General features: G+C 52.1%; 10 protein-coding genes, 1 long non-coding RNA gene, 1 other non-coding gene and 1 pseudogene across 21 annotated transcripts in view; 6 read left to right on the forward strand and 7 right to left on the reverse strand.

Moving 5' to 3' along the window:
• Window positions 1-6,529: 6,529 nt before the first annotated feature.
• Window positions 6,530-11,799, forward strand: DLX4 (distal-less homeobox 4). 2 transcript variants are annotated; one of them, XM_061175558.1, is made up of 3 exons: window positions 6,530-7,142; window positions 10,577-10,773; window positions 11,180-11,799. In XM_061175558.1, the coding sequence occupies exons 1-3, from the start codon at window positions 6,878-6,880 to the stop codon at window positions 11,420-11,422; spliced, it is 705 nt and encodes a 234-aa protein (XP_061031541.1). In that variant the 5' UTR covers window positions 6,530-6,877; the 3' UTR covers window positions 11,423-11,799. The 2 variants fall into 2 exon arrangements, with proteins under 2 accessions (XP_061031541.1, XP_061031542.1); XM_061175559.1 differs by lacking the exons at window positions 10,577-10,773; window positions 11,180-11,799 and adding an exon at window positions 9,587-10,539.
• Window positions 11,800-27,820: 16,021 nt separating this feature from the next.
• DLX3 (distal-less homeobox 3) lies at window positions 27,821-31,317 on the reverse strand. The gene is made up of 3 exons (XM_061176412.1): window positions 30,993-31,317; window positions 29,761-29,951; window positions 27,821-28,168 (listed from the first exon to the last, which is right to left on the reverse strand). The coding sequence occupies exons 1-3, from the start codon at window positions 31,315-31,317 to the stop codon at window positions 27,821-27,823; spliced, it is 864 nt and encodes a 287-aa protein (XP_061032395.1).
• A 35,350-nt stretch (window positions 31,318-66,667) lies between these two features.
• Window positions 66,668-66,740, reverse strand: TRNAG-CCC (transfer RNA glycine (anticodon CCC)). Its single transcript has one exon. It is a non-coding gene; the product is annotated as a tRNA-Gly (tRNA).
• A 2,630-nt stretch (window positions 66,741-69,370) lies between these two features.
• On the forward strand, window positions 69,371-81,439 carry LOC133080436 (uncharacterized). The gene is made up of 3 exons (XR_009698494.1): window positions 69,371-69,395; window positions 80,960-81,115; window positions 81,378-81,439. It is a non-coding gene; the product is annotated as an uncharacterized LOC133080436 (long non-coding RNA).
• A 3,166-nt stretch (window positions 81,440-84,605) lies between these two features.
• Window positions 84,606-112,413, forward strand: ITGA3 (integrin subunit alpha 3). Of its 2 annotated transcripts, XM_061176338.1 has the most exons (27): window positions 84,606-84,659; window positions 85,094-85,301; window positions 92,627-92,754; window positions 93,080-93,159; window positions 94,953-95,202; window positions 96,728-96,814; window positions 97,176-97,383; window positions 97,839-98,035; window positions 99,699-99,787; window positions 99,914-100,050; window positions 100,218-100,304; window positions 101,249-101,316; window positions 101,392-101,528; window positions 102,126-102,275; window positions 102,367-102,464; window positions 102,761-102,908; window positions 103,180-103,248; window positions 103,859-103,938; window positions 104,048-104,125; window positions 105,204-105,306; window positions 105,413-105,595; window positions 105,777-105,899; window positions 106,640-106,753; window positions 107,710-107,808; window positions 110,923-111,048; window positions 111,426-111,568; window positions 112,324-112,413. In XM_061176338.1, the coding sequence occupies exons 2-26, from the start codon at window positions 85,096-85,098 to the stop codon at window positions 111,534-111,536; spliced, it is 3,156 nt and encodes a 1,051-aa protein (XP_061032321.1). In that variant the 5' UTR covers window positions 84,606-84,659; window positions 85,094-85,095; the 3' UTR covers window positions 111,537-111,568; window positions 112,324-112,413. The 2 variants fall into 2 exon arrangements, with proteins under 2 accessions (XP_061032321.1, XP_061032320.1); XM_061176337.1 differs by lacking the exon at window positions 84,606-84,659 and having other exon boundaries at window positions 84,699-85,301.
• A 4,375-nt stretch (window positions 112,414-116,788) lies between these two features.
• On the forward strand, window positions 116,789-133,722 carry PDK2 (pyruvate dehydrogenase kinase 2). 5 transcript variants are annotated; one of them, XM_061177068.1, is made up of 11 exons: window positions 116,789-116,889; window positions 119,654-119,795; window positions 126,899-126,970; window positions 127,318-127,502; window positions 127,979-128,068; window positions 128,273-128,350; window positions 130,736-130,812; window positions 130,903-131,001; window positions 131,174-131,281; window positions 131,951-132,064; window positions 132,637-133,722. In XM_061177068.1, exons 2-11 carry the CDS (start codon window positions 119,728-119,730, stop codon window positions 132,775-132,777), a joined length of 1,032 nt encoding a protein of 343 aa, XP_061033051.1. In that variant the 5' UTR covers window positions 116,789-116,889; window positions 119,654-119,727; the 3' UTR covers window positions 132,778-133,722. The 5 variants fall into 5 exon arrangements, with proteins under 5 accessions (XP_061033051.1, XP_061033049.1, XP_061033050.1 ...); XM_061177067.1 differs by lacking the exon at window positions 116,789-116,889 and adding an exon at window positions 117,548-117,805; XM_061177064.1 differs by lacking the exon at window positions 116,789-116,889 and adding an exon at window positions 119,151-119,263.
• Window positions 133,723-133,986: 264 nt separating this feature from the next.
• SAMD14 (sterile alpha motif domain containing 14) lies at window positions 133,987-149,183 on the reverse strand. Of its 3 annotated transcripts, XM_061177062.1 has the most exons (11): window positions 148,584-148,604; window positions 145,857-146,032; window positions 145,067-145,121; window positions 140,053-140,219; window positions 139,332-139,620; window positions 138,533-138,620; window positions 138,369-138,443; window positions 138,104-138,263; window positions 136,779-136,898; window positions 136,536-136,691; window positions 133,987-135,670 (listed from the first exon to the last, which is right to left on the reverse strand). In XM_061177062.1, exons 3-11 carry the CDS (start codon window positions 145,107-145,109, stop codon window positions 135,515-135,517), a joined length of 1,254 nt encoding a protein of 417 aa, XP_061033045.1. In that variant the 5' UTR covers window positions 145,110-145,121; window positions 145,857-146,032; window positions 148,584-148,604; the 3' UTR covers window positions 133,987-135,514. The 3 variants fall into 3 exon arrangements, with proteins under 3 accessions (XP_061033045.1, XP_061033044.1, XP_061033046.1); XM_061177061.1 differs by lacking the exon at window positions 145,857-146,032 and having other exon boundaries at window positions 148,584-149,183; XM_061177063.1 differs by lacking the exons at window positions 145,067-145,121; window positions 145,857-146,032 and having other exon boundaries at window positions 148,584-149,183.
• A 4,013-nt stretch (window positions 149,184-153,196) lies between these two features.
• On the reverse strand, window positions 153,197-169,049 carry PPP1R9B (protein phosphatase 1 regulatory subunit 9B). Its single transcript, XM_061177060.1, has 10 exons — window positions 167,176-169,049; window positions 163,174-163,306; window positions 161,826-161,946; window positions 159,805-159,909; window positions 158,637-158,772; window positions 157,897-158,049; window positions 157,733-157,786; window positions 154,954-155,183; window positions 154,524-154,620; window positions 153,197-154,323 (listed from the first exon to the last, which is right to left on the reverse strand). The coding sequence occupies exons 1-10, from the start codon at window positions 168,550-168,552 to the stop codon at window positions 154,270-154,272; spliced, it is 2,460 nt and encodes an 819-aa protein (XP_061033043.1). The 5' UTR covers window positions 168,553-169,049; the 3' UTR covers window positions 153,197-154,269.
• Window positions 169,050-171,120: 2,071 nt separating this feature from the next.
• Window positions 171,121-178,198, reverse strand: LOC133080810 (small ribosomal subunit protein eS17-like; annotated as a pseudogene).
• A 4,385-nt stretch (window positions 178,199-182,583) lies between these two features.
• SGCA (sarcoglycan alpha) lies at window positions 182,584-191,274 on the forward strand. Its single transcript, XM_061176023.1, has 9 exons — window positions 182,584-182,629; window positions 183,486-183,608; window positions 183,712-183,866; window positions 184,044-184,116; window positions 184,460-184,658; window positions 185,085-185,247; window positions 186,148-186,356; window positions 186,560-186,586; window positions 191,094-191,274. Exons 1-9 carry the CDS (start codon window positions 182,593-182,595, stop codon window positions 191,272-191,274), a joined length of 1,167 nt encoding a protein of 388 aa, XP_061032006.1. The 5' UTR covers window positions 182,584-182,592.
• On the reverse strand, window positions 187,329-187,859 carry LOC133080702 (spermatid-specific linker histone H1-like protein). The gene has a single exon (XM_061176787.1). The coding sequence runs from the start codon at window positions 187,857-187,859 to the stop codon at window positions 187,329-187,331; it is 531 nt and encodes a 176-aa protein (XP_061032770.1).
• A 9,109-nt stretch (window positions 191,275-200,383) lies between the features above and the next one.
• Window positions 200,384-216,696, reverse strand: COL1A1 (collagen type I alpha 1 chain). The gene is made up of 51 exons (XM_061174819.1): window positions 216,451-216,696; window positions 214,735-214,929; window positions 214,574-214,608; window positions 214,438-214,473; window positions 214,248-214,349; window positions 213,314-213,382; window positions 213,035-213,079; window positions 212,822-212,875; window positions 212,587-212,640; window positions 212,014-212,067; window positions 211,843-211,896; window positions 211,461-211,514; window positions 211,329-211,373; window positions 211,159-211,212; window positions 210,999-211,043; window positions 210,778-210,831; window positions 210,430-210,528; window positions 210,299-210,343; window positions 210,103-210,201; window positions 209,919-209,972; window positions 209,667-209,774; window positions 209,535-209,588; window positions 209,169-209,267; window positions 208,936-208,989; window positions 208,751-208,849; window positions 208,091-208,144; window positions 207,836-207,889; window positions 207,665-207,718; window positions 207,512-207,565; window positions 207,026-207,070; window positions 206,836-206,934; window positions 206,455-206,562; window positions 205,915-206,022; window positions 205,653-205,706; window positions 205,385-205,438; window positions 205,055-205,162; window positions 204,914-204,967; window positions 204,741-204,794; window positions 204,440-204,601; window positions 204,244-204,351; window positions 203,983-204,090; window positions 203,823-203,876; window positions 203,610-203,717; window positions 203,133-203,186; window positions 202,911-203,018; window positions 202,515-202,568; window positions 202,115-202,222; window positions 201,741-202,023; window positions 201,441-201,631; window positions 200,912-201,154; window positions 200,384-200,796 (listed from the first exon to the last, which is right to left on the reverse strand). Exons 1-51 carry the CDS (start codon window positions 216,551-216,553, stop codon window positions 200,650-200,652), a joined length of 4,392 nt encoding a protein of 1,463 aa, XP_061030802.1. The 5' UTR covers window positions 216,554-216,696; the 3' UTR covers window positions 200,384-200,649.
• A 59,367-nt stretch (window positions 216,697-276,063) lies between these two features.
• TMEM92 (transmembrane protein 92) overlaps window positions 276,064-278,922 on the forward strand; it is a 4,694-nt gene continuing 1,835 nt past the window's right edge. For both annotated transcript variants that reach the window (XM_061176106.1, XM_061176107.1), the window contains exons 1-2: window positions 276,064-276,150; window positions 278,686-278,711. In XM_061176106.1, coding sequence (XP_061032089.1) covers window positions 276,082-276,150; window positions 278,686-278,711 — 95 coding nt within the window. In that variant the 5' untranslated portion in view covers window positions 276,064-276,081. The remainder of the gene's footprint in view (window positions 276,151-278,685; window positions 278,712-278,922) is intronic.

A 278,922-nucleotide genomic window follows, 5' to 3' on the forward strand; every position in this document is an offset into this window, starting at 1 on the left:
TGGCGTTGGAGGCTCTCCACAGTGTGGAATCTCTTCCTTGCCTTCCAACCAAGTGGTGTAGACCCTACACATATCTTTTCTGTGCCTCAGTCTCCTCTTCTGTAAAATGAGGGATAGTAATAGGACTCCCTTGCAGGGTTGTTTGAAGATTTCAATGAGGAAAGGCATGTTAAAGCATAGTGTACAAGCCCACAATAACTCTCAGCCATTATTGACATTATTACTTCTCCTACCACCATTCCACAGAGGGCATTCATCTCCTGGGTTCCCCTCTCTCTCCTCGGCCCTTCTTCTTGCCCTTGCTGAATGGTGCTTCTTCAGGTAAGACAACTCCATGGTAGTTAAGAGAACAAGCTGACCTGGGTACAATTCTAGCTTGGACAAGTTACTCAACCATTTTGTGCCTCAATTTCCTCCTCTGTAAAGTGGGGATAATATGGATACTTACCTCACAGAATCTGTGTGATAAATAAAATGATGCATGTAAGGGCTTAGCATAGTGCCTGGAATAAGAAAACACTTAAGTGTTCACTGTTATTATCATCATTATTGTGTTACCGAAGATAAAGGGCCTCAGATAACCCAAGCTCGCCTTATCCCCCAAAGGCTCCGGAAGGTTCCTTAGATGCATTTTCAGGAACAGTGCCTCCATCTGGATCCCCCTGTGTCTCCCACAGCCAGAAAACCACTACTTGGCCCTCCCCCACCCCTTTCCAGTGGAAAGCAACTAAGGTAGTGGTGCCCTATTGGGTTGGCGGGTAGTTGGGGAGTGGGGCTGAGCTTCCTCCTCCCCACTAGTTCTGGGGCACTTTCCAACCAGAACTTGGGCCGGGGAGGGCTTGTCTCCCACAGAGTTTCAGAGCCACCCTTCAGCCAAGGTGGGGCCAGGACAGGTGCTGGTCAGATCACAAGCTGAGAGGAGTCTTCAGGGGAGGGGAGGGGAGAGGAGGGGCAAACTGGTCCCAGAAGATGGAAAGGATAACTCAGCTCAGTTCAGCTCCCCTTGGAGGCCACGACCAGCGCAGCCCCCACCCCATCCCGCAAGAACAAACCCTTCCCCCTCTCTGCCCACTTCTGTGTCCTCCAGCCTTTTCCAGGCAGCAGTTGATGAGCCTCTAGTGTGTGATCCTTTTCCAACGGGAATTAATGAGGGTGATTGACGACGAGGGTAGATGTGGGCGGAAGTAGCTGCGCGAGCCCCCTCCCCGTCCTTGAACAGATGGGAGTGGGCCGGGCTCCTCCTCTCGGCGTCGCGCCCCTGCTCCCCTTAGCTGTGGCGGGTGGGGCAGGGTTTGGAAGAGCCGGGAAGAGTGGGGGAGGGACTGAGCTGCTTCTCACCCTCCCACCTCGTCCACCCTCCCCCCACACCAGGCCTGACACCCGGAGCCTAGTGCGGTGGTACCCAGGCTTCGGAGTTTGGTTTGGGGGTGGTATTTTTGGTACTTGTGATTATTTCTCTCACTTTGGGGGTGCAGGTGCGACTGCGGCGACCGCGTGGCAGTCCCGCTCCACCCCCCAAGGCAATATCCCCCTCATTCTCCCAGGCCGGGCCCAGCAGAGGTAAGGCTGTCCCCCTTCTCCCTGACTCGGCAGCCCAGATGAGACGCGGGGACAGGACCTAACCTTTTCTTATGAAAGAAAAACACTCCAGACCTGAAAAGGATCTAGTCCCGGAGTCAGAAAGTGAAACCAATAACCCCACCGCTTAGACCTTCCGCCAGATCCAGGGGGTCCAGAGGGATGGAACTGAGTAATATGCGTGTGCCTGTGTGGTGGGCGTGATGTGGTGTGTGTTGCTGGTGTGGCGTGGTGGCCCGCGGGGTGAGCGCTGCGGCTGTTGGGTTATGGGAGTGTGTGTCCGTATGAGCCCCTGCACGCACCCTCTTCGTCGGTGCTCTCTAGAGGCTCGTTCCCCCTCCAGCCACGTCCTACCAGCGGCTTCCCTCCGGGGCCGGGTGACGGAGACTGGCGGAACGCCCTAGTTTCTGTACAGGGGTCTGGAAAGGTCTGGAGAAACCGGCCGAGCTGCCTTCTTTCCAGGCGCGCGAATTCGTTGCAGCCGGGTTGGCCTTGGGGCCTCCCGCCAGCTCTCCGCGCTCCCCGCGGGCATCCGGCGCGCCGTCCCGCCGTCTGTCCGCCCGACGAGCCCGGGGCTGGGACATCCGCCCAGAACTCCCGCTCTCCCCAGCCAGCCGCTTCCCGCTCCCGCGCGGGGCCGGGGCCAAAGCCAGGAGCGTGGCTCCTTCATCGCTGAGGGCAGCGCCTCTAACGCATCTTCAAAACCTCCCCATTTTTTTTTTTTTTTTTTTTTTTTTGTTAACCGTTTTCTTTTTTTCGGGCGGGGGAGGGAGTTATTTGGTCCAAGGGTGGTTCATGGTTTTGTTTTGTTTTGTTTTTTATGAGTTTGGTGACTTCATATATGTGTGTACTTTAAACGTCTCAGTCAAACCCCAGTTGAAGACGTTTCCCGGAGCGGGTGTGAAATTTGGAAATAAAGCAAAGACGTGGGGAGAGTGGCTGAAGACCGAGCCAGCGGAGACCCTCGTGCGGAGCCCGCCTGCCCAGCGATGCCCGGATCTCGAGGTGGCGCTGACCCCAAGGCCTCCCCCTCCCCCTTCCCGGGAGCTTCTCCCAGGTGATCTGGAAAATGAGGCGGGGACGACAATCACAGAGACAGCTCTCGGGAGCGTGGAGGTGAGCGCACCCGGAGCGCGGCGGGGCGGGCAGTGACCTTAGGAGCCAGCATGCCGCCCCGCCCGCGCCAGCGCTCATTCACTGCTCCATCACGAAGAAGAAAAGAGACAATAATTCATCCATATTTCAGGAAGAGTCAAATCCGAGTGTGTGTGTGGCGGGACTCGCGAGCCTCACAGAGGGTGGGTCTTTAACCACCTCGCTCCCCGCCCAGCGGAGGGAGGATTCCTCATCCCCCCATCCCCGCCAAACCGAATTATTCGCAAAGTTTCCCCAAACCGAGTTACTACGAAAGCCCCGACAAATCGTACTTAAATTCCACGGAGAACAGACGAAACTAAACTAAAATTTCCTTTGGGGGTCAGTGGGTGGGATGAAGGAGAAAGGGAGCTGATAATCCCGCAATGGCCGCCAAGGGCCTTGGACCGGGGTCGCGATGGAAACTACTCCCCAGGGCAGATCCACACAGGTGCTGTGTTGCACAGGTGCAACCACCAGGTTGCAGACCCGACGCCCGGCTCCCGTCGCAAACGCCCCCCACTTTGCTCAGAAGCGTGCGGTCCGTCCGGTACCGAGTCCAGGGACTGTGCTGTGAGCCCTGCACCCACCAGGTGTTTGGGGTGTCGGGAAGGGGCACTCGTTCGGATGGAGTTCCCGTCTTCAGGGCAGAGTCCGAATTCGGGGGGACTGCAAGTGAGGCATATGTCCCACCGCCTTGGGCGCTTATTCTGAGCCAAGAATCAATACCGGATCGGGTGGGATTGCGTTTGCCGGGCGGCTGCGAAGAGCCTGCAAACCACCGTGCACCGCATGGATCTTTCACGTCAACTCACGAGCCTCAGCTGACTCCCCAGACCTCGGCGGCGCCGTGTCCCCCACTCGTGACCCCGCTGTCGGCTCCCAGTCCCTCACTTCGGTGCTGGGGTTCTCCAAGCTGGCCCCTTTCGCTAAGGGAGAAGACCCGCGTGAGAAAGAGCTGGGAGAGCCACCTCTGGCTTTTGTGACAAGCAGTGGGCTGAGGTATTGGTAGTTACAGGAGAGAGTTAGTTCCTATGTTTTGCCTGCCTTCCTTCCTCCCCTCCTCCAACTCCTTCATCTTGGTTTTATTACGTTTTGGGATTTTGGTTTTTGCAATTCATTCTAAAGCAAATGACAATGGCTTGGAGGTCTTAAGTGCAGCTCCCTCATTTTATTGGATAAAATAAGTCTGAGAGACTGTAAATGGCTGACTCAGGCTATCACAGCCAGCCAGCTCGCGGCTGAGCTGGGATGGGAACCCAGGCCTCAGGCCTCTCAGTCTAGCCCTCCCTTCTTGCTGATCAAACGCAGATTTACAGCCCTTCCTAGCCCCCGTGCCTATCCCTTCCACCTTTCCCCACTGTCCCTCCAGGCTCCAAAGTTGGTGAGATGTGGCACCTGTTGGAGGGGACCCCTCCCTGGGGATTCTGCATCTGAGGAGACCACGAAGTTTCCCAAAGAGGTGTCGCAGCCCCACACCCTCCAACATGTGGGAAGAGGGAGCCCTGAAGAGGGAGGTGGTGATAGAAGCAGAGATTTCCTCATCTGTAAACTGGGGATAATAACAGTACTCCACAGGTTTTTGGTGAAGATACACAAGGCTTGTATGTTGTGAGTGCTTCATAAATTCTAGAGGGCTGCAGGACGTTTCCTACTGGTGCATGGAGGTGAAGATCCTGCATGAGTTCAGCAAAGCCCCCTGAGCTTAGGAGATGCTCTCACTATGGGTTGCCTGGCTTTGGAGGATGCCCAAAGTCACTGCTTTAGGGGCCTCTGGAAAAGCCGACCCTGCCCTTTCTCGCTAGGTCTAGCATGGAAAGGACTCTGTGTACATGGCCCTGGGAGGAAGAGTCCTGCAACCCAAACTTTAAGGTCCACCTCAAAAGCACCTCTGTTGTGAAAGCTTCCCTGACAGCCCACCCCACCTCAAAGAGCATTCTCTTTCTCTGGTGCATGCTGAAATGCAGTCCTTGAAACCCATCACGGTACTGTTGTGTGGCTGCCTCTCTCCAGAGGAAAATGGTGGTGGCAGGAAGGAAGATTTGGAAGGTGATATCCCTGTAAGTTCTTAGCCCCAGCTCTAAGGAGGTGGTGGTGGCACGGCTAGAGTTGCGTAACAAAGGGGGAAAGGTGACCCCACGTGGAATTAGCATTTCTCAACCATGCAAACCCTGCACACCCTGTTGGATGAGAGGGAAGTGGGTTCCAGCTATCCAGGGAGGGGGCTCCCTCACAGAGTTCCTTCTCCTGAAGCTCCAAGACTTCAGGCGAGAGAACTCAGAGCCAGGTGCCAGAGGAGTGTTTTCTTGGAAAAATTCATCTCTATACATTCCAGCAGGGCTCTTCCTTCCCTCAGGACACTTGACTGCACACCCCTTCAAATCTTTCTGTCTCTCCTGGCTACCCCCACCCCCCAGTGCCTTCTCTTACTCTTCTAAGCTTCCCTCTTTCTCTGATTGTTGTCCTCTCCTACTCCCCAATTCTAAGACTGCTGCCTTCACTCTGCACCCTGATAACGAGAGCACATGTGTGTACAAACATAAATTGTCTGCACATTCAAGTGACAGAGGGTTTGTATATGAGTATGCTGGGGAATCTGTGAGGACTGACAGGTTTCTGGGCGTGGTAACTGTCTCTCCGCTAACATGGAGCAGCTTAAATGTGTGTGGACTGGTGTCTCATAAGATGCATACAAGTACATAAATGTTTATATGGTTGGGTTTTCTGTATTTTAGAGTGTGCACCGACAGTTTGGGTCTGTTGTGGGTCTGTGTAAGACAACCATAGTGCTTTTATTCAGGGGTGTTGCTATTCATCTTTGGGTGTGTAGGTGTGTACACATCACAGTCTATGCTCTGCATTTGCAGATCCATAAATGAACCACTGTTCATGGAGGGATGCTAATGTGAACATCGTTGTAGACACCTGTGTGCTGGTAAACGCTAGTGTATCTGTTGCATTTGAATGGAGTCTCCGTGTAGTTGTGTATCTGTGGCCACAGAGACACCCACCCACCAAGATCTTAGAGGAAAGCCCTGCACACAGACTGGAAGATTCGGCCACGGAGCCCGGCTTGCCGTATTTCCTACGCCCTCCGAGGAGCCATCAAACTGGACTTGCCTCCCACTTTCGGATTTTGTCCGGCTTCGTGCGAGGCTTCAGCCTCGCGCGGCGCCAGGAAAGGCGGGGCGCCGCACTGGCAGAAGCCCAGACGGCGGACCCCTCCTTCGGCCTCGGGGGCCTGTGGAGCTGCGGTGTCGCAACCAAACCCTGGCCCCTGCCGGAAGCGGAAGCGAGGACGGGGGCGGTGAGGCGCAGTCGCGGCGGTCGCGGCGTGCCAGGCCAAGGGCGCCCCGCGGGGGTGTGCGCGCCGCGCGCGTGCAGCCCGGCTGGGCGCCGGGCGGTACCGCCTCCGACCCGGCGTCTGTTTACCAACAAACTGCCAGCGCTCGGCAGCGACGCATTCCGACGCGCTGAATAAGCTGCGGGGCTGGCTGGCTGGTCTCGACTCCTCTGCAGGTCCGTGGCGGCGGGATCACAACCGCCGCGCAGATCCCCCAGAGTCGGAGAGCGCGACCGTAGGTTACTTGCGCCCCCGCAGCCGCAGCGCCTCCGCCAAGGCATCGCGGCCCTGTCAACTTCCTTGCGTTTCTGCGGTTATGATCGGACTGCCCCAAACGCCCTGCAACCCCGGCATCCCTCTCGGAGCGGATCCCGAGATGGCTGGGCCTGGGCCGTGCGCACTGCTCTCCTCCCATCTCCCGGTTCTGAATTTCCCTACCCAGGGCTGCCCTGGAGGGGCGGGCCCCGGCTGCAGTCCTCCATGAGGTCACCGCTTGTGGTAGCCAATCCGCGGCGTTTAAGTGGGCGGGGACCCCATCGGGTCCCGGGAACCGAAGCCAAGAGCGAGCCGGGGCGGGGGGGGGCCCATGGATTTGGAGGGGGAAAAGCCATGGGGGGCACCCCCCGGAACCCCTTTCCCAGGCGCGCGCTCTCCGCTGGATGAGGCGCAGAGAGACACTTTCCTCGGGATAAGTGTGGGGGAGGCTGATTGGGGGGCTCATCCGGCTCCAACGCCCGAGGCTCCGAAAAGAGAGAGTTGGCGGAGGGAGCGGACTCCGTGCGGGGCCATGGCCTAGGCCCTTCGGCCCCGGCCCCGGCCGCAATGACCTCTTTGCCCTGCCCCCTCCCTGGCCCGGATGCCTCCAAAGCCGTCTTCCCGGACGTCGCCCCCGTCCCATCGGTAGTGGCTGCCTACCAGCTTGGCCTGTCCCCTGCAACCGCAGCCGCCTCCGATTTGCCCTATTCTGGGCCGTATGGCCACGTCCTGCCCTATCCCTACACTGGGCCTGCGACCCCCGGAGACTCCTACCTGCCCTGCCAGCTACCCACGGCGCCGTCTCAGCAGTCTCATCAAGAGCGGGAGCCAGGTAAGTCCGGCCGCAGCGGCTCTTCCCACCTCCGGGGTCCTGCTCCAGTGAGCCCCTGAACTTCGCCCTCGCCTGGTTGGGAGCAGCTGGCAGGATTCAGACCTTACTCAGATTCCACGGGATCTGGGGTTGGGGGGAGGGCGAAGGGATGGGGCGGGAGACAGGGGGGAGGGGCGGGGGCGAGTTGATCTAGGTCTCCTTTCAAGACCGACCTGGTTTCGATTTGCAGTTGTGTGAAGGCGGGTGGCAGGGCTCCCTACCCCACCCCCTTGGAGCAGCGGGCTTGTGTACCTACTTATAACGGAAAACTGAAACAATCCAGATGTGGGTGTAGGTGCCTAGCCCCTTCCCTAGGATTCTCTCCATCATGCACTCCTTCTCTCCTTCATGTCGCCCCTCTCCACGTTCTTGTCTCAGAAATCAGTGCTCAAGCCACAGCCTGATAAGTAGAAATCAGGTCCCAGCTGGAGGGCAGTAGAAGTGGGGGTTTATTCGGGGCCCCTCCCCCTCTCCCCAGTTGGCGCCCGAATGTGCCAGACCGAGACCAAAAGCTGACCTAGTAGAATCTGGGGCTAAATCCTACTACCCATCATTCTAAGAATGTAGCCACAGGTGGGTCAGGCAGTCTCTCGTAGTAGATCTCAGCCTTCCAGCCAAAGGAACTGGCCATTCCTGTTATCTCCACCCCTTGCCTTTGGGGTAGCTCAGGCCCCAGTTACATTGCCTGGAGCAACTTTGAGCGCCTAAGAAAGTGCTCACTGGAAGGCCTCAAAGAAGCCAGGGAGCTGGCCTGTCTTCCTGTTCCTGGGCCTTGCACAGGCTGTACCCATGCAACACAGTACATACATCCATCTGTAGTGGCTTGGGTTTAGAGCTCAGTTCCCCTGCACTCCCTGTCCCCACCTAATTACCCCCACAATTGTCCTTGGCACAGTTTTCTCTAAGGATGCACAACCACTGGGTGACTTAGCTGGAGTCAGCCAGGACCAAGATGTCTCCCTCCCTTCCCTTGTTGCTCTGCTGAGACACATGAGCTCATAAACATCAGAGCCAGAAGTGACCCTAGAGATTTAGGAGCTTCTTAATGTACAGATGGGCAAACTGAGGTCCAAAGAAAGGCTTGGCCCTTGCGAATTGGCTTTCACTGCCTGAAGCCAGAAAAGAGGATTTTAGGGAACTTCCTCAAAGCCCCCAAAAGTTAACTGCCTTCTGTGCTAGAACTGGGGCTGCCTCTTTCCCGCTTCTGGGTCTGTGGTTGGAAGAGGAGCAGTTGCGGGGGGGGGGTGTTTCTACAAATGATCTAGTTTCTAAAAAACGAATCCCTTGGCCTCTTCTCTTCAGTATATGCTAATGTGGTACATTTGTGTGTGCGTGTGTGTCTGTTTAGTGGGGTGGGAATGTGGGAATAAGATAACTTTGTCCTTAAGAGAATTCTTGGAATTGGGGTTGATATTTTCAATCCTGTCTTCTACACTCTTGCCTTCCCTTTTCTTGGTTTAAGGACAAGAGAGTGAAGGGTTCCTTTTCTTTACAAAGTTTCCCCGGATCCAACGAAAACCACACATGTCCTTAGATTAGATTATAGCATTTACCTACTGAAACTGGGGGATTGGGCTCACCCTAGATTAAATGATTGGGACGTGAGAGAGGGCTTGGGGGTCTTCCTTTTGCCGCCACTCTTGTCCACCCCAGCCTCAGGGAGAGGTTTGGCTCCAAGTGAGCTGCGTGCCACCACCCTGATGAGCAGGCAGGTGCCGCTATGGTTCAAGGGAGGCCCTTGGGCTCCTGAATCAAGACCTGGGCAGATCCAGTCGTGACTTCTGCAACTGGTGTGGAGAAAGCAGCTGTTGGGAAAGGAACTGGGAAGGGGGGGTGGGGGGTGGGGGGTGGGTGGGTGGTCTGCTGGCAGAGTTAGGGCACGGAGGGCTTTGAGAGTTTAGCAGCTGGGGCAGGCTCCCCGCTAGCTCTGCCTCACGGTCCGAATTGTTTCACGGAGCCAGAGAGGCGCGAGTGGTCGCCGGGGCGGCGAGCAGCCGGGTCTAAGCAGGGGAGGCCCGACAGGCGCGGGCGGGAGCGGAAACCCAACGGTTTTTCTGGGAATTGGCTGAGGCGGGGGTCGAGGGGGGTGGATCTGAGAAGCCCGCAGCGCCTGAGGCCACGGGTGAGGGATGCGGGGGAGGTGAAGGCACAGGGTCACCGCGGCCGGTCGAGGGCGTGGAACCTGAAGTGTGGGGTGAGCCCGACCGGAGGAAGGGGACGGGGGCGGGGGTGGGGGACGCGGTCGGACCCCCGCTGCGTCTGGGCACCCGGGCGCAGCGCTCTGTCGGCTGAGGTCGGCCGGCAGCCCCGCGAGGAATGCAACGAACCCTAAGCCCGCGGGCATTTCGGCCGCTCCGTCCTCCCCAACACTGCTCTCTACACGAATGGTCCCGATGTCCCCGTAGAGTGGCGTAGTCGGGGCCGCCCGGATCGGAAGAGGGGAACCCCTCGCCCACCCCCATCCCGGGGCCGAGCTGTTCCCGGACCGAGATTCCTCGAGAGGCTGGGCCGGGAGGCAGGAGGTGGCCAGATCTCCCGCGGCGGCACCGCAAGCGCGATCCAGCAGCGACCCAGAGGGCCTGAGCTGCCGGCGCTGCGCGCTCTCCGAACCCCGGTCACCTTCCGTGCTAGCCGGGAACCCCTCCGTGGGTGCGGCCGGGCGGAGGAGGGGGCTGCCTTGCACCACCGGGCTTCTAGGGCCCCTGAAAGCCGACTACTCTAGCCAGCCAGCCCTGGGGGAGGGAAGAGATGGTCACTTTTCTGGAGGATGTGCCTCAGGAGAGGGAGGCCCTTACAATAGGGGAGGTGATGACAAACCCTGGGGCACTTTCCATACTCTGAAGCTGGGAGGGGTGCTCATCCTGGCGTCCAAGGCCCACTCTGCCGGGCCCCTCTGACCACCCCTCTTCCGGCAGCGGGGAGGCTGCCACGCAGACACTGTCTCGGGTCTCCGAACAATGCTTTTGAGTCCCCCCCCCCCCCCCGCGCCGGAACGCCCTTCCCCCGTGCTCTCCTGGCCTCAGCCCAGCCCTCGACCCAGCCCTTCTTCCCCGCCCCGCCCCAAGCTGGCGCCACCGCACGCGGCTGAACTCTGTCATCCCGCCGCTGGGCGCCGCCCCGACCCTCGCTCCGGCCAGTGGCTCTGTCCCCCTTAGGGTCACAGGACCGTTAAGAGTGGGAGCTCCCTGAGGGCAAGAACTGCGGCTAGTCCCACGTGGCACACAGTGGACGTGTGGGGTTTGAAAGGAGGGTGGAGCGGAAGGTAGAGAAGGGCCGAACCCCAAGCCCGAGTTTTTGCTAATCCGTGGCCGGAATGCAAACGACATGCAGATGAGCCGTGAGACGGCGCGTCAGCCCCTCTATGCGTGCACACACCGTCTCGGGCCGCCCCCCAGACTCGGAGAAGCCGCCGCTGTCCCCGGAGCCCTCAGAGCGGCGCCCGCAGGCCTCGACCAAGAAGCTCCGGAAGCCGAGGACCATCTATTCGAGTCTGCAGCTGCAGCACCTGAACCAGCGTTTCCAGCACACGCAGTACCTGGCTCTGCCCGAGAGGGCCCAGCTGGCCGCGCAGCTTGGCCTCACCCAGACACAGGTGGGGCCAGTCCCATCCTTCCTGCATGCTAACCCTCCCCAAGTGTGTTCTCTGGGAACTCACCCTCAGGTGTGAATGACTGATGAGTCCCCAAGCCCTGTTTTCACAGTTCTAGCTGGCCCCCAGTAAATTGGGGGAATGTGTTAAAAGGTGTGTGGGGGGTGCAGGGGAGGTAGGGGGGTGATTCAGGGGGTAGAGGAGGGTACCCAGACTGGGAGAACTGGATTCTAACTCAGATGCAGGAACTCAGGGCCTTCAGGGGCTTATGGAGGCCTGGAGCAAATGTTCCCAACTTCTGCTCTTCTCCCAGGACGGCTTCTTCCCGCTGGGTCCCTTTCCCTTGGTCACTCCCTTCCACAGGCACACTCCTCCTGACCTTCCATTCTTTCCCCTTTTCTCCCCATAGGTAAAGATCTGGTTTCAGAACAAACGTTCCAAGTACAAGAAGCTCCTGAAGCAGAACTCTGGGGGACAGGAAGGGGACTTCCCTGGGAGGTCCCCCTCCCTGTCTCCCTGTTCCCCACCCCTTCCATCCCTCTGGGATCTACCCAAGGCAGGGGCCCTGCCCACCAGTGGCCATGGCAACAACTTCGGAGCCTGGTATCAGCATCACTCCCCTGATGTCCTGGCTCCACCTCAGATGATGTGAATCTGGGGAAGAGCAGGTCAGGCTCCCAGCCCTCCTATAGTGCCCAGGCAGGACCCAGCCCACCTGCACCCCTTCTGGACCAGGAGGAAGCCAGATCCAGATGGGTTTTCTCAGGAGGATGAGGAGCTAGAGGAGAAAAAGGATGGGGTGGAGTCTTTTCCTCCTTGCCTCATAACCCAAACAGCCTTGGCCATTGCCCCCCACCACCACCAAGGACTGGACACCTTCCCTCCAGCTGGTCAGAGGCTCTGGAGAGAGACTCACTGGCTGGAGTTCAGACTTCCCAGGACCCCTAGTCTTGCCACTCCTTGAAAGGACTGCAGTCCCACCACAGCCTGGGGTTCAACCAGCAACAAACACTGAGTGTTTTTTCTCTTTGTGTGCCTTGGGTCCTGCCCAACCCACTGGTGAGTAAAAGCAGAAGTGAAGTGGACATCCAGAGTCTTCAAGTTGACCACCATTGAGACCCACCCACTGATTTTTCCTGATTTTTACCCCCATAACTGATACACCTACTCACCATCCTATGAGGTAGATGGGATGGAGTAGTTTTGTGCACCTATGGGTAATTTTTACTCTCTTCCTAAAAAAGCCCCTCTTTTCCCCATGTCTACCCACTATGAGTAGATAATGGATCCAATTACCCATCTAGTTCAATGAGTATTTATTAAGAGTCTGATTCCTATCCCTAATACCTAAACAAATCCACATGCACACACTCTCTGGAACCCAGCAGGGTAACACTTTGGGGAGAACGAGGACAAGTGTAGGTAGAGATGCCCCCAAATAGGTGGGGTGAGCCCAGCAATTTAGCTCCTCACAGCTGTCTCTGTCGAATAGAACTGCTCATATTTATAACCAATCTGACTAGCAGCTCCCCAAGCTCTTCCCATCCCCCATATCATGAGCATCCAGAGATTAAAGTTGGTACAGAAACCTGGGCCTTGGCTGTGAGGTATGTTCATGTCATGACTTCTGGAGCCAAGGGGTGATTGCTCAGCTTTCTCTTCTCTCCCATCTGACTCTTCCAGCACTGAACTAGAGGCACTGGATCCTCCTCTACCACTAACTGGCTATCGGGTTCTAGCTCTGGAATGTTCTAGTAATATCCATATTTTCAGACACTCCAGTGTGAAACCAGAAGATGCTAATACAGGGAATGATCAAAGTCTGAGTGATCCTCACAGCAAATTCTCTCCTGGCCCAGTTCTGGAGGGAGCCAGGCACTTCACAGCCCCCTGTGCCCACCTTCAGCCCAGGGAGAGCCCCTGCTCACCTTGGGAGAGGCCACACCTACTGACCCAGTCCAGTCCTCCCCTGGGAGAAGTGAGCTCCTTGGGGTGGAAAGGCCCCAACTCACCTAGTGGAAGGGGGAGCAGGAGGGAGAGGAGAAGGAAAACCCCAGAAGGAACTGGACTTCTCCATCCAACGAACATTTGTAGAGCCCCTGCTCTGTGTTAGATCCTGGGGATATCAAGGTGACCTAGGCAGACCCTGTGGGCTAACAGAGGCCAGACAATGACCAGCCACTTGTGTGGTAAGTGCCAGGCTAAGGGAAGTACAGAGGGCAGTGAGGGCATAGTCAACACACACACACACACACACACACACACACACACACACACCCATGCACGCATGCGCGCACCTGGCACTCAGCAGCAGGGGGATTGAGGACAGGGGCTGCAAATAATTCAGGGAATCCAGCCCAGCCTGGCCCAAGGCCTTGGGGGAGGGGCCTCCAGTTCCAGACTAGAAGCTCCCAAGTCAAGCTTCCCTTTTACTACCTAAACCTGTTCCCAAGCAAACTGGAAAGCCCATCCAGGCACTTCGCGCCAACCCAGGCTGGCCACAGAGAAGCCCAAATTGAAGTCTTATGTAGGGGAGAGGGGTTATGAGAGGCAGTGGGAGCCCCCCACCTCAAAAGGCCTGCAATCAGCCCCTCCTAGGCCCTGTTATGTGTCAGTGGCCACCCCCATTCCCCAAAATATACATGGAGGGGTCTCCTGGGGGTGGCAAATGGCACAGGGTGGGTCAAAGCCAAGCTCTAGGAGCAGTGAAGAATGAGGATGCCAGGAAGAGAAACGCCTTCCTCTTCCTCCCCACCGATGCCTTCTCCTGCCCCTCGCCACCCACCCCATCTCCACCGGCTCTCTCGGTAGCCCCAGCCCCAGATTCCTCCTCTGGGTCTTCTCTGAGGCCACAGGTCCTCAAGGTGGCTGTTCCCTCCCACGGCAGGTTGCACACTCTTCTTTCCACAGACCTGAGATAAGATCTACCGCTCCATCTCGGAAAGCCTCCAAAGGCGAGATTAATTGGACAGCCCAACAAGAGTCACATCGTTAAAACAACAGCCCAGATTGTAAACTTAAGTAGCAGAAGGAGTATAATTATTCTTCCAGCCAGCGGCCAGCTGAGCTGACAGTGCCCCCTCTTCCCTACACCCATCCATCCTCCCTTTTCAGTGGAATCAGGAATCCTTGTCCACTTGGGAGCTGGTCCAGTTTCCCTGGGCTCCTGACTGCTGATGGGAATGAACCCCAGTGGAAGAGGTACCCCATTCCCTTCCCACAAACCGCTGGAGCTGCAGAAAGGGAGGCTGTGGTTTCTTCCTGTGCGGACACCTCTCTGGGAAAATTGGGTCAATAAGGCAGGGGGGACACTACTGAATGGTTTAGAACTGGGGTTTTGGCCTGCTCTGCTGTGTGACTTTTGGAAAGTTGCTTAACCTCTCTCTCAGCCTCCTTTTTCTCCCCCCTACGATGGGAACACTAATAGGACCTGCTTCCCAGTGCGGTTGTGATGATGAAATGAGATGGTGCTTGTAACATGCTTGACATGGTACCTGGAACATAGTAAGCACTTAATAAATGGCGTTTATAGCTGCTGTATGATTATCGAAGAGGAGAGGTCACAGCGATGCTGAATTCATACTGCCACGGCCATCCATTCACCTCCTGCCTCCAGCCCACCTGCCTCCTCAGGGCAAGGAGGAGAAAAGGGGCTGGAGACTAGAGAACTCCACACATCCCGGGTCATCACCTTTGAGAGCAGGACACAGGCAAGGTCCTAAATGCAAAAGCGCCGGGATCTAGAAGCAGCTGAGCCTGGAGCCCACTCTCTCGCCTGCACGGGTCTTAGCCACAGGAAAGCTGACTTGGAGCTGTCCTTCCCTCTCCCCACGTGCTATTTTAAGACATGTCCCCCATCTCTCCCCCAACAAAATGAGATTCAATTAATTCAATTAAAGCAATTTTGGGAGCAGCTCCTGAAGGCTTTCAATGCAAGATAATTACAAGTAATTTGCCGCTGTGAAGAGGAAAAGGGCGCACTGGGTCTGGGGGGAAGGAGTTAGCCCCCTCCCCACCAAGCACACACAGATCTAGAGGGATTCCACACTGCCATCTGAACTGCCCTCCCATTGGCCAAATTACTTGCAGGTGGGAAGAGGGAGCTTGCGGTGGTGGGAGGGGGCTGGGAAGACCGAGTGACAGACCGCCCCTCCCCCACCCCACATCTGCCCTGCAAGGTGGGGTGCGGAGCTGGCTGTTCCCCCGACAAAATGTCTGCATAGCCCTAGCAGCTGATTACTCAGCTCCAAACCTCACTTGAGTTTGGATGCCTGAACTTGCCTCTGGGACTGTATCCAGAGTCAATGGAATGTTATCCGGGTAGCTGAGGCCTGTGTAGATGAGGCCTTAGAGATCAAGGACTTCCCCAGAACTTATAAAGGATGTGGGCAGAGCAGGGAAGGGCCAGAGAAGACATACACTGACTTCTTGCTTCCAAGGAGGTGATGATACACCCACTCTCTCTCCTCCCCTGATCTGATAATCAGCTTTCTAGTTCTGCCTGGCATCTAACCTCAACTCTTGCATTGTAGTGGTGGCAAATCTTCTCCCAGCTTTCTGTCCTTGGGACCACTGAAGCCTCTTCCTTCAGAGAAGCATCTTGCAGGTGTTTCCCACCCCTGATTCACCTGGGATAACTCTTTCCTTGCCAGGGCTCATTTGGCCTGGGAGGAGGCAGAGGTGGGTGTGGTGCCTAGAGGGGACTGGGGTGGAAGGTAGGAGGCTGGGACCAGTGTGTGGGGATGGGCTTCAGGCCTCTGCAAAAACTCCTCTGAACCCTGTTCCCAAAGTACCTGGTTTTCAAGGGTCGATTGTCCCCCTTCACCTGGGAGCCCCTGTTCCAAGAGATGAGTAATGTTTTAACAATAAGGGTGGAAAAGAAAAATTCACTGACCCTAAAGTATTTCTCTTTCATATCTTCCCTTCTCTCCCATCTGTCTCCTGGCTTCTCCCATCTGTCTCCTGGCTTCTCCCATGCCAAGGAGTAGTGAAGAGGAGGGGCCCTTCATCTCTAGTCTCCCCTCTCCAGCCCTTTCTCCCACCCCTTCTCTGAGTAGCATTGCTGTTGGACCTGGGACAGCCAGGGAGAAATCCTATCAGCGAGTCCCTGGGCGACTACTGTCTCTCCCCTTCCAAGATGAAAAAAGTTAGAGAGGAAAGTGGCTGCCTCCTCATGCCTCCCCTTCCCCCTTTCCTGGCCAGCCCCGATTGGTTAAAAGGGGGGAATTAAAGTTTCTTCTACCCCAAACCTCAAAGTACAAAGGCCCCAGACAAATGCACAGAGACAGGCAGATGCAAGGACCCAGGCCCAGGGACATCATAAGGGCACACACATTGCCATAGAACAAAGTGCATACACACACACAACAGCACACATGGAGTGGGCAGAGCTGCATGTGAGACACACGTGAGCATGTGTACAGGAAGCCCTCCATGGTTGTACATGGACATATACAGAGAAGTACACTCCCAGGTTATGTATTCACAGAGTGAAGCACAACACAGAGGGATGAACCAAGAAGGAAATGCCCAGGGACTTAAACACATGCGAAAATAGACTGAAACATCCCCAGAAATGCACAAACTAGCTTCCCTATGTGTGAGCTTCTCCCGCTCCCTTCTCATTCCCACCCCCTTTTCCTGGCTGTCCATCTCCTATTTTCTGAGAATATTTCCCTGGTAAGCAGTTGGGGAGAGAGACTGAATGGCCAAGAACCTGATAATTTGATTATAACTTTATTTTCTTTGTTCCCTGAAGCCTTGCCTGCTTCCTTTCCTGAGCTCCAGCAAGAGCTCCTGTCCCAGCCCTTCCTGGCACATCCTGTGGCTCCCAGATGTAGCCATAGATTCCAGCCCTGGCACAGAAACCCAAAGGCTGTCCTCTCGGAGGGCTCCACTGAACCCTCTGCGCCCCTGCCCTGACAGCAACTCAAGGAGGAGGGATCTCAGGGGTCACAGGGTGGTGAGGAAAGCACTGCTTTGGTTACTACTTACTGTGTAACCTTGGGCAAGTTACACACCCCCTCTGAAGCTTAGATAATTTCTCTTCCTAAATCCTGTGTGTGTGTGTGTGTGTGTGTGTGTGTGTATAAGGGGTTGATGTGTATCCACCACCACTTTCCACTCCAGTCTGGGGCATTGTAAAGCACAGCCTGTCTCTCCCATCAGACTGGAGGCTCCCGGAGTACAGGGCTTTGCTTCTCCCACCAGAATGGATGCCTTCTGCAGCTCTTTTCAGTCCCCATAGTTTGACGTCTCTAAGGTACTCAGCCCCAGTGGCATCCTGGGGGATGTGTCTGCCAGCCCAGGAAGGGAAAGGAGTTGGCTTCAAGCTTCCTCCAAACACCAAGGTTTCTGATTCAACTCTGCGCAGTGCCAGGCCTTCAGTCTCTCTGGCCCCAAAATGGAGAGATTACTTCATTTGCAGGGGAGGGTTCTACTGTCTGTGGAATATATGTGGAATATATTCCTCTGAGCTTCATCTGAACCATGCTCTTTCAGAGTTCAGTTGAATTTTGGGTCAGATCCTTTGGCCAGCCTGAGGACTTCCACTCTGGCTTGTAGCCCCCATTCTCTCCCCCTCCCCACTTCAAGCTGATGAATAATATACAGGCCAAATCATGAGGCCAGGAGCATGGCATCTAGATTATCCTACTCCAGTCATGAGGCTCCCTGGAGGGCATCATTCCTTCCCCTCTCTGCTCAGGAATCCCCTTGGCCTAGAAGCCTATCCCCACGATCATCTTTTCTGTCCTGTTTTGCCTGACCCATCAGGACTTGTGCTTCTTCCTCAGACTGGAGGTTGCCAGAGAGCAGGGCATTGGCCTCCCCTCTCCGACTGGGGGGCTCTCCCCTCAGTGGTTCCTTTCTCTGCCTGACCACCCCTTCCCCAAGCCTGGTGCTCCCACTCTCTTTGGGGTGGAGGGCCTCAGTGCGTGGGGCTGGGCAGAGGACTAAGTGTGAATGGGGGCATGGGATCCTTGCCCAGGTCCCACCCCTCCCACTTCCCACCATGCCTGCCACAGAACCACCAGACCACTCCTCTCAGGCTGGCCCCAGGAGCTGCTTTTTCTGCCCTTGCAAGCTGGGGCCTGCTGCAAACTCCTCCTCCCAGCCCTGGAGCCACCGGGAATTCTTTGCTCCAACAGATCCTGGGGGAAGCCAGACTGTGGGAGGCTGCTGACATGCCTCTGCTGGGCTCCTGTCACATTCCCCAAGCCCAGGGGGATCAGCTGGACCCACCAATGCAGGCTTCTTCCACCCCTGGTGACGTCCTCAGGTCCTCCTACCTCCTTCTCCAAAGCCTGAATCTGCCCTGGGACCATCCCTGGCTTCAACTCCCTCCCACTCCCAGCCCCTTGGCAGCCCCATCCAAACAATAAGAATTATTCCCCCAGCCCCTTGGAAAGTAAAATGTGTCTCCTCGTCCAGAGAAACTTCATGGAGTCTCTGGAATGCAGACACACAGCTGAGAGGCCTTGGGCAAGTCACTTTACCTTTCCGGATCTTTATTTCCTCACTGTGCAGTGGGGATAATGATCAGAATGATATCTCAGAAGGTCATGGAGGGGCTTCCCTGGTGGCGCAGTGGTTAAGAATCCACCTGCCAATGCAAGGGACACAGGTTCGAGCCCTGGTCCGGGAAGATCCCACATGCCGCAGAGCAACTAAGCCTGTGCGCCACTACTACTGAAGCCCACGCGCCTAGAGCCCGTGCTCTGCAACACAGACAAGACACCGCAATGAGAAGCCCGCACACTGCAATGAAGATAGCCCCCACTCACGGCAACTAGCGAAAGCCCGCGTGCAGTGACGAAGACCCAACGCAGACAAAAATAAATAAATTTATTAAAAAAAAAAAAAAAAAGGAAGAAGGTCAGGGAGACAGGGAGAGTGCACTCTTGGTGCATTGTGAAATACATCAGGTATGCCAGGGGATTCACCTGTTATGCCAGGAGATACACCAGGTATGCCAGGGGATATGGTGACCTATTCCTTTGCCCCAGTTCCCCCATCCGCCTAAATCCTCCTCTGTCCCACCAACTTACCACATAAGGCTGAAGAGTATAGTCATCCCCAGGAACACGCACACAAGAAAAAAATGAAAGCCAGAGGCCTTAGTTCAAGTCCAACTCTATGACCATGGGCAAGTTCCTTTTTCCCCCCTTTTTCTTTGTTTTAATTGAGGTAACATTGGTTTATAACATTATATAAGTTGGGGACGTTTCCTAACCTCTCTGTACCTCACCTTCCTCATGTGGGAAATGAAGATAATAATTAATAGCATGTGCTTCTTAGGGTGGTGAGAACTAAATGAGTTAAAACAACAAAAGGCACTATAACACAGTCAGGATTCAGCAAGGATTAGTTGTTAGTATTATCTCTGACTGCCAAGCTAGAAAAACCTTCTCTGTCCCTGAGATGTCTTGTCCAGATATCCCTGTTCCTCTGTTGGTCTCCACCTGTGAGCAGAACCCTAGTCTGACGGTCTTCCCCAAACACCCCACAGCGAGAGGGGTGGGCTGGACAGAAGCTGCTTTGTGAAGAGGGGAGGAAGTTGTGCAGGACACTGGCTAAAGGGTGAGGACTTCTGACTGTGCTTCCAGGACAGCCCTCTGAGCAGCCCAGGTGAGAAGGTGCCTGAAGAGGTGAGATCATCCCGTACCTGCCTGGATCAGAGTTAATGCAGAGGCAAATGAAGTTCCTGACTTCTTCATTCATGAAAGATTACCGCTGCTATAACCCCAGAATCCCTCCTGCTAGACAAAAAAAAAAAAATCAGAGAAAAAACAAAGGATTTCTTTTTACTGATATTTGATTGTATACCTAGAAAACTCAAGACATCTTAGGGGGGAAAAATCTTCCAGAAGTAAGAAAATTTTGGTACAAAATTGGTAAGAAAATTTTGGCTGGATACAAGATAGATATAGGATGCTGTTCACTAGTCTTACGATAAATGAGGGAAAATATTCCTGTTACAATGGAAACACAAATGAACGAACCACTGCAAGTATATAGATGTGGAGAAGCAGCTCTTTAGCTGATTAGTAACTGAAAGATACAGGCGTACCTCGGAGATATTGTGGGTTCAGCTCTAGTCCGCCACAATAAAAATGAATATGGCAATAAAGCGAGTCACACAAATTTTTTGGTTTCCTTGTGCATAGAAAAGTTAGGTTTACACTGCACTATAGTTGTTCACACTATACTGTAGTCTATTAAGTGTGCAATAGCATTATGTCTACAAAAAAAGTACCTTCATTTAAAAATAATGCTTTTGGAACAATGGTGCTGATAAACTTGCTCAACTCGGGGTTGCCACAACCTTCAATTTGTTAAAAAAAAAAATTGCAATATCTGTGAAGTGCAATAAAACGAAGCACAACAAAACAAGGTGTGCCTGTATTAAACCCTGCCCTCTTCCCTTCTGCTGGTGCTAAGGCCCAGCACATGGGTCTGTCCTGGGTGGCTGTCCTTCCATTACATCTGAAGCATGTGGCAGACTTAGGTTGGAATCAAGAAAGGACTTTCCCAGTAGAGGGAGGAATTCTATATGAGACTTCCCCTCATTAGGAGGAAGGGTCAACTTTGGGCCCATTGAGGGCACCTAGAACTCCCAAGGTCAACTGAGGAGTGTCCTAACTGCATACAAGCTGGTTTCATCTAGAACTGACAGCATAGTTTATTGAGCTCCATCACTGGGCCAAGCTTTGTGTTAAGCCCTTTATATGTGTTATTTAATTTCCTCAGAAATCCTGAAAGATACATATGATTAGCTCCATTTTATAGATGAGGAAAGTGAGCCTCAGAGAGGGCAAATGACTTACCTGAGGATACACAGTGAATAAGCGTCAAAGTCAGGGTTAGAGCTCAGAAGTATCCATACGTGTGCCTGGGTGTTTGCACATGTGTGTCCTACTTTACGACACCCTGGTGTCTCTAAGGGCACAGGGCAGATCTGGGAACAGGAGGGAAAGCTGAGCTTGGCCCCCTCTCTGCTTTCTCTCCATTTCAGTCTTAGAGGCCATGGGGTGGTGAGAGGCCCACAGGCCAGGGATTCAGAAGGCTAGACTGGAGGACTTTAGGGGAAACTATTGAACCTCTTGAACCGCAGTTATCTCACCTGGGAAGTGGGATAATAATGGCACTGCCCTTGCCAGGCAGTTGAGACGGTGCCTGTGAAAACACCTGGCACAGGGCTTGGTGCACAGTAGGTGCTCCATTAGCATCTTCACTGCTCAGATCTTGGGAGGATCTGAGTCTGCACTTGGGAGACTTCCCTTCCTTACCAGCCAGCCTCCTGCTTCCTCTGGCCTCCTGCTTTCCTCAGCTTTCCCCCTTACCCTCCCTTAGCTGAGGGCATGTCACCCCCCCTCCCCCACTGGTGATTCCTGAGCTCAGGGCAGGCCTGACTGGCCCCAGGGGTGGGCATGGGACAATGCCACACGCGTTGCATGATGTGGCCAGACGCCCTCAGTGCGCAGGGAAGGGCACGCTGCTGCTGCTGCTTCTGCCACTGCCAATTGCCAGGTGCGAGATGAACGGCCCAGAGTGGGGGGATACCCCCTCCCCCGCCCCACCTAATCCTCCAAGGTGTGGAGTCTCTGGTCCCTGCCTACTCAGCAGACATTGCCAGTCCTGCTCCCATTTGCGCCAGGAGACAACCCAGGAATTTGGGCCTTGAGGCCCCGCCCCCTCTCAGTCCCCTCCCCAGCTTTGCCTCCTACCAGGGTGTCTATCCCAGCTGCCCTGGGTCCCTAAGTCGCTCATTCTCTCAGACAGCCCACCTCGGGGCTCAACAGGCCAATTCCACACTCTCTCCTCTGCCAGGAGGTCTCCTAAATTCACTGCCCCTCCTTTGCTGTGTGACCTTGGGCAAGTAACACAGTCGCTCTGGGGCCACTTCCCGAAGAGATGATGCCTAGTGAGGGTGCAGTCACTGTTAGTTCCTGCAGGTGCTCAGAAGCAGCGATTGGTGATTGGGTGCTGGGTGCTCCTCTCATTGTCTTGGTTAACCCCCAACAGCCGAGAGAGGGGGGCAGTTATCACTCCCCCCTCAGCCCTACACTCCCTCATCTGATGGGAGTGGGAGGGATTGTGTGAGGGGTCCCAAGAGCTCTTTTCACTGACTCATCTGGGCAGTTGATGTCCACTGAGCATCCTGCTCTGCAGTCAGCGCTACGCGCATGGGGTGGACACACCAAAGCCCCTGCCCTCATGCTTGATGTCCCAGTTCAAACCCTGCCCAGCTCTGCCCCCAGGGACCTTGGTATAAAAGACTTCCCCAGGCCCCTTGCTTTGCAGCCCAGCAACCCTCCCCAGGGTGAACAAAAATACTCCACGTGGTCCATGCCCAGTGCTATAAGCAGGAGGCGAGACAGTAAAGGTGAGGCACAGGCTCTGCCTCCACAGAGCTAGGACTGGGGGCCTGGAAAGAATCACTCAGCTAGCAGTGACCAGCATGGCTGAGTGACAAAGGAGAAAGACAGGGGCTGGAGGTCCAAGAAGGTCACCCTGAGGAACTGACTTCTGGGGGAGGGGGACTGGGCCCCTGAAAAGAGCTGGAGGCTGGCCTTCCTGACTCCCTGGCTCCAGCCTTCTCTGCCATCCCCCCAACCTGCTCCCTCTGGCCCAAGCCCCACCAGGGCCCCCATAAACACTGTTCTCCCGCCCCCCCTTCCCTGGGGCCAAGGAAACTCATCTCCAAGCACTTTTTGGCTTCTAAGCCTCCCAGCCTCAGGCTGCTGGGTGGCTGGTAAACAGCTTGTTAAGGTGATTAACGCTGCAATTAAAGCTGGAAAAACCGAGGCCAGGGTGCTGGCTGAAGGCTCTCCCTTCTCCTCCCCCTCTCTGTTCTCCCCCTGCCCTCCTCTTCCATCCCCTCCGGGCTTGGTTGATGCAACTCAGCCTGACTTGGCGAACCAGAGCCCTCCCCTAGGCTGGGAGGCTGCACATCGAGTGTCCAGTTGGTCTCAGCTGCCCAGAATCCCTTCCCTGTGGAGGTTGGGGGCCCTGCTGGCCTGGGGAGTAAGTGGTAGTGATGGTGTGCTGCTGAGGCGGGTGGTGTGCAGAGGCTGATTTGGGGTGAGGTCTCTAAGATCCACTAGTGCCTGGGACCCCTTAAAGGGAGGGGCCTCAAGGACAGGGGTAGAGACCATCCTTCTCGTCCACTTCCGCAAGTGAGAAGGGCAGGGGCCGTCTCCTTCCAGTCGAGGGGCAGGAGTTTCCTTTCTCCAGGCTCTCAGAGTCAGGGTGGCTCCCAGCACATCTGAGGGGCTGGGAAGTGCCAGACCCTGAGCCTTGCATCCGGGGAAGATTTTAAGGACCCGCTGGGTCCGTGCCTCCCCTCCCTTCAGCATCAGCTCTAGCCAACCTGCGAGGGTCCTCGAGGCTCCTGCTCTCAGGCTCCCCCACAAGCCTCCTTCCTCTGCACCCCATGAGTCCTAGGAGAGGAGTTATTCTGCAGGTGGGGTCTCCAGGGAGTATGTTCCCAGACCCCCATCTCTGCCTGTCATGCTGCCATCCTTCTTTCAAGGCATAATTCAAATCCCACCTCCCCCATAAAGCCTTTCTACGTTTCCTTCCCACCCACCACCAACTGGCCCTGCCCTTTCCTCTGACAACCCATCCAGTCTCTCTGACTGCATCAGGTTTGTCCAGCTGGGGGCCTGTCCGGGGTGGGCCCTGCTTCTGGCCATGGAGCTCGTAGCCCAGGTCTGTGCCTCCCTTCCCCAGGCTTCAGTCATCTGTGGTACCAGCTCCTAGAACAGTGCGTGGACTAGAGCAGGTGCTCAGTAAATATTGGTTGAATCCTTTTTGGAGTGCACCTAGAGATCGGTGGATCGACCAGTGTGGTAAGTGCAGCCAGGGGCCTGGGTCTGAATCAGGCACATTGAGGGTGGGATGGGGCAGGAGGCTAGGTGGGCAGTAAGCCCCATCTCCCCTGTCACCATCGTCAACAGCAACTTTGATACACCGAGCAGTACGCACCATGTGCTGGATGCCTTGTGAAGCGTTTTACACATATTATCCATTTAGTCCTTGCAACAACTACCTGCCAGGCAGGTAGCATTATTCCTATGTTACAGATGAGAAAACTGAGGCTTAGAAAGGTTAAGTGACTTGCCCAAGATCACACAGTCAGTAAAGTAGTGGAGGCAGGATTCACTCCAGGTCAGCTGACTCCAGCGTGCACATTCCTGACTACAGCATTAAGCTTTTCCAAGGATCAGCCCTGGGGAAGAAGCCCAGCCCCTCCCGCCTCCACTTCTCCCAGGGAAGAACTCAGGGAGGAGGGCTGGAGGGTTGGGGTGGGCACAGCTGCCCAGCTCTCTGACACTCTGCCCTGGCGTCTTAGTAACCTGAGCTGCAGAAAAGCCCATGAAGAGCACCCATTCTCCAGACAGACCAGGGTTCAAATCCCAGCATTGCCATGTATTAGTTATGTGAACTTGACAGAGATTGGACCTCTCTGAGCCTCAGCTTCCCCATCTGAAAATTGAGTACTATACCACCCCCCTCCCTGGCTGTTGCGAGGATAACATGCAAAGTGCCTGGCACAGAGTAGGAGTTTAGCAAATCCAGCCCTTATTAAGGTTTGGAGAACAGTGATCCTCAGGGCAGACTGGGGTTCCCTCGCCCCCCTCTTCTTCCCTGAAGGTTGTCACGAGGCAACGAGTGTAGTCAAGAAGCACCTGGCAGAAGATGGGCTCAGCTGCCCCACCTAGGCACTCTGCCAGGTCCCCCACCCAAGTCCCTGTCCTCGTGGCTCTCCTACCCACCAGGGCTGGTGAAGAGGGCCACCTGCCTGGCCTGGAGGTGAGGAGAGGAGGAAGGGGAGGTGAGGGGCGGGGCTGACCCTGAGGGAGGTCACCCGGGCAGTTAATCCAGCCTGACAGAGCAGGGATGAGCAGGGAGGAATTAGGGAGCTTACAACATCCTTTCATCCCGAAGCAGCCCGCCCGCCAGCCTGCCCGCCCAGCCTCCCTCCTTCCTTCCTCTCTCTTTCTGCCCTTTTTTTCCCTCTCCCTCCCTTTGCTGGCAGCCCAGTCCTAATAAAATGCAGTGTCTCCAGCAAGTCTGCCCGGCTGCCGCCTCGCTGCTCCTGCCTGCACGCAGCCCTCAACCCAAACTGCTCAGCTCAGCCCCGCCTGGCAGCTGCCACTTAACCCTTGCCAGCCTGGCTGGCGTCCGTGGGCTGGAGGCCCTCCTCCCTTCCACCACCCTCGGGCGTGGTGGGAGGGGAGGCCTATTTTCTGAGAGGCAGAAGGGTGAGGTGAGGGTTGGAGGGCCCCCACGTTCTGGAGCCCTGCTGTTCCACAAGGCCCTTCTGTCTTCTGCCTTCTCATCCTTATTCTGCTTTGTGCCTCACCGTAGCCACAGAGGCCAAAAGGGTGGGGATTGTTGTTCCCATTTGACAGATGAGGAAACTGAGATTCTGACAGAGAGGTTCCAGGCTAAGCTGGGTCACCTTGGCTGCTGGGTGGTGTTGCTGACTCTCCATCCTAGACTTTTTCCAGTACAGGGAGCTGCCTATACCTGTGTGTGTTTGTGTGTGTGTGTGTGTGTGTGTGTGTGTGTGATGCTCGGGTGACTTGAGCGATGTGTGTGTGCACCTGTGTACCCCTCGGAATGTACGATTTGTATATTTGTGTGATGCTACCATGTCTCAGGTGTGCGTTTGGATCTGTGTACTGGCCTCAGAGGGCAACACGTTTGCCTGAGGTGGGAGTCCATGTATGTGTGATGGTAGAGAGATGCGTTTCTTGGTACGTGTGTGTGTATAAGCGAGAGAGGTGGCTTCACAAGCGTGTGCGTGCATTCACGCTGTCTCCCATCTGTGCCAAGATGTTTGTTCACACACACCCCACTCCGTTCCTACTGCCACCTCCAGCTCTCTGTCCCCAGAGTCTCGGAGTCTGGCAGCTGGAAGAGGAGGGTGGCGGCACTGCTGGCCCAGGCCGGCAGCCGCGGCAGCAAAAGGGCTCTGAGTCAGGCCCCGAGCACTCCCAGGAAAGGTCAACATGGAAACCCCTTGTCTGTTTCCATGGTCCAGCCTGGATCCCAGTGGCCTGGGGTCCCTGCCAGCTGTGGGAGCAGTGGTGTTCCCCCTGCCTGAGGCCTCACCCTCACCCCCAGCTGAAAGGGATAGACAGGAGGGTGAGGGGCCAGGGTGTGGAGGCAGGGGGTTTACACGCGTGTGCAAGCGTGTCTGCATGTGAGCCCAAGATCAAAGAGCAGCCCTGAGGTGACCCGGCGGCAGTGGCGGATGGCTGCTGGCTGGCAGGGGATGCCAAGCCACCAAGCAGAGTGGAGTCAGGGGGGCCAAGGGCTGGGAGCCTCCACTCCCCAGACCGTGGGGGCAGCCATGGGGTCAGGAGCACCTACTACCCAGGGCCAGGCTCAGCCCAGTCCTTGAGCCCAGAGCCCCAGCAGTAGGTCCCCAGGGCTCTGACTCCCCCAGGAGACCCTGGAGGCTCAGAGGGCCTTCCCCACCAAACACATTCCCCAACTCCCGGCCCTCCGCCGAGAGCTGCCTGCCTCTAGCCTCCAGTTCAAAGAGCTCAGTGGTTATTTTCTTCTTTTTTATTAATGTTATATATAAAATGGGTCCAATAAGAAAGCAGAAATGAGAAGGCTGGGAGGGGGTGGGACTTGGCTTCGTTCCTCTACCCCTGGGGTGGGACTCTTCGAGATCCACCACGTCTCTCCTCTCGCCTGTGCCTCCCACAAACCCAAATCCAGCCGGAGCCCACATCTGTTTCTCTCAGTTCACGACGCACAGGCAGGTACATCCAGGAGGAAAGGGCCACATAAATAGGAAACCACAGTAGGGAGGAGGCTGCTTCTCTCTGTTGCTTTAAAAAAAATACATACTATATATATAGCTACAGTCTTCTACCTCTCCTTTTCTTCCATGTTCGACCACATCAGGGGTGGAGGACAGTTAGCTCTGGGGGGCATCTGGGCCAGGAAGGGGCAGTGCCACTGACCCTTCAGACAGCCACCCCCTCACCCCTAAAGGCACCGAGTTATAACCCTTCCCTTGTGCCCCATGCACGTCACCCGACATTCTCCGCCGTCTTGGCGGGAATTATCTGTTTCCAAGGCCACCGGAAAGGGGGTGTTTTGGGGTTTGTCTTGCCTTGGAGATTTGGGGTTTGGCGCCAAAACTGCCAACTCACTGGAGGAGAGGAATAGGTGGGGTGAGGGCCAGCAGAGGCACCCACGCAGGGGAGATTGGTCCTATCTGTTAACAATGCCCTTTGTCTTCCTATGTTTCAACAGCTTTTGAAACCAAAGTCCTGTACATGGAAGAAGAAATGGGTCCTCGGGAAGGATGCCTGGGATCCACCCCTCCTCTCCGACCAAAGTGGGGGAGGGGAGGTGCTCCTTGAGTTCTCTCTAAAGCCACAAATATTAAAAGCTTCTCTTACTTGGGGGCTTTTCTGTGGTTTAACCCTCAAACCCTAAATGAGGGCTAAAAGTTCAGGGCAGGGCTCGTTGAGGTCCCCACCCTGAGTCCCAGTCTCAAGGTTCAATGTCTTTTTGGCAGAGGGAATGCTCAGTTAAGGGGCAGCCCAGGTCCCCGTGGCAGGAGCTTAGGCCTGGCAGGTCCCAGAATCCACGGTGCCTGGTGCCCCAGCCCAGGCCTGACCTGAAGACGCTCCACGGTGTCCCCAGTGCCCAAGGAATCCAGTCTAGGGACTCAGTACTAAGTTTTAGAATCTGGAAGGTGATGAGCCATTTAAAGCCAATCCAGGCTCTTGGAGCAGAAGGGAAACAGCTGTCCCAGCTGGAGTGAAGTTCCCAAACATCTGGAGGGGCACCCCAGTGTCTAGGCAGGGGAAGAGAAATTCAGGGGGCATCCTTGGTCCATGCAAATTTCATCTGGAAGCTCTTGGGTCCCTGGAGGAAGGGGCAAGGGAAGGGGGACAAGGGGTGTCCTTTCCCCTGTGCTCCTCGATGATTCCTGAGTGTCGGCTAGGACGGAAGCGCCTTCTGCTTGGTCCTGGGGTTCCTTCGTGAGAGGTTCAGGCCAGGTGGGTGCTCAGTACACAGCCCCAGGGTTGGGCGGGGGCCCGGGGGAGGCATGGTGCAGGGTGGCTGGTTGAGGCGGCTGCTGCTGTAAGTGGGGTCCACTCAGGTTCTGTGCATGGTACCAGGAGTTGGTGGGGTCGTCCAGGTAGCTGGGGGAAGCACTGTACGGGAGCGGCGGAGGCAGCTGGCTGCGGGCAGGGGCTGCAGTAGAGTGGGAAGAGGTGTCCCAGAGGGCGGGTGACGGTGGTGAGTTGCAGGCCATGGAATCACTGTTATTGGGGCTGTGCTCCAGGGGCGCCTCCCCGTTCTTGTACAGCTTCTTGAATTTGGAGCGGCGGTTCTGGAACCAGATTTTCACCTGCCCCAGAGAAGAAAGGGGGAGCTAGTTAGCCTCACAGAACGCTGAGTGAAAACCCATCAGGGAACCCAGCCTAGAGAGGGCAAGGCCAGCACCCACCGTCACACAAGACCCAGGCAAAACCCAGGCACCCGAACCCCCAGGCCAGCATCTTTATTCTGTCGGGGACAGAACTTCGGCCAGGAACTTCTGACTGCCTAGGCCCAAATTTTGCTCTGCCACTTACTAAGCGTGTGACCTTGGGCAAGTTACTTAACCTCTCTGGTTCTTGCTTTCCTCATCTACAAAATGGGGATGATGGCAGCACTATTACCTACCTCATAGGGTTATTATGATGCTCAAATAAGTTAAGACAAGTAAAGAACTCAGAACAGCCAGCCATACTACTGACATAGTAAGCACTGAATAAAAGGCAGCCCAGGCGGGAGATGGGCGGTTTGTGGTATTTTGTTCACATTGGAAACCCATAAGCAGAGGTGCACAGATACACAGAGACAAATGCACACCCACATAAGCATCTCCATGCGCGGCAATGTACGCACTCACAGCTTCACACACGAGACACCAGGCTATAAAGATACACACATGCACAGATACAGCCAGATAAACACCCTGCAAACATGAGCACCCACGTTCACACACTCAGGAGCCCTCCAGGGCTGGCTAATGGGGGTGACCTGGGGACTCAGGAGCAGGTGAGCCATGATTCCCCAAATTTCCCTTGGGGTTTCTCCCCCTCCCCCTGCTGCTCTCCACCCCATGACTGGTACAAACAATGAATCAGCTCCTCACCGGGTGACCCAGATTCCCGGCGGACCAGGCCCCACGCAGCCGCAACCCAGGCCCGCCTGTCAACACCTGTAGGGAGCCAGGCGTCCGCCACTCCTCCCCTGAGCAGTGACAGGCTGCTGGGGGCTTTAGGGACAGGCTGGGGGTGGGGGGAGTCCCACCTCTGAGTTCCTGTCCCCCTTTGTGGGGAATCTCTGTTCTTGGCTCCCGGCACACACAAAGGGGTGGAGCATTTGGGTGCTGAGCAGGAATGCAGTCTTTTGATACAAGCACACATTTTTGTACATGCATTCACCCCTGTGCCCAGTCAAGTACATCTGCCTTGCCATCTATAAGCACAGTGACCCTTGAAAGGTCTCACTCCTTAAGTGTGCTTTCCCACATGTACACAGATCCATTAGCCTGTGTGCAAATATACATGAATACACGTATATGTACGCCTCTTACACACACATGCCTGGCCTGGGGGGAGACACGGTGTAGACTCCTATCAGTGACCAACCCTGTGAGTGACCCACACTGTTGGGGGCCTGTGGGAGCTGGCGATTCTGGGGTACAGGGAGGACACCTCTCCTTGTGAGAGACTCAGTCGCACAGGTTCACAAATATGCACGCCTGTACACGTGCTAATGCACAAACTTCCAACAGAGGTTGAGATCTGGGGGCCCCTCCACCCACAGGCAAGGGTTTCAAGGCCCTGCGGGGAACTTAAGAGGCCATCTAGGCTCAGCAGCGCCTGGGGAGTCCCAGGGTCCCGCGGAGCCCCACCGAGTCCTCGCGGCTCTCGACCGCCCACCACTGACCTGCGTCTGCGTGAGGCCCAGCTGCGCGGCCAGCTCGGCGCGCTCGGGCAGCGCCAGGTACTGGGCCTTCTGGAAGCGGCGCTGCAGGGCGGCCAGCTGGTAGCTGGAGTAAATCGTGCGCGGCTTTCGGACCTTCTTGGGCTTCCCGTTCACCATGCGCACCTCGGCTTCCGGTTCCTCCTTCACGGACACTGCAGGCAACGCACGGGGCAGTGGGCGGCTCAGCCTCGGCCTGCGACCCCGGGGCCCTCATGGGCCCCGCGGGACACGCCACCCTCCGGCCCACCTACTCACCCCGGGACTTCCCGGTTGCTCGCTCCGCCGACGGCGCCCCGGGTGGGAGCTGCGGCCACAGTGCCGGGCCGGCGGCCGCCCGCGACGCGGCGCTCCCCCGCTCCCAGCTCCGCGCCCCCAGAGCGCGGTCCCGGCGCCAAGCTACCACCGGACGCGCACGGCCGCCGCCTCTCTCTCCGCAGCTCCCGCCACCGTCTGCCCGCCGCCCTGTCACCCGCACCACGCCGTCGGTCGCTTCTCTCCCTCTTTCCCTTCCGTCCTCCCTTCCTTTATTGTTCTTTAAACTTTTTATTTTAGAATAGTTTTAGATTTTCAGAAAAGTTGCAGACACATCAGACTCCCTTCTTCCTTCCTTCCTTCACCCTTTCCTCTGTTCCTTTCTTGTGTCCTTTCTCTCACTTTGTCTCTCCACTTTTACGCTGACTCCACTTTTCTCTTTTTCAGTTTCTCCACTCTCCGCTGCTGCTTCCTTCCCTGTTCCGGTAATTCTGAGGGGTCTCTCTCCGTGTCCTCCTCACTTTTCTCCCTCCCCCCCCCCAGGCCAGATCCAAAGAGGGGTCGCAGAGCTTCCAGCGCCCGCTGCCTACCCGCCAGCCCTCTACAGCCCGATGGAGGACCGCCTGCTGAAGTGCCCGGAAAGCACCTGGAGCAGGAGGTTCTCTGACATCCACAGCCCCTGCGTCCTCGCCTCGCTCACCCGGATCCTCACCCAGGACCACGGCGCCCCGCACGCACCACGCCCCGAAGGCGCGCAGTCTCGGGACTGGAAGGTCGTCTGTCCCCTCTGGGGGTCATCTAGCCCACCTTCTCTAACTTCGGACAGTACATTTCTTACCCGGGGCGCGTCCCTAGATTTCGGCTCCAATTCCTCGCCTTTCTCTCGCTCGCTCGGGAACCTCCGCGTGTCTCCCACTCTCCCGCGACCCCGTGGTCCTCACCTGGGTCCTGCGCGGGCAGTGGTTGTTCCCGGTAGGCTCCGTATTGCCGGTAGGAGGTTCCGTAGGTATACTCGGACTTGGGCGAATACGCGCCCGTGCCTGCAAGCCCGTTGAGGTTGAACTGGTGGTGGTAGGTGTAGGGGTTCACGGTCTGGCCATAGGGCTGGCCCGAGTAGTAGTCGTGCTGGGGAGCGCTGTAGTAGCCCAGGTCAGTGACGGAAGACTCCGGCAGGGTGGGCGAGTCCTTGGAACCCGCATGGCAGCTGAGCGAGCTGGAGATATCGGTGAGGATGCTGCTGAGCTTGCGATCGAAGGAGCCACTCATCCTGGCGGGCGCCGCGCCACCCCCCGGGCTGGCCTCGGCCGGAGCGCCGGAACGGGCAGGAGCGCGGGGGAGGCGGAGTAGACGAGGCGGGGGTGCGTGTCCGGAGGGCGAGGGGAGGGCCCGGCAGCGTCTCTGGGGAGGGTCGGCCGAGGGGCGCTTAGACCATCGCCGGTCTTCCGGCGGTCGCGGCGCGCCTCTCGTCGCGTCCCAAGCCACAGTCAAATGCTGCCAGCTCCGCCCGGCCAGTGGGTTATAGACTCAATAGTGGAGTCGCAGAGGGAGGCCCCAGCGCTCTGATTGGCTGCAAGTCTTGCCTTCCAGGCAAAACATGCTCTTGAGCTCTTTCGTTCCTCTCTCTCCCTCTCTCTCTCTCTCTCATTCTTTGTTGTTACCCAACACATACACACACACACATTCACACAGACCCCTCTGTTCCTCCTCCTGTGGATCCCTCCCTCAGCCCAGATAAACCCCCAGTGTCTCTGAAGGAAAGAGTGGGAGGAGGGTGTCTATCTGTAGAGTCCCCAGGATCCTTCAGTCTGTCTGTCTTTCTGGCTGTGGGTGGAAGGTGGGCTCAGGTGCGACAGAGAAGGAGGGGAATTTGCCTATTGGGTGTTTGTGGAGGGAGGTGGTCCAAGGGGTGTGTGTGTGTGGAAATGACAGGCAGACAAACATGCCCAAAGTAGAAGGACCCAGGGCTCATGCTAATGTTCTAATTTCTTTTAAAATCAGAAGAAAGGAGAACATTTTAGGTTGAAGAAAATGGTTGAATGTATATTAATATATTTATTGTCTTTACAGCAATGCAGTCATAAAGTGTAATTTAAAAAAAAAATTCTTAATGGAGGAAGGGGCCCATCAGGCAAAAGTGCCTTGGGCCTATGAAAGTCATCACTGGGTCCAGGGAGGGTCCTATTGGAGAGGGCCTGGTAAGCAGGTGTGTGGATGAGGGGCTTATGGAGAGGGTGGAGGTGCACAGCCTGTGTGTGGCGATGTTAAAGTTATCTCCAAAACGTTCAGAGATGGCCTAGGCTTGCTGGAGGGATCAGGGAACCTGGGGTCCCCATGAGGATGGGTGGGACACAGCCTGGATATCTGTGTGCTTCGGTAAGTTTGGGGGCAGATTCTGTGTATTTGGGACAGCACTGGGGGAGTGTGGGCATTTTTAGAGATCAGGTGTAGGGGACGGGTGTACTTGAGGTGTGTGACGTGAGGATTTCAAGTGTTCCGCAGTAGATACAGAGTTCATTTACATGCAGAGAATGTATGTGAGTGCAGGAGTGTGAGTGTGAGAAAGTGTACCAGTGTATATGGGGGGGCTGTAAGCAGTGTGAGTGGAGGACCATGGGATGGGGTGTCTCTGTGTGAATGTGTAGTTGTGAACCTATGTACATAAAACTCTCAGCACCTTCCCGATCTCCGGTAGTTGGGAACCATGATGCTCCACTGAACCCCCTCCCCCCAAGAAAGCTCTGAAGAAGAGGCTCTGCTCCCTGGGGACCCCCACCTCCTAGTTCTGTCTGGCCCACAAGGCCAGGCCTCTAGGGCATCCAAATTGTTCCCAACGCTTTAGCCCATTTATCCATTCCATTCTCAATTCTGTTCTCCGCCTTTCTTGGTGGGAGGAGGGGGAGCTCCTCCAAATATCATTTCCTAGCCGCATAGAACGTTCACGCAGGGCTCCCTGTCAATTCTTCTCCTGTCCCCTTTCCCTGCCTGGCCGGCTAACGCGTCCCAGGGACACGCAGTGCCAGCGCGCCACCTTCTGGTCAGTCCTGGCCTCTGCGGCCTCCCCACGTCTCGCCCAGCCCCGAGGAAGGGTCTCCTTCATAGACTGTGTCCGGTAGAGAAGCGTGCAGGGTGCTCTGTGCCCCTTGCCAAAGTCAGACCGCCAGGGCGGGCTGCCAGGGTTCTAAGGGCTTTGAGAGCTGCCGTTGGCTGAGACAGAGGGCCACAGTCCGCGGGCCGAGGGGCAGGAGTGCCCGCCAGGTCCAGGTGGTTCCGGGGAGGCCGAGGCGTGGGAAAGGTGGGGGCGGGGGCGGGGCGGGCTAGGGGAGCGCTATCTGTCTATCTCCGCGTCCCCCCAGCGCCTATCGCCCGCCGCTCCGAGCCCGTGGCGGGGCGAGTTACCACCCGCTCTGGATGCCCTCTGTTCTGTTGCCAAGAGGGCGCCTAGAGAGCCCGCGGCGCTGGGGGCAGGAAGGGCACTGGGCAGGCCGGCTCCCCCTCCCAGGATGAGAGCGGGGGGAGGTGGGCAGGGCCTGCTTTGGAGCCCCCAGCTCTCCAAAGCGTCGGATAAGCCCCTTCTCGGGGGCTCATTCATTCATCCATCCATCAACTGAGACAGAGAAGGGCCAGATAATTCAGAGAAAGCAGAGAGTCGATATTCCTCACTCGGTTCTCACAAAGGCCTCACTCCCTTCCCTCCTCACTGCCGCTCCCGAGTAAAGTGAAGGAGCACTGGGCTGGGAGTCCGGAATCCTGGAATCATGAAAGGGTGGTGGTGATGGTGGGTTATGTTAGGATAATTTCTATGCTGCATTCTGCTCTGAAAGTCCAAGAGTTCTAGAAATGGATTAAAACTGCAGCATTAGGGACTTAAGAGAGCAATTAAACAATTGTTTGGTAATGTGAGGTTAGTATCTGGTGCCCCATTGCCTTCTGTGCTCCAGGACACCAGGGACTGCATCTGTCCAGTTCACTACTACCTTCCAGTTACCTAGGGCAGGTCCTGGCACACACAACCTCAGTGCTCAGTAGATGTTTGTTGAATGAATAACTGAGACTCCCTAATACTGGAGAGGGGCTGAATCATCTTGGCTGGGTATGCTTGCGGGGTTAGGAGAAGGGGCGGCATGGAGCAGGCACCGGCGTCAAGCTGTCCCACTCTAGGGTAGGAGCAGGAGCAGCTTCCCAGATGGGGCCATATGGCCCCAAAGGGGCCTGTCAGGCCAGCAGGACTGGAGCCACCAGCCACTGGGCTGGCACCTGCCAGCTCAGGGTGGCGAGGTAGCCAGAGGATACAGTGGGACCAGTGCCACCCACTGCACCTCGCCTGAGCCAACAAGATGAGCAGGTGTCAGTCTGGCCGGAGTCCCGCCCCTGGTGGAGGGGTGATGGAGGGCAGTCAGTCAGGTGCCTCTGGGAGGCTGGTGGGAGGGAGAAGGGGCAGTGCTGGCCAATGCCCAGGTCAGAGTCCATTGCCCACCCTCTCTCTGGCATGAGAACAGGTACCTTGTTGAAGCAAGCTGTTCCCTGAAGCCTAAGTATTATGCCACCTGGGCACGGCCACAGCAACTGGGCTCACAGAGTGCCAGGTCTGAGGGGAGGAACTTAGGAAGGAGGACAGAAGCAGAGGGTGAGCCGGCCAGCCCTTGCTCTCTTCATTGCCTGGTGAGTTGGCGCCATCTAGTGGTCACTGTGAGGAGGCGAGTCCAGCTCTACTGGGGAGACCTGGGAAGCGGGCCACCTGTGGGACCCCACCGTCATACCCAGAAGGAATGTTATCTTTACTTATTGTAGGAGCCCTATCAACACTAAATATTCACTTTCATCATCACCTTGCCTTACTCTGCAGCTGCCGCCTCTCCCTCCTCCCACCCATCCTTGTCCAGCCAGTGGCTCCTTCCTTTAGGTTTCTCATTAATAAATCAAAAAGTGGATTATTAGATGGCTTCTGAGGTCCCTTCAAGCTCTGATGTTCTAAGATTTTTAATTCTAGAACTCTTGTCTCTTAAGGGGGGAATTCCCCCTACCTTTTCACCAACTCCCTTGGAGATCCACCCCAGGCCTTCAGCACTTTGCAGCCTGGATGTTTTTCTTCTTTCTGGGGTCCTTCATCCATCCAACAAATCCTTCCTGAGCTTCTACCATACTAGGTTCTGGGGATGGAGTAGTGAACAAGGCACACACAATGGCCTCCTCCACGGAGCCCAAGGTTTAGTGGGGGAAGTGGATACACATGCAGCCAGTTTCACTACAGTGAGTGTGGTATGTGCTGGGATGGAGGTAGCACACGCTGCTGTGACAGCCCAAGGGGGTCCAAACACTTTGTGGAGGTGGGAGGATATCTGAGCTGAGGCTTGAAGGATGTGTGGGCCTTGGCCAGGAAAAGCAGGGATGAGGGGATGGAGAGGGTTCCCGGCCAAGGAAAAAGCCTGTGCAAAGGCTAGTGAGACTTCCTGGGGCATAGCTCTGGGGCTGGAGTGGAGTCAGAGCCCCAGAACACAGAGCCCCTGGGACTCCAGAGCAGGAGGGTGGGCTTTATCTGGAGGCTTTAGGAAATCACTGAAATTTTTTAACCAGGGGAGATTGGATTTTCATTCCAGAAGGGTCCCTCTGGCAGCTGTGTGGGGTTGACTCAGAAGGACAAGACTGGAGGCTGGGAGGCTGCTGCAGAAGCACGGGAGAGGGGGGAGCTGGGTCTGGGTTAAGGAAGAGGCAGTGGAGGTGAAGAGAAGTGGGTGAATTTGAGACATGGTTAGAAGGTAGAGTGATAGTACTTGGCTGCAAATGACAACGAGCGGGGAACAGCAGGGAATAACATTCAACTTCTGACTTGGGCAACTGCGTGGAAAGTTGGGACCATTCTCTGAGAGAAAGAACACCAGGGAGAGGGGGTGCTTGATGGGGAAGAGGATGTGTCCTGTTTTTTTCAACTTCTCATTGGCGTATAAAATTTATGCAGAAAAGTGCACAAACCACAATCAGTCATTTGCACAAACCAAACATGGCTATGTAACTAGCGCCCAGGGTGAGTACCAGGTTGAGAAACATCACTGGCGCTCAGATGCCCCCTCCTGTTCCCTTCAGCTACTGCTCCCCAAGGTTTTAACTCCTAGCACCACAGGTCAGTTTTGCATATAATTGGAAGTGTACAGTGTGTACTCCTTCATGTCTGGCTTCTTTTGCTCAACATAATGTTTGTGAGATTTATTCATATTGTTGGATAAATCATTCATTTTCAGTACTGCAGGCGGGTATTCTAGCATATGAATGTGCCAACATTTATTTATCTGTTCTACTGTTGATGGGCATTTGGGTAGTTTCCAGTTTGGAGTCCTCATGAACAGTGCTCCTGTGAGCGTTCTTGTACATGTGCTTTGGTGCACATATGTATACACTGTTGTTGGACACGAGGAGTGGGATTGTGAGCCATGGCGTGGGTGTGCATTCTCCTTTAGCAGATTCTGCCAAGTAGTTCTCCAAAGTGATTGTGCCATCAGCTCCATTTTGATCATGCTGAGTCTGAGTGTTTCTGAGACATCTAGGAGGAGCTGTCCAGCAGGCTGTTGGCTACATGGATCTGAACAATCAGTAAGGAAGCTGGGATTGAAGATGTAAATTGGGGGCTTGGGACAACTTGTGGTAAGTGAAGTTCGATGGCATGGGTGTGATGGTCCAGGACAGGGGGGTGGGGAGAGAACAGAGGGTCGAGGGTCTCAGGGCAGCACCTGTGAGAGAGTGACCAGAGAGTGTGAGGCAATGCAGAGGGAGGTGGCCCTGAGTTTGTGGGGGGCTGGGAGAGTGTTTCAAGGAGGACGGAGTGGTCAGCAAAGTCAAATCCTGCTGTGAACGGCCAGATGGGGACTGAGATGTGCCCACGGGATGACATTTGGAGGCATTTGGTGATATCAAGGAAGAGTGGGTTCAGGGGAAGGGAAGTTTATGGCTGGCTGAAGGGTAAGTGGGAGGGAGGGTGTGCAGAGAACAAGTGAAGTTTGACTCTGAAAGGGAGAGGAGTGGAGAGGGTGGTTGCTGGAGGGCATTTGGCACATGGGGAGGGGTGTCTGTGTGCTTTAAATGGGAGGAAGTCTGTTTAGAAGTCAATTACAGCAGCCAGCAGAGAGGACTTGGGAAAGGATCTGGAAGCCCACCCAAGGGGTTAGCCTTACAGCAAGTTCTCTCTTCAGTTGAGTCAAGAGGAAAGATGACCGGATAAGAGCTAGCTTTCACTGAACATTCTACGCATATGAGTTTGTTCACTCCGCCCACCACCCTATGAGGTGGACACTCTCATTTCTACCTTTTGACAGAGGGGAAAACTGAGGCACAGAGAAGCTAAGTAAATGCTGGATTCACAATTTGAGCCCAGGCAGTCTGGCTTTTAACCTCTGTGGGTCATGCAGGCACACTGGCAGGTTTGGAGTCAGAAGGTAATTTAATAGAGTTGGGTACTGCACACATGGGTGTTAGCTACTCCGTTCTCTTGTACTTTTCTGGATGCTTGAAACATTTCAGAGGAAACAGAGTTGTTCAAGACATTTGGGGGTTCCTGTATAGGTGTGTATGCAAAGTAGGTGTGAAGTTAGTAGCTAAGGAGAGGGGAGATGGTGGATGGTCCCAGAGGTTTAAGGACAGTGGAGAAAGGTAAGTAAGTCCCAAGTGAAGATGCTGCCATGGGGACCGGGAAGAGGACTGACCAGGGGAAATGGAAGACTATCCAGGGGCCCCAGAGCCCTCTTGCTTGTGAGAGGTCATGGGGTTGCAGTGACCCCAGGAGGCATGGTGGGGGTCCCAGGTGGTGGGCTGCTCTCCAGCTGGGCTCAGCACCAGCTGTGGGCAGATTGTTGAGTTGACCAGGTAGAGGTTGCTTAGCAGGCAAGGGAGGAGCGGACATTAGCGAGGGTTGCTCAAGTGGTTTCCAGGGGACTCTTAAGTTGGGCAAGGAAAGAAGTGGAGGGTAGAGTGATTGGCGGAAAGTGGAGGAGAGTCCAGCCTGGGGTCCCCACGAGGTCAGAGGGAGGCAGCAAGGAGATCACAGAGGGGACGCTCTTGTGGTCAGAGAGCCAGAGATTGGAGTCTATTCAAACTGCGGGGGAGGGGACAGTGGGGAGAAAATCTTGAATGAAGCTGGGGAGGGAGGGTACAAATATAAGAGTTACACCACACTTCTCAGAAACCGTGCGAGCAAAATCAGAGTGGGGTGAAATCTTTTTTCAAGTGTGGAAAGAAAAAACAATAACAACATAGAATTTTTTTCTTTAAGTAAGTAGCATTGATTTAAAATATCATGTTAGTTTCAGGTGTAGAGCAAAGTGATTCAGATATATATATATTTCCAGATTATTTTCCACTATAGGTTATTACAAGATATCGAATATAGTTCCCTGTGCTATACAGTAAATCCTTGTTGCTTACCTATTTTATGTATAGCAGTTTGTATCTGCTAATTCCATACTCCTAATTTATCCCTTCCCCCTCCCTTTCCCCTTTGGTAACCATAAGTTTGTTTTCTATGTCTGTGAGTCTGTTTCTGTTTTGTAAATAGATTCATTCGCACTATTTTTTAGATTCCACATATAAGTGATATCATATAATATTTGTCTTTCTCTGTCTGACTTACTTCACTTAGTATGATATTCTCTAGGTGCATAACAATATAGAATTTTGTATCTAGTGAAATTATCCTTCAAAATTGAACATACATAAAGACTTTTTCAGACAAACAAAAATTAAGGGAATTTGCTGCCAGTAGACCCGTCTTGGGAAAAAACGTTAAAAGAAGTTCTTCAGAGAGAAGGAAAATGATAGATATCAAAAACTTAGTTCTATAAATAGAAAGGAAGACCATTAGAGGAAGAATAAGTGAAGGCAAAATAAATATTTTATTTTTATTATTCTTAATTGATCTAATAGAAAATGGTTTACATAATAATAGCAACAATACTGGGTGATTATGGATAAATGAAATGAATTACAGCAGTTATAAGAGACAGGAGGGAGGAATAGGGAATACTCTGTGATGACGTACCTGTACTAGCTATGAAGAAGGATAGTGTTATTTGAAAATGGACTTAGATCACTTAAAATATATATCACAAGCTCTAGGGCAACCACTAAAAACATTTTTAAAAGAAGTATAATTGGTATGCTAAGAGAGAAGAGAAAATGGAACCATATAAAATGTTCCATTAAAGCCAGAGAAGGTAGAAAAATAGGGGACAGATTAAAAAAAAAAACCAAAAAACAAAAAACAGAGAACAAGTACAATAAATAGAAAAGAGCTACAAATATGGTAGATATTAATCCAACTATATCAATAACCATTTAAATATGAATGGAATAAATACACCAATGAAAAGATAGTAACTGACAGAGTGGATAAAAAACACCACCAAACTCTATGTTGTTTACAAGAAACTTACTTTAAACATAAAGATACAGTAGATTAAAAATAAAGGAATGGAGAAAGGTAACCATGCCAACACTAATCAAAAGAAAGCTGGAGTAGCTATATTAATTTCAAACAAAGCAGAACAAGGAAAATTATCAGGCATAAAGAGGAGCATTATATAATGATAAAGGGGTTAATTTTCCAAGAAGACATAACAATCCTTGAAGTACATACATCTAACAAGAGTGTCAAAATATGTGAGACAAAAAACAATTGAACTGCAAGGAGAAATAGACAAACTCACTTTTATAGTTGGAGACTTCAACACAACTTCATTAGTAATTGAGATTGAATTACTAATGGCTTTGAAGAACAGCAAGGGGGCCAGTGTGGCTGGAGAGAGAGTGAGAGAGAGTGCTAGAAGATGGAGTCAAGAGAGGTGATGTGGTAGGGGTGGTGGGATTATGAAGGACCTCACAGGATATTGTAAGGACTTTGAATTTTGCTCTGAGATGAGGGGCCACTGCAGAATTTTGAGCAGACCAGTGACACAGTCTGACTTGTTTTTTGTTAGAATGTGTCTCAGTTTGGACCTTTTCAAGTTTATCTTACTTGGAATTCTTTGAGCTTCTTGGATGTGTAGATTCATGTCTTTCACCAAATTTGGGACATTTTTGGATGTTGTTTCTTCAAACATGCTTTCTGTCCCCCTTCTCCTCCTGGGACTTCCATAATGCATATGTTTGTATACTTGATGTGCCCCACACGTCTCAGGCTCTGTTCATTTTTCTTCATTTTTTTCTTCCTTCCTGTCCTTCATCCTGGATCATTTCAATTGACTTTCATTCACTGACTCTTCTGCTTGCTCAGAGATACTGTTGAACCTCTCTAGTCAGTTTTTCATTTCAGGTATTGTATTTTTCAGCTCCAGATTTTCTATTTGGTTCCATTTTATAATTTCTATCTCTTTACTGATATTCTCTATTTGTTTGTACACCATTCTCTTGGTTTTCTTTAGTTCTTTATCCATGCTTTTCTTTAGCTCTTTGGGTGTATTTTTAAAACAGTTGATTTAAAGTCTTTGTCTAGTAAATCCAATGTCTGCTTCCTTAGGGATGGTTTCTGTCAACTTCTTTTCCTGTGAACGGGCCATATTTTCTGTTTCTTCGTATGCTGTGTAATTTTTTTGTAGTTGTTGAACAGTAGACATTTTGAATTTTATAATGTGGTAACTCTGAAAATCAGATTCTTTTCTCCTCCCCAGAGTTTGCTGTTGTTGCTTGTTGAGGGATATAGTCATCCATTTGTTTAGTGACTTTTCCAAACTATTTTTGCAAAGACTATGTTCTTTATGATGTGTGGTCACTGAAGTTTCTGTTCTAATATCTCAGTGATCAGTCAGTGACTTGATCGTTTTTTTTAAAACTATGTTTTTAATACTAACTTTATTTATTTATTTATTTATTTATTTATTGGCCACATGGTGTGGCATTTGGGATGTTAGTTCCCCGACCACGGGTCAAACCTGTGCCCCCTGCATCGTGAACATGGAGTCTTAACCACTGGACCTTCAGGGAAGTCCCAGTGACTTGATCTTAAATGTCAACATTTAGCATCTCCTTTCTTTTTTACGCACTCCTCTGAGAGCTGTAAGTTTTTTGCTAGATTTCAGAGTTCCAAAAAAGTTGATTCTGTCAATTGTCACTGGTTGCTTCAGTGGAAGGGCTGATTTTTGGAGCATCCAACTGTACCATTTGCCTTGATGTCATCCCTGATTTGTTTTTGAAGCTTACTCTCTCCAAGATATATTGTTAAGTAAAAAAATAAAGATGGAGAGAAATGTGTATAGTATGTTACCAGTTACCTAAAAAAGGGGGGAGTATATTTGCTTATAAACAGTGAAAGGATAAACCGTAAGATTAAAAAAGAATAGTTTTTAAAAATAGAACTACCATATGACCCAGCAATCCCACTACTGGGCATATACCCTGAGAAAACCATAATTCAAAAAGAGTCATGTGCCACAATGTTCACTGCAGCACTATTTACAATAGCCAGGACATGGAAGCAACCTAAGTGTCCATCAACAGATGAACGGATAAAGAAGATGTGGCACATATATAAAATGGAATATTACTCAGCCATAAAAAGAAATGAAATTGAGTTGTTTGTAGTGAGGTGGAGGGAACTAGAGTCTGTCATACAGAGTGAAGTAAGTCAGGAAGAGAAAAACAAATACCGTATGCTAACACATATATATGGAATCTAAAAAAAAAAATGGTTCTGATAAACCTAGGGACAGGACAGGAATAAAGACACAGACGTGGAGAATGGACTTGAGGACATGGGGAAGGGGAAGGGTAAGAAAGGACGAAGTGAGAGAGTAACATTGATATATATACACTACCAAATGTAAAATGGAAGGCTAGTGGGAAGCAGCTGCATGGCACAGGGAGATCAGCTTGGTGCTTTGTGACCACCTGGAGGGGTGGGATAGGTAAGGTAGGAGGGAGACCCAAGAGGGAAGGGATATGGGGATATACATATGCCTATAGCTGATTCACTTTGTTATACAGCAGAAACTAACACAACATTGTAAAGCAATCATACTCCAATAAAGATGTTAAAAAAAAGGATAGTTTTTAAATGAATCTTTAATGAATATAGATACAAAAATCTTTATCAAAATATTAGCAAATAGAATTCAGCATTACATAAAAGAATTATACACCATGTCCAGGTGGGACTTATTCCAGGGATGTAAAGATAATTCAATATTTAAAAATCAATCAATGTAATCTACCATATTTACAGGTTAAAGAAGAAAAATCACATGATCATATCAATTAAAGCAGAAAAAAGCATTTGACAAAATTCAACACCCATTCATGATGAAAATTCTAAGCAAACTAGGAGTAAAGGAATTTCCTAAACTTGCTAAAGAACATCTACAAAAAAAAATCTGTAGCTAACATCATATTTAATGATGAAAGACTGAATGCCTTATCCCTAAGATAAGGAACAAAGTAAGGATGTGCACTCTGTCACTGCTACTCAACATAACGCTGGAAGTTTTAGCCACCTCAGTAAGGCAAGAAAAGAAATTAAAAATAAATACAGATCAGAATCCAAAAATATGTTAAAAGGATCATACACCATGATCAAGTTGGATTCATTCTGTGGTCACAAAGATGGTTCAACATATGCAAATCAATCAATGTGATATACCACAATAACAAAAGAAAAGACAAAAACCACAAGATCATCTCAATAGATGCAGAGAAAGCATTTGATAACATTCAACATCCATTCATGATAAAAAAAACTCTCACCAAAGTGTATATGGAGGGATTATATCTCAACATAATAAAAGCCATTTATGAAAAACCCACAGTCAACATAATACTCAATGGTGAAAAGTTGAAAGACTTCCCACTAAACTCTAGAACAAGACAAGGATGCTCACTCTCACCACTTCTATTCAACATGGTATTGGAAGTCCTGGCAACAACAATCAGACAAGAAAAAGAAATAAAGGTATCCAAATTGGAAGGGAAGAGGTAAAATTGTCATTATATGCAGTTGACATGATACACTCTATAGAAAACCCTAAACACTCCACACAAAAACTTGTAGAACTAGTAAATGAATTCAGCAAGGTTGCAGGATACAATATTAGTATACAGAAATCGGTTGCATTTCCTTACACAAACAATGAAATATCAGAATGAGAAAGTAAAAAAAAAAAATTCATTTAAAATTGTGTCAAAGGAAATTCCCTGGTGGTTAGGACTCCACGCTTGTCAGGGAACTAAGATCCCAAAAGCCACATGGTGCAGCCAAAAGAAAAAGTGTCAAAAAAAAAAAAAAAAGAAACTAAGAATAAACCTAATCAAGGAGGTGAAAGACCTATATGCTGAGAATTATAAAACATTGATAAAAGAAACTGAAAATGATTCAAAGAAATGGAAAGATATCCCATGCTCTTGGATTGGAAGAATTAATATTGTCAAAATCACCATACTACCCAAAGCAAGCTACAGATTTAATGCAGTCCCTATCAAATTACCCATGACATTTTTCACAGATCTAGAACAACAATCCTAAAAATTTATATGGAACTAAAAAAGACCCAGAACTGCCAAAGCAATTTTGAGGAAAAAGAAAAAAGCTTGAGGCATAACCCTCCCAGACTTCAGATAGTACTACAAGGCTACAGTAATCAAAACAGCATGGTACTGGCACAAAAACAGACATATAAATCAATGGAACAGAATAAAGAACCCAGAAATAAATGCGTACACCTACGGTCAATTATTCTTCAACAAAGGAGGCAAGAATATACAAAGGAGAAAAGACAGTCTCTTCAGCAAGTGGTGTTGGGAAAGCTGGACAGCCTCATGTAAACCAATGAAATTAGAACACTCCCTCACACCATATACAAAAATAAACTCAAAATGGTTTAAAGACCTAAATATAAGACATGACGCCATCAAACTTTTAGAAGAGAACATAGGCAAAATATTCTCTGGCATAAATCATAGCAGTATTTCTTAGATCAGTCTCTGCTCCCTAAGGTAAAAGAAATAAAGGCAAAGATCAACAAATAGGACCTAATCAAACTTAAAACCTTTTGCACAACAAAGGAAACCATAAACAAAATGAAAAGACAACCTACGGAATGGGAGAAAATATTTGCAAACAATGCAACAGACAAGGGGTTAATTTCCAAACTATGCAAACAGCTCATAGAGCTCAATATCAAAAAAAAAAAAAAAACCCACTAAAAAAATGGGCACAATACCTAAGTAGACATTTCTCCAAAGAAAACACACAAATGGCCAACAGGTACATGAAAAGATGCTCAACATCAGTTGATTTGGTTTGATGCAAATCAAAACCAAAATGAGGTATCACCTCACACTGGTCAGAGTGGCTATCATCAAAAAGTCTACAAATTATAAATGCTGGAGAGGGTGTGGAGAAAAGGGAACTCTCCTACATTGTTGGTGGGAATGTACCTTGCTGCAACCACTATGGAAAACAGTATGGAGGTTCCTTAAAAAACGAAAAATAGAGCTACCATATGGTCCAGCAACCCCATCCCTGGGCATATATCCAGAAAAGACAAAAACTCTAATTCTAAAAGATACATGCTCTCCAATGCTCATAGCAGCACTATTTACAATAGCCAAGACATGGAAGCAATCTAAGAGTCCATCAACAGACGAATGGATAAAGAAGACGAATGGATAAAGAAAGTAAATATAATGGAATATTACTCAGCCATAAAAAGAATGAAATATTGCCATTTGCAGTAACATGGATGGGCCTAGAGATTATCATACTAAGTGAAGTAAATCAGACAGAGGAAGACAAATATTATATGATATCATTTATATGTGGAATCTAAAAAATAGTGCAAATGAATCTATTTACAAAACAGAAAGAGACTCACAGACATAGAAAATAAACTTATGGTTACCAAAGGGGAAAGGGAGGGGTGGGAGGGATAAATTAGGAGTATGGGATTAACAGATACACACTACTATATAAAAAATAGATAAGCAACAAAGATTTACTGTATAATACAGGGAACTATACTCAATATCTTGTAATAATCTATAATGGAAAGTAATACGAGGGACTTCCCAGGTGGTCCAGTGGTTAAGAATCTGCCTGCCAATGCAGGGTATGCAGGTTCGATCCCTGGTCCAGGAAGATCCCAGATGCTGCAGGGCAACTAAGCCCGTGCACCACAATTACCAAGCCTGCGCTCTAGAGCCCACGAGCCGCAACTACTGAGCCTGCACGCCACAACTACTGAAGCCCATGTGCTCTAGGGCCCACATGCCACAACTACTGAGCCCCCGCTGCAACTACTGAAGCCCACGTGCCTAGAGCCTGTGCTCCACAACAAGAGAAGCCACCGCAATGAGAAGCCCGCGCACCACAATGAAGAGAGTAGCCCCCACTCACCACAACTAGAGAAAGCCTGCACACAGCAACAAACACCCAGAGCAGCCAAAAAAATAAAAATAATTTTTAAAAAAATTTTTTTAAAAAGAAAAGAATTTGAAATATATATGTGTATATATACACACACACACACACACACACACATATATATATATATATATGTATCTGAATCACTTTGCTGTGCACCTGAAACTCACTATTATAAATCAACTATACTTCAATTAAATAAATACATACATACATACAGATCAGAAAGGAAGAAATAAAGCTGTTCCTATTTGCAGGTGACATGATGTATTACAAAGAAAAGCCAAGGAATATATTTTAAAAAACCCTCCTAGAACTAGTGAGTGAGTTCAGCAAGGTCACAGGATATAAGATGAACATATAAAAATCAATCGTACTTCTATATAATAGGAATGAAAACTGAAAGTAAAAATACAATACCATTTACAATTGCTAAAAAAAGAAATACATAGGGCTTCCCTGGTGGCTCAGTGGTTGAGAATCTGCCTGCCAATGCAGGGGACATGGGTTCGAGCCCTGGTCTGGGAAGATCCCACATGCCGCGGAGCAACTGGGCCCGTGAGCCACAACTACTGAGCCTGCGCGTCTGGAGCCTGTGCTCCGCAACAAGAGAGGCCACGATAGTGAGAGGCCCGCGCACCGCGATGAAGAGTGGCCCCCGCTTGCCACAACTAGAGAAAGCCCTCGCACAGAAACGAAGACCCAACACAGCTAAACATAAATAAATAAATTTAAAAAAAAAAAAAAAGAAATACATAGGTGTAAATCTAACCAAAAAAAGTAGATGTAAATTTAGCTAACGTTGTGTTGTCAACTGTGATTTGTGCTTCACACTAATGGATCGTCATCATTGCATCACTCTGAGTGACGGCACTGAAGTGAGTAACTTAAGAGACTTTAGCAGTCTGCCTTTGACTTGGCCTGTGGATTGAGATGGTGATAGTCTAATTTTTAACAATGTGAATATTGTGACCATGTATTTTAAGAGTTCAGATAATGAAGATGAGAATAATTACAGTACAATACGAATGACACCACCAGGTGAAAAAGGCTAAAGGACTGTGTTTTTTTTTTAATTATTTATTTTGAAGTCTACTTAATTTACAATATTGTATTAGTTTCAGGTGTACAACAAAGTGATTCGGTTATACATATATATGTGTATATATCTATATTCTTTTTTTAAAAATTCTTTTTCATTATAGGTTATCACAAGATATTGAATATAGTTCCCTGTGCTATTCAGTAGGACCTTGTTATTTATCCCTTCTATATATACCAGTTTGCATCTGCTAATCCCAAACTACCAATCCAACCCTCTCCTACCCCCTCCCCCTTGGCAACCACCTGTCTGCTCTCTGTCCCTGATTCTGTTTCTGTTTCACAGATAGGTTCATTTGTGTCATATTTTAGATTCCACATAGAAGTGATATCATAAAGTATTTGTCTTTTCTCTTTCTGACTTACTTCACTTAGTATGATAATCTCTAGCTGCATCCATGTTGCTGCAAATGGCATTATTTCATTCTTTTTTATGGCTGAATAGTATTCCATTGTATATATGTACCACATCTTCTTTAACCATTCATCTGTCGAACATTTAGGCTGTTTCCATGTCTTGGCTATTGTGAATAGTGCTGCTATGAACATAGGGGTGCATGTGTCTTTTTGAATTATAGTTTTGTCTGGATATATGCCCAGGAATGGGATTGCTGGATCATACGGTAATCCTATTTTTAGTTTTCTGAGGAACCTCCATACTGTTTTCCACAGTGGCTTCACCAACTTACATTCCCACCAACAGTGTAGGAGGGTTCCCATTTCTCCACACCCTCTCTAGCATTTATTTGTAGACTTTTTAATGATGGCCATTCTGACCGGCATGAGGTGGTACCTCATTGTAGTTTTTTTTTTTTTTAATATTTGTTTATTTATTTATTTATGGCTGTGTTGGGTCTTCGTTTCTGTGCGAGGGCCCCCTCCAGTCGCGGCAAGCGGGGACCACTCTTCATCGCGGTGCACGGGCCCCTCACTATCGCGGCCTCTCCTGTTGCGGAGCACAGGCTCCAGACGCGCAGGCTCAGTAGTTGTGGCTCACGGGCCCAGCCGCTCCGCTGCACGTGGGATCCTCCCAGACCAGGGCTCGAACCCGTGTCCCCTGCACCAGCAGGCAGACTCTCAACCACCGCGCCACCAGGGAAGCCCCTCATTGTAGTTTTGATTTGCATTTCTCTAATAATTAGTGATGTTGAGCAGCTTTTCGTGTGCCTATTGGCCACCTGTATTTCTTCTTTGGAGAAATGTCTCTTTAGGTCTTCTGCCCATTTTTTGATTGGGTTGTTTGTTTTTTTTGTTGTCGAGTTGTATGAGCTGTTTGTATATTTTGGAAATTAACCCCTTGTCAGTCGCATGGTTTGCAAACATTTTCTCCCATTCTGTAGGTTGTCTTTTCATTTGGTTTATGGTTTCCTTTGCTGTGCAAAAGCTTGTAAGTTTGATTAGGCCCCATTTGTTTATTTTCATTTTATTTCTATTGCCTTGGGATACTGACCTAAGAAAACATTGGTACAATTTGTCAGAGAATGTTTTGCTTATGCTCTCTTTTATTTATTTATTTATTTATTTGTTTGTTTGTTTATTTATTTATTTATTTTATGGCTGTGTTGGGTCTTCGTTTCTGTGCGAGGGCTTTCTCCAGTTGTGACAAGTGGGGGCCACTCTTTTTTTTTTTTTTTTTTTTAAAGCTTTCCCTTTTTTTTTTTTTTAATATTCCATTGACTGGATAGACCACACGTTTCTTTTTCTTTTTTAATTTTATTTATTTATTTATTTATTTATTTATGGCTGTGTTGGATCTTCGTTTCTGTGCGAGAGCTTTCTCTAGTTGTGGCAAGCGGGGGCCACTCTTCATCGCGGTGCACGGGCCTCTCACTATCGTGGCCTCTCTTGTTGCGGAGCACAGGCTCCAGATGCGCAGGCTCAGTAATTGTGGCTCACGGGCCCAGTTGCTCCGCGGCATGTGGGATCTTCCCAGACCAGGGCTCGAACCCATGTCCCCTGCATTGGCAGGCAGATTCTCAACCACTGCGCCACCAGGGAAGCCCGGGGCCACTCTTCATCGTGGTGCGCGGGCCTCTCATTATCGCGGCCTCTCTTGTTGCAGAGCACAGGCTCCAGACGTGCAGGCTCAGTAACTGTGGCTCACGGGCCCAGTTGCTCCGCGGCATGTGGGATCTTCTCAGACCAGGGATCGAACCCGTGTCCCCTGCACTGGCAGGCAGACTCTCAACCACTGCGCCACCAGGGACGCCCTGCTTATGCTCTCTTTTAAGACTTTTATGGTGTCATGTCTTACGTCTAAGTCTTTAAGCAATTTTGAGTTTATTTTTGTGTATGGCGAGAGGGTGTGTTCTAACTTCATTGATATACATGCAGCTGTCCAACTTTCTCAGTGCCACTTGCTGAAGTGACTGTCTTTTTCCCATTGTATATTCTTGCTTCATTTGTTGAAGATTAATTAAGCATAGGCATGTGGGTTTATTTCTGGGTTCTCTATTCTGCTCCATTGATCCATATGTCTGTTTTTGTGCCAACACCATGCTGTTTTGATTACTGTAGCTTTGTAGTATTGTCTAAAGTCTGGGATGGTTATGCCTCTTGCTTTGTTCTTTTTTTTTTCAGGGTTGCTCTGGCAATTCTGGGTCTTTTATGGTTCCATATGACTTTTAGGATTATTTGTTCTAGTTCTGTGAAAAAGGCCATAGGTAATTTGATAGGGATCGCATTAAATCTCTAGGTTGCTTTGGGTACTATGGCCATTTTAACAATATTAATTCCATAAGTTTGTTTTCTATGTCTGTGAGCCTGTTTCTGTTTTATTCATTTGTACTATTTTTTAGATTCCACATATAAGTGATATCATATAATATTTGTCTTTCTCTGAATGACTGTGTTGTTTTAATGACAGATAGAAAGACACATACAACTGGAATGGGGAGGTAAATAATCAAAACAGAGAACTGCACAATACGCAGAAAAGAATTTGGGCTTGAAGAAGCGGTCGTGAAGCAAACACAGAGACTCATATATATGGAATCTCAACAAATTTGGGATGAGTCAGGCAAGTAATTATAAATCAATCAAAAGTTTTTCATCTCCCAAAAGACACAATCCTCAGTCACAAATAGTGGCTCAGGCATCCTACACGAATGAACAGGTATCATCATATAGTTTTCTTGACGGCTCTGTGAAACTGAGTGAAGTTACATTACCTGATTCAGAGAGTGCAACTAAAATGTCCCCTGGGAGAACAAAAGGGGATGTTTCGATAACCTATGTCATGACCTCCAACAGTAGAGAGCTGATTTTGTCAGATCTCACCAACAGTCATGCCATGTATATCAAGTTTGAATCATGGCAACAAAAAGATGTTCCACCCCAGCTCTTAGGTACCTTGATTTGAAAAGCAGAGTTTCAAATGGTCATCTTGATTTCTATGAAGGTTTTTAAAAATCCACAGAAAACACAAAACTAAAGGTTGTTGATATCTTATCCATATACAAACTAATCTTGCTCAACTATCTTGGGTATTCAGCAGACAGGGCAAATGTAAACTCTGGCAAATTCCATTCAGTCTGGAAACTTCTTACCCAAAAATAGAAAAGATCTTACCTGCTAAATGGACCACACCTCCTGTGCACAGTGCTGTTGAAAGGAGTGTGATTTACTTTTCTGTGATATTGAGGTTTTCATAATGAATTTTTTCAGTCACTTTTCAGTTTTCTCAAAATGTGCAGAAGCAGTTAATGAGATCACTTCCTCAGACATATGCCTACAAAACAGCTCAATTGCTGTCCATGGCAGAGATATTAGAATGTTGACCTGCTGTAAAATCATATTTTTAAAGAGTGAGATAAAAAGAATGTCTCTAATTTGGAAATACACTAAAGATGAGCATGGAGAAAGGGATTACAGTAAAACAGATGTTTATGCTGTTTCTCCAGAACTGCTTGATGATCTTTGGGGAGGCCATGAGGAGCCTAGAAAAGGATGCGCCAACTGCATCTGAGTTGTTCAATGTCATGCGTAGGTTGTGACAAAAACTCATATACAGAAAAAAACCCCTCATACTTTGGAAATAAGACTGCTTCAAGATTTTCTTAATTTCTCTACTAAAACTTTAACTTATTTGAAAACTGTATTAGTCTGGGTTCTCCAGAGAAACAGAACCAATAGAACATTAGATAGATATATAGACAGATTAGATAGATAGATAGATAGATAGATAGATAGATAGATAGATAGATAGATAGATAGATGATAGGTAGATAGATAGATATGGGCATCCATATCTATCTATATCTATCTATCTATATATAGATATATACTTATTCATTGTAAGGAATTGGCTCACCTGGTTATGGTAGTTGAGAAGACTTCTGTATCTGTAGTCAGCAAGCTGAAGACCCAAGGGAGATGAGGTATGGTTCCAGTCTGCATCCCAAGACCTGAGACCCAGGAGAACCGAGGGTGTAAGTTCCAGTCTCAGTCTGATACTCAGGCTTTCAAAGGACTGGATGAGGCCCCCCCACGTTGGAGAGAGCAATCTATAGAGTTAGTGTACTCAGTCTACTAATTCAAAGGCTAATCTCATTCGGAAACACCCTGACAGACACATCCAGAATAATGTTTAACCAAATATCTGGGCACCCCAAGGACACAATCCAGCTGACACATAAAATTAACCATCGCATAATTTCAACTTTGATTTCACAACTTCAAATTACCTCTGTGCTTTATTTTCCCTGAGAAAGAAGCTAAACTTCTGGTGACATCTGAGTATTTAAAAATGATGGACATTTTGGATACGGATAGTCTATATGATGAATTCATAGATGCAAAAGACTGGATTGATAAACAGCTGGTCGACCAAAAGTCTATAGATAAAAGTAGGACATTTCTCAAGAGCTATAAACTGATTTCCACAAGTCTAAAAACCTGCTGTTGTCAGTAAGTAAAATCCTAAGTATTCCACTCTCAAATGTTTATGTTGAGAGGATTTTTAGTTTCACGTCATCGTACTGGACTGACACAAGGAATCAGTATAATGTGGGATTGATAAGAGCAGAGCTGTAGGTCCAAGTGAATTTTACATTTGCCTGTCTGGAGTTTCACTATTACATAAAAGAAGAGAAGGCCATCCTAAATAAAGACCTCAGGCAGTTCAGTTACTGGAAGAGAAAACAGAAAGAGTCAAATTACCTTACCATGTCATGGGACAGGAAGAAACATGTCATTGCTCTTTTTTAAATTAAATATGGGTAATATCTGTTTAATTTGTCCTATTATATTTCTGTTCTCCTTTTTAAAAGCCTCACATTTATGTATCTTAAGAATACACAGTAATAAGGACTTCCCTGGTGGTGCAGTGGTTAAGAATCCACCTGCCAACGCAGGGGCACAGGTTCGACCCCTGGTCCAGGAAGATCCCACATGTGGTGGAGCAACTAAGCCTGCATGCCACAACGACTGAAGCCCACGCGCCTAGAGCCCTTGCTCCACAACAAGAGAAGCCACCCAGTGAGAAGAGCACTGCAATGAAGAGCAGCCCCCACTTGCCGCAACTAGAGAAAGCCTGTGCACAGCAACAAAAACCCAACGCAGACTTGTACAAGCCTCTTAGACAGCCTAATCCACCAGAGGGCAGACAGCAGAAGCAAGAAGACTACAATCCTGCAGGCTGTGGAACAAAAACCACATTCACAGAAAGATAGAAGAGATGAAAAGGCAGAGGGCTATGTACCAGATGAAGGAACAAGATAAAACCCCAGAAAAACAACTAAATGAAGTGGAGATAGGCAACTTTCCAGAAAAATAATTCAGAATAATGATAGTGAAGATGATCCAGGACCTTGGGAAAAGAATGGAGGCAAAGATCGAGAAGATGCAAGAAATGTTTAACAAAGATTTAGAAGAATTAAAGAACAAACAAACAGAGATGAACAACACAATAACTGAAACGAAAAATACACTAGAAGGAATCAATAGCAGAATAACTGAGGCAGAAGGACGGATGAGTGATGTGGAAGACAGAATGGTGGAATTCACTGCTGCAGAAGAGAATAAAGAAAAAAGAATAAAAAGAAATGAAGACAGCATAAGAGACCTCTGGGACAACATTAAACACAACAACATTCGCATTACAGGGGTCCAAGAAGGAGAAAGAGAGAAAGGACCCGAGAAAATATTTGAAGAGATTATAGTCGAAAACTTCCCTAACATGGGAAAGGAAATAGCCACCCAAGTCCAGGAAGCGTAGAGAGTCCCATAAAGGATAAACCCAAGGAGAAACATGCCAAGACACATAGTAATCAAATTGGTAAAAATTAAAGACAAAGAAAAATTATTGAAAGCAGCAAGGGAAAAACAACAAATAACATGCAAGGGAACTCCCATAAGGTTAACAGCTGACTTCTCAGCAGAAACTCTACAAGCCAGAAGGGAGTGGCATGACATATTTAAAGTGATAAAAGGGAAGAACCTACAACTAAGAGTACTCTACCCAGCAAGGATCTCATTCAGATTCGATGGAGAAATCAAAAGCTCTACAGACAAGCAAAAGCTAAGAGAATTCAGCACCACCAAACCAGCTCTACAATAAATGCTAAAGGAACTTCTCTAAGTGGGAAACACAAGAGAAGAAAAGGACCTATAAAAACAAACCCAAAACAATTAAGAAAATGGTAATAGGAACATACATATCAATAATTACCTTAAATGTGAATGGATTAAATGCTCCAACCAAAAGACACAGGCTCACTGAATGGATACAAAAACAAGACCCATATATATGCTGTCTACAAGAGACGCACTTCAGACCTAGGGACACATACAGACTGAAAGTGAGGGGATGGAAAAAGATATTCCATGTAAATGGAAATCAAAAGAAAGCTGGAGCAGCAATACTCATATCAGATTAAATAGACTTTAAAATAAAGAATGTTACAAGAGACAAGGAAGGACACTACATAATGATCAAGGGATCAATCCAAGAAGAAGATATAACAATTATAAATATATATGCACCCAACATAGGAGCACCTCAATACATAAGGCAACTGCCAACAGCTATAAAAGAGGAAATTGACAGTAACACAATAATAGAGGGGGACTTTAACACCTCACTTACACCAATGGACAGACCATACAGACAGAAAATTAATAAGGAAACACAAGCTTTAAATGACACAATAGAACAGATAGATTTAATTGATATTTATAGGACATTCCATCCAAAAACAGCAGATTACACTTTCTTCTCAAGTGCGCACGGAACATTCTGCAGGAATGATCCCATCTTGGGTCACAAATCAAGCCTCAGTAAATTTAAGAAAATTTAAATCATATCAAGCATCTTTTCTGACCACAACGCTATGAGATTAGAAATGAATTACAGAGAAAAAAACGTAAAAAACACAAACACATGGAGGCTAAACTATATGTTACTAAATAACCAAGAGATCACTGAAGAAATCAAAGAGGAAATCAAAAATACCTAGAAACAAATGACAGTGAAAACACGACAATCCAAAACCTATGGGATGCAGCAAAAGCAGTTTTAAGAGAGAAGTTTATAGCAATACAATCCTACCTCAAGAAACAACAAACATCTCAAATAAACAATCTAACCTTACACGTAAAAGAACTAGAGAAAGAAGAACAAACAAAACCCAAAGTTAGCAGAAGGAAAGAAATCATAAAGATCAGAGCAGAAATAAATGAAATAGAAACAAAGAAAACAATAGCAAAGATCAATAAAACTAAAAGCTGGTTCTTTGAGAAGATAAACAAAATTGATAAACCATTAGCCAGACTCAAGAAAAAGAGGGAGAGGACTCAAATCATTAAAATTAGAAATGAAAAAGAAGAAGTTACAACAGACACCTCAGAAATACAAAGCATCCTAAGAGACTACTACAAGCAACTCTATGCCAATAAAATGGACAACCTGGAAGAAATGGACAAATTCTTAGAAAGGTATAACCTTCCAAGACTGAACCAAGAAGAAATAGAAAATATGAACAGACCAATCACAAGTAATGAAATTGAAACTGTGATTAAAAATCTTCCAACAAACAAAAGTCCAGGATCAGATGGCTTCACAGGTGAATTCTATCAAACATTTAGAGAAGAGCTAACACCCTTCTCAAACTCTTCCAAAAAAATGCAGAGGAAGGAACACTCCCAAACTCATTCTATGAGGCATCACCCTGATACCAAAACCAGACAAAGATTCTACAAAAAAAGAAAATTACAGACCAATATCACTGATGAATATAGATGCAAAAATCCTCAACAAAATCCTAGCAAACAGAATCCAACAACACATTAAAAGGATCATACACCATGATCAAGTGGGATTTATCCCAGGGATGCAAGGATTCTTCAATATATGCAAATCAATCAGTGTGATACATCATATTAATGAATTGAAGAAGAAAAACCATATGATCATCTCAATAGATGCAGAAAAAGCTTTTGACAAAACTCAACACCCATTTATGATAAAAACTCTCCAGAAAGTGGGCATAGAGGGAAACTACCTCAACATAATAAAGGCCATATACGACAAACCCACAGCAAACATCATTCTCAATGGTGAAAAACTGAAAGCATTTCCTCTAAGATCAGGAACAAGACAAGGATGTCCACTCTCACCACTATTATTCAACAGAGTTTGGGAAGTCCTAGCCACAGCAATCAGAGAAGAACAAGAAATAAAAGGAAACAAATTGGAAAAGAAGAAGTAAAACTGTCACTGTTTGCAGATGACATGATACTATACATAGAGAATCCTAAAGATGCCACCAGAAAACTACTAGAGCTAATCAATGAATTTGGTAAAGTTGCAGGATACAAAATTAATGCACAGAAATCTCTTGCATTCCTGTACACTAATGATGAAAAATCTGAAAGAGAAATTAAGGAAACACTCCCATTTACCACTGCAACAAAAAGAATAAAATACCTAGGAATAAACCTACCTAGGGAGACAAAAGACGTGTATGCAGAAAACTATAAGACACTGATGAAAGAAATTAAAGATGATACCAACAGATGGAGAGATATACCATGTTCTTGGATTGGAAGAATCAATATTGTGAAAATGAATATACTACCCAAAGCAATCTACAGATTCAATGCAATCCCTATCAAATTACCACTGGCATTTTTTACAGAACTAGAACAAAAAATCTTAAAATTTGTATGGAGACAGAAAAGACCCTGAATAGCCAAAGCAGTCTTGAGGGAAAAAAACAGAGCTGGAGGAGTCAGGCTCCTGGACATTAGACTATACTACAAAGCTACAGTAATCAAGACAATATGGTACTGGCACAAAAACAGAAATATAGATCAATGGAACAGGATAGAAAGCCCAGAGATAAACCCACGCGCCTATGGTCAACTAATCTATGACAAAGGAGGCAAGGATATACAATGGAGAAAAGACAGTCTCTTAAATAAGCGGTGCTGGGAGAACTGGACTGCTACATGTAAAAGAATGATATTAGAACACTCCCTAACACCATCCACAAAAATAAACTCAAAATGGATTAGAGACCTAAATGTAAGACCAGACACTATAAAACTCTTAGAGGAAAACATAGGAAGAACACTCTTTGACATAAACCACAGCAAGATCTTTTTTGACCCACCTCCTAGAGTAATGGAAATAAAAACAAAAATAAACAAATGGGACCTAATGAAACTTAAAAGTTTTTGCACAGCAAAGGAAACTACAAACAAGATGAAAAGACAACCCTCAGAATGGGAGAAAATATTTGCAAATGAATCAACGGACAAAGGATTAATCTCCAAAATACATAAACAGCTCATGCAGCTCAATATTAAAAAAAAAACAACCCAATCCAAAAATGGACAGAAGACCTAAATAGACATTTCTCCAAAGAAGACATACAGATGGCCAAGAAGCACATGAAAAGCTGCTCAACATCACTAATTATTAGAGAAATGCAAATCAAAACTACAGTGAGGTATCATCGCACACCAGTTAGAATGGGCATCATCAGAAAATCTACAAACAACAAATGCTGGAGAGGGTGTGGAGAAAAGGGAACCCTCTTGCACTGTTGGTGGGAATGTAAATTGGTACAGCCACTATGGAGAACAGTATGGAGGTTCCTTAAAAAACTAAAATTAGAATTACCATATGACCCAGCAATCCCACTACTGGGCATATACCCAGAGAAAAGCATAATTCAAAAAGACACATGTACCCCAGTGTTCCTTGCAGCACTATTTACAATAGCCAGGACATGGAAGCAACCTAAATGCCCATTGACAGATGAATGGATAAAGAAGATGTGGTACATATATACAATGGAATATTACTCAGCCATGAAAAGGAACGAAATTGGGTCATTTGTAGAGACGTGGATGGATCTAGAGACTGTCATACAGAGTGAAGTAAGTCAGAAAGAGAAAAAGAAATATTGTATATTAACGTATATATGTGGAACCTAGAAAAATGGTACAGATGAACTGGTTTGCAGGGCAGAAATTGAAACCCAGATGCAGAGAACTAATGTATGGATACCAATGGGGGAAAGTGGCAGGGGTGGTGGTGGTGGTGGGATGAACTGCAAGATTGGGATTGACATGTATACACTAATATGTATAAAATGGATAACTAATAAGAACCTGCTGTACAAAAAAAAAAAAACCCAATGCAAACAAAAATAAATGAATAAAATTTTTTAAAAAAGAATACACAGTAATATAGCCCACAGAATTTTAATATCCAATAAAGAGTTTTCAGGAGTTAAAATAAATTTATAAAATTATATGAGGACAAAAAGAGATGTTATAAAAATATTGTTATATTTTTCTTGCACATATTATTTGTTTAATTGGTCTCACTATCAATTAGTACTAATCTCCTCTTTTAACTAGTCCTATTGTTGTTTTGTTTACATCACAGCATTTATGGACCAGAAAAGTAAATAACAGAGAATAACATATAATTTCAAATAAATAACTATTTTCATATATTAATGTTAAAGTCATAAAACATGTATATACTATATATGATTTTATTATGCTCTTATACATTTTGTCTGGTATGACTGTGTCCCAGGTTGACTTTAAAATATTGGTCGCCCATACATGAGGTGATTCCCTGCCTTCTGAAAGCCAGGGCCCGGGTAGAATTCATTTCACAGAGCTCAGATGATGTCGCCAGGTCCACTCTGTTTCTCTGTCTGCTTTCTCTGGTTCCCCCTGCAGCCTGTGCTTACATTATCCTCACCCAGCAGTCCTAGCCAGGAAAGTACTGGGACTGGGTTTCAGCACATGCCCTGGACCACTTGCATGGTGGTGTTCAAAGGGAGTCGCCAAGCCTGGATGTGCTCACCCGAGTGGGAGGGAGGCTGGAGGGAGCCAGCTCCCTCAAACACTGGTTACGGGAGTGGAGAAGTGCTTCCCTAAAGGGAAACTGAGGGGCTCTTACCAGAAGGGGGAATAGATGATGCGCAGACAAAAGCATCCTCAGCTGTCCATTACCCGGTCAGCTGCGAGCCAAAGTGCTTTCCACTAAATCGTTTTTGTCCAGCTCCCTGGAGCCAAACAAACACGCATCCAATTTATCACTTACCATATTATGTTGAGATGATCTATCGATGTGTCTCTCTTACCGATTTGACAGTGAGTTTCTCAAGGTCAGGGACTACGTCTGATTCCCGCTCTGTCCCCAGCGCCTTGCACTCAGCCAGGCACATCGTAGATGCTCAGTAATGTCCCTGGGATCCTGCTCTTGCCTCTGTTCTCAGCTCTCACGTCACATGTGCCTCGCACAATCTCTTCCACTCCTATGGCATTCAACCTGTAGCTCCAGCACAGACCTTCCCCCTGACTTGGTTGTCCCAAAGGCAGCTCAAACTCCATCTGTTGGAAATTGAACTTGCCGTCTTCATCCTAAACATTCTCCTTCACTGCTCCTCTTCTCAGCAATGGCACCATGTCACTCAATGTACTACGCTCCCATCTGCCACAATCAGTCATTCCCCGAGTGTTACTGATCCTGCCTCCCAAATACCTGTCAATTTTCCCACCGTTCCCATCCCACTGCCCTGCCCCCCACCCCGCCCAGGCCTCAGCATCCCTCCCCAGATGTCCTGCACCAGCTCTCCCTCAGCCTGTCCCTCCTCTGTAACCATACTCCAGCTCAAAGCCCTGCGGTGCATCACCTTCACCTTCAAGCCCACACCAGCAGCACTTCAACCCTGCAGGCTCCAGCCCTGCCAAGATCCTTGTATTCCCTAGGGGCCAGCAGGGAACACGTGCCCCTCTCGGTGTCTGTCCTCCTTCTTCAGGTGCTAACCCCCTCTTGTCCTTGGAGACCAAGCTCACCTCCAAGAAGCCTTCCATGATACACAGCTTGGTCTCCTAGCTGAGAGCCTTGCCTCTGGCTTCCTAGGTTCTCTGTGCTTTTCTCTTCCCTACCTGTGTGCCCGCTGTTGTACTTGACAGCAATTTGGCTTCCTGTGGTAAAACCTCTTGGTTAGACAGGCGGTCTCTCTACTTAACCAGTCTCTCCCTCTAGACTGTGAGTGCCAAGAGGGCAGGATGATACCCCTTATCGCTGGGACTCCAGTCAGAGTTTATCACAGGGTTGCCACATAGTAGGTGCTCATCAATTGTTACATGGATGATCGGCGGACCAGGGACAGCAGAGATTGGCAAACTTTGTAAAAGGCCAGATAGGAAATATTTTAGTCTTTGCAGGTCCTATGGTTTCTGTTACAACAAGAAAACAGCCACAGACAATAATAAATAACATGTGTTTGCAAAATCAGGCAGCAGGCTGGATTTAGCCTGTGGATTATAGTTTGCCAGCTCCCGAAATACAGGGATGAGCTCTCCCAGTGCTTGGGGACAACTTCCACCTCACTTTCGTGCCCAGTGAGACCCATGCCTACTTGCTGTTCTGACCAGCATCCCTTCTCAGTCCAGCTCCCAAGACCCTTCCCCCACCTTCCGCTCTCACCCTCCCAACCCATTCCACTCTCTGTGCCTCGTCACCTCCTTCAGGCTCGAAGCTACCTGTGACTCAGAATGCAGCCTTCTTTCCCTGGGGCTCCTCCTGCCCAGACACTGGGACTTCCCGTCATTCCCACCTTGACACAATGACTACCCCTTTGGACAAAGGAATGACAAGCAGATATTTACCATGAAAAGCATTTCCTTAGCTGATCAGAAGCACTTTCCTTTGCAAAGCAGTTTACCTGCAGTATTCCACTCTTTTGTCAGCCCCTGCCTCTCTTAACCTTTAGCTGGGTTCCCTGAGGTCTTTCCCCTAAAGGCTTGGCCGTCCTGGTCCCTGCCCTGGCAGAGGCATGGCGTGCCAATCAGCAGCGTTGGTCTCCAGGAAGACAAGCACTTGGAGAGGGTTAGTTGCCTCTCCAGAAAACCGGGGAGGGACAGGTGTAGAAAAAACATGGGGGTTTTGTTTTATGATAGGCTAGGGGGGTGGAGAGAAGATGTTAGCCAAGGCATCCGTCCTTGCCCAACCCCACGGCCTAGGCTGAGCTCCTGATTAGGCAGGTGGCAGGAGAATTTATGTGAGAGACTTTGAGCCTCTGAGCCCCAGCGCAGCTGCTGTGGGGCCCATGCATCGGAGCTGAGCACCTCTCTGGCACCCAGGGGCTGGCAGTTTGAGGAGCACTGGAAGACAGCACCCTGGGAAGGACACTGGTGTTCTCCCCAGGGCACCATCAAGTCCCCTTGGTGTGGTTTTGTGGGCAAAGGAGCTCAGCTGGAGGGATGGAGTGAGGGAGGGGGAGCAGCGTGGGTGCAGCCGGGCACCCACTGCTCGGGGAAAGGTTTGCGCTTATTCCTGGGCTTCCCCTCCGGAGATCCTGCTGTCCCCAGTAAAAGTGGGGTCTGTGACCAAGGGGAAAGGGAAGAGTGGTTGTCAGGAGTGGGCAACCAATGATTTTACCACCCTGGGGTGTTTCCTTACAAGGACAGAAAGAAGGGGACATCTGAGAAGTCACCATTTGTTCTGCAGCTGGCCCTGAGGGTGAGGAGCAGGACAAGGAATGGAGAAGATAGAGACAGCTACGGAAACTGGGCCAGTGGAAGGAGGGGAGACACGCCATAGACGTCAGCCAGGTATGGAGAGGCAAAGGCACTCCCACTTATACAGATGGGGCAGCTGAGGCCCAGAAAGGGCCCGTGACCTGCCCACAGTCACACAGCAATGCCTCCCATCTCCAGGCCCGGCATTTCCCCATGTTAGAGCTGCTGAGTTCATCACAGGCCCTGGTGGGTCCCCATAGTTATCTGCTCTGTGAGGTGAATGGCAGTGTGTCTCTGGGCCCTGGGTGCCCACTGGGGCTGCCCAGACCCTCCAGAGCAGCCTGGAATCTGCCTTCTTTCCTCTGAGGAGGAAGAGGTCAAGTTTTCTCATACAGATGGAGAGAGGCAGGAGCCAACAACCCATCCTGGCACAAACCAGCCAACTTAATATATTTAGAAGTCGAAGGAGAAACCGGCAGACAGACAGAATTCCTGCCAGTCCAGGGCCTGGCCCCTCCTCAGGCTGACCATCCTGTCTGGATGAGGGGACAGGAGCCCTCTTATCCTCTCAGTCTTTCTCTGTCTTGAGGATAAGAGGTCAGATCATAGGATTTTCCAAGGGGCAAAGGTGAGGGAGAAATCTCTTTCCTTGGAGATTTTTAAAAATAAGAGAAAACTGCCTAAGTGTGCTGGAAAAGAAGGGGGTGTGGTCTGGAGGCAGGAGAAGGGTCAAGGTGGCCCTTGGATGAGTCTTAACCGTTGCAATCCAGGCTTCTGCGGTTTGGAGAAGGGCGATGCTGGGCCCTGACCGCGTGCTGCAGTTAGCGCAATAACCACCAGGTGGCAGGTCTGTCCATTTCTAACGGATGAGGACTCCGGCTGCTGGGAACTCAGATGGGTTACCGCATTTGTTTATTCATCCATCATTTATTCATTCGTGGTTTTTATTCCCCAAGCACTTTGGACTCCTCATATGTGCCAGCAGGCATTGTGCTAGGTGTCAGGAGGAAACAAAAGTGGCCGAGACAGGGGCTCTGTTCTAGGCATCTCGCTCAGCTCCTCTCTACTCAGCAGCCTGTCCCACGCGCAAACGAGGGTCAGTAAGGGCAGCTAGGTGTCTGTGGGTCAGGCCTGCTGCCTCGGTCGCTTCCTACTGCAGCCACGTGGGATGGTGCCCCTTGCCTCTGTTCTGCAGCGAGAGCCAACGGGCAGTGGGCCCTGAGCGAGGTTTGGATGGCCTCCCATCCCTGTGTCAGGTCGCTCGCGGCGGGTCTCAGGTGTAGCCGCACAGAGGTCCCCGGGGGCTGCGGTTTTCTCTATCTCTGTTCCTCCTCCAACCAGGCCCAACCTCCAACCACCAGCCCCTCCCCTCCCCTCGTCCTCCCATCCACGGCTCTGTTCTGGCAGCTTTCCTCAGAAATGTGCATCCAGAGAGCAGAAAGTGGGCCCCTGGAGCAGACCCAGGTCTGCTGGGTGCCCTGGGGTCACTGTGTGCCTTCTGCCTTCCTGAAACCTGGCTCCTACCCCACCCCTGCTCTGGGTAGCCAGGGCCAGTGTTTACCTCCAGAGCACTGGTCTCCTGTGTGCTGGAAGCATTGAGTCTTGGCTCTTTACTCCGTCCCCACCTGAGATACAGCCTCAGAAGGGCAGGGACTTTGGCTTGCTCCCCATCGAAGCCCCAGGACCTTGCACAGTGCCTGACACATAGTCGTCTCTACAAACGTGGGCTGGGTCACTCAATGGAGGTGACGGAATGCAGCTATGCAAAGGCTTTGAGGTCTTCAGTGGGAGGCCCCATGGATCCACAGGAAGGCAGGTTGGGCAGGGGTAAACTTGGATGCTAAGAACACACCCGAGAGTGTCCATGTGTCCAAGTAACTGCCTTGAATTGAATCGGAGGACCCCCTGGACCAACCTCAATGAGGACCACAGGAGCCCCAGTCTGCTCCTTATGCACCGGAACTCCAGACCCAGCAGGGGTGTGGTAGCACCCACTGGGGTCACTTTTTGGACAGGGCCCCCAGATGTCTTCCTTGGCCAGCAGCCACGGAGCCCTGTCCTCTGAAATAGTGCCAGCACTGTTTGGCCTTGCTTCCCACTCCCCTCTCTTCCTGCTCCAGCTTCCCTGGCAACTGGGAACCCCCTCACTCAACCCAGCCCCGTGCCTTCTGACTCATGGTTCAGCTCAGCTAGAAAGCATCTGGCCATGCCCACGGCCCTGGCATCTGGCCCGTTGCCCTACATGAGGAGCACCCCTCCCTCACACCTTCCATGCAGTTCCTCCATTAGAATTATATCTATTGGAAACTTCCCGATCTTCAAGAAAATCCCCTCTGTAGGTGGGGGTGGCAAAGCACCCCAGCCCCAGTACTCAGTGCCAAGTAGAGTGGGAGTCCTGATCTTATCAGTTCATCACATTCCTAACATTCCCCACGGGCAGGGGAGGAGGGGAGGACAGAAGAGGAGAATGCTGCTTGACTTCAACATCCTGTGTCTCTGTTTGCTCCAGTTTCTCCCCACCACCACCACCCCCAGCCCAGGGCCCAGGTCCCCTCCATGTGCCTCCCAGACCCTCGAATCTTGGACCCCATGTCTAGTTCCTCATCCTTTTCTAGTCTCTTCTGAGAGTTCCCCCAAAGCCCCCTTCCAAACTGCACAGGACCAGAAGTGAGGGCCAGCTCCTCCACCCACCTCCCACATCCACCAGCCCCAGCCCCCCTTCCTCTCTTTCCAGAGGAGGGGCTGCCTACCCACCTTCTTTACACAGCATCTGTGGATATTCGGACAAAGTTGTCCTTTACCTAAAACACATACACATCCCTCTGCCCTCTGGCCACCTCCCAACTCCTGACCAGAGAGCAGTGGCTGAAGGGGGGCTGGGATCCAGGAACCCCGAGTTCTAATTCTGGCTCCTGCCAATAACTTACTGACCTGAGGCTTGTCACCACCCTGCTCTGAGCCTCAGTTTCCCTGAAGAATGACAGGAATGGACTGGTAGTCTCATGTTTCTGAGCCTAAGGGGAACACCTAGTGACCCCTTAGACTAGACTAAAGCTTGGTGGAGGACTTGAAGGGAAGTTATCAAGGAGGTGCTCCCCTTTTGGAGACAACTCCATTTTGGTTTTTGAGTGAGGAGCAGGCCATTCCCAGGGGTGCTCCTCCCCCAAGTGTTCCCCACCCCAGGTCCTCCTTCTCTTATCAGAAAATGTGTCCAAAAAAGAAGTACCATGAAGAGTATCTCCAAACAAACACACACACACACACACACACAGAGCCAACATCAAGCTTCATGGTGAATTACTGAAAACTTTTCTACGAGATCAGGAATGAGACAAGGATTTCACTATCACCACTTCTGACTAGCACTACACTTGGAAGTCCCAGACAGGGCAATGAGGCAAAAAATAAAAGTTATAATAATTGTAAAGGAAGAAATAAAACTACCAGTATTTTTGGGTGGGGAGGGCTGTTGAATCATTTATCTTATTTTTCTTTTTATTGAATGAAAGATTCTTTAAATTCTATAGTGCTTTACAATTTTCAAAAGTTTCACACACATAATTCATGTAATCCCATAATAACCCTTTTTCTCCCTACCCTTATATTGCCCCTCTCCCCTTCCCTCTCCCCACTGGTAACCACTAGTTTGTTCTCTATATCTGTGGGTCTGTTTCTTCTTTGTTTTATTCACTAGTTTGTTGTATTTTTTAGATTCCACATATAAGTGATATCATACAGTATTTGTCTTTCTCTGTCTGACTTATTTCATTTAGCATAATGCCCTCCAAGTCCAACCTTTGCTGCAAATAACAAAATTTCATTCTTTTTTATGACTGAGTATTCCATTGTGTGTATATGTGTGCGTTTGTGTGTGTTTGTGTGTATCACATCTTCTTTATCCATTCATCTGTTGATGGACATTTAGGTTGCTTCCATACCTTGATAATTGTAAATAATGCTGCTATGAACATTGGGAAAACTATTAATATTTAGATGACATATGATACACAGACAAAATCCATAAAATATACAAAATATTAGACTAAATAAGTGAATTTAACAAGGTCACTGGATACAAGATCAGTATAAGAAATCAAATGTTCTTCAATATACTATCAATGTACAATTAGGGAAAGGAATTTTTTTAAAAACACCATTTATACACCTTAAGATTAGCAAATACCTACCTAGAAATAAATCTAACCAAAATAGTGCAAGAATAGTCAATACACAGAAAACCACAAAATATTACTGAGCAATACTTTAAAATACCTAAATTAACAGAGGGGTATACCATGTTCATGGATTGGAAGACTAGATATTGTAAAGGTGTTCATCCTCCACAAATCAATCTATAGATTCAATGCAGTCCCAATCAAAATCCTAGTGAGAATGTGTATGTGTGTGAGTTTGTGTGTGTAACTTGGCCAGTTGAATCTAAATTTACTCTTATAAAAAAATAAAATAAAATTTATACAGAAATGCAAAAGACCAAGAAATGCCAAGACACTCTTGAAGAAGAGCAAAGCAAAAGAACTCCAGCACCAGATATTAAGACAGCGTGGTATTAGTGCAAGAATAGACCAGATAGAACAAAATACAGAGCCCCAAAACAGATCCATACAAATATGGCCACTTGATTTTTGACACAGATGATACTGCTATGCTATACTGGGGAAAGAATGGTCTTTTCAAAATGGTGCTGGGTCAATTGGATATTCATTTGGAAAAAAAGTATCTTTTAAAAATTGAAGTATAATGGACATACAACATTATATTAGTTTCAGGTGTACAACATAATGATTCTACATTTGTATACATTGCAAAATGATCACCACAATAAGTCTAGTTATTATCTGGAAAAAAGATATCTTGATCCCTATTTCACGCCATACCAAAAATAAATTCAGGATAAGTTTAGTTCTAAATATAAAAGGTAAGGAAACTAGAAGAAAGCATAGAATATCTTCATGCCTTTGGGGTGGGCAAAGATTTCTTAATCAGGACACACAAAGTACTAGCCATAATGGAAAAAACTTGATAAATTATTCTCCACTAAAATTAAGAACTTCTATTTATCACAAGTCACCATTAAGAAAGTGAAAAGGCAAACTACAGAGTTGGAGAAGATATTTGCAATGCAAAGGACTTGTGTCCAGGGCTTGTCTTGCAGATCAATAGGAATAAGATGGACAACCCAACAGATAATGGGCAAGAGGCTTGAATAGGCACTTCACAAATCAGGCTTTGCAAATGGCCTGTAAACATATGGGAAGATGCTCAATATCATCAGTCACCAGGGAGATGCAGACACCATAAGGAGCTAAAATGAAAAGGACAAACACTATTAAGTATTGGCAGGATGTGAAGCACGTAGCACTCTTGTACCCGGCCGGTGGGAGTAAGTTGGCACAACCACTTTGGAAACCTTTATGGCAGCATCAACTAAAGCTGAACTTATCCAACCCCTATGGCCTAACAATTTCCCATCTGGGCATGTATCCAACAGAAAAGCATACAGTATGCCCCAAAAGACAGGTGCAAGAATGTTCACCCACGGCACTATTGCCAGCAGCCACAAATTTTAAAAGCTGGATGTCCATCAGCAGTAGAATAGACAGATAAAGGGTGGTATGTTCATATGATGGTGTATTATACAGCAACTCAAAAGAACAAACCACAACTACAAGAAACAACATGGAGGATCTCACAAGCTTAACGTTGAACAACAAAAAAAAGCCAGACACAGAAGAACACATATTGTACAATGCTGTTGATAGAAAGTTCAAAACCAGGCAAAACTACTCTGTGGTGGTAGAAGTCAGGGTGGTGATTACCTTTAGGGAAAGCAGAGATTAGGGGGAGGCAACAGGGGCTTTGGGGGATGCTGGAATTAATCTATTTTTTTGAGCTGCATTCTGGTTACATATTGTGTTCATTTTTTTGTTTTAGAAGTTTGATTTTTTGTTGATGTTGGCCATGCCATGTGCCATGTGGGATCTTTTATTTATTTATTTATTTATTTGGCCGCACCGGGACTTAGTTGCAGCACGCAGCATCTTTGTTGTGGCATGTGGGGTCTTTAGTTGTGGCATGTGGACTCAGTTGCGGCATGCATGTGGGATCTACTTCCCTGACCAGGGATCGAACCTGGGCCCCCTACATTGGGAGTGCAGAGTCTTAACCACTGGACCACCAGGGAAGTCCCACATATTGTGTTCATTTTGTGAAAACCCATGCACTTTTCTATCTGTATGTTACACTTCAATAAAACATTCACATTACAACAAAATTAAATGGTGGCCCAGAGAGACCTGTGAACTTGCTCAGGGTCACACACCTCTTAGACCGGCAGTTAAAGTCCTAGGTTCTTACTCCTGCTTTGTTCCTCCCTGTCTATGTGGAGTGGGAAGAAAACAAAACCGCAGTTGCTGTTATAAAAGCTGACAGCAGAATTCCCCTGAGAGGAGGCTCTGCTTGGGAAATAACTTGCTGGGCTCTCTCTGGGCATGAAAGGAAGAACAGCATGGCCCCAGCTAATAGCCTGGAGCACTCTGGGTTTCAGGGGAGAGTTCTTGAAGAGAGATGTGGGTGGGGCGGGAGGGTGGGGGGAGACAGAGAGACAGAGAGAGGCTGAGAACCAACAAGATAACAAGATGGTGGGTGACCAGGGCGAGATGAAAACATGGCGGCCGGCCGTGAGAGGAGAGGGCAGCCGTGGGGCTTGAAGACCAGTGGTATCTGATATTCATCACTCCCCTCCCTCCTCCAGCACCCCCACCCCGCAGGAATGATCCTCCACCTTCACTGCCTTGGGTGACTAGTATTCAAGGAGGAATTAAGGAAGGAGGGGGTGCATTCCACACCTGGGCTGACAAAGTGCAGGGCCAACAGCCCACAGGTGAGAGGCAGAGAAGACGTAGAGAATTCAGCAAAAGCCAGACCCTCAGGGTGGGGGGCTCATGCTGTTCCAGTATGATTTTTAATGTGAGAAGGGGAAGGGTGAGCCTAGAAATTTGGAGCACTCGAGTTCCCTGGGTGACTGACCCTTGGGTTTCATGTGAACCAGGCAGGGGAGATTGGATGTGGTTTAGGGCCCATTGCACTCAGCTAACTTCCCCAAGCCCTTTCCTGCGCTGGTGCAGGCTGTAGAAGGTCAGACCTTTCAGCCAGATGTTACACAGACACACAAACACCGTGGAGGATGTCAGTGACCAAAGGCCAAGATAGCTGGAGGAGGCCATGGAGATTCACCTCGCTGACATCTGGGAGCTTGAAGGAGCCCCCCTTCCCAACCCACCCCCACCCCTGCCCTGTCCAGGCCTATCCTTGGGTGGAAGGACTCTGACACTCAAAGAAACAGGGGTTAAAGGCCCCAAGGGAAGAGTCAGCAGCCCTGAGGAGCTGAGACTGTAGGGGGGGGTGGTGCTTCAGCTCCCCCCAGGGCAAGTGGGAGGACGTTTACCACAGTATCTCCTTTGCCTCTCACGACTTAGAAACCCCAGTCACCTGCAGTAGGTCTAGTTTGTTTGCCCAGAGGGGCAGGACCTCTCTTCTCTCAGACCTGTCACTCACATGACCCCAGTCGATCAGCAGGAAGACTGCAGGAGGCAGTGCTAGACCATTTCTTTCGCACTGATGAGGCTCTGAGAGGCTCCAGCCCAGACACAGCTGGGAAGTCATGGGGGTCCAGGAGAGGCCGGCCCTGGGTGAGGTGGCAGCAGGGCAAGGAGCGTGCTTTGCTCCTGGTGGTTAAGGAGGCTCCAGGTCAGTGTGGGAGTGAGGGGGCAGCAGGGGTGGACACAGCCCCCAAGAGAGATAGGACCCTCCTCATCGAGGCCCGTCTCCAAATGTCACCTCCTCCAGCAGGCCTTCCCAGATGCCCTCGTTAAAGAGGCTGTCCCCATCCTCATCCCCAACCTGCACTCCCAGAACACAGGCACACCAGCCCCCCACGTGAGTGGAGGTCCTGCTCTGCCTGTCTCCCCACTGAGCACTGACTGACCTCTGAACAGCAGGGGCAAGGGCTCCTCTGGGTCTCCCCCAGGCTGCCAGGGTGCGCTCTGCACAGGGCCGGTGCTCACCAGCACTTTCTGAGTCAACCAGAGAGGGGTCCACGCCACCTGGAAGACTTCCTGAGGGAGGGAGCCCAGGAGAGGCAGGAGGACCTTCCAGAATTTAGGGGAGAAGAGGGAGTGCTCAGATCTCCTATGACACCCACATGCCCACCGACCCCTGATTCTAGGGCGGACCTGCCCTTGCTGCCCTGGCTGGGGACCAGCCCATCCCCATAACTAGTCCCAGCCAGGGAAGCCCAGGTCTGGGGAGGAGAGGCTGTGACTGGGCAGAGGGCCCGTCCTTCCCTGGAGCCCTTGGACCCACAGGGCCTGGAGTCTCTCAGGCCCACAGCCCCTCCCCGCGCTGGCCAGAGCCGAATGGGGCTCCCCAGGAGGCAGGCGGTGCGGCTTGCCCCTCTGTCCCCAGGGGTGTTCGCAGGGAAAGAGTGGCCTTCAGGGAAGGGGAGCAGGTGTTTACCCGGTTGGGAGAGGCTTGGCTGAAGTTCAAGTTTAGCTACTTAAACATGCCAAGGGGGAAAGAGATGTTGTTTGCTCCTATGTTGCTGCCTCAAACCTCCCAGGGCACGAGTGGGGCCGGATGGGACCGAGAAAGCTGAGTGTCTGGGTCCTCAACACGCTATGGGGATGCACAACCACTTCTCCTGGCCTGGCCCCTCCTCCCACCAGACCTCTCTTGGGTGGGTGGCACCTGGATTCTTGTCCCAGCCTGTCTGTGCAGAGATGAGAGATGAAGAGAGAGGGAACAGAGAGGCAGAGGAAGACAGGACTAGAAGGCAGAGGTGGGTGATGGGGGCAGAGGAGGGGACAAGGGAGAAGGCTCCAGAAGGCACTCAGGCAGAGGCCCTGGGAGTGGAGCAGGGCTGCCCATTTTCCCGGCCCAGAGGGAGGGAGCTACACAGGACTGGCCCCTGTACACTGCCCAGAAAGAGTATCGTAACTTTCTGGGGGCTGGCCCCTGCCTCTCGCGCCCAAGGGCAGTTCTGAGGGTGTGTCTCAGGCTGCCACGCATGATGGGGCGGTGTGCCCTGGGTGGGGGCCGCCTGTGAGGCCGACAGGCCTGGGACGGCACCCCCAGCCCTGTCAAGCTCCTTGATTGTTTTTTCCTGTCAGCTCTGCCTTCAGGGACGGCCTCCCGCCCAGGATGTAAAGCAGGCAGCAGCTTGTCTGACCCAGCCTGGCCCTGGGGGAGCCCCCCTTCCTAGGGGGCTGAATAACCTGAGCCAGCGTGACAAGAGAGACTCTTCCCACCGCCATCCTGGGAGCCAGGGAGGCCCCCCTCCCTGCCCCCAGCTCTCCAACCTCTCCTCTGAGAGGCAGGCCGGGAGCCTTTGGGATGCAGCCAGATTCCTGCTGGGCTGGTGGGCTGTGGGAGGGTGAGCAGGCGGGCTACTGATCTCTGCATCTCCCATCCCCCTCAAAGGGCGAGCCAGGCTCCTGCCTCCTCCGGCTTCCCCTCCCTGTGTCCAGGGCCTGCTTGCCTGAGTGAGACAAGAGTAATGGATGCAGCCAGGGCCTGACCCAAGTTCCTTGGCTCTGGGCCCAGCGCCAGGAACACAGTCCGTAAATATTTGGGGAGTGAATGGTGCCCGCCCCTCCCCACACAGCCGACTCACATAGCCACAGAAGGCTTGCAAGAGAAGGAAGGCTTGGTGTCCGTCTTCATCAGCCTTGCTGATGGATGTTCTTTCTAAAATCTAGCCTCTGTCCTTCAGGGGCCGCTTTACTTGGTATTGGGACCGAAATGAACTGGTCTGGCCTTTGGAAAGTTAACCATGGTCCTCACCCTGCTCCACTGTGCCCCCACCTGGAGAGTTGTCTGCCCACTGTCACCCTGTCTAGAAGGGCTCAGCCCTGGGTGGGTGCCCCAAAACTCCTTGGGAGTCCCCTTTCCTGCCCTACCGGGAGCCTGGAGGGGAACAGCAGCCTTCAACTCCCCCTCTCCGGTGGCCTCAGATCAAGACAACAAGGAGGTCTTTTGAAGGAAGTCTCTGGACAGTTCCCATGCCAGGCAGCTGGGCATTGGAGGGAACCAGCAGCCGCCGGCTGCAGGGGGATGGCTGAAGTGGTCCCAGGGTGCTCCCTGCCCCCACTCCTAGAGCCTTGGGACAGGCTATGGAGCAGGAAAGCTGGAGTCAGGGCGGGCAAGAAGGTGCTCATGTGTGCTTTTCCAATTTTGCTCTGTTGGTCTGCCCTCACTTCATGATACTCCCTTGGCCCACTGTCTTGTCGTGTAATACGCATGGGATAGAGTATACAGTAAGTATTCAATAAATGTCAACCATTATTACTAAGACTTTTAAGACTCAAAGACCAAGTTCTCCACGTTCCCTCAGCCCTGAGTTCTGGGTGTGCTTCTCATTGCCTGGGGGAAGGAAGGCTGTGTAGGAAATAATATACTTTGGGACTGGACAAACCCCTGCCCCAACCTGCCTGCCCTGAGCAGGCCGACCTGCTCCCATCCACTGTTGCCCTCCCCACCGGGTTCTCATGGGACCCCAGATCTGGGGTCTTCCTCCATACTCCTCCAGCCTTGCCAGCCTGGTGCCCATCCCACTTCCAGGAAGAAGGACATAAACACAGCTGAGATAGATTAGAGCCCCCAGCATCCTCTCCGGAAGCACCAGAATAGTTGGGGTTCCTGTCTGGGTCAGGGAGGTCTGGGAATTCCTAGGGCTTGTGTTAGGGAGCCCAGGGAGTAGGGAAGCACCCCTTCCAGGAGCTAAGGAGAGAGGGAGCAGGGTGGTCCCACCCAAAGGTGGTGTTCAGACCCCTACCACCTCTGCCTGCATACCTAATGGGTGTGAAGTGGTATCTCCTTGTGGTTTTGATTTGCATTTCCCAGATGACTAATAATGTTGGGCATCTTTTTTAAAGCGCTTATTGGCCATTTGTATATCTTCTTTGGCGAAATGTCTATTCAGATGCTTTTTAACCACCTTGCTGGCACCAAGCCACTAGGCTGTCCTGCTTGCATCCATTCTCCCCGTAGCAGCCTGTCCTTCGCTAAGTGAGGCTCTAGCCAGGCTCTTCCCTGCTTAAACCTTTAATGACTCCCCACTGCTTGCAGCTGAACTCGCCAAACTCTGTTCTGTGGAAAGTGTTTTGGGAGAGGTCAGGAGAGGTTCCTTTGAAGATGGTTCCATGGTCAAATTATGGTCACAATTTGGGGAAATGCTACGTCTTCTCACCCATGCCAGGAGTTTGCCAACACATGTTGGCCCAAGGAAGTCCCAAGGCAAACATTCCCCTCTTTAACCCAGCATTTCCCAAATGAATTTGATGATAAATTCACACTCTCCTCACCTTGTATTTTCTTTTTTACAGCTTTATTGAGATATAACTCACAAATCATACAACTGACTCATTTAAAGCATGCAACTGAATGGTTTTTAGTATAGTCACAGAGATGTGCAGCCATCACTAGTATCAATTTTGGAACATTTTCATCACCCTCAAAAGAAACCCCATACCCCAACCTGCCCCCCTTATCCCTCCCTCTCATCTCTGGGCAACTACTAATCTACTTTCTATCTCTGTATTTGCCTGTTCTGGACATTTCATAGAAATGGAATCATACTAGATGCAGCCTTTTGTGACTGTCTCCTTTCACTCAGCAAAATGTTTTCATGGTTCATCCATATTGTAATGTGTATCAGTACTTCATTCATTTTCATGGCCAAATAATTGTCCATAGTGTGGATAAGCTACATTTTGATTCATCAGTTGATGGACATTTGTGTTGTTTTTACTTCGGAGCTATTTTGAATAATGCTGCTATGAACATTCATGTACAAGTTTCTGTGGGAACGTGTGTTTTCATTTCTCTTGGGGTATATACTTGGGAGTGGAATTGCTGGGTCAAATGGTAACTCTATGTTTAACTATTTGAGGAAATTCCAGACTATTTTGAAGCAATTGCATCATTTTACATTCCCACCAGCAGTGTATGAAGGCTCCAATTTCTCCACATCTTTGCCAACACTTACCTGACTTTTTGGTTCTAGCCATCCTTGTGGGTGTGAAGTGGTATCTCATTGTGGTTTGATTTGCATTTCCCTCATTATTAGAGATGTTGAGCATTTTTCATGTGCTTGTTGGCCATTTGTATATCTTCTTTGGAGAAATGTCTATTCAGATCCTTTGCCCATTTTTAAACCGGGTTACTTGTCTTTTTATTATTGAATTGTAAATGTTATTTATACATTCCAGATACAAATCCCTTATCAGATATATGATTGATATTTTAGTTCATTCTATGGGTTATCTTTTTGCTTTCTTAAAGGTGTCTTTTTATTTATTTTTATTTATTTATTTTTATTTAAATGGCCATGCCACGTAGCATGCAGGATCTTAGTTCCCCTACCAGGGATCGAACCCATGCCCCCTGCTGTGGAAGCACGGATTCTTAACCACTGGACCACCAGGGAAGTCCTTAAAGGTGTCCTTTGAAGCACAACTTTGATTAAGTTCAGTGTCTCAATCCATTCTGGCTGCTATAATGAAATATCTCAGACTAGGTAGCTTCTAAACAACAGAAATTTATGTCTCACAGTTCTAGAGGCTGGAAGTCCAAGATCAGGGTGTCAGCATGGTCAGGTGAGGGCCCTCTTCTGGGTTGCAGACTTCTTGTTTTAGCCTCACATGACAAAAGGGGCTAGGGAGCTCTGTGGGCCTCTTTTATAAGGATATAATCCCAGTCACAAGGGCTTTGCCCTCATGACCTTATAACCTCCCAGAGGTCCCACCTCCTAAAATCGTTACCTTGGGGATTAGGATTTCAACATATGAATATGGGTGGGGGGGTGGGGACACAAACATCCAGACCACAGCATTCAGTTTATCTATTTTTTCTTTTGTTGTTTGTGCTTTTGGTGTTATAACTAAGAATCCATTGCCAAATACAAGACCACAAAGACTAACCCCTATGTTTTCTTCTAAGAGTTGTATAGGTTTACCTCTTATATTTAGGTCTTTGATCCATTTTGAGTTAATTTTTGCATATGATCTGAGGTAGTGATTCAACTTCATTCTTCTGCATGTGAATATCCCAGTCCTCCCCTGCGGCCCCCCTTGTATATTTACAAAACCTCCAGTAGCATCTCATGGAACCCTGGTGCTTCAGGGAACACCAGTTGGGAACTGCCAACCTATATGATCAGGTCCAAGTTTCTTAGCCTAGCCAAGGCCTCTCACCATCTGCCCCCAACTGGCTTCTTGCTGTTCCTTAGACTTGCACTGGGTTTTTCTGCCTCCAGGCCTTAGTATATACTGTTCTAACACTTCGCCCAACCACTATCACATTCACACACATCATCCACCTTTTCCTACTGAAATTCACTCATCCTCTAAGGGATAATAATAGCTAACATTTATTGAGCACTTGCTACGTACCACCTTCCTAAGCGCTTTATTTGTAGTATTATCTCCTTTAATACTTACACTAACCCTATGACGTATATACGCCTATTATCCTCATTTTATAGGTGAGGGAATCGAAGTTCAACATGGGTAAGTAAACTGCCCAAGGTTGCACAGTTAGCAAGTGATGGAGGGAGAATTTAAACCCAGACCGTCTGCCTCCAGAGGCCCTGCTCTAACAAATCACTGCCCGCCAATCAACCTTCGTTCATCATCCCCACTCTGCCCACTACTTCACTGGTACCAAAATATATTTACTGAACTCTACTATGTATTTTGCTGAAATACCAAGTTAGCAAATGAGTAAAAGAATGAATAGAACTGCATTGTCAGAGCTGGAAGGGCCTCAAGCTTCCTGGAATGTGGGGTACACTCCAGGATAACAGGCTCTGTGACTCACCCAGGGTCACAAGGTGGGGCAGAAACCATATCAGGATGAGGTCTCCACCTCCTGCCGGTAGTTTTGATGCCATGCCTGCTGTGTCTCCATTCAATACACATTTACTGAGTTCCTTGCCTGTGCCAGGCCCCAGTCTGAGCCCCATCTGAGACAAACAGAACAAGACCCCTGGGACCCTGCCCTGTCTCTCTTCCCGGGGACAATGGAGCTTAGGCCTGGCAGGGCTCCTCCCGGGTTTCAAGGGCCATCCCCTGGGTTCCGACCCAGCTTTCCCTGTTCCGTTGGAGGAAGCGCTGAGAATGGGAGATGGCAGGCAGTCAGGGGCACAGAGCTGGCCGGGAGGAAGGGCCCCAGGTCCAGTTCTTTTCCTGGCACCCTTGTTTGCCGCGTGCCCCTGACTTCCGGTGGTTGTTTCCGCCCCACCCATAACCTCCCTGGCTGAGTGGGCAGCTGGCCTGGGACTGGAATTCTCCCACCATCCTCAATTTCAGCTGTCTCTTGGATGGGCAGTCCCTCAAAGCCCAACAGACATGGATGAGAATCTTGCTCCCTCCACCAGCTGCATGACCTTGGGCCTGTCACTTTGCCAGTCTAAGTCTTTGTTTCCTCTTCTGGAAAAGGGGACAATGGGACTGACCTCACAGGTTTGTCATGAAGAATAAAAAACATAATATACATAAGGGGCCTGGCACAATGAGACTCCCAATACAAAATGTTATCTCTTTTCTCAGCCTAGCTCTTCCCACTTTCCTCCTCCAGGAAGTCTTCCAGGATGCCCTCTTTCCCCTGTCTCCCCATCCCTGTGTTGGGGTCCCAGTCTGAGCCCTGGGGAAGGCCAACTGGGCTCCTGCGTGATGGAGGTGCTATGATGGGGTTCTCCAGGTGCTGATATCTCCACGAGCTCTCAAGTGTCCATTTCTCTCACATAGACGTGTCCATGTCTCATAGGGAATGGGGCTGAAGGGGACCCACAGGGAGCTTCATGAGTTTTTCAATGGACCAGTTCAATTCAATGCACATCATTTACCTCGACTCCAAGCAGAGCACTGTGGTAGGAGCTAACGGCAGGGTGGAGAGAAAGGGGGTCTGAGCTTACTTTTCCTGGAGTACTGAGCTATAAGGGGAGAGATAGCCACTGCCACCCCACACCCATCGCAATAAAAAATAACATTTATTGAGCTATTACTATGTGATAGACATTGTGCAAATTCTTTTACTCTCCACAATGACTCTATGCTTAGGGTGCAATTTTAAACTCAATTTTACAGATATAGAAACTGAGGCACAAAGAACTTAAGCAACTTTGCTCAAGTGAATAAGTGACATCTGGCCAAATGTGACACATGCTCTATCAGAGGGAGAAACAGGGTTATGCTGGAGCAGAAAGCATCCACTGAGATCCAGGGACCCTGGGAAGACGATGGGTTTCAGCTGGCCTTGAAGGAAGAGGGGCTGTTCATGGGCAGGAAGAAGTAGGAGCGCTGCTTGCAGGCAAAGGCCTCAAGAAGGGGGCGAGCAGGCATGTGGGGGATGAAGATCTGCCTGGCAGCTGGGGCTGTGTGGGGAGGACGGGAGTGCAGAGGGCAAGGGCAGAAGGTGAGCAGGACGGTCATGGAAGACCTCAAGCCCCCGGCTGAGGACCTGGGCTTCAGGTTTGGTTCTGCAAGGTATCCAAGGTAGTGTTTTAAGTGGAGTCAGATCAGAGGAGAGGAGGAGGACCTCCTGGGGCCAGGTGACAATTGTCTAGGGGGAGAGAAGGGAAAGGTATGGTGGGTAGCCCGATGCCAGGCGCTCCCCGTGTATGATCTGTTAGCCTCCCAACAGTCCCTAGAGTTGGGCATGATCATCACCTCTTTGTAAATAATCTGAGGCTCAGAGCTGACCAGAGGTGGGTTAGAGGCTAATGGCATTGGGGTGGGGGCCCCTGTTCCCTAAGGTGAGGCCAGGCCCCAAACCATGTCTGCCCACTGGCGGCGAGGGTGGGTGTGCAGTACTCTGAGGTCTTCTCAGGGTGTCTGTGGGTGCAGAGAGGAGGGTGGTCATGGAATGAATGAGGTGGGGCTTCTGGGGTTACAAATGGGGTCACCAAGAGAGCTAGAACAACAGGGGGCCAAAAGGAAGGAAGGGCATAGCTGAGGGGCTGGAGCCCAGGGTGCAGGTGGTGAGAGGCCTATGAGGGTTGGGACCCCAGGGGTTATCTTCAGTGAGTTTGTTTGGGCCCGGCTGACCACACAGAACCAGGCTGGCATGGCCTGATCAACAGCGGAGCTCAGGCTGGTGCTCTTGGGGAAAGGCCTGGGTTTGGGGTACAAACCTTGGGGTCCCTCCTGGACTCTGGCCTCCATGTCTATCTCTAGCCCTGCCCTGGGGCCTCGGACAGATTGCCAGCCAGACCTGCACCTCCACCTAGGAGGCCCTAGAGGTCCCCCAGACTCGCTGGCTGTCCTTACTGCTGACTTCTCCCGTGTGCCATGCATCCCATCGCCACCAACTCCTGCCCACACTCCTCATCCAAATATCTCGACAGACCACCTACATCTCTACAGTAAGGCAGCCCCTCACCCCTTCTCACTTCTATCCCCACATCGGCTCCCAGATGGGTCTCCCTGACTCCCAACCAGAGGAAGCTTTTGAATCTGCAAAAGCTGTCAGCTTACTCCAAGGCATGAACCCCTCATTTCCCTTCAGTTCCAAGGCCAGCAAGCTGAGGCCCAAACTCCAGGCTCTAGTGCATTCCTGAGCGTGTCCCTTACAGCCAGCTGTACTGGTGACTGCTGCCCACTGTCCTACCTACTGCATCTCAGTGCCCCCCACCTCTCCACACTCCACTCGTAAGTTCCCTTCTCAGCAGCCATGGGGGACTGTGCTCTCACCCTACCTCAGGGCTACACCTGTCAGGGGCGTGGCCCAGAGCAGTCCAGCCACTTCGGGAGTGGCCTTGACATCCTCCAAGCCCCATCTGACTCTTTACCTCAGATGAGTCCCTGATGCCCAGGACAATCCCCCAGAGGGAAAAGGCCAAGCCCCTGGGGGATTGTTTTACAGGAAAGTGAAATCTCCATCATTGCCCTCATCATGCTAACAGTTAAGCGAAGGGGGCAGTGCTAGGGCCTGTCTGGAACCCCTGCCTGCCCCGCCCACTCCCCACTAAATCATTCTTTGTCCCAGCTCTTCCCCCAGCACCATTTCCTCCCTGCACCCCCCACCCCCACCTTCATGGCTGCCTGAGTCATTTATACCCCAGGGCCCTGGTTTCTGTGTGCGATGCTGTAACATCCTGCCCCATCCCTGCCAGGTAGGGCTCCCTGCCTTTTAATAGCAACCTTCAGGAAACAGGCCTTAAGCCACAAGAAGGTTGCCCAGTGGTGAGAATTTCTGTGATCCTGGCAGGAAAGGAGAGGGCCATGAGGAGGAGGAACTTCTGCTGTCTCCCAGATCAGAGTCCAGAAGGGTGCCCTGCCATGCACATCAGACTCTGGGTCCTGAGAGCAGGCTTGCACCTCCCCTCCTCAGTCTGCCTTGTAATCTACTCTTTAGCTCGCTGAAACTTGCAAGCAGATTTCAAATTAGCAGTAACTCACCCCACTGCCCTTCTTGCCGCTGCTGGCCACTCAGGGGTGAGGTCCCAAGTGAGGGGCTGGTTGGGGACGGGGCGGTGCTGGGATGAGGGGCGAGAGCTGGGAGGAGGCTACAACCTGTGTTACTCAGGGCCCTGGCCCGTCCGGAGCAGGCGGGGAGGAGGAAGTGAGTCAGTGGGCACAGCAATTCACGCCTCAGAATTCTGACTTTCCTTTTCAACCCACTGAGCCAAGACGTTTGTCCCAACAGGATCCTGCAGTGGGGGAAGGGAGGGGAGGGGAGGGGAGCAAGAGGATATTTATGAGACAGAGCTGGCCTCTCACTCACCTCTACCAGGTTCACTTTTTTAGGGCCATAAACAGTATGTGGCCAACTGAATTCAGCCAGACATGCAGTGGTTGAAGACCTACTGTGTGTGAGGGACTGTCATGGGTGCTGGAAATACAGGTGTAATTGACAGTGAGCACAACTAGTACTTAGTGAGCGACTTCTGGGTCCCAGTTCTGCTGTTTTTCAACAAACCTGGGAGTCTGGTATCTGTGTCCAATTTACAGTGAGGAAACTGAGACTAAGAGGTGAAGGGACTTGTCCAAGATCACAGCCCTATCAGTCTATAATCATACTATGAGCCCAGCCTACAAGTCAGTGCAAGGCCTGGAAGATGCAAGAGTGATTACATCTGTGTGTGTGTGTGTGTGTGCGTGTGTACACAGGGGTGCAGGGGGCAGGGGTGAGGGAAGAAAGTGAAAACTCATGAAAGATTTCAAAGAACAAGTGGATATTTTCCAAGTGAACAAGGGGGTGTAGGGCATTCCAGGCAGAGGGACCAGCATGTGCAAAAATCAAGTGGCACGGGCCAGCCCTGGCGTGTCTGTGGAATCCTGCCGGGGGCAAGGCGCTGCGACAGAGGCTGTTACAGGGGAGCAGGCTGTGGGGACAAGGCAGAGGTGCTGAGCCAGTTCTGGACGCTCAGAATCTGGGAAGCCTGTGGGTGGCCAGCTGGAGGTGACTGGCAAGAGCTGAACATCAAGGCTGGAGCCTGGAGGTGCTTGGGTGGGGGTCATCAGCATGGAGGAGAATGGTAATGCACAAAGGGTGATCTGGGGAGGCAGAGAGATGAGCATGAACAGCAGCCCAGGGTGGGCTGATGAATCTCGCAAGGGGGTGAGGGTGCTGGGCAGAGATAGTGAGGGAGGAGGGCCAAGAGAAGGCGCAGAGGGCAGTCAACAGGGTCACAGCTGCCACCCCAGAGAGGTCAGGGGCAAAGAACCAAAGACTACTACCAGGCGTGCCCCTCAGGGGAGGCTGGTTCCCAAGTGGATAAGGTTTCAGTGAGATGAGGGGGCTGAAGCCAGGTTGGGGAGGTAGAAGGGACCAAGACAACCCAAGGGCAGAATCCCTACTCCAGGGAGAGCAGACAGGTGACTGATCTCAAGGATGTGACTTCTAAGCTGTGTGTGTCCTGGAAGAACAGAAGGCAGCCAAGATGACTGGGGGATGGGGGAAGCGGGGTGCCTGGTGGAGATATTCATACCTCTTGCACCTTGGGCATCTCAGTATTTTCAGCTGTAAAGTGGGAGATATCTCCACCTCATAAGGTTATTAGAAGATAACATACATAAAGGGCGGGACACACAGTAGGTGCTCAACAAATGTAAGCTTCCCTTCTGAATTCAAATGTTCATAAAACATTCAGAGACACGTAGTCACATAGGCAAACAGGTGTGAATGTGCAAGGGACCATGTGCACAGATACATGTTCCAATCAACGTGTATATAGGAGTGCTCCATAGACAACCACACATGGCCCTCCACCCTTAGCAGTATCTCTAGGAAGTTAGTAGGAGTGTGTGGAGGAGGTAGATGAAGCCCCCCACCTGTCCAGATTTCCCACCTGGCCAATAAGAACCCTGCCAGTAAGAAGGCATCTCCCCAAGAAATGGCAAGGCCCTAGGGGGCTGGTGACTCAGCTCAGCTGGGGCTACCAAGTGGGCCCCCGTGGCCTCCCAAACTTGAAGAGGCCACCTTGGCATGAGGTAGAGAATGCTATAGAGTCCTAATCTCCCAGCCAGGAGGGCAGGGCTTGTGCAGCAAGGCCAGGCCGTGGCGGGCAGCAAGGGGACCATGGAGAGGGTTGAGGAACTAGAAGGACAAAGGGGTTGGCCAGCAGGGAAGTTTCCTGATGTCTGCAGCCTGCTTGCCAGGCCCCTGTGGGGGTCACTGCCCATTTATCCCTGGAACCCCTCTGCTCCTTCCCTCCCCCACCCCCTGCGTACCCCACCACACATGTACCTGAAGTCCAAGTCAAATCAGCACCCTGGGTCCTTCTCATTCACTCTCTCCCTCCCTCCCTCTGCCCCTGCCCCCGCTCAGCCCACTTCACCCATTGCCTAAATTATTACAGCAGCCCCTTCCTGTTCCCCAGCCCAGTTCGTCGTGGCAATGCCAACTTCATGCTGTAGCCAAAATGTTCTGTCTAACACCCCCATTGTTCCATAATCACCAGCCCTGAAACATGATGCAATGTGGGTTTAGCCTGTTTGAATTTGAGAGCTTTCAGAACGTGAGGCCGGGATGAAACCCTGGCCTCCTGAAGATGCTCTCGTTCATCTTTGAACCCCTGAGGGTTCTCAGCTCTGTGCCAGTACATAGCAGGTTGTCAAGGAATGCTTGAAACTGACAGATTGTGAGCCAGAGAAGTTGCCTGGCCTGGATGCCTGTCCCGCCCCCACATCTGGGGCACAGGAGAAAGGAAATCTGATAAACCAATTCATGCTTCACTGCTCCTCCCTCCCTCCCCAGTAATTTGCATTTTCAGTTCAAGTCGGAGATAGAGACCTGAGTCTTAGTTCCATAGCTGAGATTTGGTCCATTTAGTTCAACAAATATTAGGAGCCTTGGGACACAAGGGATGCCAGGTGAGGAATAATAAGGGATTCCTTCCAGCTCTTTCGTTTCACAGATGGGGAAACTGAGGCCTGGAGAAGGAAAGGAACTTGCGCAAGGTGAGAGGGCAAAAGACAGCCTGCATCCAGCCCTCGTGGAACCACAGTTCCACTCCATCCATATCTCTCCATCTCTGCGCTGACCTTCCTGTGAGAAGTGAGTGAGCAAGTGGTGTGCTCTGGGGCTCTGGGAGAGGGAGATGGGGAGGGGGGGAAGTGTTGTGTGTGTTGGGGGCGAGCAGCAGAGGAAGGCTGGTATGAACACAGCAGGCACTGAATAAATGGAAGCTGCCTTTACAGAATATGACGTTGTCATGTTACAACTGGGAAAACTGCACCCCAAGTTAGGCCCCAACTCTTCTGCGTTCCTCTCTTGAGGCTCCCTGTTGCTAATAATCCTTTCCTTCTCACTTGTCCAGATATTCCTCCTCTAGGAAGCCTCCCTGACTCTACAGCAGAACCCACAGTTTGTATGTTGTCATGTTTGCCCACAGAGGCAGATGGACCCCAACCAAGATTTGGTTCAATGTCAAGACTGATGATGCCACACGCACACTAAGAGGGAATGAAAAGGTTTATTATTTACATAATTGAGGTCTCTGGAGGAGCAGGGCTGGCTTCTCAAACAGGTCCAAAATGGCTTGAGAGAGCAAGGAAAGGAGATTGGCCTGGGTTTTTACTGTGGTGAGGGAGTGAGGCCAGGTGAGCATTTGTGAGGAAAGGGGCTTGCATAGTTCGAATCTCCCATGGACACCAAAGGAGGCAGCACAGCACCCAGGCTTTCTTATGAGCTTGTCCAGGTGGAAGGCACAAGGGGAAGAGGGAGAGGGGACGGCTTAAAAGGTGTCAGCAGTCAAACATCAAAAAATGGGCTCAGGGCTTCGCTGGTGGCGCAGTGGTTAAGAATCCGCCTGCCAATGCAGGGGACACGGATTCGAGCCCTGGTCCGGGAAGATCCCACATGCCGTGGAGCAACTAAGCCCGTGCGCCACAACTACTGAGCCTGCGCTCCAGAGCCTGTGCTCCGCAACAAGAGAAGCCACCGCCATGAGAAGCCCATGCACCGCAACAAACAGTAGCCTTCACTTGCCGAAAGCCTGTGCGCAGCAATGAAGACCCAACGCAGCCACAAATACACAAAAAATAAATAAATTAGAAAAAAAAAAGGGCTCAGACTCCTCATTACACATGTTATTCTCCGTGTTTACATTTCTAGGTGGGTCCCTTCTCTACAGGGAAGGGTTGGCATGATAAGGTCAACTGAGGGATGAGATGAGGCTGTGGATGATAATGTCACTTACATCAGAGGATTTTGGACCTTTGGCATGAACTGGGGATTTCTCTTTCTGCATCTCTCCAGCCCAGAGACCCTTCCAGTCCCTTCATCCCTCCTTTCCCATTCCATCTCCCCCAGATCTGTCTGACACTCCTCCACATTCCTTAGCTTGGGCCCTCCCCCTACCAGGCACCCCTGCTCCCGCTCCCACATTCCCTCTGGACACTCCCCCTCCCACATTCCCTCTGAACACTCCCCCAGAGTGGAAAAACCATCCCTCATCCCTTTCCTGCTCCCAGCCCTGGGATCGGACATGCTGGTCATTCCTGTTTGGGATGGCCAAAGAGATAACACCTGGCATGGAGCCCATCTGTCATCACAGAACTCTCAAAGCTGTTTCAGGTGGGACCCCTGTCCACACTGAGTATCCACCCTGGCCCCTGGGCTCCTGGCCCTGGCTGTTTCCCCCTTCTCTAAGAATGAGGTGGAAGACCCAGCAGCCAGCTGGAAGGAGAGCAAGGTAACTGTTCAACTTCCATCCAGGTCAGCTTCCTGTTCCTTGGCCCCACATGTCCTAACCCCTGGAGGCTCTGGGCCACAAAGCAGACCATGGAGAGAGGCTGGGCAGCTCTGAGAGTCAAAGCTTGGGAACAAGTGCTGCTCCAAGGGCAGGCAGGGATGACTGTCCTCTCCCCAAACACCGCAGAGAACGCTGCTATCACAGCTGCTTTTGTTTAGGCATGTCTGGCTTTCTGACCAACATCTGGAGTTTGTCTCTTAAACAGCTGTGGCCAGTGGCCTCCAGTCCTAGCTCTACCTCCCATGAGCTGCGTGACCCTGGACATCCAGGTTCCTCCTTAAGTCAAATGAGGAGTCAAATGAGGTCGGGAGAATATGAGAGTCTGCAGGTGAAAGGATTCATAAGCACAAGTTCATCCTGAGTCCCTTCCCAGGTTCTGAATCTAATTTTGTACTCCTAATTCTTTATCCTTTTCCTTAAAGAGGGCTCCAAATTGTACAAGCTTCAGGCTCCACAAAACCTAGATCTGCCCTGAGTATGGTACAAATGTTAATTATTAGCATAAGTGGTCAAGAAGGGCCCTGGGCTCAGATAACACAGGATTAAAATCCGAGTTGCATAGCCTTCAAGTTGCTTAACCTCCCTGAGCCTCAGTTTTCTCATCTTAAAACAGAGATAACACCTCAAAGATTGCCGTGAGAATTTAATTTAAGAATATTTGTAAAGCACTTAGCATAGTTTCTGCTGCACAAGCACTACTATATGGTGTTTTTCTTATTATCATAAACTCTCAGAGACAGGAGCTCTGAAATGAATTTCAAGGAAGTAAGCGCTGAGAACTGAACTCCTGGACCAAAATAAGAAAGCTGCTTTAGCCTAGAAAAAAGAATGGTCAGGGGAAATGGGTCTTTGTGCTGCAATAAGGGAAATCTTAGTCAGACCCAAGAAAATACAGAGTGATCTCTTTAAGTTCCCTTTCAGTTCGATTCTTCTGCGGACAACCAGACCTTTGGGCCTCGCCCACCTAACTCCTCCACCTGGCGCCGCCCACTACACACCAGTGGGGGCTGGAGTCCCCGCCGTCTCCAAACACGCAGTTGGAGCCTGCGTGGTTGCAGGAGGCCTTTGGGATTCTGCTGTGCTGGGCCCTGAAGGCAAGGGTGGATGAAAAACGCGTACAGTCTGGGCCTAGCTCCCTGGCCACGCAGACACTCTAAAGAGAAGGGACTTCTTTCCACATCGACCGGATATTCATGATACAAAATAGATATCAGAAGGCGCAGCCCTTTGGGGAAAACGCTGCCTTGTTGCTAATTACAGTTAGCGATGCTTGGTTATTACCAATGCTAAATATCTGTCTGATTTTGTTGAGACACCATTCCCAGCTCGGATCAGGGTGGGTGGGAGCGAGTGGGCAAAAGAAATAAATCTTGACAAGGACGGTGAAGGGCTGGGTACGAGGAAGAACGTCCAGAGACCGCTAACCTCGCAGGGACTCACAGCGCGGCGGAGGCAAGGGCATTCCAGCCAGTGGCTTGCGGATGTCGGCTCCCAGATGCGCCAACGCCGGGGCTCTCCAGCCGGACCCACAGAGGTGGCCGCGTCCGGAACGGCCTTTCCAGCAGCTGTAGCCTCCGCAGCAAAGCAGCAGGACAAATCCCACCCCCGGCCCCGCCCGTCCAATCCATCTTGCTCGGGAGGCGACGCTTCTCGGGAGAAACAAGGGGCGGGGAGGGGTAATCCAAGCCTTTGGGGGCTCCGGACAGGTGTTTGGGGGAGAGGGCGGAGCCGGGTTAGGGAGGATGGAGAGGGAGGGGCGGTGCTGCCCCTTTAAGAGGAGGCGGCCGAGCCGGGACCTTTTCTCTTTCCCCGGAAGGAAAGCCTAGCCCCTGCTGGGCGCGCAAGGTGGGGAGGTGCGGGGCTGGGCGTGGAGAGGCGGGGCGCGCGCGGGGGAACCCCTCCTTCCCGTCTTCCTTGCGGTCGACCGGTCTGCCTGCCCAGATCCGCTGCCGAGCCCGGATCGGAGGCGACAGTGCGGCCAAGTGGGCGCGGCCGGCACGAGTTGGGGGGCAGGGTGCCCGGGGCAGGGGGGCGGTGACCCGGGACAGTGCAGGCGGGAGAACAGACCCGCGGACCTCAGAGGGGAATCTGAGAGCTCAGACCGTGAGCGGACGTGAAACTGGCCAGGGCTGGGGGCCAGAAACTGATCAGCACTTCGGGGCTCAACTAAGAGGACGCCAGAGTGTTCTCCGGTGGCGCGGGGGAGCAGGTGAACAGGTCCTCACTCCCAGCTCCACGCCCTCACGCGCTCTCGCCCGGGCCCCGGCTCCCGTCCGCAGCCATGGGCCCCGGCCCCAGCCGCGCCTCCCGCGTCCTACGCTCGATGCTCTGCGCGCTCGCCTTGATGGTGGCCGCCAGCGACCGCGTCGCCTCCGCCTTCAACCTGGACACGCGATTCCTGGTGGTGAAGGAGGCCGGGAACCCGGGCAGCCTCTTCGGCTACTCGGTCGCCCTCCATCGGCAGACGGAGCGGCAGCAGCGCTACCTGTAAGTGAAACTGGCCGGGGTGGGGTGGGAGAGTGTGTGTACAGGGTGCGGATCCCGAGTTGAGTCCAAGCCCTGGGCCAGCTGGCTTCCAGGCTCGAAGACCTCCAGCTCTGGGGAGCGACGATTAAGGGAGCGGGGACCTAGGCAGCCCTTCTGCTGCCGATGCTTGGCGGGAAGTAAAGGGATTGGGTGTGGGATGGGGGGGCAGTAATTATTGGCAAGTGCTGACCCGGCCAGAACGTGTCTAGACTCAGCCCCTCAGGCCTTTAAACCTCTCTTGAGAGTAGAAGTGGGGTCCCCGTTTCTGAGCCCCCTCCCATTCTGTGAACTGGGTACTTAGTATACCGAATGCCTCTTCTCTCCAGGGCTGGGAACTGGGGAAAACTGCAAGATAAACACCTTTCCCCTTTCCTGGGAAGAACCTACGGGGACATGCATTTAAGCCCGCCCCCACCTCGCACATAGTCTGCGGCCCACCAGCCACACCCTCGGCAGAACCACACTGAAGGGCCTTCTCAACTGCTTGGCGGTTGGAGAGTGAAGAGATGGGCGAGTCTGGGCGTTTGGAGCTGTCCAGGTGCTCCTTCTGACCCCTTGAGGATGAGGAAGTAGAAGTGAGAGGAGCAGCTGTCCCAACTCTTGCTTGGTCTTCTGCAACCTACCCCCACCCCCAGCAGTGATGCCCTCCCACCAGACATCCTCCCCGCATTCCACGGATTCATGTTGAATCTTCAACCCTGAGTGTGTTTGTTTTGGTCTCAGGAGGGAAATAGTGTTTTTCTCTTTCTTCTGTTCTCCTTCCCCAACAGCTGCAGGGACAAGGAGGAGAGAGAGCTGGGCAGAGGGGAGAGAGGGGAAGGAGAGCATCCAGCTGCCTGTGTCGCCACCCCCGCCCCCCTTACTCATGCCCAGAGGGGCGTGTCCAAGTTTGAGAAGTTTCTCTGCATGGGCTCAGTGTGCTGAGGTTGGCAGTTAGGGGAAGAGGGCAGCTGGGGAAGGTGAGGCTGCCCCAGGAGGGAAGGTGTTTAGGACGGGACAGGCAGGCCCTCTTTGGGCAGTAGCTCTTCTGGTTGACCTACTGAGATGTCAGACCCTGCTGAGCAAGAGGACATGGTCAGATAAAGGGTGTGTTGAAACCTTTCTCAACTCTGGCTGGAACCTGCAGAAACTTGAGGAAGTTGGAATGTCCAAAGTTCAGACTGCCCCAGCCTTGTTCCCTGCCCTCCGGGCCCAGCCCCTGCCCAGGCCACCTACCTACTTGGCCTCAATTCCATCTAGCTTCTGCAGAGGCTAGGGCCACCACACCCTTCCCAGCCTGGCCCCAGCAGCTGCGGTCTGGCCTTAGCCACTCCTCCATCTTTTGGAGACCCTAAGTGACCATCAGCACACGTTTCTATATTGGTGCTCTTTCTGCCCCAGCCCAGAAAAAGATTTTCAGATTTTCGATGCTGAATCTGCATGATATAAGGCAATGTAGTGTAAAGAGAATATCAGAAAAGCAAGGGTAAATAATGGAAAGCTGGAGTAAATAATAGATTCTGTAATAACCCCCCCCTTTTTTTTTCCGCTATGTGACCTTAAGCAGGATATGTCCCTTCTCTGGGCCAGTTTTCCCCAAGGAGAGGTTGGGTCTGGATCTATATACTCCTTCCTGCCTCTGTTGGCAACTTGGCATTGTGGAGAAAGAAGAGGCTCCCAAGTCCCATTGCCAGTTTCCTGTCTTGAATCTGTCACTAATACCTGAGTCTTAATTATCTTACATGTCAGGGGGAGGGGAACCACATGCCTTCTTCATGGGGTGATAGTGGGCTTTTAATGAGATAATTTGTGTAAAATGCTCTGCATCTGCCTACTTCTCCCAGGAGCAGCTGAGGCCTCTTGTGCTGAAGCTGGGACCTGGATGCACCCTCACTAACCAAGGACCTCACCCAAGATGGCTGAGCAGAGGGGTCCTACTTTTCTTCTTGGGCAGCTAGAGATGACATTAGGCCTGCCAGGAGCCCAGAAGTTTCTAAAACTAATGAATCTCGGAGAGGCAGGTAGTTCTAGATAGCGTTCTGGGTGACTCACTTGGGTATCCTCAGACTTTTCCAGGGGTGGTTCTACATCTTGGGTCATCTCCTCATCTCACTGAATTCTGCCCCATGACCCTTTGGGAGAATCAGCTGGGCCAGCTGGGCTTAGCTGCAGCCAGCTGTGTAGCCAGATATAAACAGCTGCCTGAGTGCACAGCTCAGGGGAACCAGCAAGTCAAGTGGCAGTTCTGTTAGCTTCAAAATCCCTTTGGAAAAGGGGGAGGGTTCATGATCCTGAACAGAGTCTTAGCCTGGAGTTCACTGAAGGTTTTCAGGAGATGCAGGGATCCTGGAAAGTGTATGCAAAATCTTGCGTGTTTGTGCATTGTTCTGGGGCCTGGAGGAGGGGAGAGCATAGCTTTCATTATATTCTCAAAGAAGGCCTTATTCCAGAAATGGTTAAAAACCCAGGTGTGTCTTTGTTCCCCATCACCTTCATCTCTAGACTGAGGTTCCATGCCCACAACATCGGAGGCTTACTGCAACCCCGGACCCAATTTCGCAGTCTCTGGAGTGAGGGGTCAGGAGCAGGGCAGGGAACCAAGGTTCTCTGGGCTTCTTCGTGAGATACATGAGGACCCCTGGGGAAGCAGAGGGACTATTCCTCGGGGAGATGGTCACTGACCTCCCCCCCTTCCCCCAGCACCTGTTCTGTCATTCCCTCCTGGGAATCCAGGTGTCCTGGTCTGGCCTGACCTTGTGGGCTATGGGAGATACCTCTGGGGCTCTTGCCTGGAAATGAGGGTGTCTGGGAAGCCTGGGGCGGGGGTGGCCGCAGCTCCTGGAAGATGAGGTCATACCTGAGGTAGGCAGGAACTAGGCTTACTTGCTCTCCTAAAACATGTTTCCCTGGGCAGAGCAGGTACCTGGCAGCCTCCAAGGCTCGTGCCAGAGGAAATGGGCGTAGCAGCTGTGGCTGCAAGCAGAAGGCCTGGATGCATAGTGTCCTTTTTCTCTGGCTCTCTCCAATGACCAGGCCAAGCCAGAGAGTTTAAAACTGGGCAGGAGGTAGGGGAAGCCTGATCTTGTAGAAAATGAAGTGAAAGGGCCTTGGTCAGAACTAAACAAAGAAGGAAGAGGATGGCGGTAACAGCAAGGGAGATTGAGGTTAGATGACATGAAGAATGCCCTAAGGGATCAAATGTGGAAAAAATACTAAGGAGCCAGGGAAAGGGAGAAGAAATGAGAAAAACAGCCTTGTTCTTTATTATTGGAGGCTTGAGCAAGGCCTCTTTCTCCTGTCCTCTCTCATTCTCTCCCTTTCTCCAGCTTGTTGCTCTGATTCTAGGGCTGAGTCACCAGAGGGGAAAGGGGGCTGGGGGGCAGCGTAAGGAGAAGTAAGGCGGGGATGGAGAGGGCTGCAGTTTCAGCTACTGCAGGAGAAGCCTCTGGGGACATGGATAATTCAGTCAGGAGGATTGGCACAGAGCTGGGATCCAGGCATCTGAGAGCTGCCCCCAACCCACCCCAGGGCTCAGAGCTGGAGTGGGACCCCTCCCAACTGGCTTCCTGGCCTAAGGAGTAAGGCATGGGGCCCCGCTGCCTGAGTGCTGGACCCGTTGGACCCTCCTTGTTAACTGAAGTCTTTCCACTGGGGCTACCCCAGTGCCTCCCTGAGGTGAGGAGTCTGGGAAGTTGAATCTTACAGGCTGTTTCTCTGAGCATCACCCCACCCCAGTATCCCTCAGGGGGCCTTCTTCTCTGGGGTGAGCCAGCCTGGTGCCCTGACACCCCTGGGCCCCATTCCCCTGCCTCCTCTGATTCTACTGCTTTCTACTTGGCTGTTCCATTAGCTTTGAACTGCCCCAGGAAGAGTGATGGGGCAGGAGTGAGAAAGTGCTTCTCCAGAACTTGGAGCTCAGGGGCCTCCACAAAGGCCAGGAGGGGCTGTCTGGCCGGAGCCAGAGGATAAGGTGAAGAGGCAGCTGTTTGAAAGCCCTTGAGAGGTCATTTTATTCGCCTCCCTACCTCCTGGAAGGACACCTACTCCCACCCAGCCCAGCCTGGCTCCAGGAAAGAGGCAGTCCAGTCTCCTTTCTTCCTTGCTCCAAGAGCTGGGCAAAGCATCCCACTTAGCATCCCGCTTCTGGCTGCTGCTGGGAGGGTGACCTCAGTGGTGGTTTGGGAGGGATCAGCTTCTGGACTCTTTGATCTGGACCAGATCCAACAGCAGGAGCAATGTGCTCATTTGCATAGTAACTTACATTCATTTACATACCAGTAATATCTTTCCCACCCTCTGGATTTTCCCACACCTGACTGTGGCTGGAGGAGGCTGGACCCGGCCCTCTGTACACCCTCCTTCCCCCATCTACTCCCAGTCCTCTGGCCGTAGACGCATTGGATCCTGGGCTGGGAGCCAGAGGGCCTTAAAGGGCCTCTAAGCGGGCCAAGTAGGAGCTAAAAATACTCCAGGGAGGTGGGGGGTGCTCCCTGTGGAATCTCTGGGGAGGGAGGGGCCTGGGATGCGGGGCTGGGATTAGGACCCTGCCCCACCGCCCATCAATGGGCACAAGGCTGGTGCGGGGTGAGAGTGGAGAGGGTATAGGTGGTAAGGGGATTTATGTCAATCCAATTGCTGTTCATGCCCAGCTCTGCCTGCTCTGTACCACAGGAGGCAAAGAGGAGGGGTCCCTCAGGCCACTCCCTCTAAGATGAGGGAGCTGGGAAGGCGTGGCCACCCTTTTCCTCAGCCACCTCCCACCCTGACAACTTGCGCCCGGAGAGCTGTAGGCACGGCAACACTTCCCTTGCATTGCACGCCCTGGAATGCAACGTGGGCTCTCCAGGGACCCCTTGCCCACTGAGGCCTGGACCCACCCCTTCAAGTTCATTGTAGCCAACCCCCAGCTGCCACCTCCAGCCAAATCTGAGCTCCCACCCTAGAATGGCTAGCTGCCAGTGCCCCACCCCCACCTGACTGATTGCCTTAGGCCATGGAAGTGTTACTTCTGTCTCATCCTCTGCCCCATCTAAACACCTGAACTAGTCTGCTCTGTGCACTCTGCTTCAGGTCCCCTAACCCAGTGGGACAGAAATTCCTGGGTCCCCGGAGCAAGGCCTGAGGGTGTGCTAGGGCCAGTCCTGGTGCCACAAGAAAGCAGAACGACAGTGCTCACGTTGGCCTCGGCTTCATAGTCAGGAGGCCCTTTCAAAGAATGAACCCACTTTTTCCCCCAACAACCCTGGAGGGTGGTGGGACAGCTGCTGTCCCATCTTACAGATGAGGCACTCACAGCTCAGAGAGGGAAAAGAAATTGTCCCTTGAGGCAGAACAAACCTAGAACCAGGCCCTTCAGCTCCAAGGCTGAGATATTCCTTTCCCACAGGCAGCAGCTCCCCTCTCGCACCTGCCAGGCTGGGGACAGATGTCCATGGGTGGTCAGGCAGCGGACTCGCTAGGCACCCTCCCCAGCCCAGACAGGGTGACTAACAGGGCCTGGCTGCCACACTGGCCCCCTGCCAGCCTTCCTGCCGGAGCTCCCAGCCCTGCTCTGCTTAGAGAAGCTATACCCCTGCCCCCAGGAACCCTTCCCCAGGGTGAGGTCTGAGCTGAGGTGTGAGGTGCAGGCAGAGGTCCCCTTCCCGGCACCCCCAGGCAGCGCATTCCTGACACCCAGTGGGCCGAGGCACCCAGGCCCTGGCATGCCCAGGCCCTGCCCTGCCCACTCCCTGCAGCCCTCACTCTCAGGTCCCAGGCAGGAGCTGCAGGCAGGGCTGTTGCTCTGCACATCCAGACTCTGGCAGGGGGCCTGGCACTCGAGTTCTGAGCTGGGCACCTCAGGTGACAGCATTGCTGGGGCCGGATGGAGGGGTACCTACCTAGGAGGTGCCTGCCACCCAGGAGGCTGGGTCCAGCAGGACTGAGGAGGTGGTCTTGGCAGAACGTCCAGAGGCTGCAGACAGATGATGCTGGGAGAGCAAGGGGTGGTAGAGCTGGGTTCTCAAACTATGGTGTGAATATTTGGGATGCATGTTAAATATACAGGTTCCAGGGCTCCACCCCCAGATTCAATTCAGGTTGTCTGTGGTGGGCTGAGGAATTTGCCTTTTTAACAAATATCGCAGGGATTTTTGATTCTGGTGGTCCAAGAACTGTCTTGTGAGATAATATTTCAAGGCTGATCACCCGCCTTCCTCTCCTCTAGTCACCTCTCTGGTATGGGAAGGGCTGCTAGAGCCCTAAGAATCCTTGCAGGGACTTGCAGTTGGTGTCCCTAAAGATGGGTTCCAGGCAGGCTGGGACAAGGTGATTTATAGTCCTCACCCATCCCCATTCTCATGCCCACCAGCCAAGAACTCTGCCCTGCGGCCACATTGTCCAAAGTGTCAGGTACCCAGCTCCCCTGCCACCACCCCTATACCTCATATGTCTGTCTCAACATGGTGGGGAGGGGGAGAGTAGACATCGCCCAGGTCACTTAAGGGCCCTGCTGACCCCAGCTCACCCAGCTCTGGTTTAGGGTCAGTTGTCCTTTCCTGCCCACATTCTTCAGTGCCCGCCCCCAGATCTAAGTCCTCAGATGGCTCAAAGAGGTAGGACCCAGGTCTCCAACCACCCACCCCTCCCCACCACCTCACACATCCTCTCCTCAGGCCCCTGCAAGTTGAACCCTGTGCCAGGACTCCTCCAGCCTTGCTCTCTTCCCCCCTACCTTCATCTCAGAGGCCAAGCATTCCTTCCCAAACCCAGATCTGATTATGTCACTCAGATGCCAAAACAGTCCTTCCAAAACCCAGATCTGGCCATGTCGCTCCCTTGCTTAAAATGCCTCCATGGCTCCCTTTCGCACCCTGCCTCTTGTCCCTCCCCGTGTTTCTGGCCTCCAGCTGTACCGAGGGCCTTCCAGATCCCTGAGTCACTCTCTTGCTCATACTTCCTGGCTCTTGCACATGCCAGACCTTTGCCTACAGAGCCCCTCCTCCCCTTCTTCACCTGGTAAGCCCTGGTCATCAGACTCAGGCCAGGGTCCCCTCTTCTGTGGGCCTCCCTGATTGCCCCCCATGCAGAGTCTGGGCTGGTTTGCTCCCTGCTTTCCTCTCATGAGGCACTGACCACGGGTGTCTGTCTCCTTGCCTGCCTTCCCCTACCCTGGGCACTCCTTGAGGGCAGGGGCGGGGAGCCATTCATCTCCCGACGGCAGAGCCTGGCACAGAGCAGATGCTCGGCCCATGCACGTTGAGCAGGGAGTTATTTGAAGCGGGCTTTGGAGACTGTGAGCCCGGGTCTACCTACCTTCTTGCCCCCAGGCTCCTGGCTGGCGCCCCCCGGGACCTTGCTGTGCCTGATGGCTATACCAACCAGACCGGTGCTGTGTACCTGTGCCCACTCACTGCCCACAAGGACGACTGTGAGCGGATGGACATTGCAGAGAAAAGTGAGGAGAGGGCCTGGGAATTGGCACTGGGTCAGGAGCCTGGTGGAGGGGGTAGCACAGAGAGAATGACTGGAAGAGACAGCAGGCTCACTTGGGGAGCTTCTAGTCCCTTCTCGCCCAGCTGGGAAGAGGTGGTCCTAGAGGAGTGTGGGACCAGATGGGATTTGTGGAGCTCAGACTATGATGGGCTGGAGAAGGCGGGGAGGGAGGGCTGCCCTGCTGGAGTGGAAGATCCGGGAGGGACCAACCCCTGCCCTCTGGAGGCTCTGGACGCTGGGAGGGTGGGGTGAGGTGCCCTGGCTCATGACCCCTCTCATGCCCACAGGTGACCCTGACCATCACATTATTGAGGACATGTGGCTCGGGGTGACTGTGGCCAGCCAGGGCCCTGCAGGCAGAGTCCTGGTAAGTGGGCGCTCACCGTCGGTCCCCCCCCACCTCCAGCCCTCTCCTTCATATCCCAGGAGCTTCGGAGGGAAGCAGAGGGCAGGAGAAGGGTCCGTTGTGCATGAGCTGGAGCCTTGCAAATGTCCATTTCTGTGGCTGTATGTCTCCACGGCATGTGTGTCCCTTCATCCTGCACTTGTAGCAGGGGGTGGGGGTGGGGAGGGTGTCTGGCACTCTCCAAGGGCCAGCCTGGGTCCTGTCTGAATCACCCACTGCCCCCCGCGGCGGGGTGCTCACCCTTCGTAGGAATGAGCTGAGGGAACTGTGAGATGGAAAGGGCAGAGAGGGCCTCAGGCAGTGCGGCCTGGGCGCGCTCCTTCCCTCCTGGGGAGGCCGGCTGGCGGAAGAGGTGCAGCCCTGCTGCCCCAGCTCACCCGGCTGGGGTTTGGGGGCCGCTCCCTGCTGTCAGCTGTCACCTCCTGCCCGCATTCATCGGTGCTGGCTCCTGGGATCTCAATTTCTGAGTCCCAGATAGACAATTTATTTTTCATCTTTAAATTCATGTAACATTTACATACAGTGAATGTACAGATTTTGTTTCAGTTGCGTTTTGACAAATTATACCACTGTGTAACCAACACCCATTAAAGAAATAGCATATTTACATCATTCCAGAAAGCCCGCTCCTTTCCAGTCAACCGTCACCCCCATAGCCGTCACCTTTGAACACTGTCATAAGCTCCGGGTTTGACCAGTTCACTGAAACACCTTTTCTAGTCTTTTGTTAAGGATGGTGTGGGTCCAGGTTTCCACTTAAGTCAGTTCTAGATCCTGGGTCCTTCAGCAGTTTTCTGCTCACCCATCCATTCATTCAGTCCGTTTTTGGTGAGCACGTCCTGCGTGCCCTGCACTGAGCCCGCACTACAAACTTTGTAGTGACCCGGGACAGGCTCAGGCCAGCACGAGCATGGGTTTGGCTCACAGCTGGACGGGGACACAAACGGCAAGCAAACAAGAACTAGGCCTGGTTCTGGGTTTCCCCTGGCCCCGGGCTGTTTTACAAATACCCTATTCTGATTGATTTGCCCAATAACTCTTTATGGAGCACCTCCCATGTGCAGGGAGAAGCTTCAAGAGAGGCGGCACAGCCTGATACTTAAGAGCTCAGTCCCCGGAGCCCGACAGCCTTCGTCTGAATATCCCCTGCCTCTCTCTAGGTGTGATATCTTAAGCAGGTTTCTTAGTTCTCTGTGCCTCAGTTTCCTTATCTAAAATGGGGAAGATAATTATCCCTACTCCATAGGGCTGGTAGGAGGCTTAAAAGAATTAATAGGTGAAGAGCTCAGACTTGTGTCTGGCATACAGTAAGCACTCAGTAAGTGTTACCCGCTGCTGCTATGGTTGTTGTTGTTATTCTAATATTGATCCTTTCATTAAGAGGGCAAGGTCATCAGGGGAGAGCAGAGAAGCAAATTCCTAACCTGCTCTGTGTCTAGCTCCTTTTAGACCCAAGGGCCTGAACCCCACATTCCCTCATCCTTTTCCCTTTTCGTTTTGCCAAGATCCCTAAGCCACTCTCAAATCCAGTACCTTCTGGTCTTCCAAAAAGTGTTCCCAGCCTTCAGAGCAGGTTTTTGAATTCTGGAAAGGCAATGCAGGTCCAGGCATCACTGTGGAAAGAAAGAAAAGCCGGGAGACCTCTTTCCGCTAATCTCCTGCAAAGCCAGAGGTGCACAGGGCTGTGGAGACCCTGCTCCTGAGTCCCTGCCGCGGGCTCAGCTGTGTGCGTTGGTGGGGGCTGGGGTCCCCAGGTCTGTGCCCACCGCTACACCCAGGTGTTGTGGTCGGGGTCGGAGGACCAGCGGCGCATGGTGGGCAAGTGCTATGTGAGGGGCAACGACCTGGAGCTGGACCCCGGTGATGACTGGCAGACCTACCACAACGAGATGTGCAACAGCAACACCGACTACCTGGAGACCGGCATGTGCCAGCTGGGTGCCAGCGGCGGCTTCACCCAAAACACTGTGTACTTCGGCGCTCCTGGTGCCTACAACTGGAAAGGTGGGGACCGTGGGGGAAGGGAAGAGGAGCAGAGGCCACCACCCCTGTTAGGCACTGGGGCAGCCTGCCAGAGCCTCCACACGAGAGGGCAGAGGAGAGCATTCGTTTGCTAACATCAGCAGCTACCTCGACCTGTGCTATTTTAAAGTGCTTACTAGGTACCAGAGGCTTTACACCTATTATCGTAATTAATCTTAAAATACGAGTATTATTATACTCATTTTACAGAAAACTGAGCCTCAGGGAGGTGAAGTAAATCACCCAAGGCCAACAGTAAGTTCTGAAACCTGTATTGGAATGCAGGTCCATCTGACTCCAGGTTAACCATTTAAAAACTTAAAAAATAAAGCACATTCCTGGTACAACTACTAAATGGTACAGTAAAATAAAGAGGAAAAGTGCCCTTCTTCTCCCCCATCTTCCTTGTCCCATTTCCCAGTGTATACGGCTAAGTGTCTTGTGGATCCTTCCAGACTTATTTTAGAATGTATAGGTATCTTAACACACACACACACAAAATCACATTAGACATACTGTTCTGCTACTTCCTTTTCACATATCAATAAACTGTGGGCATCTTTTCATGTCAGTACGTACAGGGCAATCTTTTGGGAGGGCTGCAGAGATTTCCTTGTATCCAAAGTCACGCTTGTATCTGCCACACCACATACCGCCTCTCAGGAGTCTGACAGCTCACACCCCCTCCACCTGCCTCTCTCCACCACATAGGCTGTAGCAACAGTGGCCCCTTTTCCCTTACTGCAGCTACTATTGCAGAATCAACAGACAGAGGGAGCCCAGAATCTTGTTTTGTTTTTTTTAATTGCAGTATAGTTGACATACAATATTTTGTTAGTTTCAGGTGTACAACATAGTGATTCAACATTTAAGTACATTATAAAATGATCACCCCTATAAGTGAAGAAACAATCTGTCCCCATACAAAGTGATTACATTATTATTGACTATATTTCTTATGCTCTATGTTACATCCCAATGATTTATTTATTTTTTCCTCTTGACCAACAGGTAGCCCAGGGCATAGTCACAGCTCTGGGCTTGCCTGAGGCCGAGGCCTCTGCTTACTCTGCTAGTCTTACCTCCCACCCCTTGGTCCTTTAGAATCTTGGCAGGGCCACAGGTACTCTCCAGCAGCAGCCCTGGGGAGCAGGGTAGGGGTAGGCAGCCTGAGTTTGGGGGCAGGATTAGGAGGAGATAATGGTGTAGAGTCTGGCTTTGGTGTCTAGGGTGAGGGAAATGTCATCTAGTATCCGGGTGCCTGGATGACTGGATTTCAGCTGGACAACTAGCTCTTCATCCCTGAGCCTCACTTTTCTCATCTGCAAAATGGGGGTCATCATTCTACCTCACAGAATTGTTAAAATAAAGAGGAAGTGATTTGCAAATGGCAAAGTACTCACAAATAAAAGGGGTTATTATTATCCTTATCTGGAGGTGGGGGGCCTGGACAGAGTGGAGGAAAGGAGTGGTGACTTATACTCCCCCTCCTCAAATCCTTGTGAAGGAAACAGCTACATGATTCAGCGGAAGGACTGGGATTTATCCGAATATAGTTACAAGGACCCAGGGGACCAAGGCAACCTCTACATTGGTGAGTCCATTTGTGGTGGCCCTTTGGGTGGAGAGGAGGAAAGGGGCTCAGTGGCCCTCTCACCTTCAGTGTCTGGTGGAAGAGTGAGGCCAGGGTGCAGTGCGACTAGTGGCATTTAGTTCAGCTAGCACACAGTTATTGACCACCACCTGTATGCCCCCAAGATGCAGAGTCATGACCCTCGTGGAGCTCACGGTCCAGTGTGCCGGCAGGACTGGGGGCTGGGCATCCAAGGTCCACCTTCTTGCCCAACTTAGAATAGAGGAATAGAAGATAATGGGGGGATATTGGGAGATGGGTCCAGAGTAGAAGGGGACAAAACTTACTGGAGCCTTGATTGACCACCTTCCCCACTTCCCAGGCTACACGATGCAGGTGGGCAGTGCCATCCTGCACCCTACGAACACCACCATTGTGACGGGTGCCCCTCGGCACCAACATGTGGGCGCTGTCTTTTTGCTGAGCCAGGAGGCAGGTGGAGACCTGCGGAGGAGGCAGGTGCTGGAGGGCAGGCAGGTGGGCGCCTATTTTGGCAGCGCCATTGCCCTGGCAGACCTGAACAATGATGGGTGAGAATCCAGGGACATTTCTCTGGGGCCGGGAGAATGGTGAGGGGGGCGGGCTTGCCCAAACCAGGGCAGAGAAATGGAGGTTTGCAATTGTGCATTTCTTTGCATGCTGTTTGCAGGGATTTGCTAGTCAATTTTGCATGTTGATTTGCAATCAGACTTTATGGGATTTTGGGTGCTTGCATGTCAATTTCACGAGGCTTGCATCTCCTCGTCTATGCCTGTCATTTGTATGGCTCTAGTGGATGTGGGCTGTTTGGGTGTGATCTGTGTCTACATGGCTTCTCCACACGTGTTTTCTATTAGACGGGTCACAATGACACTTCCTTGTCCTTCCCACGACCTATGGCCAGAGGCGCCATTTGTAGAGTCATGTGCCCTGCCTGGCACAGTTGGGTCTGCTAAATAAGAGTTATGCTGCATGTCCCACCTCCACCTTCTTCTCTCCTGTGCAGGTGGCAGGACCTCCTGGTGGGTGCTCCCTATTACTTTGAGCGGAAAGAGGAGGTAGGGGGTGCCATTTATGTCTTCATGAACCAGGCAGGCACCTCCTTCCCGGCCCACCCCTCCCTCCTTCTTCACGGCCCCAGTCGCTCTGCCTTTGGCTTCTCCGTGGCAAGCATCGGTGACATCAACCAGGATGGATTCCAGGGTATGAGCCAGCACTCCTGCCCCAGCATCCACTGACTGAGAGCCAGCTGCATACCAGGCTTGACAGGGTCCGAAGAGAAGACAGGCTGGGGCCCAGGTCTGGGGAGCTCACAGCAGTGCCGGAGAGACAGCGTGCAAAGGGAGCCCCCACAGAGGCGAGCTTGGTAGACCTCCTGGAGGAGTGGACGTACCACCGGGCATCAAAGGCTGGGCTGAGTGTGCACAGTGGAGGGAAGAGAAGGGGCACAATATGAGTGTGGTACACTTGTCTGATGTGCTCAAATCTAGTAGGTGTGGGTTGTTCACATCAGAGATGAGGCTGGAGAGGTAGTGTAGGGGTGGGGTGGATGCTTTGAAAGCCAGGCAGAAAAACTAGGGCTTTATATTTGGGTTATGGCAGAGGGGTGTCCAAAAAGATTTGGGGGCAGGGATTTGATATGATAGCTTGGTACCTTGCAAGATGATTCTGGAGGGAGATGTGGGATGGATGGATGCGGGGAGCAAGGCTGGGGGTGTTAAAATCAAGAATATAGTATATCAGGTGTGGGACGTTAAGCGCTGGGACAAGGTAGAAGTCCCAGATATAGGGGATGTCATTAGTGCTCTGCAGGACTTGGGGACCAATCAGACCTGGTGTATCAAGGAGAGGGACAAATCAAGGGGTTGAGCCTGGTTGCCACGGGATCACCTGGCGTACCTGTAAATCATTTCTCTGACAACCTCAACTTCCCAGAACATACCTGAAAACCAAAAGGAAGGCAGAGGCGCCGCTAAAGAGACCAAACAGGTGCTAGAAACTCCAGTTAATGAAGCCCAAGCACTTACTGATAGAAGAGTTGCCCAGTTGTCACTCAGGACCTACTTTTCCTTTTCTAACAAGCTTGGCTTTCTGGTTACCTCTTATCAGATCAAAAGCAGAAAACTAGAAAGTTTAAGAAGACAAAACGTTTTCGATTTATTTGTGGAAATAATGGTTAGAATTAAAAAGCCTGGCCATTTTAACAAGTAAAGTTCACTAGAGTGTTGTGATTAAAATCCCAGCCCCCACACAGAGACAGACATGGGCTTAGAGCCTCTTCTCTACTCCTTAGCTGTGTGACTTTGGGTTTCCTGAGCCTTTTTCCTCATCTATGAAGTGGGGACAGTAGTACCTACTGCCAAGAGAAAAAACAAAAAAAAAGTAGTACCTACTGCCAGTACTCTTGTGAGGATTGGATGAGCTGAGTGCTTGATAACGACGTGCCAAAGTCACCAATGGGGAACACCTGCTTCTGTGACCCTGCTGGTAAATGTCATTAGAAGAACCAGGTGTCTGGAGGGGCAGTTGGTGGGGGAGAAGGAAGGCACTGCAATAAGGGAAAACGAACAACAGCCAGTGGTCAGAAATCGGGGGTTTAGGCCTGCCAGAGACATTAACTTGCTGTGTGACTTTGGGTAAGTCACTTCCCTCTCCTGGGCCTAATTTCCCTCATATAAAAGAGGCAATTGGGTGCCCAATGGTCCCAGTTTTAATCCTGAGCCACAGAGCTCTGTTCCCTGATGCTCTGAGCACTGTCTGACAGGGAGGTCAATGCCATGCTGGGCTCTGTGGCCTGGAGCACAGGGTTGGGGAACTGTGGGGCCCATAGTACATGGGGTGACCCTGTACTGTCTCTCTTCCCCAGATGTTGCTGTGGGAGCCCCTTTTGAGGGCTTGGGCAAAGTGTACATCTACCACGGCAGCTCCAGGGGGCTCCTCAGACAGCCCCAGCAGGTATGGATGGACAGGGACGGAGGGGCCCTTCCTCCTTTCCCTCATCCGCCCCTCCCTATTCCCCCTGGGCCCCACTCCCGGGAGCCTACCCCAGAGCCTGTCCCCACCACTTCCCTCTGCCTCCAGGTAATACACGGAGAGAAGCTGGGACTGCCTGGCTTGGCCACCTTCGGCTACTCCCTGAGTGGGCAGATGGATGTGGATGAGAACTTCTACCCAGACCTGCTGGTGGGGAGCCTGTCAGACCACATCGTGCTGCTGCGGTGAGCCAGGGCAACAGTGGATGGGGGCCTTTCTCTCCGCCATCCCTGTCTGCATGGAGCCCCAGCTCTGTCCACCTTCAGCGTCATGTCCATGCAAACCTGAGCCCCGACCCCAGCCTGGCCTGGGACAGGCCAGAGGCATTGATGTCTGTGGGTTTTCTATGCAGGGCCCGGCCTGTCATCAACATCCTCCACAGGACCTTGGTGGCCAGGCCATCTGTACTGGACCCCGCACTCTGCACAGCCACCTCCTGGTGAGACCCTCAGGCCCCACTCTGCCCACCCATTCCTCCTGATGTATGGGAAGACTCTCCCAAAACCCTCCCCTGGCAACTCCTGATATCCCACCATTAAAGGGTTGATTCTTGGGTAAGCATGGCCCTCCCTACCCAACCTCATTAAAAAGCAAAATTCCTTGCAGGAGGTAATGGGTGAATTGGGGGTGGGGGCAATAGGGCACGGTGGTTGGGAGTGGGAGCTCTGATTGCCTGGTTCAAATTCCAGCTATGCCCATTGCAATGGTGGGGATGGGCTGGGGAGTGAGATCCTGGAAGGGGAGGGAAGAGAAAGACGCTTAGGTGATGGGATGTGGGGAAGGAGAGAGAGCCACCTTGAGCAAATTAATCTCTCTGAATCTCAGATTCCTTGCCTATAAAACAAAGTTAATAACCAATTCACAGGGCTGCTGTGATAATCAAATGAGATAATATACAAATAGCCCTTAGCATGGCTCTCTATAAACCCTAAGTGCTCAAAAAATGTTAGTTGCTAAGATGGTTACAATAATGATGGTGATGACCCCAAGGTCTGTGTGTGAATGAGGGTACTGGATCAGAAGGCAGGGGGAGACAGGGCAGGGAAGCGGGGGGCGGGGTAGGGAAGGAGATCTGGACTGGGGATCCTGCCCAAGACTGGGCTGGGCCAACAACTGACTAATGACTTCAGGCAACTCCTGCTCTCAGGGCCTCCATTTCCCGATTGGTGCCCTCTAACCCTGATTTCTATGGCTCTGATGAGAGTGGGGAGGGAAGGGGCCAGGGACACCCCAGCCCAACCCTGTGGACTCCCCAGTTTTGTCCCTGCCTTTTCCCTGAAGGGCCCTGTTCCCCCTTGCCCAAGAAAGGAGGTGAAAGCCAGGGCCTGGATATCTGGGTCCCACTGTGACCAGACCCTCCTCCATGTCCCCCACCCTCAACAGTGTGCAGGTAGAGCTGTGCTTTGCTTACAACCAGAGTGCCGGGGACCCCAACTACAGGCGGAACATCAGTGAGTGCTGGGCTGCAGGGCGAGGGGGAGGGCATGCTCACCTGGTCACTTGCTGACCACACTGTGCACCTGCAGCCCTGGCCTACACTCTGGAGGCCGACCGGGACCGCCGCCCACCCCGGCTCCGCTTTGCACGCAGTCAGTCAGCTATCTTCCATGGCTTCTTCTCCATGCCCGAGATGCGCTGCCAGACGCTGGAGCTGCTCCTGATGGTGAGGGAGGGGCGAGGGGTGGCACATGGGCTCCACGGTCCCAGGAAGAGGTAGCCAGAGTCCCCAAGGTCAAGGGTGAGGGAATGAGGTCTCCCCAGAGACAGAGGTGGCAGCTCGGCCTGGAAGGCCATAGGTAAGTAGAGGGTACAGTGTACAGCACCCAGCCCATGGTAGAGGGGAGAGAGAGACCCTCGGAGTGCGGATGGGGGTCACAGTGAGGGGTGTGAAATTCTTGCCTCAGCTCACCTCTGGGGAAAAGGCATCCGTTAGTAGGGGCAAGCTCAGGCTCTCTCTGGGACATCAGGGTGAGAAGGGAGAACTCAACCTGGGAACCCCAGGGATGAAGGGAAGCTCAACTCTCCCCCCAGAGGGATCCCTGGAGAGGAGGAGCCCCACCTTCTCACTTGTGGGTCAAGGTGGTACCAGTGGGGTCAATTTGGTGATCAGATGGGAGGGGGTTCGGCCTTAGACGGGGTTTTCAGGGTTGAGGCAGGGTGGGGGCCTTCAGCTCCTCCCTAGGGGTTTAGGATGGTGTGAGGATTCAACTTGGTTTGGAGGGCAGTGCAGAGATGGGTTCAGCTCACCTTCCTTTCCCAGGACAACGTCCGTGACAAACTCCGACCCATCATCATCTCCATGAACTACTCTTTACCTTTGCGGATGCCCGAGCGCCCCCGACTGGGGCTTCGGTCCCTGGACGCCTACCCGGTCCTCAACCAGGCTCAGGCTCTGGAGAACCACACGGAGGTGGGTGGGGCCGAAGGACAGGGGCCCGGAGAGCTGTGGGGCGAGAGGGTGCTGTGGGTGGTGGTCCCTCCACGCCTCCGACCACCCCCAGGTCCAGTTCCAGAAGGAGTGCGGGCCGGACAACAAGTGCGACAGCAACTTGCAGATGCGGGCGGCCTTCGTGTCTGAGCTGGGGCAGCAGCTGAGCAGGTGCGCTCTGGACCGCGGGGATTGGCCAAGGGTGGGGCGGACTTCACTGGCTTTGGGGAATTGAGGGGCGGGGCCCTATTGGTCTGGAAGAGGGGAGAGAACTGGTAAGATCTGAGGGGAGGGGTCTCAGAGAGAGGCGAGCCTGAGGAGGGACCTTAATTAGCAAGGTGGGAGCTGATAAGACTGGCCTTCCCTGGCCAGAAAAGGGGCTTTCTTCTGGGGGGCGGGGCCTAACAGGTCTGGGGCGGGCCCGGGGGCGGGGCTTTGGGCTCAGCCCGGGGCTCCTCCCCTCTCAGGCTCCAGTACAATAGAGACTTCCGAAAACTGCTGCTGAGCATCAACTTGACCAACACCCCGAGCCGGGAGCGGGCTGGGGAAGACGCCCACGAGGCGCTGCTCACCCTGGCGGTGCCTCCCGCCCTGCTGCTGTCCTCAGTGCGCCCCGTGAGTGCCTGCCGCCCCCTCGGAGCCCAATCACGGCTCCACCATGTATATGCATCCTTCATACATGTCGTGTACATGTGTTGTCATTTGCCATGTGTTCCCCCCCCCGCCCCAACTCCTCTAGGCTGGGCTTCCTCAGGTGCCTGCAGCGTCTCTGCTGCTAGGGGAACTCGGTTCTCAGGCCTCTAGGGCTTCAGGCCCTGTACCACAGGAGAGGGGCGGGACAAGCCCTAGTCTGACCACCCAGATCTGATTTGTCTTCTTTCTTCAGCCTGGAGCCTGCCAAGCCAACGAGACCATCGTTTGCGAGCTGGGGAACCCCTTCAAACGGAACCAGAAGGTGAGCGCCGACCACACCCTTCCAGCCCTGTGGGTCCCAGGCTACTCCTCTGATGAGTTCCGTATCTTCACTCTGCCTGCCTGCTTCCCAGGCTTCCTTGAAGCAAAGATCCAGAGTGGAGGAGGGGGGGATACAGTAGGGGGTGGGGAGAGACCCAGAGACAGAAAAATGGGGCCACTAGGGAGCTATGCACAAAGCTAGAGGAGGTGGAGGTGAGGAAACCGATTTTGCTGAGCACCTACTATGTGCGAGGCCCTGACCCCAAGGCTGTGCTTCTTTTATATGATATAATTCTCACAACCTTCTGAGGAGGTAGATGCTGATTTACAGAAAGGAAACATGGGCTTAGAAAATTTCAGTGATTGCTCAAGGTCATGTGGCTCAAAAGTAGCAGAGATGTTACTAACAGAAGAGAATGGGAAAAGGGAAACAGATGAGGCTAGGAAGGTGGAAGAGTGGAGACAGGTGGCAGTGGGAGACCACACCCTGAATGGGAGGAGGAGGCCAGAGAACCAACTCCTTAGCGTAGCATTCAGCCCCTCGCTTCCCCATGGCATCACCCCTGCTTGGCCCCAAACGCCTCTCTCTGCCTCCCTCACCCTCATGGCAGATGGAGCTGCTGATCGCCTTCGAGGTCATTGGGGTGACCCTGCACACAAGGGAACTCCAGGCACAGCTGCAGCTCTCCACGTGAGTGACCTCGAGAAGCCAGTCTATGTCAAGGTTGAGATGTCCTGGGCCCCCCCACCCCAGCCTCAGCTGACACATTCCTCCCCTACCCTCTGCATTCTTTCCCCAGGTCAAGTCACCAGGATGACCTGTCGCCCATGACCCTGACTCTGCTGGTGGACTACACACTCCAGGCCTCGCTCAGCATGTGGGTACCACTCCCTCCAACCCCAACCTGCTGGGCCTGAGCTAGGGTCTCCCCTCCCTAAGGTGTCTCTCAAGCTCCTCTGAGACACCTCTCTTGGCTTGGTATCCTTAGGCCAAGACATAACAATATCACTATCATTATTGTTACTATTATTATTATTCTCCTTGCAAAGCAGGTAGCAGTGGAGGAATCAGAAACTCTGGGGCGAAGGTGTTGGTGTGGCCCTACCATTTCATGAGAGCTTGTTGTGCTAAGGATTTTTTTTTTTTAAACATCTTTATTGGAGTATAATTGCTTTACAATGGTGTGTTAGTTTCTGCTTTATAACCAAGTGAATCAGCTATACATATACATATACATATATCCCCATATCTCTTCCCTCTTGCGTCTCCCTCCCTCCCACCCTCCCTATCCCACCCCTCTAGGTGGTCACAAAGCACCGAGCTGATCTCCCTGTGCTATGCGGCTGCTTCCCACTAGCTATCTATTTTACATTTGGTAGTGTATATATGTCCATGCCACTCTCTCACTTTGTCCCAGCTTACCCTTCCCCCTCCCCGTATCCTCAAGTCCATTCTCTAGTAGGTCTGTGTCTTTATTCCGGTCTTGCCCCTAGGTTCTTCATGACCATTTTTTTTTTTTTTTTTTTTTTTAGATTCCATATATATGTGTTAGCATACGATATTTGTTTTTCTCTTTCTGGCTTACTTCACTCTGTATGACAGACTCTAGGGGAAGCAACCTAAGTGTCCATCAACAGATGAATGGATAAAGAAGATGTGGCACATATATACAATGCTAAGGATTTTATATACATCATCTCATTGTCTTCTCACAACAGCCCCATTATATAGTGACCCTGCTTAACAGATTAACCCCACTTTACAGATGAAGAAACTGAGGCTCAGAGAGGATAAATAACTTGCTTGAGGCCATACAGCTAGTAAATGCTAGAGCTGGGGTTTATCTCAGGTCTGCCTGATATCAGAGGAGTTGTAGTTAACCTTGGTGCCCCCTCCCCCCAAACTGCAAGGGCCCCTCCTATCCCCTGTGACTCCAGCATGTTTCTTACCCCTAGGGTGAGTCACCGGCTACAAAGCTTCTTTGGGGGGACAGTGATGGGTGAGTCTGGCATGAAAACTGTGGAGGATGTGGGAAGCCCTCTCAAGTATGAGTTCCAGGTAAGGGGACCTCTGGGTCCAGGGTCTGAGGGTGTGAGGGTGGGGGCTGGTGAGATGGAGGTGGTTTTCCAGGAGACAGTGGCCATGACACCCCTTGTACCCACAGGTGGGCCCAGTGGGGGAAGGGCTGGCAGCCCTTGGTACCCTGGTCCTGGGGCTGGAGTGGCCCTATGAAGTCAGCAATGGCAAGTGGCTGCTGTACCCCACGGAGATCACGGTCCACGGCAATGGGTCCTGGCACTGCCGGCCACCTGGAGACCTTGTCAACCCTCTCAACCTCACCCTCTCTGTAAGGACACCAGGGGAAGCGTTCACTTGCATCTCATTTCCTTTGCAAGCTGCAGGGCAGAAAGGCCAGCGTCTTCCTCTCCCTCCCCTCCTACATCTCTGGGACCTGCCCCTCCACCTGCCCTTTCGTCCTCTCCTCACCTTTGATCCTCCCTCCAACAAATCGCCTCTTCCCCCTTCAGGTTCCTGGGGACAGGCCGCCATCTCCACAACGCAGGCGGCGACAACTGGACCCCGGGGGAGGCCAGGGCCCCCTGCCTGTCACTCTGGCTGCTGCCAAAAAAGCCAAGTCTGAGATCCAGCTGGTGAGTGACCAGGCCAAGGTTGGAGGGGATTGTGCCCACCCATCACAGGGTGGGTGGGCACCTGGGGACACACGAAGCAAGGGAGATAGGTGCTACACTCCAGGAGAACCCAGTCTGATGAGGTGATGTGGCCCCTGCCTTCAGGAGCCTCCAGTCAGGGGGAGGGACTCATCTCCTGCCCTCAGAGAGACCCTGCTGCCCTTGTCTAGTGTTGGGGAGCAGCCAGTACAGTGGACTAAACGAAGAAATACTGATTCTATTCCCAGGAGCCCCCACCTGTTGGGGGTGATATAGCTGCTCAAAGCTTTGATCATTAGGGCTGGGAATGGGGAGAGGCAAGATGAAGATGGGGTGCAGGGCGCCCTCTGTCAGAAGGGAGAGGGGAGCAGGCCTGGGCAGCAAGTTGAGGTCCAGCTGGGTAGAGAGGGAGGAGTGGCCTTCCAAGTAGAGGGAGCCGGCAGGAACAAAGGCTCAGCGTGGGAAGGCATTGGAAAGGTGGCGTTTGGGATTGGGCCCCATTTACACGAACAAGGATCAGATTTCCCGTTCTGCCTGTCGCTGGCATCTATGTATGCTTGGCCCAAAGAATGTGCTTTAAACACGTAAGTGCAGTGTGCATGAGTGAAGGGATTAGGGCAGGCCCCTTCAGGTCAGCCATGGGTGGGACAAAGCCAGGGGCGAAGCCTGAAGAATCTAGAGACCCAGACTGTCTCGTGTTCTGTGTTCCCTGCCCACCTCAGAGCTGTGGCAGTGACCACACCCGCTGTGTGTGGCTGGAGTGCCAGATTCCTGATGCCCCCGTCATCACCAATGTGACAGTGCAGGCACGAGTGTGGAACAGCACCTTCATCGAGGTCAGTGCCGGGGTCTGGAGGTCTCCACTGCCACCCACCCGGGCAGGGAGAGCAACAGGGAGAGGATGAGGCCAGAGTACATGTGTGTGCCCGAGTGTGTGTCAGTGACTGCATGGAGATTGATACATGCTGGGTTGTGCACCTGTTACTGTGTGCTGTGTCAGTGTTAGTCTGTGCATCTGTGTGGGGGATATGACATAATTTTGTCTCTAGCCAAGATGACCTTCTCTCACATGTCCATTATTCTGTCACGTGTCCATTACTTTCCCACCTCCCTGCTTTAGCCCATGCTGTTCCTTCCCCCTGGATGCCAGCTCCCCTCTGTTATCTCTGCGTGTAAACTTCTGTTCAGGCTTCACAGTCTCCCTCAGAGACCACCAGCGAGGTCTTTTCTGACTTTTCCAGCTGAAAATGACCTCTCCCCTCTGGACACCCACAGAACTTTCTCAGAAACCACGCATGCCACTTACCACGCTCTGCTCTGGGTTGCAGTGCCAGCCATCTCGTGCCACCTAGACCAAACTTTTTCTGTAAATGACTAGATTAAACATCTTTTCAGCTCTGTGGGCCACGTGCTTTCTGTTGCAACTACTCAATTCTGCATAGTAGCACAAAGCTGCCACAGACAATACATAGATGAATGGGCGTGTCTATGTGCCAGAAATACTTTATTTACAAAAGCAGGTCATGGGCCAGATTTAGCCCACAGGCCGGACCTAGACTGTGACCTTCATTGTCTCTGCTGTCCCCAGCATCCAGCACAGGACCTGACGCACAGATGAATGAATGACGTGTGTTCATGTGTGGAGGAGAGGCCTGGTGTCAGGTCCTTTTGGGTGCTGCTTAAGGATGGGGGGATGGTGTCCTGGGGGTTGTTGTTGACCCTGAGGGAGTGTCAGGAGAGAGGCTCAGAGGGGCTTCAGCTGCTTCTTTTGACCCTTCCTTCCCCCCTCCAGGATTACAAAGACTTTGACCGAGTCAGGGTAGCCAGCTGGGCCACCCTGTTCCTGCGAACCAGCGTCCCCACCATCAACATGGAGAACAAGACGGTGCGGGTGAGTGATCGTGCTAAGGAGACAGCAGCGCCTGGCCAGGGCATGGGAGAACAGGGCATCTTTTCAGAGCACGTTCACACGCTTTAGCTATGTGGTCTCAATCTTGGCAGCACATTGGAATCCTCTGGAGGACTTCTGGTGTCTGGACTACACCCCTGATCAATGAAATCTGAGTCTGTGGAGGTGGGACCCCAGTGTTGGTATGTTAAAAAGTACCCCCCAGTGATTCGGCTGTGCAGCCAGGGTTGAGAACCTCTGCTTGAGCTCATTTGATCTGCACGACATCTCTGTGAAGATGTTCCATCTCTGTGGAAACTTGAAAAGAAAGTTCCCAAACTTGATTCTGAGTTACATATGGAAGAATAAATATGACAAAATTGCTAATAATTTGTTATGAAAAGGATATAAGTGGAGATATGAAGGGGATAGGTATAGGAGGTGAATGAAGTTTTGGTTAAATACATTATGGTACATTTCCTAAAATAAATTAAGGTAGTATAGGAAGGGCCAGAAAGATCAATGGAACAGGATAGAAATTTACTTTATTATACAGATGGCATTTTTAATCAGGAGAAAAAGGTAAACAAGTAGTATTGGGAGAACACATTTGGAAAGTAAAGGCAAACCCCTGCCTCACACCATAAACAAAAACACATTTGAGTTAGATTAAATATTTAAATAGGAAATAAAATCTATTATACCAGAAGAAAATTCAGGAAATAATTTAATAATAATCTTTAATTATGGAGAAAGGGAGTTATTTTATTAAACCCAGAAGTCACAAAGGAAAAATTTGACAAATTAGACTATATGAAATTTTATTTTATTTTATTTTTTATTTTTTAAATTTTTATTGGAGTATAGTTGATTTACAATGTTGTATTAGTTTCAGGTGTACAGCAAAGTGAATCAGTTATAAGAGACTATATGAAATTTTAAATCTGTGTACAGCAAAAGAGATGGTAAGGAAACTAAAAAGGCAAATGATATATTGCTTTTTTAAAACGTTTATAGCATACATGACAAAGTATTGATAGACGTTATTTTTAATATGTAAAGATAAAGGGCGGCATAGAGATAAACAGGCAGTAGTGAAATACCAATGTTCAATTCAATAGTAAAGAAATAAAAATAATAGCAGTAAGATTTTTTTCCTATCATATTAGAAAATATTAAAAAGAATAATGCTGTCCAGTGCTGATGAGGTAGAAGGAAATGCTATTGATTGGAATATAAATTGATAGATTCTTTTTGGAGATGAATTTATCAATATCTATTAAATTTTTAATTGCACATTTCCTTTGATCCTGCACATGATAATATATCTTAAGGAGCTAATAGGACAAGTTTGCAAACATAAATATATGGGGATATTTTTAAAGCATTGTTTATAATGGCATAAGATTGGAAACAATCTAAATGTCTTTCAGTAGGAGATTGGTTCAATAAATTATGGTACATTTCCTACAATGACTATGCAGTCATCAGAAGAGATTAGGTTGATCTTTATTAATCGACATCGAAAGATAATGAAAAAGGTCACAGAAGAGTGTGTAGAGTACACACAGATCCCATTTATGTGGAAGAAAAAATATATATGTTTAACACATACGTTTAAAAATATGGAAAGAGGACTTCCCTGGCGGTCCAGTGGTTAAGACTCCACGCTTCCAATGCAGGAGGCGCAGGTTCAATCCCTGGTCGGGGAACTAAGATCCCGCATGCTGCATGGCACGGCCAAAAAATAAAATAAAATAAAAATATGTATATATATATATATATATATATATATATATATGGAAAGAGATTCAACAAAATGTTGAAGATAGCTTTTTCTATGGAGTAAAATTACTGGGAACCTTTAATTTTCTTCATGTCATCTTTTAAAAAAAAATAATCAAAATAACTTTTTAAGAAATAATAATGTAGCATCAGAAAAAATATTTTTCTATATATAAATGTATATTTAAAATATATGAAATAACTTCATATTATAAAACATATATAATAATATATATATTATATATATATATATATCTTCATTGTAGGGGAAGAAAAAAATTGTACTATAGGCTATGCACTCTTTGTTTTTTTGTAAATATTTATGGAGTGTTGCTGTGTACCAGGTATTGCTCAAAGCAGTTTACTCATATTAAACACATTTAATCCTCTCCAGCAACCTGTGATGATGTAGGTATTATTAGCATAATCCCCATTTTATAGATGAACAACAGAGAGGTTAAGTGACTTGCCCAAGGTCACACAACTAGTGAATAACACAGCTAGGGCTTGAACCCAGGTAGTCTGGCTCCAGAACCCATGCTTTTGGTTTTACTTTTGGTTCTCTACTGTATTATGAGGTAGGCATTATGATCCCCTTATCAGAGAGCATGAAATGGAGATTCAGAGAGGTGAAATTACTTGTCCAAGGTTCCACAGCTTGTGAAGGATGGAGCTGGTACCCAAGCCCAGATGTGTGGGTCACAAACCCAGACTCCAGGATGCCTCCCAGATCTGAGGCTGCTCCTGTGGAGAAAGGGGAGGATGGAGGAATCTGCGGCTGTCAGTGGGCGGGCAGGGGCTTTTCCAGTCCCTGAGTGCCCCCTACTGGCAGTAGATCAAAAAGCAGGGTCCTGCGCAGATGTACTAGAGAATGGACTTGAGGACACCAGGAGGGGGAAGGGTAAGCTGGGACAAAGTAAGAGAGTGGCATGGACATATATACACTACCAAACGTAAAATAGATAGCTAGTGGGAAGCAGCCGCATAGCACAGGGAGATCAGCTCGGTGCTTTGTGACCACCTAGCGGGGTGGGATAGGGAGGGTGGGAGGGAGGGAGACACAAGAGGGAAGAGATATGGGGATATATGTATATGTATAGCTGATTCACTTTGTTATAAAGCAGAAACTAACACACCATTGTAAAGCAATTATAGTCCAATAAAGATGTTTAAAATAAATAAATAAATAAAAATTTAAAAACAAATAAATAAATATGTACAACTTAAAAAAAAAAAAAAAAAGCAGGGTCCTGGGTCCAGCTGGAACAGCAGGGATGAGCTCTGGGCCTAAGGGCATGGATACAAGGCTGAGCCCCTTCTCACCCCCTCCAGTTCTCCGTGGACATTGACTCTGACCTGGTGGAGGAGCTGCCAGCCGAGATCGAGCTGTGGCTGGTGCTTGTGGCTGTGAGTGCCGGACTGCTGCTGCTGGGGCTGATCATCCTCTTGCTGTGGAAGGTTAGGACACCCAGCCCGCCACTGGGACGCCCACTCTGGGACCTCCTGCCAGCAGACCCTCACCAACTCTCCCTTCACCTCAGTCCTCACTTCCATCTCACCCCCCATCCCCCAAGTCCCCCCCTACCTCTTCCCAGCTCCCAGTCGCACCCCCTGCCCCATCCTCATCTCACCCAGGATGCTCCTGCCTGGGTTAATGGGGGGACCTGCAAGCCAGAAAGGGGAACCAGGAGCTCTGGCTCCTGCTACATCACCAAGCTGGGGCTGGGACCCAGGCATCCAGGCTCCCCAGCCCTAAGCCCCAGTTCATGAGTGCTGCTGGCAAGGACCCCCCCAACACCCCCTGATGGCCCCTCCCCACCTCCTCCCCTCCGCAGTGCGGCTTCTTCAAGCGAGCCCGCACTCGGGCCCTGTATGAAGCTAAGAGGCAGAAGGCGGAGATGAAGAGCCAGCCATCAGAGACAGAGAGGCTGACGGACGACTACTGAGGGGGGCAGCCCCCCGCCCCTGGTCCACCTGGGTAACACGGCCTCCGGGCCCCTTTCCCCAAGCCCCCAGCTGGCTGGGGCCTCTGACTCTGTCCTATCTGCTCCTCTTCCTTTATGGGCCCTCTCTGCACTTCACTCTGTCCCCAGCACCACCACAAAGAACAGGCCACTCTGTCGGCCTCCTTCTCCATACCCTGGGAGAGCTCGGGGTGTCTGCTCTCACCAGGCTCCCCACTGAGCCCCTCAAGGACTTGGGACCCCAAGAGGCAATCATAAAACCCTTCCTGTGCGCCCTCTGCTTTCTGGGGATTGGAAAAGGGTCAAGGCCAAGGCTAGGCCCCATCTTTGTAGGCCACAAGACAAACTTCAGAGTGATTCCACACCCCCATCCCCACCTCTAGAGAAGGAGGGGACTAGTAGAGTCCTTCTTCTGGGAACCAGCCCTTTTCCTCTTGGGAGCCCCCTGGGGTGACAAACTGACCCCTCCCGACATTGTGGTCTGGGTAGATCACCACCCCTCCTAGCCATTCCGTCAGCAGTCTCAGCGACTGCCCCTCTGTCTCCATCTGCCTCTCCCTCTCCTCTCTGCCTTCCTCAACTCCTCCTTCCTCTGGGGCCTGGGATGGGGAACCTTGTCCTCCCCGTCTCAGCGCAGGGAGATGGCATTGTGTTTGGGTAGGGGTCCTGGCGTTGAGGACCTCCGGGTGGGGAAGGGAGGGGCTGGGCACATCTTCCCACTGGCACAAAAGCTGGATGCTAAGGGCCTTTCTCTTCTCCCCTTCTCCAGTGTGACTTCTTTAAGCGGACCCGCTATTACCGGATCATGCCCAAGTACCACGGGGTGCGGATCCGGGAGGAGGAGCGCTACCCACCTCCAGGGAGCACCCCGCCCACCAAGAAGCACTGGGTGACCAGCTGGCAGACTCGGGACCGATACTACTGACATCCTCCCTGATCCCACCCCTGCTCCCCTAGTGTCCCCTTCTTCTATTTATCATAAGTTATGCCCTGACAGTCCACAGGGGCTACTGCCTTTGGCTGGCACCAGCAGGCTCAGGCACACACACCTCTTCAAGTGTACGCACGTGCCGTCCGGCCATGGCCTTCTCCCCGAAGGAGGGCTGGGGCCGTGGAACTTGCATTGCTGAGCACTGCAGCCCTGTGCGCTGGACACATATGAGCACATATGGGTCCCACTGCTTGTGGAGTGTGCTTGTGCACCCCAGATGGTGCGTGGACATGCGTGTCCCAGCCTCTGCCTGTGCCATAACCAAGCCAAAGGGCCTCCACCAGAGCCAGGAGGAAGAGGCCCCCAATGTGGTGACACCTTCTCTGTTCACACTGGACCCATCGTGAGCCATAGTCACTGGATTGACTCTGTCCTCAAGATGAAAACTACTGACAGGCCCCCGGTGCAGCTCCCAGTACCCATGCCAGAGAGTCGGAGCCTGCCTAAGGTTGTCCAAGGGGGTGTTCACAGGACCTGGCATGCTCAGACCCAAGAGCGGAAGGAACTAGAAGGAAGGTCCCCAGGATGGCTTTCTTTCATGAATCGTTGCGAAACCTCTGTCCTCAGCCATGGCCATTCCATGCACTAGCAGGAAATTCAGCCCTAAGAAACAAAGATGGACACAGTGCTAGGCAGCCAGGACACACTGTGTTGGGACTGCCCTGGGAGCACAATGGAATCCTCAACAGAAGAGGGGACTGGTCCTGGGCCAAGGAGATGTTGGAAGGATACAGAGCAGATACCACTTTTCACCCATATTACCATCCTGGCCTGGAGGGACCCCCACAAGATCACAGAGGGAGCGACACTTGAATGTAGAACAGGGAGGGAGCCCCATGATGCCACATCAGCCAGACCCCACTCTGCCCCCACTGACCATGGGTTGGAGACCTAGAAGTGGAGCTCTTGGCTGTCCTTGGCTTTCAGAGCCAGGTTAGCTCTGCCTTCTCCCCTGTGGCCCATTCTAGAAGTTGAGGCTGGTTCCAGAAAACCTCTCCTGACCCCTGCCTATTGGCAGGCCCCCTCCCCAACCCCTCCCCACTTCCATGGTACTGTAGCAGGGGAGCTCCCTCCCCCTCCTCGTGCCTTCTTTGTACATAGGCTTCTCACGGCAGCCAGTAAAGAGCTCCCAGTTCGTACACACTGCATCTGCCTCCATCCACCCCCATGCCTCACCAACGCCATTCGGTCTGACGGATCATGCTACCTAGCTGACCCCCAGGTGGACAAAGCCAGGTGCAGGGCTCTTAGAGGTTGGGAGGGTGAAGCTCTACGGCGGAGATACCTGCTCCTGTTCTCAGGGGTGTCCCAGTCTAAGGGATGGTCATGGTCACATAACTGAGATCCAGAACATGAGATGAGAGAAAAGACCTGAGTAGACTGGATGGAATCCAAAATGGCTTTTGGTGGACAGTGCGCCGGGCCTGGAGAAGAGGTGGTGGTGTGCAGGGTCTGGAAGAGGCAGGAAGCTACTCTGCTGTAGAAGCAGGTAGTCCCGGGTAGTGGTGGAGCAAGGCTGGGTGCACGGGTGGAGAGCCGAGAGCCCTCGTCTGGTGGCTAAATGCAGACAAGAACCTGCTTTACTGCCTCAGTTTCCCCACAGCCAGCCCTAGGCACCAAGATGAGTCGATCAGAAGGTGGACCAGTGACCCAAGCCCAGAAAAACTGAAAGGTCATAGTATCCACGTCCTAGCCTCTGGGCGGGAGTACCTGGAGCCCTAGTCTGCGGCAGCTCCTCCAGACGTGCTTCTGTCCTGAGTCCACAGCCACAGCACTGGGTCAAGCTCTCCGCTGCCTCCTCTGCGCTAAGGTTGTCCTAAATTGTGGCACAGGTCCTTCTGTTAATTGTCCCTAAGGCGGTGACCTTTGGCAAGAAAGAAGGCCGGAAATTACCATCCAGAGAAGCCTAGAGGCAGATCTTCAATTCAGCTACTCAGAGCCCTCAGACCCAGCCGCTGTCTCGGGCTCCTCCTGACGTGTCTGCCTTCCTGTGCCAGCTGTCTGCCCTCCCCACTCTCTACCAGAGCCCACCCCCTCACTTTCTGTGCTGGGATTTGTCACTGATTGACAGTGAAATGTCCAATTCCTCCAGGAAAACCCCAGCCCCTACCCAGAGCTCTCAGAACCAGTAACCGGAGACCTCAGTTTGTTTTCCAGAATCTGGGTTATTCACTGGGCCAGGAATAATACACGTGCGGGCTGCCAAAGCCCAGATCAGGTTGAGCAGGGTTCCGTGCAGCTCGGTCCAGTCCTTTGCAACCACTTCCTGCTGAAGAAAGAAGTGGGATCTCCGCATCCCTCTGGCCAGCTTCACAGGCCCAGCCCCCCACCTCCTGTGAGCACCTGTTTGGATAAGAACACACCGTCTGTCTCACACACACAGTTGTGAGAATAAGTAGTCATTTTTCAGGACTGGTGCAGCTACCCTTTCATGAAAGAAACATACTGGCAGAGATGCAGCAATGTCCACTTTATAGAAAAGGACCCTTTATAATGCCAAGCTTCTTGAGCTCCTTGGAGCTGCAGCACCTCCGAACAGTTTCAGAAGAGGGTCTTGGCTTTTATATCAGTAAAAGAACCCATAAGGGCATTCTCTTCTCTGGTCACAGGGCTGGATTGCATTTCCTGGGCCCTTCTGGTTGGATGAGGCCATGTGAGGCCATTCCGGCCAATGAGTTGTCAGCCAGAGGGAAGGGAATCAATTCTGGGCTGAGACAGTTAATTGCTGAGTGAGACTCTACCAGTTCTGCTTCTCCTAACTCTGCTGCTGTGGAAGCTTGTGTTGAGATAAAGCTTTGTCAGTCTGAGTCCTTGAGAGCCCCCCACCAACCCACGTTGTACATTTAGTGGGAAATTTGGGAATTTGGGGGGTTTTGTTACCTCCCATCACCTAACCTAGCTTGACTGATACACCACACCACACCACACCACTCCCATTATCACCCTTCAGCAATCTCTGCAGGAGGAATTTAATCCAAGCTCAGAGCCCCATTATGGAAGTCCAGCTCTAAGGGGACAATCATGGGAAATCTCTTTCTGTCGCTTACATGTAGCCTCAGAGGTCATGGCCTTTTCCTTGTTACTTTAATTTTGATAATAATAGTAATAGCTGCTATTTATTAATTATTTACTGTGTGCCAGGCACAGGGCTTGGCTTTTTACATATAGTATTTCATACACTCTTCTGGGCAACTTGAAGACTGCACTCACCAACATCATCAATGACCTAATTGCTAGCCTGAGGGATGTTCAGTGGTCCTCCCTGATACCTCTGTGGCCTGTCTTCCCGGTGACCCCAACTTCTTTTTTCTCCTTTTCCGTTCAATGTGCTGGGTGCTGTGCCTGGTGCTGGAGACAGAGTGCTGAATAAGACCAATACAGCCCTGCCCTCGTGGAGCTTAAAGTCTAGTTGGGGAGACAGATGAGTCAGCAGATGATTACCACTTGGTGTGATAAGAGCTAAAATAGTGCTAGATCAGGAGGCCTAAGGAACTTTTGGAGGGAGCCCATAACCCAGCCTGGGGGGTCAGGGGCCTGAAGAATGGGTAGGTGAAAGTGAGAAGAAAGAATGATCCATGGGTAAGAGACAGCATTTGCAACAGCGGGGAGATTGGAGGCTGGTTCAAGGCAGTAGATAAGTATGGCTGGGAGTTGAGCAGGGGAATGTGGAGAGATGAGGCTGGAGAGTTAAGCCAAATCAGATCATGTGAGAGCTAGAAAGGCTCCAGTAAGAAGTGGAGAGCCATCAAAAGGCTGTGAGCAAGAGAAGTAACACCTTCAGATTTGCAGTTGAAAATGATCCCTGAACCTCTTTCCTCATCTATAAAATGGGGATAATAGTAGCACAGTAGAGCTGTCTGGAGAATTAAATGAGATGATGCATGCAAACAGTGCCTGGCACATAGGTTATTATTCATTCAGCTAAGAGAGTCCCTTCCATTGTGAAGCCTTGCACATAGCTCTGCATTGGCTGTAATTGCATTCTGTTATAACTATTTAATTATTTACTTATGCAGCTCTCTCTCAAACTGAGAAATGAAATAATCAAGGGAAGAGACCATGTCCCAATCCTGTCTATGTTTCCCGTTCCCAGCGTATAAGCCTAGCACCTATTAGGCACATGGTGAGTGCCAGCCAAGGACTGAAGGGTGAAAAACACCTCAAAGGGGCAAATGGGAGGGGTGGGGGGAACAGGACTTACCGCGTTGGACCACAAGAGGGCGCGCTATGTTCCCACGAGAGAGCCGGGCTGCTGGGCAAGGGTGTGCTCTCGGCCTCCAGCACAAATCACCTTCAAGGACCTTTCTCTAAGGAAGCCCAGTGCGGAAAAGATTGCTTTCTCAGGTAAAATGAGTAGGGAGTAATAAAAGTGTTCTGAAAAGTTCATTGTAGGCGCTGCTAGGCGTTAGTTAGGGGGTTGGGTGTTTTTTAACTGGAAAAGCAAAATGCCGCCTTTTCCTGAGCTCTTGGATATTTGTGGGAGTGGGTGGGTTGCACATCTATATGAGGGATTAGCGTGGGCTTGCATCCCGAACCCGGAGTTAGCAAACATTCACAGTCTGAGTCACTCATCAGGACTGGAAACCCACCAGACCCCTGAGGGAGGGCAGGTGTGTGGAATTCAGGACAGGTGAATCAGACCCCTTTGGGAGGAAAGGAATGCATTCAAAGCTACCCGGACAATCTCAGGGAAGGCAAGTGAAGGAGATTCAGGGAGGGAGCGGCGAAAGGAAGGCGTGTAAGAGGAAAGGGAATGACGGGCCTCTGGGGAGCAGAGGCAGGGGTTAACCCGGGCTAAGCCGGGAGGAGGAAAGCGCGTGGTGACGCCCGGGAGGCGGGCTCTCGGCGCGGCCTCTCGAAAACACCAGGCCGCTCAGGGTAAACAACGGGTTAAGGGGGCGGGCCCAGGGGCAGCCACGTGCCGGGGCGAGAGGCTACTGGCTCTCCGGGAGTTGTTTGTGAGCCGCCATTGGCAACGTCGGGGCGCCGCGACGAGCCGATTGGCCGGGATTCGGAGCCCCGCCAGGGCTGGGGTGGGGAGTAGGCGGCTGCTGCGACGCTGGGCCCGCCTGGGCCGAACGGAGCGCCAGCGCTGCCCGCGCGGGGACCGGAGCCCGAGCCGGAGGCGCGGCCGCTGCCGCCATGCGCTGGGTCCGCGCGCTGCTGAAGAATGCGTCCCTGGCAGGGGCGCCCAAGTACATCGAGCACTTCAGCAAGTTCTCCCCGTCCCCGCTCTCCATGAAGCAGTTTCTGGACTTCGGTACGAGTGGGCAGGAGGCGGCTGGCAGCGAGGGCCCGCGGGGGGTGGGGGTGGAGTGAAGGAGTCCTGGCCATGAAGGATTAACACGGAGGGTAAGGGAGGCCGAGTGACAGGGCAGGTTTGCTTGCAGGGGTCCAGACAGGAAAGGGTTAACGGGGAGGAAGGGGCCGGCCGCCGGGCTTGAAAGGGTTAAGGGCACCGTGACTGAAGAGACTGAGCTGTTAGCGGGAGGGGTGGGCACTGAGAAGGAAGGGTCCAAGATGTCTTCCCGGGCTTTGTGAGGGGTCTTGGAGAGGAAGGGGCAGTGAGGCGGTGATGTTGGAGCAGGAGGGTGTAACCAGGCACTAAAGGGTTACTGGGGGTTGTCCTGGCGACTCTAAAAGTGAAAGTCAGAGAGGAAATGTGGAGGATGCTGGTGGGAGTGACAAGGCAGCCCTGGGAGGTGTAGCCATCTGGAAGGAGACCTGCGCAGGGGTGGACGTGGAGGGGTCGGTTGGGGGAGGGGGCTCTTTCAGATGAGTCAACAGGAGAGAGGCCCTGGCCGGTACACCTCCGCCCTCTGAAGGAGCTGGCCCCCAGCTGTCCTAGAGGACAAGGACACTTGCAGATCAAATCTGCTGTGGCCTGGCCGTCTTACCCCAGCTGGGCAGGGGTCCGGGGCACCATGAGATGGGGTCAGGTAGCTTGTACCCATCCTTGGCTGCCCCCTGGGTTCCTGGGCCTGGGTCGCCTACCATCAGTGTTCTGGGGGTGGCAAGGCTGTGCCAACGTGGAGACTGAAACAGGCATTGTGTGGACCCTGTCTGTTCACACGGAATTTCTATGGTGCCAGCTGGGGATTAGGAGGGGTTGCCCAGGTCTCTCAAGAGTTGAGGAGACAGAGCCTGGCTTAGGTTACAGCTTTGTCACTGATGGGACGGGGCGGGGAGGTGGCAGCCAGGACACAGGGCACCTGTTCCCCAAGACTTGTCCGCCTGCCCCCCTCCCTGTTTGAGCTCCCCCCATGTAGGAAAGCCTCCTGAGCCCACTCCCAGCCCCCAGCATCTGTCCAGTCCAGACTGGACCACAGTTAACAGAACTGTCACAGCAGGGAGGGGCTCACAGTAGAGTTTGGTCCCCCAGTTGGAGTTCAGTGAGGGAAATAGACCTTCAGAAGGATGGTGACATGCACTGGATGACAGTTAAAAGCAGAACCTGGACTTAGAACCCAGGTCTCCTGACTCTAGGCCATGGCCTCATTCAGTCCTCTACTCCCTCTTCATTTTCAAGCCAGACCAAGGATCAAAGTATTTGGGCCCCGGTTCTCAGGCCCTGTCTACCTCACAGGTGGGCGGGCATTAACATAGGGGCAGCTCTACAATGGGCATAAAGACCAGCTGGGCCAGAGATGACGCCGGGACCCTGCAGCTGCGGTGGTCCGAGCATAGCTCCCCTCAGCCAGGGGGAGCTCATCCCAAGGTAGGGATGGATCTCCCAGGCCCTTCTGCCCACCTGGATCAACCCCCCCAAAGTGAGTGTCTACTAGGAGGGAAAGAAAGAGAAGAAGTGAGATAACTTGGGCTGGAGGCAGCTCCCAGTGGGCCCAGGGTGGCCCTTTTCCCTGTGGTTGAAGGCAAGCAGGGTTCAGCTGGGGGTGGGGAGAGGATGCAACCTCCCTAAGGGTTAGGCTGGGTGGTGTGGCAGTCAGTGCAGGGGTCAGGAAAGGCTCCTTGTCCCATGCCTCCATCTCTTCTCTTCTGAACCCTCAGGAAATGAAGGATTTAGTGACCTGACCCCACCCCCCCCCAAGATGTCCTCTGGCTCCAGTGCTTTGTAACTCTGTGAGCTCACCCTTCCCTCTCCCACCAGGGTCCAGCAATGCCTGTGAGAAAACCTCATTCACCTTCCTCAGGCAGGAGTTGCCTGTGCGCCTGGCCAACATCATGAAAGAGATCAACCTGCTTCCCGACCGGGTGCTGAGCACACCCTCGGTGCAGCTGGTACAGAGCTGGTGAGACCCCTGAATAGGTCCCCGCACCTCCCACCCCATTGTCAGATGCCCCCTGCTCCCAGGAACCTTGAGGGAGGTGGGGAAAGAGGAGAGGCACAGGGACTCCGAGAGGTAGGGGAGTTCCTACGGTCAAGTGGGAATCCTAGGCCAGAGCAGGGACTCAGATCAAGCTCATAGCCTCCATGTCTATGGGACAGCCCTCTACTCACCACGCTCCAGTCTCTGGAAACACAGGATCCGCCTAGGAAATCATCATTTTCACAGCCAAAAACCCAAATCAGGCTAATGTCAGCATTTGCCACCAGCCCTGGTCCTGAAAATCTAGCACCTGTTGGATAGTATTTACCTGAAGCAACTTTGTGGGAAGCAGAAACAGGAAGAAGCTAATCTTCAAATTATACAAAAATCCAAACAAGTCAGCATGTTTTGGATGTTGGAAAACACTCGAATAGACACAAGGATGGCACAGTACCAACTCCAAAGAGCTTTGGATGGGCAAAGACCAAAAGTTTATTGCACAGAGCAGCAGTAGCAGAGAGAAATCCTCAGTAAAGTTTACTCAGAAATTCTGTCCAGGGATAAGTAACTGAATGGCATTAGCCAGAGGCCAGTCACATGAAGAAGGAACAAGAATTTGCTCTGTAACTGGGTATGTAAATGCGTAATCATGGTTGATCTTCAGTGGCATGTGTGCAGAAATCTTTTGCCCTTGCTTCTGGCTGTGGCAGGTGTGGTATGGCTGTGGTTTCCTTTTGGATTCGCGACAACCACACCTACTTCGAGCCCAGTGCCGTGTTAGGTTAAAGAAACAGCAGCAGCAGCTGCCCTCAGGGAGCCTGTGATCTCACGGGGAGAGTAGAAGAGGGCAAACTAAGAGCTACATAGTGGCAGGAGCAGTAAGATGCTGAAAAGTTAGTTTTATTTAAATTAAAAGCAAAGTATTATTTTAAAATAACATTGATTGGGTTTTTTCCCCTCGTTGCAGAAGTATGACATGTTCACTTTGACATTTGGAGAACACAGAAAAGTAGATAAAAGGGAATGCCAACCACTACCCTCCACCCCTTAACCAAACACAATTAAGGTTTCGTAAGTGCCCTTTATTGATGCCCTTCCAGCTTTTTTCTATGCATGAATATGCATATGCATGACTTACTCTAATTAAATGAGGATAAGGTAAGGAAGGACCAGGCACACGATCTATGCACAGTGAATTTCAGTTGAATTAGAAAGTTGTGGGGAAGTTGAAATGGACGCAGCGAGGAGGTGACGTGTCACTGGGCCTTACAGGGTGCCTAACTGAACCCTGACCTAGAAGGGAGGGAAGGGCATTCCAGGCCAAAGGAACTGCTTGTGCAAAGGTGCAGAGGCCGGAGAGGGCCCGGCTAGGGCATCTGAGCGCTCACTTTGTGGATATAGTACTGTCAGTGCAAGCGGTGAAGGTGGATGGGGGGACAGAGGGCAGAGCCTGATTTGCATGTAGCCCAACAAGGTCACCCCTCGCTGGGCCCTGTCCCTTAGAGGTCCAAGACCTCTGAGCCAACCGGCATTTCCTGCCATCAGGCAGTGTGGAAGGCATGGGGAGGGACAGAAGGTGCCATCTGTTCTCCCCAGCCCTCCTCCAGCTCTGTCCAGCTGAGTGACCTGACTGCCTCTCCAGCTGGTCCCTGACTCCAGGACAAGGCTTCTCAGGCCCCTCCCTGGACACCATGTTCCTAGAAGAGTCAGGGGATGTGGGGAGGGAGGGCAGGGAGCTGCTGAACTGCCCGTGATGCCCCCGAGGCCCACAGAGTCCCTTCCTGAAACTCAGTTACACGTGTGGGGGGCTTGGCCTGACGTTATTCTTCCCTCAAAGCTGGGAAGTAATGTCCAGCAACAGCAGGAGGGAGTGAAGTTAGACAAAAGGGAATACTTCCCAGTGGATGACTCACTTAGAGGGGAGCAGGCCAAGGTATTGCTAGAGTGTGCTGACACACTGAAGAGACCGCCTGCTGAGATTGTTTCCAGAGCATGGGCCTCAGCTGCAGCAAGAGAGACTGTGGTCTGAGGGAAGGAAGGACTCTCTGAGGCGGCTGCCTGTGAGAGAGGGCAGACCTCCCTATCCAGGGGAACCCCCTTGCCAGCTTGGATGATGGAGGCGGTAGAGGTGGGTAGAGTTTGCAGGAGAGGAGGGGGACGACCTATCAGAGAGCCTGGCAAGAGGCCCACTAGCCTCAGAGTCTGATGAGTGAGGAGCAAAACCTCCCCTTTGGAAATGGACAAGCCCTGTGCACCTGCTATTAGTAGGAGCAGAGGTAATAGTTAATCTGTGGCAACAGCTAATGGAGTTTCTATTCAGCTGGAGAAAGGTTCCAGGCAGGAATCACTGTGGGCAAGTGGAGAATTCCTGGCTCTAAACAAACCTGATGTATTATTTCAACCGGTCAGACTTGGTGTTGTGGGAACTTGTTTTGGAAGTGACTGGAAGGTAGAGGAAAGCCCGGGGTGTGGTGCCGGCGTGCCTGACTCTGAGGCTTGGCTTTGCTGCTTGCTAGACACTTAATGTTTGGCCAACCACACGGCCCCTCTGAGCCTCGGCTTCCTCATCTGTAAAATGGGGATCCATTCTGTTTCTAAGGGTCAGATGCCACTGCTGGATGTGAAAGTACACGGAACTCTCTAAGCGTGCGTGATGTCTGCGAGCTTCTGGCAACAGCACCTCCAGGACAAAGATGATGTGCTGTGGCAGAGGTTCTCTTCACAGTGTAGTAATAATAATGATGACGATGACAGAAGCAGACATGCCTGGAGGGCCTGCTGGCCATCAGGAGCTGTTCTAAGCGTATCCATGTATTAATTCATTTAACTTCACAACAACCTGATGAAGTAGGCCTTGTTATTATCCCCATTTTGTAGATGAGGAAATTGAGGTTCAGAGAGATTAAGAAACTTGTCTGAGCTCATTCAGGTAATAAGTGGTATTCCACTGGGATTCCAGCCCAGGCTGTGTGATCTGGAGGCTGCATTCTTGAAGGGAAAGGAGAGAACCGCATTCTGGGACAGTGACCAGGAGTCAGAGATTTCTAAGCTCACAGAGCAAGTCAGTGGGAAAGTAGATTTTCTTTACAGAGATTGTTTGATGGCTAGTATTGTGGGGGCACAGAGCGGTAACCCTGCTTCCTCTCAGGAGAGAAAGACAGCCTGAGGAAGGGCGTGGAGTCGGTGGGGATGTACTTCGAGAAAATGGAGGGTTGAGTGATTGTTGCAGAGTAGAATCAAATGACAGCGAGTCACTCCTGTCACCAGTAGAGCCTTTGCAGGGGTATAGGGAAGGGGGTGGCAAGGGGTATCACCAGCACCTTCTTATGAACTTCCCTTGCATCAGCAAGGTATGTAGACCCCAAACCCAGTCCTTGTCCTTGAAAAGAATGACCACCTCACAGGTTCCGGGCACCCAGGGCCAAACCCTGCCATTGAATCCCTCAGCCACCACTTACGTAATCAGAGTGGAGACCGGGCACCAGCATCATCTCCTCTAATCCGCGCCTGCTGCTGCGAAGCCCACTTCACACACAGGAACCTGAGTGGCACCGCCAGCAATGGGACCCAGGTCGGCCTGGCTCAGGGCCGTGCCCACCACCCCTCCACAAGCAGCTTCCAGATAGATGGAGGACACGTCTGCCCCCTCTCCCCTCCTCACAGGGCCTTTGCCTTGTTCACACCCGTGGTCCCCAGCGGCTGTGGACACTAGTACGTGGTGCACACACACCCGCAGGCGCCCAGACTCACACTCGCTTACCACTCCTCTGCCCCCACGCAAGGCTGCACACGCCTCCTCCCCAGCTGCTGGGCACTCATTCCGACACCCACGCACGCGCGCACACACACACACACACACACACACACACACATATGCTGTCTTGCTCCCTCCTCTCCCTGTGTTCCACTCCTCCCACCTCCTAAATCCAGGGCTCTGGAATGGCTAGAAAGCCCCAGAAGGCAGGGTATGGGGCTTCCACATTACCTCGGTGGAGGGGAGGGGAAGGAAGCTCCAGATCTCACCCAGGAAGTCCTGGGCGGCCTTGCTTACTGTTGAGGTCGGCAGGCCAGGCCTTCCCTAGGGCGTCACATTGGCCCCACTGCCTGCTCTGCCAGGCCCAGGGCAGGTTGCGCATCTGTCATTGCACCACTGGTCCAGACCGCCTGTGTCTAAGCCCAGCTCTTTCTCTGGCCCTCGGGGTGGGCAGCCCAGGAGCCAGCATCGCTCCCTCCCCAGCGTCTTTCCCTTTTTAGGACCAAGATCTGGCCCAAGGGTGAGGTCTGGTCTGCCAGGCCCTTGGGGGGCTTCAGGCCAGGGTCAAGGTTCCCCTGGGACAATCTTTGTCATTCTCTCTTCTTCCTTCCAAGAGCACACTCAGGACAACTCCCCTGAAGGAATGGCCCTGCGAGGGAGGCAGGTAGGGATTCTAAACCCTGCTTCACAGTCAGGAGATTGAGGCCTGAGGCTGCAGCTCTCCCCAGAGCCCTGCGGGCGGGAGCTGCTCATCGCCAGTCCAGCCTGGTGCCCTTTGTTCTACTTCACTGGCCACGTGACAGCGCCCTCTATGGTTCATTAGGCAGCCACAGAGGGGCGGGGCCAGCAGTGAGAGCTCTCATCCTACCCTTGCCCCCGCTCCTGGCCAAGCTGGTCAGGGGCCCCTAGCTCTCTCTGCTTGCCTCCAGGGTCTTGGGAAGGGGTTCCAGGGCCCCCACCCCTCAGCTAGTCTCCTCCCTCTCCTCTCTTTGCCTGTCCCCACCATTGCATACTTGCAGGTCCTCCTCCCAAATCCCCCCTCCCTCTAAGAATCACATGAGCATGAAGCATTCTCCTGGGTATGGTCAAGGAATGAGGGATTTGGAGTAACACAGGCCTGTGAGAGAGGATCCCAGCTCTGCATGTTAACTTCCTCATCTGTAAAATGGGTCTAGCGGTAGCACCCTCCCCGCCCTCACAGGGTCATTGTGGAGGTTAAAGTAGGGGAACACAGAGCAGAGCCCTGGCACAAGGCCGGTGCCAGTAAATGCTGGGCCGCCTTCACCATCAGCATCACTGTTAGGACCGGTGTAGACAGTGAGCACTTGGCCATGTGGTGTAGACTTGGCATCAGACAGACCTGGGTTGGAATCCCAGTGCAAATGCTTACTGTGTGGCCTGGCACATATTACCTGCCCTCGCTGAGCTGGTTTCCTTGTCTGCAAAAGGGGGGAAATACCACATGCTCACGAAGGCTGCTGGGAGATGAGAGACCCTGTGTAGACTCTGAGCTCTAACGGTCACTGGGTAAGTGTCGTCTGTTCTTATTCTCCAGGGAGCCCGAGGTGAGGCTGAAGGAGGGCCGCTCTGACTGTCTGCCGGGGCTGCGGGGACAGTGAGGGGGCACCGAGGGGGAGCTGATCTCCTCTGCCCTCTCGCCTCCCCCTACCAGTGACTCCGCCACCTCTTGCCAGGCGTTGTGCTGGGCCCGGGGTGGGGAGGGCAGGCAGGAGCAGCGGGGCGAGGACGGCCCCAGTCCTGCCATCAGTGGCTGTCCAGAGCGTGACAGATTCAAACATGGCGTGATTCAGAGTCTTTGCCCAGTACAACCAGGAGGTGTGTGTCATGTGCCACCTGGGGACTCAGAGGGTGCACTCAGCCGTGGACAGTGTCTGAACCACTGTTCGAAACAAGAGCAAACATTTAGAGAGTGCTCACTGTTTGCTAGGCACTGTGTTAATTATCACATTTAATTCTCACCAAAAAGCCGTGATAGCAGTAGGTACAAAACCCTCCCTTTTCTGATGAGGAAACTCAGGCCCAGAGAGGTTCCATGACTTACCCAGAGCCACGCAGCTCAAAGTGGAAAAACCCAGCCTGGAACTCGGCAGAGCCAGCTTCAAAGCTGGCTCTTTTACCCTCTTCTCTACTGGGTTAAGCAAGAGAGGGAAGAGTAGCAGTTAGTGGGTGAAGGGGGCAGGGCATTCCAGGCAGAGGGAACCGCAGGCCCCATGGGCTGAGCATTTTGAGCAGCCAGCACTGTATAGTGGCGGGAGCGCTGGAAGCCGGTCTTCACTATACTACCTCCCAGCTGTGGAACTGCTTCAGGCCTCAGTTGAGGAGACTGTGAAACGGGGCTAATTACTGCCGTTCTTACCTGTCAAGGTCAAGGCTCTGTGTACCTGGGAATGCTTCCGATTGTGGTGGGGGCCTCTTCTGGAGAGACTGTTAGGCCCCGGGGTCCCTGCCCTCCTCAGAGCTCTCGGTGGCCCCTCCTTCCTGCCGGCTGGAAGTGTTTCTGCCGGAGAGAGGCTCAGCTCTCTGCCTTCCCCAGGAGAATGGGCTGTTGCGGGCTGAGGTGTTAGCAAGGAAGCAGTGGCGTCCTGCCTCGCAGTAGGGGCGGGGGCACAGTGGCTCCAGGTTGGCACCATCTGGGCATCCCGGGTCGCTTCAGGCTCTCCATGGGCTCCAGCCCTACCCAGTGTCAGAGCTGGGCATGCCCACCCCACCCCGAGTCCTTACCACCCACCATTTAAAATCCAGTTCCCTAGGAGATTGCACAGCTCCTGGTGCCTGGAGTCGGGAGTATGAGGCTTTCGTCTTCCTCCCTGAACCCCTGCTCTGTGAGAGCTCTGGGCTGGCCACTCTGCCACCTGTGCCCGTGGGATGCAGCAACAACCCTGCGGGACAAACACTAAGATCTGCTTCCACGACGGGCCCTGGGGAGCTAAGTGCCTTGCCCCAGCCTGCTCTCGCTGCTGGTCTCGGGCAAGGCCTCCTTCCCGGTCTGGGCCTCAGTCTCCTCATCCTGGAGACCTGTGGGTGGGGTGGTCACCAACCCCCTTTGAGGACTGCTATTCTAGGATATCAAGCAAAGGTGCTCTAGGTACCAACAAATTAGAGACTTTCTTGCATAACTTGCGGCGTCGTTGGGGAGACTCACATACGGAGGGAGCAGAGTGAGAGCATTTTTGACGCAGCTTGTGAACCCACGTGGCCCAGCTCTGGGCGGTGCCCACTGGAGGCACAGGATGGAAGTAGGGTCAGCAGAGTCAGGTGTGCCAGGGCCCGGCCTGGGGCTGAGGCGTCCCCCGCCCCCTCCCGCACACAGGTATGTCCAGAGTCTCCTGGACATCATGGAGTTCCTGGACAAGGACCCTGAGGACCATCGGACCCTAAGCCAGTGAGTGAGGCCTTGGCTGGGGGCGGGAGGGCAGGTGAGGGCCACAGCCCCGGGGGCAGAAATGCCAGCAGGATGAAGGAAATGCCCCTGCCCTCAGGGGTGTCCAGTCTGGGGGGGCAGACAGCCCCCGATCCTTGGTGTGCCCTGAGTCTGATGGGGGGACCCAGGCCCCGCCCCTGTGGAGCTCCCAGGCTGTCAGGCAGGCAGTGGGAGATTTGAGGTGGGCTTCCGGAGGAGTGGGCTGGGGAGAGTCGAGTGGGTGAAGGCACCGTGGAGAGAAGCGGGGAGAGTCTGAGGGTGTCCCAGGGCTGGGGCGGGGTGAGGGCCAACATCTACCCCCATCGCAGGTTCAGCGACGCCCTGGTCACCATCCGGAACCGCCACAATGACGTGGTGCCCACCATGGCGCAGGGCGTGCTGGAGTACAAGGACACCTACGGCGACGACCCCGTCTCCAACCAGAACATCCAGTACTTCCTGGACCGCTTCTACCTCAGCCGCATCTCCATCCGCATGCTCATCAACCAGCACAGTGAGCGGGCGCAGGGCCATTCACTGTTCAGATGTTTACAGAATGCAAAACTGTGTCGCCTCTTTACGTGGTATTCATAAAAGTCTCGTTATGTTAGGACACAGGTTGTTGTCTAGTGTTCTTTACTCCAGGAGTATTAATTATGATTGTTGAGAAATCGTAGCCAGTCATTAATTACACAAGAAGGTAAAAATTATTTTTAAATGTATAGCAAAAGAGAAGAATAAATATAATGTAGAATGTATGGGGATGAAACTTCTGAGAAGAATGGTTCAGGCCTACAAAGGTCCAAGACTGGCCTGAGCCAGGGTTGGAGGGGCCAGGGGTCAGGGGAGAGAGGGTAGGAGGGTGGGGAGGGGGTGCAGCATTAGGGTCAGAAGTGTTAGAAGTAGGGGTGGAGCGCTGGAGAAGTGGGGGAAGAGGGAGCGCTGGGGTTGTGTGGCCCCGCTAACCGCGCCCTCCCTTCCCACCCGCAGCCCTGATCTTTGACGGCAGCACCAACCCAGCCCACCCCAAACACATCGGCAGCATCGATCCCAACTGCAGCGTCTCTGAGGTGGTGAAAGGTGAGCTGTCCCCACCATGCCTGGCCCACAGAGGAGCCCCAGTGACCCCCCAATCTTAACCTGGCCAGATGGTGACCCATTCCCCAGTGGGTGGGGGCCACGTCCCCATGGGTTCAGTGTTGGTGAAGCCCAGTGTTGGTGCCAAGAGGACTGCCTGCTGGGGAGAGGTCACCCCATTCCCTGATGACCCCTCTCTTCTCTCAGATGCCTACGACATGGCCAAGCTCCTGTGTGACAAGTATTACATGGCCTCACCTGACCTGGAGATCCAGGAGATCAATGGTGAGGGAGTGAGGCTGTGTGTCTGCCTGTCTGTCTGTCTAAGGGCTGGGCACATGGGAGAGGAAAGTGAGGTGGGACTCAGGAAATGAACTGTTACCTGGATGAGGGAGAAGCAGAGCTATTATTGTATTATTATTATTAATTTATCTGGTAAATATTTATTAAGCAGTAAACACAACAGGCAAGGTCCCCGTTCCCACGGAGCTTACATTCTCCATACTGGGGAGGTTGGGGAATGGGACCTTTAACCAATGAACAAATAACAAACAAGATAATTTCAGGTCATGATAAGTGACAGGAAGGAAACACAATGGGGTAACATGACAGAGATGGATAGGAGCAGTGTATTAGATGAGATATCAGTTTGGCTGTCTTCCCAAAATCCAAAAACTGGTTTAATTTGAGAGAGAGATTTCCCTCTCCCCAGCCCCTGGGGTAGAATGGTTAAAGCTGGCTACCCACCCTCATGTCTTAGTTCCAGCCTGGAGAAGGGGAAAGAGGATGTGGAAGGCAGGGCCCAAGAGCTGAACATAGCACTTTCCTAAGTCTCCCAGCTGCAAGGGAGGCTGGGAATTTAGTCTCTAGCTGGGTAGTCATGTGCTAGTCAAAACTTTGGGGGAGAGAGGCATCTATTACTAAAAGAAGAAAGGGAATAACGGATACAAGAGGATGGCTACAAGGGTCCTACTTTGGATGGGGTAGTCGAGGACCAGAAGGACCAGTGTGGTGGGGTTAGGAGATTAAAGGGGTGATGGGTGGGAGAGAGGCTAGGCATGCAGGGCCAGTGGACCACAGACAGGAGCTGGGATTTTGAGAGCAGCAGAAAGCCACTGGAGGTTGGAAGCATGGTGATGACAGGATCTGAGTAACATTCTAAAGATATTTAGAGGGGACTTCCCTGGCGGTGCAATGGTTAAGACTCTGTGCTCCCAATGCAGGGGGCCCAGGTTCGATCCCTGGTCAGGGAACTAGATCCCACATGCATGCCGCAACTAAGAGTTCACATGCCACAACTAAGGAGCCGGTGAGCCGCAACTAAGGAGCCCACCTGCCACAACTAAGACCCAGTGCAATCAAATAAATATTAAAGAAAAAAAGATATTTAGAGGTTGGAGGAGGCAGGAGAGGACACAGGAAGACCAGTTAGGAGGTCATTGCAGATTCAGGCAAGGGGAAGGGAAGGCAGCAGAGAGGAAAAGAAGGGGGTGAACTGGATAAATACCTTGAAGGTGGAGGGGTGAGGAGGATCAGGGCCTCTACCCTCCCCTCCACCCACCTGATCCTCAGCCACCCTGGCCTGTGGGCCAGAAACCTGAGGTGTTCATGCCTCTGTGCCTGGAAGTCGCACTGCCCACATCCTAGTCTTTCCTTAAGACCCGGTTCAAGTCCACCTCCTCTGAAAAGCCTTCCCGGACCTCCCAGGAAGAGTTAGGCACCGCCTGCCCCAAGTGTACCTCTAAATTGCAGTGTTTGAATTACTTGGCAGAAACCAAAGGGCAGAGACAGGCCGCTTTACTTCAGGATCCCTGGGGTCAAGCCCAGGGCCTAGCACACAGCTCTGGGTACAGCACCTAATGTGAAAGTCAGCTGTGCGTTTCTCTGTCTAGACTTGAATTTCTGAGAGGGTAGGATTGAATTTTATTCAACTTTATGTCTCCACTGCCCAGCACAGGGCCTGAGTTTCCTTCATTCATTGATCCACTGCACATTTATTGAGCTTCTGCTACATACAAAGCTCTGTGCCAGGCACCAGGAAGAGACACTCAGTCTCTAAAACCAAGAAAACTCTCCAGGATAGAGTGATTCTTGGGAAGTAGCATGCTCGTGTCAAAATAACCTGGGCAGCCCCCTCCCCTCTCCCCTGGGTGAAAAAGCTCTACAGGGTATTCTGGTATCAAGGTGAATGCTAGTAGGCTACATTTAGGATAGACAGATATTATTTGGGTGGATGAATGATGGATGGATGGGTAGATAAACAGTGGATGAGTGGAAGGATGGATCTGTACTTTGAATGGATAGATGGGAAAGATAGATGTTTGAACAGATGCATAGATTGAGGGACAATTGGATGGTTGGATGGACATTGAATGGGTAGATAGAGGAACGAATAGATATTGAATGGATATGATTGATGAATGGATGGATAATGGATGGATGGCTGGACAGACAGACAGACACTGTATAATGGATGGATATTATACGGAGAGATAGATGGATGAATGGACACTGAATGGATGGATAGATGGATGAACGAATGAGCATATGGATGGACGATGGATGGCCAGTGGATGGTGGTTGAGTGCTGGGTGTTAGATGCTGGTGAATGAATGCTGAATGGTGACCTCTTGACAATTTCCTGATCTTTGGTTTGGACTTCCCTGGCAGCATCCAACTCCAAACAGCCAATTCACATGGTCTATGTCCCCTCCCACCTCTACCACATGCTTTTTGAACTCTTCAAGGTGAGGAGGCTCGGGGATGGTCCTTTGTGGGGGGTGGGAGTGGTGAGGTCTAGGTTGCTCTCACTGTGTCTTACCCCTTTTCCACCACAGAATGCCATGCGAGCAACTGTGGAAAGCCATGAATCCAGCCTCACTCTCCCACCTCTCAAGGTCATGGTGGCCTTGGGCGAGGAAGATCTTTCCATCAAAGTAAGTGACCCTTGACTTTGGGGGCCAGAGAGCAGTGGTGTGGAGACTTCCCTCCTGCCGGGAGATGGGCTAAAGGAAGCCCCTGGGGGTGAGGAAGATCTGAGAAGGTCAGGGGTGGGGTGTGGAGAAAACTGAGGTCTGGAGACACCCTGACATGTCCCATGTCCCCCAGATGAGTGACCAAGGTGGGGGTGTTCCCTTGAGGAAGATTGAGCGACTCTTCAGCTACATGTACTCCACGGCCCCCACGCCTCAGCCTGGCACCGGGGGAACCCCACTGGTGAGATGGCTTCACTCTGGTTCCCCGCACTGGCCTCCTGAAGAATGCCTGTTGGTCTTCTGGTCTCTTCTTATCAAATTGTCACTCTTGCCCATCTCTCGCTTCCCTACCTCCCGTGGTCCCTCCGTCCTTGTGTGGCCGTGTGTGAGTCTGCGTCTGGGCCTCCCTGCTCCTCCTGTCTCTCCCCAGCCTGTACCTACCTACCTATCTGTGGGTGTCTGTCTGTCACTGTTCCTCAACTCTCCCTTCCCCTCTCTCTCTCCACAAGTAACTACCTCTCTCTTGGAGTTGTTCAGCTCATCAACACCTCCCTGTCCATCCCCAGCAGAGTAGGCGGAGCTGGGTGTGGGAAATTGAGACAAAGAGGTGCCCCGTGACCTGCCCAGACCCCTGGCTACCAGTCCCGAGCCCCACTCCCTGCCCTGCTTACTGCTCCCCACCCGCCCCATGCTCCGCAGCCTTCCTCCCTCTGCCAGACCGATTTCCTTTATCCCACAGTCCCCATCTTGCCTCAGAGCTGTCCCTTTCTCATGTCCCCTCCCGACCCCAGTTCTGGGAGTCCCCCTGCACGACCCCAGCTTGGCCCTCCTCACTCAGCACATCGGTCCCTGCAGGTCCAGGAAGCCCAGGGCCAGTGTTTCATCACGCTCCCTTCTCATCCCCTTGCAGGCTGGCTTCGGGTATGGGCTCCCCATTTCCCGCCTCTATGCCAAGTACTTCCAGGGGGACCTGCAGCTCTTCTCCATGGAGGGCTTTGGGACTGACGCTGTCATCTATCTCAAGGTGAGGGCCCCTGCCTGCAGAGTCTGGCTGGGGGAGTTTGCTGATAGGTCGGGCCTGTTATTAGGTTTCTTTTCCATCCCTCCAGTCTTTTCCTGATTCCAGACTGAGAATCAGAGCAAAGCTATAGTTCCCAGCCACCAGGCACTTCTAAGTTGGCAGGCAATTTCAGGGAGCCTGTGGTTTGCATGAGTAAGACCCTGTTCTGGGAACCGTTGACTTGCTAGACTCAGAAGGAAAGGGGGGAACCACAGAGAACTCCTGATTCAGCTCAGGGGGAGACTGAGGCCCAGAGCTGGTGACCTTGTTCAGGGTCACAGAGCCTAGCCTCCTTTCTGTCCCTCCCTGACCTTTAAGTGAACAGCCTTATTGAATGGGCAGGAGCAAGCCACAGAAGGGACAGACCCTTTCATGGGTCTTTCTGGGTTAGTCATCTCAGCCAGTGTCTGGCACTTGGCTGGGCTAACATGTGGGCCACAGTCAATGGCCACCAGAGCGTACCGGGGCAAGGCTGGTCTGCCGAGGAGTGGGCAAGGCGCAGGGAAGCAGGAGAGGCTGACCCTGATGCCCTTCAGGCCCTGTCCACGGACTCGGTGGAACGCCTGCCCGTCTACAACAAGTCAGCCTGGCGCCACTACCAGACCATCCAGGAGGCCGGTGATTGGTGTGTGCCCAGCACGGAGCCTAAGAACACGTCCACGTACCGTGTCAGCTAGAGGCCACCCCACTCATCTGCACCCAAGAGGATGGACTGCTGTCTCTGGAGCCGGCCACCATGGTGACCCTCCCTGTCCCCACCCCAGGTTGCAGGAGGCTCTCCCTGATGACCAGCTTCTTGTCTCTGTGGAAATCACTGCGGTGACCGGTCTGTGGTGGCCCCTAAGTGCCAATCTCTGTCCCTATGGAGACTCCTAGGTGATCTCCCTGGGTCCAGTCTCTGTGGGCAATGCCTGAGGATTGGGGGCTGCCTCCACCCTGATAGGGTGTCCCAGAGATACGTTTCCATGGCATTCTTCCTCTCTGAGCCCAGAGCTGCCACTTCTCTGCTGGGGGTCCTAGGTCCCCCTCACTGCCTTTCACAGCCCTGGCCTTCCAAGTGGACACCCCTGCTTGCCTTATTCCCTTGGCCCGTGCCGGTACCCTGGCCCTGGTCTGGTGTCAGTGTTAGGAAGGGGCCAGGTACCCGCCACATCTGGCATAGTGGGAGGGGACCCTTAGTTGGGGACCTGGTCCTACAGTCTCTTCCTCCACTCTGAGTTTAAGGTCAAAGTTAGGAGGGAGGGGTTTCTCACCTGGGGCTCACCCCTAAAGCCGAGGAACCTGGGAGGACCCAGAGGTTGGCCATCCAGCCAAGCTGCTTGAAGCCTGCAGGTGGCCCCAGCAATGTTTCTGCCACCTCCCGAGCCCTTCCCCTGCATGTCCTCACGTGCATACACCTGCCTGCCACACACGGTCCCCCACTGAGCTCCAGACCCCAATTCCCACTGTGCCCGCGTGTGCTTGGGGTGGCTTTCTCCCTAGAATGTTCTGTGTACATAGCTAGTTTTACAGCCCTGAATGCCCCCACCCTTTCCCTTAGCACACAGGGGGTTAAAGTGTGCTCCTCCCAGTGGCTGTGATGGTGACAGTGGCATCCACAGTAAAGAGGAGATCGAATGAGACTGCAGCCCCGCTGCTTTCCTGGGGGAGGGAGATCCTCACATATAAACGCATACAGACTGCAGTCCCTGTGACCAACACATGACGCTCTCGGGACACCTGATCCCAGCTCAGGACATGGTTCAGTGCGTGCCGAGTATACCAGCGGCCACAGCTGTCCATTCAGAGCACTTGACAGTGCAGCACCCAGGGACAGAACTGTGGCCTCCCACATTCGGGGCCCAGCCCAACCCCCAGCTGGGGCAGACAGAAAGGTCACTGGCACATCATAAGTGTTTATTGAAATAAACTGAGTACCGCCTCCCCCTTCACATGCAGGTGGGCACCCAGATAACTCCTGATGGCTTCAAGGACCTGGGAACTTTTCACCTTCCCCACTGGCCCCTCCTCTGGGCCCAGATGGTACTGATGCCCCCATATCTCAGTCCCCTCTCTGAAGCCCCTCTCCCGGCACAGATAGCAGAGAGGAGGAAAGGACTGAGACCCAGGAATAGGGGTAGCCCTCAGGCCACAGCGCTTGGGCTGGAACGAGGGGAGTAGGCATGCATCGGGTCCTGTCCACCGCTCCAGGCGGATGGGAGGAGGTGGAGGGAGGTCTCTAATCGGAGGCCCCTGGCCTCATTGTTAACTCCGGCCAGTGCTCCAGAAGCTGGGCTAGCCTCTGGCCAGCACCGTACCTGCACACTCCCTCCCTACAAGGACAGATGGCTTGCTCTGGGCTGCTGGGATAGACTCCACCCCCACCCAGGGAGCTGGCCCCACCCCTCCCTGTGGCCCAGGAACTGGAGCCTGCACCGTCTGCCAGTTCTGGAACCCACTGAGGCCTCGCTAGGGACCAGGGCAGATGGGGGATGGCTGAGGAACCTTTCCAATTTAGCAGCTTCCAGGGGACCTCCCAGATTTTGCCTCTCTGCTTGGCTGGGATGAGGATTCACCAGTTCAGGACCATCTAGGCATTGGTAGGGGGTGTCTTCTGTGGCCACCAGCTCCCAAGTTTGCTCTGTCCTCAGGGAGGGCCCAGGTGGCCTCTGAGGGAGCAGCAGAAGTGGGCCCAGCTTGGAGAGTGGGTCAAAGACCAGGCTTTGAATGGGCCTCAGGAGGGGCAGACCTGCAAGGGCATTATCTCACCACTGAGACCCACAGGACAGGGACAGGGAAGAGGAGGAGCTTTGCCTCCTCCCTTCTCCTAAAGTCCTTGCAAAGATGATGTGGGGCAATCATGCTGCTTTCTCTGCTCTCCTGTTGAGGAGTGCAGACTGGGAGCCTACCTCGCGTGCAACTTGCTGCAGGCCCACCAGCCTCCCTGCGGAGCAGAACAGAGCTCTCCTGACACACAGTCATCTGGGAGAGCTGGAAAGGAACTGCTTTATCTACCTGCTCCTGCAGAGATGCCCAGCCCACCTCTCTGAGCCCAGGGCTTCTGGAAGGTAAGCAGGCCTCCTAATTCACTGCTGGTCCCAGGACCACCATGGCCTGAGGGCAGAGGGTCAGAATGACTCAGGCACTTCTGGGCTCCCAGACTTGCTTCAGCCCTGGCTTCTCTGCGCATAATCTGCCACTTCCCCCAGGAACTCTGTGCCAAACAAGTCCTTGAAATGGGATTTATTACTGGGTCCTCCCCCTGGGGTCTCCCTTTCTGAGGAATCTGGGTCCAGACAGAAGACAGGGTGAGAGGGCTGTTCCTCCTGAGAGCATGGGGCCAGGCCAGCCCAAGCCTGGTGCCCAGGCCCCACTTCCCCGGGCCGCCTGTGCCCTCAGAGCCCAGCAGCCGCCAGTGCCTGCCCGCCCGTCCCGCTAGCTCCTCTTGGCCTCCTGCTCCCTGCGCCGGAGCTTCTCACGCTGCCGCGCAGCCTTCTCCTGGGCCTTGCGCTCCTTCTCGGCGGCCGCTGCCAGCTCCTTCAACTTCCGCTTCACTAGCGCCCGGTCATGTGAGTTGCTGAGCCCCAGGCTCTGGGGGAGGAATCCAAGGGTGAGGGGAAGAGCCCCGGAGCCACCCAGGCCTGGCCAACCCAAGCCCCAGGTTCTCTGTGCCCCAGGTGTACTCTCTCTGGAGCTCTGCCAGCCCTCAGCCTGCACCTCCCAGACTTGCTGATGGATCAGAACCCTCAGGGCAAGAATTTGGAATGGGAGTGATTGGGAGAGATGAGGGTAGAGGGTTCCAGGGCCTTTGCCCCCTCCCCACCCCAATCCTTGGCTCCCACTCCTCCACTCAGGATTTCAACCTTGGCATGACCCTGCCTGATCCCCTGAGGCCCAGAGACGGGGAGCAAAATGTCCAAGGTCACACAGCTAGTCAGTAGCTGAGTCCCCTCTCCATTCCAGAGACTTCCTGGGGGGCTCTTCGCACCACTGCTTCCCCAAGCAGCTCAGCAGAGGGTGCACAACAGGCCAGAAACCCCCAGTACAGAGATCAGAAAGACACCCCCTGCCGCCCCCCCCTCCCCCGACTTGTTCCCTCCCACAACCACCAGCCTCCAAGATTCTTAGTCTTGGAGACTAAGACTCCAAGAATCAGGTGAGATGACCAGGGGAGACTGATTAGAGTCAAGAGTCAGATGATAGGATAGTCTTCAAGGTCAGAGGTCAACCTGGAGACTTAGGCTGGAGCTTGAAGGTCAAACTGAGGAATTGGGCTGGAGTCAGACTAGGAACCCATGCTAGAGAGCAACAGTCAGGCCGAGGATCTTGCCTAGAGGTCAGAGGCCAGGGCAGTGGTCTTAAAGGGAGTGGAAAGGTCAGGATGAGGGAGGGGATCCTAATTCTTGAAGGTTGCCTCAGGCTCCGGCTGGGTCTTGGCCCTTGTACTCTAACCCACCTTCAGTTTGCTTCCATCCAGCTGCAGTAGCTGCGGCCCATCCACCTGCCTCGCAGCAAACTCAGCGGCATACTGCTCCAGGTTGAGGCTGTGCAGCCACTGGCCCACCTGCTGACTGGTCCAGTGGTAGATGGTGGGGAGAGGTTCATCCAGAAACTGGGGCGGAGACCAAGGAGCGTGAGGGGGGAAGGCGTGGCCTGTGGCCCGCACACCTGGCTATGTCAGACGTCAGGGCCTGCTTACCTCGTCCGAAGACTGGGACAGTGTGTGGTAGGGGTAGGAACACTTGGCCGCCTGCCGGGGACCACTTGGAATCTTGGGGCTGCTGCTGGGGGGTGTGGAGTCATCACTCAGAGTGGATTCCTAGACAGGAGGGGGGCATGCTGCTGAGGAGAGATCTCACCTCCAAGCGCAAGGCAGTCACCCCCGACCCATCACCCCCATCCAGATGAAGCTGAAGTCCAGGGCTGGGCACCAGGAGTTGCTCAGGGCCCTTGTACACGAACCAGGAGCTAGGCGGGCACACAGGGCGTGGTGACTTGTGTGAGGCATCGGATCTGAGGCCTCTGGGAGGATGTGGGGCTAGAACTGAGCCAGGCAGAGTAGTTAGCAGGAATGGAGGAGGTCAGACTGGTGTCGCTTTCTAGACAGCTGACTGGGATTCCCTCGCGCTGGGTCAGACGTCTCTGCCTTGTGCCTCCCCAGCATGGCCTCTAGCACCCTGGCTTGTAAAAACCTGGTTAGATGTCTTTGTCCTCACTGGACTGTGAGCTCTGTGAGGGCCTGGGCTGTGTCTGTTCACCAGGGCCCAGCACAAGGGAAGGAAGAAAGGGAGGGACCCCTTCTCCCCTGAATTTCCAGTTTTCTGATCTCTTCTGACCCGGCTGCCCATAAGGAACAGAATCACAGAACAAGCACAGGGCTGGGGGTCATAGAGCCTGGCACCTAAATCCAACTGAGTCTGTAGGCAAATCCCTTCAGTCTGGGCCTGCATTTGCTCATCTGTACAATGGGGGTGAGTGTGCCTTCCCCACTTCACTGAGCCTTTGTGAGAGTAAAGCAAAAACATGCACTCGGAGCTTTGTAGACTGCGGAGTCCTGGTGAATGTAAACATGCTCATTCTTGCTTCTGCTCCTCGGTCTCACTTCTCCCACAGGGTTGTGAACTTTCTGAGCACTAGCTAGGTTGGGGTCCTGTTCATCTCTGCTTCCCCTAAGCATCTCCACACCACACATGTAGCCCAGCTCCTAAGACAGGACATGGGGCCAGAACTGAGCCAGGCAGAAGAGTTAGCAGGGATAGAGGAGCTCTCAGGCTGGGTGTGTACTAGGGGATCATGGAGGCAGCAGTGAACGAATCAATGAAGGAACCACTCAGCATATAAACAAGTGAATGAGTGAATGCCTGAACTCAGAAACTGGATGAATTAATGGATCACTGAATGGCTCCATGGACAGACAAATGGACTCCAGGGATGCCTGGATCCCAGCCCAAGCCAGGGTGAAGTATGTCTTCATGTCACCTGAGTCTGGGGGCCAGTATGGGGGCCAAAAGGCCACGGACTCACCTGAGAAGCTGACTTCTTAGGGCTGAAGCCCTCGTGTTTAGGGGAGCAGGCCGGGGAGGTGGTGCTGCCAGAACACGCCGAGCCCTTGCCACTGTCTGTGAACCAGGAAAAGGGCAGGAACGGGGAGCCCCCTGACCTGCCGGACCCTTCCACCGACTCCCTGTGGAGAGAGTGCCCTGCATGGGTGTGGGCACCAAGGCAAGGGCTGGGGCCCACAGGGAGCTGGGGGCAAAAGCTGTGGCTGAGGGGCTGTGGGTACTCTTACCTGCTGCCCATGGACAGGCGGTTGCTGCCCTTCTCCTTCCGGCTCTTGCTAGTGGATGCTCGGCGTAAGGTGACCCTGTGGCGAGGGCAAGGGGGAGTGGGACAGTGTTGCCCACTATGCCACCCCATCCCCAAGCCTTTGTTCTTGGCCCCTCTTCCACTCACCCCAGGTCCAGGAACTTTCGGCGAGTCTTCTTATCCAGGCCAATGGTAGGGCTGGCGGGCTCAGGTGGGCTGGCATCCCGGCTGTCATCTTTTGTGGAAGAGAAGGAAGGAAGTAGCCTGTGTGGTGGCTTGTCTGCCTCTTCCAGCTGCCAGTGAGGTGGCAGGAATTCTCTTGACTTAGAATCAGGCAACCTGGCTCTGGTGCCCTTCACTAGCTGTGTGACCTAGGACAAGTCACTACCTTCTGAGCTTCCTGCATCTCAAATATGCGGATAATGACACTGCCTATTTCATGAGACCTAATAGGATGTTGATGAAAGCCTTATACAAACAATAAACCACTCTGAAAAAGTAGGGACCACTACTCTTTACTGTTAATTTTATCTTGTCCAACTTGTAGCCAACCTTCTAATCTTGGCTCACATGTCACTTCCTCAGAGAAGCCTTCCAGGATGCTCCCAACTGCTCCCAGGATGCTTTCACGCTGATACATGCTCTCCCGCCCCGCGCACTGTTTCTCACATGGCACTTAATACACCTTGTAACTATACGCTTAATCAATGGATGATTTGATTGCTTCTCCTCGAACCTATAAGCCCCGTGAGCACGAGAGCTGCATCTGCTTGCTCTTCTTGTCTCAGTGCCCAGCAGTGTCTGGCACATATTAAGGCGCTCGGGAAATTAGTGAAAGAACCGTAGTCTTTATTCCCCAGCCACACTGCCCCTCGGATCCCGCCACGCACTTCGGCGCCCAGGGGACCGCTTGCCAGCAGGGGGCGCCGCGCCGCCCGTCGCTCACCTTCGCTGTGCGGCTCGGCGCGGGGATGGCGGCGCACGAAGCTGGGCGAGCTGTCGGACGAGGGCGCGGAGCGCGGCGGCGAGCAGGAGGCGGCGGCCAGGCCCTCGTGCGAGGCGGCGTTGTGCAGGGGCCGGTAGCGTGCGAGCGGCGAGGGCGGCGGCTCGTCCTCGTCCAGGCTGCGCCGCAACCCCGGGGGCTCCAGGCAGAAGGAGCTCCCGGCTGGGGACCCCGGGCCCGAGTGCAGAGGCGAGCGCAGCCGGCGCAGGGGGCTCCCGCAGCCATCGGTCACCTGGGGAAGGGGCAGCCGCTCACCGCCAACCCTCCTCCCCTCTTCCCGGAGGGGAGCCCGGGCTCCTAGGTCCTTACGGGGCCTGGAGGGAGGGTTTCCTCGTGCCTTGGGTCTAGAGGTGGCTGGGCAGCGAGAGGTGGGAAATGGGACTTACGGTCACATAGGCTGGGGCTGGATCCCACCTCCTTCACTTACTAACTGTGTGACTTTGTTAGTGAACCTCTCAGAGCCTCAATTTCCTCGTCTGGAAGATGGGGATAATACCTTCCTTGAAAGGATGAGATGAGCCAGAATTGAACTGCAGCTAATATTTGTTAGCCTTATTACGTCAGAAGTCTAGGGGTGTGGTTTCCCTGGAAGAGTGGTTTGGAGGGATTATCCAGGGGCAAGAAGGGTGGGTGGGGTATGTGCGATTGGGTGGATTGCCCCAACCTTGCCTCCGGGCCCATCGGAGCCTTCACCATCCTCTGCAGAGCTGGCACTGTCCCGAAGCCTCGAGCGGGAGGGCCTGTGTCTCCGGCCCTTGGCCAGTAGTTGGGCTCGGGCCTTGTGTAAACTGCTGTCCAGTCTGACGGTCTCTGGCACAGCCAAGTCCAGGTCTGCAAACCGGGGAAGAGGGGCAGAGACCAGACACATGAGGACAGCAATCCCGGAGGCCCACCTCAAGTGGCCACCTGCACTCACACCCAGGCATTCAACAAATGTCTCCAAGCGCAGGGCACTGATAGTCCTATGAGATGGAGAGCTGGGTCTTTCACAGTCTCGCAGGGAGCTGGACATGTCAGCTCATACATACAGTGTGTGATGGAACCTCTCACAGGCACAGAGGACAGGGTGGCTCTGTTTGGATGGGTTGGAGGAGGAAACACCAAAGCTGGGTCTTAAGGTCTGGATGGGAGTTTACAAGAGAGGAGGTTGGCAAAACTGGTATATGCAATGCTGGGAGGAAGGGAAGCTGGGGGCGGGGCACCTCCAGGGCAATGGGAGGGCAGGTTTGTGGAAGGAAGGACTGGAGGATGAGGCCGGAGAGAGCATGGTTGTAATTGCTACCACTGAAGAAGTGCCAACTACACGCCAGAACGTACATACATCACCTTGTCTACTCAGAACAACCCACAGGCTAGGGACAGCTGTTATGTACATTTCACAGCTGAGCAAACTGAGGATCAGAGAGGTTAAGTCTCTTGACTGAGGCCAGCAGCTAGCAATGGTCTGGGATTTGAGCCTGGCTAGTCTAGCTCCAGAGATTGGCCATGCTGGAGACACTGGCTTGCTGTGCCATGCTCAAGGTCACACTCAGAGACAGCACTGCTGAGCATCTAGAGGGCTCACAGTTAACTGGAGCAGAGGGACCCGCAAAAGCCAGTGGTGGTGGCAGAGAGGAAAGCCTACAGACCCCTGAATCCTGTCTCTCCCGTCCTGGGGTCCGTGGCCCAGGGCTAGGTCCTGGATGAGGACATGGCGGAAGAGTAGGCAAACCCAACAGATTATGCATAGACCCTACTGCTCCAAGTTTCACTTTCCATTTGCTCCACCGGAGAATGCAGCCTTCACTCTGCAGTGACCCTGAGCTTCTCCAGGCAGAACAGGTTCTTCCCAGACCTCAGCAAGGGTTAAGACCTTTCTTCACCACTCCACCCCTCATGATCTCAGGGACCCCATCCCATCACTCAAGGCCCTGCCTTGCCTGCTCCTCTTTCTCTTGTCTGAAGACACCTCCTAAGCCACCCCAGTGGCTGAACTACTACCTATACCTATTTCCAACTCTGATCCCTCCCCTGAATTCCAAGTCTGGGCACCTCAGCACCTGCCAGGGAACTTACCATGTCAAAATCACCCAGGGACCTCAAACTCAACCCATCAAACGAACCCACCACCTTGCCTCAAACTGGTTCTCTGTCCCTGGCTCACTGAAAGGCCCCACTGTCCACCCAGTCACTCCTCTCAGACCCAGTTGGTAATTCATGTATCCAGCTGCCTACTTGACACCTCCACTTGGATGTCCAATGGGCATCTTCAATGTATATGTCACAATTGGACTCCTGACCTCCCCACCCCCTAAGCTGCCTGGTCTGCCCATCTCAGTGAATGGCATCTCCATCCTTCCAGCTGCTCAGGCCAAACCCCTGGAGTCACCGGTGACTCCTCCCTCTCCCTCTCACCCTGCAAACTGATCCATCCACAATTCCTGTTAGCTCTACTTTGGAAATATATCTAGACATGCTGAAATATTTATGGTGAAATGACATGATGTTTTGGGTTAGGTTCAAAATAATCCAGGAGACTAGGAGTGGAGAGTGGAAGGGGATGTAGATGAAACAAGACTGTCCATGAGTTGATGATGGTTGAGGTTGAGTGATGAGTACGTAAGCGTATGATGGGGTACATTGTGCTAGTCTCTCTACTTTTGACTTCCCACAGTAAAATATTGTGTATATGTGTCTGTATATACACACACTTACATACATGCATACATGTGGGGGGAAGGAGGAGGGGAGAGGAAAGGAGAGGGAGAACACACAGCATTCCTGGTCTAGGTCACTACCACCTCTTGCCTCCATTATTACAGATCATCCCGGCTGGTCTTCCCTCCACCTCCCTTTCCCATTTACAGTCTATTTTCAACCCAGCAGCCAGAGTGATCCTGATAAAACATGTCAGCCCGTGTCACTCCTCCCTCCACTCAGAACCCTCCAGTGACTTCCATCTCTCACAGAGTGAGAAGCCGAGTTCTTACCATGGCCTCCAGACTCAGGCAGCTCAGTGACTCTCTCCCTCTTCTTCCCTCTGCTCCAGCCACCCTGGCCTCCTGGCTCTTCCTTACACCAGCTATCCTGCACCTCAGGGCCTTTGCACTTCCTCTTCCCTTTCCTGCAAGGCTCTTGCCACAGATTTCTGCACAGTTCTCTCTCTCACCTCCTTCAAGTCTCTGCTTAAATGCTTTCTCTCACTGAGAGACCACCCAATTTAGAATACCCCCCAGGGGCTTCCCTGGTGGCGCAGTGGTTAAGAATCTGCCTGCCAATGCAGGGGACGCGGGTTCGAGCCCTGGTCTGGGAAGATCCCACATGCCGCGGAGCAACTAAGCCCGTGAGCCACAACTACTGAGCCTACGCCTCTGGAGCCTGTGCTCCGCAACGGGAGAGGCCGCGACAGTGAGAGGCCCGCGCACCGCGATGAAGAATGGCCCCCGCTCTCCGCAACTGGAGAAAGCCCTCGCACAGAAACAAAGACCCAACACAGCCATAAATAAATAAATAAATAAATAAATTTATTAAAAAGGATACACATTTAAAAAAAAAAAAAAAAGAATACCCCCCCAAACCCCCACTGCTAAATTTTTTCCTATATCATTTGTCATTCTCTGGCATACCATATATTTTACTAATTTAGTTTATTGTCTCTCTCCACCCATTAGAACGTCAGCTCCATGAAGGCAAACATTTCTCTATTTTGTTCATTGCACTAACACAGGCATAGAATGGTGTGTGTGTGACACGTGTGTGAGAGAGTGTATGTGTATATGAGTGTTCTAAGTGTTTTACAATTACTAGCTCATTTAAACCTCCCCACAACCCAAGGAGGAAGAGACTCCAAGAATCCCCAGGGCAGCCTTAATTTGCCTGAGGCTATAGGGCTGGTGAAGAGCAGGCCAGGGTTATAGGCCTTCCGGCTCTGGCTCCAGAGGCTCAGTGTGTAACTACCAAGCCCTCTCTACCTCCTCTGAGGCAGAGATGGGAGTGACTTGTGAGTCCAACCCCTCACTTTACAGGCCCTTACTTTCCTTGGAGAGGAAGGTTTGGCCCAGGGTGCAGAGGGAGTTAAGGACAGTAGGCAGGGCTCCAGGAAGGGAGCTGATGAACATCCTCGACCAGTCCAGCGCGCAGCTGGTGCCCAGCCGCCCTGGGCCATGGAGAAGGGCTCTCTCCACCTGAATCTGGGCCACATCAAAACCATGGTCATCTTACCGTGGAGGGTCTAGGGAGCAAAGGAACTCCTAAGGGCCTTGGGGCTTTTTGAGGCAAGGTGGGGCCAGCCTCTCCTCTGGTCCCTTACTCTACCAGGCCCTCATCACCTTGTCCATCCCTCCCATCATCTCGCTCTCCCTCTCCCTCTCTCCCTGGGAGTTAGCCCGGCCCTGGACAGTGGGAAGTCATGAATATTTCATCGCCTTTCTCTTCAGGAAGGCCGACAGGCAGGCAGCTACCTCAGCAGGTCAGGGAGAAGGAAAACAGGAAGCGTTGGGGGGGTGGGGGGGTGGGGGGGAGCGGAGGCCAAAAAGCCCAAGGAACGGGGAGCTCGCCTCTGCCAGGCTAGGGGTCAGGCTGGGCCGGTGTGGGGATGGAGAGACTCAGAGTCTGAGGCCCAGAGACAGTTCGCGGCTGGGGGCGTCCCAGAGGCAAAGCCTCCATGCACAGGCCCCAGGGAGGCCAGGCCGGGAAACAGTTCCCCAGGAGCCGGGAGGCAGCAGTTCCTGCAGGCGGCGTTGGCATTGCCAGGGCCTGTGGCAGCCACAGGGGAGAGAGAGGTGAGCAGGGAAGGGGGAGGAGGAGAGGGCAAGGAAGGTAGAGATGAGAGGCAGGGGAGGAGAAACTGGAGGCCCTGTGGCATTCCACAGCTAGGAGCCCCTCCCAGCTGAGAGTCCTGAGGGCTGCATACTCGAGTTTTCTGCCTCCACCGCGCCCTCCACGTTCCTCCACCTTCTTTTGCTCACTGACTCCTCCACCGAACCCAGCTGGTAAACAGCCTTTCCACCCCAGTGCATGCTGGGAACTCTGCCCTGTCAGTGGTCTTTCTCTAATCCACACAATAGAAAGACTGCAAGAGGTAAATGATGGGGTGTGGGGGGTGTCCATGCACCCCAGTGAGAACAGAGGGGGTCGGTCTGGGGTTGCCCCTGGGGATGTAGGTGCTGAGTGTGTGTTATGCATTTTTGATTTCCCTGCACATCCATGCAGATGAGGTCCCTTATTTATGCAGCTCGGAGGTAACCTGTGTCACCTGTGCTGGGGAATACTGGTGTACAGCACAGTGGCTGCCAGTAGGTAGTCAGGCAGTCTGGAGTTTTAGTCCCAGCTCTGCCACTAACCTGCAGTGTGATCTTTAAAGCAAGTCACTTATGTGCTCCGTGTCCTAGGCTTAGGACAAGTGGGCACACTCCTTAGCCTTGTTGTGAGGGTTAAATGATACAGTGCATGTGAAATGGGGGTGCTAGCCTAGTACCTGGCATGAGACAAGCATTTAATAAATGGGGACCCTTATTATCATCGTTGTTGTTGTAATTGGATATCTACTCAGATAACGGTGACAAAAAATCAGCCTGTAAGGCCAAAATACACACACACACACACACACACACACACACACACACACACTGAAGTTCCCAGGACTCCTCTTCCCCAAAGCCCGATAGCCTTGGCTAGAGATACAGCCAAACAGAACTTACCAAAAACCTCATCCGCAGGTTCTCGGAGCTTTGAAGAAGCCATGACTTAAGAGAGCTGGGAGGACAAGAGGAAAAAGAGGAAAAAAAGACCATGGATAAGAGGTTCAGGTTGGTGCAGGCAAGGGAGCTGCCACTGGCTACCTGCTCCTAGCCTTCTGGCCCTCACCTCTCCTTACAACTCTTTCTCTGGCCCCTGAAAGAGAAATCATCTGAACCACAGCACAGATTGTTGGGGCAGGCAGGAGGTAGAAGCAAGTCCAGGGTATAGACACAGGCTGTCCTGCAGCCCTGGTCCGAGCTGATTTGCTGAGTGCCTCCACACGGGTCACTGAACTTCTCCCCGTCACTGTCTTGGGCCCTTCCATCATTAGCATTCCCTAAAAGCTTTTAATCATCATAAGCTGTCCAATATCAAATATGGGAGAAATCTTGGAGACTATTAAATCGAATCCTCTCATTTTACAAATAAAGAAAGAGACAGGAGAATGACTGATCTAAGATCACATAATAAGTTAATGACAAGATCAGAATGAGAACCCAGGTTCTTCCATCCGCCCACCTACTTACCTCCCTACTTATCCATGCATCTACTTGCCTATTCACTGTCCACTCATTCACCCATCCATCATCTGTCCAACCATCTATCTTTCCAACCACCCATCCATCCACCATCCACCCCGTCCAACCATCCACCCATTTTTACATCCGTCAATTTATACCATCCACCCATCCATCTTCCCATCCATCACCCAGTCCTGCCTCCCCCCACTCTCATCACTGGTGCACTCACCACCTGTCTTCCTGAACATGAGCTGTTCAGGAAGCTGGCATCATCAACAGGGCCACTGTTCTTGACAAAGTCACAGTTCTCACAGTTCAAGACAGACTCACAGATGCAGAAGGGTATAAAGAGTACCCATAGCAGAACAGTGTAGAGCCAAATCTCTATGATGCATCAAATATGTTCTGGGAAGAAATATGGATGGATAGGGGTTTTGTTTTGTTTTCTTTTCTTTGTGGGAAGTAAGAAAGGAAGGGCAGGTGGGAAAGCAGGATATATGTAGCTGAAACAATTTGGGCAGGCTTCCTAGCAGATGTAGGATTGCAGCATCCCTAAACCAAAGCCTGGGTGTTAGAGAAGCAGGGGAATACCAGATGAGGGGAGAAGGAGGAAGCTCAGGGTCAGGGGCATACTGCATGCCTGGGACATGACCTCCAATTACTTCTAACACTCAGGTCCCCATGGGGCAGAGCACTGCATTAGACCACACATTTGACAGGTGTAGGAAAGCTAGGCCACATGCCTACTTGGTCTTTTCCGATTCTCCTCTTCTGTTATTACATAGATATCATCTCACTGTGAACTGTCCAGGCTTGGGATTCTTAGTATCCCCACTTTACGGATGGGAAAACTGAGATGCAGGAGATAAGAGGCAGAACTCAACCTTGACCCCAGTCTCCTGCCCCTCAGCTCTATTCTGGGTGGTGATCTGCAGTTTTGGAACCTGCTCATGAGGAAAGAACACTGCTGGGAGAAGGACAGGGGTAGAGGTAAGGGAGTTGATCCATACTCGCTAGGACTGGATAAGCTTCAAAACTACCTCCACCCCAGGCTCTGTGGATGCTTGGGGCTGCAAGCAGGAAATGAGGTGTGAGAAGGAGCCAGGATGTGGGCCCTCCAGGAACCCTCCTGTCATTCTTCAACCCTGGGTGCTAGTAACAGAGAAGTTCTAGAACCTCTCTTCCTGTCCTGAAGGGGTAGATGGGAAGAGAGGCTGCCCCTAAGAATGAACCAAATTCCCTCCTTCAATCGCAAAGCTCATCTGACCAGGACCTAGCTGCCACTTCCTCCAGAAAGCTGTCCTAGATAGCCCTCACTCCTCTCATTTGTCTATATAATTTCTAAATCCACTCTTCCCCACCACTAGGAAATGAGTAATTTTTCATACTTCGTTGATTCCCTAACTGGGTCATATCTCCCCCACATCAGACGGGAGCTCCTGAGGAGAAGGGTCAGTATTCCCCATCAGAAGAGGGACTCTCTGAAGATAAGAACTGCCTCTCCCATCAGAATGGAGGCTCCCTGAGGGTGCTTCCTCTCTTAGACCACCTGAGAATGGAGAGCCCATGTGCTCTTTATTCAAGGTCCCAGTTTAGGGTGGAGACCCTCTTGTGGATGCCATCCTCTTTCAGGTACCCTCTGGGGTGGGCTGGGGCTTCCAGCTCACATCAGTGCCGAATGAATTCTGATTCAGCACAAACTGCTTTCTTCAACAACTAACTCCCTAGGGTGTGTATGGGAGACCCTCCCTACGCTGTCCCTTGGGGAACTCTGGGAAGCATGACATCAGAATGTCACCAGGCCCTTCCCACCCCCCCTTCCAACACTGAACCTTGGAAAATTAGACATCCCCCCCATTTACACTCCTACAACATTACACTCCACACACACGCACACACACACACACACACACATGCCACACTCATACATGCACATTCAAACCAGGTAACCACTACAAGGTGGAAATGAACCTGTTCTCTGGACACAGTCTGGGCTCTGACTCTACCAGGCCACTCCTTCCTCCCAAAACTTCCCAATTCCCGGAGGAAGAACACCAATAACCTTTGACCCTTCCCTATGAGAAAGGGAGGTAGGTGAACTCTAAGTTTCCTGGGACCCAGGGGAAGGAGAAAGACAAAGAAAGGGTACACAAGCCCTGGAGAGGAAATGGGGAGCAGGACAGAGACAGGTTGGTGGAGAGTCAATCTACAGAGCCGAAGAGAAGAGGAAGAAAGAGCAAGAAGGAGATGAGCCTGAGAGCAGCAGCAGCGGGGCCAGGGGAAGAAGCGTAGAGACGGGGCTCCAGCAGCCCTGAGTGAGGCCCTGGGGAGGCGTGGAGAAGAGCGGAATCGGCTGCCAGGAGACAGGCGGCCCTCAGTGGGGAAGGAAAGAGGAAAGGGGCCCTGGAAGAGGAGAAGGAGCCCGAGAAAGAAGTGCAACTGGGGAGGGGTGGTTGGGAGAGGAGGCTGGGGCAGGGGGAGGCAGTGTGGAGCTAGAGAAAGGGGTGACCCCCTCCCACAAGGCCCAAGCTGGGGGCATCCAGCAAGCACCGCTGGAGATGGGGTGGGTGTGGAGGACAGGGCACCTTCTGAACTCTCAGGGCCCCTATCGCCCAATCAGAGCCAAGTGGCTAGTTCTGTCCGATCCATTAGTCCAACTCCGCACCAGGCAAGAAGGGGTTAAGCTCTCCCCCTTCCCCCAACACCAGCTTTTTAAAAAAAAATAATCTCTCCGGACCTCGGGCAGAGGGAGAGGATTAGGGACACAAATCCTACCTCCACCGCATCTCCTAACAGCGCAGAACCCTAGCTCGGTGCGGGCCCCCCTAGGGACAGGAGAAGAAAGGTCCTTGTCTCTTCGCCCCATCCAACCCCACTCGGGTTCCCACCGCAAGCCGGAGACCCCCCGCTCCGCTTCCCCGTCCACCTTGGGGCTCTTGGGGTCCCAATACCTCACCTCCAGCATCTGTCATCTTCAGCTTCCGGCGCCTCAGAAACCCCTCAGGCCCATGGTGTTTGGGGCTGGGGCCAGGCAGGAGAGGGGCGGGGGACAGTCACCCCGGCCTCGGGGGGCTCCGGGCTGGCTCCATCCGCTCCATCCCGGGAGTAGGGGTAGGGGTCAGCGAGGGGGGTCTTGGAGCCGGAGGGAATGTGGGGGTGGGGGTGGGGGAGTTCGGAGAGAGAAGGAGAAGGTTTGCAGGAAGCAGGAGGCACGGCGGGAGGGGCTGGACCAGGAGACCTGACGGGAGGATGCTCCGTGCGTGTGTGTGCGAGTGTGTGTGTGTGTGTGTGTGTGTGTGTGAGAGAGAGAGAGAGAGAGAGAGAGAGAGAGAGAGAAGAGAGGAGAGGAGAGGAGAGGAGAGGGAGGGAGAGAGAGAGAGAGAGAGAGAGAGAGAGAGAGAAACCGTCTCCCCGCCCCGCCCGGCTGGACGCGGGGTCCCCCGCCTGGCAGGCAGATACTCTTAGCGTCGTGTCAGCGGGGATCCGCGGGGGTCCCCAGGGAAGGGGCGATGAGGGGGCGCATGGCGGGGAGGCCGGGCGCCCGGGAGACAAAGAACGGGAGGGAGGGAGGGAGGGAGGGAGGGGCGGAGGCAGCGGGAGCACGGGGGAGGGAGGAGGCGGCCCCGGCCGGCGAAGCCGGGAGAGGGGATTCTAGTTACCGCTACTCCTCGGCTCGCGAGAGTCGGGGCCGGTGTGAGCGGCCGGAGATGCGGCCGCACCTTAGGACCTACGGGGCTTTTGCCTCCTCTGCAAGGCCTGTGAGGGCTCCTGATTCATCCATTCAACAGACGTCCACAGGGCAGTCGGATGCGCCGAGGCCCGAGGGGACCGTGGAGAACAGAGCCGACGTGGTCCGGGGCCGTCGTGGCTCGCAGCGTTGTCAGGGGGACGGACGAGTGGGGAGGCCCTCACGAGAGCGGGTGCTGTGAACCTTGGTTCACAGAGGACACTTCAGCGCGGGGAGAGCACACCAGAGGGAGCCAGGCCTCGCCTGGGGGCGGGTGAGGATGGGGGCGGGGGCTTGTGTGGAAGTGATCCAGGAGGATTCCTGGAGGAGGTGACCTGTTGGCTACTTCTGCAGGCCAGGCCAGGGTAGAAGTGCTAGTGGGACTTGTGGGGGTAGGGAGGAAAGGAGAGGAAGATGAAGGATGTGGGGGGGGGGCTTGCACTTTATCCTACCAGCCATAGGGGGAAAAGTAACAGAGGAGTGAGGGGCTCTGATTTGCATTTTAGGAAGAACCCCTCGGCTCCTTTGGAGAAGGCTGCCTGAAGGCTGAGGCACCACTCATGAGGCTGTTGAGAGGTGATGGCAGTGGGCACGAAGATCAAAATTGACAGGATTTGGGGACTGGCTGGCCACAGAGGGAGAAGGAAGGGTCTAGATGACTGCAGGTCTTGGCTTGAGGCCCTGTAGGTGGAGGGGGTGTGGGGGGATGAGGTCAGACTTGGACCTGGTGAGCTGGAGGTGGTGGCAGGCCAGCCAGGGGAGAGAATACAATAATCAACAGCTAGCTACGGTCCCGAGATGGTGCAGGGGGTGCCAGGCACTGTGCTAGGCACTTTTCTCAGATGATTAATGTCACCCTCACGATAAACCCATGAGGTAGGTGTTTCTGTTACCCCCTTTGTTTGTTCAAGAGCAAGTGGTGAGGTTGGGCAAGGGGCCCAGAGCTCAGGGGAGCGGTGTGCAGTCTGTAGGGATAGAGTTCCCTGGTGGCCAAAGTCTCTGCAGTCCCAGGTCTCTGAGGGGCTCTGGGAGGTGGCATGTTGAGCCCGGATGGTCTTGGGACCATGGGTAAGGACAGAATTAATAACCCTTAGGGGCTGAAGCTCCAATGAGATTGTGGGAGTTTTGGCATCTCTGGGTGTCTTTAGAATCTGCTGGCAGCCATGTGTTGCTGGCTAGACTGTGGAGATCTGGGGAGGGAGTGGTGACTCTGGAGGTCTTATTGGGGCTGTGTCTGGGGAACACAGTTTGTGGGCATTTGGTGAAATCTGGGTGGTAGGCTGGAGTGGGGGATTGACTATATAGCCCCCGTAGGGTGTGGGGAGATGATAGGTATGTAATGTCAATGCTGGGGGCACATTCTATGGGAGGGTGTCTATAGACCATAGGACCCAGGAGGACCCCCTAAATTTCTGGGAGCTAGGAAACTCCCCTCATCTGAGTTCCCTCCCTTGTGGCGAATGTTGGGGCTATGGCAAACCCACGCAAGCTCCTAAGAACTGGCAGGGCTGGGGTAACGCCTCACACAGGCTTGCCCATGGCCACTTGACATAGCCCCAAACATGGACATAGCTCACAGGTGAGTCACCTCTCAGGCCTGAGGAACTCGCAAAGCTACACACGCCATCCCCAGCCACACACCACACTCAGGCTTTGACTTGGGCTACTTTCCAAAGGGATTCCACCTTTTGGAACATACGGCGTGCAAGCCCCTCACCTAATACACAGGACAGACGGGGGCAGGACCCCACCCTGGATGCTCTGCTCTGGTCAGATCAACAGAAGCCCTCATCACAACCCCCATGTCTGCCTCGCCACCCAGGAAGGTCCAGCCACTTCACTCCTTGGGACTTTTTTTTTTTTAGTTTATTTATTTATTTTTGGCCGCGTTGGGTCTTTGTTGCTGCGTGCAGGCTTTCTCTAGTTGTGGCGAGTGGGGGCTACTCTTCGTTGCAGTGCGCGGGTTTCTCATCACGGTGGCTTCTCTTGTTGCGGAGCACAGGCTCTAGGCTCACAGCCCTCAGTAGTTGTAACACGCGGGCTCAGCAGTTGTGGTTCATGGGCTCTAGGGCACAGGCTCAGTAGTTGTGGCTCATGGGCTTAGTTGTTTCGCCGCACGTGGGATCTTTCCGGACCAGGGCTCGAACCCGTGTCCCCTGCATTGGCAGTTGGATTCTCAACCACTGTGCCACCAGGGAAGTCCTCCTTGGGACTTCTTGGCCAGGTTGCCTGAGCAGGGCCCAAGTCACCTGTAACTCTGGAGATATGACCTGTGACCTTGTGGTTTGGTGGTTTCTGATCCTGGGATTCAGCCACCTGGATTTGTCTTCCCAGCAGTGTTCCAAGGAAGATCCACTTGTAAGAGAAAATGCCTAGAGAGGCATGGCCACCATCTCAAGGTTGCCAGGTGATTCTTAGGTGGGTGGCAGAACTGGACTGGTTATATATGGCCCTGAGGTGTAGAACTAGGATTTTTGGAATGAAGCTATGGGAAGCCAGAATTTGGCTTGACATGAAGGAGACTTGTGTGACAGAGCCAACCAGAAGGGAGTGGCCACCACAGGAGCTGACTGCCACTGGGAGTTCTGGTGGAGGCCACTCATCTCGGGTTTGTCAGGGACCCACCAAGGTGACTTTGAAGGGCCCTAATGTTGGGACTTCCATTCTTTAGGGCAAAGGGGACTGTGAGAATCCTCTTGGTGGCCAGGCCACTGAACACAAGTGTCTTGTACTTTTTTCTCACACATAGCACACAGCTCCCAGAATAAGGAGAGGCCCCACTGCCCCCTGCTCTCATCTCTGTCTGGGATTTCACTAAAGTTTGTCCCTGGAACCCTGGCATCTGGACTCCCAGACCCATTGGTATTGGAACTGGTGAGTTAGCAACCAGACCTGCTGGCACAGAGCAGAGGTCTAGGACTACTTGAGGCCTCTCTGGCTACTGCCAGAGGGATTCTCTAGAACCCTGGGGACAAAATTGCTCTGACATATCATCTCCCACCCCCAGCTGCACCTCCAGAAAACTAGGGGCTGGGTATCCCCATCAGGTTAGACTTCTCAGGGGAGGGACTCAGGGTTCACCTTACTATATCTAACCCACCCTTTGAATTCCATCAGAGACCTTGAAAAAGAGGAAAGCGATGAGCCTAAGGAAAGCTCTAGAAACCCCAGCCCTGCCCCAAAGGGATGGGGGGGGGATGGTGGCAGACGGAGTTTGCGGGAACAAGGGTTCTCAGTATAAAGATCCTCAGGGTCAGAGGTAGCACTAGCGGGAGACCACTGGGCTCAGACTGGCATCTCTGCCCCCCACCCCCTCCTGCGAATCAAGAAACCAGGCAGCAAGGCTCTGGGGGCTGCTTTTATGGGGACGACCTGACAGAGGGCATGGTCCGTACAAAACCGGGAACAATACATACATATATATATTATATACAGAGACGCAGTCCTGTGGAAGGCGGGACAGAGGTGGCCCCGGCCGGAGAAACCAGAAGCACCCCCCACAGCCCCGCCCACCCAGCCCCGCCCCCTCCATCTGCTGAGGCCGAGGAGGTGAAGTGCGTGGGCCCAGGCACTGAGACAGCCAGCTCCTTCGGGGGTAGGCGCACGTCTGGGGACAGGAAGTGGGTGCTGAGAAATACTGATCGATGGCATGGTCTATTTACAGGGGACGAGGAAAAGCCAAAATGGATGGAACAAGGGTTGTTTTTTAAAAAAAGAACAAAAACCCAGGCTGAGGCAGGGGCATGAGGAAGAGGCAAAATGAGAGATATAATCTGAAAGGGGAGGGGACCTGGGGTGGGGGTCTCGCCTCCCTTGGTCCAAGCCCCAATTTGGGGTTAAAGTGGGGAAACGGAGTCGATTTCACTTAGAAAGCAGGCTGCCAGCAGGGCAGCCCTGGTCTCCAAAAAGATGAAAAGTAGTAAAATTTTGCCCTCCAGTCAAAAGATTGGAAAACTGTGGGTGTGGGTGGGGTGAGGCTGAATCTCTGCAGTGTTAGTACAAGGCTTCCAGGTGTGGCCCTGCATAGGGCAGGACAGGGCCTGGCTCTCCAGTGACAAATGTTCCCCTTGCCCAAAACCAGGCCCCCTAAGCTGACCTCCTCTCCTCCCTCTCACTCCCAGGGTTGGCCAGGAAACCTGGTCCCCAAAGAGGCCGCAGAACAGTTCCAGGAAGAGGTTATGGCTATTTGGCACCTGGGGGAGGGGAGGCACAAGGAGAAATTGAGGGCTGCTGCCCCAAGAAAAGGGGGAGCTGGACATCAGGTGTCTTGGACTCTCCCCTTTTCACGAAGGATACATGAGAAATCAGTGCAGGGCCAGGCCCAGCCTCCAGGCTCTGGGTAGACTCTACCCCTCCTGGGAGGGCAGACAGGGATGGGAGGAGAGGTGTAGAGGCAACCCCTCCTAGCAGGAGGGTCAGAATGCAACAGAACAGCACAATGACAGGGGAGCAGGGAAGGGTCAAGAAGGTAGACTCTCGAGTCAAGAGGCCCAGGGGCCACCTAGGAGCCCCGTGAGCAGGGAGCAGCCTCCAGGTGGTGAGATGCTGGGAGAGCCCCCAGCCCCTTTCCAGTCCAGAGACAAAGGCTGGAGGTTGTAAAGTCTGGCAGTTTGGTCTGCAGGTCCTCATGTCCATCCACCACCCAGGCCAGCCCATGGCATCCCATGGCCTCTGTGCCTCAGCCCCAAAGGCTAGAAGGAGGCCATCCTTCCAGCCACCTGTCTGCCCGGGCCACCTTAAGGGGGCCTGTAATATGGGCCCTCTGGTCCCTGAAGCTGGGGGAGGTGGGGTGGAGGGGTGGGGGAGTCGGGGCACCTGTCCCCAGGCTGGTAGGGAGCGGGGTGAAGTATTGAGGACAGGGGAGGGAGGACAATGGGAGGGGATTAATTATTGTCCGGTCAAGGAATGATTCCTGTTAAGTAGAATTGGAATTCCTCAGTGTTTGCAGGTTTCCTTCCAGTTCCGAGATCTGAAAAACAAAGGGGAGAGGGAGTCAGGCCTGGGCACTGGGCATGGGCCCTGCCCTTCGGGCCCCCCTGAAGGAGACATGACCCTGAGCTCCCAGCCAGCAGCATGACTCTTCTCTCTCCCTCCAGGATCCACAGGGTGGGTTCCAGAGGTGGGCTGACCTGCTGCTCCTGCCTGCCCCTAGGGCACCCCTGGGCCTACCTTGTCCAGGAGCTTGTCCATCTCTTCCTTCCTCGCCAGCTCTGACTCCTCTAGAACCCGGCGCTGTGCCGTCTCCTTTTTCAGGAACTCAATCTCCCTGGGTACCAGTGTGAGACAGACAGTGGGTAAGGGTGTCTGGTCTAGCTTCCATCCAGAGAGTCTCAGGGTCCTCAGCCCTGTCCTCGGCTCCACCTGGCAGCTTCTGCCTGCTCCTTGTTCTCAGGTCGGGAGGTCCCAGCTCTTCCCAAAGTCTCTGGGGCCTGGCTTGTTGGCTCTGGCGCCCAGTCATTACAAACCCAGGCATCCCCACCACAGGGCCCTGTAACTTCTGAGCTCCTTGCCTCCCTCCTTGGCTGGGGTGGGGAGGGAACGCCACCACAGGCCGCTCAGTCCTCCCTAGGCCCAGGACTCCCAGCCCCCAGCCACGTACTTCTGCTGGTAGTCCTTGATGAGGCGCTTGGCCTTGCTGTACTTGCGCTCCAGGGCCTGGTACTGGGCCTGCGTCTCCCGCAGGTGCTCGTCCACAGCCTGGCACAAGCTCTGGGCCTCGCCCCAGTAGCCCTCCAGTTTTTCCATGCGCTCCTTGTTCTCCTCCACACTCTGCTCCAGCTGGGCCTTCTCCAGCCGCCACCTCCCCTTCTCCTGCTCCAGGCTCTGCAGCTGAGAGGAAGGAACAGCCCTGGGTTGGTGGGGGCCGGAGTCTTTGGATGATTCCTGCAGATACGGAGCCCACTGCCCCCCAACTACTGACTCTCCTTGGCTGAGCCTGAGAACCGAAAGCTGGAGAGGGAGGAGGTGGGACCACAACCTCAGCCTTCCCAGCCAGGGGCCCTGACACGTGCCACACTCCTAGAAGGCCGGAGGCCCAGGATCGTCGCTGATTAGCTCGGTGACTTGGGGTAAGGCCACTTCTGTCTTAAGCCTTAGTCCTCCCATCTGTAAAGCAGGAGTGATTCCTTCCTTGCCAAGCTCATAGAGGCTGCAGTGAGATGGTAGAGGTAAAGGAACAGGGCAGGTGAGGGTCACCATTGCACTCTATCCCCTCTCTGCAGCCCTGGCTTCTGTGGCTTCCTAAACAGTCCTGGCTCCTCTCCCAGCTCCCTGGCCACCCCAGTGCAGACCTCCCAGCGCCCACAGCCCAGTCCTGGGGACTCTGTTCTCTCTCTACTCACCTCCTTCACCACCTCTGTGTACTGAGCCCCGCATCTCCAGCCCAAATTCACTCCCAGCTCCTCAGAGGCACCCTGCCCCCACCTACACAAACCTATTCCTCCTTTTCTGACTAGCCCACCTCCATCCAAAGGTGCCATCATCTCACTGCCACCCCAGTGCTCAGCTTCAAGCCCCACTACCTGCCCCTCCAACCTCGTTGGCTGCAAACACCCCTTGCCCTCTGTGTCCCAGCCACACGGGCCTTCCTGCACATTCTCAGACCTGCCACATTCCCTCTTGCTGCAGGGCCTTTGCCTCGCCGTTCCCTGTGCCTGGAATGCCCACACCTACCCTCCCACTGCCTCGTCATTTCCCACTAGCTCACCCTTAGGCCCTCCGCTTAGTGCATCACTTCCCAAGAAGTCTCCCGTGATTCCCCTCTGACAGCACGGCCCACACACAGCCCGGCTGCATCAGGCTTTGTCGGCTCTAGGAGCTCAGAGGCCCTGTCCTCTCCTCTAGAGCCCGTGTCAGCTTCTATGATACCAGTGTCGGTGCGCAGACTCTAAGCCGCACAAGGGCAAGGATCAAATCTGCTTTTGCCCATCACAGGTACTAGATGGTGCTGAGCACCTAGAAGGCACCCAGTAGTTCCTCCCCTTCATGCTCTGCATCTACCCAGGAACATGGCCTGTCACCTCACCCTAGAAAATGCAACTCAAATCCGCCCTTCCTATCCATTCCCTCTGCCTGTGCCCTGGGCAGCCCTGCCCATCCCTGCCAGGACATCACCCGGGCCTCTAACTGGTTCGCCGGCCTCCAAGTTTTGCTCACCCTCATGCCTCCCACTTTGTCGGCAGTGACCTTCCCCCTCATGGCCCCATATGGCCAAAGAATCAAGGCTGGAGCCCTTAGCGGGGTGTCAGGACACTGCAAGCGTAGCCCACCCTGGCAGTCCAGCTGTCTCCCACTTCTCTCCCACAGGAACAGCTGCCACAGCCTGTGGGCCTCCTTCCAAGCCAGCCTCCAAGCTCACGCTGGTCTCCCTACCAGGAATGCCCTTCCTCTGCCTCAGTCATCTAAACCCTGCCCTCCCCCTGGGGCTCAGCTTCACACTCTCCTCTCTCCAGGTGTGCTGGTCTAAGCCCACATATGGGAGTGCACATGTGTGTACCTGGGCGTGCCATGTGTGCACAGTCCCTATGTGCCCCTGCCTCTCCCTGCCGCACTGGAAGCCCCAAGGGAACTGGGACTCCTAATGTCCAGGCCCAGCAGGGACCCAGTACAGACTGTGTATCAGAAGTCTGTGCATCAATGCCTGTGAGGGTGTTGGCACCCAGTGTGCTTGTGTGGGTGTCTGTACATAGCACATATGTGTGTTTGTAGATGTCACGTGTGTGCACCATCTGGTAGCATCAGCATCTCTGTGAGAATGCGCACGTCCTGCGACACTCTTCTTGTGTCTCACAGCGGACGAACACAGCAGACAGACACAGAAGTATTGCCATGTGAAGCATGGGTCCGTTGTCCCCGTGTTATGTCTGAGCAGAGTGGGTGTCTCTAGGTGTCTGGGTGAGTGAGTCTGTGGGTACCATGTGCCTGGGTTCGGGGCTGGTGCACGGATCTCTGGATGGTTTACATTTACCGCTGGGCTTGTATGTAGAGGACACGTGTGGGACTGTGTGAACGTGAAGACACCCACGTTCAGCTGTTAGAGTGCTGACGGCTAATAATGCAACTTTTTATTGAGCACCTATTATGTGTCAGACACTGTACTAAGGACTTTACGCGTATTATTCTATTTTATCCTCACAGTGATCCTACGGTGTTGGCACTGTTATCAACCCATTTTATAGGTGAGGAGAATAAGACCCAGAGCAGCAAGTGAGTGGTGGAAAGGTGGGTCCAGAGCTTGCGCTCTTAACACTACCCTCCCTCACCTCAGAGAGGCTGGTTCTGCACGCACCTGTGGGTGGGGGGCAAGGGCCGGCGTGTGCAGTGTGAGGGTGGAGGGGTTGTTCCATCAGCGCCCCGCCCCCACTCCCCGCCGCTCTTACCTTTCTTTTCAGCTGCTGGATCTCTGCCTCAGTCACAGCATGCTTGATCTGGAGCTGTGGGGGCAGGGGCGCAGACACTCAGCTCGGGCTGGGGCAGGCAGTACTGCGGGGCCGGATACCAGCCTGCCCTTGCCTTCCACCAGCCCAGGGACCCCTCTGCCCACCTCCTTGAACTTGTGCACCAGCTTCTCAGGCTCCATGTCCACAGGGGACAAGGCATCCTCGTTCTCTGCCAGCTCGAACACCTCGATGGCCATCTCGCCACCCGGAAACGTGGGGCTCAGCTCCTCATCCTCGTCAGTGGCGTATTCTCCTGTCTGCGAAGGCAGACAGGCGGCTGTGCACCCTGCCCACCACAACCTCCCTCAGCCCTGAGGACTGGGGCCTAGGCCAGCAGCAGTCTGCCCATGTCAGACTGGGGGCCACCCAGGGGTGTGGTTCATGCCACCCTCATCAGACTGGGGGCCACCCAGGGGCATGGTTTGTGTCTACCCCCAACAGCCTGGAGAGTCCCAGAAGACAGGGGTAATTCCCCTGTAAGACTGAGAGCCCTGAAGAAACAGCCTCTGCTTTCCCCCTCACACAGCAGGTCCCCTGAGGTCTGGAACTGTCTCCTTCCTCAGACTAGGTCCCCTCAGAGTGGGGGCTCTTAGAGGGAACTACGTTTTTCTTGTAGGACCAGGAAGGCTTTCTGAAGACAGAGGGTGTGACTCTTCCATCAGACTAGAGGTTCTTTAAGGGAAAGGTCTGCATCGCCTCCCTCAGACTGGGGGCTCCCCCAGGATAGGAGCGCTGCTCTGGGGTTCTTCACAAGGCCTGGAAAGTGGCAGAGGCAGAGGACGGCTATAATACTCCATCAAGCCACCAGGGGGCAATGACGCTGCCAGCCAGGCGGAGTCCCTACCTCTTCGTCATCCTCCCCGTACTGGGCGTATCTCTGCTCCATCATCTCCCGCTGCCATCGCTCCTGTTCCAGGGTCTGCTGAATTAGCTGGGCCACCTCACTCTGCTCACCCGGCCGCTCCCGGCCAATCATAAATCTGCAGAGGCACCAGCATCGTTCCCTTTGTCTCTGTCCTTGGCTGGAAAATGCCACCATCCTCCCCGCTGGTATTCCCCTCTCCACATCCAGGTCCTCCCAGGGAGGTGAAATGAGAGAACTGAGTCCAGAGACTGCAGAGTGTTAATAATGAATGGGGGAGCAGGGGGCCCTTATTGGGTTTCCTTCCCAGGAGAAGCAGAGGCCCACTAGCTCTTCTGGCCAGTTTGTGGGGAGGGGAGATGTCAGCCAAACTTCAGGCTAGGCTGCAGGGGACAGGAGTTCGCGAGGTGCCAGCGTAGGAGCTCTTCCCACATGGGAAAAAACGAGGCAGGGGATTGGCGAAGCTGACCCTGGGGCTGTAGACGGGTGTCTTGTGTGCACTCCCAGGCCCTGAGCTTCAGGAAGGGGCGGGATGATGGCAACTAGAGATTAGGATGGAGAGGAAATAGTGGAACTTCCAGGCACCAGCCCCTCCTCTCCGTGGCCATCCACATCCTGTTTCTCTATTACCCTTTCCTGGGGGCAGTGGCCCTCTTGGAGGGGGCAGGGAGTGGTCCTTGAATGTTATGCCAGAGAGGAACATAGGGAGCTTCTAACCCAACCCCTTTAATTGACAGACCCAGGGAGGAGAGTCTTCATAGGAATCACCAGGCTAGAGGGGAGGGAGGGATGAACTGCAATTTGGATGGCATTCTCCCTGCATGTCTTGGATCTTCAATGAATGAGTCAGGACAAGCAGGGAGAAAGGAGAATAAGCCCAAGAGGCCAGTTTGGAGGCATGGTGGACAACGGGCCTTGAAGCCTGAGTGCTGGTGGCTAGCAGCAGTCAGGGGCTAGAGATGTGAAGGCAGACAGGGCACGGGATATGCACACAGCAGTTCCTTCTGGCAGGGAGGTGGTGAAAGCTTCTCTGTAAGTTAGGCCACCCAGAGTCTTAACTAGGCGTGGGCAGCTGGGCAAAGCGGCCAGATGAGGGCTGAGCCTCCTGTCTGCTCCCGCTGCCCACCGCCCCCACCCTCCTGGGCCTCACCGCACACGGCCCTTGGTGTTCCGGAGCACGGAGGCTGCAAAGCTCTGGGTCACTCCCACCAGACTTGTTCCATCCACTTCCACCAGGAGATCATTCACCTGGATCCTAAGGGAGGTGACACTGGTTAGGGGGGGGTCACGAGGCAAACTGTGGAGCTGGGGTAGACAAGGTCCCCCTCCCATCAGTAATTCGAGGCTCAGTCCCCACAGTGACCTGGTACTTTGTCTACCTGCATAAGATGCATGAGGCCAGAGGACCAGGTATCAGCCAGGCCCATGGGCAGTGAGACCCAGGCAAGCACACCAGACACAGGCATCCAGGACCAGGAATGGTGGCAAGCACACTTGCCATGACAATAACAAGCTATTTCCCCTCCTCCACCACACTCGGCAGACCAGTGTGACATCCACAGAGCTCATCACAGCCATGCACACCAGCAAGGGCCTGCAGCACACACGTAACACACAGCCCTCTCACACACCCACTTCCGTGCAGACCTGAGCCCGCAGATTTCCTCCAAATGCCTGAGACCTGTGTTCACACACTGTCCCACAGGGTCACCCCCTGCCCCCATACAGGTGCACAGCCCCCAACACGCTCCAGCTGTGGTGCTGGAAGCCCTTGTTCTCCACACAAGGAGAGAGATGGGGGTGGTCCAGACTGGCCGCCGAGGGGGATGAAAGCATGGGAGGGACCCTCAGCCACCTCCTTCCTCTACTCCCACCTCCCCCGAGAGTGCCAGGCCTCCTCGCAGGGCTCCCACACAGAAATGGAGGAGACCGCCTACTGTAAACAGCTCACACCAACACGCCCCATGTGGGGACACTCTCACATGCACACACACTCCCCACCCGGCCAAAAAGAGACCATGGGAAAGGCTCTGGAAAGTTCAAATGAGGGGATAAGTGAAAGAGCAGGGATGGCCTTCCTTCCTTTTCTCTGACCCCCCAACCCCAGCCCGCCATGCCACCTGGGCTGCAGCAGACAGAAGCTCCCTGAATGAGGCAACCCCACCTCCAGCATCATGAGCCCAGTCCTCACAAGGACACCCACTCACCTCTGTCACGTGGAGGGGTCTGCGCTTAGAGGTACCACAAGGTACACCTGATATCAACCTTTAATTTACAATAACCCAGGGGTGCCCTACAGCTGTTCCCACTCCCCCTCTGCAATCCACACACAGTAGGGAGGCTCCAGAGGGGTCACTGGGCTGCCCATAACTCCAGGGGGTCTTCCTGAGCCCTCTGACCCACAGAACTCACACCCTCCAGCCTCAGAGGCCAAACACAGGCACACAGGCAAGAAGCAGCCTCCTCCCTGGCATGCCCCCACTGGCTCTTCCAGCCTCATCACACACCTGATCCCTGTGGTCTCTAGCTCCAGCCATACCTGCCTGCTTTCAGTGCCCTGCCTGGAATGCCTTGCATGCCCCACTCCCTCAGCCTAGCTAACTCTTGCTCATGCTTCGGGTCTCAACTCCAACATCACTTCCTCCAGGAAGACTTCCCTGATACCCAGAGAGGTCAAGCCCTCCTGTTTTAGGCTTTAGTGGCACCCTGTATTTTTCTCTGTTTCACCATTTTCTGTGTATCCACTATTCATCCATCTGCCTCACTACACTGCATGCTTCCTGAGGGCAAGGCCTCATCACTGACTCCCCAGCGCCTGGCACTAGCCCTACAACAGTGTCAGAGACTCAGTGTTTGCTAAACGAAAAAAGTTCACAGGTACTCTACTAGGGCAGAGCCTCCACACCCGTGCTCTCCTCACCATGGCCCAACACACACCCAAAACCAGGACACACAACACCTACACATAGCCTCCTAGCATGCAAGTACCATGAGGGCGAGCGCTCCGCCTGTTCTGTTCACTGTACCCCCAGGGCCTGGACCAGCACCTGGCACAGTAGTGCTCCACGAACATCTGGGCCCCACACAGGTAGTGGCCTGCCCACCCCCCCCGCCCCCCGCCCAGTGGCCCACCCCATAGATGATGGCTGATCAGGGAAGGGGAGGCGGTACCTGCCGTCCCGATGGGCCGCACCGCCTTCAGTCACAGTCTTAACAAAGATGCCCAGCTTCTCCAGGCCCATGTCTGCCCCGGCCCCCATGCCAATGATGCTGATGCCCAGGCCCTCGGAATCTGTGAAGCAGAGGGTGATGAGAAGCAGGTAGGGGGGTGGGGTGAGGAGCTCCAGCCTGGGGCTTGCAGGGGACAGAGTGAGAGACTCCCCATCCCCTACCCTCACACTGAGGTATGGCCTCACCTCAAGAAGCAGTCTCCATGTGGGGATGTCCCACATCTGGGGAAGGGACATGGTTCTGTCCACCTCTTCTCTGCCAAGCCAACTAGGATGCTCTTGGGTCACTGCCTGCCCTCTGCCCCATCCAAACAACAGACGGGCAGCAGGGCGTGCTGAGGGGTACTATCTGTATGCAGACGCAGGTGTGTGGTGGCCGCAGGACCAGTGAGGGAGCCATGATGGGGATGATCTTCCCCCTCCCTAAGCAGTCTCATCCCTGCTCACAGCCTTTATAACTCAAGACCTCCTGCTTTTGTCTCCCTCTAGACCCACTTCTCTCTCCACAGCTGCCCCCGCCTGTCTAACGGGCTTCTGACATCCAAACTCATGATCTTCCCCCACAAACAGGCTTTTCCTGTCTGCCACTCCTTCCTGGGGCCTGGGAGCCACCTGGATTCCTCCCGCCCCCTCGTAGCCTCTGTGGAAGCCAAGTAACCACCGAATCTTGCCGAGCCCACCTTCCAAGAATCTCTCAAGTTCATCCACTTCCTGCATGGCCATCATCTTGTCCACACCACAGTGGCCCCTCTCCATCCACTTATAACCCTTCACCCCACAGCACAGCCTGGTGTGGTCTCTCTAGAATACCTTTCCCAGGCCTTGCAAGACTTCCAGTCCATCTTAGAAAATAGTGGTCCACAAGGCCTTGTTTGCACACCCTTCTTCCCCCACGCTCCGAATCCACCAGGTCTCTCCTCTCTCCCACACGTATAGCGGCCCCTCCCTTCTTTTCCCGGCCCCCTCACTGTACATAAGGACGTAGTTAGATGTGACCATTCCACCCATGCCTGCCCCCCACCTCCACCGTCGCTCTCCCATCATGGCTTGGCCCACACCGCCCAGGACCCAGCCCACAGTGCTCCCGGGGGGCCTGATGACTTCAGGAGCACATAGTGCAGCATGACAGGGGTGGTGGTGGTAGGAGCTTGGGCTGGGCTGAGTCTGTGGGGCTGTGGGGCACTGACAGAGGCCCAGTTAGAGGCAGAAGCAGAACGTCTCTGTGGAAGCGCCTGAGGGTCCAGGGCGGAAGCTGGCACGAGGGAGGAGGCCGAGGAGGCCTGGCTCACCCTTCTCCAGCTCCACAGGGAACAGCTCCAACCTCTCCACCCGCTTCTCCAGCTCGTACTCAGCAGAGGCTGCCATGGGATCCACGTCCTCGTTGCGACGATCGTAGTCCTCGTTGGAGTAGGTGCTGAACACCTGGGGAGGAGGCCGCCTGTCAGAGGAGCCCCCAGGAGGGCAAGCGCTAAACCGGTGAGAGGAGGCCCAAAGGGCAGGCTGCGCCACCCACCGCGCTGCCCTCCTGCCACAGGCCTCTCCCACCCCCAGACATCTCCCCCGAGATGAGGCCTCCCCCAGCCCACAGTGACCCCAGATCAGAGTGGGGGCCCTTCTAGTTCTGGAACTGTGGGGCAAGAGAGAAAGGGACCCAGCCTTGCCCCATCCACACCATTACTCCCCTGCAGCTCTGACCACATGAGCGTGGCCAACTGGAGTAGGAAAGGAAGGTCAATGCCAGAGAAACTGTCACACTCAGGAACCCAGGTCCCCAGGTCAGAGAGAGATCGACAGACAGCCCCTGTCCCAGACAGAGGCGAGGGTGGACACGGACACAGACGGCAGGAAAGAGGAACGAACAGGTTGAGTAGAAGAGGAGAAGAGGAGAAAGAGTGAAGGAGATGCTGGAGGATGCCAGATTTGGTGGGTGGGGGCAGGAGTGGAGACGCAGGGAGGGGAAAGGGAGGAGAGAGAGGGGTAGAAAGAGGCAGAGGGGCACCCAGGACCCAGCTGACCTGAACCTGAAGTGGAGGCCAGGGTGGAGGAGGGAGGCAGGAAGGACCACCTCTACCCCCATGGAGAAAGGGCAGGCCAGAGGAGCCCCTATGGTCTTGCCTGCACAGCCAGGCCTCAGTCTCCCTCTAGAGCCGCAGCTCTCTGAGGTACGCCCCTTATTCCCAGGGCACTAGGAGGCCTGGGCAGAGGTCCTGGGCCCAGTGCCCTGCAGAAAGCAAGGAGAGCAAGAAGGTGGCAGCCTCTGACACTGTCCACAGCGAACCCGGCCTTATTGTCCCCTGTACCCCTCTGCTGTCTCTCAGCAGAAAGGGAAATTCCCCAGCCTGACCCTCCTCCAAAGAACAGAGAAGGTAGGACAAGGGCTCTGCAGGAGTACCTAATTCGGGGCCCAGGCAGGGTGCCCCTGGTGGGAGGTTAATGAGCACCATTTGGGGTACCATGACGTGTTCTTGCTTCACTGCCTGCAGCGACAGGCTGGCACCACTTGGAGCCAAGCGGGGGCGACGAAGGGTGGCAGCAGCTCTATCAGATGGCTGGGCCTGAGGCCTGAGCAGCTGGAGTGGGGCACCGTCTCCCCCAAGGCCCCTGCCAGGGCCCCACTCCTCCAGGAGCAGGCTCCACGGGCACCCAGGCCAGCAGTGGCACTCTTGTGTCCCAGCCTTGGTTTGGTGTCACCCCCACCAAGCCCCACCACTCCCACAAGGGGGCTCCTAGCTGGAGGAGTCTATGTGGTCACTTAACTCACTGTCCTCAACTTCACAGCATCAGAGAAGGTGGAGCGCAAACCCTTAAAAGCTCCTTGTCAATTGTGCAGTAGTCGGACTGCCCCCCTGACATCTGGCCAGCAGCCCCAAGCTCCTGAGAGGGATGGGCTACCTCATCCACACATAGTGCAAGATGCCAGGTCCGCTGCCCAAGGTCATGGGGGTTAGCCTGTGACAGGGCGGGATGAGACTGGCAGGTGGGTCACTGAGACTTTGTCCCCTTTGCACATATGCCCCAGGCCCTGGGACAGGGGCTGGTGTGTGCCTAGACCCGGCAAACTGGCTTTGGCCCCCTTTTGTAACCGAGTCCCTTTGACCCTCACCCTCTACTCCAGCAGAGATGGTCCCTTCATCCCTCAGTCTATGTGGTGGCCTGTGTCAACAAAACCCGCCCCCCCCCCATTGCTTAAGCACACGCAATCTCACACACACACACACACAGAGTGACCTCCATAACACCCTCACAGCCTGTCCTGGGCTTTGCCCTCCCCTCTTTTCTCAGCCTATCAAATCCTGCCCCCTGCAGGAAACCCAGGCCTCAGGCTCAGAGGTCCCAGACCACCACTCACCACTGCCCACCACCATGTGCCCAGCCTATCTCAGGGCCCTGGACCCAGTCCCCCCTCTCCATGTGACAATCTGGAATTGAGCTCTCTGTCCTCAGCAGAAGCCTCCATAAAGGCAACAACTGGGTCATCCAAGGGGCACAAGACCTGGACTCAGTATCAATGCAGGGGGTGCGGCAAAGAGAGGGAAAAACTGGGGGGGGAGGAGGAAATTCCCAGTAAGGTCAGAAGTCAGACACGCAAAGGCGGCACCACACACCACAGGCTCCCACACACAGGCGAGCAACGGTCACCAGGGAGTCAGAGAGCACTGTTCCAAATCATGTGCTATTTTTTACCCAAAAATCAGGGTAAGGTGTCAAATATAGACAGTCAGAGGCCCAGGACTGAAAGACCAAACTCCACCTGAGGGGATCAGACAGCTCAGGGAACTGCCGGTGGTGGTGGGGGGGGAGCTCCTGACCGCCTCAGTGGTCCCCACCTCTGTCCTCAGTGTCCCAAGAAACACCCCATAATCTTCAATTCTCTCCCTCCAGGATGCCAGCACCTTCAGAAGAGGAGAGGGGAGGGGAAAGGGCTTGTGAGGTCACAGCCTGGGGGAAGGGGCTGGCCCAGGCGGGGAGTAGCACTTTCCAGGCCCCCTGGGGTGGAGGTGGGAGAGGAACAGAGGTTAAGATGCTGGGGCAGGTGAGAGGAAACGGGCAGCTTCAGTGTCCAGGAGTAGTTATGGAAACTTCAATCAAACAGATGAGGTAAAGGCTGGACTTTCCTTGGCCTGGACACCCCCATGAAGCAGACTTGGAGTTGGGCACAGCTGAGCCTGGCGTGGTGAGAAAGAGCCTTTAGGCTGAATGTGCCAGCCGAGAATGGAGGGTAGTAAGAAAGGCTGTGGTAGTAGGAGGGCTGTGGTTCTTAATTCTCCCAGGGATCTCACCATCAATATTCTCCTGAGGATCTCAGGGCACTGGCACAACCCACAAACCAATCACCAATAGTGGGTGTGTGTGTGTGTGTGCAGCTGAGTCCCCAAAAAAGAGGCAGCTCCCATCCCTCTTTCAGAGCACCCAGAGAATGAGGCAAGAGCGCTTGGGTCCTGCCAAGGCCAAGAGCAAAAGCAGGAGGCTGCTGCCAAGCACCAGGGGGTTTCCCAGCCTCACCCCCTCCCTTCTTCTCTACCCTTCGGAAGGCCTAGCCTCCTCAAAAACCACAGAAAGTGCCTGCTCCCTGTGGAACCCTGTACCCCCACCTCGGGAGCTGGCCCAGCACAGACCCCAGGGAACAGGGCCCGAGTCACATGGCCCCAGCTCAGCTCAACCTCACAGACCGCTTCCCTCTTTCAGTTCTGTAAAGTTGGGGTGAGGGCTACAGACATTTTGGAGGAAGGGCTGCAGGCCACTGCACCTTCCTTTTGGGAAGTTCCCCGGCTCCTCCCTCCCCCTATGCAGCTCTGGTGCAGGGGGAAAGCAGGGGTGTTTCTAAGCTCCCCAGGCCCCTCCAGCCCAGAGTGGAGTAAGGACCAAAGTGGGGAGGCCCTCCTGAGGACACAGATACACACGCACACACACATACACAGACACACCTTCCCACCACCCAAGCCCACGCTTCTGGCAGCCTCTGGAGGACGAAGGTCTGGGAAAGGAAAGGAAAGCAGGTGTGCCAGGACCCGCGCAGGGCAGGGCAGGTGTGCCCCAGGGCTGGGCGGGGCAGCGGGCACAGGAACCTGAGGGCAGGTCAGAGCAGGCCACCCCGGCTCAGGCCTAAAAATCTTCCCCCTCTGACAAACAGCTGGAAGTCCCCCACGCCCCCCTTAGGGTGGTAACTTCTGGGAAGGGGGCTGGGTGACAGGGCTTGACTCAGCCTGCCAAACCCGGCTGGCTGGCGAGGCGGGGGCGACTGCGTGCACGTGGCAGGGGCGGCGCGGGGGCAGGGAGGGGGGTTCACTTACTTGGATGGGCGCCGTGCTGAAATGGATCTTCCGGCTCGGGGCCGGGTCCTCTTCTTCCGAAAGCCCCGGGATCTCCACGCACCCCGACTCGGGCTCGTAGGGGGGCTCACCCTCCTCCTCGTCTTCTTCGTCATCCTCCTCCAGGGCACTGCCCCCAGAGTCCTCCCCCAGCCCACTGTAGGCGCTCACGTCCACCAAGTCCGCCTCCGAGAAATCCTCCTTCTTGGACTCGTCCACCTCCTCGGGGGCCACGTCCGGGGCCCGGCCATTGCCCACCCCTCTCTCAGGCGCCGCCACGGTCGCCGCCTCCTCCTCCTCGGGGGCCGCCTGGGCCTTCTGCTCCTCGGGTGCGGGGCTGGCGGTGGTTGCCAAGGCGCTGCCATTCTCCAGGGCCGCGTGGACCGTCACCTCTGCCTGGATCACCTCCGCGGGCGCCGCCTCGGCCTCCGACTCCCCGCTCTCCTCCACCTCCACCGGCTTAATCTTGCGCACCTCCCGAGGCTTGGGGGGCGGCCGGGCGGGGGCCACTCGGTGCTGCGGGGGCTGCTGCCCTCCGGGGCCGCGCTCCTTCTCGGCTGGGGCATCCCCCGACGGGGCGGGCAGCGGCGGGGGCGGCTGAAACACCCGGGACCGCTTGCTGACCAGCTTCGAGTTGACCTGGGGCGCCCCGGCCGCCGCGGCCCTGGGCAGCCCCGGCCCGCGGTGGAGGCCGGTCCTCGAGTCGGCCTTCTCAAAGACGGCGCTGAGCTGACTGACCGTCGGCGACACGGCGTCGGCGTCCAGCTTGTCCAGCGCCTCGGTGCTGCCGTTGAAGCGCACCACGACGTCCAGCTTCCGGTCCTGCAGGCCGGCGCGCTCCTGCCTCAGCAGCCGCCGCGCCGCGGCCTCCTTGTCGCCGCCCGCGGCCGCCGGGACGCTCCGTTCGAACAGCTTCCGCGTCTCCTGCAGCCGGGACGGCGGGTGCGGCGGCGGCGCGGGCTGCGCGGAGGGCGCGGGCTTGGAGTCAAAGCGGCTCACGCGCTCCGACACGCTGGTGCCCAGCTTCAGCAGGGCACTATGGTCCACGTTCTCGTTTAGGCTGCTGGCCCGCGGCAGCGACAGGCGCACGCCGCGCTCGGGCGCCCGCAAGGCCTCAGTGGGGCCCGCGCCGCCGCCCGCCTCGCCCGGCGCGCCCGCCGTCGTGCCCATCTGCAGGAACATACTTTTGATGCGGTGGACATTGGAGCCATATTTCTTGTGGTGGGCCGCCTTGGGTGCCTCGTCTGGCCCGGGCGCGTCGGGCGGCTTCAGAGCCTGGATGCCCGCCTCGTAGGCGCTGCGGTGCGGGGAAGCGCTCCGGAGGGGACCCCCGGGCCCCCGCGGCTCCGTCTTCATCATAGTGGGGGGAGCCGGGTTCTCATCCCCACGCTTCCCGCTCCCCCCTTCCAAAAGGCGGCTGGCCAAGTCGGGACCACCGCCCCCTCCCCCAGAGAAAAGGAACCCCGAAAGGCCTTTTTTAGCCTCCCCCCAAAACCAAGCTGCCCAAAACAGTTAATCTCGCTTAAAAAAAAAAAAAAAAAAAGGAAAAAAAATCTCCGAGAGCCCTGTGTGGGTCGCCTCCCCCAGTCAAGCTGCCTAAGACAGCCAGCCCCTCTACCAAAGACCGAGCGGCCTGGAACGGTCGCCCCCACCCAAATTAGAAAAGCGGCGGCCGGGGCCGGTGGGACTGTGAGCCCTGACCGCGAAGCAGCAGCGGAGGCGCCGGCTCACATCGTCCGAGGCGGTGTCAGCGGGGCTGGTAGCCTCGGCACCCCCAACCCCGGCCGGGGGCCTTGACTCTTGGGGGGCCCGGCACCAGGGCGCCCATGGCTGCTCGGCCGTCCCGGGCCGCTCCGCCGCTGCACTACCCTCCCTCCCTCCCTCCCCCCCGCGCCCCGAGCCTCGGTCTTTCTCTGGCTCTGCCCGAGCGGCGGCTGCCGGAGACCGAGCGGCTGCCCTTCTCGCAGCCGCCGCTGGGGACTGGCACCTCTGGGTCCTAAAGGGATCGGATTTCCGGGGCCGGAGCCTGTGAGCCCTCCCCTTCCCCTCCACGCGATTGTATTCCCCTCCCCTGCCCGTGCCTCGCCACAGCCTTCCACTGACCCCAGACGCTGGCTTGTCCACTTCAACCCTTCCATCCCAACCTCTGACTGTGGCTTTTCACAACCCACATAACCGCACTCCCACTAAATATTGGGGGTTGGCAATCCAACCACTGTGGTCTCAGTGTGGCCCTCCTCTACCCGAGGTGTGGAGGGAGAATAGTGGGGAGGGGCAAAGGATCATTTCCTTCAAGGTCCTTGGAGCTCCCTAGTATAGTTCACTTTGAAAATTTTAAAAATTCAGATTGCCCTGGAATCTGCATTTTAACAATTTCCCATAGGGAACATTTTGCACCCTTTAAGGCGTGAAACCTTGGCTCAGTGTTGCTGGCCTTATGGTGGAGGAGGAAGGGGAAGAGAGAAAGGAGATGGTCCTCATCACCCAGGTGGCAGTCTGAAGCTGGCTTTTGCCCTCTGGAATTCTGAAGAGGGTGTCCTGTCACCCGCCTGCACTGCACCCAGGCTGGAAAAGAAGGGGTGGTATGCCTGTCTTCATGGCCTTACTAGAGCACTCCTGACTCTCAAACAGGAAGAAGGAGTTTTGGAGGAGGAATTCTGGAGGCCTGGGGCCAGAGTTTCACCAGTGAGAGCTCTAGCTTGTATCTCTAATCTAAAGGATTCTGGCCACTGTGTGCTAGTGTGTGTAGGGAGGGAGGGGGAAGGGTGGCAGTGACCTATATGTTCCCTGTCCTGGCAACTGTTTTGATGCTCCCCCCAACCCCCACATACACAACAAGGGGCCTGGGGTTGCCCTCTACCCTTCCCCAGATGCCAGGGCCTGGGAGTGAAGGTCCACCCCCTAGACCATGACAGATCCAGATGCACGGCTTCACTCCACAGATCCCAGAAAATGATGAACATTGTGGACCCTAGGACCCAGAGAACAACTCAGGCACAAAGCCTCCCCCCACTCCCAGCTGCTTCCTGCATCTCAGGCCTTCCTGCAGCCTCTGCCTCCTCCCCCGCCCTCTTCCCTTCCATCCTCTTCCTCTTCTCCCCAATCTCCCACTACCCGCTGCCCTTGCCTAGAAGGGCTGTCGAAAGGAATCCTCTCACCTCTCCACTGTTAGGATGTGTGTGGGTTCTGTGGAATAGAAACTGGTTAGCACGTGCAAAAGAGCGTGGGGGATGGGGTGTGGGAAGCCGCCTGGGAACCCTGAATATTGGGACAGGGAGGGGCCAGGAACCACAGGACTGGATCTTGAGGCTGGCAATCCTGAGGCTAACGGAGAGGGAAGATTTGGGTTCTGAGCAGGAGCTTTGGGACTTGGGTTTCCAAGCTCAAGTCTGGGACTTGAACCTCCCCACCCACAGCGCCCCCCCCGCCCCCGCCCCCGCTCAACCTCACTATGGAAGTTGGGTGAGACAGAAGTCTCACCTAGTTGGGGGTTTGGGCAGTGTCCTCAGAAGCTCTTGTGTGGATTGGGGGAGGGCACAGGCCCCTGAGTGTTCCGCCCAGAATCTCCCACACCCTTTGGTGAGTCATTCTAACTGGTCCCAGCCCAAGGGGTCTGTGCCCATGCTTCTGGCCAGGTGGGGAAGCCAGCTTCTAGAGGATGGGAGGAGGAGCTGGGAACCAAGTCAGGCCCAGTGGACGCTCGCCACCCCGACCCCCAACAACATCTCCAGCAGCAGCTTGGAGTGGACTAGAATTGGGATGCTTGTGTCCCCCTTGTCCTGAGACTTCCAAGAGTGAAACCCTTTTAAGTACTTTGAGATGCAGGACAGTTGGAGCCAGCCCAGCGCTCGGAGGACTGAGGCTAACGAGTGGGATCATTATTTCCTGGGCGACACCCCCTGCCAGTATTCCCGAAGAAGCTGCCGGCTAGCCTGTGAGAGGAGTGGGGAAAGGCTGTTATCTTCTCCACCCGGTCCCTGCCTGCCTGAGGCAGTAATCACACCTGCAGGGAGGGTAAGGAGGGCAAGGGTGAGGAGGGCGGTGACTTTGGGGAGGGTTACGCCCAAACTGAAAGGTTTGAACCTAATTTTCATTCCTCAGGCTGTGATCCTCAGATCCTTACTTATCTCCCAGGGTAATTTAGCCATTCTTTCTCTCTCCTCTTTCCTTTGTGGAGTTGCCTGATGGTCTTTGAATGGAAGTTCCTTCCTTACCTCTGACGTGGAATAGAGTGGTTCCCAAAGCTGGCCCAGGAGCCAGGCTGCCAGAGTTCAAATCCTGGCTCCACCACTTACTAGCTGTGTGCCGCTGGACAAATCCCTTAGCCTCTCTGTGCTCTGAAAGGGTAAACTGAGGTGAAAGTGGATGGAACACAGAAAATAGGGTGTGTGCCTTTCCCAGTTCTTGCTAAAAAGCCTGGAGGCTTCTATAGGGAGAGGTAATCTTTATTCTCCAGATAAAGCCCCTCCCTGTTTTCCCACCTACCCTCAAATCTGATGGGGGCCCTCTGAGACTGTTCTTTGAGGCTTGATAGTTTTAAACACCAGGTGTTAAGTGCAAAGACAGGTGATGAAGGTGATGAAGGCAAGGAGAGACCTGATTTGCGATAAATCCCAAGCTCTTAGCACCCTGGGCTCACATCCAGGCTGGGTGCCAAGGCTGCCTTCTCTTCCCAGCCCTGGGGCCTTGAGACTCAGCCTCGGAAAGTGGTGTTTCCGTGGCTAGGGTCATCTGAGCAAAGACTGGCCTAGACCCCCCTCTTTGGTCATTTTGTAGTGAGCCAGTGGCCCCTGCCCCAATCACTCTCCTTCATCTGTCCTCCTCTGCCAGGGACTTGGGCTAATCCAAGGATGCTGGAAAGGCTTGTCTATGTGTACGTGTTTTATATACAGGAGAGCTCAAATCCGGGATGTCAGTGTTGAAGGGCCTTTAGCGGCCCTTGGCTGACCCCTCCCCAGGGGGAATGAGGAAGGCTGAGACTTGAAGTGGGAAGTGACTTACCAGTTTTGGAGGAAAGAGACCAGGGTTCACAAGGTCTGAACTGAGCCCTAGCTCCACCCATTTGCTGAGTGACCTTGGGCTAGTCGTTTCCACTCCCTAAGCCCCAATTTCCTCAACTTGCTCAAATTTGAATGTCTGAGTGTGTCTCCTGAGCATAGGCGATCCTGGTTGTTCCTAATTCTGGAACAGAGCAGAACGTGGGCTTTGCAGCCAGACCATCTTTGTTAGACTCTCCAACCTGCTGCTGCCCAGTTAAGGGACTTCAACAAATTTCTTCATGTGTAAAATGGAGATAATAGACCAACCTCATAGTGTTGTGAGAATTAAATACATTTAGAACAGCTCCTGGCACAAAGTAGGAGCTTGGTGTGTTGGCTGTTATTGATTACATGTATATCTGAACATGTATGGGTGTGTGTGCACACGTGTACATGCGTGGGGAGGTATGACTGAAAGTGGGCATCAGTATTTGCATCTCCACGTGTGTCTTCATTGGACTATAGGGCCTCTTGTTTCCTTTTAAGGTCTATTATATGAAATTCTGAAATATAAGCACCCCCTGCCTGCAGCTCCTCCACAGCTTTTGGGATCATCCCTGGAGTGAAGGTGACCTTCCTTCTCTACCTCCCAAAGTGTTTTTCATTCTTGCCTCTTAGTGTCTCAAGTCCCCCAGTGCCCCTGCAGAAAGAGTGCCCCTTGGGGTCCTCCCACAGCTGGGAGACTGGCTTGCATGGGTCCCTCTGCTCTGCCCCCCTTTCTTTCATTCACCCTCCACGCTTCATTCTAGTGTCATTTGGAAAGTTCAGATACCTCTTGGAGATTCAGGAGGGAGACCAAGAAGGAAGAGTCAGGGTGTGTGTGTGTGTGTGTGTGTGTGTGTGTGTGTGTGTGTTTGTGTGTGTTGGGGGCAGGGAAGGGTTAGGACAGAGGAAAGATTTCTCCAAATCATCAGTTGCTTTAAAAGAAAGCCTATATTTAGCTAGGCTTAGAGGGTCTGTAAATATGTATTTTGCAAAGCAGACAGCCATAGCCGTCGGAGCTCCAGAGATATGCAGGGAGGTCAAAGAAAAAAAAATAACTGGAAAGACTGAGCAATATTATTTTGTCATCAGCAGATTCAAAGAACTCTCTCCTGCCTGCTCCAACTGCTATTATTACACATTCCTGTGTTTTGATGTTGGTTTCTATTTTTCATCTGCTCTCTGGATCTGCAGTGGATGCCTGGGGAAGAGACTGGCTCTCAGAGTCACCTTCCCACCAGCCTTTGCCTCATCTGCCCAGGGTCAAAGGAGAGCGAATCCTGGCCCTGCCAGCTCCCCTCCCAACTGGTTCCACCGGGCTCGGCCAGGCTGCATTCGCCTGGCCTAGGTACTGTCTGCAAAGCCAGCTTTCAGGCTCCACACTCAATCCTTTGCACTTCAGGTGGCCTTGAGGGTGAGGGTTGGGTGACAAATCTTGCCACTTCAGGGCAGTTCTACTTTAGAGAACTCTTCTTTCTGAGAGAAAAAAAAAGAAAAAGAATTTACACTTACTTTTTTACTTTTAGTTTGAAAAGTTTCTTTAAAAATAAGAAAAGTTCAGGGCTTCCCTGGTGGCGCAGTGGTTGAGAATCTGCCTTCCAATGCAGGGGACACGGGTTCGAGCCCTGGTCTGGGAAGATCCCACATGCCACAGAGCAACTGGGCCCGTGAGCCACAATCACTGAGCCGGCGCGTCTGGAGCCTGTGCTCCGCAACAAGAGAGGCCGCGATAGTGAGAGGCCCGCGCACCGTGATGAAGAGTGGCCCCCGCTTGCCCCAACTAGAGAAAGCCCTCGCACAGAAACTAAGACCCAACACAGCCATAAATTAATTAATTAATTAATTAAAAAAAAAAAAGAAAAGTGGTTAAGATTTATTCAGTGATTTCTGTGTGCCAGGCATTGAGCTATGTGCTTTAAAAAAAAAAATAAAAAAATAAGAAAAGTTCAGGGAATTCCATGGCAGTCCAGTGGTTAGGACTTGGTGTTATCACTGCCATGGGCTCAGGTTCGATCCCTGGTAGGGGCCAAAAAAAAAGAAAAGTTCAGAGAATCACGTGACAAATAGAATTTATAAATGCTATCAGAGACTTCCCTGGTGGTACAGTGGTTAAGACTCCACACTCCCAATGCAGGGGGCACAGGTTCAATCCCCTTTCTCTTTCTCCCCAGTCCTGTTGCCCACCCTACCCACTCTCACAAATTTGGAATGCATCCTTTATAGCCCATAATTTTTAAAATTAATTAACTAGTTAATTAATTAATATTTTGGCTGCGTTGGGTCTTCGTTGCTGCACGCGGGCTTTCTCTAGTTGTGGCGAGCAGGGGCTACCATTGCGGTGCGCGGGCTTCTCATTGCGATGCACCGGATTCTCATTGCGATGCACCGGCTTCTCATTGCGATGGCTTCTCTTGTTGCAGAGCACCGGTTCTAGGCGCGCGGGCTTCAGTAGTTGTGGCACGCGGGCTTAGTTGCTCCGCGGCATGTGGGATCTTCCCGGACCAGGGCTCAAACCCGTGTCCCCTGCACTGGCAGGCAGATTCTTAACCACTGCGCCGCCAGGGAAGTCCCTAGCCCATAATTCTTAAATTACCATTTTTAATTGTCAGATATACGTAACATAAAATTTACTATTTTAACCATTTTAAGTGTACAGTTCATTGGCTAAGTACACTTGCATTGTTATGCAACCATCACCATTATCCATCTCCAGAACTTTTTCATCTTCCCAAACTGAAACTCTCTACCCACTAAACAATAACTCCCCAGGCCCCCACCCCCGAGCCCCTGGCAACCACCATTCTACTTCCGGTCTCTATGAATTTGACTACTCTAGGTACAGCATATAAATGGAATCATACCGTATTTGTCCTTTTGTGACTGGCTTATTTCAAATAGCATAATGTCCTCAAGATTCACCCACGTTGTAACATATGTCAGAATTTCCTTACCTTTTAAGTCTAGCCCATAATTTCATATTTTCCCTACACATTTAAGTATTCATAAAGCAGCATATGGTAATGCTTTCTGTATTATTAAAACGTATATAGCGACCATCATGCTGTGTGTATCATTTTGAGTCTTTTTTTCACTTGAGGTGTTTTCCAGGATGCAGCCACATCAATACATGTGGCTTTGGTTCATTCATATTAACTTCTGTTTACTATTTCATCATATGAATAAGCCACAACTTATTTATCAGTTCCTCTACTGATGGGCCTTTGAGTTGTTTCTATGTTTTGCTGTTATAAGCAGGGCTGCGATGAACACCCCTGTGCTTGTCTGAACCCATCTCTGGAGTGTACAGCTTGGAGCAGGAAGCCAGGGTTGCAGGCACACTGTCACCTAGACTAGTACTGCCAAGCTGCTCTCTAAGCCAGTTTATGCTTTTGCCACCAGCATTTGTACAAGATGTCCTATCTGACCACATCCTTGCCAACATCTGCTCTTGTTAGACTTTCTATTTTTGCCAATCTGATGGGTGTGAAGTGGTATCTCATTTGAATCTGCATTCCGTGCCTCTGAGGTAGAGCATCTTATCATGCTTATTGGCCATCTGGGTTTCCTCCAGGCAAATTGCTTACGTCCACATCCTTTGCTCTCCAGTGCAGCTGTTGATACAAGTTACAGAAAGCCCAACTAGAAGTGGTTTAAGCAAAAAAGGGAATTTTATTATCTCACATAACAAGGAGTCCTAGGTTTGGTTCATTTAGAGGCTCAATTATGACATCAAGGAAGAGGTTCTTTCCATCTTTCTATAAGACCCTCCTCATCATGTTGGTTTGCTTCCTAGACTGGCCCCCCCATGGTCCATGATGGCTGCCTCAGCTCCGGGTGTCTCATGCAGACAACAATGTCCAGAGGCAGAAGAAAGTGGATGCTTTCTTCACAGTGTCTTTTTTTTTTAAATTAATTAATTAATTAATTAATTAATTAATTAATTAATTAATTTTGGCTGTGTTGGGTCTTTGTTTCTGTGCGAGGGCTTTCTCTAGTTGGGGCAAGCGGGGGCCACTCTTCATCGCGGTGCGCGGGCCTCTCACTATCGCGGCTTCTTTTGTTGCGGAGCACAGGCTCTAAACGCGCCGGCTCAGTATTTGTGGCTCACGGGCCCAGTTGCTCTGTGGCATGTGGGGTCTTCCCAGACCAGGGCTCGAACCCGTGTCCCCTGCATTGGCAGGCAGATTCTCAACCACTGCGCCACCAGGGAAGCCCTCAGTGTCTTTCTCCTAGAGGCCCACAGGAGCTCTTCCTTCTGGTCTCAGTGGACAGAACTGCATACATGTCCACACCTAAACTAATCATTGACCAGAGGAACTGTATTATCATGCTCTATTTAGACCAATCACTGTTCACCTGATGGGGATGGGGAAGGCCCAGCCTCACCCAAAGCCTAGACCCCTGACTTTTGATTCAGGATTCTGTTAGCAAGGAATAAGGGAAAGACTGCCATTTGGGGTGGCACTCAAAAGTTCTGTGCTTGCTTTATTGATTTGTAGGAGGTCTTTATATATCCTGGATACTAACTTTTTATCTGCTTTATGTGCTGCCGATATTATCACCTAGGCTGTTGCTTGTCTTTTAACTTTGTTTATAATGTCATTTTCATAGAAGAAAGCTTTTTTTGATGTTGTTAATGTAATGAAATCAATCTTTTGTGAGTTGTGTCTCTCATCTAAGAAATTTTTTCCTACCCTGAGATCTCCTACATTTTCTTCTAATTATTTTAAAGTTTTGTTTCTCACTTTTAGGTCTTTGATCCATCTGGAATTAATATTTATGGATGAAAAGTCAACTGTCACAACACTTTTTATTGAGTTGCCTATTCTCTCTCACTAAGTTGCAATGCCACTGCCATCATAAATCACATTCCCACATATGCTTGGATCTGTTTCTGGGCACCCTATTCTATTGATCTCTTTGTCTAGCCCAGCACCAATACCACATTGTTTTAATTACTATCGCTTTCAAATAAGTCTTTGTTTCAGAATTGTCTAGTCTCTTCTTGGTCCTCTGCTCTCCCATATGAATTTTAGAATCAGTTTGCCTAGCTCTTTGAAAAATCCTGTTGGAATATTCAGCGGACTTGCCTTGAATCGACATATTTTTATGGAGAGAACTGTCTTAGTGACATTGAGGCTTCTCATCCGTAAACTTAATACATCTCTCCGTCTCTCAATTTATTCTTTTTTTAGCCTATAGTTTTTATGGTTTTATAGCCTATAGTTTTTCTTCACAAATATCTTCAAATATCTTTTCTAATTTTTTTCTGGGTTCTGTACAATTTTAATTTTATTGTGAATGATTTCTTTTTAAAAATATATTACAGTTTCTAATAAATTATTGCTTGTGTATAGAAACACTGCTGAATTTTGTATTTTATTTGTATTTGGATGTTTATCTTTGTCCAGCAACCTTGCTGATCTCTCTTAATAGCTCTGACAACATGCCTATGGAATCTCTTGGGTTTTCTATATAAATAATCATACCATCTGCAAAAAAAAGTCTGAGTCTTTGTTTCTTTCTCTTTTTTCTTATTTTTGGTCCCCAGGTTTAGGGTGAAAATATTACAGCACAGCAGAGTCAACTGGCTCCATGGTGTTTTGAAATTCATCCCATCTGTGGGCTGAGTGACCTGTAGGTTGGACAGATTGCCAAAGTTCAAGAGCTTCAGCATTTCCTTAGTGTCAGGATCTACTTCAATGATCTCCTGATCCAGGGCTGAGACCTCAGGCACATAATTCTCTCTCCTCTCTCTCTCTTCCTGCAGCTTAATAGAGACACTTCTCACTGGGCCTCTCTGAAACTGCTTCATCAGATGTGACATAGCCTGCTTTCTCCTTGCGAAGCTTCTTGCTGGGAATAATGGCCATCTCCTTGCACACACCCTTGTTGGTGCCGAATTCGTTGCCCAGGAACTTGTATTATTTCTCACTGATGACCCGGGCCGCCTTCTTCACGGTTTTGGTGCAAACGTGGCCCATGTTGGCAGGTCCTTGGTAAAAGAGTGAGATTTTGTTTCTTTTATTTCCTAATCCTCTATCACTGAGTGGTAGCTTCTAAATCTGACCTCTCCCAGCTCTTGGGCTGTGCCAGTGGGCTGGCCCTGGGCAGCTATTGCCTTGCACTGTCAGTTATAAACAAAAGACCCCTCACTCTCTCCAGAGCTTTACAGTTTACAAAGCACTTTTGCTTCCGTTATCTCATGGATCCATATTGCCCCCACTTTACAGAAAGGGAATGGCTGTAAGCTCCAAGTCCAGCAATCTAGCTGTGCGGAATACTGCGCTGTGAAGCCTCAGACAGTCCCTCTCCTGTGTTTCTCCTCTAAGCTAAAAAGTTTGGCCAGGGATGATCTCTGGCATTCTCAGACTCATGATTGATAGCTTTGGGTGGCCACGAGGCTCAAGGAACCCCTCTGAAGACTGAAGTTCACCGATAAAAGGGGGGGAAGATTCTGGGTACACTTAGGTCCTCAGGCTGGTGCCCCCAAACGTCGTGGGGGTGGGGAAAAATGGAAATGTCGTTTCAAGTCGGAGAAATGATATAAATGATGGGCAGAGTGGGAAACAGGGCATTGTGTCCAGTCCCCTGCCTCCACGCGGGTTCTCCTCCCTGTTTGGAAGAACATCCTCCGGACCCGGAAGGGGAGGACGAGAAAGGGCTAGAGGCCGTGCGTGAGTCCCCGCTTCTGTCGCCCCCTCTAGCCGCCGAGCTCAGCAAGCACCTCTGACGCGTATCCGTAGCCTGGGGCGGGGCTCTCTGTTGCCATTCCAACGGGCCAGCCGGCTCGGGCCCCATATTGCGCAGGCGCAAGTCCGGGCTGGAACCGGCGAATGCGCCCTCTCGTGGCAGACTGCCAGATCGCACCCTTTGTTATAGTGCTGGAGGCGGCGAAGAGGATGCAGGAGAAAGATGTGGGTGGAGTCTGGGAGGCAGATGCGACAGTCAGATCACAATGACGAGAATCCCTTTCCTTTGTCCCTCATGCCAACATCTAACCCTCCGTTTTAGATGCAGATGAAGAAAATATGGCTCTCAGAGATCAAAAAACAGGTTCATAGGGACGGAAGTGGAATGAGAGTGTTGGGGAGATGATATATTATTAATCAGTCATTCATTTATTCAGCAAACATTCATTGAGATGGGGAGAGACAGGGACAAAGGACCAAGGAGATTAAACTGAGACATTGACGGGCCAAGATGGGGCAGAAAGCTGGGGAGACAGGTGCGGAAGGCAAAGCAGCAGGGACAGAGAATCAGCTAGCTGAGGTCAGGGCTGGAGTAGCAGGAGTAAAGCAGAGGCATGGGAACCTGGGCTGGGCTTTTGGAGACAAGGCTGAGAAAAACCCAGATGCAGAACTGACCCTCCAGTTCACCCAGATGGATGCTCCAGCTGGATAGGACAAAATCAGGAGCTCAAGGTGGGCTCCTATGACCACCTATGAAGTGGTCTTGCCAAAGAAAGTGGAATATACACCTGATCAGGACTCTCGATCCAACTACAATTTACAAGAAAAAACAATGTCCAGGAAATACAATTTATAAGAAGTACAGAGGTCAGAGGAATATTTTAAAGAACACAGTAGAGATGCAATCAGCAAAATCCAGACTGGGAAATTACACGACAAATGACCTGGTTACCCCAAGGGCAGAGAGAGAGAGAGAGTTAGTTGGGGGGGGGACTCCAAAGATTTAAAGAGATTTCAAAGACACTTATCAATCAGTTGCAATGTGTGCATCTTATTTGGATCCTGATTCAAACAAATACATTGTAAAAAAAAAAAAAAAAAGACATTTATGAGAAATTGGAAATTTGAGCACTATAGATCTGATATTAAGGAATTATTATTAACCTTATGGTAAAATAATGTCATTGGGTATTTTAATTGTGATTATATTTTTAAAAAGTCATTATCTTTCAAAGATTCACACTGAAATATTGACAGAGGAAATTAACTGGGAGGGCTATAGATGAAATGAGATTGGCCATAAGTTGATCATTGTTGAAACTGGCTGATTGATTGATATATGAGGGCTCATTATATTATTCTATATACTTTAGTTTTATTTTAAAATTTCCAGAATAGGTTTAAAGACCCTGTGACACCCCCCACCACTACCACCCTTAAGCCTCAAGGAACAGAAGACACTCAGTGTTATAGCAGCAGATTGCAATCCAGACAGCTCTGAGGTGGGGAGGTCATCTGTGGGGCAGAGGAGACTTTCAAGGGACTTCCAGCTGGCTCCTGGCCCAGTCCCTGGTTCCCTTGATTTTGGGGAGAGAGAGAAGGATCAGTAAGAAAGGCTGGCCTCAGTGGGCCTGGTGGCACTGGGTTCGGGCAATGCCACCTTAAGACAGCTGAGGGTGTGATTGGGTGGCTCTAAAAATAGCAGGAGAGGCAGCAGCCAGGGAGGGAGGGAATCACATGGAGCCACTGAGGGGCTGAGGCCTGGGCAGCTAGCCATGCTCTGGCACCTCTGCCTGCTCGCCCAGAGCCCTCTGACTTTCCTCTGCCTCCTTTCTTCCTCTTGCCCTCCATCTGTGAGAAGGCAGAGAGGTACCAAGGTAACTCTGGGACATACCCTGCCCTGTCTGAGAGCCTAAGTGGACACTCATTCTGGAATTTGCTGGCTATCCAAGGACAGGTGGGATGGTCATGTGGGGAGAGACAGGAAGGGACAAGGACTGAGTAACATGCCCACCGGTCACCCCAATCTGCAAGCCAACACCCTCCCCCTCAGGCTGACTCAGGGCACGTCCCAGATGTCCTTGCCTGGGACATTAGCCTATGGGGGTGAGGTGGCAACCCCCTATGTCTCAAGGCCAAGGAAGAATGCTCACACAGGTACCGAGGATTTTGGAACGCTGGCACCCACAGTCCCCTGCCTCCTTCTCAAGGCATCTGGAGAGAGTGCCCCTCTGCTTGTTCTGAATGGGAAGCCCAGGGAAAGAAGGGCACACCACTTCCATCACACCTGGACTGAGACCCTTTGGCAGATGCAGGAAGGAAGGGGAAGTGGTACCCCACCGGCAAGGACATTGGCGGCATCCTGGACTGAGTCAGGCACCGGGCTGAGGTCTTTACATGCATTCAGCTGTCTATAGTGTGGCCTCGGGAAAGTTATACACCCTTCATGCCTCAATTTTCTCATCTGTAAAATGGGGACAAAGATAATACCTGCTTCATGGAACTGCCGTGGGGATGGGATGAGTTACCATATGTAAATCTATGTAAAACCTTCAGCATAGTAGCAGGCAGAGGGTAGCTGTCATCACCTGCTGGCATGAGAGCTCCACCTGAGTAGGGGCTGCTCATCTCTGCCCCCTCAGTGCCTGGGACATAGCAGGTGCTCTGTAAATATGTGCTGAATTCATGATTTTGTGGATTCCTCACAAGGACACCAAGAGGAGAGCACTGTTCTTGCCACTTTGTAGTTGTGGAAACAGAGCCTAGAGAGGGCAGATGACTTTTTCAAGGCCATATTCTCCAGTGAATGGGTCAAGGTGGGATTCATGTCCAGGCCTGTAGGCCTCCTTTACTCCCTGTCTCTACCTGGTTGGTTCTGTCCAAGGCTCTCTCTCTTCCCGGACCTGGGGGGCATGCTGGGGGTGCCTAGTCTGAGGAGAGGGCTGGGTGAATGGGTGCCCTCATGTGCTGTTCATGAAGCTGTCACCTCGCTCCCGACACCTACTAGTTGCCAGGCCCTGTGCCAGGTCCAGGGATGCAAAGATCATAAGATCCCAGGCCACCCCGCAACCCTGTGTGGTTGGCTGTGCCACACAGGAGGGAGGACAGAAAGGCTTCAGAGAGGAGAGGATGCCTGTGCTGCGTCTTGAAAGGTGAGTAGAAGTTTGCTGGTAGGATGAGGGCACGAAGGGAGCTCCAGGCAGAGGGAGGAGCTCGTGCAAAGGGGTGTAGACTCAGGAGAGATTATCAGGTTGTGAGGCAGCAGAGGGAGGCAGGGCAGAAGCCTGGGGTCGTATGTGTGTGGGAGGAGGGGGTAAGGAGGAAGAGAGGGGATTCTAGACAGGATGGCCAGGTACAGGCAGGGCCTGAAGGCCATCAGCCGCTGCGGAACTCAGGGCAATGGAAGCCATTAGGGTTTTAAGGGGGGCCTCAGGCAGTCAGGTTGGTGGTTTAGAAAATATACTCTGACCCCAAGAAGGGGATGATTGGAGGGACCTCATCCTGTGAGGAGGGTGTCCACCCTAGATTTAGTGCGTGCTCTGGGTGGGGAAGGAGAGGGTCCCGCTGGCTGAAGCCGGGCCCAGCTGCTCTGGGACATCTTCCCGTCCCTCCCCCTCCCTCCTCCCTCCTCCCTCCTCCCTGCTCCTGTCTCTGTCACTCACAGGCAGGGCCAGGTTGGGGCAGCCATGGCAGCAGTGCTAATCTGGATTTCTCTCCTTGTGGGTAAGTTGGGGTCTTCTTCAGGGGAGAGGCCCAGATTGAGGGGGTGAGAAGTTCCTCAGGGGAGGGGTTGGGGGTCGGGGTGAGGCAGGGGCCAGAGGGACTTTGGGGTATAAATTCCACAGCCGATGGGGCTCTAGGGAACCGGGGCTGGGAGCTGGGATATGGGGGGCTGGCTGGGAACTCTGAGGGGCGAGGTGTCCTAGGCTAGGCTGGGCCTAACTGCACAGGCCCAGAGTGCCATGGGCCCTTTAATGGGCTGGCTTCTTTCTGGGTCCAGGCTAAATTTGGCCCTGGGAGAGTGTGAGGGTCACTGGGGCAGGTCCTCTCCCTGGGGCTCTGGGCTCAGGCTCCCCTTTGCTCAGCTCCTAGTGGCCTCTAGTGTGAGCCCAATCCCCCCTGTATATTAGGGGAGGCGGGTGGGGGCCCCAGAATGGCCACCTGCATCCTCCAAGGGGTCCTTACCTCTCCCTCCCTCCTACCCCCTCCGGCCTCCCACAGTCAGCTTGGGGTTCTTTTCCAAGTGCTCTTAACACACACACACACTCACACACCCCACACCCCTTTCAGCCAGACATCAGTCCCTGCCCATTGTGACCCTCAATGGAGGCCTAAAATGAGGAGTGAGGGGCTTCCATGAATCCAAACCAAACTAAGGTCTGGGTCTTGTCACTGATTAAAGTGTGTGGCACAGACAGGGCCCCACCCCCCCTTCCTGGGAGCCAGCAAATCCATCCGCCTCCTCTCACACATTTCTCCACTCCCTCAGGGCCACTAGGGGCTGGGTGGAAAAGGGGACCTTGTTCCCTGGCCAGGACTGAGGCTGGGCCGTGTGTTTGGGGGTCGTGGGTCCCCATAGGTCTCCTGGCAGGGCTGGGGGGCACCGAGGCCCAGCAGACCACCCTGCACCCGCTTGTGGGCCGCGTCTTTGTACACACGCTGGACCGCGAAAACTTCCTGCACCTTCCTGAGCTCGTCGTCGGTGAGAGGGGCCTGAGGGGCACTGGGGTGGGCTGGGGGCGCCTGGCCCAGGGCTGCTGAAGGCTCCTGTTGTGTCTCCAATCCCCTCTCCTCCCTTCCACCAGCTGTCCCAGCCACCGTCCCTATCACCTACCACGCCCACCTCCAGGGACACCCAGACCTGCCCAGGTGGCTCCGCTATGCCCAGCGCAGCCCCCACCAGCCTGGCTTTCTCTATGGCACCGCCACCCCAGCAGATCGCGGACGCCAGGTCATCGAGGTACCAGTAGGGGCCCCAGTGGGCTGTGTTGCATGCAACAGGGACCTGGTGTTCACTCATTTACATGACTCACATGCCTCTAATTTGGTGCGCTATCTCAGTCTTCTCCCGCCAGGCCCAGCCGCACCACGGTTCTCTCCTAACCCCACCCTCTCAGCCCTTTACCCCATCCTCCAGGTCACAGCCTACAATCGGGACAGCTTTGACACCACCCGGCAGAGGCTGGTGCTGTTGATTGGAGACCCAGAAGGTACTGCCAGCCCCGCCCCACCCCTACCCCACCAATGCCAGTCTTGGGGGATCTCCCCTGGAAGGCGGGTATAGAAGTGAGTAGTGGGGAGCAGGGCCCCCTGGGAAGACTCTGGAGTTGTATTCTCGGCTGCTCTGCTGATAGACGGTGGAGACTTGGGCGAGTAATTGAGGCTGTGGGTGTGGAGGAAGGGCATTTGAGGCCTGTGATATAGGGGGTATTAGGGAGGAAGGAAGGGAGCTGAGGGGATACGGGGACCAGCTTGGATGGGGGGAAGCTTAGGAAGGATCCACGCAGGGCTGGGGGCTGGGTGCGGCCTAAGGTGCCCACCTGGCCCTCCCAGGTCCCCTGCTACCATACCAGGCTGAGTTCCTGGTGCGCAGCCATGATGTAGAGGAGGTGCTGCCCTCGACACCTGCCGGCCGTTTCCTCACAGCCTTGGGGGGGCTCTGGGAGCCAGGGGAACTCCAGCTGCTCAACATCACCTCTGCCTTGGACCGTGGGGGCCGAGTCCCCCTTCCTATCGAGGGCCGCAAGGAAGGGTAGGCATGCAGCCCAGGAGGGCATCCTGGAGGAGGGGGCAGCTTGCCTTTTGTCTAGGTGGTGGGCATAGAACATGGGTCTCCCTAACTTCCAAGTGGGGCTTTACCACTTGCATGCTCACCATGCTCATCTTTACCTCCCAGCATCACATCACTGCCCACTTCCTTCTGGCCACCCCCTCATCTCCTTCTTGCCCTTCCTGGGCCCAAACCCTAGTTACCCTGAACTCTGCACTTTCTGGTGCCCATAAGGACATGATAGATCCATCCATCAAAGGACATTCCTGGGGGCCAAGGCCCCCAGAAGACTGGGGTGCTCTGTTTACTCTCACCATAACCCCAGATCTCAGGGTGGCCGTAACCCTCAAATCTCCAGTGCCCAGTGATACCCCCAATTTTCTGATAGTGGTTTCTATCTGGGCCCAGGGTATACATCAAGGTGGGCTCTGCCTCACCCTTCTCCACCTGCCTGAAGATGGTGGCATCCCCCGACAGCCAAGCTCGCTGTGCCCAGGGCCAGCCCCCACTGCTGTCCTGCTATGACACCTTGGCACCTCACTTCCGAGTTGACTGGTGCAATGTGTCGTTGGTGAGGAGGGACCCTGGTTCTAGGGGTAGGGGCGGGGCATGGCCCCCATCATGGTCTCCTCCATCCCCATCCCATCCCATTTCCCTGTTTCTTCAATTATCTACGCGCGCGCGCACACACATGTTCTACCTTCTCCCACAAGAGGGCAACAGAGCCCATAATCCAGACAAGGGATCACCAGCTCCTGGAGCCCCAGCTGTGCCCAACTGAACAGCTAGAACAATCACTCCCACAGGATGGTTTCAAACTCCTTTCTCCACCTAGGGCCTCTGTGTGACAGCTCTATTTTCCTCTAAGGTGTCACTTAGCAAATTGGCCTAAAATAAGGGACAGATAGCTCTCACCCCCATGTTATAAACCAAAGATGCTCACTACTGCTCTTTGGGATATTGAGCTGAGGTGTCTAGGGTCCCTAGAGATCTTATTCCCGGGGCTAGGAACCCTTCCTGTGACTTGACCGACAGCACAGGCAGGAACTGGTAATCAACATTCTTGAGCACTTGCCATGGGCAATGCACTATGCAATCAGCATGTGTTATCCTCACAACCACCCAGGAGACAGGTACCACTATTAGCGTCCCGACTTTACAGATGGGAAAACCGAGGCACCTAGAGGTAAGTCATTGCAGCATAGCACTTGTCTGAAACAGGATTCAAACCCAGGCAGTCAGACTTGAGAGCTGTGCTCTAACCGTTGTATGGTCCTGCCTCTCCTAGAATTTCTTTCCTGGCACCTAGACCAGTGCTTGTCCTGCTCGGTTACATGAGCTGGGGGAGGCCAGGCAGGAGGAATCCCTGCAGTTGCATGGAGCAGGGTGGCCCCAGAACTCCTGCCCTGCGCCCTGAGGTTCTCTGTGTCTAGCCATCCACTCCTGGGTCAGCCCTGGGCTCTCTGAGCAGGTGGACAAGTCAGTGCCAGAGCCTGCAGACGAGGTACCCACTCCGGGTGATGGGATCCTGGAGCACGACCCGTTCTTCTGCCCACCCACCGAGGCCACAGCCCGAGAATTCCTGACTGACGCACTGGTCACCCTCCTGGTGCCCCTGCTGGTGGCCCTACTGCTCACCCTGCTGCTGGCCTATGTTATGTGCTGCCGGCGGGAGGGACGGTGAGTGTGGGGGCCGAGGGCAGGGATGGCGCTGGGGCTGGTGCTCACACTGTGGGATTCCTTGTGGCACTTGTGCCGCGTGGGGACCCAGATTCCTCAGGGAGCAGAGTCCTCAGCCAGGAAAGGAGGAAGGGCCCCTTGCCTGGCCTGGCACCAGGAGGGGTTGTGGATAATAGCTAATCCCCTCCCTTGTTTTTCCACAGTTTGAAGAGAGACCTGGCAACCTCTGAGTGAGTAGGGGAAATCTGGGGGCTGGGTGGGACTAGACTATCAAGCTGGACCCTCCAACCTCCATGAGCAACAGACAAACCAAAATACTCTGGGATGATGGAGCCACCCTTGGCCTGTGAGCTCCAGCCCTTGGCTGGCTGGGCACTGGGCCCAACCTATCCTGGCTTGGCTTTCTCATTTTCTGGTCTCCATGGAGGAATCTAAAGTGGGACAGGAGAGGGAACCTAGCCAGGCTTCAGGGATCTGCTGCCACCCTGGGAGAAAGGGTTTGAGAAGCAACTTTAAAAAGCAACTTAAAAGGCTTCCAGTGCGTGCATGTGCACGCGCGCACACACACACACACACGCGCACACACACACACACACGCGCGCGCACACACACAACCGCGATTCGCCGTGAGTCAGACACTTGGGTTCCAGGCTGCTTTCTGCCACACAATTACTGTGACTCTTTCTGGCCTCAGTTTCTTCACCTGCAAGATGATGCGGTTGGACCAGCTAATATCTGGATGCTTTCAATTCCTCCAGCCCTTCCCAAATCTATCTCACTCTTATTTTGCCCAGGTTTTCCCCACCCATGGCCTTACCTTTCCTCTGTGCCCCCAGACCTCTTTCTCTCCCTCTCCCTTGAACCCCAGAGATTCCAGGAGGCAGGTGTGAAATAAGTTAGGCTCCTTTTATTCCCACTGCACTGAGCCTGTGGCGGGCCTGGCACCCCTTCCTGCTTGCCCAGCCTGCCTAGTTAACTGCGGCAGCATTTGGCCGCCCTGCGAACCCCCTTGGCGAGCCTCTTGTGCCCCTGCTTGGAGCCCATGGGCAACCGGCGCTGCCCAGGCCGGCGCTGCCCAGACTGCCGCCGCTTCTGCTGCTGTTGCCGTCTCTTTGCCTTGAGCTTGAACTTGGAGGCATGCTTCTTGCCCATGAAGATGGAGCCTGTGACCCCCTTGTCTGTCACCTGCTTGAGCATGCCCTTGTCCACCAGCCCCTTGAGCGCTCGCTTGAAGCGCCAGGCGCTGCGGGTCATGTTGTAGCCACTGGTGGCAACGGCCTTCCTCAGGGTAGCCAGGGACACGCGGTTGCGCGCCCCCTTGTTCGCCATGACCCCCAGGATCACCTTGGATATGCTGGGCTTCCGGTGGGCTTTGGAGGAGGCATGGCACCCAGTCCCTCTTTTGCTCGGGAGTCCGGACGTGCTGGCCTGCTGGACTGCACCCAGGGCAGTGTTTGAGGCCAAGGGCCCAGATGGGGGTGGCAGCAAAGTGTCTTTCTGCATCTCTTGCTGGGGTGGGTGAAGGGAACTGGGTGCGAGCACCTCCAGGATGGTGGCTGGAAGCCTCCCCTGAGTTGCTCCTCGGTGGGGGAGGTGCGTCCTGGTTCCCTCAGAGGCTTCCTTGTACGGCTCTGGCCGGAGCCTTGCCCTGGGTGGCCAGAAGGAGGGCTAAGGATGATCACCCACGCTGGCCTCAGCAGAGTTATGCCTCAGGTGCAGGGGGTGGTAAGGTTATCCCTGTGGTGACCTCAGGGAACATTGTGAGGCCACCAGAATCTTGTGAGGGTCACAGTGGCCCCATTGTTCCCCCCTGGGTGGGGCAGACGGGAGATGCCAGGTAGTGTGGGCATCTGACATGCCAGGGAGCCTGGGAAGAAGGGCTGTGGCTGAGTGAGCCAAGCAGGTGGACCCACGTGGTGTGTATGTTCTCGCCAGCTGATTTTAGGGTGCCTTAAATCCACCATTTTGACTCCACCATATAAATCCATTGGGTTAAACAATACAAACATTTTTAGAATCAGAATTATACCAACATTTTTGAAATTTTATGGGGAATAAATGTTCCAGAGTGAACATAAATGTAAATCCTTGATCTATCTAAGTCGATTTAATTCCTTGATCAACTTTTTATACAAAGCAATGAAAAAGATTTGCTTTTTTTTTCTGCTTTCATTTTTATTTGGTAGAATTTTCCCCCACTGGGATCAGCGATTTTCTATGTAAATTTTACAAGGAGGATTTTATTCCTCAGTTTGGGGGCCTGTGCCAAATTTGATGAGTGTTGTCTCCTGCCACTGCGGGTATTCTCTTCTGGCCAGTTACTTCCACCAGGTCTGCCTTTCCTGGGTCAACTTTCTAGCTCTGCTGGTGTCAGGAAACTATGCTTCCTCCATCAATTTCGAGTCAATAACCAATTTTACAGTGTGTGTGTGCGATATTAGCCCTTGTTGGTTTGGATTTTGTGTTGATTTATTTCTACAAAATCCTATTTTTTTTTCTTCCTGCTTGTTCAGGTTCATTTTTCAAATTATCCAAAATTGTGATTCTGCTGCCTGTTTTTCACCTACGTCAGATTTTATTGGTCAGAACATCCTCTAGCCCAACCTCCAGCCCAACGACCCTCTCCTGTGATCTGTGTGCCAGAATCGGGGCTCAAGGGGCTGTGTGTGCGTGTGTGTGTGTGTGTGTGTGTGTGTGTGTGTGTGTGTGTGTGAGAGAGAATGCCTGCCAGTTGGTTTTTCTGCCCAAGTGCTGATGTGGAAGGACTGCGGAGGTGGGCACCACGGGTCTGACTTCTGCTCCTGCTCTGGAAAAATGTCCCCAGAACATTTTTCCACCTGTGTGTGTTACTAGAGTAATGAGACCCAGATGTGGGGCTGGGAGTGGGGAGGAGGCCCATCAACTAAGGCCTCCCCCACCCGAGGGATCATTACCTGCCCGGCTGCCTCCACTGCCACACGCTTCCTGCTCCCTTCCCCTCTCAGCCTCCCCTTGCCTGCGAATGGAAACTTGTGTTTTGGACAACTCTGCTTGCCAAATTCCAGACTCAATAGCTCATCTTGACCCTCCCCTAGCCTTAAGAGGGTGACTCCACCTCCTCCTACTGGCCAGAAAGTACTTGGTCCTACTCCCCTGGGGAGGAGGGTGGCACATTCAGTAGGAAGCTAGAAAATCTTTTCTGTAGTCTGATCTCTCAGGCTCTAGCTGGAGTCTGTGTCCACTACTTGAGACATGGGCATGGGTGGGGATCATTTCCCGCTCCCGGATTTGATCAGTGATCCAGCAGTAAGTAAGATTGCTTCCACCCTGCCTGGGGCCCCCACCCCTTTAAGAAAACCAGTTCTTATTGTCTGTACTGAAAAGTCCCTGTTGTTTGTCTGACCCAGCAACCAGGTAGTCTGGGAAAAGGTCTCCAGGCTGAGCCCACAAATATGGGTGGGTTCATGTAAAAGGGCTCGGAAACATCCTTCCACTGGAGGCCAAGTTTATCAGTGGGCCTACTATAATCAAACAACACCAACGATAATAATAGCAATAGAAGTCTCCCCACAATAATAGTTACCTTTTGCTGCGTGCTGACCAGTAGACGTAAATGTTTTTTCTGCATCAACTCAATTCATACAACAACTGCATTACAGTAAAGGAAATGGTGACACAGAGAGGTTAAGTTACTTACACAGGGTAACACAGCCAGTAAGCAGTGGAACTCACACTCAGACCCAAAGCATGCTCTCATGCTTAACCACTGTGCTACCCTACTTCCCAAAATGAACTAAAGTTGCTCCTGGACAGCAGAAAGCAAGCCCATGAGAATGTCAGATGAGAACGAGGCTCAGCCTTCTTAGGGGAAACTGGAGCTAGAGCTCAGGTAGGACTTACTAAAGGGTGTGGTAGTCAGTCCTTTGGGCGCTGCTGGGGCTTCCAGCCCGGTGAGGGTGGGGCCTCATTCCAGCCTCAAGGAGCCTTGGTCGGAAACACAGACAGGAAGCAAGACTCAGTGTCTGGAGCTAAGCAATGCTGGGGACAGCCTGGGGCAGGGTGGGAAGGGGTCAAGTTACAGAGGGAGTGGAGCCCAGGTCTGAGGGTCCAAAATATAGGCAGTCAAAGCCCAGCAGGAAAGAACTTGGGCAAAAGCTAGGAAAAGGTGGAGGAGGCAGGTTTGCCAGACTAAGATGGGGATGATGGGGAGGGGAGGGATGTTCAGTGCTGGGAGAGAGTATTAGAAGAGGGAAGTGATTGCTAGAGGGGACACAGGGGATCATCAGAATATAAAAACAATATAGAGCCCAGCAAACACTGGCTTCTGGTAATAAATACCACTGTAGGTATCTATTCATGTCTTAGTATCTCAGGAACTCTTACCATGTGCCAGGCACTTTTCTAAACACCCAGCCTGCATTTTCTCATTAATCTCCATAACAATCCTAGGAAGTAGGTTCTATTATTATCCCCATTTTACAGTTGAGGAAACTGAAGCACGGAGTGGTTAAGCAACTTGCAAAGGACACATAGCTTTGAATCCAGGATGTCTGCACCCAGACCCCATGCCTCAGTCACTGGACACTAAGCTGACACCATAGAACTTCCTGTTTGTCCTCCCCCACCCATCCCGTGTGTGTCTCCCCACACATTGTAGGTGGGGAAGACTGCAGGGTGGCTCAGAGATAGTGCCAGGCTGGACCCCAAAGTGGGTGCTGACTCCCAGAGCTGATGATTCTGCTGGCCCTGTGCCCCCAGCATCCAGATGGTCCACCATTGCGCCATCCGCGGGAATACAGAGGAGCTGCGACAGATGGCAGCTAGCCGAGAGGTGCCCCGGCCACTGTCTACCCTGCCCATGTTCAATGTGCGCACAGGCGAGCGGCTGCCCCCGCAAGTGGACAGCGCCCGGGTGCCCCTCATCCTGGACCAGCACTGAGGGCCCACACAGGTGGGTCCGGCTGGGCAGTGCTAGCCTCTTTTCTGGGAGTAAGGTGGCCTCCATCTCAAGGCTGGGGCAGGTGAGGGGGGCGGATGGGAAAGGGCACACAGACCTGTCTGCCCCTCCGAGGCAGTGGTGGGGGGTGCTCAGCAGTGCCAGGTGTGTGGCCCCCAGTTCCAAGCACTCGGAGTCAGAGGGTCAGGGTGGGGAAGGCAGGGGAACCGGGGTCTGGTCCTCGCAGACCCCCACTCTCTCTTCTCTTTGCTGCTCCAGTTCCAGCCCTGGCCTCATCCTCCCTTCTCTCCCCACTCACAGAGCAGCCACGACCCATGGCCACATCCTTCCTTCTGACTCCAGCTCCTGTCCCAGTGGACCCCAGGCTTGGAATAAGCAGAGAGATGAGGATGGGATGGGATGAGGGTGTCTGGGATCAGGACCCCCAGAATAAAACCTGCTGTTCTGCTCATCTATTGCTGTGCCTTCCTCTCAGCAGCCTCCTTCCCAGCCCGCATTGCCTCTGTTTCCCTTTCTGCCTTGTAGGAGCCCTTAGAGGTAGCCAGGAGCTGCCAGCTTGCCCTCTGGACTCTTGGCATTTTGCTGTTTCTCAAATTCTCTGAAAGTAAGAGGGAAGGACCTGCATATGCAGCCCTGATATTAATCCTCACATGAACCTAATAGCGAGGGATAACTGGATCACTATCCCCATTTTATAGACAAGGACACTGAGTCCGAGAGAGAATGAGTGACTTACCCAAGGTCACAGAGCAGGCAAGTGGCAGAGCTTGGATTCAAACCTGGCATGTCCACCTCCACACTGCCTTCTGGAGGGTTGAGGGGTTCTGGAAGCAGGAGATCCAGGCTCTCACCCATCCAGATCTCCTGGGGGGAGGCCCCTTTGGGAGTCATAACCTGGATATGGAGAGGGGGTTGGGGTGCAGGAGCCTGAATCAGTGACCCGGATCAGTGACCCCTCCCGGTGCGCTCCTCAGGGACAGGGTTGAGGTCCGCAGGACACTGCATAGCCCTTGTTGAGCTTGGTGTCACCAGCTTAGCTTGGTCCCCACGTGAGCCCTGGAGAGATTGGCTGACCAGGAAGCAGCCATAGCTTGTTCTTCTCAGGTAGCTGCAACCAAAGCAGGCCGGCTCCACCCCTGCCCCTACCATCCAGGGCACATCCAGTCTCACATCTCATGCTCCCTTGGGAGGACAGGCCAGAGACTAAGCCCCAGAGGGGACCCAGTTAAGGAGGGGGAGGGAGAAGCAGGGCCTTTTGGCCCAGGCCCCTGACCCTGGCGGCAGCTCCAAGAGAATACAGACAAGCCCACCCTGAGGCCTCTCCACCCCTTTCTAAGCCCCTCACACTAGGCCTGGGCCCCACCCACTGTCTTGGAGCTGATGCTTAATCACCCCTTTTCCCCGTGTGTGTGTGTGTGTGTGTGTGTGTGTGTGTGTGTGGAGCGGGAAGGTAGGGGGGATGCACGGGAGTTTTCTCTCACCTGGAGGCAAGGGCCCAATCTGGGGGCTGAGGGGAGGCTGGAACAGCCAGAGCAGCCCCCAGTCTAATGGTGGTGCCCCCAGAGCCAAGGACCCCAGAGGAGGGCTGAGTTTCTGAACACTGCATCCCGCTCTTCAGAAATGTATAGGCAAGGGGGTCACGAAGACCCCAAGTAGCTCCTGGACCCGCCTCTCCTTTCTCTCACTTCCCAGAATCCCCACCTTCAAAAAATGTCCTGAATCCATCCACATCTCACAGCTTCCACAACGACCTTCCCAGGCCAGCTCCAGGATCTCACCCCGGACCCCCACAACAGCCTCCCTGTGGCCTCCCTGCCTCCTCCCCACCCCTTCAATCTCGCCTCCAACACCAGTTGGGCCCATCCTTTAACAAGAAAAATCAGGGAGTCTCGCCCCTCTGCTGTCAACTCTCCTCTGCCTTCCCGTGACACCGAGAGTAAATCCACACTCTTGGCCAGGCGTGGAGACCCCGTCCACCCCTCTGACCTCATCACCACCCTTCCCCCTGCTTGCGTGCTCCAGCTGCACTGCCTTCTAACACACCCCTGTTTCAGGGCCTCTGACTCCGCTCTTCCCTCTGCCGGGAACCCCCAGCCCCCATGTCCACACAACTTCCCCTTAGTGCAGTCATTTTGGCCTCTGCCCAAATGGCAGGTCTTTACAGAGGCCTTTCCCCTGCTCAGAGAGTGCCCTCTGCCCAGCCTCCTTGCTCTCCCATAGGATGTGCCCTGTATGAGCGCCTTGTTGCGGTCCGCTTTGGCCCTAGAATGTAAGCTCCAGGAGGGCAAGATTCTGTGTGCCCCCAGGGGGTGCAGTGCCTGCACACAGTAGGCACTCAGGAAGGTCGCTCTGAAGGAATGTGAAGGGAAGCCATCAGGTCTGGGCCACTCCGAGCTCTTAAGGAGGTTGCTCCTCCTCTGTGGGCAAAGGGGGTGAGGTGAGCAAGGCCATTGCTAAAGCTTCTACCATTATCTTGTGAGTGCCTCCCCCTTCCCTGCTGGCCACCCCACACCCATTAGTTAGTTAGTTAATCCCAGAAGCATCTGTGGAGGCAGGAAGAGGCTCCGAGCTGGCACAGTGTATGTGCTCAATAAACGTTTGTTGGCTGAAGAACTCTTTAGGTAACAACCCCCAACCACATGGGCTTTCTGACTTCTCATGTGCAATTTCCTTTCCCCGGGGCCCCTCATCTGGCTGAAACCTGGAGCTGCACAGAATCTGCTCAGATTGGAAGCTCCACTCAGTCAGCCGGCTGTCTGGGGTGGCTCCTCTCTGATCCCTGCCCCCCACCCCGTGAGGAGGGGACCACCCTCTCCGCGTCTCATGCTCCCACCCTGGGCCTATGCGCTCTTCCTGTGCTGGCCAGGATGGGAGAGTCAGAGCAGCGCCACCACACTTCCCTTTGCTGCGAGACTTTGCCTTGGGATCTTGGCAGCGCCTCCCTCCCAGCTCAGCTACCAGGAGCACACGGGAGCCTGGCTGCTGACCGGGAGGAAGTGGCCCAGACAGGGGCTGGGGGCATGGGGTGACTGCGGAGGACAGAGAGCTGTGCCTGGGCACAGACACACGCATGCCCAGCCACCCTGGCAGCACGTGGGGAGGGCGAGGGGGCAAGATTCCATCTGGCAGTCACACCCCAGCCCCTCAACGCCGAGGACAAATAGCTGTTGTGTCCCCCTCCACCCTGAGACTTGATCCCCTCCAATGCCACACCCACAATGCCCACAGGACCCAGTGTCTCCACCTGCATCCCAAACACAGCCCTCGCGCATGGCCTGACTCTAGATGGTTCCTCACCACCTCTCAAATTGGTGAGAAGGCCCTCTGCCAGAGGTGGGGACACAGGGACCCCCTACAGCTGGCCTCAGCCCCCACCTGCACACTTCTCCCTTATTCTTGAGATACTTAGACCCCGTGTTATAGAGAGCTCCCTTGGTGTATCTTCTGGGATTTGGAGCCAGAGAGAGCAGGGTTCCAATCACAGCTCTGACATTTTACTCATAGACATTAATTGTAACTGTCTTGAGGCTTTTGTGAGAATTTGGGAGAACTAGGCGAGTGCCTGGCATCTGGCAGCTCCCAAGAACAGAGACTTTATGACATACAAACACACACATGGTCACCCCAAAACCAGAGGTCTGTGAGATCTCCCTGTCCCCTAAGATCCGGATTAAATGGACTCAATTTCCATTTACGAAGAGTTCAAGCTCTCCCTGTGAATTAGGGTGGAGCTTGAAATTCGCCTGCTTATTGGCTCTGACCTGCTGTCCAATCCCGCTCTGTCTGGTAAGGCAGCTGCTGGCCACCTGTGGCCACTGAGCATTTGAAATGTGGCTTCCAAACTGAGATGTGCTGCAAATATACTGATGAAATGATAATATTGGGGGTTATATTGGGTTAAATAAAGTATCTTATTAAAATTAACATCCCCTGTTTCTTTTTATATTTTTAATATGGCTGCTAGAAAATGAAAAATCACATGTGTGCCTCACTTTGTATTTTTATCGGGCAGTGCTTTTTTTTTTAATTTTTAAATTTAATTTAATTTATTTTTTTATACAGCAGGTTCTTATTAGTTAATATTTTATACGTATTAGTGTATATATGTCAATCCCAATCTCCCAATTCATCCCACCACTGCAGGTCCTTCCTGTATCTCCACTTCAGATCGACCCAAACCCAGAACTCAGGCGCTTTCCAGAACACCTCCACACAGCAGGCCTCTGCATGTGTCAGAGTTTTCAGAAGCCTTGAGGAGCGGGAGGGGTTTGCCTCACAGCAGTGAAGTCACCTAGCACTTGAATATGTGGCCTCCGTGTTCTAAAAGGTGCTCTGGTCCCCACCCTACCCCATTTTCCTTTTCCTCCACTGTCCTATGCAGAGAAAACCCCACTCTCTCCAGCACCCATGTGCACCAAACTCACCTCCCTCCGGGCCTTGCCATGCACATCCTCTGCAAAGCACTGGACCTCTGTGTGTGTAAGGGCCTGGTTACCCTCCGAGACAAGAGCCATCCTTCTTCCAGGGTCTTGCTTCCTGATCCATGGACATCTCTCAGCCCTATTTGGTACCCTCCGGAGCACACACCTGGGAGGAGACACAGAGACACAGCTGCTCACCCGCACTAGAGCCCTGCGACCCTGGACTTGAGGATGGTGCCCCACCCCTCCAGCCTCTCCTCATTTCCTCCACACTCCTCTCTGCTCTACTGTCCCCCTTTCATCCTCGTCACACAGACTCTCCTGTGCCCTCTGTCATGCCTACGTACACACGTCTCAAACGCCTAGCCCGTCCCTCAGGTCGCCATCTGCGTGTGGAAGCTGTCCTCACGTACACAGACCCCCCACCGTCCCCCCCCCCCACAGGTACAGGGCCCCTTTGGACACCGACGCAGTTTACTCCTAGGTGGGTGGGCGCATTCTCATCCGCTCAGGGGAGGCCGGGGGAACCCACCTCGCTCTCCCTCCTCCTGTGGGTCTTGGCTTTGAGAGCCCCACATTCAGCCCCACCGGGCCTTGTGTGCCCCTGGCCTGAGGCGCCCACGCTCAGCAGGGAAGCCCCTCTCAACCTCAGCCAGCTCTGTCTGGGAATGTCTTGGAGGCACCTGGGGAGCTGACAGTTAAGGAGCTGGAAAAAAAAGAGGGAAAATCCGCCACATTTCAGTTATAGAGAATCCTGCCAGGAGATGGGGTCGAGCCCGAAATGGACCCACGATTCCGAGAGAGAGAGCAAAAAGGTAAAAAATCCAAATGAAGCCTCCTCTCTTTCTAGAATTTTCGGTCTGGATTTGACTGAAAAATCAGCTGCAGGAGCATGACCCATTCCCTCACAGAGAAGCAAAGGTGAGCCCACGGAGCAGCAGGGTGGGAAGTCCACGCTGTGCCTCCGTGCAGGCAGCGGGTCTGGGGGAGCGGGTCTGGGCAGCTGTATTTAGGGCAGCTGTGATGTCAGTGGGGAGGAGGGCTCGAGTTGGGAATGTGATACAATGGCCCCTTTGTCCCCCTCCCCTCCTGTCCTGCACACACACTGGAACCACATTCTGGCCCCAAACCACATGACACAGGTGGGGCTGCACAGCGGGGCTCTGCCACCACCACCGCCCTGACACTCGGCGTCACCTGGTGTGCCCTCATACGTGCGTGTGCACACATTGCACGAGCACACACGTACCCACGTGTAGAGTTGTGCATATGTAGTGAGAGGCATAGTCCCTCCTTTACCATGCTGCCCAATACGGTAGCCATGAGCCACAGGTAGCTTTTAAAATTAATTACAATAAAATTTAAAATGGAGTCCTTCGGTGGCACTGTCCACATGTCAAGTGCTCCACAGCCACGGTGGCTAGTGGCTACCGTACTGGACAGCAGATAGAGAACGAGTTTATCATTGCAGCAAGCCCAAGCCTAGAGCCTTCCACTGCTGGCTGCTTGCACGCAGGGCCTGGTCTGTACGTGCTCTTCCTCTCACACTTGCTCACTCCTGTTCACAGCGATGTCACACTCCACACGCTCACCTAGAAAGGCCACCTCTTGACCTCATGGTCTCTCTCTTTAGTCTCCCGGGCATCTACACCTAGACTTGCACCCAGCCCTGCGTCTCAGCCCCTGGCTTCCGGCCTCAGCCAGCTTGGAAAGAATAACAGGGTGAAAACATGACAGCATGACAGTGGCAACAATGTCTGGTCTTAAGGCTGAGATGAATTCCATAGACATGGAGAGCTTTGGAAACTCAAGTCAAACTCAGCCTGGGTTGGGCAGGAGAATGAGGGGACAATGAGACATTTGAAACATAAGAAAGGCCTGGAAGTTGAGAAGCGTGGTGTACCTGCCGGTGCGACAGGTGTGGGCAGGGGAGGAGAGAGTGAGAATGAACAGGTGGGTAGTGGCCAGGTAAAGCCTTGGATGCCAGGCTTGGCTTGCTTCTGGATCCCCTGTGGGGGCAGATAGGGATGGGACCAAGACAGCCAAGGGCCTCAGGGAGCAGGAGGTCCAGGTGGATGGGAGTTGCCTAGGCTGGTGTCAGGCAGGCATCAGCAATCATTCAATGGATTGATCAAAGGATCACGAGGTAACTTGGGGTAATTTGCATATTGAATAAACTTTTATTTACAAGCCACAATTTCTTGCCCTCTTTAGGCTAATTCCAGTACTACACTCTCCTGAATGTGGTAGAGGTGCTAATGATGAATTATTAAAGGCCATAATTAACAGTCATGACTACTGAATGACAGCCAAGGTATTAGTATTGCAGACAATGGCCTCTGAGGACTGGTCCATCTCTCTATGGACCTGAGGGAGGGATGAGGGCCTTTCCTGCCCAAAGGTTTAGTTCCTGAGACCTTGGGAGGGGGGCAGGGACGGGACAGCTGTCAACTTCTCCCTGTCTCTAGGTCTCTGGGCGCCTGGTCTGCTCCGGAGTTCTGACTCCCTGGATCCTCTATGTGCCCACGGATGGCACACTGCTGTCCCTCTTCCCTGAGGTTGGGGAGCTGACCAGTCACCTTCCTTGTGGGGGCCTCAGGCTCTCAGGTCAGCAGGGAGGGGCAGGCAGAGGGTGAGGGAAAAAGGAAGGGAGGGAGAGAAAGGAGGAAGAGGAAGCAAGAATTTTTAAAAATGAGAAGGAATGGGCAGGAAGCAGGGGCTGGGCAAAAGGATCTCCCCAGGCCACCACACACCCAGGGGTCATGTTTCGGGGACTTAGAAGGCCGAGAGAGATGGTCAGGAAGGCCTGTCACCTTCCTGGTAGCAGCTGGTGGTTCCCTCCTTCCCTCCCGGGGGAGACCAGAAGGAGCAGGAGGCAGTGCTTTCTCCAGGTCTCCTCTGGCCCTCAGGGCAGGCTCAGCGACCCTGTCTCATGTTGTACTGCTGATTGCTCCCTTGGAGGAGCTCAGAGGGGGCTAGGATGGAGAAGAGGCCAGATGACCCTAGGCATTTGCCCAGGGGGGCTCCCAGGGACTCCTCCCCGCCCCACCTCCCTCCCCCAACCACCAGCCTCCCAGTGCCCTGACCACAGCCCCCCAACCCTGCAGGGTGCCCCCAGCAGTAGGGGGGGAGCAGCGAGAGTTGATGGCATTGATGGGCATGGGGATGGGCATGAGGTTTGGGCAGGGCAGGATCTGCAGGGAGGGGTGTGTGTGTGTGTGTGTGTGTGTGTGTGTGTGTGTGTGTGTGTTGATGCACAAGTGGGTTGCCTGTCTGGCACTGTAAGGGACAAGAGGGTATGGGAGACATGCAAGGAAGATGGCAGGAGAGAGTTAAGAGAAAGGGTAAAGGCATAAGAAAGGCAAGAGGGAGGGGGAGGGGCCATCAAAGGTGCTAGAGGAGGAGGGGCAGGGAAGGGGCAGACTCTGAAGGAGAGCCCACCCACCACCCAAAGCTCCCTCCCCAGGACTCCCCTCCACCAACTCCAAAGAAGGAAATTAGGAGGCCACTGCAGATAGGTTTGGGTCATTTCCACATGCTTTATTCCAGCAATCAAAATAATTAAAAACATCTCAAATTATTATACACATACAAAATAGGTACAGAGTCTCTTGTTTCCTCCCACCCCTAGGGGGAAAAACTGCTTTGTGCTTTGGGAAATTGTGCTCCGAAACCCAGTGAGAGAGAACGCAGAACAGACAGAGAGGCCGTGAGGATGGGATGCAGCTGAGGAGAGGGTTTCAGAGGAGGGAGAGGTCGGGAGAGAGAGGAGAGAGGCCTGAGGTGGTGAGAGGCGCCGAGGGGGATGAAGAGAGGGTGGAGAGCAAGTGACCCTGTCTGGAGCCGGCACTCTCTCCCCCACATTAAATAGCACCTTTAGAAAATTCACGAGTCCCCATCCACAAGAGAAAAAAAAAAACAAAGAATAAAAAAAGACTTTTTGAACAAAAAGGAACATTTGCTGGCCTAAGGTGGGGGGGGTGCGTTTCCACTTCCATAGCACCAGTGATTCCCTCCCCACCCCACCCCATCACAGAGATGTAGCACCTTTGATATAAAATGGGGAGCCCCTTCCACCCTGCCCCCATCCCGCCCCCCATGCAGTTGCCCCGGTGACACACAAAGACCAAAGACGAGAACGAGGTAGTCTTTCAGCAACACAATTACACAAGGAACAGAGCAGTCTCTCCCACCCAGCCGGGTAGCACAGGGCATTGGCATGTTTCTCAAATCCGACGTTTCTGCTCTGTCTTGGCCCCTCCTGACTTTTCTCCAAACCCGGTGGTGAAGGGCCAGTGGTGCCCCTGGCATGCTCCCCTCAAAAACAAAGAGGGGTCTGTTGCCGGGGCAACAGGGATGCCAGATGGTAAGGCTTCTTTGGCAGTCTGAAAACTCCGGGTCCCCCCAGGGCTTGGGGGTTCTGGGTGAAGGGAGTAGGCTGGGAGTGTGGGGGCCACTTGGGTGTTTCAACATTGCCTTTGGTTGCTGGGCAGACAATGCATTGTTTCCTGTGTCTTTTGGGGAGACTTAGATTCGGGGAGCAGTGGAGGGGAGGCCCCAAGAAGGCATGGAGAAAGGAGCAGAAAGGGCAGCGTTGGGGTGTCATAAGCCCAACGGGCAGAAAAGGACTTACCCCCACGTGGGTCTTCAAGCAAGTGGACCAAGCTTCCTTTTTTAAAAAGTTATTTATTTATTCTTTTTTTTTTTTTGGTAAGGTTGAATGCAGTTTTGGTTTTTGGTCATATTCAGTTGGTCAAAGATAAAAACTAAGTTTGAGAGATGAATGCAAAGGAAAAAAAATATTTTCCAAAGTCCATGTGAAATTGTCTCCCATTTTTTTGCCTTTTTGGGGGGTTCAGTTTGGGTTCTTTGTCTGTTTCCAGAGTCAGGGGCGAGTGGGTTGGGTGGGAGGGAGCCAGGTTGGGGTGGAGGGAGTTTACAGGAAGCAGACAGGGCCAACGTCGATGCCGAATTCCTGGTCTGGGGCGCCAACGTCCAAGGGGGCCACATCGATGATGGGCAAGCGGGAGGTCTTGGTGGTTTTGTATTCGATCACTGTCTTGCCCCAGGCTCCGGTGTGACTCTGGGGTGAAAGGGAGACAATGGGAGAGGGGTGTCACCAAGTGGCAGTGAGGGGGTGGGGGGACTGGGCCTGCCCGGAAAGCCAAAGCCCAGAGCGGGGGCCCTGCTGGACTCACCGTGCAGCCGTCGTAGGTGACGCTGTAGGTGAAGCGGCTGTTGCCCTCGGCCCGGATCTCAATCTCGTTGGAGCCCTGGAGGAGCAGGGCCTTCTTGAGGTTGCCAGTCTGCTGGTCCATGTAGGCCACGCTGTTCTTGCAGTGGTAGGTGATGTTCTGGGAGGCCTCGGTGGACATCAGGCGCAGGAAAGTCAGCTGGATGGCCACATCGGCAGGATCGGAGCCCTGGCCGCCGTACTCGAACTGTGGGAGCGGAAGAGCGAGGGGTGAGTGGCTGTGTTGGAGCCTCCAGTCCTGGCCTCCCTCCCTGGAGTCCCCTGAGAGCATCCTAGTGAACCTTACGTCCAGAGGTGGCACCCCTTGCCCCCAGGCACCCTGTGTTTGACCCCGTATCAAGGACCCAGGTCTCCTGCCTCCCAGCTGATCACACTTAGCAGAAGTCTGGTCCACCCAGGACCTACCCTCAAGCCCTTCTGAGCCCTGGGCCAGCCCATCTCCTAAGAGTGGCTACAGGATCGAGCTCACGCACCTGGAATCCGCCGGTCATGCTCTCGCCGTACCAGACGTGCTTCTTGTCCTTGGGGTTCTTGCTGATGTACCAGTTCTTCTGGGCCACGCTGGGCTGAGTGGGATACACGCAGGTCTCACCTGTCTCCATGTTGCAGAAGACCTTAATGGCATCCAGGTTGCAGCCTTGGTTGGGGTCGATCCAGTATTCTCCTGCAGTGGGGCAGGGTGAGATGGCGTCAGGGGAGGTACGGGATGTGGGCCCCTCAGGGCTCAGCCCCGTCGCGGCAGGAGGAGGAGGCACAGCTGGGCCAGCCCTTACCGCTCTTCCAGTCGGAGTGGCACATCTTGAGGTCACGGCAGGTGCGGGCAGGGTTCTTGCGGCTGCCTTCAGGGCTTCGGATGTTCTCGATCTGCTGGCTCAGGCTCTTGAGAGTGGTGTCCACCTCGAGGTCACGGTCACGGACCACATTGGCGTCATCGGCCCGGTAGTAGCGGCCACCATCCTGAGCCTTCTCTTGAGGTGGCTGGGGCAGGAAGCTGAAGTCGTAACCAACGCTGGGAGGACCAGGGGGACCAGGGGGTCCAGGAGGGCCGGGGGGACCCTGCGCAGAGAGGGAGGAGAGGGGGGATTACCGGGGTTCAGTGCTTTCAGGGCTGGAGGGCCAGGGGCAGGCAAGGTGGGGGACCACATACAGCAGGACCAGCATCACCAGTGCGACCACGAGGACCAGGGGGACCGATGGGGCCTGGGAGACCGTTGAGTCCATCTTTGCCAGGAGTACCAGCAGAGCCAGGGGGACCCTGCAGGGAGGAAGCTGGTTGGAGAAAGCCTGCCAGAAAGCACGGGCCCACCCCAGCTCTGGCAGAGAAGCCCACAGTCCACTCTGCCTGGCTCTGGCTCCTCTGCCTCATTATGGCTCACTCCCACAGCTGGGCCAGGAAACTTTGTGGGAGGAAGCAGTGGGGAGGGGGAGGCGAGGGCTGCGTAAGGTTGTCCAGAGCCCCTCTTCCCTTCTTTCATCCCCTGCTCCAGACCCTTCTCCAGAGAGGCGAGGGGCCCGGGAAGAGCAGATAAATAGAAGACACAACTCACGCGGGGACCAGCAGGACCAGAAGCTCCGGAGGGACCTTGCTCACCAGGAGAGCCCTGAAGGAGAGATGCGAAGACAGTTTAGGCCGAGTGTAGGTCAAATGTGGCCAGCAACCGCCCCCTTACCAGCCACCTTGTTATTCTGGAAGTCTAGCCCCAGGGTGTCCATAGGCTGAGACCCCTCCCACGATCCCTCTTTGTGCACCCCTCACTCTCTCAGAGGCTACTTGGAAATACCCATTAGTCTTCAGACCCCAGTCCCCACTAGGGAGGAGAAGGACGGTCCAGAGAGGGAAACCGAGGCAAAGTGTCCTCCCCCATCACACAGCAGGACTTGGGGAGATGATAAAAGAAGACAAGATGGCAGCTGGGGGCTGGGGAGGGGCTGGGCATACTCACAGGAGGGCCAGGGGGACCCTGGAGACCAGAGAAGCCACGGTGACCCTTAATGCCTCTGTCGCCCTGTTCGCCTGTCTCACCCTTGTCACCACGGGGGCCTTGGGGTCCCTAGAAGAGAGATGGGGACAGGCCGTCAGGTGGAAGTTCTGTTAGCACTGAGGGGGTGCAGTCCACATCTGGACAAGGGTTCTGAGGACACAAGGGCCAGAGCAGGGCACTTACAGTGGGGCCGCGGGCACCAACGGGGCCAATGGGACCAGCAGGACCAGCGGGACCCTGGGGAGAGCAAAGAGAGCATTAGATCCTGGTCAGGGAGAGCCCAGCTGAGGGCTGGCACAGCCTGAGCTGCAGGTGAGACCTCCCCTTGGCCAAATCCCTCTCTCCTCTCATCTTTTCCTACCATATCCATTCTCTCCTGACCCCAGGTGAATCTTCATGTAAATTCAGGCCTCATGTAAGCTGGGGCGAGCACCTGGGAACAAACCCCATTCCTCGCGGGAAACGGGACTGTCTGGAGGAGGGGTCTCGAGGCTGAGCTGTGGCTCAGTGTTTTCAGGGAGGCCAAGGGCCCAGACATCTTGCAAGGCCTCCTCTTCTCCCCTGCTTAGGTGAAGTCAGGTGTCCATCTGCAGACCCCTCGGCGGGCCTGGAGAGTCCCTGGCCTGAGCAGAAACGGTAAGCCAGAGCCCGGCTACTTACAGTCTCACCACGATCGCCGCTCTTGCCAGCAGGGCCGACGGGGCCGGGGGCACCAGGAGCACCAGGAGCACCAGGGGGTCCAGCAGGGCCGCTCTCACCACGGTCACCCTGAGGGGGGAGAGAAGGGGAGGAGGGGAATCCGGGTCAGCCCTAGCTGAAAGGGCCAGGTGGAGCGGCAGGTGGGGCTGTGGCCCCAGGGTGCAGCCATCTTACCTTGGGGCCCGGAGAACCATCTCGTCCAGGGGATCCTTCAGCACCAGGGGCTCCCTGCAGAGAGCGGGGGAAGGTGAGCGTCAGCCAAGGGGAGGGAGGCTCAGACCAAGGCCAAAATGGCCACACTGAGGGCACTGGCATGGGGCCGGCAACCGCTTACTTCACGTCCAGACTCGCCAGGGGGTCCAGCCAATCCAGGGGGGCCCATGGGACCAGGGGGGCCACGTTCACCACTTGCTCCAGAAGGACCTTGTTTGCCGGGTTCACCCTGAGGGAGAAGAAAGAGTCAGGCCAGAGATGGGGTGGGAGAGGGCCTTAGGACCCGCCACCTCTGTCCTCGCTGACCCCAACACCCCCATCCTGCGCCCTCCAAGTCCTGCAACTGTTCTTCTCGGGATCCTCAAGGTGAGGGGGCACTCACAGAGGGGCCAGGAAGACCAGGGAAGCCTCTTTCTCCTCGCTGACCGGGCAGGCCGACCACGCCACGCTGTCCAGCAATACCCTGAGGTCCGGGAGAGCCGGGAGCACCCTGTGGGGGACAGGTGGGCGTGAGGTGACTTCCAGTGGCCAGGGGTGCTGCCGCCCCCACTCTGGACCCCTCTGGAGTGTGCACTTACAGCAGGTCCATCAGTACCAGGGGCTCCTTTCTCACCAGCGGGGCCAGGGGGACCGGGAGGACCGACTTCACCAGCACGCCCAGCGGGGCCAGTCTCACCACGGGGACCTTTGCTGCCTTCTTTGCCAGCAGGGCCAGAAGGTCCAGGGGGTCCAGCATTTCCCTGGATGGGGAGAATTGGGGCTGTCAGAATCCATCGGATTCTGGAGCATTACGGAGGCCGTAGTCGGGCCCACCGCACTCCTGACAGCCTGTGCCCCGTACCCTCCCAGACCGGTGGAGTCTCCACCACAGACACTTACAGAGGGCCCAGGGGGACCGACTCGGCCAGCAGCACCAGGGAAACCAGTAGCACCCTGGAGAAGAGGACAAAGAAGCAATCAGAGGGAGAACAGCCCCTCACCTGGCCTAGCTGCCCCATCTCCAAACGCAGGCTGGGGAGAGCCTCGGCAGAGAATCAGAGTGAGGTACTCACAGGGGGACCAGCGCTGCCACGAGCACCTTTGGGTCCAGGAGCACCAACGTTACCCTGCAGGAGAGCACAGAGGCGTCAAGACTGGGCCAGTCCTGGATCCAGCCTGCCGGCAGCTCGGGGCCTAGACGGCGAGATACTCACAATGGGGCCAGGAGGTCCAGTGGGTCCAGCAGCTCCGGGGAGACCAGCATCGCCTTTAGCACCAGCATCACCAGGTTCACCTTTAGCACCAGGTTGGCCATCAGCACCCTGGGGGAGGAGGGAGTGTGGTGAGCGGAGGAGAGGGCTGTGCCAGCCTAGGAAGTTAGCTGAGGAAGGACAGGAACTCCAGGCAGGAAGATGCTTGAACGGGAGACAATCCCCCCTCCACCCTCCTTCTCTGAATCAGGCCAATGCCTCTGTCCTCATCCAGTCACTCAAGGCCCCGGGGCCTAGTTGGAGATGGAAGATGAAAGGGATCTTGGTACTCACAGGGGGGCCAGCGAAGCCAGCAGGGCCGGGGGGACCAGGCTCACCACGGTCTCCCTAGAAGAAAAGGAGGCAAATGGAGAGATGCCCTGATCTGGGGGAAGGTGGGATGGGATGGACTGCAGGGTGGGGAAGGAGGGCCTGAGGAGCACTCCACAGGGACCAGAGCAGGTGGGAGCCAAGGTGGAGGAGGGACAGAAAGAGGGCCAGGGGCAGTATGAAGGGAGAGAAAGGTAGAGTATGGAGCCTTAACCGGGTCTTCTGTACTTACGGGGGCACCACGAGCTCCAGTGGGACCAGCAGGGCCGCTAGGACCAGTTTCACCCTGAGAGGGAGGGACAAGAGGCTCAGGGTCAGGGACCCATGCTGAATACTCCTGGCAGGTAACCCAGGAGAGTCCTCCTCCCTCCTGGCCCCCCCACCTTTGGATCACCAGCTTGGAATGGCAGCAGCTGCCTCCCCTGCAGAGCTGTGCCCAGGCTTGCTGGGGAAGCTGTGTGTTAGGGAAGAAGGTGGGGAGGCAGCCATCTCACCTTGTCACCAGGGGCACCAGCGGGGCCAGGAGGACCAATGGGACCAGTCAGACCACGGACGCCATCTTTGCCAGGAGCACCATCAGCACCTTTGGGACCAACATCGCCCTAAAGACATAGGAAAGCGTGAGACTTCCAGTGTGGGGCAAGGAGGTGACCTATAGCATCCTGCTTGTGTCTGGGACCCCTCCCCAGTTTGTGTCTGCCCTGCCCCCATGTGTGCCAAGGACTCAAGATCTTTCAGGGGAAAGGTGTCTGTGTGGGGATTCCGGGGAACTTAGATTAAGAAGCTCCTGCTTTGTGTAGAGGGATTCCTCGTCCAGGAGGCACGCCCCCCCTCTTGTTGCCATGGTAACACATGGGAAGGGTAGGGCCTGGACTATAGGTAAGGATTCATCAGCCAAGAGGCCAGAGAAGAAGAAGGGAGGATTAAGGAGAAGCGGGAAAGACCCCAGGGAGTAGAAAGAGAGACGCTGAGGGATCTGAAGCAGAGAGAGATGGGAACCACACAGGGTTCGAGGGAGGGGGAGTTCAACTTACTCTGTCACCCTTAGGGCCTGGGAGACCTGCTGCACCTCGTTCACCAGGCATTCCTTGAAGGCCAGGGGCGCCCTGGTTACCAGGGGCTCCAGGGGCACCAGCATCACCCTGTATGACAACCAAGAAGACTGGAGTGAGGCTTGGGGTCTCAGAAGTGGGTCACAGCTTTGAGCCCCCTCTTTATTTCTCCCAGGCTTGGTTCTGAGGCCAAAGACAAGTACTAGCTAAAAGGAAAGGCTCACAGCCCAGAACTTCAGGCTGCACATGGACCCCACCCCAGTCTTGTCCCCCCATCCCTCCCCAACATCCAGCTGGCTTTGGTCACAGCCAGGCATCCCCCATCACAGGAAGGGTGAGACCTGGTCCCTGTGCTGCCCTTACCTTAGCACCGTCATTGCCAGGGGCACCGTTGGACCCACGGGGACCTGCAGGACCGGAGGGCCCTTGCACACCACGCTCGCCGGGGAAACCTCTCTCGCCCTGGAAGGGAAGGACAGGGCCCATGAGGTGGCTCCAGAGACAGGGCCAAGCACGGGGCATGTTGGTGGAAGCAGCAAGAGGCTCTACTTACTCTTGCTCCAGAGGGGCCGGGGGCACCAATGTCTCCAGGAACACCCTGAGCGGGAGGGAGGGACAGACAGTGAGCAGAAGCCACCTGGGTCCTCCCAACTAGAAAACATTCTTGTCCACCTGGGGGCTAGCCCTGGGGTCTGTGATTGGAGACCAATCCCTTCTCAGCACTGAACTGGGATTATCCCTCAACTCCTCGTGAATGTGTCACCCTCCCCAGACTTGGGGTTGAGGGAAAGCCAGAGTATTCCAGCAGCTCTCAAAAGAAGTCATCCAGACCAGCAGCCATGCAGCTCCTTCCAGATCCTATCATGCAGAGGTGCAGCTGTTCGCTCCCCTCTGTGTAGCACCCTTCATGATGGGAAGTCCTTCCTCGAGTCTAACCTTGATCCCTCTAGTTGATGGTTGTCTGATTAGCTAGGGGGGCTGGACTCTCCCTCTGTATTCCCTGCACTCCCCTTCTCTTCAGCTGGCTGCTACCTCTTACCTGTTCACCGGGTTTGCCTGCTTCACCAGGAGGACCAGCAGGGCCAGGGAGACCCTGTAGGTGGGAAATGGGGGAGGGAAGCAAGGGATTAGAATCTGGAAGAGGTGTTCCTCATGCCCCTCTCCCAACACGCTGACAGCCGTGAGGCCTCACCTGGAATCCGGGGGAGCCAGCAGGGCCTTGTTCACCTCTCTCACCAGCAGGGCCCTGCACGGAGGAAATGCCGCGGTCATGGGAAAGCTCAGGAGAAGGGGGACGGGGGCTATCTCCCCTTTCCTGCCCCACAGCACCCCCACCCCAGGCCTCCCCATCAGGGACACTCACAGCAGGTCCGGGAGGTCCCTGAGCTCCAGTTTCTCCGTCTTTGCCAGCAGCACCCTATGGGGAGAGAGTGAAAAAGGGGTCAGGGTGGTGAGGTGGGCGGACAGCTGAGGAAGAGAGCACAGGTAGGGGGCCTGGGGGCTGGGGGTCCTGACGCCCTGGGGACGGGCTGGAGCCTCCTGCATCCCTCCTGCAGGATGTAGGGATGTGACATGGGCGGAGGCAGGGAGGGGACAGGGACCAAAAGGAGATACTTACAGCAGCGCCGGGGGGTCCAGGAACACCTCGTTCTCCAGCCTTGCCGGGTTCTCCCTGTGGGGAGAGAGAGTTAGGGTTGAGGGAGCTGAAGTGGGAAACTGGGGCCTCCTGGGTCCCTCCCGTTTACTTTGAGTGGAATTTTTAAGGAGCTTTTTAATCTATCAGCTCTGGCCCCTGAGGAAGGCCTTTGCTGGCTTCGACTGCTCCATCTCTTGGCCTCTCCCTGAGCCCTCTCCTCCCAGACGACCCGCCCCTTACGCTCCTCTCTCCACCCTCTTCCCTTTCTTCTCCCCATTGTATGCCTTTGGTGACCTGAGCTGCAAAGAGCTTTCATCTCTTCTGATATCTCCTTTTGAACCTCAAAGAACCCATCAAGATTTGGGGCTGACTATCATGTAAAAGGCCCATCCTATCCCCGTGTGTGTGTGCTTGGGGGCCAACGATACTTATTTCCAGGGATAGAGCAATGATAGTAAAGCCAGGAGAGGTCTCTCATTTTATGGAATAGGGAGACTGAGGCCCAGAGAGGGGCAATGAGTGGCTTGAGGCCACATAGCAAGTCAGTGGCAGAGCTGGCCCCAGAGCGAGGACTCTTTCCCCCCACCCCCACCCTCGCCCCAAGTGTGTCTGTCCCTGTGATACGCCTCACTGAATACTCACAGCAGCACCTTTAGGCCCAGGGAAACCCATCACACCGGCTTGACCACGGCTACCAGGAGGGCCTGGGGGTCCGGGGCGGCCATCTTGACCAGCAGGACCCTGAGGATGGAAGGTACAAAAGTGGAGGTGAGGACAGAGGGTGAGAGGTCAGGAGACTGATGCGGGCCTGGGGGAGTGATACTTACAGGGGGGCCAGTTTTGCCATCAGGACCAGGGCTGCCAGGGCTTCCAGTCAGACCCTAGGGGGAGGCAGAGAGGTGTGAGTGGGGTGGGGGATAAGGGTGGTGGAAGACGGGGAGAAGGAGAGTGGAGGCTGGGGTGGAGGACATTCTAGAAGGTGGATCTGTGGTCCTGCTCCAGAACCCACATAGGATGGGCAGGGTCATGGGCCAAGCTGGGCAGAGGGCTGGGGTCTCACCTTGGCACCAGGCAGACCAGCTTCACCGGGGCGACCACCTTCACCAGGAGAACCTTTGGGGCCAGCAGGGCCAGGAGCACCACGCTCACCAGCGGGACCCTGGTTGGGGGAGTCACAACAACAATTAGGGTCTCTTTGTCATGGGCGGGCCTCTTCTTCCTCCTGGGCTGTGGGTGGTGCTTTGAGAGGCATTGGTGGTGGTAGGAAGGTCAAGGTGAGGCTAAGTGTGAAGAGAGAGGTCTGCAGCCGCAGTATGGGCACTAATGACTGGGCGGTGGGAGTGGGAGGGGGTTGACGACATCTGGGAGAGGAAGGTAATGTCCAGGGAACAGCAGGGTCAGCATCCCACCCATGAAGAGAGATTACCTTGGGACCAGAAACACCATCTGCGCCAGGGAAACCGCGGCTACCAGGTCCACCCTGTGGGAGGAGAGGAGGTCAGTGAGCTCAGACACGTGGGCACCAGGCCGGCACTGGGGCCGAGAAGGGGGCACTTACACGCTCGCCAGGGGGTCCAGGCAGGCCAGCAGGTCCGGGTTCACCTCGGGTTCCTCGCTTTCCTTCTTCCCCAGCAGGGCCAGGGGGGCCTTGAATACCAGTGGGGCCCTGGAGAGGGCAGAGAGGAGGGGGCAGCCTGTGGTGAGGGGCTGTCCTGGTACCAGCTCCAGAGCAGGCTTGAGGCTGGCTGTCCAGCACCAGGGGCTCCCATTCCTCCTTGGACCTCCCCCAAGGGGCTGCTGGGGGACTTACGGGCTCTCCCTTGGCGCCAGTGTCTCCTTTGTTGCCAGGGGCACCAGGTTCACCCTGAGTGGGAGGAGGAGAAGATGAGTGGAGAGTGGGGATGCTCAGTTGGCCTGGATCTTCATGCTTCCCAGATAAGGGCCACATGAGCCAGCTCATGGGGTGGGGCAGAGGAAGAGAGAGTAGTACTTACGCTGTTACCCTTGGGACCAGGGGGGCCACTGGGACCCTGGGGTCCAGAGGGGCCTCGGGCACCAGGGAAGCCAGGAGCACCAGCAATACCAGGAGCGCCCTGCGGGAGGCAGAACAAGTTGAGCCCAGGAGCGGAGGGCACAGGGTGGGTGGAAGGTGGGTACCAGGGGCGGCTCTGAAACCTGCAGGATACTTACATTGGCACCTTTAGCACCAGGCTGTCCATCAGTACCAGGGTTTCCCTGTGACACAGAGAGAGATGGGTGAGTGACAGGCAAGGACTCTGAGTTAGGGAGAGGCACGGGGGTACTGAGGCGGTGACACTTACAGCAGGGCCAGTAGCACCAGCAGGGCCAGGGGGCCCAGGCTCACCACGCACACCTTGGGGACCTTCAGAGCCTCGGGATCCTTGGGGACCAGATTCACCCTGGATTGGAAGAAAGAACATGTCAGGAGCCACCCTGGGAGTCCAACCTCATGTCTGGATGGCAGGGGGTGAAGGGCCATGACAGGAAACCAAGAGTCAGGACTCCAAGATCAGAGAAGGGGACCCCAGGACAAAGGTGTTGGGGACTGGGCTTCTCTCTTGATTCTGGGTCCCTCTGGTTTGGGGAGCAGGGAGATGCCCACCCCTTGGCCTGTGGGAGCTCTGCTCATTGGAGGGTGGGGGTCTCACCTTAGCACCAACAGCACCAGGGAAACCAGGAGGACCAGCGGGGCCAGTGGAACCCTGTGAATGAAAGGGAGATGTTAGTGAGAAGGAAGATGGCAGCTGCAAGTCACACCCTGGGACAGAAGAGGTTCTGGGGTTCAGTCCTGCCCCTGGTATCAGACCCAAGAGCTGACACTGAGACCCTTCCGCAATCCCAGGCACTGAGGTCTAAGGGCTATACTCACAGGGGGTCCAGCAGCACCAGTAGCACCATCATTTCCACGAGCACCCTGCAGGAGAGAGGGGAAAGCCCCGGTTACATTCACTGAGCACTGGTCAGTCCCTTTAGCTCCTGGGGAACCCCTTCCAGAAGCTGGAGTCCCCCAAGGGGCCAGGAGTACTTACAGCAGGGCCAGGGGCTCCAGGGCGACCTCTCTCACCAGGCAGACCACGGGGGCCCTGACAACAAAACCAAGAGAAGCCAAGTGAGACAGGAGACACACCCCTCTCCCCAAGCCCCCATCTTGCCCCTACATCCTGTTCCCTCTCTTCCTTCTACAACTGGACACACTCACCATCTGACCAGGAGCTCCATTTTCACCAGGGCTACCAGGCTCACCCTACAGAGCAGAGAATAGAGTTAGAAATTCATTCATGGTGGGACTGCAGGGGAGGTGGAGGACCATGACAGTCACACAGCCTCTTACCTTGGGACCAGCAGGACCAGCATCTCCCTTGGCACCATCCAAACCACTGAAACCCTGAGATAGGAAGAGGGCCAAAGTGAGACCTTGTGGAGACTGTGGACAACCTTGACAGCCACCCAGACCTGAGGAGGAGCCTCAGAGGTCAGCACAGCTATCTCCCTGTGTCTGAGCTAGACTAAACCCCAACTGGCCCAAGATCTCACTCCATCCCTTTACTGGGATTTCTTTCCCAATGGAGGGACGTTCTCTTTGATGTCTACTCTCTATCCCTTGGAGCTTATATAGCTGCCACCCACCACGATGCACATCAGGATCCTTTGGGGAAAGGGCTGGAATGCAATGCTGGGACTTTGGGAACTTAGATGACACAAAGGGGACTCACTCTGTGTCCCTTCATTCCAGGGAGGCCAGCTGTTCCGGGCAATCCCCGAGCACCCTGGAGAGAAAAGAAAAGCACAAAGGCAGGGCTGTTAGAAGACACCACTGTGGACACAGCTCCCAAATGAAGCCCAAATGTAGCAAAGCCTGGAGGCAGCCACACCATCCTGCTCACCTGAGGTCCAGGAGGCCCGCGCTCACCAGGACGACCAGGCTTTCCAGCTTCACCCTGAGAGAAAGAGAAAAGGCCATCGTGCCCGTGCCCCCTGAGTTGGAAAAGTATGGAAGGCCTGGGTCTTCCTGGGGTTGTTGAGGGTCAGGCTTAGGGCCCCAGAATCTTATCTCAGTTTAAATCTACCATGCAACCCTTGCTTGAATTTTGCGTCCCTCCAAAGGAATTTCTGTTTATTTCTGTCACCAGCATCTTAATCTCACCACGTGGAGTGAGAATCTGAGGTACCCAGAGTGGTTAAGCCTAGGGAAGCCATTCACGTCAGGGGATGGGGTTGGGGACTGCTTTAAGGTGACTGGGGTGAGGGGAGGGACAGCCACCTCTGTTAGGAAGATGGGGAAACATCCCAGGAGGCTCCTTGTTCAAGGGCAGTCCCATGCATCAAGGAGAACATGCCCTCCTTTCTCTGGGTATCGCCCCCAAAGGTGGTGGGGGCACTGGGGTAGAGATTACAGGGACCTAATACATGGAGAGGTGGTGGGGGTCAGATGGTATCTCTTTACTACGGCTACTTACATCATCTCCGTTCTTGCCAGGGGGGCCAGGGGGACCACGGGGACCCATGGGACCCTAGAGGAGACAGGAAGAGAGGATGTTAGAATGGCCAGGATAAGGAAAAAAGAAGGGGAAGGCTAGGATTGGAAGAAGGAGGTAAGAAAGACCCCAGATGGCGGTTCTTCAATAGGAGAATCCATGTATTTGTAGAGGGAGCGTGTATTTGCATAGAGAGTACAAGTTGGAGAGCACTTACTGAGGCTCCAGGCTCGCCAGGCTCACCAGGGGGGCCTTGGAAACCTTGGGGACCCTGGCAGACAGGGAGAGAGGGGTAGGGTTAGAAGAGCAGGTCCCTGCCAACCTGTCCCCCATCTCACCAAGAGATCTCTGAGCACCTTCCCTGCCCTCATGCCAATCCTCTTTCCAAAAGCCTGGAGCCCAAAGCAGTGTAGACATCCTGGATACTCACAGGTGCGCCAGGGGGGCCAGGGAGACCACGAGGACCAGAAGGACCCTACAGAAGAAAAAGAAAGGGAGGCCATAATGAAGCCTCTGTAGGAAAGGTTATCTCCCATGGTTCCCGTTCAGACCACCCAGTTGCCTTGCATCCTCTCTGGATTCTGAGGTCCCAAAGGTCTTCTTGACCTCCTAAGTTATCTATGCCACCCCATATCCCTTCCCTGGCCTATCTTGTCTGGATCCCCATCTGCTCTTCTTCTGTCCTCTACATCCCTCGCTGGTGACTCACCATGGGGCCAGGCACAGAAATTCCTGTTGATTTCTCATCATAGCCGTAAGACATCTGGGGAGCAAAGTTCTAGAAGAGAGAGTGCGTGAGAAAGCAGGGTCAGGGCAGTGAGTTGAAAGGCAGAAGATATCACCAGTAATGGGACAAACTGATATCATGTGCCTCCTGATGTGACGCACTATGCAGGACAACAACATGACCTGTGGCATAGCCCTGCCCAAAACATATCACTGGAATGTAATCATGCAGACACATCCAACAAACCCAATTTAAGGGACAGTCTACAGAACAACAGGCCTCTTCAAAAAATTTCAGTGTCGTAAAAGACAAAGAAAGTCTGAGGAATGTTCCAGGTGAAAGGAAACTAAAGAGACATGACAATTAAATGCAATTCATGATCCTGGCTTGGATCCTGGAACAGGAAAAAAAAAAAAAAAAGCTATAAAGGACATTATTGGGAACATTGGTGAAGTTTGAATATGGACTGCATATTAGATAATAAATAGTATCATATCAATGTTAAATTTCCAAAATGTAGTCATTGTGCAATGCTCCTGTTAAGAGAATGTTCTGGCTCTCAGAAAATACATGCTAAAGTATTTAGGAGCAAATGGACATAATACCAGCAACTTACTTTCAAATGGTTCAGAAAAAAAAAAAAAAACCCAGATAATTATATCTATACACAGAAACTGATAAAGCAAATGTGACAAATCGTGAAGGATATGTGAAAATTCTTTGTATTACTTTTGCAACTTTTCTCTCTTTTTTTCCCTGTAAGTTTGAAGTTATTTCATACTATGAAGTATGCCATCTGCCAAAACAAACAAACAAACAAACAAAAAAACCCCAACGAACTAAAAACCCCGCGGTGGGGGGGTGGGAGTGAGGTGGCACATAAGGCCTTCCACGAACGCCTCGACTCTCCACTTACTCCTCCGAGGCCAGGGGGTCCGGGAGGTCCTGGGGGTCCGGGGGGTCCGGGAAGTCCAGGTTGTCCAGGAATGCCATCTCGGCCAGGGGGGCCAGCGGGTCCCTGCAGCGGGAGAGGGCGGGCCGGGTGAGCGCAGGCCAGAAGCCACGCCCACCTCCACCCCCAACAGCCGGGAGAGGGCACCGCTTACCCTTGGGCCTCGGGGGCCAGTGTCTCCTTTGGGTCCCTATGGGGTTGGGGCAGAAGAAACAAGAGAAGCCGGGTTAGAGAAGGAGAACCGTGAAGAGTCCTGGGCGGGGTGGCGAAAGTCGAGGGCAGAGGATTACCTCGACTCCAGTGGTTTCTTGGTCCGTGGGTGACGCTAGGGGGGGAAGAGACGCGGCTTAGAGGCAAGGTTTGCTCCAGGTGCTCCCGGCAACAGACGCCTCCCCTGCGCGGGGCAAGGGAGAGCCCCCGCCCCCGCCCCGGCCCAGGCCCCGAGCTATACCCTCGCCTTCGGGGCAGACGGGGCAGCACTCGCCCGCGGGGACTTTGGCGTTGGGACAGTTCTTGATTTCGTCGCAGATCACGTCATCGCACAACACGTTGCCGTTGTCGCAGACACAGATCTGGCAGGGCACGGGTTTCCACACGTCTCGGTCATGGTACCTGAGGCCGTTCTGTACGCAGGTGACTGGTGGGACTGGGGCAAGAGGGGGAGATGGGGGCTGTCAGCGGCGCGCGAGTCCCCCACCTCGGGGCTCCAGGTACCCCAACCCCACCGTCCCTTCCCCTCGGTCTTAGAGGCACATTTAGATTTTCCTTTCCCCGCCTCTCCTTTTTTTGCCTTATTGTTTTTCCTTTCCCCAGATCCTTAAACGCTCATCTGCTCCTCATCAGCGCCAGTGACAGGGCCGAGGCGCCTGGCCAGGGCGGCTATAACTCTTTCCAGTTCTCAGGAATTTAAACGAAGCTTTAGGCCGGGGTTGCTTCCAACTCCAACCTCAGACCATTTGCGCTGAAGCCAAGTGAAATAAAAAGCCATTGGGTGGGAGAGTGGGGGGTGGAGGAGTGGGAAGAGAGGCTCCCCAACCAGAGGGCAGGCTTGTGGGGCGCGGTTTGGGTGGAGACAGGAGGAGGGGACGGGAGGAGAGACAAGAGGTCTAGCCCGGATCCCGCCCCATTCCCGGGGCAGGTGGGATGGCGTGGGCGGGGCTAGGAGGATGGGGGAGGGGCTGATTGGCGTGGGATCCCGCCCAGAGACTTGAAACGTACCGTAAAAGTACGATATGCCCTAACCTCCAGCGCCCAGACATCTCAAAAGGCCTCTCTCAGTGACAACCCCCGTTTCCCAAAGCCAGCCAGTGCCTCTGGGTCACTCCTTAGCCAAAGAACCAGAAAGTCCGCAAATAGTAAATGAAGTTAGTTAACCACGCCCACCGCGGATCGTCTACCCAGACGGCCACTAGGTGGCGGGCGACACTAAGCAATTTCCCCCGACTGGCTACTTCTTCTAGAGACTGGGCTACCCTATCTCCAACTTTATTTTCCAGGTCTAGAGGTGGGGTCCACACCGGGCAACAATCCCGGTCTTCCCGCTCCGGCTCCTGCGCGGGGAAGCGCTGGATAAGGAGGCGCACTGCCCAGTGTAGATCAGCAGAGGGCGCAAGGACTCTGCCTGGCCAAGTCCGCGCCGAAGAATCTCGTCCTTCAACCCGCCCACGCTCCGCGCCCCCTCCCCCGCTCCGCGCCCCCTCCCCCGCTCCGCCCAGCACCTCCGCGGCCCCAGGAACATTGTTTAGCCTGCAGAGAGGGTAAACAATCTTTCCTTATGAATCATCTCATAGCCTTTCTGGTCACTCATAGCTTGGGCTCCAAATTCCCAACTCGGCGCCCCCATCCCATCTTCGACGTACTTTCCCCCAACCCGGCGTCCAGACCCCATTTTCCCCGCAGTACTTCACAGTGCGCGCTCAGAACTCCTCCTGTGCCAACTCGCGCCGTGCAGCATCCTCCCCTCTCACTCCTGGGGGGCATTCATCTACACCCCGACCCAGAGTGCGGTCCCTTCTATCCCAGGGCGCCGAGGACGAGCCCTCACCATCTTCCTTCCATTCCTGAGCCTCCGGAGCATCCCGAGTCTCAGTTTAAGTCGCGGACCCCTGGGACCAAACGCAGGGCAAGATACCAAGCAGCCCTAGACTCCCAAAAGTTTGGGACTTACTGTCTTCTTCTTGGCCTTCTTCTTGGCCCTCCTCTTGGCCGTGCGTCAGGAGGGCGGTGGCCGCTAAGAGGAGCAGGAGCCGGAGGTCCACAAAGCTGAACATGTCTAGACCCTAGACATGTAGACTCTTTGCGGCTGGGGTGGGGGTTAGCGTCCGCTCATGCGTGGCCTCACACTCTGCGTGCCTCCTGCTCCGACCCCGAGGAGAAACTCCCGTCTGCTCCGACCACCGGCCCGGGTCCCTTTTATACCATCCTGATGGAGAGCGGGGAGGAACCCTGCCCCTGGGAGAGGGGGAGCCGGCTGCCCGTCCCCCAGCCAATCAGAGTTGCCTGGCCCGGCCCCCAATTTGGGAGTGAGAACGGAGAGGGGGAGGAGGAGGGAAGGGAAGGGAGTCCACCGCACATCTCCCCCCCTTCGCAGCTCTGCCTCCCCAGCCCCCCCAGCCCAGCCGGGGCCAGAGATGATGCCGCTGGGATGCGGCTAGGTCCTCAATATAGTGTGCGCTAAAGAGTGGGTAGGGGCGCCTCTTCGGTTTCTTCCTGGGACCCCCGACCTGGGGGGCGGAACTGGAATTGGGGAGGTGGGTAGGGAACCTTTCAAAGATGGAAGGATTGGGGGTGATTGGGAGAGAGGCCTGCTGGCCATGCCTCATTCACCCTCCTGACATCATTGGCGAGAGCTAGGGGATGGGTATGAAGAGGCCAGCTGGGGACCCCTCTAAAGCAGGAGAACCTAAAAAAAAGATGTGCCTGTTTAGGGGTGTCTTCTGGTGTGGCTGGGGTATGGAACTTAAGAATATTTGGGGAACAAGTTAGAGACTCATTTGTAGACATTAAGGATCAGATACTTGGGGATGGGTGCTAGCAAGAGGGTTTTTATTTGAGGATGTCAATTCTTCTGCCATGCCTGAGGCTCCAAGATGAACTAAAATGCTCTCCCCAAACCTCAGCATGATCGAGAGAGATGGGGTGGGGAGGCTGAGGCACTGGCTGAGAAGTTTGACTATGCGGTCTCTCCAGAAGGAAGCTTTGGTGTTGAGTGATGGGGCAGCAGGGTGGTGGTGGGAAATTGCTAAAACTCTTCCACCCCGGGGGGAGTAAGTTTGCATGGGGAGGGCTGTGGTCACTGGCGACTTAGAAAAGGGTCTTGTGTTAGGGTCTGTCATGGCCAGTGGCCAGGCCCTGGTTAGAGACCCTTCTACCCGGCACAGCCAAACTGGAGAGAACTGTGCTGGAGAGCACTTGACTAGAGAGAGGGTTCTCCTTCTGGGGGCTGCATAAAGCTCTGTCTCTGTCTGTACCTGGACTCAGGGTTGGGGACATATGGGAGAATTTGGGTGTCTGGGGGAGACTTGCCTTGGGAGTATGAGATGGGATTGCAGGTGAGTGACCTTATTTTAGAGGATGTTTCCCACTGCCTCACCTCTTTCCTGAAAACCCAGGACATTGCTCTTTGTCCCTGGAACCAGGAGAGAATCACCTATACCCTGAAAGGCAGTGGGGACCCCAAGAACAACAGGCTATATTTGGAGGAGATGCCTCCAGAAGCCAGTGTCCTCCCTTCTCTATGTTCCAGCCTCCTAACAGTGCTCGACCCCAACCCCAATCTATCCAGGCCCCTGATCCCGCCAAAATCTGTGGACCCAAGAGAAGGCAATGAGGATCCCTTTGCAGAGCCCCATCAACTCCAATCCCTCCTGCGCAGCTCCCCACCCCCATCACTCCAGAGCTGCAAACGTGGAAGTGGGGAGTCCCGCCTCCCCCAAACCATCCAAGATTCCATTGCCTCCCCCCGCCCCTCTCCACGCCCTCCCCCAGATGCTTTTGTGCAACGAAGGCAAAGGAAAAAAAAGACCAAGAGAACAGAAGGGGAGGGAGCCACGTCGGCTGGCCGACTGGCCGTGGGCAGCCAGGATGAGCCGTGCGGGTGGGGCAGCAGAGGGAGACTGCAGGGGCTATAATTAAAGGGAAAATATAGAGTTTCCAGAGAGGCAGGGCTGGAGACAGCAATGGAGGGACAGGCCTTCATCAATTATCCCCACCATGTGGCAGCAGCTTGTGGCCCAGTATCTGCCCCCATCTGGTGCCAGCTACTGCAGGGCAGGACTGGGGGCTGAGGTGCTGAGATGGCAGTTCCTGCCCCCTCCAGTGTGGGTCAGGGACAAGGAGCACCCCCTCCCTAACAGGGGACACGAGTCCTGCCCCTCAGAGTGGTCACCCCTTTGGAATGGTTGTCTGGGGTGGAGAGTCACAGGCTGGAGGTGAGGGTTGCTGTGACCTGCCCACCTCCCTGCTTGCTGCGTTTCTGCAGCCAGAAGTACTCCCACCTACAGCCCCCTCCCCACATGCTCCCTGTTCAGGCCGTGCTCACTTGACCACTTTAAAGGAGATTAAGACTCAGAGACGCGGACTGGGAGTTGCTACATCACGGGCCTGTGGTTCTGAAGAATGTTTAGGGACCCCTAGGATTGGGGGTGGGCTTTGTGCGTATGGTGTGCGACAGCCATCACCCCAATGTCCGGTTTCAGACCTCCATCCCAGGGGTTGTGGGCAGAAGGTTTCCAAGCATCCTTTACACGTGGCATAGAGCTGAGGCCCAGGGCCTCCTCTGCCACTTTTCGACTTGAAACGCTTGGCGGGCGCCCAGCCCCAAGATGTGTCTTTAATTTCTGCAGCATGACAGTGAGAGGAAGAATGTGCTTGGGGTCTCCTCCCAGCCTGGCTGGGCCTCCTTGGCCAGAACTGAGGGCTTGAGACTAGGGGGGGGAGGAAGGAGAGCAGGAGCTGAGGCCGGAGGGGGAGGAGACGCCACCTCATCTTTAGGAAACTCTGAAGCTCTGGCTTCTTGTGGAATGTAAGACTTTGTCTGGCATTTGGAGTGGGGGGAGCAAAAGCCAAAATCTCCTCCCCCCCACCCCCAAGAAATGGTAAAGTCATCAGCACTTAGGGAAAAAAAATTCCTCAAGAAGAAAAACAGAAGGAAGAAAGTGCTGAGCTCTGAGTTCGCTCCTTCTCCAAATTTCCTCAAGTGCCCTCCCTCAATGCGCCTGTGCTCCCCAGCTCCCCCTCCCCCCGGAGCCCCTCAAGTCCCGGTCTGGACTGCATGGTGTGGCATAAAAGAGAAGAGGCAGCCCAGGTGTTGGTGTACCTGGTGAGCAGTTTGGTCAGCCCTTTCCAGCTCTCTGGTCCCCTGCTGAGGTTCCGTTGCCCTCCTTCCCTGATCTGACCCTCCAGAATGCTCTTCTGCCCCAGACTGGTGATGGAGAGAGGGTCCCTGGGAGAGGGGTTGAGGACAGAGAAGGGGAGGGGGTGTAAGAGTGAGGCTGCAGTAAAGAACTTGGTCTCCATGTGTCCCCATCGTGGAGCCCGCATGGTTCGTATTGAGGATCCCTGCAGGCAGAGCTGGGGACAGACCCCAGGAGTGGGGGGTTCTCTCTTCTTCCTTTTCCTCAGCATTGCACTTTCTGGGTCTTTTGGCCCTTAGATTCCAGGCACAGCTTTCTATGCCTCAGCCTCAACCCAAGTCCTTTGGCCTGAGATTTCCCTTCATCTCTTCATCCTTTCCAGGTTTAGAGGGAAGATGATGAATTAAGTTTGTCCGTGTTGAGTGTTAGGTGCCTGTGAGACACCCAGTCAGACACATGGAGGGAACCCTTAGGTATCTGAGTCTGGAGTCCAGAGGAGAGACAAATGTGGGACCCCCGCCTCCATAGGGTGATGGTGTGGATGGAGTTATCTCCCTAGAAAGTATGGAGGGAGGAGATATGAAGGGCTAGGACTGAGCCTTGAGGACCCTCAGGGTTTAAGGGTTGGGAAGGGAAGGAGGAGCCTGCACAGGAGATAGGACAAGAGTGGGAGAAGCAGGAGGGCAAGGAGGAGAGGATTGAGGGCGTCATGTATGCAGGGGGAAGATTGTTCTAGCAGGAGGGAGAGTTATATGTTGCAGAGAGACTTAGTATGATAGGGAGTAAAATGGTCACTGGATTAAGCAACATGGCAGTGATTGGTGCCCTAAGTGTGAGCTGTGTTTGTGGAGTGATGGACGAGGAACCCGGACTGGAGCCGGCTGAGGAGTGAGTGGGAGGCCAGGAAATGGGGTGAGAGTGCAGACAACTCAGAGGAGGAGTTTAGCTCTGAAGGGGAGGAGAGCTTGTAAGATGCCTCATCCTCCCTCCCTCCTTCCTTCTCTTTTTCTTTCTTTTCTTACATTCCCCCACCCCACTCTTGTCTGTCTTTTTGTCCCTGGCCTCCCTCCTCTTTCTTTCTCATGGGACTCTGCTTCTTTCTCTATCCTTCCTTCTCTGGAGCTCTTTTTCAGGGTGACTTTTTCGATCTTCCTCTTCTCAAATATCCACATCCAGTCCCTGCCTTCACTTCATTTTCTTCTAGAGCAAACCCTCAGTCCATGCTCTTAAAGAGAAAGCTTTATTTCGAGTCCTGCAGATCCCATCACATTCTCCAGGATCCCCCAGGCCAAGAGGGGGAAATTGGGGCAGAGGAACCAGGGAAGGAGCTGGGACAAGCTGGGAGAGAAGGAATGGGGCATGGTCCTCAGGTGACATTAGGACTCCCCAGGCCCACTCCAGCCCCACCAGGTTGCAACCAGGTCCCAACTGAGAATAACGTGCTGGATGGGGATGTTGTCAGGCTTGGGGGCCACAGTCCTAGTGTCCACTCTTGTGATCACAAGTGAGGGGTCAAAGCCCATCTTTCCTGCTGAAGTGTGAGCTCCCCAGGCAGGGACCTGTCAAGGTCATCATCAGATCACTGGACCCATTTGCAGTGTCTGAAGGCAGAGTCAATTCTTGTTAAAGACTGAGTGAGTGAATCAATTGAATTGTTATTTTCCCCTTTCTGGCTTGGTTCACTTCTGCCCTTGTTTTATCCCATCCCCTGCTTCTTTTCTTTTTTCTATTCCTTTATCTCCCCCCACCTTTTAACTTTTTTCCTCTTCACATATTTTTCTTCTTTTTCTTAGTTCTTTTCTTTCTCTCCTCTGCCTCTGTCCCATTGGCCCACCCCTCCCCCACACACTCCTTCTCCCACCCTCTTTTTTCTCTCATATTCTCTTCTGGCATCTCTGGTGCTCCATCCATTCCTGGGGGATGGTGGCTGTCTCCTGCGTGCATGCATTCCACCAGAGGAGAGAGCTTCAGCAGTCTAGGAGAGGGGGGATCAAGGGGGGTAAGGCTTGCATCACCACCGGCTGTCTGGTTGAAGTGTTCAGGGGCTAGATGCAAAGGTTTCTTTGACGCTTGGATTTGAAAAAAAAAAAAAAAAAAAGAATGAAGGGGCAGCCTGTGTGAGCCGGAGGCACCTGTCCAAATCCTGATCTTCTTCCTTCACCTCCACTCCCATCTTCCCACAAGTAATCCTCCGCCACAGATATCTGGTGTCTTTCCTCTTCTACATCAGCCACCAGTTCTTCCTCTGGGCAAACCTGGGATTCTGGAGTTTCCTGGATGGGAAGGTGAGCAGGGGTGGATCCCACTCTGCTCAATTGCACCACCTCTGGGCAGAGCACCCCTTTGGACAGAGTCTGGCTTGGACACAGGAAGGATCCAGAATCATTCATTTAGCATCCTTATATGCCAGGCACTTTGCTAGGCACTGAGTGCCTAGTGCTTATGTCTAGTAGAGACAGACATGAATGAAGTCATGTAAATAAACATGTAATTGCAACTGTAAAGGTTAGGAAGGAAAGGAACACAGAGCTCTGAGTGGCAGGCATCCCAAGCAGGAGGGAGCATGGCAAGTTCTAGATGCTAATAAAATCCAGAGAAAGACAGTGTGGCTGGAGCACAGGAAGCAAAGGCCAGGCAAGCCAAAGAAGCCACATCAGGAGTTTTAGTCTTTGTCCTTACAGCTTTGGGCCCCAGTAGAGGGTCTGAAGCAGGGAGGGTCACAATCAGGTCTGCATTTGTCAAAGGTCACCATGGTCACTCAGGGGAGCAGGTACTGAAAGATGGCTGTGATGGAAAGTGTCTACAGCAGGTGCCCAGGTGAGAGCTGATGAGAGTCTGGACCAGGTGGAAGAGGATAAAGATAGAGAAGGGGATGGATTCAAGAGGGGTTTGGGAGGCAGAATTTATAGGCATTGGGATTAGATTGGATGAGGGAGTGTGGTGGTGAAGAGCAAGGATGACTCCTGTTCTTCTGACCAGAGAGACTGAATGGTATGGTACCCTGGAAGAGAGGAGGCTGGACGGGGACCCTGTTTAGGGAAGAAGATCCTGAGATTGGTGCCTATTGCAGACACTCTAGTCAATTCTATTCGGTGAATGGTTACTGCAGACCTCCTGGGGCCAGCCTTGCATTGGGGAGAGCTCTGGGACAACAGCTTCTGCCCTCAGAGAGTTCAGAGTCAGGAAGGGGAGTAAAATAAACCCCGAAATGCCTCTCACCCGAGGCAGCACTGGCTGTGTGATTTTGAGTAAGTTACCTCATTTCTCTAAACCTCATTTCCCAATCTGTGAAATAGGGTAGTAATAAGACCTCCTTATCCAGCAACGTAAATGGAAGCCTCCAGAGAGCTGCAAGGGATGATGAGGATGCCAATGGGAGACAAGGGAGGTTTCCTGGAGGAGTGTGTGCTTTTGAGCTGGGCCTGGGAGGGTTTGAAATGCAAGGTTGGAATGGGAGGGAAGGCATCCCCAAACCTGGGAAGGCTGACACACACACATACAGAGAGAGAGAGAACGCACCTTGGGCAGAGGAAATGTGGAAGAGGAGGCTATAAAAGATAGGCTGGGACCAACTTCTAGAGGCTTGGAATTCAAGGAGAGAAATTCATAATCAATTTGGGGGCCATAGAGAGCCTGTTACTGCTTTTGAGTAAGGTATGGTAGTGAGCCTTTTGCCAAGGACCTGTCCAGAGAACCGACACCTTGACAGCAGAAGAACTCAAGTTAGAAGGCTGGGGCCTGTGGGAGGAGGAGGAGGTGCAAGGTAAGTGAGTGAGATTTGTGGATCTCGGGTCAACAAGAAAATATGGCTTGGGCACAGGCAAAGAGGTAGACCAGATGACCCCTCCAAAGTTGGTGTTCAACTTCCACTAGATCCAGAACCTTATAGTTTCAAGGTGGGAATATCATAGAACAATAGATGTTCAGTTGGAAGGAAACTTTGAGCTCATTCTGCCCTGTCCTCTCTTCTTTGCACAGAGGAGAAAACCAAGGCCCAGAGAAGGGAAGTGACCTACTTAAAGTCACACAGCTGAGATTCAGGGATTAGAGGTAAGATCTCTGCTGTACTTCAAGAAGGCGGTGGGGAGGGGGGGACGTGGGGGGCAGGAGCTGGAGGGGCCAGGGAAGCAGCTGGGATTGGGGGGTAGGTTAACATGATACAGGGATACGATACGGGGATCCCACCCAGACCTGGGGTGGGGGGGCAGGGCAAGAGAGTTGCTCCCCAACTCTACACTGAGCCATGTGGCTAGAGGGGGAAGGGAACATGGTGGGCAGGGTGGAACTGCCACATGGAAGATGCTTGATGTGAACCATCTGGCCTGGGCGGAGTGTGGGCTGCAGAGAGGGGAGGAGCAGGAGACGGGAAAGAGGCCATGGTGGGCGGGTGGACGGCGGGTTGGGTCTGGGAGTGGCCTGGCCCAGAGGCCCCTACCTTCCAGACTGCTGCAGCCCAGATGCCTTCACAGCCACGGCCTGGCCTATCCAACCCGCTGACCTCATTCCCAGCTCCTCTCCCTTGCAGGCCCCCCTCTGCCTGCCACGTAGACTAAAGTCTTTAGCTGCATCTTCTGCTGGCGAGAGGAACAGCAGAAGGACACAGGCCCCTTGAGCCCAGAACTCTGCCAGGTCAGGCAGACCTGGGGGAGCAGTTGTATTCCCTGTGTCCCCAGACCACTCTGGGCCTCCGTTTCCCCTCCCAAACAAGAGCCCCATAAATGCAGGGGAACATGACGGTGAAGCAAGTTGGAGTGGGCAAGAAGCAAGGGAGGTCACTGAAGCCATCCCCCTGCTTCCTCAGGACTGGAGGTACCATTCTCAGACCCAGGAAGGGATTGGGCAGGACATGTTCCTCTTCTCAAACGGTTCTCAAGAAAGGGAGTTTCCTGAAGGCCAGGTGGGGGCGTCTTCTGTTCTATGGAGCCTTCATCGCTCCTGCTTGTAGAGAGTGGGATTTATGGCCAGGATGGCAGTGGAGAGGCGCATTGTCTCCCCTCCCTCAGGCACCTCTCATTGACCTTTCCTTCAATCCTGGCTCTAGGCTGCAGCCTCTCTTGGGCTCTGCCTCTTGACCTTCCGCCTTCCCCTCACCTCCCCGCCCCCCAGGTCCTGGGTCCTCTCCAGCTGCCCCAGCTGAACAGGGGGCTGTCCCGCTGCGGCTGCCTCTCCTCAAGGCGTTCCGGGCCTGTGAGTCATCGGGAGTGTCTGCTCTGGCTGTAGCGTCCTCGCCGGCGTGGACCCTCTTTCCCGTCCTCCCCCAAACGAAGGGCAGAGGGAGCCCCTCCCAGGCAGGGGGCTCTGGAGGAGGGGGAGGGAGGCCCCGTGCAAGACAGCAGTGAGGCCCTGCTCCGCCAGTGCTGGGAGGAGAGGCTTAAAGGACTCCCCCAGACTCCACCTCGCACATCACAGATCGAATTTCTTGTCCTTTCTCTCATCTCCCAGGTGGGGAAACAGGAGGGGCAGGTAGGGGAAGGCCAGGACTTTGGTGGGCTTAGGCTGCTCCTCTCCTCCATTTTAGGGCTCAGCTTTGCCAAGCTGGGAAGCCCCCCAAGCTCTTTCTGGAGGACCCTCCCCACATTGGAGGCTGGGTCTGGCAAGAGAGCTAGAGCGAGGCTGCTGCCACTGCCGAGGGCCCCAAGGACGACACAGCCCAGCTGAGCTGGGGAGTCCGCGTCTGCAGGAAAGGAGGGGGCCGGTGCCTGGACCCTTCCCACAGGGCGCCCGCACCCTGCAAAGCTGCCTCCGGCCCCCTCCTCCTCTCCTTCCTCTCCTGGGCAGCTCTGTCCTGCCTCCTTCTCCAGCCTGAAGAAACAGCTGGGGGTGGAGAGGAGCTGGAGGGGAAGGGCTGGAGTTAGAAAAGTTTCCAGTCCTCTCCTTCCCAAATGTGTCTGCTGCCCCCCACCTTCCCCCATCTCCCTCTCAGCCCTGGATTCGTCGTCTAGAGACCAGGGTCTAGGACCTGACTTGCCTAGTGACTTTGGGCCTTTTTTCACTTCCCACTGCTGAGCCTCAGTTTCCTCATCTGTAAAATAGGAGTCTGGACTGGAAAAGTCCCTGCTGGTGAGCTTGGTCTACGGTTCTCTTCCCAGTCAGACACTCAGGCACGCACACATGCACTCACCTGTACCCACCAACTCACGTGGCTCTCTCTCACACACACTCATTCACACACTCAGATATACTCCCCTTTGCACGTGCACATGGCCTCCTGCTTACTTTGGGCGCAGCAGTCCCCTACATCTCTGACAGTCGCTTTCTTCCCTCACTCCCATCACACCGCCCCTGCCTTCCTGCCCCTTTGCAGTCTCTCCTCCTGATGTCACTGGCAGGGCAAGGGCAGGAAGGAACAGTGAGATATGAGATTTGAACCTCAGAGTGTCAGACCTCTGACCCTGCCAAAGACCACTCCCACCACCCCCTCAGGTCCCTTGGCTGTTCTGAGGTTCCGTGGGAGGGGGGATGAGAAGGGAGAGGAGAGAGAGGCTCCCTCTTCTCCCGCCCTGCGCCGCCCCCTGCCCCGGAGCTGAGCTTCGTAAACATTCACTTTCCAAAATGTCTGTCCCTCCTGGGGCCTCCCTGGAAGCGTAATTATTTTCGCAGCTTGCACTGGCCATGTTGCCCCAGGTTGCACCCTTCTAGGAACTGCTGCCTGAGGGAGACTGGTCAGAGCTTGGAAAGGACTGTTCCAGGGGATGAGCTATCTGTTGGCCGGGAAAGGCGCGGGAATTGTGCAGCAGAGCAAAACCCTCAGGCCCAGCTCGACGTGGGAATAACAGCAAACGTCTGTACCAGGCTATGCCATAAGCACACATTTGAACTAATGTTCTCCTCACAAAACCCTCTGAGGTGGGTGCTATTATTGTCTCCAATTTCAGGAGAGGAAAGGGAGGCACAGAGAGGCTAAGTCAGTTGCCTGAAGTCACAAAGCTAGGACGTGGCTGAGCTGGGATTCAGACTCAGGCAGCCTGGCTCCAGAGCTCACAGGCTTAACCACTATTCTCAACAGGTCCAAGAGACCCAGGATGGATGCCAAGGGGCACTCCCCACAGTGTGAAGAAGTGGCTATTTGCACAAACACATATACTTCATCTGTGAGCATGTAGGCTAAAAATCACAGCATCACATGGCTGGAAACGGACCACAGGCACCAGCTGGAAAGTACTCTAGCGGTGCCATCTCCCTCCCTCTGCCGAGGAGCTACTGTGAGCTGACGGCACCACACACGTCATCCCATCTAATCCTCACAACAGCTCTGGGAGGTCAGTCTTAATACCTCTATTAATATGGAGGACCTGAGACCCAGAAGGGTCAAGGCATTGCCCCAAACCCCCTTCCTAAAGCTCAGAGGGACCCATGTGCTCCAACAGCCTGATCAGTCTTCTTTTTGTCACCTCCCGTGTCCCTTACTTGCAAATCAACACAGCCACTAGACCACGTACAACACCGGGAAGAATTACAGTCCTCAATCGTGTCTCAAGTGGCACTTTGCTCCTTCTCACTGACAACCCCCCAAGGAAGGTTTTATACCCATCCTGTAGGTGAGGGGAAGCCCCTTGCTGGGGACCCCCAGCGAGGAAGTGGGGAAGCTGTGACTCTGGCCACAGAGTTAGCCCTCTTCGCATCGCACTACACTACCCGCCTCCCACACTGTCACCCAGCCCAGAAGCAACCCCCCAAACACACCACATCCCCACCGAGCACACACACATGCATGTAACAGACACAGAAAAATGCTACTCATGATGCACCCCCATGATACAGGCTAAGAGTTACTTGGCATTTTCTGTATGCCAGATAGTAACTCACTGAATGGCTCCAAGAATCCTATGATGTAGGTTCTGTTAACATCCTTATCCTCATTTACAGATGAGGAAACTGAGGCTCAGAGAGGTCAAGTAACTTGCTCAGGGTCACACAAGTAGGCAGTTGCAGAAGAGATTTGAATCCAGGCTCTCAGCACTATGCTATAGCCCATCCTCTATACTGACTGGGTACTACCCATTCAGTCAGTCAGCAGCCACTACTGAGAGGCCTGTTGGGACCAGCACTGTGCCAGGCCCTAGGCACACAGAGGTGAACAAAGTCCAGGTCCCCCTGCCTCACCCACCTGTTCCTGCCTGTACCACATGGTAGATGGGGGCTATGTCCACTCTCGCTCTCCTTCCTTCCCAGACAGCGTCCTCCCCAGTGACCTAGGACATGTGAATCTTGGTTCTGGTTTGCATCTGACACCTAGTGAGGTGGTGCCAAAGCCTGGATGGGAACTCAGAGGCAGGAAGATGGAAATGGAGTAGGCCAGCGGGGCGCCGGGGCTTGGGGGTGGGGCAGGGCCGAGGGTAGGGACGTCTCTGCTTCTGCCTTCATTTTGGTCTTCTGCTTCTATCTATTCTGTGTCTCTCTAGCTCAGATCTTCTCCTGGCATCTCTGGCTGATTCTCTCCATATCTGTCTCTCTGTGTGTATCTTTCTGTCTCCTGTCTTTCCCTGTCCCTTCACTGCTTGTCAGCTGCTATCAGCCGCTGTGGAGACAATGGATCAGGGACTTGGGCACCCATCGTCAGAGTGGACATCCATGTCTGAGCCGGGCCCACTTCCACGGGACCCATCAGCTCTGTCCCAGGACCCTTCCTAGTGGTCTTCTCTCTGCAAAGGACCACAGTCCTCTTTTCCTCAAGCCTTCCAGTCTCTTCCTGTCCATTGTCCGAAGACCAGTCTTGATATCACCAGTCTGCATGTCTGAGATGTGACCTGCCTCCCTCTTCGCACTGGAGGAGAAAGCAGTATCCCTCCCATTAAAGGTAGGAGTACGTCTCCTTGTTCAAACTTAGGGCTCCCTGAGGACGGGGACTGTGTCTCTCCCACAAGATTGGGGTTCCTTGAGGATATAACCTGTGTTTTCCCCATCAGTGGTCCATAGGTGTTGGAAGTTTCCAAGGAAGAAAGGATGGAATTATTTTACTCATAAATTCGAATTGCAAAATTAAGATTTTCACTGCAATCCCATTATGTTCTTAGTAACTGTCACATTCTTCAACATTGTACACGATACAAGGTTTGAATTTGGTTGATCAGTCTTGGCAGTTTGTCTCAGGCAATATGTTTTCAATACCCTTTATGGGTTTTTGGTTATGAATTTGTGATGTGTAGTGTCCTCAACTCAAGTAAGTTAGCGGTTCAAAAGTGGCTTATTAAAGCTGAAGAAAAGTGATGAAAATAGTAACCCAAATACTACAACTGAGAACAGTGTTACAAAAGTAAATAGTGAAGATTCTGGTTCCAAAAAAAATGTAAATCTCTAAAAACTCAGACATGTATGATAATTTCACACAAGCAACTGAGAAAGAAAAGTGTAAATAGTATGATGTTGAATACCGACACTGGACTTCATCGGACTGGCTATCTGTCCCATCGTAATCTCCAGCGTGTTGTGTGTTATGAAACTTTGTCAAATGGTGGCATAAAGCCATCAAGGCTTTCACATCATTTTCAAACAAAGCACAGTGACCTTTCTGGTAAACCATTAGAGCCTTCTTTTTTTTTTTTTTTTTTTTTCCGGAGCAAAAGTAAAATAAGCTTTCCAGGACAAAACTGATGGATTTTTTTTTTCCCCACTAAAGGCAGGAAGAAAAACAAAACTACGCAGGCAGCATTTAAAATTGCATTCCTCTTAGTAAAACACAGATACAAGTAACACTATCTGAGAAGCTTGTAAAACAGCTGTGTTATTAATGACACACATTTTTCTCAGAGAGCATACAGAACCAGCTTTTGGCAAATTTCCTTCATCAAATGACAGTGTTGGGCATCACATAGTATCAATGGCATGCGTTATGAGAAAATAGTTTGGTTTTAATAAATCCTTCTATCTTATACTCTTCATTAAAATCGTAACTTTTTGCTCTTCTAAGTTTAGGTTTGGACTATCACAGGTAGTGAACATATTGGTATCTGAACAAGCTGCTTGAGATCTTAGAACTGGTCTCAAATGGCATAACCAATGACTTGAAGAAATAGTTTTATCTCATCTCTCTTTTCAAAAGAGAGGTGACCCATGTATGTGAAGTTGGTTAAAATCAATGATGTGCAGAGTCCAAACACTCTTAGCATATGTGTGGTTCATATATCAGAGAAAAGCATTTGATAACTTTTAGCTTTATCACTTAAAGCCCGTGCTTCAGGAAAAAAAGATTCCTTGCTTAAGTGATCATTTTGTGAAGCATGATATGCATTGAAAGGATTGTTTGGCAATCACCACTGAGGGAGCATCAGGAAAGGCACTCCTCCAAGGATGAAAGAAGTTGTTCTTGAAAGCCAATTCCTATCTGTTTCCTGAACTTTCACCAGCATTTTGGCAATGCCAGCTATTGCCCCCCAATATCCGTTTCCCCTTCTCTCTCACAGTAATTGTATTCCCAATTTTTAGCTGGATACATGACCCCTCAGAATAAAAACTACATTTCCCATCCTTTCTTTCAGCTAGATGTGGTCATGCAACAATGTCTGGCCAAAGGAATGTGAGCTGAAGTATGACTTTCAGGTCCTTATAGGGACATGCCTTTCCACCCACTTTCCTCCAGCTACTGCCTGGAACCTCATGTCTTGGTGAGCCAGCTTGGAGCATGCAGATGAGGGCAAGTTTTAAGGGTGGCAGAACAGCAAGACAGAAAGAGCCTGGGTTTCTGGACAAGCTAATACAGAAGAACCACCTTCCTAGCACTGGACTACTTGTCTCTGGACTTTTAGATGGAAAAGAAATAAATTGCTGTCTTGTTTAAATTACTATTATTCTGGATCTCTGTCCTACCCAATATAGAGTTGAGGGAAATACTAAAAATTGTGACTATGATCCAGTCTCGTTCACTGAGAATACTTCTCAGCATCCTATGCAAAGACAAGGATGGCAAGTTCAAGACCCCACTTTTCCACCCTAAGATAGTCTAGCTGTGGAAGGAAAAGGTTCCCACGAGGAGTTTTGAAAAGAATGACGAGATAAAGCCATTTTTCATGGCATTGATAATGCCACTCAAGACCACTTCTAAGATCTCATATGTCCTGCTCAGATGGCAGTATGTTCAACATCTGTATTGCCCAGAAATCACCAAATTATTACATTTACTGATGAGTATCAAGTTAACAGAATTTCTTAAAACCAAACTGCATTGTGACTGCTCCATTATGAGAGTCTGATTCTTTCTTAACACTTGGTGATTTTTGTTTCTGAGCAGGAAAAAGGAATCAGTGACATATTATTAAGATTATTTAAAAACTACATCCAAATATTACATCAGAATTTAAAGAATTCTTTCCAGAGTCAAATTCAACCAAAGAGAGGATTATGGCTCCGTCTGTCAACCTCTCTCTTTCTCAAGGTGATATAGTCTTGTCTTCTAACTTTTGGAAACTTTGTACCTGTTGACCTAGTGTCCAAGAGAGTGGAAAACAGTCTTCAGGGAGAAACAGCTCTGTGAGTTATGGATTCTTGTTTGGTTTGAATCCACAACCATCTGACAGCCACCAAACATTTGCTGCCATTTCTAATGACCTATAAGTGTGGTTTAGGATTTTCTAATTTAGTACAAATAAAGAGTAAGAAAAGAAACTGACAGGATGTGAGAACTCATGGCTCCTTATTGTCACACAGAGCATAGATACACTGGCGGAAATTTTCAGACAGTATCCTCTCTCACTGATAAGAAACATTTATCCTTCATATTACTTTTTTAAAAAAATAAATTTATTTATTTATTTAATTTTGGCTGCGTTGGGTCTTTGCTGCTGCGCACGGGCTTTTCTCTAGTTGCGGTGAGCAGGGGGTACTCTTCGTTGCGGTGCGCGGGCTTCTCATTGGGGTGGCTTCTCTTTGTTGTGGAGCACGTGCTCTAGGCGCGCGGGCTTCAGTAGTTGTGACGCAGGGGCTCTAGAGCGCAGGCCCAGTAGTTGTGGCTCACGGGCTTAGTTGCTTCGCGGCACGTGGGATCTTCGTGGCTCGAACCTGTGTCCCTTGCATTGGCAGGCGGATTCTTAACCACTGAGGCACCAGGGAAGTCCTATCCTTCATGTTACTTTTGCAAAGTTACATTTTGTATTATTTTAGAAATACAATGTTCTTTTAAAATTTGCTTAAACTTGGAGGTTGGTGTGTGAGCGCAAGACCCATTAAGGGATTGCTGATACTAAGAGTGTGAGAAACATTTTTCCCTATGGCCTAACATGGCTGCATTCCACAGCAGATAAAGAAATCCCTAAAGGGAATCCATGGTGGGGGCAGGGGCTAAGATCTGGCAGCTCTGCCTGTCCAGCGGAAGCCCATGTGCCAGCTGGACTGACCCTCCAGCGCAGCCTCTCCCAGTGGGTCACAGCTCCTGCTCACACGCTGTCCCATCTGCTCTACCCCAAGTCCGGTGTGGGAGTTATTAGTGTTCCCATAATAGGGACAGGACCTAGAAGCCCAGGGAACTTCTCTCCAAAGCCACCCAGCTTGTGAGGGAGGGTCTAGGACCAGAACCCAAGATTTCTTATGCCCCTCCGAAAGGCTGTTTCCTCCACAATTAAATGTTTGCAAAACAGCCTAAACTACAGAATAATAACGGCTACAGGTTACTTGGGACTTCCTGAATACCAGACCCCTGCACTCACATTGCCTCAGTCTTCACAACGGCCCTGTGAAATATACCATATGAGCTATATCATTAGCTCCACTTTACAGATGAGAAAACTGAGATTCAGAGAGGTTAAGTAACTTGCCCTCTGTCCCATCGCTAGGGAGTGGCAACATCTGCCTCAAACTAAAATCCGACAGCCAGGGGGCTTTTAACCCCCACCACAAACGGCCATCGCACTGGGCTCGGAGTTCGTCCCCCTCTAAAATCTCTCCATCCACGGCTCGGATTCCAGCTGCCTGCTCTTCGCCTGCCTCGCCACGTCTGCGGAGCCCTGCAGCAGCCTCCCTACTCCTCTCCCTGCCCACGTCCACCGCTTCCCCAAAAGGCCAGAGTGGCCTTCCGAACTCGTGCAGGCTCCTTCCCCCCGCTCTGCCCCAGGCGCAGTGTGCCACCCTTGCCTGGGCAGGACCCGAGTCCCGAGCCGCCTTCCTGGGCCCCGGGCCGAGTGCGTCGGGCTCCGCGCGAGTCCAGCCCCGCCAGCCCCCGGCCAACTCTTCCAGGGTGTGACTCTCCCACGTAGACTTCTCCCGCGTAGACGACTCCCGTCGCTCAGGCACGCACACCTCCGCCACGTGCGCCCCTCCCCGGCCGGTCACTATCCTCAGTCACTTACCCAGACTCGTTTTTCTCGGAGTCGAAAATCCCGGGCTTTTCCTGCCTGACCCCAGGCCCCCTTTCTTTGGCGTACAGTTCTGAAACTGGGCGCCCGCCGCCCTCCAGGCCGGCCCTCCGGCAAGCTGCCCTCACCCACCCCGGGGGGCAGGAGCCCTTTAACTCTGATGCCCTTACAGCGCTTCAGAGGCGCTGACGTGCTTGGAGGCCTTGGTGCTGGCCACTCCTTCTCTGCCTGGAGCATCCTCCCCTCCACCTACTGTCTCACTCCTACTCTCCCTTATGTGCCTCGGACTCCTCATCCTGCCCAGACTCACCTTGGGTACCTGCCCCCATCAGGGTTCTCCCACAGGACCCACACTTCCCCTACCAGAGCCCAAACCCAGCCTGGCTGGTTGCTCTCCCCCATCCCACCCTGCAACGGAGCCCTGGCCTGTCATCTTCATTCTGGCTCCCAGCACAGGGTCTGGCCCAGGGTGGGTGCTCAGTGAATATGCTAGAAGTAAGTGGAGCTCTTGAGAGTTTGGGCTCTGGGCTCCAACTTCCAGTTCAAATCCTAACCCCTCCTTTTCCCAGCTGTGTGACTCTGGCCAACTTACTTTCCTTCTATGTGCTTCAGTTTCCTCAGTTCTAAAATGGGGCTAATAATAGATCTTTTTCGTGGTTTTTGTGAGAACTTAAAGCAGTACCGGCATAAGTAAGTAATTATTAGGTACTATATAGTTACTATTAACGGTATTTGTGTTGTTAGTTTACTGTTTCCTATGTATGTCTCTTCCACTAAACAGCAGACTCCTTGGGTGTGGGAGGAGTCCTCACTTCCTGACTCCCCAGAGCCCTGCCCAAAGCATGACGTCAGGCTGTCCCTTGGATCCTCCCTGGGAATTGAATATCTTCTGTGAAGCTCCCCTACCCTACCCCAACCAACATCTTGACCCCTGACAGGGCTCTCATCCTACTCCCCTCTCCTGAGGGCTCATGTGCCCCTGAAAGCCTGGCCCCCTCCTCATTCACTCAAGGGCAGTCCCAAAATCCAAAGGGAGAGATTCTGTCTTCCACCACACCTCCCATCCCTCAGCCCCTTCTCAGAAATTTCTTGGAGAAATTGGAGAGAGGAACCCTGTTCCCTAGTCTTGGCTCTGCCACTGAACAGCTGTGTGACTTTGGGCAGGTTGCTTTACCTTTCTGAGCCTTACTTTCCACACCTGTGAAATGGGATTAATACCAGTCCTGCTGCCCTCATAGAGTTGTCCTGGTGCTCAACTGCACACACTGGAGAGAGGGTGCTTTGTAAACAGAGGCAGAGTGAAGCAATGCAAGTCACAGTTACCATGGCGTTGGAAGTGGGGATCAGGACCAGGCCGGTAGGCGCCTCTGGTTAGGGCTGTGCCAAGGGTGTGATCACTGGGCTCTGAGTTGGGAGCAAGCTGTTACGAGGTGGGGTTGGTTGGGGACAAGTCTAGTGACTACTGCTTGGTCATTTTGTCCCTGCCACCTGCTCTCACCACTTTTTCAAAAGCACCTTCAAGTACCCCTGAGGGCCCCAAGATTCCTAGTGAATCCTGACACCCAGAGGTGCTGCCATGTCTGTCAGCCACAACTCTCCTCCCCCTCCCCCTCCCCACAGACTCCAGTCCAGCTGAATTAGGAATTTCCTAACATTAGTCATCAATCTTTCAGTTGCAAGTGCCAACAGCCTAACTCAAAGCGGCTTATGCAGAAAGTTAAATACATCTGGGTTATTTAACCAAAAAGTCAAAGTACAGCTGGATCTGTGGGCTAAAATGATGTCAGAAGGACTCAGTTTCTCTGTCTCTCACTTTTGCTTTTCTTTGAAATGGCTTTTTTTCCCCCTGGACAGTCTGGCTCCATGTGGTGGTCTCAGGAAGTTCCAGGTTTATTTTCTAAAAGCTAAGCAACCCCAGGAGAAAAACAGAACCTCTTGCACAATAGTTTTAGAAAAATATTATCCCAGTGTTAACCTATATTAAGCTAACTTGAGCCCTTCCCTAAACCAATGACTGTGGCCAAAACGGTGAAATGTGCTGGTTGACCTGGGCACATGCCCACACCAGTGACACATAAACCAAGAGCTGGGGAGGGGCAGTTCCCCAAAGTAAAATCTGAATGCTGTTTCTGGAGGAAGGAGGAATGAATGCTAGGGAAGGCAGAAACAATGGATGTCCAAAACATTCCACCCCTTGGCTGGTAGCATATAGACACGCACATACTTTTTCCATACGCATAATATTTATAAGCTTTTTGTCACCATTTTTTCTTCTTACTTGCAAATCATTTCAAATTTACAGAAAATTTCCAAGAATAGTGCCAACAACTTTTTTTCCTGAAGCATTTGAGGGTAAATTGCTGACATGATTTCCCACCATTCATGAATACTTCAGTATAAATCCTGCAAACAGTGACATTCTACTAAATAACCACAATGCAACCATAAAAATTATAGATGTATTACTATAATTTATTCATGTTTCACCATTTGTCCTAATAAAACTCATTGTAGCAAAAAGACCCAATTTAGTGTCATGCATTGCATTTAGTTGCCATGCCTCTTTCATTTCTTTCAGTGTGGAAAGAGACCATATTAAAAGTAGTCTTTCCTTGACGATCATGACTTTGTAAATTTTGAAGATTATAGGCCAGTGATTTCGTAGAGTATCCCTCAGTTTGGGTTTGTCTGATGTTTCCTCATGATTAGATTCAAGTTATGCATTTTGGGCAGAAATATCACGGAAGTGATGCTATGATCTCACTGCATCTTATCAGGTAATGCATGATTTCAATTTGTCCCATTACTGATGATGTTAATTTTGATCTTTTGATTAAGATAGTGTCTACCACATTTATGTACTTAAAGTTACTTCTTTTTCCCATCGTAATTAATGTTTTTTGATGGGAGGTACTTTGTAAAGTACTGTATAAAGTCCCATTCCTCATCCAACTTGTACCCATTAATTTTAGCATCCATTGATATTGCTTGGTTGAAATATTTTGTATTATGATAGTTGCCAAATGTTGATGATCTAATTCCATCATTCCTTTTGTCATTCTACTCAATGGAAAAACTTTATCTTTCTTTCTTTATTTGTAATCAGTATTAAGATTATTATTTATTTTGATGCTCAAATCGTCCATATTCTGCCAGTGGGAGCCTCTTCAAACTGACATCTATCTTTTTTATTTGTCTCTGATGTGGGCTGAATCATGTCCCCTCCAAATTCATATTGAAGTCCTAACCCCTAATGTGACTGTATTTGGAGATAGGGCCCTTAAAGAGGTAATTAAGGTTAAATGAGGTCATGAAGTTGGGACCATAATCCAGTAGGACTGGCGTTCTTAAAAGAGGAGGAAGAGGCACCAGGGTGGACAGAGGAAAGACCTTGTGAGGACACAGGCAGAAGGCGGCCATGTGCAAGCCAAGTAAAGAGGCCTCAGGAGAAACCAAACCTGCCAACACCTTGATCTTGGACTTCTAGCTTCCAGAGCCATGAGAAAATTAATTTCTGCTGTTTAAGCTGCCCAGTCTGTGTTACGTTGTTGTGGAAGCCCTAGCAAACTAATATAGTCCCTATCATTCTTTGAGCAATTCCTTACTTTCTGGCATAAGATGTTCCAGGCTCATTTTGTATTTTACCTGCCCCAGCTCTGGAGCAAGTCATTTCTCCAGAGAGTTCTAATTCCTTTTAGTGAAAAGTGGTACTTAGAAACCAAAATGTGGGTGCTACTATTTACAATTGCCAGGACATGGAAGCAACCTAAATGTCCATCGACAGATGAATGGATAAAGAAGATGTAGCACACATATACAATGGAATATTACTCAGCCATGAAAAGGAACGAAATTGAGTTATTTGTAGTGAGGTGGTTGGACCTAGAGTCTGTCATAGAGAGTGAAGTAAGTCAGAAAGAGAAAAACAAATATCGTATGCTAACGCACATATATGGAATCTAAAAAAACGGTACTGATGAACCTAGTGGCAGGGCAGGAATAAAGATGCAGACATAGAGAACGGACTTGAGGACACAGAGGGGGAAGGGGAAGTTGGGACAAAGTGAGCGAGTAGCACTGACATATATACACTACCAAATGTAAAATGGATGGCTAGTGGGAAGCTGCTGCATAGCACAGGGAGATCAGCTCGATGTTTTGTGATGACCTAGAGGAGTGGGATAGGGAGGATGGGAGGGAGGCTCAAGAGGGAGGGGATAGGGGGATATATGTATACTTATAACTGATTCACTGTGTTGTACAGCAGAAAATAGCACAACATTGTAAAGCAATTATACTCTAATAAAGATAAAAAATAAACAAACCAAAATGTGGGTGCTAGGTGCTCATTGCTATTGCAATGTCAGTGCTCCCAAGACTTCTTAAGGGACAAAACTAGGGAATGCATACACCTACACATATTCACGTCTACATTTATTTTTTATTTACCTGTATATGTTGAAAATTATGGGTTCATACAGATACCTCCAATTTCAACCCAACATGATAGGATTCATTCTAGTTTTCTCCCTTTCCCTGCTTGTAATGTCCTTCTCCAACAGCAAGAAACCTGACTTCCATTATCCTTAATAAATTTATTTATTTGTTCAATTCTCCTGTTTACAACCAATCTCCATCTCTGCTACCACTTCCTCCTTGTGTAGATTCTGTTCACTCTCTGCTTGGGCTCTGTGATCCCATTACAGGCCACCCCTCTGTATGGATGCCTTCCCATGCCACTCAGCCTGACTCCTCACACTGGGCCACCCTTGCTTTTCTCAGGCTGACACCCCACACCTGGCCACCCTATATACGTGGAACCCTTCTTAACCACACTGTGGTTCTGACTTCCCATGCCAGGTCATCTCCATGCAGGGACACTCTCCTAAACCAGGCTCTAATAAACTGCATGGGGCCATTCCACTGCATGGATGCCCTCACCCCCATTAGTCTGACTGACCATACCAGCTGCCCCATCTCCCAGCGGGGGAATGCCCTCATCACCCAACTCTGGCTCTGATTCCTTGCTCTGGACCACTGTGGCTCCCACCATCACCACCATGGGCACCTACCTTGCTCTGGCCTACCTAATGGCTTTAGGGCTGAATTGTTCAGGTATGGAAGGAAAGGAAAAGACCGGAAAGGAAAAGAAGGAAAGGAAAGGGAAAGGAAGGAAAGAGGGAAGGGGAAAGAGAGAGGAAGAGGAATTTTTAAAATTGAGGTATAGCATACTTACTATATAAGGTGCACAAATCCTAAGTGCACACCTCAATGAACTTTTACAAAGCAAAACATTACCAGTACCTTAGAAGTTTCTCTCATACCCCATCCAATTATTGTCCTCCCCAAGATAAACCAACTTCTGTCACTATAGAATAACTTTGCTTATTTTTTAACTTTATGTAAATGGATACATATAGTATACTCTTTCGTTTGTGACTGGCTTCATTTACTCAACGTTACGTTTGTGAGATCCATCCCTGTTATTGCAAGTAGAAATAGTTTGTTCTTTGGCATTGCTGTATAGTATTCCAGTGAACGAATTTACCACCATTTAGCTACCCATTCTATTACTGACAGTCATTTGGATTCTGTCTAATTTCTAGTAATGTGGCTACTAACAAACTGGCAATGCCCTTTTGGTGCATATATATGTGCACTTCTGTTGGCTATGTACTCAAGAGTGGAACAGCTGTATTACAGGGAATGCATATGTTTAGCTTTAGTAGTTGTTGCCAGTTTTTTTCTAAGGTGATTGTACAAATTTACACTCCTCCCAGCAGTATGAGAGTTCCTGTGGCCACATCATTGTCAACACTTAGTATTGTCAGTCTTTTTAATTTTAGACATTCTGGTAAATGTGTAGTGGTATCTCATTGTGGTATTTTTTATTTTATTTTATTTATTACTTTTGGCTGCGTTGGGTCTTTGTTGCTGCACACAGACTTTCTCTAGTTGCGGTGAGCTGGGGCTACTCTTCATTGTGGTGCGTGGGTTTCTCATTTTGGTGGCTTCTCTTGTTGTGGAGCACAGGCTCTAGAGTGCGTGGGCTTCAGTAGTTGCAGTGCGTGGGCTCAGTAGTTGTGGTGTGCGGGCTCTAGGGTGCACAGGCTTCAGTAGTCGTGGCACGAGGGCTTGGTAGTTGTGGCTTATGGGCTCTAGAGCGTGGGCTCAGTAGTTGTGGCGCACGGGCTTAGTTGCTCTGCGGCATGTGGAATCTTCCTGGACCAGGGATCAAACCCGTGTCCCCTGCATTGGCAGGCAGATTTTTAACCACCAGGGAAGTCCCTCATTGTGGTATTAATTTAAATTTCTCTAACTATGTTGAATATCTTTTCATGCATTTATTAAATATTTGGATATTTTCTTTTATGAAAAGCATGTGAAGTCTTTATCCATTTAAAAAAATTGGATTGTCTGTCCCTTTTTCTTATTTTGTAGGATAATTTTAATGTAGTCTGGATATAAGACCTCTGTCAGGTACATATATTGAAGATATCTTTCACTCCATGGCTTGCCTTTTCACTCAGTCGTGTCTCTTGCTAAATAGAAGTCTTTAATTTTACTGAAATACAATTATTAATATTTTCCTTATGGCTAGTTGTGTGAGTGTGCTGTTTAAGAATTCTTTGCCTAATTTCAAGGTCGTGAACTTATTTTCTTTCGTTACTCTCCACTGTTTGCTTCTGGACGCTTTCTTTTTCTTTTGCTGTTTACATTTAGTTTTTTAGATGAAGTTTTATGTTTTAACAAAGATGTTTATGTACGTGGTTTAAGACACAAAGAATTTACAGGGCACGTAAAGAAAAGCAGCAGTCCTGTACCTCTTCATACTTAATTTCCTGCTCCCCAGAGCCAGTGATTTTCAACTCAGTCAGCTGATATTTTTGAGAGAGATTCTCCATATCTCTAAATAACAAGTTTTGTTGCCAATTCTTGGTTTTTCAGTTTTGGGCATTCTCTTTTGACTTCCCTGTGTGGAAGATAAGGATTTAATTCTTTTCAACTCCTCACCTCTACCACTCTCAGTCACACTTCCAGTCCCACTAATTTCCCAGTAAGGTTACATGTTAATTTTGGCTCAGTGTTTACCCTATTATGATTATCTAATTGTTATTTGTGTCTGAGCTGTGTAATGTACTATGGTCTCTTCTTCTTTTCGTTCTCCTGGAGTTAATCTTGTTTTGTTGTTGCTGAGGTTCATTTAATTTTCTATGTAATGACCATTGTTTCAACCCCAGTTGTCCAAATTCCCTGTCAAGACATTCAGGCACATCAGGTCTTCTGTTAGTTTCCTCTTCGTGAAGCAATCTCTTCTGCAGACTTTTAATCCACCCTAAACCTGACTAATTGCTCTCTAGCCCCAGTGAACAGCTCTCATGCTGGAATCTCCTTTCACCATCCTCCTTAGGATTCCCTTTACGTCTTTCCTGCATCTGATTTCTTCATTTCCTAAAGCCCATGTCTTCTTTCTTGTTTTATTCTCTTGTTTCTTGGAGCATATCCTCCAATAAGTTCTTGAGAAGGTGTACAAAAGAGATATAATTTCTGAAACTTTGAACATTGAAAATATCTTTAATTTACCCTCGTACCTGATTGATAATTTTGCTGGGTATAGAATTCTAGGTGACAAATGATATTCCTTTAGTATTTTGAAGGCATATTTCTATTGTCCTTTATATTTGGATTAATGATCCATCTAGGACTAATTTTTCTATATAGTGTGAGGTAGGAGGCAAAGTTCATTTTTGTTCCCACAGGGATATTAAATTTATCTGATACCACTTATTGAAAAGATCATTCTTTCCACTCATCATACCACTGGACCATATAGGTGTGGGTCTGTTTCTAGAGTCTTCTTTGTGTTCCATTGATCCATTTGTCTACAAGTTTGCAAATACTAACTGTTTTAATTATTGTAACTTTGTAATAATTCTAATTAATAGGTAGTTCAGGGACTTCCCTGGTGGCGCAGTGGTTAAGAATCCGCCTGCCAATGCAGGGGACACGGATTCGAGCCCTGGTCTGGGAAGATCCCACAAGCTGCGGAGCAACTTAGCCCGTGCACCACAACTACTGAGCCTGCACTCTAGAGCCCGTGAGCCACAACTACTGAGCCCGTGTGCTGCAACTACTGAAGCCCGCGTGCCTAGAGCCCGTGCTCTGTGACAAGAGAAGCCACCGCAATGAGAAGCCCGCGCACCGCAACTAAAGAAAGCCTGTGTGCGGCAACGAAGACCCAACGCAGCCAAAAATAAAATAAAAATAAATAAATTTATTTTTTTAAAAAGGTAGTTTAAGTCCTCGTACTTTGTACTTCTTTAGGATTATCTTTGTTATTCTTGGCCCTCTGCATTTTCATATAAATTTTAGAGTCAGCTTGTTAATTTCCACCAAAACCAAAAACTTCAGGAATTTTTTAAAAAAAATAGTAGAGTTAAAGATATAATTCACATACCGTACAAATCACCCATTTAAATAAGTGTATAATTCAATGGACTTCAGTATATTCACAGAGTTGTGTAACCATCACCACAATCAATTTTAGAACATTTTCATCACCCTCCAAGTAAAACCCCATGCCCATTAGCAGTCACTCCTCTCCCCAACCCCCACTCCCAACCCTAGGAAATCATTAATTCTATTTTCTGTCTTTATAGACTTGCCTATTCTGATACTTCACATAATGGGTGGTCTTTTGTGACTTGCTTCTTTCATTTAGTATAATGTTTGCAAAGTTCATCCATGTTGTAGCATGTATCAGCACTTCATTCTGTTTTATGGATGAATGATATTTCTTTATATAGATGAATCCATTTTATTTATCCATTTATGAGTTGATGGTTATCGGGTTATTTCAATATTTGGGCTATCATGAATAATGTCACTGTGAACATTCATGTGCAAGTTTTTGTGTGGACATGGTTTCATTTCCCTTGGGTATATACCTAATATTAGAATTGCTGGGTCACATGGTAACATTATATTTATCCTTTGGAGGAACTGCCAAACTATTTTCCAAAGAGATTGCACTATTTTACGTTCCCACCAGCAGTGTATGAGGTTTTATTGAGGTCGAATTGAATCTATAGATCAATTGCAGAAAGAACCAATCACTTTACAATATTGTTACAACTGATCTATCAATACAGTGTATTTCTATTTTTTTGTCTTCTTTTCCTCTCAGTAGTGCTCTGTAGTTTTATGTGTAGAGTCATGACTATACTTTGTCAGATTTATTTCTATTTTTTTATTTTTAAAAAATGTATTGTTGATGAATTTTTTTCATTTTAATTGCTTACTGTCAGCTTATAGAAATACAATTGATTTTTGTATATTGACCTTGTTTCCAGTAACCTTGCTAAATTTATTTATTCTTATAGCGTATCTGTAGATTATTTTCAGTTTCCGACGTACATAATCATGCTATCAGTGAATAGCCACAGGTTTGTGTTTTTTTTATAAATTTATTTATTTATTTAGTTTAATTGTTGGCTGCATTGGTTCTTTTTTACTGGGCACGGGCTTTCTCTAGTTGCAGCGAGTGGGGGCTACTCTTCGTTTTGGTGCGCAGGCTTCTCATTGCGGTGGCTTCTCTTGTTGCAGAGCACAGGCCATAGGCACGTGGGCTCAGTAGCTGTGGCTTGCGGGCTCTAGAATGCAGGCTCAGTAGATGTGGCACGCGGGCTTAGTTGCTCCGCAGCTTGTGGGATCTTCCCAGACCAGGGCTCGAACCCGTGTCCCCTGCATTGGCAGGCGGATTCTTAACCGCTGCACCACCAGGGAAGTCCCCTAGCCACAGGGTTTTTTTTGTTTTGTTTTCCCTTATTCAGCCTTACACCTTTTATTTTTTCTTGCCTTATTGTACTGGCTAGGACTTCCCATACAATATTAAATAGAAGTGGTGATGGTAGATATCCTCAATTTGGTCCAATTTCAAGGAGATATTTTTCAATACTTGACCATTAAGTGTGAAATTTGCTGTAGAGTTTTCTGTTTGATATTATTAGATTAAGAAAATTCCCCTTTATTCCTAGTTTGGTTAAAAATTTTATCATGAATAAATGTTGAATTTTTATCAAATGCTTTTTTCACATTTATTGAAATATGACTTTACTCTTTTATACTTTTAATGTGATGAATTACATAATTTCAAATGTGAAGCCAACCTTGCATTCCTGGAATAAATTCAAATTTGCCATAATGTATTATTACTATTTGATCACTCTTATATTGTTTAGCATTTTTATATTTTTTTATAGAAATTGTTCTGTAACTATGCTTTCTTGTCATGTCCTAGTTTGGTCTTAATATCAAGTTTATGCTGCCCTCATCCAAAAAGTTAGGAAGTGTTTTTAGTTTTTTTTTTTTCCACTTATTCTCTGGAAGAGTTTGTGTAAAACTTAGATTATATCTTTCTTTAATGTTTTAGCAAATGCAAAATATCTTGTATCCACCATTAAAGTATCCTACAGAATAATTCAACTGCCAAAAAAAAATGTCATGTTCCACCTCCCTTTCTCCCCTTGGGAACCACTGATCTTTTTGCTGATTCAATAGTTTTGCCTTTTCTAGGATGTTATATAGTTGGAATCAGTATGTAGCTTTTTCAGACTGATGTTTTTCACTTAATAATATGTATTTAAGGTCCCTGCATGTTCTTTCATGGCTCGATAGCTCATTTCTTTTTAGCAGTGAATAACAGATACACTGGGGTACATTATTCAGATGTACCACAGTTTTTCTATTTACCTACTGAAGGACACCTTGGTTCCTTCCAAGTTTGGGCAATTATGAATAAAGGTGCTATAAATATTCATGTTCAAGCTTTTGTGTAGACGTAAGTTTTCAATCATTTGGGTAAAGACCAAGGAGCACAATTGCTGGATCATATGATAAAACTATGTTTAGATTTGGAAGAAACCACCAAATTGTCTTTTATATTAGCTATACCATTTTCCATTCCTACAAACAATGAATGTTCTTGTTTTCCACATCCTCACTGGTGTTGTCAGTGTTTTGGATTTTGGCCATTCTAATAGGTGTGTAGTGGTAGCTCATCATTGTTCTAATTTGCAATTCCTTAATGACATATGATGTTGAGCATCTTTTCATATGCTTCTTTGCCATCTGTATATCTTCTTTGGTGAGATGTCTGTTCAGATCTTTGGTCCATCTTAAAGTTAGATTGTTCATTTTCTTATTGTTGAGTTTTAAGCTTTATATATTTTGAGTAACAGTCCTTTATCAAATATGTCTTTTGTAAATATTTTCTCCCAGTCTGTGGCTTGCCTTCTCACTCTTTTGACAGTATCTTTTGCAGAGCAGAAATTTTTAATTTTATTGAAGTCCAGTTTATCAAGTCTTTCTTTCATGGATCATGCCTTTGGTATACCTAAAAATCATCACCATACCCAAGGTAAGTTGTTATGCTATCTTCTAGGAGTTTTAGAGTTTTGCACCTTATACTTAAGTCTGTGATTAACTTTTAGTTAATTTTTGTGAAAGGTGTTAGGTCTGTGTGTAGAAACACTATTTCATGGGGATGTCCAATTGTTCCAGCACCATTTGTTGAAAAGATTATCTTCGCTCCATTATGTTGCCTTTATTCTTTTGTTAAAGATCAGTTGACCACATATATGTGGATCTATTTCTGGGCTCTCTAGTCTGTTTTGTTGATCTATTTGTCTATGCTTTCACTGATATGACACTGTCTTCATTACCATAGCTTTATAGGCAGTCTTCAAGTTGGGTAGTGTTAATCTTCTATGTTCTTCTCCTTCAATATTGTGTTGCCATTTCTGGGTCTTCTGCTCTTCCATCTAAACTTTACAATTAGTTCGTTGATGTCCCCCAAATAACTTGCTGAGATTTTGATTGGAATTGCTTTGACTCCATAGGTCAAGTTGGGAAGAACTGATCTCATCAATATTGAGTCTTTCTATCCATGAACATGGAATAGCACTCCATTTATTTAGTTCTTCTTTGATTTCTTTCATCAGAGTTTTGTCTTTTTCCTCATATAGATTTTGTACATATTTTGTTAGACTTATGCATAAGTATTTAGTTTTTATGGGTGCTAATATAAATGATACTGTGTTTTTAAAATTTCAAATTCCACTTGTTCGTTGCTGGTATATAGGAAAGCAATTAACTTTTGTTTAGTAATATTGTATCCTGCAACCTTGCTATAATCTCTTATTAGTTTCAGGAGGTTTTTTTGGTTGATTCTTTCAGATTTCCTACATGGACAATCATGTCATCTGTGAACAAAATTTCATTTCTTTCTTCCCAATCAGTATATATTTTACTTCCTTTTCTTGTCTTATTGCATTGGCTCGGATTTCCAATGCCAAGCTGAAAAAGAGTGGTGAGAGGGGACATCCTTGCCTTGTTCCTGATCTTAGCAGGAAAGCTTCAAGTTTCTTACCATTAAGTATGATGTTAGCTGTAGGTTTTTTGTTGATGTGTTTTATCAAGAGGAGGAAGTTCCCCTCTATTCCTAATTTGCTGAGAATATTTATCATGGATTGGTGTTGTATTTCGTCAAATGCTTTTTCCAAATATATTGATATGATCGTGTGATTTTTGTTCTTTAGCCTTTTGATGTGATGGATTACATTAATTTGATTTCAAATATTGTACCAGCTTTGCATACCTGGAATAAATCCCACTTGGTCATGGTGTATAATTCTTTTTATACATTGTTAGATTAGATTTGCTAATATTTTGCTGAGGATTTTTGCATCTATGTTTATGAGAGATATTGATCTGTAGTTTTCTTGTAATGTTTTTGTCTGGTTTTGCTATTAGGGTAATGTTGGTCTCATAGAATGAGATAGAAAGTATTCCTGCTTCTATCTTTGAGAAGAGATTATAAAAAATGGATATAATTTCTGCCTTAAATTCTTGGTAGAATTCACCAGTGAACCCATCTGGCCCTGGTGCTTTCTGTTTGGGAAGGTTATTAATTATTGACTCAATTTCTTTAATAGATATAGGCTTATTCAAATAGTCTATTTTTCCCTGTGTGAATTTTGGCAGATTGTGTCTTTCAAGGAATTGGTCCACTTCATCAAAGTTATCAAATTTGTTGGCATAGCGTTGTCCATCATATTTCTTTATTATCATTTTAATGTACATGGAGTCTGTAGTGATGTCCTCTTTCATTTCTGATATTAGTAATCTGTGTATCTCTCTTTTTTCTTAGTTAACCTGGCTAGAAGCTGATTGATTTTATTGATCTTTTCAAAGAACCAGCCTTTTGGTTTTGTTGAATTTCTCTATTGACTTCTATTTTTGATTTTATTGACTTCTGCTTTAATTTTTATTATTTCTTTTCATCTGTTTACTTTGAAATTAATTTGCTCTTCTTTTTCTAGTTTCTTAAGGCCAAAGCTTAGTTACTGATTTTAGATCTTTCTTCTTTTCTAATATATGTAATTCAATGTTATAAATTTACCTCTAAGCACTGCTTTCTCCTCATCCTACAAATTTTGATAAGTTGTGTTTTCATTGTCACTTAGTTTAAAATATTTTTAAATCTCTTGTGATTTCTTCTTTGACCCATGTGTTATTTAGAAGTGTGTTGTTTAGTTTGGGATTTTCCAGCTATCTTTCTGTTACGGATTTCTAATTTAATTCCATTGTGATCTAAAGAGCACACATGATATTAGTTCTTTTCTTTTAAATTTGTTAAGATGTGTCTTATCACCCAAAATGAGGTCTGTATTGATGTATGTTCGATGTGACCTTGAGAAGAATGTGCATTCTGCTGCTGTGAGGTGAAGTAGTCAATAGATATCACTTATATCCAGTTGACTGATAGTGCTGTTGAGCTCAACTATGTCCTTACTGAGTTTCTTCCTGCCGGATCTGTCCATTTCTGATAGAGGGATGTTGAAGTCTCCAACTATGATAGTAGTTCATCTACTTCTTCTTACAGTTCTATCAGTCTTCGTCACAGGAGTTTTGATGCTCTGTTGTTAGGTGCATACACATTAAGAATTGTTATGTCTTCTTGGAGAATTGACTGTGTTATCATTATGTAATGTCCCTCTTTATCCCTGATAACTTTCATTGTTCTGAAGTCTGCTTTCTGAAAATAATATAGCTACTCCTACTTTCTTTTGATTAGCATTAACATGATATATCTTTCTCCATCTATTTACTTTTAATCTCTATGTGTCTTTATATTTAAAGTGGGTTTCTGGTAGACAACATATAGTTGGATCTTGTTTTTTGATCCACTCTGATAATCTCTGTCTTTTAATAGGTGTATTTAGATTATTGATGTTTAAAATGATTATTGATATAGTTGGATTAATATCTACCATACTTTCTGTTTTATATTCACTGCCCTTGTTCTTTGTTCCTATTTTTGTCTTCCACAATTTTTCTGCCTTTTGTACTTTTTTTATTTTTATTTTTTAATTTTTAAAAATTAATTAATTTATTTATTATTTTATTTTTGGCTGCACTGGGTCTTGGTTGCTGCATGCGGGCTTTCTCTAGTTGCGGCGAGCGGGGGCTACTCTTCGTTGTGGTGCATGGGTTTCTCATTGCAGTGGCTTCTCTTGTTGCAGAGCACAGGCTTCAGTAGTTGAAGCACACGGGCTCAGTAGTTGTGGCTCGAGGGCTCTAGAGCACAGGCTCACTAGTTGTGGCGCATGGGCTTAGTTGCTCCACAGCATGTGGGATCTTCCCAGGTGAGGGATCGAACCTGTGTCCCCTGCATTGGCAGGTGGATTCTTAACCACTGCACCACCAGGGAAGTCCCTGTACTTTTTTTAATTTAAAAAGATTTTTAAAAATTTTTGTACTTAAAAAAAAAATTTTATTGGAGTATAGTTGACTTCCAATGTTGTGTTAGTTGCAGGTGTACAGCATAGTGATCCAGTTATACATATACATATATTCATTCTTTTTCAGTTTCTTTTCCCATGTAGGTTATTACAAAATATTGAGTAGAGTTCCCTGTGCCATACAGTAGGTCCTTGTTGGTTATCTATTTATATATAGCCTTTTGTACTTTTAACTGAACATTTTACATGGTTCCATTTTTCTTTCCTTTCTTAGGATATTAATAATACTTTTTTAAAAAGTGGTTGCCTTAGTGTTTGCAACATACATTTATAGCTAATCCAAGTCCACGTTCTCTTTTTTTTTATTATGTGCTAGACATTATTCTAAGTACTTTTATTTATTTATTTATTTATTTGGCTGCATTGGGTCCCAGTTGTGGCACACGGGATCTTTCATTGTGGCATGTGGGCTTCTTCGTTGTAGCACATGGGGTTCTCTCTAGTTGCAGTGCATGGGCTCTCTAGTTGTGGTGTGCGGGCCCAGTAGTTGCGGCTCACTGGCTCTCTAGTTGTGGTGCACGGGCTCCAGAGCATGCAGGCTCAGTAGTTGTGGTGCACAGGCTCTCTAGTTGTGGCGCATGGGCTCCAGAGTGCACGGGCTCGGTAGTTGTCGCACACAGACTCTCTAGTTGTGACACGTGGGCTCTAGAGCATACAGGCTTGGTTGCCCCATGGCATGTGGGATCTTAGTTCTCTGACCAGGGATTGAACCTGCATCCTCTGCATTGGAAGGCAGACTCAACCACTGGACCACCAGGGAAGTCCCAAGTCCACTTTCAAATAACAGTATACAGCTTCACAAGTAGTGTGAGTACTGTATAATAACAAAATAATCCTAATTCTTCCCTTATGTCCCTTGTATTATTGCTGTCATTCATTTCACTTACACATAAACATTTATATAAGGTATATATATACACATAGGCACATATAATCAAATATATTGTTACTATTACCATTTTTAACAAACTGCTATATGTTAGATTAATTAAGAATAAGAAAAATAAGGGACCTTCCTGGTGGTCCAGTGGTTAAGACTCTGTGCTCCCAAGGCAGGGGGCATGGGTTCAATCCCTGGTTGGAGAACTAAGATCCTGCATGCTGCATGGTGCGGCCAAAAAAAAAAGAAAGAAAAAGAAAAGTTTTTATTTTACCATCACTTATTCTTTCTCCAATGCTCTGACCTATATTATTTTCATTCTCTCTGAAGAATTTTTAACATTTCTTGCAAGGCAGATCTACTGGCAATAAATTCCCTCATTTTTCATTTTTCTAAAGAAAGTATTTCTTCTGTGCTTTTGAATGATAATTTCTCAGGGTACAGAATTCTAGACTGGTGAGTTTTTTTCTCAACACTTTAAATATTTCACCCCATTCTCTTCTTGCATGTATCATTTCTGAGAAGTCAGATTTAATTCTTATCTTTGCTCCTCTATAGGTAAAGTGCTCTTTTGCTCTGATTTCTTTCAAGCTTTTCTCTTTATCTTTGATTTTCCATAGCTTGAATATGATATGCCTAGGTATATTTTTTTTCTGGCACTTATTCTGCTTGTTTTTCTCTGAGCTTCATGCATCTGCAGTTTGGTGTCTCACATTAACTTAGGGAAATTCTCAGTTATTATTGCTTCAAATATTTCTTCTGTTCCTTTCTCTTTTCTTACCCTTCTAGTATTCCCATTATGAGTATGTTACACCCTTTGCAGTTGTCCTATAGTTCTTGGATATTCTATTCTGGGGTTTTTTTCCAGGTTTTTTTTCTCTTTGCTTTTTCATTTTGGAAGTTTCTATTGACATCCTCAAGCTTAGAGATTCTTTCCTCAGCCATGTCCAGCCTGCTAATGAGCCTATCAAAGGCATTCTTCATTCCTGTTACAGTGTTTTTGGTTCCTAATATTTCTCTTTTATTCTTTCTCAGAATTCCTCTGCTTACATTGTCCATCAGTTATTGCATGCTATCTACTTTATCCATTAGAACCCTTAGCATAAGTATAGTCAGAGTTCTGTGAAAAAAAACAGAACCAATAGGATAGATAGATAGATAAATAGATAGATAGGTAGAGATATAGATACAGATATATGAGGAAACATTATAGGAATTGGCTCACATGGTTATGGAAGCTGAGAAGTCCTACAATCTACTGTCTGTAATCTGGAGAACCAGGAGAGCCAGTGGTATAATTCAGTCTGAGTCCAAAGTCCTGAGACTCAGGGGAACCAATGGTGTAACTCCCAGTCTGAGGCTGAAAGCCTGACAACTGGGGGGCCACAGGTGAAAGTCCTGGAGTCCAAAGGCCTGAGAACCAGGAGCTACAGTGTCCAAGGACAGGAGAAGATGGACATCCCAACTCAACAAGAGAGAGACAGAATTTGTCCTTCCTTCCTCCTTGTTCTATTCATGCCCTCAACAGATTGGATGATGCCTGCCTACTCTGGTGAGAGCAAATCTTCTTTATTCAGTCTACTGAATTGAATGCTAATCTCTTCCAGAAATACCCTCAGACACACCCCAAAATAATGTTTTACCAACTATGTAGTCATCCCTTAGCCCAATCTGACACATAAAATTAACCATCACAGCATATTAATCATAGTTGTTTAAATTCCTAATCTGATAATTCCAATAGCTCTGCCATATCTGAGGCTGATGCTTGGTCTGTCTCTTCAAACTGTGTTTTCTGCCTTTTAGTATGCCTTGGAATTTTTTCTTGATAACCAGATATGATGTGCTGGATAAAAGGAACTGCAGTAAATAGGCCTTTAGTATGGTGGTGAGGTGTGGGGGGAGGGGAAATATCTATAGTCCTATGAGTAGGTCTCTTGAAATTCATCAACTACAATTTAGGTTTTCCTACCTTGGCACTGGTTCCTGCAGAGGTTTCTGCTAGGTAAGTTGTGATTTTCTGTACCTGCCTGTGTGCTCTCCAGTTTGGGAGGGAGTAGTCTGCTCCATGATGGATCCAAGGGGAGTGTTGATTTTTTGGTTTAGCTTTTTCATTGTTATTAGTATGGAGTTATGACTTCCAAGCTCCTTAGATTTTGGACCAGAATCATCTTCAGCTTTTAAGGATACTGTCAGAGCTTCCCTGGTGGCACAGCAGTTAGGAATCGCCTGCCAGTGCAGGGGACACGGGTTCGAGTCCTGGTCCAGGAAGATCCCACATGCCGTGGAGCAACTAAGCCCATGCACCACAACTACTGAGCTTGCGCTCTAGAGCCCGTGAGCCACAACTACTGAGCCCGAGTGCCACAAGTACTGAAGCCCATGCGCCTAGAGCCCATGCTCTGCAACAAGAGGAGCCACCCAATGAGAAGCCCGCGCACCACAGCATAGAGTAGCCCCCGCTCGCCGCAACTAAAGAAAAGCCCCCGCACAGCAGCAAAGACCCAATGCAGCCAAAAATAAAAATAAATAAAATAAATATATTTATAAAGGATATTTTCACTTTTTTGCCAGTTTGCCAGTTATTTTACAGTACTTCATATATGTCATTTCATTCTCTTCTAGTTTACATCATTTCTGTGGAAATATAGAATGTCAGTCTTAAAGATAGCATATAGTTGGGTCTTCCGTTTGTTTGTTTTTTTAATCCAGTCTGATAATCTCTGTCTTGGAGTATTTAGATCATTTACATTTGATGTAATTATTAGTATGGGTGGGTCTAAATCTACCATTTTTCTATTTGTTTTCTATTAGTCCCACATATTCTTCATTTGCTTTTTCCTCTTTTCCTGCTTTCTGTTTAATTAACTGTCTGTTTAAAAATATTCCTTTTATCTCCCCTAAAGTCTTAATACTTATACTACTTTCACATATTTTTAGTGGTTGCTTTAGGGCAGGGGTCAGCATATGGTCCATGGCCTGTTTTTTATGGCCCTTGAAGTAACAATTTTTTAAATAACAAATGTTATTTTTTAGAATACTTTTAGATTTACAGAATATTGTACAGTACAATTTTCCATATATCCTGTGCCCAACTTTCCCTATTACTAGCATCTTGTATTAATAATATGGTTCATTTGTTAATATTAATGAATAATTAATAATACATTATTCTTAACTAAAGTTCATGCTTTATTAAGATTTCCTTAGTTTTTAAAAATTGTGGTAAAATACACATAACACAAAATTTACCATCTTCTTAACCATTTTGTTTTTAATTTTAAAAAAAATTTTTATTTATTTTTGGCTGCGTTGGGTCTTTGTTGCTGCGCGTGGGCTTTCTCTCGTTGTGGTGAGCAGGGCCTATTCTTCGTTGCGGGACATGGGCTCCTCATTGCAGAGGCTTCTCTTGTTGCGGAGCATGGGCTCTAGGGTGCACAGGCTTCAGCAGTTGTGGCACACGGGTTCTAGAGCAGCTCAGTAGCTGTGGTGCACGGGCTTAGTTGCTCCACGGCATGTGGGATCTTCCCGGACCAGGGATCGAACCCGTGTCCCCTGCATTGGCAGGCGGATTCTTAACCACTGAACCACCAGGGAAGTCCCCATCTTAACCATTATAAACTGTTCAGTTCAGTAGTGTTAAGTATATTCACATCATTATGCAACCAATCTCCAGAACTCTTTTCATCTTGCAAAACTGAAACTCTCTACCCATTAAACAACAATTCCCCAGTTCCCCCTCCCCCCAGCCCCTGTCAACCACCATTTTTCTTTCTGTTTCAATGAACTTGACTACTCTAGACATCTCATATGAATGGAATAATAAAGTATTTGCCTTTTGTGACCTGTTTGTTTCACTTAGCATAATGCCCTCAAGGTTCATCCATGCTGCAGCATGTGTCAGAATTTCTTTCCTTTTTTAAGGCTGAATAATATTCCATTGCATGTATATACCACATATTGTTTATCCATTCATCTGTCAATGGACACCTTTGTTTATCCATTCATCTGTCACCTACATTTTACCTAATGTCCTTTTTCTGTTCCAGGATCCAATCCAGGATACCACATTGCATTTAATCATCGTGTTTTCTCAGGCTCCTCTTAGTGATTACACTTTCTCAGACTTTTTTTTTTTTTTACTGACCTTGACAGTTTTGAGTAGTATCAGTCAGATATTTTGTATAATGTCCCTCTATTAGGATTTTTCTGATGTTTTTCTCATGCTTTGACTAGAGTTATAGGTTTTCTGAAGGAAGATCACAGAGGTAAAGTGCCATTTTTATCACATCATATAAAGGGTGCATACAGTCAACATGAGTTATCACTGTTGATATTCACCTTGATCACCTGGTTGGGGCAGTGTTTGTCAGGTTTCTCTAAAATTACCCTTCTCATCCCTTTCCATACTGGACTGTTTGGACGGAAGTCACTATGCCCGGTCCGCATTTAAGGAGTAAGAAGTTATGTCCACCTCCTTCAGAGGTATCTATGTAAATTATTGGGGGTTCTTTTGCCTGGGAGGTTTGTTAATAATGGTTTTTACATTTTTTATAGTTTGGAAAGATTCAAAAGAAGAAAATAGTTTGAAATTCAGATTTCAGAGTCTACAAATAAAATTTTATAGGAACACAGTCGTGTTCACTCATTTACATATTGTCCAAGGCTACTTTCATGCTACAACAGCAGAGTTATCAGTTGCAACAGAGACTGTGTGGCCTTCAACATCTAAAATATTTACTATCTGGCCCTTTACAGAAAAATTTTGCTGACCTATGCTCTAAGGTTTACAATAGGCATCTTTAACCTGTTTTCCTTCACATAGTAACATTATATCACTTTATGTAAAAGTTAGAAACGTAAAATATTGGGTTGGCTAGAAAGTTCGTTCAGGTTTTTCCATAAGATGTTACAGAAAAACCTGAACGAACATTTTGGCCAACCCGATAGTGTAGTCCCATTTCCCTTTCCAATTCTTTGTGTCATTGTTGTTATACATTTTATTTCTACATATGTTATAAACCCCACAGTACATTGTCATCCTTTTTGCTTTAATTAGTCAATTATGTTTAAACAATTTTTAAATGAGAAAAATATATTTTTTATTTATCTACATATTTCCCATTTCTAGTTCTAGTCATTCCTTTGTGTAGATCCAAATTTTCATCTAGTATGTTCCTTCTGCCTGAAAAGCTTTCTTTAATATTTTTTATTGTGTAGGTCGACTAATGATGAATTCTCTCACATTTTTGTGGGTGTGTGAAAAATTTCACTTTCATTTTAAGGATATTTTCATTGAGTTTAGAGACCTGTTGATAGTCCCTTTACCCCCACAACTTTAGCAATTGTATTCTACTGTCTTCTGGATTGTATAGTCTCTGACAATAAGTCTATGATAATTTTATCCTTGTGCCTCAGTCTGTAATGTCCCTTTTACCATCTGACTTTTTAAAAGATTTTCTCATTGTCACAGATTTTCAGCAATTTGATTACAATGGACCTCCCTGTCTGTTTTGTGTCTTTATGGGAGGTGCTGTTTTTCTTGGATCTTTGGGTTTCTAGCTTTTGTCAAATTTGGAAAAATTTTAGTCACTATTATTCTGTTTTCCCCTCTATTTCTGGACTTCAACTACAAGTATGTTAGAGCACTTGATAACCTCCCGTAGGTCACTGTGGTTCTCTTACATTTTCAGTGTGCTTCTTTTATTTCTCTCTGTGCTTCCTTTCAGAAAGGTTCTGCTGATATGTCTTTATATATCTTCAAGTTTACTGATCTTTTCTTCTACAATGTCTAATCTACTGTTAGTCTCATCCATTCAAAATACATTCAAAACACACTAAGATTTTATACTTTTCATCTCTAGGACTTCAATTTGTCAGTCTTATGGTTGTTTCTTTGAAGTAATGTGCCTTTATTCTCTTGGTGTTTTTAAGATTTTTCTGTTTTAAAAATCTCCCTTTAAAATATGTTAAGGTTTAAAATTTTTCAGCAGTTTAACTACAATGTGTATAACTATAATTTTTTTGTAATTACCCTGTTCCAGTTGGTTCTTCTGTCACTTATAGAAAAATTTTGTCCAGTAATATTGATTCTGCCCCATTTTCTCTTTCCTCTCCTTTTTGGACTCCAGAAACATATATGTTAGACCTTTTCATTGTGTCACATATAACATTAATGTTATTTTCTGTGTTCTCCATCTTTGGTTTCTGTCTGTGCTTCAATATAGGTATTTTCTACTGACCTGTTTTCCAATTCACTCATCTTCTCTCCTGCTCCATCTAATCCACCTTTAGATCTATGTCATAAATTCTTAATTTCAGTTATTGTATTTTTTCCATTCTAGGATTCCACTTGCTTCTTTACTCTTTATTTATTCCAATTCTCTCATGAAAGTGTTTAGCTTTTTATCTGTTCTATAATACAGAGTAATCACAGTATTTTAAAACTGTCTGATAACTTCAATATCTGGATCTCCCGTGAAGCTGTATTTTCTAAGATCTGCTTTTATCTTAGGTTTCAGGCATTCATTAGTCAAGTTTTTTCACATACATGATCACAAACTCATAGAAAGATTACAAATATAGTACAAAGAACCTTTTTCCTGACTCATCTGAGAGTAAGTTGCCATCACCTCCCAAACACTTCAATGTGTAATTCTTATGAACAAGGACATCCTCCTAGATAACCACAATATCACCATCAAAATCAGGAAATTAACATTAGCACACTCCCACCCTCTAATCCACAGACTCCATTCAACTTTCACCAGTGGTCCCAGTGATATCTTTATAGCAAAAGGATCCAGTACAGAATCACATGTTACATTTGGTTCTCAGGTGTCTCCAGTCTCTTTCAATATGGAACAGTTCTTCCATCCTTTCTTCACTTTAAAGACACTTTTGCAGGTTATAGGCAAAGGTTATAGGCAGGTTTACAAAGGCAGGTTATAGGTTGCTTTGTAGACTGTCTTAATTTGGGCTTGTCCAAAGTTTCCTCATGGTTAGATTCAGGTTATGTGTTTGTGCAAGAATATCACAGAAGTGATGCTGTGTCTCTCTCATTTCATCCTATCAGGTGACGCATGATTTTAATTTGTCTCATTACTGTTGACCTTCCCTTTGATCACTTGATTAAATTGGTGTCTGCCAGGCTTCTGCACTGTACCACTGTAAAGTTACTCTTTTTTTCCCCTTATAATTATTTTGTGGCGACATGCTTTGAAAATATGTAAATATCCCATTCCTCCACAAACTTTCTGTGTATTTATTTTTTTACGTCAGTATGGAGTCTTGGATTCCTATTTTATTCAATCAGTGATAATCCATTACTATAATTTACTTTAATGCTCAAATTATCCATATCCAGCCAATGGAAGTCCCTTCCAGCTGGCTTCTGTATTCTTTTGAAGTCTCCATCATCCTTTGAGTAATAAAGACAGCTTTATTGAGGCATAATTTACATACCATACAATTCACTCATTTTAAGTGTAAAATTTAATGAGTTTTAGCATATTCACAGATATGTTACACCACCACCACAGTCAATTTTAAAACATTTTCATCATCTCAAAAGTAAACCTCGGGCTTCCCTGGTGGCGCAGTGGTTGAGAATCTGCCTGCCAATGCAGGGGACACGGGTTCGAGCCCTGGTCTGGGAAGATCCCACATGCCGCGGTGCAACTAGGCCCGTGAGCCACAACTACTGAGCCTGCGCGTCTGGAGCCTGTGCTCCGCAACAAGAGAGGCCGCGATAGTGAGAGGCCCGCGCACCGCGATGAAGAGTGGCCCCCACTTGCCACAACTAGAGAAAGCCCTCACACAGAAACGAAGACCCAACACAGCCATAAATAAATAAATAAATAAAATAAATAAAAACCCAAAAAAAGTTTAAAAAAAAAAAAAGTAAACCTCATAACCTTTAGCTATCATCCCCGTATCCTCCCATCCCCACTTCAGCCCTTGGCAACCATTAATTAATCGACTTTTTGTCTCTGTACATTTGCCTATTCTGGATTTTCATATGAATGCAATCATACAATATGTGGTCTCTGTGACTGGCTTCTTTCACTTAGCATAATGTTTTAGAGGCTCATCCAAGTTGTAGCATGTATAAGTACCTCATTCCTTTTCATGGCTGACTAATACCCCATTGTATGGATATACCACATTTTGTGGAACTGTTCATCAGTTGATGGGCATTGGGTTGTTTCCATCTTTTGGCTGTTGTGAATAGTATTGCTATTAATATTCAGGTACAAGTTTTTGTGTGGACACATGTTTTCATTTCCCTTGGGTATACTTCCTAATGGAATTGCTGGGTCATATGGTAACTCTGTTTAATCATTTCTGAGTACTTTACTTTCTGGCACAAGATGATCCAGGCTTATCTTGTATTTTCCCCGCCCCAGTTCTGTAATCAGCCATTTCTCCAAGGAGCCCCGGTTCCTTTTAGTGGACAGTGGTAGTTAGAAATTAAGATGTGGGGACTTCCCTGGTGGCACAGTGGATAAGACTCCATGCTCCCAACGCAGGGGCCGCGGTTCAATCCCTGGTCAGAGAACTATATCCCACACGCATGCCACAACTAAAGGAGCCGGCGAGCCGCAACTAAGACCTGGTGCAATTAAATAAATAAATAAATATTTTAAAAAATTCAAACTTGGGTGCTAGTTATGCTCATTAGTATTAAGATGTAACTGTTTCAGGCCCTCTCAGTGAATGAAGCTGGGAAATATATGTATGTATTCAACAGAAACATAAGTATACATGCATTGACACATACATGCACAATATAAACATCTACATACGCACACAGCAACATTTATTTCTGTATCTATTTATTTTGAAAATCGTAAGTGCTCGCTCATACCTCCAATTCCAATCCACAGGGTTCATTCTAGTTTTTCCTTTTCCATGTTTACAACAGTTTTCGCCAACAGTGAGAAACCTAGTCCATTCTCTCAACAAATTCCCTTATTGGGTCAGTCCTACTGTGGGTAACCAATATTCTGTTGCCACCGCTCGCCACCTCACACAGACCCCTGCTCAGCCCACCCACACCACCCCTTCCCCCCACATGGATGCGCTTTTCACCCCACCAAGCTCTGACACCCTCCCAAGCTCCCCTGTGGACACCCTGCCCCACCCCTCTAGGGATGCCCTTCTCACCCCATGACTCCACTTCCCGGTGCTTGGCCACCCTGGTCAGATGCCCTCTTCACCCCCTCAGGGTGCAGTCTGCCTTACTGAGCTCTACCCTACGTGGACATCCTCCTTATCTTGACCAGGCTGCCATCCTGCTTAGATGCTCTTGTTTCTCTGCTGCAGCTCTGACACTGGGCCAGCCTATCTGCCCACATGACTGAGCTTTGACTGATTCTCTCTGTCTCTTGTCTCTCTCTGTCTCTCTCTGTCTGTCTGCTCTGACTCTCCTCCATTGGAGACACCCTCCTTACTTCACCTGAGCTCCCAAACCATGTGCTGGGCCACTGCATCCCTCCCCACTCCCCACCCCGGGGACGCCTACCTTGCTTGGCCCATCTAAAGGCTTCTGCACTGAACTGTTCTTGAAGGGAAGGGAATGAAAGGGAAGAGAAAATAAAAAGAACGAGTCAGGGAGGTGGGGGAGGAAGAAGAAGAGTAGGAGGAAGAGGAAGAGAGCTGCCTGGCAATATTTTGTTGAAAGGTGGACCTTGTATGTAACAGGTTGTAGAGGTTCTCGTGGACATTGTCTCTTCCTCAGAGAATTTCATTTCCTTCTGGCAGCCAGCCAAAGTACAGGTAAATCGTCTCGATGCAATGAAGCTGGTCTAGTTTGCCCTTATTTCTGGGTGTGGCCCTCTCCAGGGTCTCAGTTGCAAGCCAGTTTGAGCAGGCTGAGGGACGGATGGAAGCTCTTCCAAGAAGTGCAGCTGGGAAGAGGAGGAGAGAGTCAAGGTGACCAGGGTTTCAGGAGTGGAGGAGGGGGAGAGACACTAAGGAGGCGGCCAAGTGGAAGGTGAGGGCAGCACCAGGAGAACAAGGGGTGGAGGGGCAGGAGGGTGGGCCCTTGGCTTGGGGATGGTGGGCTTTGGACTCGAGGGGACACCGCCAGGTGCCCGCCAGGTGTACGGGAGGCCAGGTGGGACACGATCTGCATCTCTGCGCGGCTGTGGTTTCCTGGAGTAGCTGGAGATGAGGTCACTACAGAGGGGGCAGCCGTGGTGGGGAGAGGTGTGGAGAAGGAATGGGATGCAGTGGGGGGGCTGCGACTCAGTGAGGGGAGGGAGTTTAGTGGGGAGGAGGCTCAGTGAGGGGGAGGGGAGCTTGCTGGGTGGAGGGAGCTCAATGAGAGGGAGGGGGCTGGGTAGGGAGGGGGGCTTTTCAAGCAGGAGGGGCCCAGAGGTCTCATTTCTTTGTCTAGACGGGGAGCACCTGAGAGCAGGGACTCTGTCCCTTCCCTTCTGATATTGGCCCCCCCCACCACCCCCTTCAGCGTGGGGAAGTGAGGAGGCGGCCTCTCTGCTCTTTCTTTTCCAGGGCTGGGGTGGAGAGCCACAGACTGTCTGCCTCATAGTGGGTGTGGGGAAGCGAGGGTCCTCCCCTTCCCTTCCCAGCTAAACCTTTTGCCCCTGGGGTCCTAGAGCAGGTCGGTGTCCTGGGTGGAGGACGGCAGTGGGCATAGGGAAGGGGCTGGGGGCTTGCTCTCCCCTTTCCTCCATGCACCACGGTGGCAGGCAGGGGGACGGCAGCCCCAGGCTGGCCTTGTTTCTCATTTTGCTCTTGGCTCTTCTGGTGGAAAAATCGAAGCGCTCCCCTTGGTACAGCTGAGGTGGAGAGGGTGAGCCTGGCAGGGAGGCTGCCCTGGCAGGGAAGTTGAGGGGCAGGAGGGGCCTGGCTGGGGACAGACTGCCCACCCTTCAACCCCCTCTGCTTCTACGTGGCTCTCCAGGCCCAGGGCTAAGTCTTGAGTCTGAGGTGTAGGGGGCTGGGGCCTGGGAGGAGACAAGCACTGGGCTTGGGCTCAGCCTCAGGCCCATAGCACCCTCTCTCCCACGGCTGTTCCCAGAACGGTCTCCAAAGGGGGATTTAAAGTCCCGCTGGAGTTCTAGAGGGAACCACTGGGAAGCTGCAGCAGGAGGGATTTGAGTCAGACTGGGACAGGCTTTCTCCCCACACAGGGGTTTTTCCTAAGGTAGAGGCAAGCTGCGTGCTCAGAGCATTTCCTGAACACCTGAGGATGTGACGGCGGCCTTTCTGTACATTATCCATGTCACCTTCACAACCACCCCAAGGTCAGCATTAGCTGTCCCCATTTTACAAGTGAGGAACCTGAGGCTCCAAGAAGTCAAGAGTTGCAGAGTCTCGAAGTGGCCAAGGCAGGATTGGAACCCAAGTGTTTGGCTCATTGGATGATGCTCTTTCCCCAACACTGGGAACACTGGAGAGCCTTCCTCGCCAGGGCCCGCAGCCCCCGAGCAGCTCCCTGGTGGGCTGCCCAGTCAGAGAAAGAGCTCAGGGATGCTGGCATCCCTGAGGTGCTTTGGGCCATGCCTCCATCTCAGCATAGCCCATGGTCTCCTACTGTCCCCAGCCCCTCATTTGGCTGTGAGATGCCTGGGGGGATCTCCCCGCATCCGTCCTCTCGTAGAGCTAGCACCACCCCCACTCCATTTTTCCTGCCGCCCCATTCCCTGGCCCCGGCCTCCTCTCTCCAGCCTGATGGAAAGAGGAGCCCAGAGAGGAGCCCAACCACTTTCCCTCTGGAATCTGCTGCCTCGGCTCTCAGATGGAGAAACCATCTGGAGTGTATTATGGGCAGTGGAGAAAGCTGAGAGCAGGAAAATGTGAGTTGGCCCCAGCGGCGGCTCCTGTCTGCAGGAAGAGGGGGCTCAGTGCTCTTCAGGGGATGGGCCAGCAGCTGCCCTTACCTCCCCAGTCCCTGGAAGAGGCAGATAAGAGATGTGCAGGAGAGGGTGGTCTGGGGAAGGCAGGGCCCAGGCCTCCAGACACCTCTGTAGAGCCCAGTTTGAAACTGCTGATCTTATCCACTTCCCATTTCACAGATGAGACCGAGGTCCAGAGACGGATAGTGACTTCCCCAGGGTCACACAGCAAGTCATGAGGGAAAAGATTGGAATTAGAACACTTCCACATATATGCACACACCAGTGGGCATCAGAAGTCCCCGGAGTCAGGGTGGAGAACAAAAGTGGGAGCAAGGATGCAGGATCTAGGCTGGATGATCTATCTCTTCCTCAGCTTCAAATGAGTGAAGCGAAGGAGCAAAGGCCAATGAGAACAGGAAGATATATGTCCTTCATCCTTTTGGGGTCTTCATTCCCTTCCCACTCCTGCCCCACACGCCACCTGATCCTTGAGGCTGGCCTGGTCCTGGGGTCTGGACTTCTAGGCTCTTCCTCTGGCTCCCAGGAGCCCCCTCCCCCAAGTGGGGCCCCAGCTCCAGACGTGGCAGGGCGAGCAGGAGTGAGGTTTCTCCGCTCCCTCCCAAGTGCTGTGCTGGCGGCTCCCGAAATAAAAATCAAATGTGGGCTTGGCAGAGAGCGCGGGGTGGGATAAGCAGCAGCCGACAGCACTGGGCCTTCATTCTTTCCATTGTAACTTCGCCTCCTAACCTCTGGCATTTTAATTATTCTCCTACCCACTTGCTCTCCCTGGGCCAGAGGGTGAGCTCACCCTTTCCTCTAGCCTGAGAGGGGGCAGCTGCTGCCTGGACCCCCAGGCTGCTCCCGGGAAGCTCGGTGGGACCAGGCTTGCTGCTCCCTCCTGCTTCTGCAGTCCCTGAAGGGGCGGCCAGCCTGGCACCTAAGGTTCCATGTGTGAATCATTAAGTCTTCACACCCACTGCCCCATTTAATGGTGGCCACTGTCTTAAGCTGAGGCATCACCGGCTCAGCACACGCAGCCATGCTCAGTGTGTACAGAGCAGGGCCTAGGACCTGGGCTGGTGGCTCCTGGTCCTGCACTCTTTCCAAACCCAGGAAAAGGGCAAGAACAGCTCAGGCTTGATCATTTGCCTCATCTCCCAGAATGTCCAAAATTTCCCCAATGGTAATTGATTTAAAGCATTATTTTGATATTAAAACATACAAGGGGGACTTCCCTGGTGGCACAGTGGTTAAGAATCTGCCTGCCAATGCAGGGGACACGGGTTAGATTCCCTGGTCTGGGAAGATCCCACATGCCTCGGAGCAACTAAGCCTGTGCGCCACAACTACTGAGCCTGCGCTCTAGAGCCCACGAGCCACAGCTACTGAGCTTGTGTGCTACAACTACTGAAGCCCGCATGCCTAGAGCCCATGCTCCACGACAAGAGAAGCCACCGCAGTGAGAAGCCTGTGCACCACAACGAAGAGTAGCCCCTGCTCGCTGCAACTAGAGAAAGCCCATGTGCAACAACGAAGACCCAATGCAACCAAAAATAAATAAATAAATAAAATTTAAAAAAAACATACAAGGACATAGTATGGGGTAAGAAGTAAAATGTCTATGAATTTTTAAGGTAGAAAACAAGTTCTCAAAGATCTCCACTTGAAGCTGTCTGTAGACACCAGGCAGCAGCATCTTTCTCCCTGGGCCTGGCCATGAACTGGGGTGAGATGCTGGTCATATCTATTAGTGGCATTTGTTTGGACCCCAGGCTGCCACTGAAGATGCTGGTGGGTGCCGGTAGGCAGCCTTGGCCCACCCTGGGAGGCAGAGGCCTTCTCCTACCTCCAGGCCTAGAGCTGGAGCTCTCTGCTGATTCTGTGTGTCTCCTGGGCAGGCCAACTTCCACAAGGCAAGCAGCACAGGTGGGGGGCAGCCTCAACTCTGACCCCAGAGCCAGCACCCCAGCAACCTTAACCAAGGCCTCCTGCTCCATCCCCAAGTCCTGGAACCTCTCCCACCTCATGGCCTTCAGAGGCCCAGCCCGGTGGGGGCGGGGGTGGGGGGGCGGGTGCAGGGAGGCAACCGTCGGTCTTCTTCCTTCTTGCCCTGTAAGTCTCCCCTGAACGAATATTCCATCTATGGCACTGTGCTTGCACAAGGCCTTGTGGGCAGTTACAGTCTCCACTCTAGTGGAGCTTCCAGAAGTAGAGTGATGCGTTATTCAATGCGATGAGTTCTTTGATGGGGGAAAGTAAGGCTCTGGCAGCCCCTGGAAGGGGATTTCTGACCCAAGCTCAGGAGAAGAGCATCAGGGAAGACTTCGCAGAGTCCGGTGACGATCAGGATGAGAGGGAAGTTGTAACTAGAAGTTTCAAGTAGAGGGAACAGCACCTGCAAAGGGGCCAGTCGTGAGAGCAAGCCGAGTGCAGGGCCCACAGGAGTGTAGATGCTGCGAGGGGTCAGGTCATGGATGGGGAACTGCCGGAGTACTTGGAGTGAAGAGGGGGTAGGATGACATGACCAAACTTGTGTTTTAGGAAGATTTCCAGACGAAGTGTGGAGGATTGGTTGGAAAGTGATCAGATTGGAGGTGGGGTGGCGAATAAGAGGCCGCCACAGAGGTCCAGGTGGGAAGTGACAGTAGCCGGTGGCAGTGGCATGGAAAGAGATGGCTGGATTGACCGATTTGAGAGCAGAAGTCACAGGACTTGGTGACCAACTGGCAGAAGGATAAGAGCTGGTTCGCACGTCTGGCTGAGAGGTTTACTGTTGAACATGGTGACCATGAAATATCTGTTGGGATCCAAGGGGAACGCCCACTAGGGCCCCTGGAGAAAGTGTGCAGAGAAGAGGCCAGGCCCAAACCCGAAGGGAGATGCAGAAGGCAGAGCCTACAAAGGAGCTGGAGAAGGAGTAACCAGAGAGGTAGGAGGGAAATCAGGAGAGTAAGGGGTCGCCAAAGCCCCCAAGGGGCTTCCTAAAGGAAGCATGGTCAACAGCTTCAGTGGTCACAGAGATGAGGTGGGATGAGACCTGAGAAGGGACGTGTGGTCTAGGGACCAAGAGGCTTTTGGTCCCTCACCCATCTCTGCCCTGTCTCCCCTCTTTCTGTCCCCAAGCCTCTCCCGTCTCTGATCACTAGCCTCCCCCAGCCTCAGTGCCCCCTCAACCCTTCCCCACATGCCTTCCTTCACCTCACTCTTTCTCTCTGAACAGAAGGCCCAACATCCTTCTAAGGGAAACTTCATGTCACCCCAACCCACCTTGGGTTTTGTTGTCCTTCCTGGCTCCAGAAATCACACCCCACCACCAAGAACAACCACCATCTCATATACTTCTCACCAGAGAATCACCCAGAGCTCTTAGAAGCTGGGGCAGAGAGGAGCACACACCTCCAGCTGGCCTCTGGGGCAGCTCACTGCCTCTTCTGATTGAGCCCCCATGGGGTGCCAGGCTCCAGGACAGCTCCAGGCAAGCCTGACCCCCAGGCCTTATGGTCTAAAGTAGAGAGAAGCAATGACCCTGGCCAACTTATGCAGTGACAGGACAGGTACAGAGAACAAGCTATGTTAAATCCAGCAGAGAGATCCAAGTGGGTTTCATGGAGGAGGTGACTCTGGGTAGGACCTTGAAAGACTAGCAGGATTTGGTCAAGTGGCAATGGGAGCCAAAGGGATTGCAGGAGGAGGGAATGTAAGGGGTGCCCAACATTTGGGTGGCAACCAATAGCTCAGGGTGGCTGGTGGCCCCAAACAGTAGGCCCAGAGGGGGCAGGAGGCTGCAAGGTGAAGGGGCCCAGAATACCAAGGAAAAAGACCTCATACTTTGTCCACTGATGCCTCTTGATCCAGGGCTTTCCGATCAGACACAGTTTCCCTGTTCATTCATTCATTCATTTGGGAAATATTTATTGAGCTCCTACTCTGTGCTAAGCAAGTGCTGAAGATGCTTCGAGGGACAGGATAAAGTCCCTGCCATCGCAGAGCTTAAGTACCAGGAAGAAACACAGACTATAAAGTTGTAAACAAATAAAGGCTAAAAATTAAGATCATGATAGAGGTTGAAAAGAAAACAATGACTGGTCACTCTGAAAGGAGAGCCTGTGTCCTGCCTCCCCTCAGACTGAGGGCTCCCGAGGGCAGAACCTGTGTCTCCGCCATCAGACTGGGAGCCCAGCACCTCTGGGGAAGGACAGAGAATGGAGTATCTGGGAGCAAGAGCTGACGTGGCTCAGAAACCTCCCAGGAATGGCTGCGTCCCCAGCCCAAGGACCCTCCAGCAGGGACCGGCCATCATCACTTCCCTCCACCATCAGCTGCTTCGGGCGCCTGGTGGTGTGAGGCGGGCTGGGACCCATGACCTGGAGCCCCAGGCCTTGGAGGAGACTGCAAACCACCGCCTGCTGCTGGACGAGGCGGGTACAGAGGGGTCTGTGAGGGCCTCCGCGGGGGACCCAGGGAGAGAGGGCAGGGGATTCTCAGAAAGGACCCTCTTCCCAGGCAGGCCCAAGTGGGAGGGCTTCCCTCTCCTCCTCCCCATCCAACCCCCACCCCATTAAACCCTTAAATTAACCTCAGCCCCACCCGGAGCTGGAAAGAGTGCCCCAAAATAAATCCTAAATTACATGCTGCCTGGGGGCAACCACAACTCTCCTTCCTCCCTCTCCAGCAAGCAGACCCGCCCTACCCAATTCTGGGGGGCCTCCCCCCCAATGGGCTATTTATACAGCTCCCCGCTTTGCTGTCTGGCCTCCTTGTCCTTGGGTGAGGCCCAAGCAGGCTACACGGCTCTCCCGGGAGGTGGAACCCGGTAGGGAGGCTGTGAGATTCTCCAGGCCTGACAGGACCATGGGGATATAATTTGTAGTCCAAATCAGGGTGCTTTGGGGCGCTGCTAAGAACTACACCTAAGCAGCGGCATAGATCTGTCCTGTGTACACCGGGCATCTGGTCACCCAGAAATGCAGCCCAGGCTCCAGCCTCCTAGAGCACTGCCTTCCCAGGGATGAGAGAGAGAGATTGATAGAGAGAGAGAGAGAGAGAGAGAGACAGCAAGCACTGCCTTTATCCCCTGGTTGCCTAGGGAGCAGTTCTAAATACAGGGCACCTCCCCATACACACCACCTGACAAGGGCAAGAGTGCTTCCGGCTCCGAGGACCCCAGACATAGAGGGGGTCTGGGGGAGGGCCTGGGCCAAGAAAGGGGGGAGCTGGACATGGCTGTTTGGAGACCATGGGCCTAGGACAAGGACTTCCCTGGACAAAGCCACCGTCCACACTGGGAACCTGGCTCCAGACACTGGGGCTGCTCCCCTCAAGGGGTAGAGATGGGAGGGGAGGGAAGAGGCAAGAGAGAAGACAGTGGGAGAGAGAGACGTGCGCACCGAGATGGATAATGACAGAGGAAGGGAGGGGAGCTCCCGGAGCCCCGTCTCTACCGCGTGGCACCCGTGGGCCTGGACGTCTACCCACTGGCCACTGCCCCCGGCTCCTCGGCCCCTCTCCCCTGCTCTCCAGGGGGATGGGTGAAGGGCCTGCTGCCGGCCTCAGGAGGGGGGACTCTCGTCCTGCTCCTCCACGCCCCCCATGTCCCCTCTCCTCTGCCCCTGGGAGGCTGCTCCACTCCCCCAGAGACCCAGCCTTTACCAGCCCCTCAGGGAGGCACTGCTGGGGCTGAGGCTCCTCCTCTCGCCTCAGTTGCCCTGTGGAGGTGGGCAGCGGTGAGTCCAGAGAGAGGGCAGAGATATGTGTCCCCTTCGCACTTGGACTCAGCCCCAGAGGAGGTGGGGGGACAGGAGCTGAGAGGAAGGAGGTAAGGAAGGGCGGAGGAAATGGAGAGGCTGGGAGAGCCTGGAAAGGAGCTGGCTTCAGGCCTGGGTCTCAGGAGGAGGGAGCGTAATGGCCCAGGGATTGAGCGGAGTGGTCTTGCTGTCTGGAGGACCATGGACACGTCCAAGTTCACATCTCACGCGGGTGATTTAGGGGATAGGGCTCACCCTCTCCGGGCTTCACCGACAGGTTGTGAAGAGGGAACAGGACAGCACGCGATGAGCTGACTGAGCCCCAGTCACCTCTGAGGGGATATTTTCATTCACAAGGAAAGTGGGTGTCGACAACCTGGGGGAGCAGCGGGCTGGGGTTGCTGCCTGAGGGGGGCGAGGACCTGGGGGGTCCAGAGGTGCCCAGGCATACCTGACCGGGGCTCCAACAGCCCTCCTGAGAGGTGGCAACTTGTCTCCCTATTCAACTTGATTATCCGTCTGTGCGCCAGGTCCCCATGACCCCCACCTGCCCAGAAAACACTGTTTATGGGGCCTGAGGCTCAGACCTGTCATTTAGCTGGAGGAGGCAACCCAAGCCACAGTGAGCCTTATGTGGAGAAGCATTGCCCAACTCGCGCCAGCACCAGCCCAGACACTTAGTGCCCTGTTTACCCTGGCATGGGCAGCTGGCACAGGTGGGGCTCTCCAGGGAGCTCCAGAGGCCCAGCCAGCAGACCTTCCTGGAGGCCAAAGAGGAGGTCAGAACAGCAGCTCTGTGGAGCTGAGGGAGGGGTGCACGGAGAGGCACCTAGCCCAGCTGCACACCTGGCCCTCGTGCTGCAGCCCGCAAGGTGCCAGCCACCCCCCACCCCCCACCCCCAATCCCAAGCTCAGTGGCCTCTCAGCTGCCCTGCAAGAGGAGAAGAGGAGATCACACGGGCCAGGCCCAGCAGGAGAAACTGCAGCTCTGAGCGTTCTGGAAACTCCCCAAAAGCGCCCCCAGGAAGTGGGGGGTGGCTGGAAGCGGTGAAGGAAGCCCCAGGACTCTGGAGCCCTGGCCGAGTGTGCCTGACACTTCTTGACTCCCCAGGTCCCAGGGACCCACCCTCAGCACTGAAAGGCACACATGGCTTCACTCAAGTGTGCACCATCACAACCCCCTGCTCCGCGTCCCCATCCAGCCCGCCAATACTACACAGATGCTGTCTCCACATTCTTTCTCTATCAGACAGACCACAGGGACCATGTCCCCACAGCCTGCCACGCCCAGCATACACATAACCTTCTAATACCCAGCTCATAACACAGCTTATAGGAGTCAGACACAAAGATGCTCACCCCAAGATACCCCTCCCCATGTGTAACCCACACTCCCGAAATGAGGATACACACACACAGACGCGTCCTCTGTACCCTCCTTCCAGCTCCACCCACCCACACCAAGCGAAACTGAGGGGTTCTAATGCTTCAGTCCTGAGCTTCTCCCTGCCCGCATCTCCGTCCCCCCAACCCCCTCTGTCTGCCCCCCTCCGCACTTGCTGCCCCCCACCTTCAGTTTCTCTCTCTCCAGGCGATGGGCGACCCCCTAGCTGGGCCCCTTGCTCTGAGGCCTCATCTCTCCTCTCCCCCTCTGGAAATGAGGGCTGCACATCTGGGCAGCTCCCGGCAGCTACCTCTCCACCGGCCCGCAGGCTTCAGGGGGCTGGGGGCTCCAGAAGAAGGGGAGCCGCAGCTGGCAGTTGCTCGGGGGGGCCCTCCCTTCCCTCTGCTCACCACCCCCCACAATGGATCGCCTACCCCTCCCCGTTCCAGGCTGAGTCATCCCTACATCTGGAGCCTCAGCACATCTGGAAGAGCTACAGCCTGTGCAGGCAGCTCCACGTGGACACCCCTCCCCCATATTGCAACTCATCCCCACCCCTCCTAGCAGCTGGGTTCCGGCCCCTCAACCCCACCTGGGCCAGGTGCCTGGTCACCTAGCAGGCAGGCGGGCACACCAGCGCCAGCCTCTGAGATGGACATCCAACGACCTCAGGGCCTCTCCCTGGTAGCAGTAACCACAGCTACTCGGTGCCCACCCCCTGAGCAGGCCGGGCAGCATGGCCTTGGGGGAGGCCAGGCCCTGGTCTGGGGGAGGCAGGCGAACCGAGCGCTGAGCCGGCAGAGGGAGTTTATCCTGGCACCCGGCCCTGAAGCCAAACATCCTTCGCTAACCTCGCAGACACATCAAAGGTGGCCAGGAAGGGGCCCTTCAGCAGAGGAAACCTGCAGTCCTGGCAGCCTGACAGCCTGGCTCTGGGCACTGGACCACCCTGTGTCCCACTCGGCGGCCCAGGCTCAGGTTGGGCACAGCAGCCCTGGGGGGGGGGTGGGCAGAAGGGGACACTTCTACCCCATCCCTCTCCGCTACCAACCCGCCTCCCCACCTCAGCGCTGCAGAGAGGGTGGTGATTTGCCCTGGGGAGGGTGGCACAGCTGGCACCAGGACTTAGCTTTGGTCCCTACAACAAGGTTCCCTCTCAAACTTGCCCCCTCCCACCCTCTAGGCAGGAGAGGCTGACAGAGGGGCTCACTTTATCTGGTCCTCAGCCTGGAAGAGGAGTGTATGCTGAATTGCAGGGGCACCAACTTCACCCCCCAGGCTGGCTTGTTCAGGAAAGGACCTCTCCAGGTAGATGAGGGAGGATGGAGAGGGCAGGGGGCTTAGGGGCTGGGAGAAGAACGGAGCTTCAGGAGATAGAAGCTGAAGCGGAGTCGGAAGAGGAGAGCTGGGCTGCAAGCCACGGGCCTCTCTCCAGGGACAGCAGGGGCCGAGGAGGAAGAGGGGCTGTGAGGTGCTAACAAGGGAGGAAGGAAGTGCTAACAGGGCCACTGGGGTGAGGGGGACCCTGGAGGCAGCCCACTAAAGGCTGGCCTGGGGATAAGGAAGCTGGGGGTTGCTGAGAGAGGGCTGCCACATCCTCACAGGAAGCTGGGTGGTGTGCATACACGTATGTACACACATGCAGACACACACTGCATGCGCCCACCCACGCGTGCATGCACACGACTCTAGCCAAGTCTGTCCTCGGCTGGGGGCCAGATGATGTGGCTGCTTAGAGGAGCTATGATTTGCGGAAGAATGTGATCTCTGCCCACCTCGCTTCCCCGCCCCTCTGCTCACACTCATTCTTTGCCTAATTCCCAGGTCCCTAATTGGTGAACAGTTTCAAGGATGTCCCAAGCTGTGCTTTCTCTGCATTTTAGTCTGAGTCCCCAGACCTTTTAGAAGCCCTCCCCGCTATATGCCCAGCCCACAGAGGGGCTACCCTTTCCAGTGGCAGCCCTGAACCCCCAGCTTGTTTGGGACTGGGAAGTTCTTCTGAAGTCTAACCACAGTCCCCTGTAACATTTGGATCTGAGCAGAGGCATCCACAAGCAGGGTGCAGAAGAGCCCTCTTTCAAGGGGCCAACAAGAGCAGAGCTACAAAGTGGGGGCCCTAGGGGTTCCTCAACCCCTTTCTTCTCTCTAACTACAGGGTCCTATCTCTAAGAGTCAACATCGAGGGTGGGGGTGGGAGAGGGGCTGTAGGGGGGGAGGGGCAGGGAAGACTAGGGGAGAAGGAGCCCCAGAAGCAGGGGACCAGGGCTGGGGGGCTCTGAAGACCCTTAACCTGAGTTAAGCCCCTCCCATCTGAGTCTTAGTGGCTGTGCTCCATCTGCCACCCCAGACAGCCAAAGCTCGTTAGCTCAGCCTTCCCCCTGACTCCCCACCACCTACCTCCTGGAGGTGTTTCCCCTTCCACCCCTGGCTGTGCCCCGCAAACCTACACTTTGGAAGGATAATGGCTCCCAAATGCCGTTTTTGTCTCTGCTAAGACTCCGGGAAGGTGAGCATTAGTTGAGCTCTTCCAACCCACTCATTAGGATAATAAGCTCCCTGCACACCGTTAATTGTCAGGTGGCATGCCCCCCTCCATCCTCCTGGCTCACGGGTTTGTGGCTCAGCCCGGGGGTCAGTTCAAGACATTATCTCCCCACACCCACACCCATCACCTCGAGAATGAGTGACAGGCCGGTGGGCTTCAGTTTTCAAAGAGATGCTGGGAAGGAGACTCAGACCCTGGTCTCATGGCCAGGAATTCCTACTGGCCACCCAGCATGCATCTGCCTCTCTTGGAAGGTGGACAGTGAGCCAAGCATGCCTCACAGCACGTCCCGCAGGAGGTGCTCAATCCCTGGGGTGCCGTCTCACCCACACGGGGGGTATGTGTACACTTGGGGAGGAAACAGGAAGCAGAAGAGGTGGATTCCCCAAACCACACAGCCCGTGGAAATGGGGAGCCCGGTCAAGTCTGGAACAACCCCCCTAACCGAGAGCCCCCCACCAATGACTCTGAGAATTAATTCCCCATCCCCTGGGAGAAATCTGGCCCCTGAGCAGCCAGTGTTTACTTGGAACAAAGCACCATGGGAAATGAAAGCTGAATCAGAACTGGGCGGGCCCCTGCAGCCTGGTGGGAACATTAGGGCATGTACACACATCTTCGAGCGAGAATGGCCACGGGCATCAGAGAGGCCCAGAGAAAAGGCTTGGGTGTGGGTGAGCAGGGAGGGGACCATCACTTCTTGCAGGAGAATCCAAGTCCCGGAAGCCTTTCTGGAGGAGGTGGTATTTGAGCTGAGCCTTGAAGGATGGATCAGAATTTGTTAGGTTGCAGGGAGGGCATGGGGCAGGTGTGCAAGGTGCAGAGGAAAGGAGGGAAGCAGAAAGGGCTGGGCGTGTGGCTGGAGAGAACATAGGACAGGGAGAGCGAGCACACCATGAGGACAGGTGAAGGACCCAAGGTCCCATCTCAGGTGAAGGTCTCCCTGAGATGGAACTTTATTCAGGCAGAAGTGGGGAGCCTCTGGAAGTTAGGGAATAAGAGGGTGACATGCCCCCACAGGGGCAAGGAGGAGACCAGGCTGGAGGCTTTGAGGACAGCCTTGATGGCCCTGGGGAGCCACACTGGATGGGGGCAGTCAGTGGCAGGGGGACAACTGTGATGAGCACATCACGCCCCCATGACGGCGAGGGGGGCAGCCACTGTGAGGCCAGCCCAGGCAGTGCTCAGCGAGAGTTGGGGGAGCAGAAGTGGGGGACAAGCCAGGAAGAGAGGTAATTGTTCAAATCTCTGGACCCAGCACCACTGCCATATCCGGTGCCCTGTGGCCCTCTAGGAGTAGTCCACACAAGGTCATCCTCTGAGGTTGGTCACCCATCCCACTGCCTCTGACCTGGCCCTTGGGTGGGGCCCAAAGCACTTAATGGACAGCAGAGGGGGCTAGCGAGCAGGGCATCTGGGGGAAATTGGAGCTGGACTTTGGGTGGCCCATCCAGAAGGGCTGAGAACAATTCTCAGAGGGAAGCAAGACCGTTAATCCTTGGCACCTCATTCTCTGCCTCCATGTGAAATAAGGAGAAAAAGCTTTGGGCCCCTTTCCTCTGCCAGGACTGAAACATTTATTGCTTATTATTATTTTCTGTGTGTGTGTGTGTGTTTTTTATTGGAGTATAGTTAATTTACAATTTTGTGTTAGTTTCAAGTGTACAGCAAAGTGATTCATATATATTCTTTTTCAGATTCTTTTCCATTATAGGTTATTACAAGATATTGAGTAGTTCCCCGTGCTATACAGTAGGTCCTTGTTGTTTGCCTGTTTTATATATAGTAGCATGTATGTGTTAATCCCAAACTCCTATTTATCTCTCCCCCCCACCCCCACTATTCCCTTTGGTAACCATGTTTGTTTTTTATGTCTGTGAGGCTATTTCTGTTTTGTAAATAAATTCACTTGTATCAATTTTTTAGATTCCACATATAAGTGATATCATATGATATTTATATTTCTCTGTCTGACTTACTTAATACGATAACATCTAGGTCCATCCATGTTGCTGCAAATGGCATTAGTTCATTCTTTTTTATGGCTGAGTCATATTCCATTCTGTGTGTGTGTGTTTGTGTGTGTGTGTGTGTGCGTATACACCACATCTTCTTTATCCATTCATCTGTTGATGGACATTTAGGTTACTTCCATGTCTTGGCTATTGTAGCTTATTATTATTAAGGTAATATTTATTTACCATTACTGTATGCCAGACACTGAGCCGCTTATTTCATCTTCACAATGACCCTAAGTGACAAGGGAGGTACTGTTATCCACCCCCGCACCCCCTTCACAGATGAGTTTAGAAAGGCACAAAGAAGTTTGGTTTCTTGACTAAGATCACCCAGCACACCGTAGCAAGTGGCACACTTACTAACACAACCTAACACTGTCCCTGCAGACAGAGAGCCAGCTTACAGCAGAACATCCTGGGGACTTTGGAAAGAAAGATCCCAGCCCAGCACCATAAGTCATTTATGGGTATCAGTGTCCACCACAGTATGGCGGGGAGGGGGCTGAGAGGAACAGAACTCAGCCTGGCTCTCGCCCCTTACCCAGGGCTTGGCCCCCAGGCCTGGGCTGAGCCAGGCTGCACAAGGCCTCCCACCGCAGCTCCCAGTGAGGAGTTCCTCCATCCCAAGCAGCAGCTCCCCAGGCCCGACATGTGTGCCGCCTCTGAGGCTGCCACTGGGTGTGGGGTCTTAAGACCTGCATGGTTTGGTCTTGACTCAGCCCCAGTGTCCCCTGTGACTTGGCCTTTCTGCCCCTCTGGGCTCCAGCTGGCTTCTCTGAGAAGAGAGCGGGTGGACCAGCTGACCTCCGAGGCCCTTCCAGCTGGGCCCTTGTAGGGCACACAATCAGCTCCTTCTTTATGGAATGGGCCAGGGAGGCTTGAGCCAGTATGAAGACATTTCAACTTTGCTGCTTTTGGGGAAACCCCAGATGGAATCTGGAGTGGAATCTAGAAGGACCCACTGACTGCATGAGGTCTCTGGGCCTCCCTGCCCCCATGTCCCTGTATGTCTGAGCATACACGTACATGCGTGCACACACTGCCCACCCACTGCCAGACTGAGTGTTGAACAGATGTTGTCCTTGTCCAGGACCCTCCTGCCTCTAGACAAGAACAGGCCCGGGTCTCCTCAGTCTGGGGCCGCACTGTGCCCTCATCCCCACCCGACCTCACCCACCAGGAATGCTGGGGCCCTGGGGGCCATGGTGGACGCTGACAACAGGGCTTGGTGTTCGTGGCCTGAGCTGGGACTGCCCACCTCCCATCTGCAGGAAGGAGCACAGAAAGGAAGTCTGATGTCATGAAAAAAACTGGGGATCCAGAGGCAGATTCCAGAGGCCCTCTGGACTCTGCCCAGGAGCCTCATTTTCCCGCTGGGGAGATGTGGGGCAGGGGGTAGAGTAGCTATTCTCCTATGACATTTTAGGGATGTGGGTAGGGTTGCCGGATTTAACAAATAAAAATACAGGACACCCAGTTAAATTAGAATTTCAGATAAACAACAAATACATTTTAGTATAAGTATGCCCCAAATATTGCATGGGACATATTTATTTATACTAAAAAGTTATTCATTGTTTATCTGAAATTCAGATTTAACTGGGCATCCGGTATTTTGTCTGGCAACCCTACATCTGTGTCGGTGGACGCCAGAAGGAAGCGACGCCAGGAGGAAGCAACGCCATCCTCCTGCCCTCCTCCGGCTCCTCCTCAGGGCACCAAGCTGCCTGGTCCCTTCACCTCTTCAGCCTCCCACGTCTACCCCTCAAGCTCCTCCATGCCCTTCTCAGCACCCTCATTCCACTCCCTAGGATACCCTCCTCCCCTAAGCTCACCCATCTTCCTCTCCCCTAAGGGCCACACCTCCGCAGGGCTCCAGGCCTGGGCAGAGAGGCAGGAGGTTAGGGGTGTCTCAGGTCTTGGGTGTTGGTGCAGCGGGGCCCTGGAAGCCCAAGTTAGCAACAAGTTCACTAAGGAAGCAGCAGCGTGGGCGCTGCTAGGAGAAAGCTCCAGTACTCTCTGGACTAGGTCCACCTTGGCAGAGGGGTGGGCTAGGTCCAGAGCCAACTGCTGGGGGAGGAGGAAAGACGTGCCGTGCCCACCGCCCCCCCCCCATTCCTTTCAACAAGATCAGTCACCAGGAACTTCAAATAGAGAGGGCATTCTCCGGGGCCAGACTCCAGTTCAGCTTGGATCAGGAAACTGGAAGATTCTGTCCTTAGGGGCCAAGAGATAATGAAAAACAGAGACAGAGAAAGAGAGAGAGAGAGTCCAGGAGATTTGGTGAGAAACAGACACAGAGACAGGGAGACACAGGACCAAACCAGAGACAAGGGAAATGGAAACAGAGACAGAAAAACAGACACCTCCACTGAGACAGACAGAGATTAACAAAGAGGAGAAACAGACGGGAAAACAGGGAACACGTAGAAATGAAGAGAAAATGCATGGACACAGAGACGGGAGAAACTGAAACAGGAAAACAGAGACTGGGAGAAATGGGGCGGACCAAGGAGAGGTTAAACATAAGACCGAGAAAACACGACTGGGAGAGATGAGAAACAGAGATAAGGAGAAAGCGGTGAGAGAAAAAAGAAAAAGAAGCCAAAGCACAACGGCTGTCCTTTCCTACTAGGTTGGGGCTAGTTTTCAGTGGCAAAGTCAGATTTGAGACGCAGCAGGAGACGTCTAAATACCTAAGAACTGATCCTCTCCTGGAGCCCTCCCCCTTTCCCCAGGTCTGGGAGCAGCACCCCACCCACCATCTCCATTTCGCCCCCGTCCTCAGGGGTCCGGGCTCCATCTCTCCAACTCCCACAAGGTCTCCTTACGTCTCATCTGTGTTTGGGCGTCTGGCTCTCACCCTCCGCGTATCGCCCACCGAGACGGCCTCCCACCGCACACTCCAGCCGGGTCCCCCCGGAGGGAGCCCAGGGAGACCCAGCCCCAGGTCCCAGCCCCGCGCTGCCCGGCTCCGGGGGAAGCCCGCGTTGAGCGATGCTGCCACCTGCCGGCTGGATCCGGGAAGCACAGCACGCCTCCGGGGCGGGGCGCGGCCGCCGCTGGTCTGAATCCAGCCCCTCCCGGCCGGGACCGCGTCGGCGGGGTCTCTCCAGAAATCTGGATGGGCCTGCTCGCACGCGCCTCAGCTCACCTGGCTGCCGCTCGGCCCCAGCTGCGGACTCAGGCACTAGTCTCTGAATCCTGGGGCCTTAATTTCCACTGTAGTCAAATGGAGGAAGTGTACCAACACCTCCTCCCAGGATTTCAGGGAGGGTGGGGGCGGGGTACGAATGTACTAGTGATCTACTCTAGGTTCTCCTGACCCAGAAATCAATCAGGCCGTCCCTCCCTCCCTTCTTGGCCAAAAAAAAAAAAAAAAAAAAGTGACATCTCCCTCCGTTGTAATCCCCTCAATCCATTCCAGGGCCTTAGCTTCCTCTCTCCCTCAACCTCTGCCCCCCAGAAGTCCACGTGGGTAGGGACTTCCAGTGGTCCAACTCCCTCTGCCTGCATCCTCTCTCCATCTGGTAGGCGCAGCAGTCCCTCTCAAGCTTGGGATCACTTAGAGGGTGGAGCAGTTGAGGGTTGGGAAGGGGTAGCTCAGCAGTCCTAAACTGACACCACAATATTTTTTAATCAGATAATCTCTTCTACCTCCCATTTCCCAAAACCCAACCCACACTTCTTTCCCTCCCCTCCCCCCTCCCCCTCCCTTCCCGGGTCCGGCCCACCCCCGGTGCATCAGCTCCGCCCCCATCCCGAGGCGGGGCCCTATAGGTGGAGAGTCGTGGGATAGGTCGCGGCCCCGCCTCTCCCCTCCTCCCCCTACACACGGAAGCTCAGTGGCCCCCGTGCCAGGATGTCAGACACCTGGGTCCCCGGCCTAGTACCCACCTTGCTGCTCGGCCTGCTGGCCGGCCTCCAACAGGTGAGCGCTTGGGAGGTAAAGCTGTGGAACTTTCGGGGCCCTACTCTTGTGGGTCAGGGGCCTGCTTCCTTCCATTGTCAGGATTTCCTCGTGACCACATGCAGTTAGCAACTTCCTTTCTCTTTTTGCCGGGGAGGTAAGAGCAGAGGGAGGCCCTGAGAAGGCCTGGGTTCCTTCACCTCGTGGGGGACTGTGTCGTGGGAGCTACTCGTGCCCACCGCCATCTGACACTTAGGTCCTCTTGGTGAGTGGGGACTTTGACCCTCACGTTAGCCTTGGCTCGTTCTTCTCGCTGCATCAGAAAGCGGGGACTAGCGGAGGGCCTGAGGTCTGGACTGAGATCTGGACGCCTGGCCAGCCTATCTCCCCAGCTCCATTCTTCACAGTGCTGGGTGACCTTGGGGAAGTCCTAGCCCTCTCTGGGACTGTGTTTCTCTGCTTGTGCCCCAGAGGAAAGGAGGCTCCCTCTTCCCTTTCTAGGAGTGGGGGTAGGATTCCAGCTGGTGATAGGATTTGATCTGGCTGCCTGACCCAAGGCTGGGGTGACCTCTGAAACCTGTGATTTCCGAGGATGAGGCAGGGTTTCAACACCCCCTCATCCCTCCCTTCCCCAGTGATGGGGGCAGTCTATCCAGTTTTGGGATGGGAGATTATCCTAGAAACTGACATAGGTCTAGAACATGGGTTTTTAACTTCTATGTAAGAGTCTGAGGGAAGGCCCAGGCCTGCTCCCCACAGCATTCACTGACCGCTGAGCAGCTCTGCTCCAGAAGCCCTGTTACTCCTCTATCATCAGCGGTGGGTTTGTGCCAGCACTAGGCTGAGCATCCTTTTGTTGGTTCCTCCCAACAACTCCAGGGGGCAGGCTGTTAATGCCCCCAGTCCACATGTAAGTAAGTTGAAACTGCCCAGGATTACCCCAACGCTTGATACCACCTCAGTCGAGACCACCACCTGTTTAAAATGGGGGTGGGGGGAGAGAATCTGGGAGAGGATCCCCTACTCCTCCAAACAGGAGCTCAAGATTAATTCAGTAAACCTGTTCATTGTTTGTCTTTCTTAGTTGGGGGCCAGGAGAGGGGGGAGGGACAGGGGATGGGATCTGAGGGAAAGGGGGTACACTGAGTGCCTGGAGCCCTTGGGCTGTCCCCAACTCTGCAGTCACCTTACCCTCTCTGGGCCAACCTGCAGGGGTTCATTCCTGCTCCTGACCCCACTGGCCAAGACTTGTGGGAATCAGCCCAACTATTATTGGCTGTCATTGGTATTCTTAGCTTTATTGTTGTTGTCATTAACAGTTGAACTGTTATTTCAAGGTATAAAGATATGGTGGTCTTGGGACTTCCCTGGCAGTACAGTGGTTAAGACTGCACGCTTCCGCTGCAGGATGCACGGGTTTGATCCCTGGTCAGGGAACTAAGATCCTGCATGCTGGTGGCGTAGCCAAAAAAAAAAAAAAAAAGACATGGTGGTCTCGCCAAAGTTGGCTTCTTATTCTTGAGCCATGGTTGTTTATCTCCCTGGAGGCTGGGGTGGGGTGACAGATAACCTCCCATTTGCTGTGTTCCTCTACCTGCATTCCTCCCCCACGGTCTGGGAGCAGCCAGGATGAAATGAAACCAGGTTGTCAGTGCTCTTTCATTCATTCTGCCAAAATCGTGAGTATTGGTTTTCAATAGACAAAAATCCCTCCCCTGGTGGGGTTTACATTCTACTGAGGAGACAAACAAGTAGCAAGATAAAGTAAAATATATAGTATGTTAGATGTTGACAAGAGCTATGCAGATAAAGTAAGCACAGTTAGGGGAAAGGGAGTGCTTTGGGGGAGTAGATGTAATTTTAAGTAAGATGGTCAGAGAAGGTGCTGGAGCCAGCCTCTCAGATACCTGGGGAAAGAACTTTCCAAGCAGGGCTTATGCACATATTTGCTATTAATCAGGTTAAATTCCGTAATGATAGCCTCCATGTGGCACAGAACTAGTGCAAAAGAGGGAGGGAGGGAGGAGCTTGTTCCTGCAGGCATGTGTGAAACAGCCAGACATGCTCAGAGAACTCCCAGCGGGTGGGTGTGCAGGAGGGCCAGGGGGAGTGGGAATGGGGGATAGAGCTGGTCATGGTGTCTGGGCCCCAGGGAGCCACTGAAGGAGGCTTCCAGCAAGGTTTTAGGTGTTCAGATTTGTGGGATAGAAACTTGCAGCAGTGTTGGGAGTGACGGGGTGGGCGCGGGGGTTGCTGGAGTCCTGGCCGTGGCGGGGATGGATTGGAAGGGTGGTCAGAAGGCGTGAGCTTACAGACCTGGGGGTGAGCAAATGTGGCAGGAGGTGTGGTGAGGAGAGGAAGGAGAGCTGGGGCCACGAGGTGGCGCTGGGGCTGCAGCCACTGACCCGGGGAACATGTGGAGGGAGGTGGAGAGCAGGCGTGGGGGAAGATGCTGATCCTCTGGGACCTGCTAGCAGTGAAGTACCTGGGCAGCATCTGGGTGGAAACCCCAGCCCCCAGTTTATGACCCAAACCTCCGCCTCTTTTCTTCCACAGGCTGCAGCCACATGTGGTCTCTTCTTGTAAGTCTGGGATTTGGGCTGTAACTTCCAGTGTGGGGAGGAGACATCCCAAATCCTGCCCTGCCTGCCTTCATCATCCTCACCCTCTCCCCTTCTAGCCAGAAACCATACCCCCACCCAGAGAGGGAGACTCCACCCCTCACTCCTTCCACCAGCCTAGCGACGGGCCGTTTCACATTTGCGGGCCAATCCCCATCCTTCTTACTCCATT

Source organism: Eubalaena glacialis, chromosome 19, assembly GCF_028564815.1.
Source record: "Eubalaena glacialis isolate mEubGla1 chromosome 19, mEubGla1.1.hap2.+ XY, whole genome shotgun sequence".
Lineage (NCBI taxonomy): Eukaryota > Metazoa > Chordata > Mammalia > Artiodactyla > Balaenidae > Eubalaena > Eubalaena glacialis.

Coding starts and splice junctions, on each gene's coding strand:
- DLX4 (XM_061175558.1), top strand. CDS start 6,878: ATGACCTCTTTGCCCTGCCCCCTCCCTGGCCCGGATGCCTCCAAAGCC. Junction 7,143..10,576: donor TCATCAAGAGCGGGAGCCAG/GTAAGTCCGGCC, acceptor GCCGCCCCCCAG/ACTCGGAGAAGCCGCCGCTG. Junction 10,774..11,179: donor TTGGCCTCACCCAGACACAG/GTGGGGCCAGTC, acceptor TTCTCCCCATAG/GTAAAGATCTGGTTTCAGAA.
- DLX3 (XM_061176412.1), bottom strand. CDS start 31,317: ATGAGTGGCTCCTTCGATCGCAAGCTCAGCAGCATCCTCACCGATATC. Junction 29,952..30,992: donor ACTGCCCGCGCAGGACCCAG/GTGAGGACCACG, acceptor CGTTGCCTGCAG/TGTCCGTGAAGGAGGAACCG. Junction 28,169..29,760: donor TGGGCCTCACGCAGACGCAG/GTCAGTGGTGGG, acceptor TCTCTGGGGCAG/GTGAAAATCTGGTTCCAGAA.
- ITGA3 (XM_061176338.1), top strand. CDS start 85,096: ATGGGCCCCGGCCCCAGCCGCGCCTCCCGCGTCCTACGCTCGATGCTC. Junction 103,939..104,047: donor GCACAGCTGCAGCTCTCCAC/GTGAGTGACCTC, acceptor TTCTTTCCCCAG/GTCAAGTCACCAGGATGACC. Junction 106,754..107,709: donor GGAACAGCACCTTCATCGAG/GTCAGTGCCGGG, acceptor TCCCCCCTCCAG/GATTACAAAGACTTTGACCG.
- PDK2 (XM_061177067.1), top strand. CDS start 117,688: ATGCGCTGGGTCCGCGCGCTGCTGAAGAATGCGTCCCTGGCAGGGGCG. Junction 126,971..127,317: donor GACCATCGGACCCTAAGCCA/GTGAGTGAGGCC, acceptor CCCCCATCGCAG/GTTCAGCGACGCCCTGGTCA. Junction 128,351..130,735: donor GGAGATCCAGGAGATCAATG/GTGAGGGAGTGA, acceptor CTTCCCTGGCAG/CATCCAACTCCAAACAGCCA.
- SAMD14 (XM_061177061.1), bottom strand. CDS start 145,109: ATGGCTTCTTCAAAGCTCCGAGAACCTGCGGATGAGGTTTTTG. Junction 140,220..145,066: donor ACCTGCGGATGAGGTTTTTG/GTAAGTTCTGTT, acceptor CCCGGTTTGCAG/ACCTGGACTTGGCTGTGCCA. Junction 139,621..140,052: donor CCGATGGGCCCGGAGGCAAG/GTTGGGGCAATC, acceptor CCCCTTCCCCAG/GTGACCGATGGCTGCGGGAG.
- PPP1R9B (XM_061177060.1), bottom strand. CDS start 168,552: ATGATGAAGACGGAGCCGCGGGGGCCCGGGGGTCCCCTCCGGAGCGCT. Junction 159,910..161,825: donor GCGGCCCATCGGGACGGCAG/GTACCGCCTCCC, acceptor CACCTCCCTTAG/GATCCAGGTGAATGATCTCC. Junction 154,324..154,523: donor TGGACAAGCTCCTGGACAAG/GTAGGCCCAGGG, acceptor TTTGTTTTTCAG/ATCTCGGAACTGGAAGGAAA.
- SGCA (XM_061176023.1), top strand. CDS start 182,593: ATGGCAGCAGTGCTAATCTGGATTTCTCTCCTTGTGG. Junction 186,357..186,559: donor TGCTGCCGGCGGGAGGGACG/GTGAGTGTGGGG, acceptor GTTTTTCCACAG/TTTGAAGAGAGACCTGGCAA. Junction 186,587..191,093: donor AGAGACCTGGCAACCTCTGA/GTGAGTAGGGGA, acceptor CTGTGCCCCCAG/CATCCAGATGGTCCACCATT.
- LOC133080702 (XM_061176787.1), bottom strand. CDS start 187,859: ATGCAGAAAGACACTTTGCTGCCACCCCCATCTGGGCCCTTGGCCTCA.
- COL1A1 (XM_061174819.1), bottom strand. CDS start 216,553: ATGTTCAGCTTTGTGGACCTCCGGCTCCTGCTCCTCTTAGCGGCCACC. Junction 214,474..214,573: donor AAGAAACCACTGGAGTCGAG/GTAATCCTCTGC, acceptor CCAACCCCATAG/GGACCCAAAGGAGACACTGG. Junction 209,973..210,102: donor CTGGTCCCAAGGGTAACAGC/GTAAGTACTACT, acceptor CCTCCCACTCAG/GGTGAACCTGGTGCCCCTGG.